The 288,358-nt window shown below is 33.5% G+C and overlaps 6 protein-coding genes across 7 annotated transcripts; 2 read left to right on the plus strand and 4 right to left on the minus strand.

Annotated features, from left to right (window-relative positions):
- The first annotated feature begins 11,181 nt into the window (after nucleotides 1–11,181).
- LOC125072827 lies at nucleotides 11,182–24,211 on the plus strand. The gene is made up of 10 exons (XM_047683532.1): nucleotides 11,182–11,311; nucleotides 14,544–14,629; nucleotides 15,444–16,549; nucleotides 16,868–16,979; nucleotides 17,452–17,674; nucleotides 18,020–18,219; nucleotides 18,819–18,943; nucleotides 19,605–19,717; nucleotides 20,123–20,230; nucleotides 21,832–24,211. Exons 1-10 carry the CDS (start codon nucleotides 11,246–11,248, stop codon nucleotides 22,048–22,050), a joined length of 2,358 nt encoding a protein of 785 aa, XP_047539488.1. The 5' UTR covers nucleotides 11,182–11,245; the 3' UTR covers nucleotides 22,051–24,211.
- A 35,332-nt stretch (nucleotides 24,212–59,543) lies between these two features.
- On the plus strand, nucleotides 59,544–143,538 carry LOC125072783 (protein Wnt-4-like). Of its 2 annotated transcripts, none has more exons than XM_047683475.1 (8): nucleotides 59,544–59,615; nucleotides 131,502–131,649; nucleotides 136,863–136,983; nucleotides 140,146–140,303; nucleotides 140,493–140,600; nucleotides 140,781–140,927; nucleotides 141,114–141,241; nucleotides 141,695–143,538. In XM_047683475.1, exons 1-8 carry the CDS (start codon nucleotides 59,548–59,550, stop codon nucleotides 141,894–141,896), a joined length of 1,080 nt encoding a protein of 359 aa, XP_047539431.1. In that variant the 5' UTR covers nucleotides 59,544–59,547; the 3' UTR covers nucleotides 141,897–143,538. The 2 variants fall into 2 exon arrangements, with proteins under 2 accessions (XP_047539431.1, XP_047539432.1); XM_047683476.1 differs by lacking the exon at nucleotides 59,544–59,615 and adding an exon at nucleotides 131,256–131,379.
- Nucleotides 143,539–143,690: 152 nt separating this feature from the next.
- On the minus strand, nucleotides 143,691–145,835 carry LOC125072578 (chitin deacetylase 8-like). Its single transcript, XM_047683208.1, has 6 exons — nucleotides 145,671–145,835; nucleotides 145,257–145,569; nucleotides 144,915–145,182; nucleotides 144,468–144,654; nucleotides 143,972–144,109; nucleotides 143,691–143,846 (listed from the first exon to the last, which is right to left on the minus strand). The coding sequence occupies exons 1-6, from the start codon at nucleotides 145,833–145,835 to the stop codon at nucleotides 143,772–143,774; spliced, it is 1,146 nt and encodes a 381-aa protein (XP_047539164.1). The 3' UTR covers nucleotides 143,691–143,771.
- A 1,733-nt stretch (nucleotides 145,836–147,568) lies between these two features.
- On the minus strand, nucleotides 147,569–155,732 carry LOC125072579. The gene is made up of 2 exons (XM_047683209.1): nucleotides 154,242–155,732; nucleotides 147,569–147,682 (listed from the first exon to the last, which is right to left on the minus strand). Exons 1-2 carry the CDS (start codon nucleotides 155,730–155,732, stop codon nucleotides 147,569–147,571), a joined length of 1,605 nt encoding a protein of 534 aa, XP_047539165.1.
- Nucleotides 155,733–163,134: 7,402 nt separating this feature from the next.
- Nucleotides 163,135–167,032, minus strand: LOC125072647 (chitin deacetylase 8-like). Its single transcript, XM_047683295.1, has 6 exons — nucleotides 166,862–167,032; nucleotides 166,105–166,417; nucleotides 165,136–165,403; nucleotides 163,666–163,852; nucleotides 163,398–163,535; nucleotides 163,135–163,283 (listed from the first exon to the last, which is right to left on the minus strand). The coding sequence occupies exons 1-6, from the start codon at nucleotides 167,030–167,032 to the stop codon at nucleotides 163,209–163,211; spliced, it is 1,152 nt and encodes a 383-aa protein (XP_047539251.1). The 3' UTR covers nucleotides 163,135–163,208.
- A 2,334-nt stretch (nucleotides 167,033–169,366) lies between these two features.
- On the minus strand, nucleotides 169,367–175,383 carry LOC125072646 (chitin deacetylase 8-like). Its single transcript, XM_047683294.1, has 6 exons — nucleotides 175,184–175,383; nucleotides 172,748–173,060; nucleotides 172,123–172,390; nucleotides 170,342–170,528; nucleotides 170,070–170,207; nucleotides 169,367–169,489 (listed from the first exon to the last, which is right to left on the minus strand). The coding sequence occupies exons 1-6, from the start codon at nucleotides 175,352–175,354 to the stop codon at nucleotides 169,415–169,417; spliced, it is 1,152 nt and encodes a 383-aa protein (XP_047539250.1). The 5' UTR covers nucleotides 175,355–175,383; the 3' UTR covers nucleotides 169,367–169,414.
- Nucleotides 175,384–288,358: the final 112,975 nt, after the last annotated feature.

Here is a 288,358-nt window from a genome sequence, read left to right on the forward strand (position 1 = left end):
ATTTCTAAAATTAAAGTAACGAATTAGATAACGACACTAAAAATAATCAATCGAAAAGTAATATTGGCGGGAACGCGGGAATACAGAGTTGTCACTTTTGACGTTAATATTTTTTTTTGCTTGTCGGCAGCGAGCCGCGCGTTGCTAGTGTTGCTACGGCCGGGGCACTTTTGACTCGATCTCACCGCGTGGCGTCGAAGGCGGGGCGAGACTCCGCCCCGTTGCTTTTGACGCTGGCCCCCTTCAGGGGGAGACTTCGATTTTGGGTCAGCTGTTAAGCGTCCGTTTTAAGCTTTAATTTGTGGCATTACGGTGCTGCGTCAGCCAGCCATTTAGAATAATGACTCTGCGCGCAAAATTAAATGGTTATTTCGATTTTCCTATTAACATAACTTGTAGTGGTATTTTTTTTTATTTAAAAATGTAATAAGGAACAGGATTGTAAAACAAAAAAGTGTATGTCAATCCAATTAAGTAATTTAAAGATATATAGGTACCTATTATAATATAATTATGTATTTTTCCTCTTTGTTATGTTTAGATAGGATTTTCGTAAAAAAAACATAAAATGGAGTTTTAAAAATATTAACAATTTCGATGTTACTTTCGGTACTAATAGCTTAATATATGATATTTAGATACACTTATTATCAGCTATACGATGTAGGCTACAAATTGTACCTAAGTATATAAAATGTAACGGTACAAATAAACATACAATAGGTATTTGGAATATGACATTTAATGCGTGACGAAATAAAACTTGATATCTGACATGCTTCCCTCCAATGACAAGAGGGAACTTTCGCGAAGGCGTGGCGAAACACAAAACGCGGAATCAGAGAGGAAAAGTCAACAATTTTCCCGCGTCTTACCGACCAATCGTATAAATCTGTCATTGCTTTACATCCGAAGATGCGTATCATTTAATACCTACAGATTAATTATTATGATTTAAGCTCAATTTAAATTTAAAATAAATCTAAACATGATAAGTATCACGGCTATACAATAGTCGAAAATAAAAAATATATAAAATATTGAAATGTACAATTTGGAAATTAAAAATCGTACCTTTATAATAAGTATATAAAAATATTTTCTTGGTTATAATGTTAAACAAATAGCATTTTTTTAATTAAGTACTTTTTTCTAATGAAATTGATTATAGAAAAGAAAAAGATATCCTGTCATGTCAAAACAAATACTTAAATACCTACTTAATATTTTTTTAACAATGACTATTAAATTATATAGATATTTAAAAAAAAAATCTTTCTTACCTTATTATATTATTTTCTATTGTGTTATAAAGAATAAAGGAACGTAATGTATTAAACCTAATTTATTTGAAAAGTATGAAAATAATGTGAATTTAAATTGTCATTATATTTGTAATAAATATTACTACTTAATATTAAATAGGATAAACTTAGCACTTTAAATATACATAGTAGGGACGTTTAATTGGTTTTTTAACAAATAAATTAAAAAAAAAGTTTTAATCCTGATAAATAAAATTTATTTAAGAATTATGCTTCATCACAGATCACAACAATTGATCATGTATTGTTTTTGTTTTTTTTTTTTAAATAACGTGTTTGTTATTTTCTATAAATCATTATCATAAAATAGATAACCAAGATCAATCAGTCAGACAGTTCATAGAAAAAATAATAAGCATAAGTGAAGATTTTAAGATTAAATTACACAAAAATATCACACATATTTAATACTTAACAAGTATATTATAATATGAGTTCTTGTAACGGCATATTGAAATATAAGTATGTTTTTATAAAAACTTAACAATGAAAACTTCTTAAAAAGGAATATTGACGTTTTTTGGAACACATACGCTTTTACTTTTTATATACTTACATATTTTATTTAAATAAACTCTAAATTATATCATTTACTAAAAAATCCCTTTCAATTCTCGAAGGAACCCCAAAAACTACCCACAAGTCAATCGCCAAACTCCGTTCTGTGAAACACCCGACCCCTCTCCCCAAACCCCCTTTTCAGACCTTTTTCTCCCCCTATTTGCCCCCGAATTACCGCTCACCCCTTAACCGCGGTCTTCAGTGACAGTTCAATAAAGCACGGCGACCAATCGTGGCAAACGTCGCCCGGTATAAGCCAATAGGATTAACGCTATTCCCGTCTCTGTTACGAATTAGTTAGTTTGTATTTATGCATCTCGCTCACACTTATAGTCTGCGAATTCTTGATTCGATTGCGATTGATTTCTTTATTCGAATTTTCTTTTGTTTTGCATCCCGTTAAGCGGGTTTCGGTTATTGTCTGTCGAATTAGTTTCTTTATCTAGGTACGACAGTGGGGATATTAAAACATTAAAAAAAAAAGCAATGCTAATTACAAATTTTACTTTTATAAGTATGTAATACATTTTTGTTGTTATAAACCTCTTTTTAATATAATTATGTAATAAAAAAATAATTTGATTAATTAAAATAAATTTAGAAAATAATGTTTGGTTTCAATTCAATCACGATAATTAACACTTTAAGAGGATTTCGACGTGATTTTCATTTGCTTTGTAGTTAACGCTTTTAGATGAACTGTAAGCTATGTTTCATCACGTTCTTACACAAGGGGAATGCTAATGCGTGCGAAATCGGAAGCTTTCGGGAATAAATTACTCAATAATATAGATCTCGGTCTTTTTAATCTATTTAAATAGATATTTTGCATCTGTATCGAAATTTAATGTTTATTTTTAAATTGCCAATTATAGAAATATCAAAAATACTAAAATGAAAAACTTCAAGGTTAAATTTGAGTTTTTTATGTACAAATAATCATTGAAATATTTACAACGCAAAGATTTGTTTCTTATAAGTACTTATTTAACCTCCTTGGTTATACTTAATTGAAAACAGAAATCTTAATTTTACCTAGTCACAAGTAAAACTACTTAATTACTCTATTAAATTAGTGATAACTGGTTCTGTCCTGTTAAAAACAAATATTGGACTATACCTACTTTACCCCATCGTTCTACAGTGGATTTGTTTACAACATGCACATGTAATGTATATGTAAAGTATGTTTGGGTGCAGGATTTCATTCAACCAGGTAGGATCCTCAAGATATAGATTTCGCTCACCAATGAATCGAACAAGCTATTTAATGTATATGAACTTCAAATAGCCCATTACAACTCAAACTGGGGGCCTGAATTTCAAACTGATTGTAGGTCTTAACCTATCGGTATCGTAATACCGTTTGGAGCATATTTTTTTTATTATGGGACATGCTTATCGTACCTCATAATGGTGTGTTAAAATCTATAGGAGCTATGTATATTATATATTCTATATTTAAACTTAGCCTGTAAGAACTTAGTTTGTAATACGGAACCAAACTATTGATCTCGCAGACAAAACAGTCACCTTGTTTTGCTAACATTCTGTTAAGTAACTCACATTTTAAACATTGAAATAAAACTAGTTTTTAACGGATTTAATCGCGTATATTAATTATTTTAACATCCCGACGTTTCGAGCACTTTGCAGTGTTTGTGGTCACGGGCAGAGATCGAAACGTCGGGATGTTAAAATAATTATATACGCGATTAAATCCGTTAAAAACTAGTTTTATTTCAATGTGTAATAATCGCGAAAATCTAAGATCACATTTTAAACATTAAAGATGCAAAAATAAATTTAAAACAAAAGCCAATCCTGTATACTCTACCATTAAAATGTCTATTCAGAGAATATCACTTCAAAAATTGAAAGCCATTTTTTAATCACAAAATACTTACATACTTACATAGTAATCTTTAACTAACGAAATTATTTTTGTTTGCCTTTGAAATTTTAAATAGAATTTTACGAGATCTCTTTGCTTAATCTTTTTTTTTTGGTTAATTCCTTAACGATAACGTTAAAGGACTCCTCCTTTGAGAACCGTGACCTCACGTGGTAGTAGCCACGTACAATTAACGTAGGTGTACATTTTTGTTGTTAGTTAATTTCTACGTATTTAGTCGTTCTTGTAGCTTTAATTGTTGTCTATGAAAATTAGTCTCTATTCATTATACAACTTACATGTATATAGTCTGTATATCCTGCCCGACTCTGTCCCTGATAGATTAAGAAAACAAAAACGTTTTCAACTGACGTAAATTTTCTCTCATATTCAAAGGACACGATTAAATATTCTTAAAACTTACATAGAATTGTACGTCCATTAAAGGGCTTATTCTACGTCATATTATCTTAAGTAAAAGGGAGTAATAATAGATACGTCACTGACAATTATTTTAATCTTCGCAGTTCAATGGATACAAATTGGATAATGGACGCCGCGGGTGGCGCTTGCGTTCCCGCTGTGATGTCAAGAGCAGGTGACGTTTGGACTGTCATGGCGGGCTAGCGGAAATTTGACAACGAATTTGGCGGGAATAGGTAATATTTTCATTAAAGTTCTACTAAGGGAGTAATAGAATGGGAATCTCACAATGCTAGGTACTTGCTATTACGATTGTTTTCTATGTACGTACTGGTAGAGAACCGCAGATAAGTATATGTACATACATTATTTGTAATCTATATCTTTAAAGAAAAACAAATAAATAAATATGGCTATTTGCATATTACCATCACCATCTAATTAATAAAACGGCTAAAAATAAAATTGAAGGATTATAAGTAACTTTATTTCATCGAAATCAAACCAGTCTATCAAAAGTTATACAAACTTACAAGTAATAACATACATTTTTGATGTCCAGTTTTTTAAGCTAAACCAAAAGCAGACAAAAAAATTGTTTTATCTAGAATTTTATTGTTACGTTAAGAAAACTGTAATGGCGTTTTACTCGATAAAAGGTTGTCTTGAGAATGAATAAATTAAATTGTATTTAGATATTATGTCTGTAATCGAATTGTCGGATAAGAGTAACAATACTAGTTACTAGATATGCCACGAGTACCTAGTTGCTATTATTCATAATTCGGCTTTACTCCTCATTTTTTGTTTTTCTGTTTTTTATTCATCGAATACCGAATAATTGCTACTACTAAAATAAACTTGTACTAAACATAAAAAATATATAGATTAAAAATAAATAAACAAACATCAAAAAAACAAATAAGTAAGTAGTATTAATTGTTATAATTTTAAAAGTTAGCCGAAAATTAGTCATAAGTATTATGTTGTAGTTAATTAGTTTCGCTTTTTAACTCATTTTTAGATGAAGTCGGTTTCGCTATGCTTCATAAATATGTTTTTTTCTAAATAAACAGGGCTGGAGTGATAAAGTATCGTTTAGCAAGCTTACCTAAAATTAGGAATGCTGGCAACATTCAAAATAGTAAAATCAGTATAATATGAGATTATTTGATCAATTTCATTGTTTTCTTTTCACCTTAGAGTGTCAAGTCAATAATTGGTAAGTTCAAGATTTCTACAACCGTAACATTATTATTTGATAACAAATAAATCATTATTTATATTCCTTCAATAATGTAGAGTTATTCTAGTATTTTCTATACTTTCCATAGATTAAAATTAAATTAACCTTCAATAAATCCATACTAATATTATAATCGCGAAACAATGTGTGTCTGTCAGTCTACCTTACATGGCCTAACCATTGAATTGAATTTGATAATATGTTACGCGAACCTAACACCTGAAGTCGAACCTCTAAACCAAAAACGAAGCCGCGAATGACAATTAATTAAAAAAAAAGAAAAAAAAAACAAACAATATAATTTAGATTAAGGTTCTTGTGCCTCATTAAAGCCTTAATCATATTTGGAATAGCTTACGGCTTGTTTAACTCTACGTAATACGTAATCATCGTACAGCACTAATGATCAATTCGGCAGAACTCATAAGCAATATTAATCGAATATCCACTGTCTGCATGAAATTACACAGCCTCTGTACTGAATTCCCTTTGTGTCCAGTTTGAGAGGAAATTGTATTAGTGCATGCCTCTGTGTACGTATTTGACGAACTAACAATGTAACGCTTTAGATTATTCGAATATGTAGACGTGGTCAATGAGATTTAGCATTTTTATACTTATTTTATGTGTATTAAAAGCAGCTAGTTATAGCCTATTCCAGTGGAAGTAGGAGAAAAGATAAACAAACCTTAGATTTCCGTATTCTATGTGATTTGATAATAACTCGGCTATTTTGGGCACTTCTAAGAGTTTATACTTAACTACTTGTATCCACTTTAATTTTACTTCCAATATAACGATAGGTAACAATTTCTTCAACGTTCAAAACGCAATATTTTACAAATCCATAGTGAAATGACCAATGATACAGCGTCAAATTGCTGTCAAATGTTGTTTATTTGGCTTTTATCCCCTTATGGTTGGAAAAGAGTATGGTCTGGAAGTTGGAAGTGAGAGATGAAACCCGTTGGACCTGCGCTTGAATTATTTTCGGACGTATCGGGTTCATCGTCCCATCGGATTATTAGAGTAAGGGAATAGAGAGTACACCGTGTTTGTGCATATACATGTGTTCTATCATATGTCCTGCGTAGTTGCCAGGTCTGTCTGTCTTGAGATCAGCCGCTGTGACCGAAATCGGTCAGGATGACATCATCATTATTTGCAAACTCATCTGGCTATGTTCTTCTCACTCATTGAGTATTCTGCCAACAAACATAAATACGAAGGTAGTTAGAAGTAACTTACTATGTGTTATTGTGTCTCAGCTGGAGCGTTTCTTTCAAATAGAAAATGTAATTATATTGATCATAAGCCACTTTTATGACAAAAATAATTTAATTGCGATGAGTTTTTTTTCGTTGGTGGTGGTGGCACCTTTATTGGTTCTTCCAATGGTTCATTAATAATTATATGGTGATGTAAGGAAATGAGGTATTGAGAGGACACTGCACACTTTGTCAAAAAAATACGATTTCAAATTTGGTTACCTGAACATTGGTGACTCTTACGAGCGAATAACTCAAGAACAGTTGCAAATAGGAACATTTTAATTGTAATTCGCTTTTAAATAATATTTTTATTTCATTTTCGGAACCAATATTTTATAGGTGAAAAAAAGTCTTACTTTAGTAATGGTAAAGGTTCTAGATTTGTAAAACCTTTACCATTACTAAGGTAGATGTTGTCGAAAAAGTGGGTAAGTTGCTTAATGATTGGAATTTAATAAAACTAGCAATATTGTATTTCAACAATATAATTCACAAACTTTTTAGTTTCACAACAGTATAGAGACAAAATTTTATATGAATTTTATTATGATAAATAAAAAAAGTCTGGCAAAGGTACTTTTAAGTCTAGATCAAAACCAAAATCGAAATATTTATATTCTATTCAAGTAGGCTTTTACAACTACCTTTGAATCATCATTTAACAAATTATATTAATTGAAGCTACCACCGGCTTGGAATTTAGATTCTACCGGCAAGAAGCTCAGTTGTTACTCTTTTTCAACATTTAAAAATACAAAGTCATGTTAGTTATAACTTTGTATACAATACATCCTGCCTAGCATTAGCATTAGCATTAGCAGCCTGTAAATTTTCCCACTGCTGGGCTAAAGGCCTCCTCTCTATTTGAGGAGAAGGTTTGGAGCATATTTTACCACGCTGCTCCAATGCGGGTTGGCGGAATACACATGTGGCAGAATTTCGTTGAAATTAGACACATGCAGGTTTCCTCACGATGTTTTCCTTCACCGCCGAGCACGAGATGAATTATAAACACAAATTAAGCACATGAAAATTCAGTGGTGCCTGCCTGGGTTTGAACCCGAAATCATCGATTAAGATGCACGTGTTCTAACCACTGGGCCATCTCGGCTCACGTATTAAATATAGGCTTGACTCAAATATTAGCTCCACGCTTTTTTATAATCTGTATAATTACCATTTTGTATTGAGTAATATGCCTTCTTTACCAATTTATTTTTTACAATTTGCATTTATCAATCGGAAATCGGTTAAAAATATCTGCGGAATTCTATCATAGAAACGCATACCTTGCCCCAAGAAGGATTTATTGACTTTGCGCAGTCGGAAACTTGGCATTATAAGCTTATCCTTAGGTCTCGAGCACATACAATGTTACTGTGAATATACATAATATTGTTGTAATCTAGATTCAATATGCATCTTCTAGGCAAGTGCGCTCGACGTTAGGCTGTATCATCACTTTCCGTCAGGTGTGACATCAGTCAAGCGCTAGCTTAAATATCTCAAAAAAAAAAAAATGTTATTATTATGCTGGGCTTGCATGGTACACAAAATGCAGGGTAGCACCACCAATACCGTAGTTCAAGCCTATATTGCTTTAAGTACGATCAAGTCACTAGAAGGCTTCCTTACTTAGAAGCTAAGTTTTAGTTACTACTAGTTGCTACTAGTTGCACATTTAGATAAGCGACCGTCAGTGACGGATTAAGAATACTTGATGCCCTAAGCAATCCACGCCTGTGTGTCTTTAAACCTTTACCGCCTAAAACATTAATGATGAGATATTATAATAAAAATTTTAAGCAGTCGGGTTTTTTGTTTTTATTATACATAATAATTTTATTTCAATTTTTTTAGTTAGTAACAAATACGAATATTAGTGAGAGTCCCAATTAAAATAATATCTAATCGCTCTAGCGATTTAAAGTTTTATATAGATATGCGCATCCTTAAATATTATTTCAACTGAAAAATTATTAAACAATGATTTTTAAAATATCTCTTGAACGATACCCCACGTGACATAATTTGTCATTTTTTATTTTTTTTATTTTGATTGTATGGCGTCTTTATGTCGCTGTGATGAAATTTTTTTTATGTGGTTTTGGTGACGTGAGTGTGAGACGTGATGCCCTTAGGACAGTTTTTTGTACTTCTATTGGTACCCTCCCAGGCCGTGATGCCCTAGGCAATTGCTTAATTTTATTAAGGGTTAATTCGTCACTGGTGACCGTACAGCAATGATGCAGTAATTGACATTAACAGACTAAGAAATGTGCCCAGCGAAAAGTAAATAAACACTAAATAAGTATTATTAAATGATCAAAAATGTTGTAAAACATTTGGTAACTAAACAAAAATCATCATTTTGTTATGTTATTTAATTTTATATTATGTAAAAGCTTGTTGCGAAAATACACATTTAAGTAAATATAAAAATTTGTATTTAAAATTATCCAGTGATCACACGAATAAAAAAAAATAAAAATGAGATAAATTCCTGTCACCCCATCGTACTTAAGTCTTTTGAACGGGGCCTTTTGAAGGTTTCCCTTGCGTGATAATTAAAAAAAAATATATTCTTCTTATCTCGGATTCTTTAACGTGATAATATGCCTACAAGCTGTAAAATTTTAATTTTAATAGGAAAGGAAGGAAAAAGAAGATCACAAATTTATCAGTTGTATAAAATTTAAATTAATCTTATCTACCCGTGTTCGATAACTTTCCGGGAGACTTCCCTGAAGAATTACCTGCCATAGAGTAACTTTACTATGGCAGAATTGTAAAAAAAGATTAAAATATGGTTTTTGAGACAGAAATTGTAAAGAAAAAATATAATAAGAATAAATATAATTTTTATATATTATGTATATAAAATTTAATATGTAGGTATATATTTATTTTATAATAAGGATTTAGATATTTATATCTCTATATCTACAGTCTTTGTCAAAAATTAATTCACATGGTAATTAAAAATAAAAAGTCGTAACCCATTCATCATAATAATGATTACTGTTATGTAGGTAATATAACAAAGTCAAAGTTAAAGTCAAAAATCTTTATTCAATATAGAAGTGTTTACACTTGCTTATTGATAGTCAAAAATCGTAATTAAATTAAAATTTAAAGTTGTTATTTTTTTAGCACACAAGCGCTCTTTAACGATCCTCTTGAATTTTATAATTGAATAATTTTAAACGTTTTCTGGGATCCTATGGTAAAAACATATACATTGCCCCAAAAAAGAGTTACTAACCCTGTGTAATCGGGTACTTGGAGCAACAAGTTTATTCTTGTTCTTAGTGTTAATAGAATGTACATCACAATTTCTGGAAAAATCATTAATGTTTTTGCGTACATACATAACATTATCAAAAACAAATTGGGAAGTGACAGTCATTATTTTAATTTCTTTAAATTTACCTCTTAACGAATCTTTTGGGCCCAGGTTATAAATTGCACGAATAGCTCTCTTCTAACAATCGTCTGAATCCGTTTTATTTTATTATTATAGAATTATTCCGAGTAACCAATTAAGGATAAAGTTACTTATAGCGCCATCTATTGAAGCAAACAAACTATAAGTATAATATATTTTGTTATGTGTGCCAAAATAAGATCAAGTTCTAAGTCTGACCCAGAGATGGCACTATGACAATATAAATTATATATGTTTACTAAGAACCTAAAGATTAACGAATTCTGCTAAAATTCAAGAACTTGTTTTTCAAAAATATTATCCATATTGAATTAAAATATTAAAGTAACAATCAGTGAACAATCTTATATCTCTTATCAAATAACCATCACAATCCACAGATTAATTGTTACGGTACGTCAGGTACACAGACAATATTTTAACCTATTACGATAAACTTTAATTTAAATTTGAGTATGGAAATGAAACTGCACGTATCTAAGCGTTATTAAAAACTAATATTTTATTTCTTCAGGCATTCAATTAAATGATTGCTTAAATAATAGTCAACGGTCAAGTCAGGTTAACATTTAACATTCTAAGGTGAAAACAATATTAATTGAGTCCAGAAATATATTTGAATTTCAAAAAAATATTAAATTTTAGTAATAGCTGATCTGTAATTAGTATCAATACAATATGCATCTCATAAAAAATATACCTATTTTTGTTAGAATGTAAAAAATAATTTGTTGGTTGGATTAAAGCAAATAAGTTTTACAAGGTAGAAAAAATAAATAAAAACGCGGGAAAATCCTAATCTATATGCTGTAATTCTGTGTTATCCTTATCAAGCATTGGTTATTTATTTCATAGACACAAACATTTTTTCGATGTAAGTTTGAACGAATAAAATCAATAAAGTAGCTTTCAGTGTTTTCGTTACGAATTACGGTTAATTCGTACAACGTGACAGCAACACCGTTGCAACTTGCGAGTTATAGCTATACAAATTTATACACATGTAGGTCAAAGAAAAATGGCTTAGCACTCGTAGCTCCTATTTACTGTGGTAAAAAATATAATTTTTAAGTTTAAATGGCCTTCAGTGATCTGTGTCACATAAGTAACGCGTTTAAAACCGTCGAAAATGAAGCTGATCAGGTAAGTACAGAAGTGTTTGTGAAAAGTGCCATGGGTGTTGTAAATGTCCAATAAGAGCTGTCAATATGACCCAAAATCCGTGAAAACCTCGCAAATTATAGTTCAAATTGGATGATATTTGAAAATAAATGTAACGGAGCCACTCATTGGTGAACATCTATGAATGATCATGTAATCTCCGAATACGCCTATTTACTTTTTCGAGGTGAACGATGACAAACCAATAGTGTCCACAATATTTTTAGATTTATGCAGTTTGTTCGTTAGAGGACGTAATAAAAGATATAGCCGACAACCGTAATCGCTTTGATCGTGATCAAGTTAGTGGTATAACATGGCTGAGACAATAGTGGTCGATTACTTTACTTTTATATCTATGTAGGTACTACGCGTTAGATTGTACTGACTTTCTCTGACTACTTTATACAATGCGACGTCCTTCATTGCTAAGTCAATAACAACAATGGTTATAAACTAAACATATATTGCATCATATAGAGTAACATTACAGTGCTTATATGAGAAAAATGTATATATTTTCATCTTGTTTGTAGTGAGGTATGTTGTCATTGATAAATACTATGTACTGTATTGATTTCGTTTATCCATAATAGTGTAATTGTTTTTTATAACTGATAGTAATACAAAAGGAATTTAATCAATAATTTTTTATCACTAAGCATATTACTTGTTAATATTATCTTGTTCATAATACACACACAAGGAACCCAAATTCTTTATTGCATTTTGCATTGAGATAGAAATAATTGTGATTTTTCTCTAGTTATTGATTTCTGTGCACAGATTAGTATAGAATTGATTCAATTGAGAAAAATATGATTATTATTCTCTATTATCTTTATGTTGAATGGTTGAGGCGTGAAAGCAGAACAAACTAACTTACTTTCACATTTATAATATTAGTATTGTTTGTAAATAAAATTAACTTTCATACATCTCTATAACACTTTTTGTTATTATAAATATTAGAAATAGTTTAAAGCTTTTGTAAGTACCACCCTCTACATATACTACTAAACTGCAACATACTCAGTATTTCTGTAATCCAGTTTGAATGGTGAGAGAGCCAGTGTAAGCACAGGTACAGAGGATATAAAACCTTAGTTCTCGGGGTTGGTTGGGTGGTGGTGGTGCAAGATTTTTTTTTTATGTTTCCGTTAGTGTACCATTTACACCATTTATCATCTGGTGCTCTATTTCTCATCTTGCATACCTATTTTTAATTAAAAAAATATATTTGTAGTGGGAAAGAATGATCCCTTCCCAATAAATACCTTATTATAGGGCGGGCAGATGGGCCATCTGATGCTAAGTGGTCAATCAATCACCAATAGTCATTAATGCTTTAAGAAATATTAACAATTCTTCACATTCAACTTACTCAACCTTCAAACTGGAACACAACCATACTAAGTATTGCTGACTGGCAGTAGGATATAATAAGAATAGTGGGTGGTACCTACCTAGACTAACTTGCACTAAGTCTTACCACCAAGCATAAGTATCTCCATAAATATATCTTAACTAGACTAATATGAGAAATTTTGCAACTCTAATTATTAAAATACTATTTCTGTTGCAAATTATACCATAAAAAGCAAATTATGTGTTTGGTTAAATTGACATAACAGACATTTTAAACTTTTAAACAAGCAAGCAAATACAGATTCATACAATATAAGAAGGACTCAATGATAATTGAATTGACTCACACATTGAGTTATGTGTTATTCATATAAATTATCATTTGTTTCATTCATGTTGTTTAATCTATTTGAATGAATAGCAATCTATTTATTTAAAACAGATAAAAAATAATACTCTATGATCTATTACCATAAATTAAGGACATATGTATTTTTACATGGAGAATCTTTGCAATTTACTTTGTTGTATTTCACTGCTAGTTGACACTGCAGCACCAAATTCTGCACAGCTAAACTTATTGCCATGACTGACAATTAATTATGATGTGATGTGATATTGTTCTAATCAGCTATAGCCTCGGTGGTCAATCTCAAGAGATCTCCTTTGATTAGCCAACTAGACTATACTAGATACTAGAACTATAAATAAATAAATAAATAAATATTGGACAACATCACATACATTACTCTGATCCCAATGTAAGTAGCTAAAGCACTTGTGTTATGGAAATCAGAAGTAACGATGGTACCATAGACACCCAGACCCAAGACAACATAGAAAACTAATGAACTTTTTCTACATCGACTCGGCCGGGAATCGAACCCGGGACCTCAGAGTGGCGTACCCATGAAAACCGGTGTACACACTACTCGACCACGGAGGAACTATAACATAGTGAACAAAAGAGTGCAAATATAGGTCCACTTTCTAATTCCTCACCCTCCTTATTCATGGAGGCACTGGAGTGTACTCACCCAACTGCCAGACTCTGGGCTATTCGATGAGAATTTTGCTACAGAAAATCCAATAACTTTTTACCGTCCATACTTAGGGTTTGAACCCAAGACCTCAGGATCTGCAGTCTTATATCTAGCCACTAGATCAACGAGGCAGTCCAATATGTAAATATTGGACTGCCTGCCCATAGTACTAGTCACCTACTCTGTCTTGGAACAGGTGCGAGATATATATAAAAAAATGTTATATATGTAATTTAGAGCTTCGGGCTATAGGCTATAGCACTCAGAAATAATATAGCTTTCTACCAGCAGATTTTTTTTTTAGAATAGAACATTAATTCTGGAGATTACATTTCTTTTATTCATACCAACAAAGAAATTTTACTTCTTTATAATATTAGTATAGATATTATATATGTATGCAGAGATGAACAAGGCAGTTGTCAGTATGTTTTGTTTTCCTAAAGGTTTCATCCCCGGGCGTGCATGCTGTAACCATTACTATTTATGCTGAATTTTAAAGACACACCACTAATTGTTGACCATTACTTAGTAGGTAGAACTAAGAGTAACGGTCTGTTAATGTTCCACTTCTGGGAATAGACCTCTCCCTTTTGAAAATGTTTGGAGTTTACTCCACCATGTGGGTCGAAGGATTCTCATCCACCCCCTTTAATTTTTTCCACATGTTTTTCTTCCAAATTAAGCACATAAATTCAAAGGTGTTTGCTGCAGGACGTCTCTTAGTACTCATCTAGTTAGTTGTCTTGTAACCACTATCCCATCACGGTTCCAATTATGAATATCCTAAATCTTATTTTCAGTCGGAACGTATTATGGAAGAGAATGCCATGGTCCGGGATCTCATCACAAAGATCCTTGATGAGACCGGACCGGGAGAAGCCAGCAGGTTAGTATTTTGAATATTTTTTTCTAATATATTATACAATCTTTATTATCGTCATTCAATCAACACAGTACACATTTGTGTATGACAAAACGAAACTAGTTAGAATTATAACTACATTTTATTTATTTAATACATACATAAATAAATTCACATACTGATATTTATGTAATAATTCTGAGATATATAATATAAAAGCTTGTAGATGTATATCGAATATATGTAAATTATTTTGATAGATAAGGATTGTTGCCACATTTTAATATTACATCAAATAATATAAAAGTATAATTTATATTTTTTTTTTATAAATCGTTAAGTTTTAACCCATTTGATCAGAATCTATTTACTTAAAACATGACGCATACAACGCCAAATTAACACACGTATTATTTAACGTTTTCTCCTTGAACTAGTGTTAAAAATAACTTAAATTCGTCAACAGTGCAGATCAAAACTGCATTGTACAGATTTCTCAGCAGTAACTGGTTTTAGTTTCAATTGTATAATTTCAAGATTAATAAGTATGTATGTTAATTTAAAATAAAAAAAGACACTTAATACACTTTTTTTTTCAATGTTGCTATATGAAACATCTAGAAAAATAAAAATACTATGCAATATATATTTTACAAGTTAAGCTTCACCTTTTAATATGTGTGGGTTGTATTTTCCATCCATTATTGAATTAAAAATTAGGGTTAGTATCCTTCAGTCGATGTTTTAGGCACACTTTTATATGTGTAAGTCTATGTGTAAAAATATTTTAACTTATTAGAAGTGGGAACATTAATTAATATTTGTTTAATTATTACAGCTCCATCCCACCACCGGAAAGTAGTGTAAGCAGTGTTCCAACGAGCATAAGCCAGTACACCACTAGTGATACATTAAACTCATTCGGGCCATCAACATCCTACAACTACAACAATAATCTCTACAATTACAACCAAAGTGACAATGGTTACAACTACAATATTCAAAATGGCTTTAACACGAACGGTTTTGTCAATTATTCGGACAACGACGTAAACCCATTACTCTGCTTAGAAACAGTGACTGACGATACAGTCACGCAAGAACAGCTGAATCTTCTCCGATTAGCAGCTCAAGAGATCGGAGGTGCCCAATTTACAAGTCCAACAAAGTACGATGAGAAATTTTTCAATTACTTCGAGCCCAACCAAAGAAATTCTCTTCCGGAAACTAGTATGTATTCCAGCAGCTACAGCAGACCAAACAGCCTCGACTTGGATTTGAACTTCAACTCGAACTACGATAACATTTACAATGCGCAACGGATTCCGAATAAATATGAAAACGGTTTCCCGAAAGAACAGGTTCCAGAGTCGCCGGAAGTGCTCGCTTATTTAAGCCAACTAAGCTTGAATATTGATCGTGCAAGGAATGATGCACTGCTGCAAAGCGATTATAAGCTTCCAATTGACATGGGCAGTGCTTATCAAGGCGATGATTTTAATAAAATGCAAGAGGAGAGGAACAAGCTGTTCTACGGCAACAGGGGCTTCCAACAGGTTCCCAATAAGAGCTTCAATTGCGAAAACAGTTTTTACTCAAACGATTTGATGTCTCAGATGACTGATAGGAATTTTCAAATTCAAAATTACGATTTTTCGAACCCATCGATAAATGCTTTGAATTACAAGATGAATGGTTATCATCAACACAACGATTATTCGCAAAGGCGTGATGTGAACCAGCTGTTGCCTCGGGACGGTTATCAGGGTACAAATATCGACCGAACGAATTTCGATAGTATAGGGAGGGAAACTGCTCAGCAGACTATTTTAAAACAGCAGGAATTGGCGCGACAAATGTCTCTTCTAATGAGAAGCAGACCTCCACCGAATCAGTTAAATGTTGATGTGTCCTTTATACATGAAAATACTCCTTTTAATATTGGTAAGTTTTTTTTTTAAATGTTTTTCCGCCAATCTTATATTGCTGTTTTTCGAATCATTTATCCAAGTCATACAATTGTCCTCGAAGTGTCTGTGTCCTATTCCAATCACTTTAGGAGTAAACTACTTGAATACTTAAAGTACTTAAAGACAAATAGACTAGAACAGAAATGGAATTGTATTGACTTAATATTTATAACAGATTGGAGAGTCTTCATCCCTCAAAATTGCCGAATTTCGATTGGATATTATTAAATGATAGCATTTTTCCTATAAGTCCTCTGAATAGTTGGAAATATATAAGATTTTTTTTCTAAAGGTATTGGGGCATTGGTCGGTCCCAGTCCACCACATGTGCCGCCCCCAGTGATACCCTCACCGTTGATCGATTTACCTGTGCTGGTGCCATTCTATGCCATGAGGAACATGAGGTAAATTAAAACACTTAGCCACATGTGTGTGTCAGCCATATTTAATATTTATTACAAATATAATAGGTTTTTATTGTGGAATTAACTGTAACATAAATGATTTAAAAAGAATTGGAATATTATCTACATATTGAATACTTATAGTATTTTAACTAAACCAAACACTTATATTTTTCACTCATGGGCCATTTGCATGTCCACCTATACAGGATTATTTTGAAAAAAATCTAAAAAAACGTGATAACTCAAAAATGGTTCACTTTTGTATAATGCATAAGGGGGCTTAAATTATCGCAAATAATCACTCCTATTATCTCCCGACGGGAATACGTCGAATTACCAATAACCCCGTATATTTTATAAAAAAAAGAATATGCACAGAATGCTTTCTTTATCACTAAGACAGATATCTGTTCCAGGTAACCTTATTAATAAAATAACAGAAATATTATTGAATTTTTATTAATTACAGGACTGTTGCGACAACCTCCAGCGTCCTGCACGTTCGACTCGACGAGTGCTACGAACAATGGAAGCAGCTGGAGCGAGAGAGGAAGCGGACAGAGGCCAGACTTGCTCTAGCTTATCCGGGTCGAGCGGTATCCTCATCCAACTCTATACCTGTTCCAAGGCTACCACCCTGTCCTACGAGGGTTGATCGACTCACTGTGGACATGCTCAGAGAACATACTAAGGTAAGTGAAGTAATTAATATGATTTGTTCCATAATCCATATAGATAAGATTCACACATTCTAAAAACCTCATTTAGTAATGTTGTTTTTGAAGGGTGAGTGAAGCAGTGTAACTGCAGACACAAGGGTCGGTGGTTCTGGAGAAATTGTTATTTTAAAAAAATGTGCCAACAGTTACAAATACAATCACATAAAATAACCAACAATTACACAACTTTGCATAAATTACAGTAAAACAACAACACAATGGATGAATTTTCTTTTCTAAATTTAGAATAGTTATATATATCTGGATTAATACAAGAATTCAATAAAATATTTGCTAAACATTATTCGCCTTTGGCAGGTATTAACACTGATGGGCAAGATGGAGACACTCCGTGCAAGTGTATGCGTTGCTCAAAACAAAAAACCAAATAAGCCGGAAGATGGCAAGATCACAGTATTAAAGCGGGGACAAGATAACTTATCCACGGAAAAGGAAATTGACCCCGCGACCTTCGAACCCAGCAGCTGGAAGGATGATGTCAAGAATCTGTCGGAAATGTAAGTTTGTTGCTTAAGAATTTGGTCTCCTAAACACCATCGGCTTTTAACAGCGTCATACTGTACGCTGCGTCAAGATGCTTACTATAGAAATGTACAGGATATTTGTTTGTACATGACATTTGTGTGGTCTCTTCCTGCAATGTATTTCAGCTGAGGTCAGTATATGGTAGTCGTAGGCGGCGTTCAAACTCATTTCTCTCAAACTCAAACAAGCCAAAACAAAAATTATTTCTTCGCTCTCCTCATTGACCTATGATACCACCGAAAAACTTTTCTTGCACTTAGTATAGTACCTATTCATTAACATAAGCCCTTCTGTAAGTTAATCCTACTTAAATTATGCAATGTATGTTAAACAATTATATAATTTATATTCTAAGCCGAGCGACAACAATAAACATGTACTGTAAAACTATCAATAGGTACTCACGACACAGGAATACCTAGTGTGGGTACCACCGAACATTTCATTGTATAATGTTGTTTTTTGTTAATAAACATTTTTCATTTTCATTTCATTTTCATTTATCCGCGTCTATAGTCGTGTAGTGTAAACATAAAATGTATTAGTTGCAAATGAATGTCTTTTATTTCAGTGCCCCGCACAGTGAGGTGGAAAGCGCGATGCTGGCGTGGCGCAACTCCGTGGCGGCCGTGCAGGCTGCGAGACGTCGCGAGTTGGCACCGCCACAACCCAACTCACGCGTCGTGCGTCCCGACCGTGAGTACACACACGCGCGCATACAGACACACACGTGCAGGCTGCGAGACGTATCGAGTTGGCACCGCCACAACCCAACTCACGCGTCGTGCGTCCCGACCGTGAGTACACACACGCGCGCATACAGACACACACGTGCAGGCTGCGAGACGTCGCGAGTTGGCACCGCCACAACCCAACTCACGCGTCGTGCGTCCCGACCGTGAGTACACACACGCGCGCATACAGACACACACGTGCAGGCTGCGAGACGTATCGAGTTGGCACCGCCACAACCCAACTCACGCGTCGTGCGTCCCGACCGTGAGTACACACACGCGCGCATACAGACACACACGTGCAGGCTGCGAGACGTCGCGAGTTGGCACCGCCACAACCCAACTCACGCGTCGTGCGTCCCGACCGTGAGTACACACACGCGCGCATACAGACACACACGTGCAGGCTGCGAGACGTCGCGAGTTGGCACCGCCACAACCCAACTCACGCGTCGTGCGCCCCGATCGTGAGTACACATAGACACGAACACATACAGACACACTCATAAACTTCGACGACCACATACACACATGTACACACACTTTATAACCGGCATAGAACGCACGACGCTGTATTCGTATTGGGATCGAGTAAGCAAAGTCCCCGTGTCCGTGTGTTGCAGCGATCGTGCAGCTGTCGGAGGCGGTGAAGCAGCTGTGCGAGTGCGCGCGGCGGGCGCGCTGCGCGATGTGGTGCGACCTCACGCTGACCGTGGCGCTGGCGCCGCACGCGCAGGTACCGCCAGCCTAGCGATCGGGGTGATCGTTACGACAGTTATGATTTATATTTGACTGTGAACAATGCTCTCTTGGGATATAAAATGTTATAATCTTCTTATTAAACAGAATTACTTTTACGTTCAACGCGCGCACATTATATAAATGGTGACTAGGTGTTAGCCACGTAAGCACGTCTAACCCAGTAAGTCTTATTAAACCCAAGTGACTGAACATATTTAATGTTTAGAATATTGATTGTTATAGTGTTCACAAATAAAACAAGGAACTCGCTGTATAACGTTTACTACGCCATACAAAGACTCCGTCACACGTACTTTTTCAATAATACCCCCCTTACAACACATACACGTTATTTGCACTTAGTTAAAACATAAATAAATAAAGTATAATCTTAATACAGAATCCGAATTCGCCACCGATACAAAAACAGACTACGTCTCCGAAACAATCGCCCCAAGAGAGTGCAGCCAACGCGCCCAGCACTTCTAAACCGCAAGAGCAGAAAGAGGTAACGATATTTGAAAAATATATTTATTAATAGTTATTAAGTGTTAAAAAATAACTAAATTTAATATTTTATATTTTGTTAAATAAGTGTAATATAGGAGCTGAATTGCGTCGTTGGTCTGTGGATCCTAAAGTCCTGTATTCAAGCACCAGCTTTTTTCTGCACAAATAGTTTTAGCTACAATCCGAAATTTGGAAGTTAGCAGTGTCTGTGCTCACACGCCCAGATCCTTAGTGTTTAAAATATCTTTGGATTTGAATGACAGAGATATAGAAAGCATTTGCACCATAATATCATCTGTAAGTTGGCTGGTCACGATTGACAATGGTCCATGTGACCCAAGCTGGTTAGGATATCAACTTGTTAATATTGTATTTACCCAATAAGCTTTGCATAAAGCAAGTCAAGTGACACCGTGTAGGTCTCATACCAAGATCGTGCCAGGAACTTGATTTTTATTGCCTAACTGCAAAAAAAATACTAAATCAATACACGCTAAACTTATACCAAAAGTCACAGAGAATTTCGAAAAAGTTTTTAGCGGCTTACATGGCAGACATATGACGACGGTTTACTTTGTATTTTAAATTAAAAAAAAATAAGGAGGAGGAAGGATTCACGATCTGTCTCAGTTATATAAAGCTTATGAGGTAAAATTAAGTTAGCACTGATTTAGAAAGACACTCGAAACAATATTGTTTTTATTTACTACCTTCAATTATATACCTAGTATCTAATCTACACTATGTCGGATCATAAATGACAATTGTCAATTTCTGTACTAGCCTACTATTGTCATAATTTGATGCTTGTTTTGTGTATATGCCTTAAAGTTTAACTTAACATCCGTATTAAAGAATGCTTAAAATTCAACGTATTTAAAGTTAACCTCACTCAGATCCATCATTATTAGATTAGGCCACCTATGAACACTTTTGATAAGTTACAGGATTAAATTGAACGTAAAACTATCAACTAGCAATAAACTCAATAGGTATTTTTCAAATGAAATACCTATATGAAATGCCTACATATATAATCACATTTATATTTCCTGTATGGATCAAAGATTACGCACTCGCAAGCTTTTTTAATTGTTTACATAGAAGATTCTTTCTGTCTTATCATTACATAGTATAAAACAAAGTCACTTACCGCTGTCTGTCCCTATGTATGCTTAGATCTCTAAAATTACAAAACGGATTTGTATGCGGTTTTTTTTAATAGATAGATTGATTCAAGAGGAAGGTTTATATGTATAATAAATGCACAACAAAGTAGAGAAACACTGGTAATTTTAGAGGTTTCTAAAGTGATGTCATAAATAAACATTTTTTTGCGCTTACTTTGCAAACGCTGGCAGAACCCTACGAGATAAATCAAAACAATGTACTACAGTATTGTACATCTTTAAAAGATCTTTCAGCATCACACCGGTGTGAACCCGGGCGTGTCGCTAGTTCAATTATAAATATATTTGATTCAAGAATCTTCAAGAATCTTAATAAAAAAATTAACTGCTTCGAAGAGCAAATAATATACCTTATATAAAAAATCTGATTAAAATATACTTATTGAAATTATGATTTTAAAAATTACAGGAGAAAGTAACCACCGAAAATAATCAGCCATCGACGTCTGATACTAAACAAGATATCGAACAGAAATACAATAAGGAGAAGAACGCGCACCGTCGAGCACAGAACTTCAGGAAAGTCCACCAGCGTAATGACTTTTACCAGAGGAACACAAGGTATGACAACAGGATGGTGCACAACAGGCACCCATACCACTACCTGGCTACGGGACCGATTAACTAATCTGGATTTGACCAAGTTCATTTTGGAGCGAAAACTCTTAAGACGCTTTCACTTTGCGTATACAATTGTCACTTTTGTAGAGTGGTATTAGATTTTTTTTTGGGTGCATTTTTTAAATACTTTGTTTTAGAGTTGCAATGAATTCGATACCGAATATTGTGATGCTGTTTTATAATTTGGTTTTATTGTGACCGTAAACCAATGAGAGGACCTCAGTTAGAGGACAAATCACCGAATATTCGGTATTCGGTTCCATGCATACATTCTATACGTTGCAATTGTATTTTGTATAAGTGATTCGCGTTTTTTATGACATATAAATGTACACGTACAATAAGTTTTGTTACAGTAATATTTAAATTCTGTGAGTCTTATGTTGTACTAAGAAATAAGTCTGAATTTTATGAAAAAAAATAATGTTATGAAAATTTTACGAAACGGAATTTCTGTTTGATAAATTGTACGAATGTAATTTTAGTGTTAATGACGTCACAACAACAATAGTTCTTGTAATAACTTATCCATATATAGCTGTGCTTATAATTTAGACGTTTTTAAACGTTAGAGGTTTTCACTCTAAAATGAGCATTAAATACTTGGAAGATAGTTGAAAATTGGCTGCATCCATCAATCCAAGACTAACTCACTGTGATGTAATTTTTATTCACCATAAACACCGCTGTGCTACCTTCATGTTTTATAATACAGCTAAAAATTTTCTAAAAAAATTATAAATTTTCTACTTTTTTATATTCACCGCATATTTGACAATATTACTAAGAGCATGCAGCCAATTTTCCATTTTTATTAAGAGATAAAAGCATTTAAAACTCGGCTTGAAAAGCGAATTTTTATGAGGCATAGTCACGCCCTTTATACCATTGAATATTTAACGCAAAACGACGAAGATGTGTCGAGACGATTCTTTATGTCGCACCGTGGGTTGGAATTGAAATCGGACACGCTTTAACCGTTAAAAGGGAAACCTATACCTTAATATATACAGCACTTAGAATCTCGATAAAGATATTAAAAATTATTTGAGTCAACAAAAATGTTCATAATTTTCTCGATTACGGAATAGGCGGATTTCTTAAGCCGCGTTGCGAATGTATTCATGTATAAATTGATTTAAAAGAGTTAAAAAAATATAATATTTTAAAGGGGTCGTTGCAATCCTAAAAATATCATATCAGCAGTAAATTTATTAAAAAAAATAAAATAATAATAACACTGAAATGCACTTTTTAAAATTAAATATGAACGATGCATTTACATACATAACTCGAATATTTATTATAATTATAAAAAGTGTTATTCGTGAATCCTTAAACAGGTATGAGAGACCACAATTTGAATATATATATATATATGTTACTTACTCTATTTCATATAGGACGTGTGTAGGTTAGTTCGTATGCGTATCTAATACCTTGCGTTATTTATTAATCGTGCTTGGCTGGGATTTTATATTAAATATATTAATATAAATGTGTTACACGTCTTTACATCTGTCTATAATATAGGGTATGGCCAGTTCGATTTCTACTTGCCAAAATTAGCTTGGTGTGAGCGAAATTAAAAAAAAAAAAAAACGAAAAAAAAGAACGTTTATTTCGATTTTTAAATGTTACGTGCAATGACTAATAGTAATGGCTACATTTGAAATCATTCCCACGATAGCACTCCGTGCGTTGAATCTAGTCAAAGATTGGCAACTGAGAACGGATTTTAATTTATAGTGAATGAAGTGTAGTCTTTAAAGTGTATTGGATTATACGGGGAAGTGTAACACGGATAAGTGACTTAATTTATCTAAGGAAGTGTTTCGTTCACACCAACAACCTTTAATATGTGATGTTTATACGTTGATAGTTTACTCTATTTTATTATCAGAATTCGTGCAAATGAAATATTTAAAAAGAAAAATGAAGTTATGAACTAGTAGTGTTTAAGTGTAGCACTTATTTATTTGAAGTGTTTTGATGAATTCAAAAGTGTTTTAGGTTTAAAAGAGCGAATTGATTTACGGAATTGAACCTTAGACCTTTCGTGTTAAGGTTATTTTTATTTCTCTGTTGATCTTAAGTTTATTATATATTATTAATTATTAGAATGTTATATTAATATATTTGTCACAACGCTTTCACTGGAAATAACGAATTGATAACCAGTTTAATTAAATTGTCGTCTTTTATATTATAGTACAAGGAAAATCGATTTTGATTCGATTAATACCGATTCAGATGACAAAACAGTATGAATACTTTGATAATTTTGCTCAAAAAAAGGGAAGGGATTTTATAATTTTAACATTAATCTGTATTTTAATATAAAAGACGATGACCTCAAAGGTATTTCTATAGACTTAAACGTCTGAACTGCTTATAAATTAGGCTTTAATTTTGAATAGTTTTTTTGATGCACAAAATATTTTTCTACCAAATGGTAGGTTGGAAACCAAAACAATCAAAGTTTCTTCCATACCCGTTTTAGGTTTTAAGCGTAAATGTGTTAACGCCTCTTTTTCTATGCGTATATGACAAAATATAACAGGGAATGGATTTATTATTTCTTATAATCTATGGTATGGTTTCATAGACATATTTTTTTATATATTTTATTATGTCATATTTTGTACATATTACGTGTATGTACAATCATACGCTTAAATATATAAATATAAACTGCGCACATTTATTTGATAGCCGTCATAACATATTTAAATTGCCTCGCAATTAATTTAAATTTAAGTACAAATTACCTTTTTTTTATATAAATTATAGCATTTTTTTTTCTTTGAGCCGCGTAAGTCTGGTATCCAATTTCTGGGATATGTCATTGTTTCAATGGTAATAGTTTAAAAACAGGTATTTTTTTGTCGAATTTAATATTTGAGTAATAAAGTTTTAGTTGCTTTCATAAATAGATAAATTAAGGACACTAAATAATCCTTATATTCAATACATTTTTAAAATTTTATCTAATTGGACGGGGCTCATGAACTAGACTAGAATGCAAGTCAAAATCATTTGTAATGCTACAGCCATACATATGCGGTTCGAATTACTTTTTATATAGCTATATCATTGATTATTTTAGTTTTATCTCATGATTTTCTATAGTTTTATAAATAGTATCGAAGTTCTCGTATTCGTATATTCCGCGTTAGTGTTAATGATCTGATATATATTTTGTATGTCTATGAAACCATTTCCTGCATGCATTTTCGTATAACCTCTGCAATATTGTACAAAATTAAATGAACTCAGTCGATTTTAGTTCTTTAGTGCGACGTTAAGTTTTTTTTTTTTTATTATTCTGTCGATTTTTTTTTATTATTATTAAGAGAGTATTTTTTATTTATTTGTTCGAGAAGTAAAAACTTTATCGATTTTCGTTATAATGGGGGTTGGTTTGACTTAGATATAAAGTGTTATAGAAGTAGGTGTATAGCTAAAGCACAGAGTTTCCCAAACTGTGACATAAATGTCTTAAAAAACATGAATAAGTAGTAATAACTCACTAGAGTTTGGCCTATTAATTAGGCGTTCTTATATCTAAATGTTAGTTAGTACACAAATGTAAACATATAGGTCGTTTTTGATGTGATTTCAGTGTTTTAGTAATTAAGAACTCGTTACCACTAGACGAGACAGTTCATCCCACTGAATATACCAACCCCGTTATTCGCTTCCATAAAGCTTAGTACAATGAAATCGCACTTAGTATACGTTTGAAAGCTCATTCCACGAAACGAGCTCCCAAAGGGAGATGGCCTTGAGCGCTCATTGGTGCGCGTGACTTCCACTGCCCAAATCATTTGGTGGTGTCGCGCTTTGCCGGGTCAGTCTCGCCTATCTGCCAATGACTTGCGAGTGTTTTGTTCCCTAGGAGTTCGAATCGTGGAATGGACTATAGTTTTAGTTTTAGAAGATTTTTATTCGACTCTTTAATGAAATATACGTAGCACAATAAATGTTTAGGTTTCTTAGCTAATTACGGTAGTTAGATTAATTGTTTTTTTTTTTTTCTTTCGAACCGGTTATAATTGGAATTACATACGTTGTTGCCATATTTTAGAAACTATTTACCTCAATCCTATCTGACGCTTAGTAAACGTTTTCTTGGTAAAATTGTGAGGATACAGTGAATTGTTGATGAATTTAGCAGAAGTGAAATATTAGGCTTCGGTTGTATTGCAAGCGATTTTTAAATCCAAAATTATTTTTTTAAATTAATTAATTACAATTCAGTACTTATAAGGAATTCTCCTTTGAAGCTTAGATTCGCTTGACGTCGCTGGATATAATCACAATATAAGTTGTAATGACGTCGCTTATGATATAAGCGAAGCCTTACGTTGTTAATTATTATCACTTTATTTATTTATAATTTCTCATTTGACAGATGAATTTATTTACCTAATATATATTTTTTTGTAGATAATTGTTAAAACCGTTCCTACAACGGTGGCTATGAATTGGTAAAGCTTGCTATAGGTGACAAAATGTTAGTAAAATTTTTAATCAATTTACGAATTTGCGCAACTGATTCCTTTCAAGTGTAATAGTTGATTGGCGCGTCGCATACGAAAAAAAAAAACAAATATTAATTGATGGAACACGTGTATTTATGATATATAATTTTCACCTAAAGTTTAAAAATATGACTGCCCTGACTTAATGAGTTTATAGCCAGACTCACTCGGATTGATGTAAGGTTCCCCCATAAATCCAAAAGTATAGTCCGATAAATTTTAAAGCCCGTCTGGGTAGGTTACCACCCAGTCATCAGATATTCTGCCGCGAAGCAGCAGTACTTGGTATTGTTGTGTTCCGGTTTGAAGGGTGAGTAATCCAGTGTAAGTACAGGCACAAGGGACATAACATCTTAGTTCCCAAGGTTGGTGGAGAATTGGCGATATTTCTAACAGTGCCAATGTCTATGGGCGGTGGTGACCACTTAACATCAGCTCCATTTGCCAGCCCGCCTACCTATTACACAAAAAAAATACACACAACAATAAAAAATAAAACAATACACCCTTAAACAATACCCCACACTTTAGGGGCAGTCATGTAAAAACGCCTAATATTATTGTGAAAAAAAAAAGATAGTGAAATAATGCCAAATTATTTTAACCCAAAATAATAATAATGCTCATTCATTTGCCAAAATATGAACCGTATAATATTTCAAACGAAAATTCTCAATTCTGTATTAGTTAGACGTAAATGGAAATGCTTGATAAATATCGCTATACCAACTCCATGCGCAGGAGTTGAAGGCTGTGACTATTTCGATGTAACTTAGATAAGGTAGCGACGCACCAATCCTTACGACTTTGCCCGAATTTGTTTTAGCTCAAAACGTTCCTTCCGTCCATATAAAGATTAAGCTTTCGGCGCTTTTCGTTTCAAGAGTTAGTGTTGACGGAGACGTACTAAAATATAAATTAAAGACCCTTTGTATATTTTGATAGCAATTGTCCAGTCTATACCTTATTAATGTCTTAAAATTGTCTTTTTAAAGAATGAAATTTTAATATCTCGATACAAAATGGGTCTTCCGAATTGAAGTCTTCGTTCAACCTAACTGAATCATCCAAGCTTCTCGCATCCGTCTCTGATATGAGATAGTCCTTTACATTTAAGTTCACTTATCTTAATCTAATTGTTAATCGCTAACGTATTTAAACATATGAATTTCTGAATTTCTATGTGACCAACGCTTATAACAGCATATCTTGTATAAGAATTGTGTGATATAATCCTAATTATAATAAATTGTCCTTAGTCCTTAATTATGCAGTATGAAAAATTCAGTACTTAAAAACAAATTAAAATGGACGCTTAGAAATGTTATATTTTAAGTCGAAGGTTCTAGATATTTCCTAATCTATCGAATGTTCGTCCTATATCAGAATGTATTTTGTCTGTGGGGGCTTATTTTAATGCGCTGTCTATATTTTATACGTAGTATAAAAAGCCAAACTTTCTAGATGTTATCGAATCTAGAATTTATTGGTATTAAGGAATAGTCTATTCTTTTAATAACAATGAATTAAAAGATTTTAAATGTGGACAGCTCATTGTTATAAATCGGTTTCATAAAAGAACTCTATTGTTAGGATAAATTTTATCTTTCACATTCTAAACAATTAAATCTTTTATGGGCATTTTCAGATAAATATATTTGTAAGATTTAAAACGCCGCGGAGTTCTTTTATTTTACCTAAAATTATATGTCAAATTACCTAAGATGAAAGAAGGCTAGACTTTTTTAGATAGTGAAATTGCTCTAGTAATCCGGTAGCGAATATTTTGTATTTATTTAATTTTAATGGCTAACGTTTTATAACCTAAATATTTTATTCGATATAGAGAATTTTTGGCAAAGGTGTTTTTGCAATATACCTATAAAGGACCGAATACATTTTTACGACAACTGTTATATAATCCTAGCAAAGTCTACTTATTTTAATAGTTATTTTGCTCCTAATGTCCTGAATGTACAAATCGCGTTACACTACTAGTTATTTCAAAGCTAGAACGTTTATAAGAATGCGCTTAGGTGAAGTACCTTTAGCAAGACTGGAATATATTTCTCTTTATTATTTAAAGTTATTGTCGGCTTCGAGGGAAGCCGGTCATCTCGGTGTTTATCGTTAAAATGGTATAGTACTATGAGTTTGTTTTAATATTAGTGTTCCTTATAAATACAGATTGCTTCGTTTCCTCTCAGACGTCTGAGAATTTATTTATGTGAATGTGGAACAATCTTAGAGCTTTATCGAATTTGATAATAATTTATGTAATGGATATTTATAGAAAATAAAAACATAATTGAACAAGAAAAAAAATGGTAGCAAGAATCTATTCATAACTCACTGTTTAGATAGATATTCCTGCAAGATCGTGTAATGTAGTTGATTTTTTATTCTATTTTAAATGATGCTAGTTTTCTAGGGAAAGATACCGATAGGAGCCTTTGCCATTAGGTGAAGTTAGCATAGACGGTTTCGGCTCTAAAGCTTTCGATACGAATCTACATAGTTACGTGTTTTAATATGACTGCATGGTTAAAAATCCCTTCATATTATAACTGTATAGCATAATATTTGGTGTTCTTTACTTCGGGATCGAGGTGATGGTTAGTTATGCCGCTACACGTGGCGTTCGATGTCTTATGAACAATTAGTGGGGCCCACGTCGGGCGCCAATACTTGCAATGTGTGCACAAATACTCTATTCTAATAAAAAGTTTTAATCACTGTTTTTGATACTAAGGAGTCGCGGTCGATAAGGCTATAGGAAGTTTTATATAAGTTGCAAATGTTAGTATTTATAGAGGAATGAGTGTGGACAATAACGGTGGTTAGTCCTGCTTTAAAGGTATTGTGATAAGTTGTGAGCCGGTCGCTCTCCAACGCACGTAGGTCTACCACCAAGATTTTTAATCTTACTATATTTAGTTTGTTAAGTTTAACGTTGCTTCTACGAGGTTTCGCCGTAACAATAGGCAGTTTTGTAATGGGTATTTAGTGGATTTGATATATTTTCAGCGGTTGTTTAGCGTTCATAGACGTAACTAATATTTTTGCTACTCGCCGATTCGCGTACGGTTCTGTCCAGTTTTATAGGAATGGCATCATGAATTTTTGATACGTGAGGACCAAAATATGGTTTTATTTGTAATTGATTGAGTTGACGGTAATGGAAAATACAGGATTTATTTTGCCAGTTCCTCTTAAATGTAAGTGAGAATTTCTAAAATATTTTTATAGTTGTTAAGCGTCGATGAATTAAGTTTTTTTTTACATTTTAGCTACTGCGTAAGTATGGAAAGCGACTGGTTGTGTCGTATGGTGATTTCACACGCGGATTTCGTCGTTATGTCGTATATATATAAAGTAAATAATCGCGTGTGATTTGAACATATGAGCGATCCGTCGCTGTGGGTGCACAAGTATTAATCACGTTACGAGGCACGGGGATTATTTAATTTACCTGTTCGTTTCTCTGTTGCTAAACTAACGTTGCGCCATTCAATATTTTTATGCATACGTATATCGAATAAGTTTTTTATTATTGTGGTGCTAAATTCCCGACACCGTTGATGTATTTCTATATTTTAAGTATTTTATAACGCAGTGTCGGTTGTTCATGTAATTCGAAAATGTTTTGGGAAGGTACGAATTTTGCTTATATATAAAAGCGTGTAATCTCATTTAGTCCGCTATGATTTCACTGGAAAAAGTTCTTTATACCTAAGATGACATATTTTTATATCTTTTGCTACAAAAATTTGTAATTGATCTGACGAGGTTGTTAAGTAACGATTGTAATGACGTACTTCTTGGTGTCGTTATCAGTTTACACTTTAGGATATATACCTGAGTTTAATGTCGGCACCAATTAAAAATAATGCTCCTAAATGTATCCTATAATCTTATAAAAGTTTTACCAATAGCTTTACGTAAGTCGAAAACAAAAAATACACAATTGCTTTAAATGTCCCAGCATTTTCTCGTAAGCAGATACACTGCCACTGTTTTAAAAGCCCGTTAATGATATATTTTTAATCTACATTCTGTTTTTTTTTTATATTTTTTTGTTTCTTGTTATGACGATTTGTTGTTTAACGATGCTTTGTAGGCACAAGTAAATGTTTGTAAAGCGTAGATAAATATTAAATTCGCTAGTCCTAACTCATGTGAGAAAAAATAATCTTTGGATCTGTCCGTTATTAAAATACTTAGGTGTTTTTAAGGTTTAATACAAAATAATATACTGTCTGTGGTGAATATCGAATTTTATGAGCTTATTAAAACTTAATTCCATGTGTTGGTGACGCGAGCTAATCTATTTGTCTGCAAAGGTATCGAGTCCATATTACACGCCTTCTGAATGATTACTCCTAAGTATTACGAAGTTAAACTTCTTTGGGTGCGATGAGAAATAATTTCCAAGGTCAATTTTGTGTGTGACGTTGCAATATGTAATATGTGACTCAAAGAAGTTTCGCTTCACGCGCCGTTTTTCCTATATATGATTGAAAAAAAATCACGTGTCTACCTCTTTTACTAATTTGTGTTGTCATATTTCTTTATAAAATGAGACGTGTAATATTGACGGTGTTGATACCGTGCGCAGTTTAAAAAAAAAGAATGTTGAAGGTGCAAGGAATATTTCATAAGATGCCAAGTAAACTGTCGCATGGACCAAGGAATAATATTAAGTGTAGCTCACTTCACTTGCTGACAGTACTTATAGCATTTTTAATAGATGGAATCAATAAAAAAAAGTAATTTAATATATAATAATTATTAATAAATATTTTGACATGTCTTCTCTCCGTGTTAGATTCATGTATACATGTATACTTTGTGATTAATGTTTTAGATAGCGGCATGATTCAGACTGATATTAGCGAAGGTAAAAACGTTGGTTTTTAGCTGTCATATCTTGTGGTGGTCTGCGAACGCAGTATTATAATGTGAGGGCGTTCCGTGCGAATCGATCAATGTTGCCAGTTAAATTTATTATCCAGTGTTACCTGTTACAAATATGTAACTTAAGTCTTTTATTTATTAGTGTAATTTTTTTAATAGTTTGATATCGGTTTGATTTAGGATTTTAATTGTTACGGCTTTAACTGTAACTGTCGTTTAGGGAGTGATTAGTTTACTAGTGCTGTCTTTTTCTTTCTAATGTCAAGTCAATAATGTAAGAAAGAGACAAGTTAACTAAACACTCCATAAACGTTTTTAAATAAGGCTGCACATTCTAGTTTCTTAAATAAAGTTTTGTCATTAATATTTGTTATGATTGAACTTAAATCACAGCAATACTCAGAGACGTATATAAATTTTGCCAATTAACCATTTACTCCTAAACGTTTTATGAAAAGATTAACATACTTACTCAGACACTTCCAGTTAGATCTTGAGACGTCAGTCGACTTAAAGCTTTGTTAATGTAACACAAGCACATTTACGTCTCTGAGTACAGTTGTAAGACATAAATTTACTTTAAATAAATTACAATATAATTTATCTTATGTATTGATTTAATCACTTGTAATGAATGTTTATAAGTAAGTAGATTATTTCATTTGAAATTATACTCTTCGAACTTGCCAGGCCTGTTTAAATATAACCAAGACAATATATTCTAGAATTCGAAATGATTTTGTGATAAGTAGAAATGTACAAAAAAACTATGTATATTAATTTTGAACATGCTGTATAAGAACTGGTAGATACGACAATGTACTATCGATCGATTTGCACGTAACGACCCTCGATATGTAGCGGAATACAGTATCTATTAGGCGTATCGGTGTTAATTATAGTTCACGATTTATTAAAAAAATAAATAATAGTGTTGTACTACGCCAACTGTATCGTTATAATGTTGTGAAACTAAGTGTTAAATGTTGTCTTCAGACTGTAGGTGTATCGTTTATCTCAATATTGTGTAGTACATGCTAGATGCAGACATGATTTTTTTCTTACTAATGATTTGTTACTGTTTTTGGCACGATATTAATTACCTTCTGACAAAAAATATATAATGAAGAAAATTGGTGTGAAGTTTTATTTGTTCCCTTGTAAGGTTTAAGGTATTTGTGTATTTAAATCAAGAGCCGAGACTCAGCGGCTAGACAGGACTCAAATTCCGACAAGCACGTCATAGTCATCGCATGTGTTTATAATTAAATTCTTGATTATCAATGAATAAAACTATCACGAGGAGACTTGCATGTATCGAATTAAGTTTTGCCACGAGTATCCACCAACTTACACAAGATCGGTTATATAAGCTTTAAGCCCCGTGAGAAGAATTAATTAAGGCCTTTGTCCATCCGTGGGACATTTACAGGTAAGGAATATAACAATAAGTAAAAAGTAACAAAATTGTCTATGTCTAAATCTTATTGTCTCTGATTGATAGTTCTGTTGTCTATTATATTTGACAGTTCGCGAGTAGTTTGAAAGAGTATGCCAGAAGACTTTAATAAAAGACAATGATTGAATTAAACGAGAAAATTTTTTTATAGTGCTAACTGCACAAGACAAGCTGTTACCTAACTTTGTATTTAAATGACTCGAATTTAGGAAATTAATCACTGCTTCGTCATTCGACTTCATGATATTTTTTGTGTGTCGTTTCATGTACGCGAAAAATATTTAATAATATAATATTAATAACTTTCGCACAATTACGGATGAATGCCGATTCAAAATTGTTTCGCACTTTATTAAATAGATTGGGTACATTTATGCGCCCATTATGTGCCTCCTTATACTATGGCTTTCTCACAATTGAAGCCTAAATGTCGATCATTTTTATATCGATGCATGAAAATTTCTCCATTATTACGAAATATCATTTATATTTTCTTAGAATAAATAAGTTCAATTCATAAACAACTAGTGGGTCTCCCGCGAAATTTCGCGTTTATTGTAAATATTTTTTAGGCATTTAGAAACTTATGACATGTTTTGTTTTGATTTAATTGCATTGTAAACTGCGAGTCACTCAACAAACCTTAAATGAAATCTTAAATGTAAAATAGTATACATTAGTTCAGTTAGAATTGGAGTTTATCGACAGCAATTTACCTACTTCCATTTTGTTTACGTTTTTCTTTTTTTTTTTCTTATACAGCCGTAGTACCGCGTCGTAATACCGGCCAGTATATTTTTTCCGCTCTCTAAAACGAATTCTTTGTTAAATTGTAACAATTTCGTAAAATCAAGAATCCTCATTAATTTTCTGCACATCTAAGGCTGGAGAGCTCTTCAAAATGAGACTAACCGATTTTTTATATGTAGCCATCGTCCCATAATCACCGGGACAAAAATCGGCTTACGTTTTTAATATACAAGGCTATCGGTAATTCGACGTATTTCCGCTAGGAGGTGATAGGGGTGACTATTTGCGATAACTTTAACCCCCATATGCATTATGCAAAAGTGAACCATTTTTGAGTTATCACGTTTTTTAGATTTTTTCTAAAAGAAGTCAAAATTGCAACTTCAAAAATTTATTTAAAAAAAAGTATCGATTAAAATCTATTTTTTTCTTCTGATTTATAAAAACGATTGTATGGCTGAAAGAAATTAGGTTAACTTTCGTTAAGTTAATTTTGTTTCTTTTTGCGCATCTGTGATGACTGTATTTTCGTTTACCAAAATGGCATGTATAGATTTTTTTTAAATATAATTAGCGTACGACAACAGTTATCATTGATAATTGTATATGTCACGGTCCTAAAACACAGCAAACTGCACTCGTAAAAAATAATGACTTCTATAAGTTTAAAAGTTAATTCAAATACTTGGTTATAATTAAAAGCTTCTGCACAAAAAAAGTAAAGTAACAGCTGGGCTAAGGTTTCCTCTACTTTTGTGGAGAAAGTTTGGAGTTTGGTGTTATAAATACGAGTATATATTGCAAGATAATTTAATCAATTTAGACGAAAATGCAATGGACTACCCATATATTTATTACTATTCACACAGTATGTAGGTAACATCCTTTAAATGTTCCATTGCTGGGCTAAGGCCTCTCCTTTGAAGACAAGAATTGGAGATTATTGCAAAACGCTGGTCCAGTGCGGATTGGTAGATGTGGCAAGATTGTAAATGAAAATTCAGCGGCGTGGCAAGCACACCTGGGTTTGAATCTGGTAATCATCGGTTAATCTTAAGATGAACGTGTTCTAACAACTGGGCCATCTTGGTTCAACAGCACGGTAAGTTAATTTACTAGGTTTGAAATTAAATTTTCGTGTAATGTTTCCACTGCATTAGGAACGATTACTTGGGAAAAAAATAAAGTAAACCAATGAGCTTAAGGTGATTTGGTAATGCACTTTGATTACATTATGGATACATTACCTTTAAAAAATGTTACCCAACTCTTCTCACACCGGGATTACCATAGGCGTAAATATTTGACCGGACACGTGCCCAAAGAAAATTTCCGGAACAATCTTTTTTCAAGACATTTAAATAAACATGGGCATGAGAAAGACTAATTACATATAAAAATATATTACCTGATCATATAAATTTAATTTTTAGCGGTTGCATGTCCGGATCGGTAGCCAGTGCGATATATTTTTGACGCGCGTAAATACGTTTGATTTCTTCAAATTTCAAAGCGAGCTAGCGTGGTAAGCTGTTAAGTACGCCTACATATTTTATCTATCATTTAGAAAATTTATTTCACTCGCGAACTCAATGATCGTTTCCTGCTGATAGTCGTGATGACCGACTGCGATATCTAACATATTTTTCTTAGTAGTCATTTTGTTTAATAATAAGCCCAGAAAACGTTCAAAAATTTAAAATAATCGTTGAAGAAAGTTTGTGAGCTAAATGACAATACAAAACTAATGACTTTTTAGTTGATTGCACACCCTGGGAATGAGATGATGTTTGCAGGCTGTTTCAAATAACGAAAATATAATTCTTCGTAGGTCCGAGGTGTTTATTTCGCAACGGGTGGAAGATTTCTGTCCATCAATAAACAAGTGATAAGCAAGTGTAACGTATATTGAATAAAGATTTTTAACTTTGACTTTTTCCAATAGAAAATAGGATTAACTATTTTTAAAAAGTCATTAAGAAACTAACTAATGGAAAAGGTATTTTGGGAGTGAAATAATCAGGCGGTACGGTTTTGAATATAAAAAACAAATCATGAAAAGAACTTAATAACTGCCATAAATCTTATTCAGATCTCAAATATTTGTCTGTAGTACCTATTAATGTCAGCAGCTGTCGGAATGTTGGTACATAAAAGTATTTGCAATCGCGTATCTCGGAAAGCACTTAGAGACGTTTGGCTTGATTATTAGAGCGAGCTAATAGTAATGGTACCTGTGTTTGCGCACACACTTATGAACTACAAGCTGTGCCCGCGACTTCGTGCGTGTTGTTTGAATTTAAGTTATTTGGATATTGTAGCGTGATTTTATTTTTATTCTATATATAATTCTTAAATAAAAGTAAGTTAATAAGTCTAAGTTACTCCTTATTACATCCGCTATCTGTCAGTGAAAGTCCCGTCGAAATCGGTTCAGCCGTTCCAGAGATTAGCCGGAACAAACAGACATACAGACAAAAATTGTAAAAAATTTTATTTTGGTATATGTACCGTGTATACATACATATGCATTTAGTAAAAATGGGTTATTTTAATATTACAAACAGACACTGCAATTTTATTATATGTATGGAAAGTTTCTTCTGAGATATGTCTATAGTCTTCGCTTGGATTGGTCAGCAAATCTGCCACGAGAACATAAACAAATGTCAATTAGTACATAATTTTAGAAATAATTTATTTTAAATTTAAAGTAATATAATAATACAAACGGTATTAACAGTTCCTACTCTTTTATTTATCTGTAAATAGATCCGATAACACATTAAATATACAAAAAACAATACGAATAAAATTGAAACATCAATTATAAATTCCCATTACATGGATTCGTATTCGACGCTCTTCGATTAGGATCGACATTTTTTATTCAGGGTCGTTTCGGAATGTCATTCGCTCTGGAATAGTTTCATTTGAAAATAATGTAATATCGGGAACAGACTTATGAAACAATTAACGTAACGTTATTTGACGTGCATTAGAATGAATGACGTTCGTGTTTATAAGATGTCATAGTCTCACGCACACAATGATATGATATGACACATGATAGATATAAGAATAAAGACCCAAAAAAATACAATTTGGATAACACTAGTTGTCGCCCGCGGCTTTCCTCGCGTTTTAGGGGTTGGTTGTCATGTGTTAGGCAAAAAAAGTAACATATGTCCTTCCTTGGAGTTCAAGTTTGCTTCACACCAAATTTCGTCAAATTCATTGACAGACTGAGTTACTTTCACATTTATAATATTAACATAGCATAGTATAGATTAATAAGGTTAACGCACGCTGATTATTTAACGTGGAAGTGTGCGTTGTCGTTACTGAGCTGATTTATACACGACTTACTGCTTCCTTCTCCTTTCTCCGATCGGACTACTGGACGTCTTGACGAATAGTCTATTTCGCTATATCATGGACATCCCATCCATTCGCATGAAGCTCATTTGCACATCTCAGATGTCGAATATACTTAAGCGTCTCGGTGTGTCCTGAACTCATCCAGCGATATTGAAGGAAAGACTGGATAGGTTATCTTCAAGGCAAGCATACTCCAAAAAAATGCATTTTTATGGTATAGTAAATGGGCCACCTGATGGTAAGTGATCACCACCGTCCATAGACAATGACGTTGTTAGAGATATTAAGCATTATTTACAACACCAATGTGCCACCAACCTTGGGAACTAAGATGTTATATCACTTGTGCCCGTAGTTACACTACTGTTTGGCGGTAGAATATTAGACGAATGGGTGGTACCTACCCAGACGGGCTAGCATAAAGCGACACCACTAGGCGTAAATTATTTATTATCTTTTTATTGACATTCGGTTGTTTTTATAACGAGGCGTGTACTTGTAACGATATCTACAAACAAACAGGACGTTCCTTATTTTTATGTTACTATGTTTGTTAGCTGACTGTCGCTCACAAAACTAATAAGTATGATATTATTTTTACTCTCATTTAATATAACTTTTTTTGCACTTCGGCAATCGATTTTGGTTGAACTAACTTTAAATTTACATCAATCGAAAACGACTGATAAAAGTTTTAATATGGTAACTTGTATTGGATTTATTTTGTTCATATTGATTCGGTGGTTGACATCGCTTCCGAATTATTGGTTGATAGACTAAAATCGGATTGAGAGAACTTAAGTAAGCGGTCATAGAAACGAATCTTGGCCATAACTAGATCTACATTCACCTCTAAATCTTCTTAAACTGGATGCTTTTGTCCAGACTTAAGTGTATAATCGATAATTTCATATTGTTATTATATCTATACTAATAAAGAAGCAGACGTATTTTTTGTGAGACCTATTTTAAAAAAAATAATAATTGCTATGCCAATATACATAAAACTTGTACCAGACGACACAGCACGTTTGATCATTACAAATAATAATCTTGTCAATAATTCTAAGATTTTTAGTTTTGTTATTTTAAGAATATAGTTTACCGAATAATATATAATAAATTTAATAAAAAGTTTCTATTTAATTTATTAACTTTGTAACGATTTGTGTGTTTATAGAATTCCTGAACGTGTCATGGAATCACTTTTCATTGTCGGCGGTTTAACGTTATCGTTGGATAAATATTTGTTCTTTACATTTGTCGGAATGGATGAAATGCATATCATGTACAATGTCTTGCAGTCTATTTACTTTCTTGTAAATAGTTAAACTTAACATAACTGTTAGCGGTTAACGAGTATCGGATTTAACCGATTTTTTTCAAACATTACACAACGTTGTATAAAGTTTTCGTTGAAAAATTAAAGTTTTATTTATTGTTTACCGTAACATCGATTGATAATAGTTGCCAATACAAAAAATATAAATCAGTTATTCTTTTGTAGTCTTTAAGGTGTAACCAGATTTTTGTTATCATTTTAATATATTTTTTAAGCATTATAAATAAAATATAAGGTATATTTAATAGCATTTCATAGCACTTTTTTCAAGGTTTATATATGTTTTGTTCGATGAGAACTAAGCAAATGAAAATAATAAGATTTGTCATCTTTATTAAGATTCATTACACTGCTCCAATCCCGATGATTTACACACTATAAATTATCCGGTAAACAAAGATTTCCTCACGATATTTTCCTTGACGACGATTACTAAACACAATTAAGGCAATAGAGGGCACATAAAAAATCAGTATTATATCTGTATAAATTTCTTTTACATTTAATATTTAGTTAATAAAAATTAAATCAGTCTTAAAATTTAGCTTGAAAATATAACACGGTAGTGTAGCGTAGTGGCTCGTAGGATACAATTAGCATGTGAAAACATTGCGTCGTCCCGCCGCCGCCGCGGGCGCCGTCTAATTGGCCTTGTGTAAACTCGTCCTGTTATCGGGACGCCCCGGGCGACTGTGTAACGTGTGGAGATGGCTTATACTATAAGGAGTATATTTTATTATATTTATTTTAATTTACACGTGACTTTACTTTTCACAATCAATTGTTGATAATGTTAGATGAGATAATATATTTTCTGTAAAAGATTTTCTTTAAATAAAGTTAAAACAATAACATCGACTTATAGTTTATTATTATACAAAACAATTTTGACCTTGAGTTGAGATAAAATCTTTGGTCGAGATCTAAGATCATTATGGATTCGTGAAAAAATGGCGATATAAATGTCGGCGAAATTGTTATCGAAACATTGGAAATAAAATTAAAGTCGATATACAGGTCGGCAAATTAATACCTAAGCTTAGTTTATCCCCACTCCTGGTATTGTAACATGCTATAAATGGTATTATTGCTATTCGTATCCCCACTTTTAGTGCAAATCGTGTACTTAACAGAATAGCATATAGAGCTGAATGTGAAATTATTAATAATATAAATTTGTGATTTCTTGGTATCGAATGTACAATGTACGTTTAGCGGGTGTTTAGTTAAGTATAGTTCTCTCTTTCTGACATCTTTGATTTGAAATTCGAATAAAACAGTTTTGTGTAACTTGTCATCTCGTACATATTATTATAACATAGATTTTAAAAGTTATAAATTGAAGGTAACTTATTACGTACAGTCCATTACATTAACATGCATATATAATATTATCATTTATATAAATTATACCGTTTATCTTAATTCGTCTCAGAAAATTGATTGCATAGATAGAGTTACAATGCGTTGAATTTTATAGTTTACATTTAAGAGTATTTAAGAAAATGTTCGTATGTAAATTCGTCGAATATTTCCGTAGACTTTAATTTCCAAGCCAATGGTAAGCTTTAAATTTAGTTTCATCCTTATTATTGACAATTCAATGTTCAAGCGATTGCTACTTTAATAAGACATTTACATATCTGGGATTTGATATAAGTTTATTCCTTATTTAAGTAAATTTATAAGCCAATACAACTTACTAAGCCCTAATAAGTACAATACAATAATACTAAATAAATACAGACAATTACGTGGGTTAAGTTGCTGCTTTTATTTAGTCAAGCAAAGCGTAGGAGTGAAACTCTACTTATAGTCTTATTTAAACTATTTCACCGTTTATATTAATTATGTAATGTAAAATATAAATTTCGACTATTTATTAAAAACTTAAATAAATTTCAATTAAAAATAACTGTATTTAAAATAGTTAATATAAAAAGCTTTCTCCATACCAAAATATCCTTGTCAAATCCGCCCGCCCAGCGCTAATATTGACTTCTTATTACCGGACGGTAACCGCACCGATCGTGGGCACTGGCGTATCACAACAAATTTCACTACCCTGCCAATGACAATAACAGCTACATAACGTTTTATACGGTTGTACACTATACAACGCTCGCACAGAATCATAAACGCACACGAGTTTAATATAAAATCAGCAATGTATTTAGTGGTTTGCAAAGTTACCGATCTTTATAGTATCAGAGTAAAGGTAGGAATAGTAGACAATGGTTAATATCGTGAAGTAGTCAGAGATAGCGTCCGGTAATTTAAATATAGTACAGGGTTTAGTATGGCTGCTGTCAAAGTTCAAAGTTCAGTCTGCGACGGTTACAGTGAAATGAAACGACTAAAACTTTAAACGTAACGATTTCACGTTGAAAATCATATCTTGGTTAAGCTTATCTTTTAGTTAACTATAAAGGAAAGTGTAATCTCATCAAAACCCTGGGTCTATTGGTGGGTCGGCAGAGGTGTTTAAGCATGACAATGGTAAAGCACCTCATTCTAACTTTAAACAGCAATACTGAGTATTTCTCCGAGCCAGGTTAAAGGCCGAGCGAGCCTCTGAATATACAGCCACAAGGGAGGGAACGTCTTACTTCCCAAGGTTAGTAATGTATTGAAGATGTAAATGATGGTTGATGTTTCTTATAATATTAATGTCTATGTGTAATGATCACCACTTATTTTAAGGTGATCCATTAGCCGATCCACCTACTCATAAAAAAAGAGGTGTGGTAAGACACTCGACTGAAACGAAGTCGCTTTCTCTATATATCATGTATCAAGTAAATAACAGAACCATTATTAAAAAAAATCGTGCGAATTACAACATGAACAAAAAATAAGTTTAACTAATATTATTTATAAAAAAGAGACAGAGAGAGAAAGAGAAAGAGAGGGGAAAGGACGCCTGGTCGCCATAGTATTCGTGACAATTTCTGTCAGTTACTGATACTCGACCGTAAACCGAGTAAAAGAACGTTCCCAAAAAGGTTTGATTGTAATAGTTTTTACAGAACAATCGTAACTGATTATAAGAGTACGTACTAACTTTCTCATCATTATTCTGTATTTTGTTTTTTAACAATTAATTTATTAGACTTTTATTAATAATTCATTTAGTACTCATAGTTACAATTACTTATACATTCTGCTTTTTCACTTTAGCACAGTTCAATAATGTCCACGTTCAGATCACTATGACTAAATTCATTATTGAATCACCCTTCATTACTACCTTTGACTAGATACTTCTAAAAATGGTACCTTTATATTCTAAACCAAAAAATATAAAGATAATGTTGTCTTAGATTTTCGCGATTATTACACATTGAAATATAACTAGTGTTCGTGGTCACGGGCAGTCTGCCCGTGACCACGAACACTGCAAAGTGCTCGAAACGTCGGGATGTTAAAATAATTAATATACGCGATTAAATCCGTTAAAAACTAGTTTTATTTCAAATATAAAGATATTGATATTATAATTATTTATTCCTTAATTAGAATAAAGTTACATAAAAATAAGATAAACAAAATTATCCTATTAGGATGAATCTTACAAATCCTATGACATTAGATTTAATCACATTTATAAAAAAAAATCAAGTGCATTAAACGTCATCATTGAAAGATATATTCGATAGCGAGGTGTCTATTTATACTGCTGTTATTAAACACCAAATTAGCATTATGGTGCTTGATTTTCATTCCCCCATTCAATCGAATGGATCCTTTGTTCTCACTATGGGTTTCAAAACGCAACCCGATGCAAAATGGCGTCTTATAAACGTCATGTGCACAACATGGCGGACGACGGTTATTGTTCTAAACGTCGGGTGTTTAAATGCTAAATAGTTTGAACAACAATATACTCGAAATATTAATCTGATAATGTAATCATTGTTTATTTATTTTTTTTGCTTTAATTGATACAGTAGATATTTATTATGATATATTATTTTATGTTAAAGCCAATTGCCTAAATTTGTTTGATTTTAAATGTATATTCATACCACAAAGGGCCAGAAATTAAATAAACTACATTTGACATAGAATTGAGGCGATATCACTTAATTAATCAATCATATTCATTATAGATTTGCGAAAAAATGCGTTTTGAATGTCAACAAAGCCGTTATCGGAACTAAGGGAATAAACTTAAAATAGTGTTGTATTATAAATAAAGCTATTAATCGAGATCTGCTACTCGTTTACAATAAAGTTGACCTATTGGCGAATTGCATGGAACACTTTAATCTTAGGTTTGTTTATCTGTATCATCGATTGTAATAGACTAAGATACAAGTTTAAAAACTGACCTTAAATTTGACATTTATAGTGTACTTCTATGGATTGCATTTGTGTGAGCGTTTATGTGAGCGTGTGTTTGATTTTCCAATTAACAACTATGATTTATGTTATAACTTTTTTAAGCTGCTTCTGTTTGTTGGACTATCGTTTAATGTGTATATATTTTTAATATAGATAAAAAATATAAAATATAAGACGTAATGAAATTTTTATAATTAAACCGAAATCAAAACGTACACACTTTTGACTCACCATTCATATACAAGATTATATTCAATGTAAATCTATCACCGGATCGGAATGTAGACTACCGATAATAAGTGCCTTGTAAATAACTAGTAACCGTCAGTAGTGGCTCTTAATAATAGTTAAGTTTATATATCCTGCTGAAATCAACAAATACTAACCTCACATTTGGTGTGAAGCATCTATTAGCACGCTTTGGGGGATGGACTCTTATGCCGTGACCGCAATTGGTATGATGTTCTCTCATGTTGTCTCTTTGTACTCTGCCTTGTCTCTTTTGTGTGATCTATCAATACTTTGTTACTCTAATATCTATTTATTAACATTTTATACTTATTTATTTATTAATTTTCTTTAATTGTATATTTTTCCATATTCAACAAATTAGATATGTGAAATATCGTTCCGCCGTTTCGTTGTCACCACAATTTATCATCTATATGTGATATGTTTTATTTATCATTGACTAACTGACCCGATATTGTCCTGTCTTAACTATGAATATTCATTTCGGATAGAAATAAATAATTTAAAAAAGAAAACCCGTATAAACTGCTGATATAATGTAAAGCGCTCTGAAATTTTCCAATTTTCTATGGTGCGACCGAAGGTAATAGGGATATTTTTGATACACTTTTGAAAAACTTAAATACTACGGAATCAAAAGTCCTGCATTAAAATTCATTCTCCCCACCTCAATAAAAGAGTTTTGAAGGCTGTTATTAACGGGGCAAAGTCAAATGGCGCTCTGACACTAATGGGTGTACCACAGGTTACAATTTTAGGACATCTCTTGTTTTTAATATGTGTAAATGATTCGCCTGATTTTGTCATATTACTTGAAACATTGTAGGTACTTTTTGCAGATGATAGATCTCTTATTTTAAACTTGACAGAAGGATAAACAGCTATGACGTTGGAAGCAGTACTCTATCACAGGTTCTTGGTTGGCTTGATATACATAATCTAGTGTTAAATGCAAAAAACACAGACTAATAAATGTATGTTATTTTCCCTGCCAAATATTAGGCTTGTGTTCCATCTCAGGTCAGATTAAACAATAATTGAGGTGTATAATAACATTTTTGTAAATTTAATTATTTGAAAAGAGTGACTATGCAATTTTCTTGCCGCTTCTTCTAGCTAAAGGCTACTTTGCAAAACGGTGATAGAGTTGAAATATTTACTATTCAAAAATGCCTTCTTGTATTAACCTTAATTAAACAATATATTTTTTTTTTAATTCTTGCAATACCCCTATTAATAAAGAATTTACGAATATTCCTATTTACCCCTCCCTTTAACCTTATCACTTGTCATAGGAGTGGGGACGACTATAGCCCAAGGTGTCAGGATCGATCCTGCGACTTTTTACATCGCTAGGCGGCCTGTAAACCATGGCGCTGTTGACGATTAACGACGATTTGATTTTAAATTTATTAATACGCAACATCAAAATTGGCAATCAATGAATGAATTAACCGAATCGTTCTCTTCGGGTGTGCCGTTCGCTAATAAATCACCTCACTATTAAATTTCTAGCCCACCATAACATATATTCCAGAAGTTTAGTTACGGTTTTTATTACAGCCGTAAATTAGTCAGCTAATAGAGTTAAACATATTAAAATACAGTTAAAATGTAAAATTTCGACGTTCATGTTTACACGGGATTTTATAGAGACGGATGGTTCTGCCTTAAAGCGCTGAGTGATTTGAAAATACCGCGATGATTGAACGCTGATACAAGCCAGTATATTGATAAATAAATAAAGGTTTAGTGATGGGGGGAGTCGGGTAAATTATGAACGAAAATATTAATATTATTTATATATTATTAGACATATAACAGTATTAGTTTCCGCTCGCGGCTTTGTCCGTATGTTTTGGGGGGTAGGGTTTCGTAGATTTTATCTATAAAATCATGCAAACTTCATTTCACTCAAATTCGGTTCGGTTGTGGAAAGCGTCGCAGATAAAGTTATACTATACAAAATAGAAGGCTTGTGTTGTGTCAAACTTATATCAGAATGATCATTGGTAGATGGCAGGCGATGACGAAACCGGTGACCAATAAATGTTCAGTATTTAGTCAGACTTTTGTTTTAGAAACTGTAGATTAATCTACTAAAGATTTTACTTATGAATGTTCTTTGGGGAGTGATTTGTTAAACGACGCTGCCCCCTTTGGGATATCAAATCGATAACAGAAAGAGTTTTAATCTGTTTTTAACTAAATACTGCTAAATAATGTTTATAAGAAAGGCTGTAAAACTATTGAACAGAATTCCCGGAATTCATATGCTTAGTGGAAAACATCACGATGTAACCTGCAAGTTGTGAATGAGAATCTGTCACGTGTATCCACCGACACTTCTCAAAAGGGGGAGAAGGCTTTTGCCCAGCAGTGGGACGATAACAAGCTGTGTCATTTTACTTTATATAATTTAGTTCTTATAGATAAAATATATTTTTTTTAAACATAAAATTATGTTCTGCAACTTTCTGTAAACAAAATTTGCGCTGTTGTGGATTTTTTTAGTGACATGTATATCTTTTATACAAAGCTCTTGTGTGTCTCTGAAAGAATTAAATTAAACTCCAATGTTGATAAAATAAGCTGACGATAAAAAATACGCAATTAATATACATAATTTATTGCATAATAAGCGTATATGTCCCGTCCCAAGGCAATAAAATTTCGTAGTAAGAATGCATTATCGAGAAATCGTTAATATTATTATTACTTTTGAATTGAAACGTAGATTAAACGATATTAAAATTAGACCGTATCATTTATTTTATGAATAAAAATTATCGATATCGATATTCGATATTCGCTTGGCGCACTACTACAAATCAGTACATGTAAACGGTGCAAGTTTACCTGAACGCAATGTTTTTATTCGGCCAAGCTCAACGGGCGATGACGTTCGCGCCAGGCCACCGTGTGATCAATTTAAAAAGTATAAAACGCTAAATGGCGCCGTATCCGCTGACCGCGTTCCTTTTTCAAATGTTTGACGTCTTTGACATTTATCGATAATTCGTTTTGTATTTAAGGTGACTTGAATCTTATTCTGTTATTATAAATTAGGTTTTAAATAAATATATTTACGTCGAGAAAGTTGTTCAATTTAAATATTTTTTTTTATTTGTCACTCGTTGTGAGTTAATTATTTTTTACTGGGGGAGGAAAGGTTGAAATAATTGAGGAGATGACGCTTACTGAGTTACTAGATAACCTTGCTTAGCGTAACATAATTTAATGTTTTTTTATTTTAATTTAATAGACTGGCAATACTGTAAATATTATGATCCAATTAAAATTCAAACTAAAAGCTCCACCTCTAATATAATGGTGAAAAACTAACGATTGCATTATTTGTTTCGCTAAGCGACAGTTTTAAAGTGTATTGCTTTTAGAATAATATATTTAATATTATAAATAAAAATTTAATTATTAACGAAAAAAAAAACATAAAATTTTTAATACCAATGTACACATGTCCACCTATATTTTTTTTCATAAATACAAATATTAGTGTTTGAATTTAAACTAAAAATTTAAATGTACACAAGCAAATTGAAGTCGGCCTTAATTGTTTTTTTAAAAAATATTTTTTGGTAATAAGTGTCTTGTTTAGTATAATATGGCTTATTTGTAAATGATTTTTCTTCATAACCATTTAAATATACGTGAAATAAAAGTATCTGTGATATTTTACCATCGAAGCTATTGACACATGATGTGTTATTCGAGATGGCCCAGTGGTTAGAACGCGTGCATCTTAACCGATGATGTCGGGTTCAAGCCCAGGCAGGCACTACTGAATTTTCATGTGCTTAATTTGTCTTTATAATTCATTTCGTACTCGGCGGTGAAGGAAAACATCGTGAGGAAACCTACATGTGTCTAATTTCAACGAAATTCTGCCACATGTGTAATCCGCCAACCCGCATTGGAGCAGCGTGGTGGAATATGCTACAAACCTTCTCCTCAAAGGTAGAGGAGGCCTTTAGCCCAGCAGTGGGAAAATTAACAGGCTGCTAATGCTAAAAATGTGTTATTCGAAGAAGTCATGGACGGTATCACTATTTTATGTAAAGAACTTATAAAGTCCTGATTATCATACGCACAGACCACACTAACGGCCTTGAAAGCTGAAATTTTTTAGATAGATTTACATTAACTACAAAAACAACTTTAATAGGAAGTCTTTAGCATTACCACAAGTTTGAATGAAATTATGTACGAATTTAAACGGGCAGTAAGTATATTATCGGTTTAAAATGATGAATACAGCCTACAGTTTTAAATCGAGCTGAATGAATCGTATGTTATATATCAAAATGTTTAATCTTTCATCGTATAAACGTTTATCATAATATATAAGAGTACAATGCAACAATAAATAACGCACGAATAAATTTATGTTCCTGTAATGGGCCAATATTGCTTGCGAAAGTAATTTCTATACTAAATATTGTATCGATATTTATTGACCACGTTTTACTTATTTATTATACTATTGTTTTTTTTTCTTCATTTATAAGATGTATTTTTATTATTGATCGTTGTAATCAATGAGATTTTATTATTGTAATAGTGATGTGCAAATTATTCGATATTTCGAATTGTTTTTGCACAAAATAATTGACATGATTATCTTGAGTCGTTATATATTAAGTTGTAAGGATATTTAAATGTATAACGCTTGTATACATAATAGGAAGCAATCAATTAAAGTAAAGGATTAATGTTATCAATTATTTCAATAACTTCTTCTATATTAAAAAATGAGCAGACGTTTTATTGTGTTGTCTAACTAAATAATACTAAATATAAATAAAATATATACAAGTTAACATTCGGCAGACGACGTCTGTCGACGGTTTTCCTTGTCTAGAATATTAGATTTATTTTTTAAGTATTTTTTTAAATCTCTATTTTTACAAATCGATTATTTTATTTTCAATCAGTTGTATCAGGATATTTTTTTTGCAAAGTTTTTAATCATTTAACATTAAACCGAAAGCATTTTGTACTTTGTCTAAGTAATGAAAAAAAAAACAAACAAAGTACCAATGTTAACTTCACTGCTCGAGTAAACAAAGGAATAAAGATATGTGTTCTATGAATAAAATAAAAATATCATCAGATAATATCGTCGCAATGAGCTGAGTATGGAATATGCCGACTTATTATACCTACTCTAATAACAAGATCGTATTAGCTCAGATAAAGAGCTACAAATGTAATAGACAGACATTTAATTTTACACAATTCTTAGCATAATAAGATATTTACTTAATATTTTAATGTTATTTAGAAAACATTTTGCCTAATTGACTATAAAATATATGCTAAATTAAAAGTTTATTAAATAAATATGTATGTATTTCTGCTTATGTTTACGACTCACCGTAAATTCCAGATTGTTATCGTTTTTATTAGTTATAAATATCTTATAAAGTTGCGTGTACATTATACATGGCGCTTCGGACCGCAATACTGTACACATACTTTATTGTACACCACTCAGAGAAAATGAATACAACATAGATCCAGCCTTAATAAAAGACGCGTACAATTTTGGCGACCTTATCGCTATATAGCGACCTCTTCAAGGCAACCAACGGTGGGATGTTGTAGGGATTCGTTGGTAATGTCTTACAAAGACATAATTGGTCTATATGTTTTTGAAAATACACTTGGTGATTTTGGTCTAGTCAATCCTGCAAAATAGACGAAAACGCTGAGTTTTATTTGAATCAAAGTTTCAAATACGACGACTACGACTTGGATGTCGTTAATGGAACACCTGCCATACATCGGATGAAACTCTACCTGTGGTGGTGGTTGTGGTGGTCCCTGTGGTTAAACATGTTTTCTTATAATTTGATCTCATGCAAAGGAGATTTCTCTCTTCTAACTCCTAATTTTTATGGGACCATCTCAAAGGCCATGTATTTGTAAGTAACCCATTGACTAATACTGATACTAAAGGAGAATATTAATAAAGAGTTTATTCAAGAAATGAATTAATAAGTAAATTTAGACACAAGTTTTTAGTGCGCTAATAGTAATGCGTACCGTACATGATTTTATTTATACGATTTATAATTTGCGCTTCGGCGGCGGTGCGGCTGCGACGGAAAGTCTTAGCCTCCTTTAATATCCTTTACGTATATTTTATATAAGATTAAAAACTACTACTTTAATGTACTCATAAGTACTGGAATAATTTAATTACGCGGCGCTGCTGGTGGTCGAATCATATTCACTATTAGTGAACTAGCAACGTTTGTATACGACTTTAGTTGTTTGATAATACTTTATTATACTTACTTACTCAACATTGAATCGTTTTATTTTCTAGAATAAACCGTAGTGAAAGTATTAGTCTGAGTTTTGACTTATGTATCGATAATAATGACTAAACTTCGTTATCTTCGTTGACGTCACGATAGGGGAGGGTAGTGGACAAAATGTTACAAAGATTTTTTTAATTTCTTCAAAGTCTGACGAGTTAAATGGGTAAGTAACATAACCCATTTTGGACATCGTTTTTGCGGTCTGGGGATCTTTGATGTTAGGTCACTTGTCCTGTAATTAGATGGAGCCCAGTAGCATACATGTGACTTCAATTTTTTTTTTTAAAATTGGACATTTTCCTTTAAGGAATATTAACTATTCCTTACATTGCAAATATGCCATCAACCATGGGATTTTATGTCCATTATACCTGGCTTACTCACCCTTCAAACCTGAACACAACAATAATAACTATTGCCACAGCGGCAGAACATCAGAGGGTGGTATCTACCCACACGGTCTAGCACAAAGCCTTACAACCAGCATATAAATAGTGCATTTTATGTAATATATAATCCTACTAAAATTATAACCTTGTCTTCCCCCCTTTAATATTATCAATATAAATGGTTTCATTAATAAAGTTCGAACATATATAATTATACTGATTAACATGAGATTTATGCAAATGTAATCAAAATAATGCAATCAACATTTTATATTCATAAAATATGGAAGAATTTATTTTTTAATTGCAAAATTTATCGATTAAAACTGGTAACAGTATTGAGATTACTAAAACGATTCAAATAAATTAATCTGTTATTAGAGCCATTATTGAATTGTAAAAAACAAGAAATCATAATCACATGTGAGCAAGCCTTAATCGCATAAACTTACTATTTAAACAGAACAATTAGAGGAATTATTAACATAGCTTTACTTTCCAGTTTCTTTTATTTTTTACTCTAGTTTTTTTAACGTTTTTTGAAATGGTTTCCCCATTGCCATTATCCGGATGCGTTTAAATTGAATGGTTAATAACGTATATAGTATATGACTAATTGCCTCCAATGGTGACAGGAGGGCTGATTCGTTGTTTGCCAGAGGATCGGAATTACGATTCAACGGGGAACTGCTGCTAGCATGCTTGCCAACATTCCAATTACAAAACGCGGTTAAGATTTATACAGTAACTTTTTTAAATATATATTTGTATATATTTAAGGACTTAATGCTAATAATTCTTATACTACTTTTAATAATAAGTATATGACTGTTTTTTAATAAAAATACCCTGCAATGGTATCAAGGTGACAGTATTTTTTTTTTAATTCTTATGGAAAAGTCACTGTCAAAAATGGCTCATATCGCATCGTTTCGTCGGTACGACCTTTTTTTTTAATTGATTCACTCACGTAAATAATATAAACCACTTTTTGACACGGTTTTTGCAATACAACTATGAAATAAATAAATATATGTATGTACGTAAACATCAATTAATATAAAAATCGGGGAGTGATATAGTTTGAAAAATACCATAGATGAGCATAAAAAAATCTATCGTTAACCGTTCAAATAAAATAATTGCATGATTTTCAAAATAAATAAATATTTGCCACTTCTATTCCCTTCGTAGGCTTTATTATCAATGTCTTTAAGGCATTTATAGATTATTCATTTGTATCTCGCAGTATCGATTCTTTTATGTTATTGTTTGGCTGTCGTTTTGTCTACTCTTCGGATATGAAACGTAATTGCTAGACAAGGATTACAAATTGGCTTATACAGATAACAACACTCTTATATCTATCGCAATAAAGGCGCAGTTCCCTTATATATTTACGTTGTTACATTTGTAATAAGCTTCTTGCTTATGGTAAGGAGGTTGTATTACCTATTTTTTATGTTTCTCATTTTGTAAGGTCAATTGCAATATACATTTTTAATATTAGTCACATATTTTTTAATGTTGACAAGTTTCTATAACTCGAAGATCATAACGAAATAACGTTAAGTAAAATAACGTTATTATTTTAACTATTTTAACGTTATAATTTTAATAAAAACGTTCTTTTACTAAACGTTATTTCGTTAAGTATCATATGATAAAGGCCGAAATTAATTTTAATAAATATGAAATATTGAAAATTTTTCGTTATGCTTGTGATATGCTTTATTTGTGATTAAAATTCATCTGGTCCACAGCGTTTAGAAAAATATTTTCTTTTTTTTTAACTTTTACAACCACCATGTAATGAAGCTCAGATTTGGAGACCGAAACATTATCAGAACAGACCCTTGTCGAGAAATATTAAAACATATAATAAAATACTCCAAGGTTTTTTAATGAATTCGCAATATAAAAATGATTTGAACATTTTATAAATGGAACTAAAAAAATACTTTTTTAAAAATTAAAGAGTTTTGATGAACTGTCTCATTCATTCACTCACGCATTCCGCGGGCATACACAAATCGCAAAATATGACGCAATATTTAATTTCCGAAGCCTACATGTATTCTGAAACCTAATGAAATAATGTTCAACACAATTTAATATCATTTGTACATCTTGAATTGAAGACAATGACTACAATTGAAACTATTTGTGTGAATCTCAACACGTCTAATTTTAGAATTAGATAGATAATTGTTTGATTGAATAGCAAATAGTGAAGTGAAGGATTTTCGGTAATTTTTCTTATTTATATTAAATAAATGTGATCGAAATATGTAGCTCGCTTGATGTCTAGTTTCGAAATTGATGGTTATAATAAGGAGTTATAAAATTAAATATTTTTTAATGGTGGTTGGGTTTTTTGTAACCCCGTCTGGATGGTACCTACCCACTCATCAGATAATCAGCCGCCAAGCAGCAATACTTGGTATTGTTGTGTTTCGGCTTGAAGGGGGAGTGAGTCAGTGTAACTACAGGCACAAGGGACATAAATATCAGTACCCAAGGTTGGTGGCGCATTGGCGAAGTAAGCGATGGTTAATATTTCTAACAGCGCCAACGTTTTTGGGCGGTGGTGACCACTTAACATTAGGTGCCGATCCGCCTACCTATTACATAAAAAAAGAAAATGTAAAACTACTATCACTTCGAAAAGTAGATTCTACAAAGAAGAAGCGGCAAGAAACTCTATAGCTACTCTCTTCCACCGTTTTAATTACAGAGTATATCAGTATAGCACAATAAATTGTTTATATATCCTGTCTGGAAATCACCAAATTCTACGCTATGTCCACGCTTTTTTATCTTTAATATAATCTTGTACTTGATAATATGCGTAATTTATCAATGATTTTTTTTTGACATGAGCTTTAAATTTTTTAATAGGGCAAGTTAAAACTAATATAAATATTAAATAATATTTTATATATTTTAGAAGATATAATATTATATATATATATATATATATATATACACCTTAGAACTTTTGGAAACAATAAAGTTCTAAATCACGCACTTATATTTCCGTTTATTTATTTATCATAGATCTAACTTCAATATAACAATTTTAAAAATATATTTACATGATTTCGTTTGTATTTTACTATAAAATGAAAACGACTACGTACGGTTTGCTGAAGAGCAGTTTGCTTTATATGCTCTAATTACTCAGTAAGTAATGTCCACTTACGATAACGACTTCAAGCGGCGATAGCATTTTACTTTGAACTTATGAACAAGAGGCTGACCGAAAGTGCTGTACTAAACTGAAGTATCATGTCATCGTATCGTAATTCTGTCTGTCTTGTCGTAGGTCTCACGGTTGCCAGCGCATTGGCATTTTAAGGGTTACATCTGCCACTGATATTATACTAATGACATTTTTAAGGGAGAGCGGGAAAATTCGTTACATTCGAGAATATTCCAATTAGAGGCGGAATACAAAACTTTGATATTCAATTGACATGATATCATTGGTCTAGATCTTGAATAATCTATGATATTAATTATGGATTCGTGAAAAAATGGCTCTTTGTGTGCCGCCGAAGTCGTCATCGGAACTTTGAAAGTGAAATTTAATTGGTTAGAAGAAGTAAAATGGAATAGTTTTGTATTTATAAATAAATATATATTCATCAAGAACTGTTTGTAGTGCATAGTTTACTATTAGAAAATCGTTTAGACTATGTAAATAATAATAATAATAATAAATGTTTATTTCAACAATAACCAACACAGTACAATAACATCACAAAGGTTGACTTCTTCTTTTGAGTGCCATGAGCTCCCTTGCAAGAAGAAGTCGCTATTCCTTAACACACTCATATTTTAATTCAAAGTAATACGATGAAACAAGCTAAGAATTACAAAAGTACTAATGAAATTAGTTAAAAGTAGGAACGCGTGCGTGTGTGTGTGCGTGTGTGTGTAAATCTAAGGTTTGTTTAACTTTACTTATTCTTCAATTGGTACATACTGTTATGCCAATAGCTTCTTCTTCTTATACGTTTGTACACATCACCTAACGCGTAGAAATAAATCCCATCAAAAACGTAAATGTAAAAATGAGAGCCAAGTCAAATATTATGATATATACCTTGGTCGTTGTCTTTAACGACAAAGGAAGTGAGATCTAAATGGGTGCCAAATTAAATAGTCCTTTCTGAAATTTACTTATAACTACATAAAATATCATTTCTTCTTATATCTTGGGATAATATATTGTTGCCTAAGGTCTGTCTTGGCTGATTTTTTCCTTTATATTCGCCTTATTATCTACCTGCATTCCAAATTTGAACTTTCTAGGTCACCTGGAAGTAGGTTATAGTTTTGATCTATAGGTCAGTCAGTGATAAAAATGACGATTTTTAGAGGTTAATATCTAAATAACCGTTTAAGATGCGTTTATGAAATTTGGAGCACATATGTATCTCGCGAGTCTCAATATATTAGCCAAATTTGATACATTTATGTCAAATAGTTTTTGAGATATGAGGAGGTCAAAAGTGGCTCCAAATGGTTCGTGTAATATTACACACGTGTATATATTACACACGTGTAATATTACACACGGTGCTGCTCGCCAGTTCTGTTACTAGAACTTGGCTGACACGCTACCGCGTGTCTAGATATTGATAAGTACGGGCGTTATGACAAGAGCGGCGAGCCTAGATGGAGTCGTACTCATACAACTCGATCGCTGGCTATTTCACCGAGAAATATTAATACCGTTTTCTTCATTATTCTAGCGAAGCACCAATTACCGTGTAATTATAGCGTAAAGTGCTTTACAACTTAAAACTCAGTTGGAAAAGCATTTGAAGTGTTTGGCTAAAGCCGCTATATTGAAAGCACACACTAGAGTTATTCTGTAAGAATGATCTCTAAACTCATGAAATGTTGAGTGATATGCGACATTGCTTGTAATAATTATACCATTTGAAGGATACACGTGTCAAATTAGCGTATCACCCTTAGGGCGGTTTTGTAACGTCAAGACCGATACGAAGTGAGTTATCCATTTATTATCTAGCAATCTTAGAAAAAGAGTTTTGACAAACGTCACATAATTTTATATCTTGCATCCTTGTTATACTTTAACAAAAAAAGTATGCTGTCCTGCTCTAATGGATAATCAAGTTATATATGACATGTCTTTTTCATTGTACATTTTAAATAATATTTTTATAATTTTCTTTAATACGATACGTTGCTACGTAATGCGAGTAATTTTTTTAGTAATTGAGAATTAAATCTCTACTAAAAATAAGTTTTTTATGACCTTGTACATTTGAAGTTTAGGTCTTAAAGTTACTACTACCGAGTTATAAGTGTTATCTAATAAAATCAAAATCGTAATCTATTTTAAAGAATCTATTACTAAAAACTGAGTTAGGTTGATGTTAAGTATAATAACATCTTAAATCATAATATTATACTTTTGATGGATTAAATGAAATCACTGTGAAATAAAAAGTGTTAGCTCAGAATTTGATTGTTATAAATAATTTTATCAATCTAAAACCAACCTTAGCTTTAAGAATAAAAGTTCATATTAGTTTGATGATTTCGAGAGATGTGCAAAAAGTGCATTAGGCTAGTACAGTTAAGAGATAAGGCTGTGTGCATACCTGGCTTTGTAATAATTTTGGTAAATATATATTTTTATTTTATATACATTTAACGAAACGGTAGATTTAAATATTAATTTTTCGTATTAAAAATATAACGTCGCTTAAGATAGTAAACATATTATGGATAAGCTTTTGAAAAGATTCCAATTAAAAAAAAAATGTAAACTATCAGTAGATTTAATAGAGTACTTTTTTAGGAGTTTGTTTGGAAATTTGCTTATAAAAGTGCTTTTCAAAAGGGTTATAATTAACATAAAATTTAAAAAATGAGTTATGTAATCGTAAAGTTAATTTTGAAAAGAAGATTTAGAGATTATTTCTCCACATGTAATGTTTACCTACACGCCAAAAAACAATATTTCGCATTATTGTGTTCCGGTTTGAAGTTTGAGTGAGCCGCTGTAACTCATGGACAAGGGACATAAGATCTTAATTCCCAAGGTTGGTGGCGCATTGGCGATGTAAGGAATGGTTAATATTTCTGATAGAGCCAATGTCTATGGGGCGTGGACTACTAACCATAAGGTATATTTGCCCGTCCTACCTATTACATAAAAAAATGACGTAATAAAGGTTTCCCAACGATGATTTCCCTCACCACCGATGGAGAGATAAATTATGAGTACAATGTAAGCATGTAAAAACTTAATAGTTGTGCTTGCCTGGATTCCAACTTCGCTTGAGACTCACGTGTGATAATTAATTGGTCATCTTGGCTCAACTCGGGTAATGGATGAATTTGAGAAACTTACTACAGCAATATTTAAGTTGATTTGTTTTTTTTTTTTTTGTATTTATTTGGTATTATTGATTTAGATTAAAAACATGTATGAATCTTCGATTTCTATGGAGATACGATTATATCAAATTATGTAGACATTTTTAACTTTGCCCTTTTAACAAATTCAAATCATTTGTAAGAAATACATTGGTAAAGAAAGCATATTATTCGATACAAGATTATATAGATGATAAAAAAGCGTGGAGTTAATGCTTGTTGACTTCTAGACAGGAGACATAACATACATATATAATTGTATTTAACTAACATGACTGTATTTTTCGATGTTGAAAAAGAGTGACTACTGAGTTTCTTGCCGGTTCTTCTCGGTCGAATTTACATTCCGGACTGGTGGTAGCTTTATTTAAAATAGTTTGTTAAATGACGATTCAAAAATGCTTGTAAAAGCCTACTTGAATAAAGTAAACGTATTTTGATTTGGATTTTTTGATTTCGTATTCCTTATTTTGATTAGCATTAATTTAATAATAATAAATAAATATTTATAATAATTAAAAAATATAAAATAGTAATGTAGCTACCGACATGTTAGTGTGATGACGACGATCGGCGGCTATTTGAAACGGAGTGTTACCAACTGCGCAGGATATTATGATACAAATGTGTTTGCGCCAACATTGGCCCATTATCTGTACCCACATAAGCAATCCACTAGACCAAGAAAGCTTTCAGAGCTAGCAATCCCAACAGACATTTATTGAGCAGACTGGTCGTAAAATTTTATTTAAATTAAATACAAACCCGATAACGATATCTCTCAGTGCATAACCACCTTAATAATCGGTCGGTCCGTTTGATCTGTTGCAATTACAGTTTTACTGCGATCGTAAACACGACAGAATGCCAGGTAAGCCCTATTGTTGCCTATGTTTTTACCCTCGCCTGTGAAAGCCGTTTAAAAGTTTAGCCCTTATTACCTCATCGATTAGGATCAATTTTCTATAAATTTTTACATGTAAACTTATTTCGCTGACCATACAGCCGATAAGTTTATTAATTCTGCTAATTTAGTCCTTATTTTAGTGACATATGGTATGTTATTGTGTGTCGTGTTTTATAATTTTGAGGGTACAGGATAGTATATTTTAAAAATTCGTTGCGTTCGTTTGTAATGAAATTAAAGCGTGATGTGTAAAAATTGCATCTCTTTGCGACGTTCCCTGTCTTTATTCATTATAGAAATACTATTGGATTGCTTAAATTTATACTTGGTTGGAGGTATATATATAAAGGACGTTGGTTGACGGATTGTATTGATCATGAAAGTTGGCACATAAATATAATTTTACGAAGGATTGTTTTATAGTATGGACTAATATTCTTACTTACAATTTTAAATTGTTTTTAGCTCAGAGTATAAGTTAGCGTGATAACAGGTACAAGGTATGATAACATTTTTGTTCCTATAGCGACTTGTAGTTTACGAGTCCGGTGATGTAGAAAGTCGCAGGTTCGATTCTGACTCTTTGATCTATTGCTCTTACTCCTTACATAAACTTAAAGCTCAATTGGATTCGATTTTTTAAAGGGGCTTTTTTATATGACCTTACAACGTAAGTAGCTGCTTACCGTGACAGAATCTATGGAAGATCACTTCATCGGATGGTTCATTTGGTTTTTACTTGCTAAAATAAATTATAAATTTTACATTTTATTATATTATTAGATTTAACTCAAATGTTATATATTTATTTTGATTAATAAGATAGATGTATTACTTGATAATGGATTATACAGATTATAAAAAACCATAGAGTAGCATTCTTTGATTTCTCTAAGATAAATAATAATTTTATTATATTTAATTATTTATATATATAGAATAATTATCTACGTACGTATGTATGTCTGTTAGAATACAACTGAGTTTCTTGTCGCTCTCGATGATTTCAAACTGGTGATAACTTTAAATTGTATTCAATCTTGTAAAACGATTCAACACAGCTCGTAAGAGTCTACCTCAATAAAGTATATTAGATATATTGAATATTACTTAGTGTTCGTATTTATTATATACTTAAATTCCTATGATTGTAATGTATATAAAAAATCATTTTGGCTATACCTAAATATACATATATAATCGTAAATAAATTTATATTGTTTACACTTAGAAGAAATATATTTTAAAGTAACTTATCCTAATTAATAACACTATTCTTTTTATGCTACATGTTCTTAAGAAGAAAACATTATCACATATAAAGTAATTTCAAACATTATTTCGATATTGTTTTGTTTTTTTTTTATCTTTTTTCTTAATTCTTTTTTTTCTTTAATATTGTATCGGCTTTTATTGAAAAAGAGTAATGTCAAAATGTTGTGAGTATAGATCTGGTTAAACGTGTAAATATGTCATAGTCTTATCTTAAAGTTAATGCAAATCTGCAGTTACCTCCACAATAAGTACCACGGGCAAAATAAAGTACGTTACTTTCATTTAATTTTAGCCTCTATTGCATTGTTAATAAGATCTATGCGCCAACACTGGACGTCTGTATAAATGTATGTTTACGGAGATTAAATTATTATTTATGAGATCACTTGACCACTTAAGTATCGGATTTTACTGATTTCCGTAATAAATAAAATTATGCGAACTCGACAACCGCTCACCCTTAATCTTATTTCGATCAAGCGGTCAGTTTGAATGTAATATTTTTGCATATAACCTCTTTTTAAACCGTAAGCTCACAATTGATTATCTGTGGTACATATATTTAAATTACGTTGGTTTTACAGATTTTTTATGATTCAAAAATCGAATTTTAATGCGTCCAAGTTGAGTAGGCTAGCTGATGCTTATTCTTGGTAAGGGTTTTGAAGGATGAACTAGTGCAGTATTGCATTTACACGCCCTCCAAAGCGACCCTTCCCCTTACAGCGAATCCTATGGAATACTTACAAACGACTTAAAAGCAAGCCAGTCTGGTTTTGTATTTCCAACCGCGCGGATCGCAGGCGCGTCGTGAGCCACAACTATTAATCTTTTCGAATTTCATAAAAGAACGCTTTCATTGTATACAAATTCCGCTAATTTAATACACTTTTGTATTCTTCGTAACTATTTTCTGTCAATAGGAACTTTTGAAAAAGTTTGTTTTAAAAAGTTTTTACTTATTTTTATTTGTTTGAAAATATATATATATCGTGCTATCGCATTATGTTGCTGTTCAGTTCTGTGTTTATGTTTTAGTTATTTACGAAATGTCAATAATATTTTGGTTGTTTTTTAAATTTTGCGGTGTTGTGAAGTGTTAAGTTATTAAAATCTTTAGAGAGGATATATTTTTGTGTTTTCGTTGTACATTTTGAGCACAATGAAGCTTTTTTGGAAAGTTTTGTTTTCTCTACACCTTCTGATAGAGACCGTTCTGGGCAACTGGTGGTAAGTAAATAAATCTTAAGATGTATTTAATTTCATCTATTAAAAAAATATATATTTAAAAAATATTAGTAGCAATATATTATTGAACTTTCTATGTTTTTTCTTAGTCTCTATATTTGCTAATTCATTTAAAAAAAAAAAAACTTTATAATACTAAAAATATTTTTTTGTTGAATAAAGAATGCATGCAAGTATCGTTCAAAGTCCACGAATAGGAAAGTCAATGAAGCTTCTTGAACGTTGAAGTAAAACTACAAGTGATTTCAAGACGAAAATAGCTGGCAACTTTTTGGGTTATCTAAAAATAGTGTTTCCGATGTAAATAATAATGTTTACATTTCGCTAGTGCTAGTGTTTGACATGTGGTTTGTGAACCAAACAGGATTTATTACACTTGCAACTACATATAATACTATTTTGAAATATCTTTATAAATTAAAAAAAAAATCGACAAACTGGCACAGTGGTAAAAATAACTGCATTAGATTATTGCGTTAGATTCATCTTCGATGCCTGCCCGTGACAATTGTATAAGTCATACGGTTATACGAACATGTACATATGTCGTATAAATGCATGTTCTGTGCGTAATCCCTTAACACTGAATTATTCTAATAAAATATTGCACCTTTTTGATATTTATATATCAAAATTATATTGATAATTTCTTCTCTATAAGTACAGAAATCGTGTATTAAATGATAAAAACGACTCTACATTTAAAAAAATAAAACAAATGAACGTCAGACGTAATAACACAAATATTGTTACAAACATTCGTGTTTGTGTATGTGTAGGCTGCACACGAATATAATCATAGTGTGTGTATATAAAAAAAAGAAAGTCAGTATTTATTATTAAAATTATTAGATTAATAAAATATGAATAGAGCAACACCAATCATTATCAAATATTGTTTCATTATTTTTTAAATAGTGATTCAGTCGAATTATTAAATCCTATAAAATCTTTTATAGGTCACGTCCTCTTGGACCTCTTGGTATTTAATACCTCTTGGTATTAAATAATTCGTCAAAACATACCTTGTGAAAGCACTGAATAATTTTACTTAATTTGTGTGAACTCGGCTGTGTGGAACATCGCAAGGAAATGCATGTGTCGGATAAATTTTGCCACACGTATATCTACTTAAACTAAACCTGACGAGAGCGTACTCTTAAAGCCAGGTTTTGGGGAAACACTAATGATATACATGGTAATTTAATGGTAGGTATATGTGCAAGTGTGTAGTAACACCCACATATATTCTACCGCTAAACAACAATACTTTGTACTGTAGTGTTTCGGTTTTAAGAATGTGTGAGTGTGTATCTATACACGCACGGGTTCATTCCCAACATTGGAGGTGCATTGGCGATGTAAGGAATGGCTTATATTTCTTACAACGCCAATGTATACACCTAGTTGTGACCACACACTAGTTACCATCGGATGGCTGATTTGATAGTCTACCACTATAATATATATAGTGGTAGACGATAATAGCTCAAGGGATAAGGGATCGAACCTGTGACTTTCTCATCGGTAGACACGTTTACCTTTGAGCAAAAGGTGCTTGAATATTATTTTATTATTATCTTATAGTTTAATCAAGCATATGGTTTCATACATAGAATTCAATAGGTTATTTTAAAAAGACAATTTTTTTTCACTTGTAAAAACTCTATCACAGATAATAAAAAAGAATACTTCTAAACGCACGGGATCTTCGTCCATGTACTCCGTACTTTATTGCGAAGCTACGTTAAGAAGTACCTAAAAGCTTCTACTTATTCTGTAATAAAACCGCTTATTGGATTGAATAGTATATTCTTCGGGCTTGTAATTACACTGGCTGACTCACCCTTCAAATTGAATCACAGCAATTAACTATTGTTATTTAACTGATGATTGTGTTAGTTTGCTGAGCTTTAACAAAACACGACCAAAATAAAAATCAAGATATACCATATAAAAGTAGTCTGTTTCAGTACCTTTGAATTGAATGACTTAGTTTAATTATCATTTAGTAACCGAGATAGATTAGTGGTTTATCACACATGATTCTTAACCGTTTGTGCCCGGCATCTCTGTGTTTTTATTTGGTTAATTTGCGTTATCATCTTGAGCTCCGCTGTGCATGAATCCACAAGCTTGCAAAAGAGTAGCGTCGTGAAGTAAGCACCAATACCCGAATCTAAATTTTCAAACCAGGATCATATCAATAGAAGCATTTATCCTATAACACAAAAGTCTATTTCTAATAATATAAACTTAATAATAACTTATTAACGTCATTCTTCGTCGTTCAGACTTAGCAACCAGCTACATACTTGAAGCGGGTTCAAAGGGATGTCATGACTGTCTAAGTTTACTTAAGGCGTGTGCATTGTTTTAAACAAATCTTGTCCAAACACCAAAGTTAACTTTCAACTTATAGAAATGGTCACGTCTCGTACACGCCGCACACGTAGTTGAAATATACTTTTAATTTTAAACATTCGAAATTCAAATAGTTTAAAAATAAATATCTTAAAGGTTTTAAAGGAGGTTCGTTAAAAGAGTTTTATTGTTAATACAATATTCTAGAAATGAATAAATAATACATATTTTATTTAGTATTTAACCTAAACATTATTTCTCGTGAATAAACGCCAAGAAAAAAAAAGGAGTATGTTACCCTAGTAACTGTAGCCGTGATGGCTCTGTGGAAGAATTCATGGCTGGGAAATGGATTCAAATCCTTGTGAGCGCTACTGATTATTTTTGTGTGATCTATACTAATATTATAAATGCGAAAGTAACTCTGTCTGTCTGTTGCCTTTTTTGTTGCCTAATTTGGTATAAAGTAAGCTTGAACTCTTAAAAAGGTCATAGGCTACTTTTTCATACCTAGCACCTACAACCAAAGGCAAACAAAGCAGCGGGCAACATCTAGCAATAAATAAATGCTTTTTATTAAAAATACTGCCATATTATGTATAGATCCAAAACCACATCGAACCGCGGTGGCTAAAACAGTTGTACAGTTTTGTTCTTGAATTTAGTTTTAGTAAATATATTGTCGATATTATTAAAGTATGTTCTATGAATTTATTCATTCCAAATAATTGAAGAAATTCTTGTCAAATTGTTTGAATAGTATTGGTTTATATTTGTAATTGTTTATGTTTTGAACGTGTTTTATGTGTAACGCTCGAATGTTCTTTGCAATAATATTATCAGAATTCTATGAATCGTTTACGTCATATTCGTCAAATTGTTTTAACGTCGGAAATTTTTAGGGTTCCGTACTCAAAGGGTAAAACGGGACCCTATTACTATGACTCCGCTGTCCGTCCGTCTATCATCAGAAATATCTGTATCTCATGAACCGTGATTGTTAGACACTTGAATTTTTTACAGATGATGTATTTCTGTTGCCGCTATAACTAAAAATAGAATAAAATAAATATTTAAATGAGACTGTCTTACAATTTTTTTTGCTGTTGTTATAGATAATGGTACGGAACCCTTCGTGCGCGAGTCCTAATCGGAATTGGCCGTTTTTTTAATAGTATTAAATCTTTGAGATAAAATCAGTATATGGATTTTTAGTAAATAAACATAAAAAGTGAAGTTATACTAATATTATAAATGGTATGGATTTGTTTGTACGGAACCTAGTTACTATATTGATCAACATTCTTTTAATTCTTAACTCATTATTCTTTATAAATTTTAACATAATACCAATTATATTAAAATTAGAGTACCCACACTTAGTGTTTTATATAATTTTAGCATTTTTTTTTAGCATTAGCAGCCCGTAAATGTCCCACTGCTGGGATAAAGGCCTCCTCTCCCTTTGAGGAGAAGGTTTGGAGCATATTCCACCACGCTGCTCCAATGCGGGTTGACGGAATACACATGTGGCAGAATTTCGTTGAAATTAGACACATGCAGGTTTCCTCACGATGTTTTCCTTCACCGCCGAGCACGAGATGAATTATAAACACAAATTAAGCACATGAAATTTCAGTGGTGCCTGCCTGGGTTTGAACCCGAAATCATCGGTTAAGATGCACGCGTTCTAGCCACTGGGCCATCTCGGCTCTTATATAATTACTAGCTAAAAAAGCGCGAAATTTTTAAAATTTTTTCCTATATCAGACAAATCGCGCCCCATATTATCTCCTCGGAAGGTAACCTAAAAAAAGCCTATGTCCTACACTAGAATTTGAACATTCTCTTTCAGCGGTTTAAGAGCGAAGAGGTAACAGACAGAGTTACTTTCGTATTTATCGTATTAGTATAGTATTATTTACTTGGTGGTAGGGCTTTGTGCAAGCCCGTCTGGGTAGGTGCCACCCACTCATCAGATTTACAACCGTCAAATAACAGTACACTGTATTGTTGTGTTCCGGTTAGAAGGGTAAGTGAGCCAGTGTAATCACAGGCACAAGGGACATAACATCTTAGTTCCCAAGGTTGGTGGTGCATAGCTGATGTAAGGAATGGTTAATATTTCTTACAGCGCCTTTGTCTATGGGCGGTGCTGACCACTAACCATCAGGTGGCCCATACAACCGCCAACAAATGCCATTAAAAAAATTTTGCTTCTCAAAACGAAGCATACTTTGGTTGAAGATCAAGGGGTACAGAGTCCACTTATAAAAAAAAAAAAACGCAAGAGAGTTCCACCAAATTGCTTATATGTTTTAGTATGGACTACAGATTATACTAGTCGTATATTATATTACATATAGTATATATAGTAAAGTATATATAAGAGACTGGTAATGTCCCACCGGTGGGTTAAGGCTTTCTCACCCTTCGAAAAGAAGATTCCGGCACATTGCTCTATTGCGTTTTGACGGATATGCATGTGGTAGAATTTCATTGAAATTAGACACAAGCAGGTTTCTTCACGATTTCAGTTTTCCTTCACCGCCGAGCACGATGAATTATAAACACAAATTACGCACATGAAAATTCGGTGGCACTTGCCTATGTTTGAACCCAAATCATCGGTTAAAATGCACGCATTCTTACCACTGGGCCATCTCGGCTCTTCTACTATATGAAAAGTAACAAAGTAAAATGCTAAGCGACATTTTTTTCTTTTTGAGAATGATCGGTGCCTATTACACTACATTGGCTTAATGCGGAATGGTGAATGTTATTTATTTATAATTGGTTTCCCGCGGTGTCGCTGGTATTTTAGGGGCTGGTCATCAGGCATAAAACATAGAGTCAAGCTTCCCTTAGAGTTCAAACTTGCTTCATTTCAAACTTCATCAAATTCGCTTCAGTAGTTTGACAGTGAAAGGGCAACAGACGGACAGAGTTATTCTATAATATTAATATAGTTATTTTGCCTTCACCTTCAACACCAGATGAATTATAAAAACATGAAAAATCACTGATCATTTGGGATTGAATCCGCAATATTCTCTTAAGATTAACGGGTTAACCACTGGGCCGTACAGTACAGTTGTAGCATAAGCGTTAAACGTAAAAAGTCATAATAGCAAATTAGTTCGGCATCTAACGACCAACATACTTCGTGTTTGTCAACCAACCTTTGATGTAAGCGATTTCCGCGCACTAAAATTATTTATACCCCAGCGCGAGCACAAAATAACTCCCAACGGCTTTTGTTACCCATTTTGTAAACAAGACCATGTTGAGTTGAAATTACACGTTTTATTTAAATTGCAGTTAAATTTTTGTTTAGAATGTTTTATAGTTTTCGCTACGTAAATATACAAATATTCCTCCTCTGTTAATATATTTATGGCAACGTTTTTCGAAAATCGAAAACGGTCATTCATGTTTTAGATATTTAGCGTCTGGATGAATACTCCATTCATGAAATATTCTACCGCCACAGAGCAATACTTCGTATTATTCCGGTTTGAAAAGTAAGCCAGTGTGACTGTGACTTTACCAAGGTTGGTGGTGCATTGGCGATGTACGTGTCGGTTAATATTTCTTTCAGTGCCAATGTCTAACGGTAATCGTGACCACTTACTATAAGATGGAGCATTTACCAGTTGCTGACTACAATTAAAAAAGATAAACTACGTCACAGATACGAAATAGTGTTTAATAAATGAAGTGTCAAATAATCTGCGTCACAGGCGCGTGCGCCTTTGATCTCTCTCCGCTATTCTCCGAGTTGTTGTTTCTTAATTATTTGAAATTATGTTGTTGGTCGCTTAAAATATGGTCTAATTAGTATGGTCGGGTTGCGCGAAACGTCAGCTGTGACTGAATGATATATTTGCTATGTATACCGATGGTTATTTGTTTTCTTTTTAATATGAAAGCGATACGCGTATGTGTGAGTGAGTAGGCTATGAATTAATATTTTCTATTAAATTAACAAAAGAAGCTATTGGCTGTATATATATACGATTTATTACATACATTTGTTATTACTTCCAGTAAGAGCTACTATGTATGCAATGACGTCAAAAGGCATCATATTCTCCTTCTCGCTCCCTCATTCCTTGTAGCGAGTATGCTACTGTTTATATAATAATAATAATAATAGATTTATGTTATTGAAAACATTCTTTGTTTTTATTTATTGATGTCTAATATATTTTGTCTCGTTTCTTTGCAATTGATGAGAGATTATTGAAAAGGGACGGAAATATGTAACAGGAAATCGGGGAAGCGCGCGCTGTTTGATTTGAACACGGAGCGCGCGCGGTGCCAGAGTCGGTCGTCAGCGTATGTGACATTATTAATTCGTTTTCTTCGACTATTTCAATAACGATGAATTTGAATGTTTTAAATCCATCAGGCGTCCTGTGAAATAAATAAAAAAAGTCAGTATAAAGTTAAACGAAGGCCTAACTTAAGATTAGTGTGTAGCGATTAAATAAATATACAACATTGCGTGTAGGTATGTGTCAGTAAGTAGGCTATCAGTAAAAAGTTTGTAGTAAATTAAAAAGGAATAAAAATTTTGTGCCCTTTAAAATTTAATGTAGGTATTTAGGAAATATAGTTAAAAATAATACTTTAATGAACTAAAAACAAATTTTATAAATATAAATTGAATAACAGCGAAAATCGCGAGGTTGACATAATTATAGCTTTTTCATGAAGTGAATTTTTTTTTATTCAAATATATAAATATAATAAACATAATAGCTATTACTTGGTAAAGTTACCAAATTGAAATTTTGTGCGTATCATTGATATATTTTTTTTATATATTTTAATTTTACTTTATTTAGACTAGTTGTGACATTTAAAAGTTAATTGTGGTATATTGTATATTTAATGCGACACATGGGACGAATTTGTTCTTGTATTAATAATATATAACGAGGAATATAAATGAGATCTACTGAGACTAATCAACCAAAGACTAATTAGTTAATCAAACTTAACACAAGCCGTGTAACATTTTGCTTTAGAATCGTTTTTCAGACCCGGGACAAAGATAGACGTCGCACTAAGATTTGACCTTGAAAATTAGTACTTTATTTTGTGATTTCAATCCAACATAGTAAAAGTTTCGAACGTGTGTTATAATACACTAGTGTGTGTGCTAACATATCTTACTTACCTCAAAATCTGTTGACGGTAACCAAAGACAGTATAGAGAATTATTTGATAGAAAACACCAAGAAGTTTTTATATATCCGACCTCGGATTCCAGATAAAACGAGGAAAATTAAGAAAAAAAATGCTATATCAGAATTTCCTTTACATCAGGATTAATACTAAGATCACATTGGTGTCAATGTCTTAATCCATTAACATGGCACGGCTATAAACTATGTCTATGGACTTTGTATTCGTTTATCAAACTTGGAGTTACAAGCAAAATTAAAGAGTTACGTGCATATAGAGTTGGCATTAAATATTTTTAAATTTCGAACTTTTCTTTATATCACTTAAAATTATGACGTCATTTTTTTTATAAAATTTGTAGGTGGACGAGTATTTCTGCCACTAGGTGGTAAGTGGTCACCGTCGTCAGCACCAGACGGTCTTACATAAAATCCTACCATTAAGTAAAGATGATCGTTAACTATTACTTTACTATTTTTAAACCAAACCAACTCAATGAAGACGGCGAATCCGATCGGATATAGTTTTACTTGCTTACCGAGTGGAATTGTAAACACCGACAATTGCTAGACTGCGGGCTTCTATTGAGAATTCATCAACAGAAAAACTCAACAACTTTTTAATGCCTCGACCCGATATGATCCCGAGATCTGTAATCGTATAATCAAGGAACTAAACAACACAAGGCCAACATGATATTTTTTCATATAATATATAACAAAACGAAGTATATAAAAATAGGGTTATTAAAAAAAAATAACATGCCACCTCTATTGTTTCATGTTCTGTGTTGATAGATGAATTACAGAGTGGTTATAAAGTATGCTACATTAACAGAGACATGCGTTCAACACACGATACATGAATGAATGCTAACAAACTGGGATCTAGCTTAGCGCTTGTGTAAATAATGAAATCACTGAGATTATCTGACTTATTAAGACGGAATGAAGACTAAACAATTATAAGTAAATAGATGGATAAGCAAAATTGATTGTTTTGCATAGAAATCTGAATCGGTGTCAACGTCAACTTTTGTATTCTTATGTCATAATATAGTTTTGTAATATCCATGTTGAGTTCAGTTAGCCGAGGTGGCTCTGTGGTTGGAACATCACCATTTCAAGATCTTGGGTTCAAATCCAAGAGCACCAAGAATTTATAAGTGCTTAATTTGTATTTGTAATATTAGTGTTTGACGGAGGTTTTGACGACACCGGTTGTGTACACCGGTTTTTATTGGTATGTCACTCCGAGGTCCCAGGTTCGATTCGGCCGAGTCGATGTAGAAAAAGTTATTAGTTTTCTATGTTGTCTTGGGTCTGGGTGTATGTGGTACCGCCGTTGCTTCTGATTTTCTATAACACTTTTTCTAATGCACTTGATTAGCTACTTACATTGGGACCAGAGTAATGTATGTGATGTTGTCCAATATTTATTTATAAAAAAAAAAGTGTCATGCTTGAAATATCGTGCGTGAACGTTTTATATCTACCAATTAGAATTGGAGCATCTCGTAACTCACTCCTCAAACGGCCTCTCCTCAGCCCAGCAGGGGCATATCTACAGACAGACTTGCATATATTTCTGTTTATTATTCTTGAACGATACACATCTCAGTACTTTATAACGAGATAAGTTCTTGTATTAAGCAATTTAAATATCGAACACTTTAATTCATTTGTTTTTTAACGATTCATAACTCGTTAAATTTATTTATACCATAGTGTTATGGACCTAATAATATTAGTTGCATAGGACACGTCGTTGATTAAGGTTAATTGTATGATTAGCATATATACACATTAAAAATAAAAGCAATCTCGAAATACGTCTACATGACAACGGTGCGATCGGTTAAGTTCTTAAGTATGGCTGAGTACAGCGTAAGAAAAAGGTCCCTTAAGTAAGTCCAATAATAAGCGATCATAAAATTGTCTTATTAATTATTCGCAAAAGCTATCGAAACCGGTTCATTAAAATTGTATTTTGGTACGAAGAGGCGGTTCAGTAGGCGTTAACGATCATGTGCAATGAAAAATGCATTGTTTTCGTTTATTTGTCTTTTTATTGTTGTATTATTATTTAAAAATTGAGTTCGACCTGTGTGAATCTTTCTATAGATATTAAACACGCTTGTAATAATGGTATACGCTCTAAGTTTTAGATAAGTCAACGCCTAAGCTTATTTTAAATTTGGAATAGATAAGCAGCAATGTAAATGTGTTTATGTACACTTAAGTGTTATAAATGTATTTATCTTAAATTTTGTCTGGGTTTAAACTTGCATTATTTCTTGTCAAAATCCATACGTCCTGTACGCTGGACCACTAGGCATTACATACATGTCAAACTACTGACATATGGTAGGTTAAAATGTATTATGCTCAATTCTTACATACATATATATACAGATATAATTATGTTTGCTATAGCAAATTGAGTCATGATTATTACTATACATTTCAGATTCCACGGTTCTATAATTCTTAGTAGCTTTGATATTTTACAGGCATTACACCGTAATAGTGAACAGATGTGGACCGAAATTACTAACTTTGAAGATTAAGTGTTCTGAGTGTTCTGAAGTATTAAGATGTAATAGTCCAACAGCTGGACAAAGGTAAAAAAAAAAACATTCTCGACGTTCAATTTATTACTACGAGTATTCGTAGATACCATACTACTGTTAGGTGGATTGGTGGATGTACCTACATGTAGCAAAATTTTATTGATATTAGACAAATGCAAGTTACCTTAAGAAGTTTTTCTTCACCGCATGAGATGAATTATTAACAATAACTAGGATAATGAAAATTAAGTACTGGGTTTGATCACTGCCATCTCGGTTCTTAAAGATAAATCAAAACTAAATTTAATTGGTAACCTATAGGATATTGCAAATAAAAAAACATATTTTAATTCTAGTTAGTCATCTTTACCGTCATGATTATGTACTTGCCTCTATTTGATGTTGGTGCACGTTGCTTGGAAATTGGCCTAACGCCCGATGCCTTGGGAACGCTATGGCTGATAAATTCGTTTTATTGTTCATCGCCAACAGGTGGATACTACGTGTTTAAAAATGTCCTTATTCGACACTTGGCTTGCCACACGACATTTGCCACAGGCTGAGACAAGATACACTTACTAAGATCTACTTACTCTGACAGAATCTCAACACAAATACTTATATTCAATGTTTAGTGTAGCAACAGAAAAAGTTTCCTATAAAAATAACTTATTACTCATCGATTTAAAAGTAAAACGCCAAAATATAACACTTAAACTTTAACCATAACAATATTCGAACAAGCAGATTCTTGTTTTAGTTTAATGGTGTTCGAAATTTAACACTTGTGTGTTTATAATTAGTCAACATTAAAAAAAAAATCAGCCAATGTAACTGGAAAAATTATAAAACAAAGTTGGTACAATATAAACCAACGTTGGAGCAAACTTTGATCAACAAGATTCTATAATGATTTTAAATACAATGTAATAAAAGCTATAATAGCATCTATATATTGTATACAGCCTGACTAAATGGAAACGACACCAGATTGTTCTATTTTTAAATATAACTAACGTACTACAACCCTTGCCTCATTATACGAATAATAACCATATTACATTGGGGAGTTTAAAAGCACATGTGTTCATCATCTCGTTCAGATTGCGACCAATTCAATTTTCCAAAGTAATATTTCACACAAAACACGCCGGATAAAATCATTTATAAAGGCGTCACTAAACATTTACATATCGGTGCTCGTTTAAGGGTTGTCACGTTCTAAATTCAAAATATTGCTATTTTATTTGCTACCAGAATATTTATTTTAAATTATGAAGCACTCATTTCCGCCCGCTGCTTCGTACATGTATATGGTGTCATGGGAGTTTAGGTATTAGGTATAAAAAGTAACCAATGTCCCTTTCCAGACTATAATGTATATGTATGGAAATTTTATTCAGATTCGTTCTGCCGTTCTGTCTTGATTGAGTACGAAACAACCATCCGAACTTTCACATTTATAATATTAGTGAGATAGTTTGATGGCATTTATCAATATTGATATTTAAACACTGTTTAACCAAAAAATAAGATGTTATGAAAAAAAAAAAAGTATAAATCATTATTACATAATTAAAAATAAACATTATTTAGTATATGTATCAAACGTACTCGACATGATAGATAGAAAATATTTTATATTATTTTCGTACTCAATCGAGGTTGTTTAACGTTTTGAAATGAGGAATAAAAAGTAAAAGAATAGTTATAATTTCATGAGTGGCAACCCTCAAACAGCCTAAGGGCTAGTGCACAACGCTCGGCTAATTTGGTGATGTTATACAAGTCGCCTCACTCTTTACCCTGTCTATTACGATATTGGACTGCTCTAGTGATGAATATTTTTAAATCTATCGATTAATTAATCGATAGATTAAAATTTTGTAGAAATTTTAGTTTTTTATAAATTTTAAAGTATTCTTTTTTCAAATAACGTTTTTAATGAAACATGTCATATTTTTGAAACATATGTGTAGCTTCACGGCTATTACAAAGACGAAAATTAAGAGCCGATTTTGAATTATTGAATTATGTAAGTATTTTTATATCTATACTAATATTTTAAAAGTTAAATTAGTTCTGTCTGTCTTTCTGTCTGACTGTTCGTATGTTATGTTTTCACGGCCAAATCACTGAACCAAAATTGGTGAATTTTGGTATGAAGCAAATCTGAAACCCAAGGAAGAACTATCTCGGCTATCTAATCATTTAAACCGAATTATTAGTTACTGATAAACATTTTATACTTATAATAAAATGTTTAAAGGTATCAAATTTGTATAGGTGAAACAATGTGTCAAACTAATCTGTTAACTATTATCGACATAAAAAGTACATCACTAACCATATGAATATTTAATTTCACCCCTTTCGTGTTTATTTATTGGGCGTATATTTCATAGCTCGGGGTGATGTGCATGTTCAGTTGGAACAGCTGGGGTGTTGCAACTGCGTATTAGAGCAGGAACGGACTGGTTACATGCGATTAAAACAAATCTAAAAAAAAATATAATTTAAAAAAAGAACAGACATATTACCAAAAAAATAATTAAATCAATACTTGGTGCAACGTTTTTATGTAACAAAATGTCACATTTCTGACACAAATAAAATGTCTAATGTTTTTTTTTTGTGATTAACAGACAATAAAAAAACTGCCGGTGTTTTTAACCGACTTCAAAAATTCGTCTGGGTTAACAATTCGTTTGGGTTTTTATTTATATAAATTTATAATAACAATTTATTTTCAAGTATATTTGTACTATTATTAACAATATTGTAATAACGCCTAAACAAGTAAATAGTGTTCAAATACAGGTCAAAGTAAAAAACCGAATAGATGTATTAAGCTTAGTTACAAAAAATATTCAGCAAGAGTGTGGGATAGGTCGAGATAATATTTATTATTTTTTTTTAATAAATTATTGTTCAAAAGCTTGTATTGTGTGAATTCAATTATTTTATCTGTGGTAATATGATCGTTAACGGCATTACACATCGTTCACACGCGCTCTTCTTAGAATTTGTGGTGCTATATTGTAACTTTGTTAAATTTTAATAATTGTGGAATTATTATCTGTGGAAACTTATTTGATAGTGTTATTGTATATTATTGTGTTATTAGTGTCATCAAATTGTACATTCCTTTAAACATATATATGAGTTGTGCTGAGCGTTTGAGGCTTGATTATGTCGACGGTAGTAATTTTCAATGAAGCTTAGCCTCTTGCAGGACATATATAAGTTTGTATATTTTCTGTTCTCTTTCATAATCGATCAATGAAACGATACGATAGAGCATGTATACATCCAAGGACCAATTATTTTACCAATTTCTTTATATTTCAAATCGAGACATTGCTATCTTCTGAACTCCGGGCTGTTAATGACATTTTATTGACCCAAAAACCATTTTTTTTATTAAACTTGGTCTGGATTTGAACTGATACAGCTTTTTAACAATTTTTATATCCTGACGACATATAATGGTCCATCGATATTTGCTAGAAATTATGGACATTGGACTCCAATTATAGCAGAGTGGAAACCATGGAATGGAAATGGAATATAAAAGTAAGTAAAAAATTGGTCAGTAATTGTAATAATAAAATATAATTATATTTAACTAACATGACTGTATTTTTAGATGTTGAAAAGAGTAACTACTGAGTTTCTTGCCTGTTCTTCTCGGTAGAATCTACATTCCGAACCGGTGGTAGCTTCACTTAAAATAGTTTGTTAAATGACGATTCAAAAGTCCTTGTAAAAGCCTACTTGAATAAAGTATATTTTCATTTTGAGTCAAGACACACAAAGTACAGAAATGAATCGAATCTTTCTGGTGCTATCTGGTGCTAATATGTCACAGGACACGCCGATCACTAAACCCTGAAACCCGATGTACTAAATTAAGATTTAAACAGTTAAACTTGTTATTAATATCGTTAGTACCAGAAATTTAGGAAAAAAAATTGACGGTGAACACAAAGACTCATTTGATCGTAATAGAAATGTTTTTGCAGCTTTATGAACGCTGAATTTTTAGCTCCAAGGTGGCTCTTTAATAAACGTCGGCCTTTTGTAATTCAAATCATGTCCTTATGCGTTAAAAGCGAATGAAGAAACAAAACGACGCGCGTCTTGCATAGACAGACGCGTGTTTATTTATGTATTTAATTGATACAACACTAATTATAATTTACAAGACGCAATGCCTTTTAATTTACAAAAGTTTAATAACATTTCCGGTTCATTTGAATTAAACGCGTAATTAATGTTTCAGACCTTAACTGAATGCATATAATTTAAACATATGCCCTATTCAGTATAATATTATGTAAAACGTATTAAATACATCATAATATTATAATTTTTATTATAAGTAATAAATGGTTATGTTATTATTATTTTAATATTTATTAAGACTTATTAAAGAAGGTATGTTTATATTGTTAAGGAACTGCTCAAAAAATGTTTAAGTGAGGTAAACTTCTTTCACGAACAAAACAGGGAAAATCTCCCTTATTTTTGGACGTACAAATTGGTGATGTCACTTAGCGATAAGTAGACCATAGACATACCCGGTGTAAATAATATAAAATATTCCTTACGTTACCTAGAAGTCCGAAAATCCACAACCGCGCGATTTTTAAGACATTTTCTGCCTCGCACAACCACTCTGTGGAACCAGCTTTCGCCCGCGGTTTTTCCGAACCGATACGACTTGGCAACCTTCAAGAAAAGAGCGCACTCTTTTCTTAAAGCCCGGCAACGCACCTTTATTCCTCCTCCGGTGTTGCAGATATCCATGGGAGATGGTAGTCACTTTCCATCAGGTGAGCCTCTTGCTCGTTTGCCACATATGACATAAAAAAAATACCAATATGTCACCAACCCTGACAACTAAGATGTTATATTCCTTTTGCCTATAGTTATACTGGCTTACACGGCCTTTAAGCTGGAACACTAGAATATATGATGATGGGGTGATAGCCATTATTCTTGCATCACGCCCTAAAACTAAATAGTGTCTAATTTTAAATCTAAAATTATTACAATTTTCTATAAAATAATAGACATCGTTCTATCCGACACCTTGTCAATGATGTTAAAATAAATGGATATCCCCTTATTAAGAGATCGCCAACTTGACCGTTTAATTTAAGTTGTATTAATATCTTATTTGACATTTAATTAATTAGGTAATTGACTTTTGATATTAATATTATGCACTGAATTAATCTATTATACAGTCCACACCTTTAGCTGATTATGAATGCAGTAAAACATCAAAAACAGGGTTCTTACAGACGGTTATTTTGTTTGTGGGTACGTTCCGACAAGAGAATACACTTTACATGTATATTTCACCTGTCTTTTCTATAGTTTTTCATGAAAGATCTGACTCGTTGATTCAGTGGCAAGCGTATAACGCCACAGATCATGGGGTAGTAAGTTCAAATCGAGGGTCGGTTTAGTTGAAAGTTTTTTGTCATGTTACGTTGCTTTCACGTAAAGCTGTTGTTCCTTCGCGTGTAGTCTTTCCGGTCTAAGTTGAGTTCGTACTTATAAAGTTAATTTCCTTTTTTATGGCACAGGTATGAGCAAATGGGCCAATTGATGATAAGTGGTCACCAACGCCCATAGACAATGGCGCTGTAAGAAATATTAAGCATTCGTTACATCGCCAATGCGCCACCAATCTTGGGAACTAAGATGTTATGTCCCTTTTTCCTGTAGTTACACTGGCTCACTCACACTTCAAACCGGTACTGCTGAGTACTACTGTATTGATCTTTTAAATTTGGTATGAAGCACACTTTAACTTCGAGGAAGGACACAGGTTATTCTTTTATGGATAAAACCTGACGGGCAATCTTTAAAATCCGAGCAAAGCTGAGGAGGACGAATAGCTTAAATAAATTTAGTATCTAATATGTTTCCTTCGTTGAATCAATTTTCGATGTGGATTTTTTTTTATACGAATTTAAAAATCGAACTTTAAATGCGACTAAGGTAAGTGAAACGCATACGGAGTCCTATTAGCCGATCAATTAGTATGAGATGGTGGTTCCTGAACGAATAGAATTTTTAATTGAGCTTCATAATGAAAATTTAAGCATTGTTTCATCGTCAACACGTAAAAAGGAATGGAATGCCGACGCAGGCCCGGCTAAGATATTTAGAACCATTACATACCGACGATTCTTGAGGTTGACTTGCAATGGACCAACACTGATATAAACTCGATACAACTAATATTGTATTTATTCGGCTCAAACATTAAGCTAGCCTTCCACTAGAGAATATTAACGTATATTATTGCTTGAAGTTCATTCGCGTCGGTCTCTTTTCAACAACAGTCTGATGATTGATAAAGGTATGGGTATATTATTTATGAATATTGTCATGATATTTGTCGAGTGTCGGTATTGTATTTGTCGTAATATGAAAGGAACTTGAAATTACACAGACGCATGAAAGGGGTACGCGGGAAGAAAACTAGAAGTATCTCGCTCGATTGACTGAAATTTTTATAGTTTGGAATATAATAGTATTGTGTCTATGTTAAAGGAAATGAATTTTGTGTTTTAAGTTCGATGGAGTGTTATAATTATATCATGGTATGTCATAGTACTGTATTGCCGGCTTTAGAGTTTGGCGACAGGTCTATAGTGCCTTATGGGCCTTAAGTACAATGACCACCGCCAAGTCAATAAAAACATCTGCAATTCGGACCCTTTCATATTTGAAATTTTTAACCCCCAAAGGGAGAGTGTTGTTAAAATTGTCAAGTATGTCTGTGTGTATTTGGCCTTCGGATTATTAAGATGTGTCTCGAAATGTTTTAACGTTCGGCTAGGTATTTCAGTTGATTAAAATTGTTTGTGTTTTCGACTACATACTTAACTGAGTGAGGTTATGTGTGCATTATGAATTTAAATTATAGAGATTTTAAAGTGAATATTGTTTAGTATAAACAATTTGCGTCGTCCTTTTTTTTCTTCTAGTACGAATTGTATTAGAAAGAATAAGAATGATGTTCAGTTTCATATATCAAGTATAGCTGAATTACTAATCGGAAAATAAAAACAGTAACATTAGTAATCTGTATCATTCCTAATAAATACTTTTATACGTATATAATATTGTTAAAAGAAAAATACAAAGCCTTAAAAACAGATACACAAACGCTGTTGTTTTATTATAAATTGTATTAAAATATAAAAAAAAAATCATATTCAGTAAAATATGTGAGCAAGTAAAAAAGGCATCAATTAAAACGATAAACATTTTAGGGGCAAGATTTCGACGGAACACGAAATTGTTGAAGCGATTCCATTATGAAGGTATCAAGTATAATGGGCTCCCGCCGTAGATAAATTCCAACTTTTAATTACTTACATATTTCACACGATAAAATATTTTAAGGACGTCTCATGAGGGCATTAGAGTGTTTTTTATTTTGTTACCAAAAATGCGTAAAAGGTAGACCACCTCTGACTCTGGTAGCACAATATGGCACGACCGTAATTAATTTTAAACCACGGCAGGTGTTGTCAACAGTTTCTCATCGAATATCCTTTTTGTTAATAATATTTCTTAGTAATTTATCTGTTTTGATTATTGAGGTCTGGGATAATAAGATGTCAGGTTATGCGTATGATAAATCTTTTTTTAATGATTTATTTAATACGTATTAATTATTTTTATAGCATTTTGGAACCGGTTTTCGCGTCATGTTTTAGCAACGGGCAACGAATGGATTACGATAGTCACCGCCCATAGACATTGGACATTCTAGGAAAGATATGTTATGTTAGAGCATCTGTTGTTAACGGAATAAAAAAATCAAATGAGGCGTATTCACTAAAATACTAAACATATAACTAATAAAAAAGAGTCTAGTTAGTATTCGTTGATCATATACGATAAATAATAATTAATTTTAATTTAATTACTAATGTATTTTAACTGAGAATGTTATGAGTTCTTTTCCTGATTCATAAGTGCTTGTTAGAAAGAGCCTACTGTATGTTTTTAAGTTTTTTTATATTTAGTTGAAGATTAAGTTTCAACTTGGACAGGTTTGCACAACGTCCTAGCACAATTAAAAATTCTGGTAAATCTCGTATTTTATCAAAATCGCTTTAAGCGCTGATTCTCATATAAAAAAATACTCAGACGCAACTTTATTATCGTATAAAAATTATAATTCACTTAAAATATCGTCCTCGTCCTATCAGCGATAGCTTTTTTTACATCTTTTTTATATAATTTTTCATTAAACGAACCAAAGAAGTTATTAAGGCGATACGATCGACCGTCCGAGTATACTTTGTTTCTTGTGAATTTTCAATCCTTAATTTAGCCATCGAATATTTTATAATATTTTTTTTTATTATTTGATATCGTTACTTCGTGCAATAATGAAGATTAATATTAAAAGGTTATACGTTGCTGCCTTTATGTGATAATTTAAGGAGTTTTTAAGGACTTAAGTCATTTCGTCATTATTTATTTATTTTTATACGAACAATATTTATTAATATTATAAATACCCAAGTATCAGTCTGTCTGTGTGTTGCTCTTTCACGGCTGAACCGAATTTGATACTAAATTTTGTATGAAGTAATCATAAACTCCAAGAAAGGACGATAAAACCCCAAAACGTGAGCGAAGACGCGGGCTAAAACTAGTCAGTAGGTATATACATTGCATGAAGTATATTTTGCGTGAATTTGATAGTTCGTTGGAACTTGCGGGTTATATTCCGTCATCGCATATCACGAGATGATTTATAAAAAAACAAATTAAGTGCATAATAATTCAGAAGTGCTTGTTCGGATTTGAACTTACATTCGGCGACTATAATTCGAGATCTAACCACTTGCTTAACTCGGCTTATATCGTTAATATATTAAAATACCGCTATCAGTGGACCTTATTAAATGAAGTTCTTATATCCTTACCAAGACATTATGATAAGGATCAAGCTATTTAACATATATTAGACATTAAACGTCATCATCCGGTGTGGTCTTTCAAAGAGTACAAGTCGATACGTTTTAAGTATAGTCGAAACGTCAAATATTATGGCAAAGGTATTTGTTTTTGCAGCCAGGCCAGGAATTCCATGATTCAATACCAGATATGATATTAATAACGGAATATTGTTTATGTTCTATTTGGTATTTTATTGCGTGCGGATGTATTAAATGCTGATCTCAATGCAGATAATCTTGGACTTGTATTTGTTCTTATCGTAAAAAGCTTTAGAAAAAAACAATATTTTATCTGTATACAAAATTTGCATCTATGATTTTGGTTTAGGAGTTCCTGCATTTGAGCCAATCCTGGTCATGCTAAATATATCACAAACCAGTCGAACCGTCTAAACACAAATTAAGCACATGAAAATTCAGTGGTGCTTGCCTGGGTTGGAACCCCACCCGAAATCATCGGTTTAGGTGCACGTGTTTTAACCACTGGGCTATCTCGGCTCTCGATCAAAGCAATTGTATATAATTCAATTGCTTTCTTTTTGAGTCAATTAAATTATTATTTACATTCCAAACGTTTAATTAAGCCTGGTTTACTTTATATGTTATAAAATTATCTTTCTCTGGTGTAAGTAATAAAAAATTCAACAAAACGCCTGTCTTATCGTGGTTCTGTTATTTTTTGTTAATTAAAAGTAAGTAAGTGTGCTCTTAGCACAGGCTTGAATGTTTTTACGGAATCACCGAAATTCCTTTTCAGAAACTCGTAAAATATTTAAACTTTATGTACTCAATTAATATTTACCTTGAGTCGTTTGTTTCCATACTTTTTTCTTTTTCATGTATTTTGCTTAACTTTTTTTATTTTGTCGGCAATGATATCTCATATTCATCCATAAAATTAATATGCACTGACGAAGAGTAAGGAAACAAACATCTTGGCTTTGGGCTCGTATGGGCAGTTAGTTATTGTGAAGTCCGAGCCAGTGTAACATAGTGTAGCCAGTGTAGGCACAAGGGACATAGCATCTTAGCTTCCAAGATTGGTGGCGCCAATGCGCCAATGGATGTAACGAATTTCTCACAGTGCCGGTGTTGATTAGCGGTGGTGCCTACTTACCATCTGGTGGCCCATTTGCACGTCCGCCTATATCATAAAAAATGTCTGTCTGTCTGTCTGTTTAGGGTTAAGTGAATCACGGTAAATTATATAAAATATTTTTATACCTAAAAACTAAAATGCGGGCGTAGTCACGGTTGAAAACTAGTACCTAATATAAAACAAAACGATTTAAGGCCTTTTCTATCAAAGAGAAGTTATGTGTTCATTCAACGTTGCACATCATGGAAAGATCGATAGGTACTCATCTCTTAGTAGCGACTTCTTCCAGACAACAGTAGGATGTCAATTCTTTTAAAATAGAGGTACAATGGTAATTTAATACACGCGTAGCTGATTTTCCATCCGCCGCATGCATAATATGATCTGCTTAGGAACCGATATAGAGATAGTTATTAATTATAATTAAGTAGATAATATATTATGTACGGATATTTGAATCCTCGGTCGTGGTTTAGCATTCACGGAATCTGTACACTCAGTTAATAAATGATTGAATAATTATATTATTTAATATCAAGGAAACATAAAATGTAATTTGAAACATGTTTGTATTCAGCCATAAAGATTATAAAATATATTACGCGATTTAAACACCACAATTATCTTGTAATATCAGAGAGAAGTGGTAATTACGCCGTAATTGAGCCGAACGCCGAGCGGGTATTGTGATGAAGTTTCATTCGCTCATTTGATTCATATTAATTATTGAAACATTATAGAAAGTTGACTGCAATGAAAAGGTAAAAAGAAATTATATTTTTTTACACTCTGCTATGTAGGTAAACGTTACGCTGTACCGGGGAGCACTCTGCGTCCAGGATACCGGCGAGTCCCACATACATACCCATCCCCACTTCCACGTGGGAGAAACGCGTAACGCGTTTTCCGGTAAGATTAAAAAGGACCTCGGGATCTTCGGCCATATATCTATCCACTACACCAAAAAGGTACGGGGTAAGTAACAAAATGCAAAAGCACATGAAATCAGATGTGTTTGCCCGGACTTGAAATTCCTTGGTCACGATTCGAGTCTCCTACCCGCTGAGCCATTCGACACTCAAAATAAACATTTAATTCAAACCAATCTTTTGTGAACTAAATAAACATACAAATACAGAAACGTCTTTGAATATCTATTAATTTAATCAAATAATTGCTTAAAATCCACTTGGCAAAGTTAAATTAAGGTTAATATTCAGAGCTGGCGTCGTCTGATAATCGCTTCGTTATTAAATTCATTGTGAAACAAGACGTTGCCAGTGCTATTGATACGAATAGAATATTTTTAAACTTCTGTCATCATTTTGTATGTCGTTTAATGTCTACAATACTTTATGGTAGGAATTTGTAGACGCTCTTAGTAGGGATCACACAGTCATCAGATCAGATTCTAGCATACGAAAGCGGAATTAGTACTATATCTATATATGTAATTAATGATATAATTAGGTATTCAGGACTACTCAAGTAAAGCTACCACCTGTTCGGAATGTAGATTCTACCGAGAAGAACCGGCAAGAAATTCAGTAGTTACTCTTTTCCTGTATTTAAAATACAATGTTTAAATACAATTATATATGTATATAATATATCCTGCCTTGAATTTGACAAGTATTAGCTCGACGCTTTTTTATCATCTAAACAGTATTGTATTGAATATTATAGTTATTTACAAATCATTTTAATTTATGATTCGGTATGTTTAATCATCAGATATTCTACCGACAAACAGTAATACTTAGTTTTGTTGTGTTCCGACTTGAAAGGTGAGTGAGCCAGCGTAACTTTAGGCACAAAGGACATAACATACAGTTCCCAATGATAAAGCGTTGGTTATGAAACGACTGGTGGTGGTTTAATATTAAAATATCAAATCTTTTCTTAATATTACTCGTAAAATGTTCAAAAACAAATTATATGCTATTAGAATGCATTAAATGCTATTATTGTTTATTAGTCCATGTCACATACCACATTTTGAAATTTCACGAATGTGTTTTCGAAGATTTCCACTTGGCGCGTTTACAGACACAAATATACCTACATAAATTTTCGTCACCTTTACTTTGAAGGTATTACTATTTATATGTAATAGTTTATAATGATAATGTTAAGTGTTTATAATTCTTATTCAGTCTTTCTATTAATAATATAAGTTTTATTGGCATTGGTTGGCGGACGAGCATATGGGGCACCTGATGGTAAGTGGTCAGCACCGCCCATAGACAAAGGCGCTGTAAGAAATATTAACTATTCCTTACATCACCTATGCGCCACCAACCTTGGGAAATAAGATGTTGTGTTCCTTGTGCCTGTGATTACACTGACTCACTCACCCTTCTAACCGGAACACCACAACAGAGTACTGTTATTTGGCGGTAGAATATCTGATGAGTGGGTACCTACCCAGATGGGCTTGCACAAAGCCCTACCACCAAGTAAAGTTGATCATCATCATTGTATCATACATTATTATATTCCATTTTTAAATTTATGTATAGTATTTTTTAAATTATAATGAGGTTCTGTAACTACATTGCTAATAAAGAATTTTCAATAATATAATATACATAATTATACTTAGTATGTATTCTTATAATAAAAAATATAAGTTCATAATATCGAGACTGACTTGAAGGAATTATATGAAAATTCGAAGGCATAACTTTATTAATAAGCAAGAGTTTTTTGTCAATGAGCGACGTGGGACTAGACGTGTTTAGTTCTATACTGCGAGTTGCCTCAGCGCGTGGCTGACGACAGCCGATAACGGCGGAGTGCACTATTCTTACTAATAGGGCTGGCAGCCATGCTTTTGATATCATTGAAAATAATCATTTTTTTAAATTTCGTCATTCAATATTGAAGGTATACATTTATTGATACGAAGTAAAAAGAACTCGTTAGGAAAAGATGACTATTTAATTTTTTAGTTTTATAATTGTTTTAAATATTTCATTGAATAAAATATATCCAGGGGGATCTTTTTATTCTTAATGCTCTTTCATTTATAAATTACCAAACATTATAATAACTTTTTGCAAGCGTTTGCAATCATTTTTTTATTTTAGTAAGAGTTTAAGGGTTTTGCTAGATTCTGTAAAAGCCTGGTAAAGTCATCTTAAGAAGAAGATTTATGAAATTCATTTCACTACTCAGGACTGACGTTGGATACATAATTTGGCTATGGTATACGTAATATCGTAGAATTTATTCCCTCACGAACAGTTTTCTACGCGGTGTCATATTTCGATTTCTAGCACAAGATTTAATACAAACACAAGTGAAGCAAATAAATATTAATCGTGTTTGTTCGGGTTTTAACAAGCGATGTTTGTATAAGATCCGCCTGTTCAAATTACAGAACATTTCGGCTCTCAGAAAATATGTATGTCAAAAATTTTACATAAAAAAAAGTGACAGCCCTACAGTGACTTCGTACGAAAACTTGAAACTTGCACGCGTCTTCATAACGGGTGCTTTGTGTATTAGAATTTATACTCTGTTGTCGCAAATTGAAACTGTTCGGCGAAAAAATAAAACCCACAGTTAACTGCTTACGCTGTGTAAACGTTGGTCGTTTTTAGAGAAAACTCAGAATTTTTACTGAAAAGAGCTCGGAAATTTACTTTGTTACAATTCTTTATATTGTGGTGTATAAAAACATATACAACAGATAATATAAATTTTTATTTAAAATGTTCGAAACTTCTATTTTCAAATTCAAAATTATATAAATAAATTTAAAAATTGAATTTTGGAACACTCACATCTATTTCGATAGACACGTACATATATATGATATCCAATGAAATTTAAAAGGCAACGACGCAGAATATTAATGAATTAATGTAATATATTAAACAGTTTGTATATTTGGAAGTCTTGTGTCGACATATTTTTTAGGTAATTTTTCATATAAAGAAATATAATCATAATTCAACACATACCAGATAGACCAAAGCTAAAACAACGATGATGACTTTTAAAGAATCTTATCTGACTGAGTCCTGAGAACTCTTTTATCTCAGTATAAACGATAAACCCTCATATCAGCATACGTACAAAGACAGAAAAGACCTGTGAGTGTTTTTAATTTCAAACGTGGAACACTTTTACTTTCAAATCAGGAAAAAGTGTTCCATTTTTGAAATTATCCAGGTAATAAAAGAAAAAAAAAAAGAACTCCTCCAGAGTTTATCCATAAAGTAGTATTTGAGATATTTTAACTAACTAATGAAATCTACATAGGACTTAGTAATAAGAAAAGTTTTTCAAGTACTTGAGTCGAAATATTCGACAGCTCTAATTAATAATTTATAACGCGCGTTGGACTTTCGGCGGCGTCTCGACAATCCTGCATGTCTGAAATGAGCATGAGGTTAGGGTTGACAACGTTATAAAATAAACTTGTTGATACAATCGTTAAAAACTGTTTTCATTGACTTGACTGGCCTCTTTGGTTAAGTGGATTGATTTCTTTTTGAGTCAAATAAGGAAATCCCGAGGTCTTGGGTTTAAGCTTGGATTAGACCAATAAAAAAATGGTTTGAGAATTACTCCGTACAGATTTTAGTATTGAATTGGACCTTTATATTTTTTCAGTATTTTACGTAAAGCTATTGGTCCTGCTCGTTGTGGTCACGGATTGGCCATTTTTATCTATCGAATTATAGATAGAGATAGAGGGAGAGTACCTCTCCCTCACTTTAATTTACACACTAGATAATAGTTAGAAGAGCCGCCATGATTGAAACTCATCATCAGCTTAGTATTACATCACTATCGGTTAAATAGAAGATTTGAAGTTTGTTCTACTCTGGTGTTCCATTCGACAAGCTTTCTTCCTAACTACATGACAAATTATAAATATAAATATCTATACTATCGAATGGCATCCGTTTAAAATTCCACCTTTTTTTGCTAAATATTAAAAATTCTACGTTAAACTTCGACGTTTAGTATCAAAATAATACTCTTAAGATACGTTTATAAAATTTTAAAATTCGATAGTCAGTTTTTTTTTTCTAATTTTAGCAACCCTGTATCTGGCTAAGGTTTGTGTTAAGGCAGCGTGGCGGTATCATGCAAGAACGTGCGATATTCGAAATGTTGCCATACTAATATATAATAAGTTAGTTTTCTTATATGAATTAAGATAATAATATTTACCATAATAAACCGCTTTCAATATTTATAACATGTTTCACTTAAAATATTTAATAGGAAGAAATATATTGGCAACATTATTAAATGTCAATAGCTCAATCGATATTTAATTCAATATTTTTTTGTACATACAAAATTCGTATTAATTTTTCGATCTGGTGTATACATTTGTTTTCTTGTTATAAACTGTCCGTGTATCAAACCGAGCACCAAGCGTTAAATCGTCAAACAAGATTTTTTTTTGTTTTAAATGTTGCAAGCGTAAATTCTGGTCATGGGATCACAAGCGCCCATAGATAAGCTCTGTTAGAAAGTCAATGCACTACCAAACTTGGGAACTAAGATTATAAGATTTTCTTTTCCCTTGTGCCTTTTATTACACTGGCTAACTCAGGCTAGAAACCGAAACAAGAGACTATAATTATATATACCTAATTACTATTACTCTTTGACTAAAGAATTTGTGACGAGTGGGCATTTACCAAGATGGGCTGGCACAAAGCAAAACCAAATTAAAAAAAAAAAAACAACATAACAAACGTATGTATTTATAAAAATATTCTTTAGGGAGTGATCAATTAAGGAATGTTCTGTCTTCTTCTTTCGAATGTCAAATTAATAATGAAAGAAAGAGAGAAATCATTGTCAAACTAAACACCCGCTCAACGTTTATAAATAAGGCCGATTGCCATCGGATTTACGGACATTAGAATTGTTGTATAAGTTGTATTTATAATATTTAAGTTTTTAGCTGTCAAGGAAAGGCTGAATGGATTGACGCCTTTGCCTAGCCGATATACATTTACTTTTTTAATAATATTGTGATAGATGTTAAATTAATATGCCTAATATAATTTATAATTTTAAATTCATTTTTCAATCAATTAATATTCAATATAGATGATAAATTTAATATGTGATCTATATATAAGCATTGGTGGGTTTGGTTATGTATGTATGTATATGTGTAGTAAGCGCGATGAGAAAAACTTGTTATCAACCAGATCGCCGTCAACTCTTCCGTTTGCGTAAAACAAGTCATAATTTCATACTTACTAATGAAATCATACGACATTAACATACTTCCAACTCTTATTTTCCTACTACAAGAAATATTAATTTATAAATACCTATGCGATTTTTTTTATCAATGAAAACATTAGATAAGGCGTTTGGTTATTTAGAACAAAAACTGAACCGTCTTAATGAACCTCCTTCAATGATTCTATTTTTAAAAACATTCGATTCTAACTTGAATTAAATTAGAATTATTTAGTTTAGAATTTATTTAGTAACGAATTATTATTTATTCGAAATTGACTGAATGTATTTTTTCTAGTGTCATATTTTTTTACCTTAGTTTACATGTGCGTCATATTTAGAACTAAGGTGGAGTTATTCTGTAAGCACAAACTCGAATCACAACGAATTCGATCGTGATATATCACACGGTGATATGTGACATTGACTGCTTTAATTTAAATATCACGCATAATAATAGCGTGTCACCGTGAGTTGGTTTTCAACATATTACGATCGGGTCGAGCGTCGAGTGTCAAATATCTCTACATTATTTATTAGCTTTGCTGTACACAATGCTATGCAATGCTATTATTATATTTTAAAATAAGAATGACATAAATCATGTTTAAGGAAACTCGATATGATTTTCTAAAATTCTAATTTCAAATATGACAGACTGATGATAAAATATGAAGCTTAGCGATATTTGAAACGCGACAATAAACGAGTGTCTAAAAATTGGAAATAATCTTAGATAATTTTTAAATGCATTAAAACCGTGTTATTTATAATTTTGATATAGCTCCGATATTAACAAATTTAGAACAGTTACATATTACGAAGTATATTAGAAAAATGTATACAAAAAAAAGTTTAAGAAGTTAAAGATAGCATTTTACTTCGATTAATTTATTATTATTATTCTTAGCTTTATAAAATATCGGATGATTTTTTTTGTGATTTCAACGAAATTCTGCCACATGGGTATTCCACCAACCCGCATTGGAGCAGCGTGTTGGAATATGCTCCAAATCTTCTCCTTAAAAGGAGAGGAGGCCTTTAGCCCAGCACTGGGAAATTTACAGGCTGCTAATACATGGAAGATTTAAAAAAAAATTATTATCTAGATAAAACTTAAATGCTAACTGATGCATTGCGTTCCGTAGCGTATGTTTAGTGGATAGCGAGACTCACGTGAGAAATGAATGCTTCAAATAGCTTGGCGGGAACGAAAGAGTATAGGAATTCGCTTCGATTGCGCGGGCATTCCTAAAATGTACGCTACTAACGAGACAATTTTATTGCATCTCATTGACAAAGACAGAAAAACAATCGCTCTGATTTACCCTTTTATGATTTAATTTATTTAGAACTTACTTTAAATTTATCGCCGCTATTTTATTTAAATCAGATGCAAAGTTGGCAAGTGTATACGAAAAAGGTTATATGTAAATTTAGAAATTACGTGCCTTTATGCATTTCCCTTAAAAAGTAAAGTAAGTTTTAATGTAACACTTCTAGTCCAAGGCCTGATCGCTTTCTGTCATTTGAGGTTAATTCAATTCCGACTAGTTAATACGAATGTATCAGATTTTCATCCGATACATGCTGACATTATCATCTCCGCTGAGCACGTTATCACGTGTTACTACATTAAAAGTCATTGGGTTTGGCTTGGCTATACCCAAAACTACGATTCACTTATTCGAATACATTGATCAACGGCTATTTTTTTAAAAAAAGAACATCTTCCAATTTGTAAAAAATTTGAAATCCATAAAAAAATATACTATTTTTATTAATCAGTTACGCGTAATTATTATATTTAATTGAGTTGAAACTGTGTGCAGTTGTTATTGGTACTTAATTGAAGGTTTCAGGCAAAATACCATCAAACTGCAATAGTTGGCGCTAAAATTGTGTCCAATAATTACTTATAATAAAACATCGTAAGTATACCACTGTCCCAATAATTCTAAAGTCTTTTTGAGATTAAACTGAGTAGCATAAGGATATTTTTATTTCAATAGTTTGGTAGACTGTTAAAGGGAGCACCTGATGGTAAGTGTTCATCACAGATTATACGCCAATGCTATCGATTTTGGGAACGCTGGCTCACCCTTTAAACCGGAACACAATAATAGTAAGTATTGTTGTTTGGCGGTATATCTGGTGAGCGAGTGTTACGTACCCGGGCGGGCAATATATTTTTTTGTAATTTTAATCTCCACAGATATGTCTTATGTATCTTCCTATTATTTGATTCATTTTGGTTTGATGTGCTTGTATGGTTTATTTTAGAGGCAGCATCACATCCAAATTTCATAACAATTTGTAGTCCAAATTCGTTTTTGTTAGGTCACGTATGAAAAATATACTTCATATAAAACTTAATTAAATAAACAATTTTGATTATAATAGCTTAATAAAAATATCGGTATTTACGGTTGAACTATACGTATTGGCGGTTGAACGATAGGTATGCTAAGTGCCCTTTTTTCACCGATTTTCCCCGCCAAGTCTTCCGTCACGTCCGTATAACATACAAAGCCCCGATCATATTTATATATGTTAACTTAAACTCGATGCGTTCCCTATTAGGTAACAAACAGCAATGGTAAAATAAGACGAACAATTTTAATAAAAATTATACCTTTAGATCCATATTTCATCAGACTTTATATAAGAAAAAACTGCCTTCGGTATCATATAGAATAAACCCGCTCAATTATGATACATACAATTTTTTTTATAATAAACTACATTGTTAGGTACATCTGACATTTGCCATCCTTATACGTAGATTAATTGAATTCAAAAAAATATTGAACATCAAAGTTTAATTGGTTGAATTATAACACATAAAAATTTAAGTATTTTCGAATACCTTTTTAGACCTTTTTAAAGCTTAATTAAATAATAAACTCTGTACCTCTGTCGGTAAATATAATTGAATGTACGCATAATTAAATGTTGATAAACCACGCCTCCGTGCGACAGAGACGAAACATAATCACATTGGATCCTTATTAAGTGTAAAACTTCTGTCCTTTTCTGGCTTCGTATTTTTTTTTTATAACCAATAACATGTCGTGAATTTTTCGATGTGTCGTCGTTTTCGACATCAGTCAAGTACAACGAGGGAATACTAATTATTTATTAATTGCGTTACACTTATTTGGAACGTTTTATGATATGAATAATTAAAACTCACATAAAACTATGTAAAACTAAATGTTTTTAAGTGTATTTGAGGCTTTATAAAGGTGTGAGTAGATGCGACAGCGCAAATATCAAAGAAAGATTATTTATTTTAATGAGAACCTTCAAATTCTGTTATTTATAAAGTACAATATACGACCTTATTGGGTATTGTACGAAGAAGAAATGGAGTTAATTATTAAACAACGTGAACAGTTATTTAAATTTAAAAAGTAATAATGTATGGGGCCATCATTACGAACAAACAATATCACCTGCATTTTGTAATTAACTATTAGCTATTAATGTATTGACATAAACAAATATTTGCATTTAATTCGGTTCGATCAAAGCTAAGTAATTATTAAATATTCATTTTGATATCTTTCGTCCGGTCGCATAAGGAGTTCAGGAATTTTTAATTATTACTAAGCTAAAAATTAATTATTCCTTATTGTAATTAGTGTCTATAATTATTGATATTCTTATTTAAATATAACGATAAACACATCTATAAAAACATTTTAAATGCGAAAGTAATTTTGTCTGTTTATTTCGCTTTTAAGGCTTAACTATGGAACCGAATTTAATACAATTCGGTATGAAGTGAGCTTGAACACCACTAAAAGATATAGCGGACAAAGCCGCCTTCGAAAACTAGTAATATATATATAAACAAATATTAATGCAGACATTATTTAATACGTGATACTTATTTTTTTTATAACTACATGTTGCGAGGAAATTTACCAACACTTTTAGTAATATATTATATAACGTATAAATTTACCAATAAATGGGCTAATTTCGGCAAAAAACGGACAGTTAGATTCTACGATTAGCGCGTTCAAATAACTTTTCAATTTGAGATCTTATATATATTGAGATGTTTATATATACTTACAATCCGAATAACCATGTGCCATCTTATCGTTTAAATTATTTACTTTCTAATCGTCCGTTTGAAACACTCAAAAAATTAAAGTATTAATAAATTTCCTTAAAAAATTAAGAAACACGTACAATTTATTAAATTATAGTTTAGATTTATTCAAATCTGTTTACCCATTTAATATTAAAGAAACATAAAAACATACATGAAAATATTAAACTCTTTTTTGGGCAATCGCGTAAAAATTGCAATCGTATAAGGTGCTATTTTCTTCTCAAATAAGACGTAAGTAATTTCCATAATATATCCATAATAAGTGAAACAAAAAAGTCGTGTTTGTCGTTCATCATAAATGCAAATTCAAAATGGTTGCTCATTTATTTATATTAAAAATATAGATATTGACATAATGTATTAATTTTCTGTACGATAAGAGACGTGGCAAAGATGTAAGTTATAAGTTCTAATAATAATATAATATATTTTATTTTCAAGTATAAAAAAGCTGAATCAATAATTTTAAAATAACTTGATTTAAGAACTTGTCTGGAAAAACTGTAATTATATTTATGTATGTTTTATAGTAATCTGCTTAATAGGTATATAAGTTATTTATATAAATTTATTCAAACGTCGATCTTTGTTTAGATTTCTGATTAGTTTAAAAAAAAACTTGACTTTTAGGTTTTTGAAATATACTAAAAAGACACCTGCGTGCGCAATGCGAGTTTTTTTACATATTTGATAGCGTTGGTTTTTATTGCGATTTGTTTGGAATCAAAACTTGTGAATTTGAGTTTTTTACTGCGCCGTTATCGAGCATCGAACATCAACTAACATTCGAAAGTGACAATGTCAACGCTCCTCATTGGTTGTTTGGCGGCAATTTTGACAATTTGAAAATTACGTTTCGGCGATGTTGAAGTTGTACGAGTAATTTTGTAAAATTCGCACTAGGCATACTGAAGCAAACCTTCGCTTTTTTGTGATAAAAAAAAAAAAATATTTAAAGAGTACTTTTCACTTTTTTTTTATAAAGGATATTTATATATATATATTGTGTAGCTTTACATAAATCAATTTATTTACAGATATAAATTCTGATTTTATGTTACTTTTATTTTTAAATTTACTTCTTAAATTTATATCATTTGCATCAAACAGATTATTCGTTGGTCTAGCAGCTAAAAAGCCTAAAAGGCATATTCTGAAGTTCCAAATTTGAAACACGGATCGCGCAATTAGAAATTTGGCTTTTCGGTCAACAAATTTAGTACCAAGGTAAATCCGAAGTTTAAGAATTGGCAGTCAACACTTCAAACAGTCACCCTTGGAAGTTACGTAAGGTAGGTTTTCCTGTTCTTTCACCGGTAGTGTAAGATTGCCTTCAGATTATGACAGTAAATAAATATAATACATACGGGTGTCTACCCTTCCATTAAAGCAGTATAAAATATTGTTCCTAGTCGGCTATTTTCATTAAAAATGAAAACCGTAAAACCAATCACTGGGAATTAAAACCTTTTATAACATTGACTAAATTTAAATATCGAATCTGTCAATTAAAACCACTCATTTGACACCAAACTAAAATATAAAAAAAGTATTGCTTTACAAACTTAAGAACTATTTGAGAACGACATCTTTTAGGTTTCTTTTTACATCACAGTAACCAAAAAAAAACTAAAGTTTTTTTTTTGCATTTAAGCTTTGCAAGTTTACCGGTCAGAAATCCGTCACGAGTGGCTGCATAGATATGGCTGTTAAGTATAACTTAGCTAAAGAAGCTGATAAAGTAGATTACGCGGTTACAGTTTAAATAACAATTACAATTTAAATAACGAAATATTTCGACGAGCCTAATTTGAGACCAGTAAACTTATATTGCACATAGGGGTCAGCAGATATATTTAAATAACTGGTAGATAATACAGACTATAATATAATTATTTATTTATAAAATTTAATAGAACATTTCAAATAAACTTAAAAGTAAATAAAAAGTAAAAGACATTAAGTATTAACGCGTATTAAATATTTCGCTACACTGCACAGATTAAAAATTATTTGGCGATATTTGATCAACATTTCTAAATTTTTACCTCGTATTTGAATACGATACAGCAAAAATAACGGACTCTACAAGAATGTTTAAAACTGTAAAAAGAAAAAGATCAGTGCATCGAACGTAACGTCGCGCAAAAAAGACCACTAAAGTAAAGGGCATACGGGCGATTATTTCTTTTTATATAAGCTAAAAATAGGTAAGGCAATTCGAAATGGTCGTATTGTGTGGAATATGCTTCCATAGATGTTTATTTAGACGGAACAGGCTTTAAATTTTATTCTAAGACTTTCGAAATACGTCAACTATTTTATTTGCTTTTAGTGGTCAATTGTTTGCCTTCAGCCCTTTGTGAATTATTCACATTGATTATTTGTATTTTCAACGAGTTTTGGTTGACTTTGCTAGATAATAAAATATATTTAAATGAGTCATATGATGTCAATTTCTTATTTATAACAAGGCACAGATGATTTTATCCGATGACATTTCAAATGACGTCCGATCTACCAATCATAGGATCGCTATGGGTATCCTGTGATTGGACTTTAGTTCAGAAATTCAAAGAAATGATGGTTGACGGTAGAATCATTAACACTGATTAAAAAAAGAGGTAACACCTATAAATTTCTCCCTGCTTAACCTTCCAATTTTTTTTCTTGAGGAAAAGCCTTGGAGCATTCGGCTAACAGTGTAGCCATATTTGAATGATTTTTTGCAAGTTTTTTTACAATGTTTTTCTTCATATAGAAACTCAAAGATTCTGGCCCGAATTTAAACTCATAAAACAATCCTTGCTCAAAACTCTTTATTTTGTATAAGTCAATTTATTTTACATTAATATAGAACATTTCAAAAAAAGGGTTACATAAGTTTTCTTGATAGCCACAACCATTTCTAGTTAAATTACATAACGTATACGATATAACCTTTGTATATTTAATACAAAGGTTATATCAAAGCTATCTTGTTACAAGTAGCAGAGGTCAGATGGCAATTACTCCAAGTAATAATTGTTAAGCCGATATGAATGAAATGTTACTTTCATTGATAATTAAGTTGAAGGTAAAAGTAAGTATTACTTGTTTTCGTAGAATCTGTCTATGCAGAATGGCACCAACAATCGTTCTCTTTTTAAAAAAATGAAAACAGTTATTATTTGAAAATGGAATTAATTATTTAAGGGTTCTGTGCCTGGAGCTGGTGTTGAAAGCTTAATGTGGATATATAACTTTATAATTTAAAAATCATGTCACTGTTTGAAACGTGCAAAATATAAATATAAAATTGCTTTCAGCTAATAGACCTACTTCATATATTCACTCAGTTTTAACAATGTAAGATTTTTTTATTTAATATTATGTGAAAGACATAGATTTTAAACGAAATCGCGATATACACTAGTGATGTGTATCCCAATGACTTCCTCTATCAAGCTTTAAAATCTTGCATAAAATGATGGGCTATATTTATGCCGCTTATTATCTCGAGATTATGAGATGACGGAAGATCAATTAAAACGGTACACTCACTTGCGCGTGCGCAAGTGAAGTCTGATTTACGCTGAAGAAAGGTCAGCAGTTGAGACTTGAATTATAACCAGGGTTTATAAATGGTATTTTATTTCGAACATAATATAATTTAATATTTTTAAAGTTACACATTTAACTTGACATAAAATTAATTGCACTTTTTCTTTTTATTGGTAGGCGGGCGGTCAAATCTCTTGGTGGTTACCGCCACCCTACCTACGTATAAAAATTATCACTACAGTCGTTGTAACATGAGACAGTGTTAATTATTATTATTACGCATCTATAAGAATATTCGTTCATTATTCACCCAAAAATATTGTTATAAAATTATGTAAATTTTTACGATGGATCCATGATCCATTCACTTACGAAGGCGCGCCCCTCTAAGTTATATATCGGTGTGCATTAGTATTTGTGTCATACGTGCATACAATATGTTTCCGTGTGCGTGAGATGACTAATTTGCTAATAAAGAAAAAAAAAATACAAAATAATTACTTAGAGATATTTGTTACTGAACTCTGATTAGTTTACCGTGTCTTCGTGAGTGAACCAATCTATTCTCCGCGAACATTGAGTCTAAGCGTTGTACTTACTTCACATTCAGAGAACAGCAAGCGAATAATAATGTTGAGGGTACTTGTACGCATAATAATAAAGGAAGTAATTTTCTGAAAAGAGTTTTCAATGAAAACCATTTTTATTAAACATATTATTTGAACAATCAAACGATGCTTTTTCACATTTACTTGTTTCGTTATTAGTTAATAAACGGAAGTAGGGCAAGCGAATATACTCGTTGATAGTATTTGTACTCATATTGATAAAAAAGATTTTCAATTTAGTTTTATAGCTAGTTATAATCTTTCGTTTATTAAAGTATTTTTTGATTAATGTTAAAATAAAGATGTGTCATGTGATAGATTTTTAATTTTTTAAAAATCTTATCTATCTATTGATTTTTTTTATAAATCATTCGTTTATATGTAAATGTAAAATTGTGTACGAAATTGCACACTTACGTGTCATTCAATTTATTAGTACAAAAAATAAACGATCGCATTGTTTCAAATTGAATCACGTCAATAAATAAAACAACTAAATTACCACAATAGATCTTTTGTAAACAAACTGTTTTTATTTTTATTTCCACCACAGCGCTGTTCCAAAGAGTATGTCATTCATGTTTATGTTTATCTGTTGCTTCATTGACAAGTGACGTTGCGTTGCGCGCCAATTGTTTTGGCGGGACGCGACGGAATGCGTTTTACGCTTATTGCTGGCTGTATGCATTTTTACCTTTTTTAATGTACGCTGTAAATAGAATATTGTTTGAATTTTTGATTTAAAAAGAAAATTGTTTTGTTTTATTTTTATGTGAGTTTTCATTCATTTGGATCATTGTTATGGGAGTCGATTGCTGCTATTTAATTAAACCGATTTGTAACAATAGTTATTTACATTCTCGAAATTATATTTAATTAAAAAAAAATATGGACTACAAAAACAAATTTATTCAAAGACTTATTGAAATGAGATTTTTTTTTTATAAGGAGCTTAATCGAACTAAATCAAATGTAAATTTAACGAGGCATTTCCCACTAGCAGGATAGTTAGTTGTATGTCACTAATAATGTAATGATTATGTCTTCCTTCTTGATTACAGCCACGGTAGCTATTCTCAACGAATCCAACTGACTCGGCATTATAGTATACACGCGTGATTCTGTCACCAAGTGCGATGTCACTGCTTAACTGTGACATCGATTCCATCGCGCACAAAGACATTTGGCAACTCTTTCTTTGTCGCACCGCCAAAAAATGGAACTCTTTACCAGCACACGTGTTCCCCTCCTCTTATAACCTGGGTGCCTTCAAACGAGGCGTGAAGAGGCATCTTGCGGGCTGGCAAGGCGAGGGTGACTGGTGCAGCTCATTCTAGCTGACTGTACTAGTCGTCTTCGCGTTTGGACTCCACTTCCACTTTCCATCAGGTGGAGTGGAGTCATATGTCTGCCTGGACATAACAAAAAAAAAAAGTGTCTCAGTATCATAATTCAATGAGACCGCAACCCACTGCGATCTGATAGAGTTGTGGCGACAGACCAATAGGAGTCTGATTCCAAATTTAAATTTGAGAACTTGATTTAAAAAAAAGAACTATTTAATTTTAAATGGACTGTCCCGATATGAACCCAGAACTAAGCTATCGTCGTTGCTCCTGCAAAAGTCGCTATGTGTTTTACTTTTTAATTTTTAGATTTTTATGCCGTTTTAATGATATTTCAGTACTAAAAACAGTTTTAACAGATTACTTCAATAATTTAAAAGTTTTCAAACTTAGCTATGTGACGTCCATACATCGATTAAAACGGCATAAAAATCTAAAAATAAGAAAAAAACTCACAGCCACTTTTGCAGGCGCAACGACGATATAATATTTATATATTACGAGTTAATGTAGATTATCGAGAACATTGAATAAAATAAACCGTTAATGCGCCATAAATTGTATGACGTCGCTCAAATTTATCAACACACTTGTAAATTTATCAAGACAAACAAACAAGAGGGCTTCGAAAGATCACTGGTCTAACAAACAGTGACAAAGGCTACAACATGCTCCCCTTTGCGAGATCCTTTCTTAAGACCCCTAATAGTATCAATTTAAGCTACAAGAATAACAAATCGTATCACTTTGAAAGCAAAAGTGTCCATTAGCGTCATTGTACCATAGACGGAAGTTTTAAAACCCCGTATGATTTACTTTCACTTCAAAATGACCCTTTATCTGTTTACACATTAGTCGTTCAAATGACAAAGTACACAATATAGCTTAACCAATAAAAAAAACCGGGATATTACATTCAAGTTCTTCGAAAAAGGAGGTCTTTTAAAAGCGGTCGTTCGCGGGGACGTCTACACCTTTTCCAAACAAATCAAACGCCTGGAATTATTTGACATGTTGGACAAATATTGGGCCAATATTAATTTAGTATTACACGGAGGAAAATAAACTTTATCGCTATTGAAATAGAGTTTCAGTTAAATTGCAGTTTGGGTCTTGGAATGAAGTTGGGTCGGAGATAAGCGACGTTTCAAAGGTGACAAAAGCACAGACTACTTTATGCATTTTTTGGGATTTTATCTTCAAGTAATTATTAATGGAAGAACTTAAATCGAAGTGGGTAATTAATTATGCTTTTGTTGTTTTTTTTTTTTAATACTTCGAAATGTTTTGAAGAAATTTTGTGTTCTGTATCTTTTTATTTTAATGTTGAAGAGTTTTCATCAATTTCGACCAATTAGTATGTCATTGTTAATACCTTTATATAATTTATCTCGCGAGATTGTAAACAGACGATAAAATGTTAACCGTAACATTCTGCATACATTTTGACTTATAGAATCGAAATCTGATTTACTTCATTGAGAGTTGAATTATCGTTCACAATCGTTCGACAGTTTACAATCTCGAGAGATAGATTAACTCTAACGGTATTTACAATTTTACGGTGATATACTTGGTAACATTTCATATTATAGTTAAACATTTGAATCAAGTGTCGTGAAATACAGTTGTGTGTGTGTAGGATATATTATACTACACAAGTGTGAGTGCAAGACACGCGCTGTCTCTATTCTCACACTTTTAATGGATGACAATTCGACAGCCAAAGAGAGATAAGGCCAATGCTTCTACGATTATGGTAGAGTCATACTACCAGCTTCAGAATTAAATTGAGAATTTCATATCCGAAGAAACACTCACTTTTATAGCTTAGATCTTAATGTAAAAAATGTAACAGTCTGTCAATATCCTACCGCTGGAATAAGACCTCCTCCCCGTTTGAGGAGATGAATGGTGATTGGTGTTACCAATTTGATAGATTTCTACTTCAGTATTGTTGTGTGTGTGGGTTTGAAGGGTGAGTGAGCCAGTGTAACTACAGGCACAAGGGATATAACAACTTAGTTCCCGAGGTTGGCGCACTGATATAAGGAATGGTTAATATTTCTTACAGCGCCATTGTCCATGGGCGGTAGTGACTACTTACCATCAGGTGACCTATTTGCTCGTCCTACCGATATCATAATAAAAAAAAAAAAAACTGTAACGTAACTGTACCGTAAAATATGATCAATATAAAATTCGAAATGTAAATATTAACGTATAAATAAATCATTCATGACACCATTCTCATTATTCTATAAGTAATAATTAACTTGTAAAAATAATGTCAAGTATAATAGATATTTTGATGTACATTGATTGCGGTCGCAATGAGCGAGCTGTAATTATTGCTTTAATGACATAAGGCTCGGTTCACAGTAGATAAAAGATAGATAAGATGAAATTTGTAAGCAACTCCAACTCCAGACGAGTTTGATCATTGGCTTAAAAAGTTCGTAAAAACGGTTGGTCCTGTAAATTGTCTGCGCGGCATTACTGGATAAAATATTACAAATATGTAAATATTTGACTAAATTTGGCTACACTAAGCATGTTGAATTACAACAAAAATTATCAAATAATTAAACATTTTATATGCGCAGTGCTTAACAAAGCCTTGATATTATTATTTCACTGGTATCATTATAATTGGAAAGAATTTAGACTATCGTCTGATTTTTTAAATAGTAAAACATCGACATCTGTGTAGTGCAACTATTAAATAAATTAAAAAAATAAATAATTGTTAAACAAGCGTAAGAATAAAATTCGAATTTCAAAATTTAAATAATTAAGTTTCTATATATCGTACAAAAAGATATTTTTTTTTTTAAATCGCATTCATGTAATGGATCTCCCCTTTACGTCCATCGTTGTTCCAAGTGATAATTATCAAGCACACGAACAAACAAGTTTGAGTGATAGTCTTAAACAATCACATGTCATTCTCATTCCGAGATTAATTAAAATTATCTTCATAAATATTAAGAACGAACATTATTTATGTTCGTTCTTAATATATATAAAATTAAAAATATACTTTGTTTAAATAGGCTCCTAAAAGAACTTTAATTAAGAGTTATTTACATAAATACTTTAATTTTATACAAATAAAACAGACACGTATCAAAATATCACCTTGATTATATTTTTATGAAATATATAGGCGTTTGGGTAAATAGGCTACCCAATGTCCAGAGGCGTCTTAAGAAATTTTAATCATTTCGTATATTTCCAACGACACAAACCTCGGTAACTAAGTTATGTTAACGCTGTAGTCACACCGGAAAATAGTTTTCTATTAATGAGATACGAAGTGATTTCTAGCAGAATAATATTACAGTTGTAATAACATAAAAACATTTACATAGCCTTAATTATATACAAATAAAAATTATAAACAGTTACCGTACATTTAATGACCATGTTTAATAACAAGATTGAACTTTTGAACGGATATTCGATTAAATTAATTATAAATATACTATCGATTCGAATTGTAGAGAAGAATCTGCACAAAGCTTAAATTATATTTCTAACGACTATACGAATATTATGGTAACTATTATCGAATAATACAAAAAGCCTGAATGCATGTAATGTAGGTACTTTAATGTTATTTTTAATTATTAAGGTTGAACGCTTCCCCCAATTTCGGATTAATGTTATGTTTTTGCATATTTGATTTTATATAATAATTTATCGAATCAGCACTCGGGCTAATTGACTAACACATATTGGTAGCATTTTTAATTGGTGAATTTCTTTAAAATAATGATAATTTCAGGTATCATAATGTTTCAATACATTTGATTAATTTCCTATCTTGTATATAAAATTAATGTTAGTAACGTTTTTTATGATAATATAAAATATTTAAAATAAATTTTTTATGTTTATAAACAAATATATATAACGTGCAATGTGTATGATTATATAGTATAATTCAAGATAATCAAGAAATGATATCATTTTCATCGCATCGTTCAAAGAATCTTACATAACATATTTTGAAGGGCTATTTAAACTTACTAGCAAGAGCGGCGGTCGGGTCGTGACTGTGCATACAACCACTGGTGGTCCAAGTTATAAGAGAAACCATATATATTTATATGTTTTACTATTGACTTTTAACAACATGCTTTAAATATTAATATATAATGCATAGCTGTGTTAAGATTCAAACTCTATCCTTAACGAGTTCAAAACGATTAAATTAAAACAAATTTGTGTTTACCGGGATTTAAATATACTGATATGGAGTTGGGTCTCTTTGGTCTAGTAGCTTACTTATAAAGCGATACTAACTCATGGTAATATATTGAGTAAATTACAATGTAAGTCTTTGAGATGTTTACATTCCATGCTTCGGAAAGCACGTGATGTTTTTTTTATAATATCGGTAGACGGACAAGCAAATGGGCCACCTGATGGTAAGTGTTCACCACCGGCCATAGACAATGGCGTTGTAAGATATATTAACCATTCCTTACATCACCAATGCGCCACCAACCTTGGGAACCAAAATGTTACTTCTCTTGTGCCTGTAGTTACACTGGCTCACTCACCCTTCAAACCGGAACAATACTGAGTACTGCTGTTTGGCGGTAGAATATCTGATGAGTGGGTGGTACCTATCCAGACGGGCTTGCACAAAGGCACCAAGTAAATGTGATGTCGTTAGTCTTGCACCTGGACTCTTTTCTTTCGTGTTGGTTTTATAGTCTCATCAGATCTTGGCGAGGAAATAGATATATCACAATTATGTACTGTAATATGTCCAGGGAAGATGTTTAGCTTCTCTTGAGAATGGCAGAAATAGCTCACTACGTTCACTAGTCCTAAGTAAACTGTATTTTGAAAACAAAATACAATCGGAATGCTTCATATGTATAAGTCTCCATCTCTTAACTTAGAACATAAAGACCCCTGAAATTGTGCATTACCATCATCGTGCTATGACCCCCCTGCGCGTATTAAGGGGACTCTGACCCTCTCCAGGTGAACATTAGGGATGTTTGTATGCAAATCATCAATTAATTTATAATTAGCGAATTATCGTTTCGGTATAACAGGTTAATAATGTTCGGGGTACGTTATGTTTTAGTATGTATGTAATTTAAATATACATTTAACGTGTCAGTTTCATGTAATCGGCGGCTGAATGCGATCAGTTATACCGTTTACACAGTTTACAGTTATACAGTCATACCGTTTTGTTCCTGTCACCGATATGTCAAAAGTTATTTAAATTGGTTTTATTATTAGATGCTAAGGCAGTTACGAGCCGAGATGGCCCAGTGGTTAGAACGCGTGCATCTTAACCGATGATTTCGGGTTCAAACCCAGGCAGGCACCACTGAAATTTCATGTGCTTAATTTGTGTTTATAATTCATCTCGTGCTCGGCGGTGAAGGAAAACATCGTGAGGAAACCTGCATGTGTCTAATTTCAACGAAATTCAGCCACATGTGTATTCCGCCAACCCGCATTGGAGCAGCGTGGTGGAATATGCTCCAATCCTTCTCCTCAAAGGGAGAGGAGGCCTTTATCCCAGCAGTGGGACATTTACGGGCTGCTTATGTATGTATGTTTATGTTATGCTAAGGCAGTAGGATGAGTTATATTATATTTATGTATAGCCTGTTCCAACCATAAGAGTTCAATTAAATAAATGACATTTGAAGTCAAATTAAAGCGATACCGTTCGAAAGCTTGAATAATCTATGACATTAATTATTTTTACTAATTTACTATAGATGCTACTTATCTGGAAATAAGTTTATTTTATTTTATTTGTTTGATTAATTGTTGATTTCGGAAAAAGTTACATTTTAAACGTAGGTGGAGCTGCTATCGAAATTTTAAAATTAAAATTACAGTTGATGTAAGTATTTAACTGGAATATTGTTGTGTTATAAATAAATATATATTAATCGAGAACAGTGTACTATAAATTTGACGACTTCTGTGCTCGAGTAGTGTGTACACGGGTTTTCATGAGTACGCCACTCTAAGGTCCCGGGTTCGATTCCCGGCCGAGTCGATGTAGAAAAAGTTTATCACTTTTCTATGTTGTCTTGGGTCTAGATGTTTGTGGTACCGTCGTTACTTCTGATTTTCCATGACACAAGTGCTTTAGCTACTTACATTGGGATCAGGAGTTATATACGTAATGTTGTCCAATATTTATTAAAAAAAAAAAACTTCCATAAATCTGAGGTATTAGCAAATTCGAAAATTATTGTACGAAAATATGGGAAATTGCAGTCCAAATAATTTAATGTCCACCAAGGTTGGATTCCAACACGCTGCTTCGGACAGAATATCATCCGATAAATGCAGAATTCTTCACAGTATTTTCCATCAGCGAGCAGGACATTAATAAAGACAAATAAGCTCAAGAAAACAATGAAAGCCGGATTTGACTAGTAATCTTCAGTTAAGTTTCATGTATTAACTGTGCTTCCTCTTATCATAATTTCGACTACACGTAATTGTAATGATATTATTACGTAAGAAAACTAATTATTCATTGAATAATTAAAAGTCTCAAACAGTAATTTAAGATGAGATATTAACTCACGTAACTATTATTAATGTAATGCTGTCAGCGAAATAACTGTAGTTTTAATTTTGATTATTATTTTGCTAAATAATATGTATTGAATATCACTTCGTGAATAGTAGGAATTATTTATAATAAATGAGTTTAAATCGTATTTGATTTGACATTTTTCTAAACGGATGTAGATAGATACAAAATTATTTAAAAAAAATGGCAGTTTAATGTTATACCGTATTACTGTAAAAAAAAAACATGACTGTATTGATTTTTATGAAGTAAAAATTACTGTCGTCGTTCTCGTTGGAATCTACTTTACAAACTGTAGTTTTAATTTAATTCAATACTATAAAATGATGATTCATAAGAGCTTTTACGAACTTACTTGAAAAAAAAAACATATTTTGATTTTGGTTGTTCTTAATTTAAATTCAAATAATTTATAAGTAAAATACATTTTTTAATTAATACTCTTTTGTAAGCTTAAAACGGTTCCTATTAACATTGAAATGTAATAAAACTCTTTTGTGATATAGTTATAGTATGAGAATTGAAATATTGGTGTTAAGTGGTCCCCACTTCAAATCCATTTGCACCTTTTTAGGAATTTTGGGTTTTGGGTTCGTCGGTGGTTTTGAAGAATTTAATTTAAAAAAAGGTTTTAAACTTAAGGAAAAGAAATATTTTCATTATGTTCTTATAATATACAAATCAAAATTTAATATAACTACTATACAAATGATTGTCGCGTTGAAGGGAGACGAGAATGCTAGGAGCATTTTTTTATTGAACTGCTATTTCAACACAACAGTTTTATATGTTTTGTAACACATAAAGTATAGTGTTACAAAACATATAAAACTGGCTTTTGTCAGAATCTATAAATGAGCCCATCAGCATTACCAATCAAAAATATCAAAATTCTATAAAACGTATAATAAAATACATTTTATTATATAAAAAAATAACTATCAACTATTTGGTCGTATGCTAAACCAGAGTTTAATCAAGGTAAGCATCAAGACTGTTCATCCTTACTATTCACACATAACTATTTATAACTTATATGCAATGTCATATCAAGATAAATTCAAGTTACTGTTTTACTAATTAATGTCTAAATGCGGGCAGTTATTATCAAAAACGACTAAAAATATTCTTAATGGTTTAACCGCGTCTAAGTTGATGTGCTGTAGCGCCATCTAGGTCCAAAAAAGTTGGTAGTATAAAAATTTCATTCTGCATCCTTTCATGGTAAGCGGTCGGCGTCGCACTTCGACGACAAACAGACAAACAGATATACCGACAACTATTCATTTCAATATTATACTAGCTATCGCCCGCGGCTACGCTCGTTTAGGGGTTGGTCAGGTGTTAGGTATTAAAATGTAGCCTCTGTCCTCCCTTGGACTCCAATCTCGCTTCATACCAAATTCAGTGGTTACTCTATGAAAGAGCAATATACAGACAAATAGATAGAGTTACTTTTTGATTTAAAATATTAGTCTAGAAATATTAGTAGAGAGAATCTTTTCCTTCATACTCTATACTAAAAAAATACTATATTTGTTTCTTTATACAAAAACTAATGCCGGAAGCTAGAGATGTACATAATAAACCACTTATAAAAAGTACCCGAAACGAGTAGTCCACGAAACAAAGTCTCGGCAGGTAAAGCATACTAAATAACAACACACAAAGCATTGTAAACATAAGAAAAACGCGTTATTTCGCAAGTAAAACTTATATCTGAATAGCAAAAGTTACAGTCTATTTATATTTAAAAAAAAAAAGAATCGCTTAAAACGAATGTCTTCCAAAATCAAAATTGACATTTCAATTCGCGCGTGATATACACCGATAATACCTTTAATAGCATGAAACAACAATAAAGTTAAAGAACTGAAACAAAACCAGTAATTGATTAAATATTCATTTGTAATACAATAAATATTCATCAAGTAGTCATTAGATACAAACGGTTGTGCTGAAATAATTCGACAACCGATAAAATAAATAAATTATACAATGAGAACGTTTTTAAATTTGAAAGCCAATTTTGAAATTTCAAATTTACTACAGATATAGTGCAGGTCGATGAGTCTTGATATTTTCCTCGTTTAAATGCAGGTTAAATACACGACCGAAATGATATTTCTTTATGTTATAAGGTGACATTTAATTTTTTTTTTTGGAATTTTTCATATGAGTTAATACAGATAACTCAAAGGTTTTAAAGAAAATGAATTTACTAATACTAGATAAACGTAACGTATATCTAAAATGAAACACAATCTAATAAAAAAAAATCTTAATTTTTCAGTTTCAATCTTAACTTACCTTTAAACTATCAAAAGTGATTGGTCGCTCTATAACCATAGTGGTCAAAGCGGCGATTGTCACAAAAAGTAACAAAACGGACCGAAACTGACTCCCCTTCCAACATATACCATTGTGAGCCCCGGGATAGCTATTAACAGGTAATAATGCGGTTTTGTAAATGTAATAGACGGAATTTATGTGTTCGAATTATTAGTTTTTTCCTAAAGTTGGTCCTTTGTCGCCCCACTGTGCGATCTGTCTCATCCCATTAATTGTAATCATTCGTCAGTTGAGAACGATGACTTTTTCTTGTTTTTAAAATCGATGTTATAAAGTATTTGGTGGAGTATCTTATTAATAATTTATATTTTAAGAATTTATTGTGTACCAAGAAAGTGTTACGGTTTTTGTTTTAATTATTTATTCTCTTGATGTACGAGTGCGTTTATATTATTATCATAACGAATAATACTGATGCGCTTACTTTGGATAATCGCCGTCAATGGCAGGCAATTCAATAATTACTTGAAGTGAATTTGACCGGTCGAGCGGATAAAACACGTGGATTTTTCCAATAAATTACGGGTCTAAGTGCATTACTAAATTTTCTTGAAATTAATTTGTGCTTACAATTCATCTCGTGGTCATGCCGGAGGATAACTTTTCTCATTTGTATCTATGAAATCGTACTGTAGCTGCGTGGTGGAAATGGCTTCAAATATCCTCTTCAGTAGAAGAGGAGGCCTTAGTTTAGCTTAGTAACATATACTGTAATTCTATTTTTCTTTACAAATCGTATTTCTTATTAAGGGTATTTCTATATTCTAATAAAGCCTCTATTATTATCAGTATCTCGATTTTCAATATTGAATATTTAACAGGATACAGGTTATTTTTATTTAATACAATAGCATAAATATTAAATATTAAAAATAATATATCCGGCTCCGAGAGGACCAAGATGTCCTTCCTAGGATATGATATTATCTCTGCTAAAATTTTGTACATATCTTTAACTTCAATGGCTTATATCGATAAAAAGTTTCACTACTGAAATTCTTACATAAATTTAACATACATATATACTAGCGATCCGCCCCGGCTTCGCACATGTGCATTGCTGTTGTTCACAGCTTTTTTGTCATTAGACAATACAAACAACCCTGCATTTTAAATCTAGAATATCATCGAAAATATCCATTAAAATTACACGCTGTAAATGTTCGTAATGTGTTTTACTTAATGGGATAAGGATTAATGTTGTATTGTAAAATCACTTCGTAAGCCATTATTTAATTTCAGAGATATACATACATATACCATCGCGGACTTTTTTGTAGACCTTTTTAAGGTGTACAATACAGTAGTACCTACATTATTTTGGTCTATCTCGTAGGGTTCAGCCAGCGTTTGCAATGTAAGCGCAAAAATTTTTTTATTTACGACATAACTTCAGAAACCGCTAAAATTATAATTTTTTCTCTACTATATTGTGCATGTATTATGCATATAAACCTCTTGAATCAATCTATCTATTTATAAGTAAACCGCATCAAAATCCGTTGTATAATTTTAAAGATCTAAGCATACATAGGGTCAGACAGCGGTAAGCGACTTTGTTTTATACTATGTAATGATATATAAATGTATAAATATACACAATTATACTAGCTGCTTTTTCCGACTTCATCCGAGTACAATAAGAATTTAATACACTTCCCGATCGCGACGCTACCAAAAGAGCACACACACAAAACATTTCGTCCATTTCGGTCAAACTGTTTAGGAGGAATTCAACCACAATATGTACACACGCATAAATACTTTTAACTATAACTAGCTGTCGGCGCGGCTTTGCTCGCGTTTTAGGGGTTCGTTGTCAGGCATAAAAATAGCCTATGTCCTTACTTGGAGTTTAGGTTTTGCTTCATATCAAATTTCATCAAATTCGCGGAAGTGGTTTAGCGGTGAAAGAGCAACAAACAAACAGACATACAGAGTTTCGCATTAATAATATAAGTATATATATAATTTATGCTATTATTTATGTTAATTTATCGCCAGGGCTCCACTCCCATTGGGCCATAGTGTGTCATCCTATAGTCAATAAACTTCTTCAATGAATGGAATATCTAATTTAAAACAGATTTTTTTTTTCTTTCCGTTAAAAAAAAAAAAACTTTTTACAACATTCATCAACTTTATATATTAGTACTTATATACATATACCGACGTGTTATTATTCAAATGTTAGTGTTAACTAACACGTTAAACACGACAATAAAATACTCTTAATCAGTATATTTTATTAGCCATTAAATAATGTTGTTTTATAGCAAAATTAATGAACATTAATTTATAAGAAACGAACAATTTGTAATCGATGCTCGTATAATTAGTGCCCTTGTTTTAATTGGATTTAAACTGGTTTTACGATCTGGTTCGTTTGTTTGATCGCTTTGATTGATAATACTTTAAAGATATGTTAAGTAAAAACGTTCTTAACTAATACAGAATTTAAACTTTTCTCAGTGGATTTGGGCAAGCGAATGACGAGAGAATAATGTTCGGTCAAATAGCAATACTTGGTATTGTTGCGTTCCGGCTTGAAGGGTGAGTGAGCCAGTGTAACTACGGGCAGAAGGAACGTAATATCTTAGTTGCCAAGATTGATGACGCATTGTTGATATGTAATGGAAACATTAATATTTCTTAAAGTACCAATGTCTATGGGCAAAAAAAAACAACCAGTTTGAATTTGGAATTTTGACGTCACGATTTTCAATGTAATATTCTTGTAATTTTGCCAAGGTTGGTGAGGCATTATTGATATTTCTTAAAGTACCAATGTCTATGGGCAAGAAATTTCATCCATTTTGAATTTCGAATTTTGACGTCACAATTTTTAATGTAATATTCTCCTAACTTAATAATTACTATTTTTAGAACAAAGGTAACGTAACGGTGCGCCACCAAACATGAAACAGACTACATGGAATAATTTCAATTTCTACCTCAACTTCTTAGAATAGCAAAGTGTCTTCAAATAGATAGATATATATTATTGAAAGAGCCAAGATGGCCCAGTGGTTAGAACGCGTGCATCTTCACCGATGATTTCGGGTTCAAACCCAGGCAGGCACCACTGAATTTTCATGTGCTTAATTTGTGTTTATAATTCATCTCGTGCTCGGCGGTGAAGGGAAACATCGTGAGGAAACCTGCATGTGTCTAATTTCAACGAAATTTTGCCACATGTGTATTCCGCCAACCCGCATTGGAGGAGCGTGGTGGAATATGCTCCAAACCTTCTCCTCAAAGGGAGAGGAGGCCTTTATCCCAGCAGTGGGACATTTACGGGCTGCTAATGCTAATATTATTGTATAGATGTATAATTGTTTATGACTAACTAATAGATTTTGACCAAAGTAACTTTCTCAACAATGACTTCTGTGCGTTCTAAATGAAGGTTCATTAGTTTGTCAGTTTGATCTGACAGATGCAGGTTTCCAGACAATGTTTTCCTTTATAAAGGACTTGATGTACCTATTGCAAAAATAATTTAAATATATAAAAAAAAAAAAAAACATTTGTACTTGCCTGAGTTCGAATTGCAATATTTAATATAACCGTATTCTAACCCCAGGCCCGTCTTAGCTTATCGAAATAATCTATATCTATATATATAATAAAATTGGAGTGTCTGTTTGTAATATTAAAATAACCTATGTTTACTAAACGCATATGTACATGTATACATGGTATATATACCAAAATATCTTTTTTTTACAATTTTTGTCTGTCTGTTTGTTCCGGCTAATCTCTGGAACGGCTGAACCGATTTCGACAGGACTTTCACTGGCAGATAGCGGATGTAATAAGGAGTAACTTAGGCTACTTTTATCTTAGAATCTATATATAGAATAAAAATAAAATCACGCTACAATATCCAAATAACTTAAATTTAAACAACGCGCACGAATTCGCGGGCACAGATAGTATATTAATAAAATTGCTGTTTTTTTATTTTTAACAATATATTATCATAATACAATAATATTACCTTCGCTTTACTCGTGTAAACTTGAGTCGAGCAAAATTAAAATCAAAATATTATTTATTCAAGAAGGCTCATAAAAGCACTGCTGAATCGTCATGTTATACTACTAAATAAAATCTAAAACTACCAACGGTTCGGAAAGTCGATTCTATCGAGAACAGCCAAGAAACTCGGTAACTACCCTTATATAAATGTTTCTAAGTATAGGGATTACACTAAAAGGCCTGTCCGAGAGATTCTTTTCGCTCGGTCGAAGTAAGGCTTAAATATTGCTTTATGAAGTTTCAAATCAATAAAGCTTACATTGCTCAAAAACCAACTCAATCGTGTTTTTATGTTCTATTTAACGTTCTATTTTTAAAAACGTTTTTATCTTTTTAAATCTCACGGAAGGGTATTTTCTTCTGCTAAGCAGGATACTAAGCTGTATCCCCTGTATTCATAATTCATTTCGTTCATTCATTCATTCATGTTTCTATAATCACGGCTAATTATGTCGAACAACTACAGTAATAGCTATTTTTTTATTTCTAATGATTTCACTTGGCTAGTTTGAGGCTTCTAGGCTTAGCCATCAAGTACTTTTCTTTTATTTATGATTAAGGTAGGCGGAAGAGCTAATAGGCCACCTGATGTTAAGTGGTCGCCACCGCTCATTGACAATAGCGCTTTAAGAAATATTAAACATTCCTCACACCGCCAATGCGCCACCAACCTTGGGAACTAAGATGTTATGTCCCTTGTGCTTGTAGCCACTTACCTTTCAAAAAGCACAGGTACAGCAGTACCCTGCTGTTTAGCGGTAGAATATCTAATGAGGGGGTGGTACCTACCCAGACGGGCTAGCACAAAGCCCTACCACCAAGTACGAAAGTGTACAAGGGACATACAATCCAATGTTACCGGCGCATTTGTGTGATCTAAGGAATGGTTAATATCTCTTATAACGCCAATGTTTTAGGTAACTGTGACCATCAGATGGCCCATTGCCTACTACAACTAAAAATAAGTATTTTTACTGTTTTATCTCCAGCTGCTATTGCAGGTGTTATAACATATCACCTAAATACCATACACCATTACACTAACTATCAAACACAAAAGTTTCTTCAAAATCGGTACAATATTTTTTACATGGTGTTCTAATAGATAGACAATTTTGATTAGTATCGATTACATATACACACGCACGCGTAAACACACACACACACACAAACTAACTAAACGAAATTATATTAAAATATTGAATTAAATGTAAAGTTTTCACCAGTTCGGAAAGTAGATTATACCGAGAAGAACCGAAAAGATATTCAGCGGGAACTCTTGTCCAACATTTCAATTGCAGAGTTATCTCAATACCGTATTAATTATATATATCTTGCCTAGAAATCAATAAATAAGTCGAGATGGATAAAGTAAATACTAATCCTGAAAAAAATACAAATTAAATAAACCTAAAAACAATGTGCTCATACAAATTCTTATGGAAAACCGAACTGGTACTAATTATCCCGGAGCGCTCTTGAAGCTATTAAATGGGGTAATAGCTATCATTAAATGTAATTAGGGCAAAAAAAAATTACCGAAAACGGTATTGTCTGACAATTTATCTTGATTGCAGTTAAAGCATTATGCTGGCTGAGTAATTTGACCAAATAATAATAAAAAAAAAAACAAGAATGTTAACGTTCATTTAAATATAGCGTTTATAACGACGTATGTCAAACATGAAGGAAAATTTAATGGCACATATGTCCTTTTTCATTTAGTAGGTTTATACAATCTTTGTTGTAACTCATAATTAGATAGTACTTCAACTCCTATACCGTTGAACTGATCGCTATTACAATTATATGAATTATATTTGTATTATACTAGCGACCTGCCCCGGCATCGCACGAGTGCAACGCTGATACTAAATATACTACAGAATGTCTTACAACGCTCACAGACTTTCAGTCATTAGACAATACAAACCGCTATGTCGCTGGGTTTTAAATCTGTAATATCTTCGAAAATACTCATTTAAATTACATGCTGTAAAGGGCCATATTGATCTATACTAAATGCACAATGTATTTAAGGTACTTAATTAGATAACGATTAATGGTATATTGCTTAAAATCGTTTCGAAAATAAGCCATTATTTCTCGTAAAAGGTAAAGGATAAAAATGGAAATTATGAGTTATCCCTAAGCGATAGGTATATCCCATCGCGGATTTTTTGAAGACCTTTTTAAGGTGTACTATTATTGTACATTATTTTGATCTATCTCGTAGGGTTCATTCAGCAATGCGCAAAAAATTTGTTTATTTACGACATCACTTCAGAAACCTCTAAAATTATCAGTGTTTCTCTACTACATGTGCATGTATTATACATATAAACCTTTCCCTTGAATCAATCTATCTATTAAAAAACCGCACAAAAATCCGTTGTGTAATTTTAAAGATCTAAGCATACATAGGGACAGTCAGCGGTAAACGACTTTGTTTTATACTATGTAATGATAATACAAACATAAGCGGGACAATCTTAACCAAGTTTTGTTACTGATAGTATTAATAAACATTACAATTAGATTATTTTTAGAAAAATTTTAAAGCTATGTATGAACACGTCAAAATATTTTACCCTATTTTTCAAGCCGGCTATAAAGATTTATTCTTACAATAGTCTCAGCACAGATACTGCGCAATTTGAACGTCTACCATATCTCATAACCGCAGCCTCCCCACTAATAAACCATTGATAGTCAAACCATAGAGTAGGTTCTTGTATCGTGGGGTAAAGTTATGTTCTGGGGTTGTTTTACGAGTTCTCTACTAGGGAGGGAATAATACGACAGAGTTTAGAAGTAATGTCACGAACGCATTAAGATGTACGAAAGATATAGATCATTCGCGAAGGCGCGCCGATCTATATAAAATTATCGGCGTTTATTAACAAATATAAACGAATTTGTATCTTGCCATCTTACGTTAGTAATATCACGCACTAACATATCTTGTATATACGAGCGTGACATATACGATAATCACACCGATAATTCAACTTGGAGTCTTTATCGCGAGTGAACAGATATGCTTATAAGAAAATTATAATTTGATTTTTATAAATTTTGCCTTTTTATTTATTAAATTAATAATCTCGATATAACTCCCTATTTTCGAATATTTTTAACAACAGAATAATTAAATTGAGATTTACCTCCACTTTGCTTAAGTACTCGTTTTTCTGTGACCAACCGGCAGGAAATGCAGTTATTACTATTTTCCATTAATTAAATAACATAGGCATATATTTGATATAATATTCTGCGTAAAAATTTATAAATAGGTTTTCAATTCATACTTACGTAACATCTATATGATCTGGTAAAGAGTATTATGGATTTAAAAATGTCTATTTATAAACGGAAGATAGAAATACCAATTCTCAAATAACAATTAATAATCAGGCGACTCGTATCATTCTCTAGTATCCAATATTAAGACCCGTCTTGTAAAGTAGTTCCAGTTATATCCGGTTTCCACGTGAGATCGGTTAAAAACAAAATCAGTCACTCGTTCAAATAACTATTTACCAACACATATGCCATCAAAATATCCCGAGAATCTACTCTAAATGACATTTTGAAGACCCTTTAAATTCGTTTTTAATTATCACAGTTTTAAAAACGTGTGGTTTACGAGCGATATATTTCCAAATCATCCGAACTAGGGCTATCTAACGCGTGAAGGTATAATCAAGCGTGTTTTATACCAGCAAGGGTATAATTTGTGCGAAAGAACCCCACATTCAAAACGTTGAAATGCAACAAAAAATCATCCCACTACCCAGCGCGTCCAATTTGAACTAGTGAAAAATGAACCTTTACTATCCTTACTAAATTATTATAGAACAACCCCTACTATTTGTCCTATAAAATAAGAAAGTGAAACAATTGTGAGTTATTATATTTGATTGTATTGAATTCAATAATCTCAATTCGATTCTAATAAAATAAATACCGTGTTAGGAATAAGATAAGTTTCCTGTTAAGATGTTAATTATTCTAGAATAAAATTTTTATTACAGATTAATGTATTAGATATGTAAATAATAACGGAAGTTTGCAATTAAAATTGATCGAATAGATATTAATTAACGAGTCAGGTTATATAAAATGTTTTTAAAATTTTAAAGACTATTTTAATATTATTTAATTTGTAAAAAAAATGTTTACAATAATTTGAAATGACATCGTTTATTAAGTGTAACATTGTTGCCAGAATGAAAAAAAAAAACAAATGTCAAACTCAAACTCCTTTATTCAATAAAGTTACACTTACTTATTGATAGTCAAAAGTCAAACACAGCGGGTCTTTTTTTTTTCAGTCTAATTAAATACATATGTAAAAGTTCCATAAGAACTCTTAAAATATAAATGATGTATGTTTGTTTATTGTCTGATATCAAAGATCAGCTCCATTTAGCGATCAACGTTGTAACTCCGGATCAACAATAGTAGGGGCTTGGGCCAGACACCGCAACTTTACGATTTCAACTTTACTGCAATGGCCGTGCAACGATGGGGAAAAAATAAATTGGAATCCGCGCCCTCCGATGGAAACGTATTTTACGATGCGTGTGTATCTCATACATGCACTATCCTTAATTATAGACGTGTATTCGATTACCGGGCTTTCTTACTTTAACATGATCGTAAATCTGATATCCCTTCTATCGCTTCACACACAATCGCGATGTATACGTATGATTAATTGTTACCAATGTGTGCGCGGATGTTTATTTTTGTTTTGTTCTAAATTCAAAATTTTAAAATTATTTTATCGTGACAAAACATTCCAATAGACGTATTTTTTTAATTATTGATTTAAAAGTGACTAAGATTTTTTTTTAAGTCTCATAGTAATTTTATTTATTATTATTGATATAGATAAAACAAAATTTGTTCGAAATAGTAATAGACAAAAAGAGCAACGTTGCCATGGCAACATGATAGAATAATCCATCAACATTGTAATTTATCCACTTTAATTAACCGGCATCACATTTATGGTGGCTTTAAACATCCAAGCATTAATTCGGTTGTAAAGCGAAGCAACAATATAGGTTTGAGTGGTTTACCTTGGTTAATCGGCAGTACAATCTCAGATATAATTGCTAACCGCCGTGTTTTGCTGACGCTACTTTGTAAATGTTCGATATATAAACTAAAGTCCCTGTTACTCCCTTCACTTAGAATTTGAATATGTAATAAAAACTCCTTTGTGAAAAATTTAAGTTTTATAAATTATTTTAATATATAAATTTAATACTTTAAGAATTTTATTTATTATTGTTGCATAATTAATACTTCATTGTTATGTAGTCGCATTAACAGAATATTATTATTATTATAAGTTAAATTTAAACTCCGTTATATGAATCAACGATAAATTACTTTTTTCCATGACATTCATTATAAACCCGCCAGTTTAGTCATAAATTCATTTTCTTAAAAGTCCACCAAAACGTTTATACCACAGATAAAATATTCTAATTTATAAAATAAGTTTCCAGTTCCAGTAGACATGAATAATTCTTGGTTCGAAACATAAATTATTAGTATTTGCAAAATAAAATATTTATATATTATTATAATCAGCGCCGTTTTAAGCAAAACAAGCGCACGCGTAAGCAATTTTCTGGCGATCTCCCTCCCTCAAAAAAGATTTTAGACATGTTTTCTGGGGTGCCTCAGCGATGGTCCAAGACTTGACCATAATCGGCGAGGCGCCCCCCAAAGCGCGGCGCCAAGTTTTTTGCATACCCTGCACCTTGGCTTAGGACTGGGCTGATTGTATTAGCTTACAAATGAGAGATACAGCACATAAAGCCTAGAAATTCGTACATAAATTTCCTGGAAGTGATCGCTATGTAGCAATGAGGACTATTATTGTAACTCGATATTAATTACAATGTCATAATATGCTTTGTTTTGTACAAAGTTTTGTATGAAAACTAATTTCTAAATCGCGCTAACGTTTTGTTCAGCGAAATGTATATAAGTCTCGACATTTCAAATAGAGTTTTAATTTTAGGATCTTATGTAAATAGTACTAAGTAAATTTTGATCACGCTTGTACACTATATCTAGACGTAATCTAACTATCAATATTTTAAGTTTCACTATAATTCATCCAGTAATTTCATCACGATACATGAACAAGCGTAGAGACGAATATTACGAAAATTGTCTCTATGACCTATGTTAAGATAATGGTCTCATGATTAATGTTTTCGAATAACATTTCATAACGAGTAGTAGCTGCTTCCAGTTTAATTGCATCATCGATTTAACGTATAATTATTATTTTTTAATTTCGACAGGTAAAAGAACGAGGAAAAGAAACATGAGGTCGTTGAACCATGTATATAATAATGAGTAACAACCCGTAAATGTATTCCCTTAAAAGAAGTGGAGTTCTCAGCAAGAGCGTATATGTCTTGAAACTCATTTCTTTAGGTTCCAGTTAGAGATAGACATCTTACATTATGTATGTGTAGGTTTCCTAATTACGTTATCAACCATAAAGTACGAGATATTACAAACACAAGAGAGCACATCAGCAATCTATGGTGTTTGCTTGCATTAGAACCCGCGATATTCAGGATAGATTTAACCAACAAGGTTAATAATTTAAGCAGAGAGAAGTTTAGTTTTGGAGTACATAAATTTCAACATTTTTTATATTTTTTGGAAGTCCAAGGTCGTGAAGTTTATGCATACAATAATTAAATACACGTAGAGCTTTATTTATCCACGGATGCAGTTTGTTAATAAATATACAGTGATATATGATATAAAAATAATTTATACCCTTTCTACCAGTGAAAATATTTTTAGGTTTCAATAATTAGCGCTGGAATTTACCCTCAACAAACACACAAACAAACAAATTTTACCTCTTTGTTATTTTGAATAAGGATTAAAATAATATTTTTTACTAAAAAATAAATTAAAATTAACAATTACATTAATACGTCAGAAGTCGGAAGTACATTCAGAAAGTGTAAACAAATCACAGATCAGAAAATATTTATTACGAAAAAAAAAAATGTTGAAATGTTGCAAAATTAACCGTGTTTTGTTTTAGTAAATGACAGTTGCCTCCCCTCCGTGCCTCGAAGTGCACGTTACACCCTAGTTTACTTATTAGATAAAATTAAGTGATACAGTGACGTTTTTCTAGAGCATAATACCTCGTGTAGACTAAGTTTATTCATAAAGAGAATGAGATTCTTGAGAGAATCTTCAAATAAAAACTAATTGAATAAAGGAATTCGAACTATTTAATCGAGGACTACAATCAGATTTGGAACGAATGGACGCTAAAAAATTATGAAACCCGATCCTTGATATACAGAGCGATCCATCAAGTTTATGACAGATGAGAATAATTTCTATACCTTTTGTATTGGCTTTGAGAATTATTTTCGATGCAATGAACTCTTTAATTAAAAAAAAATCTTTTGTAAACAACTTATTTATATGAATCAACGGTTATCCGTGACGTTGTGACGTCATAGCGGCAAGATTTTTTTTATTGGCTTAAGCTTGACTGTAAATATATCTGATGTTAAGAAACGCACTTGTCCAGAAGATGTCTTCTTTCTTATCTTAAAGAAATCCGGATTGTGATGCTCAGGATACAAACGTTGGAAGGATATAGTGACTGTACGTATTAGAAATGAGGAATTTATAAGACTGATAAAAATGGTATAGTATTATAGCAATTCTAATAAAGTTAAGAAAGTAGAGTCATTAAATAAATTTATTTAAACTTAATAATGTTGATTATTATTGAAAACGATGTCATTATGTCGTATTATGAGCGGCTGTTTGATTACTTTCGCCCATAAAAGTGACCGTAGTAAATAATTTTATAATTATATAGAACCTTTTTTCATAGCAATTTTTAATGAATGCATAAATTTAAATTTCTTAGATACAGAATCGAATACATCCAATTGCAATGTAAAGAAATTTGGAACGTTTTAATTTTTTTAAATTATAATTCGAAATTTGAAATCAGAATGTTTTTATTAAAACTGAAATTAATGTATAATTTCAAATTTCGAATAGAAAATGAAAGAAAGAATCGACATAAATTTATTTCCTGGTTTTATTATTATAAGCAATTCATATCATTGAAATGTGTTACATGGTGTAAGTTGTATGTAAAATATTAATCAAATATTCTAATTTAAGCCTTATTGGGTACATATAAGGGTTACAATGGCAAATAAATAAACACTTCAAAGTGACCGCTCGTACTTTTGCATTCGTGTTATTGAAAGAACAAGCTAGTAATTTTCACTTTAGTGCAATAAATATCGATTTGAGCGTTCATCAAATTATAGTATTCATTTCTACGAAGCCATAAAGGCTTGTGTACATGATTACAGCGCTTTTTTTTTGTTTTTTTTTTTTATTTTATTTTAAAAGTAAAATGGCAACAGCGCAATGATTTAAATTTTAGTGGTTTATGATAAAAAGTCACAGGATCGATCCTAATAAGCTTCAAGCTTATTTTGTAGGGTTAAATAAGTATATTAGTAATTCCTTATAAAAGAGTTTCATTACTCTTATTTAAAAAAAACTAACTGCACAGCTTTTGACTCTTCATATTTCACTCGTGAAATGTTGAAACTTATGACATAATTTATCATTTCAAAGTTATATGTTCATTTGTTACGCTTTCAATGCACGACTGAACCGAATTTGATGAAATTTGGTACTTTTTATACCTAAGAGTTACGACTTAATAAGCGAGCGAATATTTCTTTTAAATAAATTATAAATTTACATTCTACATAAATATATTTTTATAAATGTATATAATTTAAATACAATATAATTTTTATTTCTTCTTAGACTTATAGTAGATCTCTATTAAAAAAAGGCGTGTTTTAATTTCCTTACTAGACTTCAGCTTAAGACTTCAAATGTCACAATAGCGTTACAAAAAATAAGATGGCAATTACAGAGAAGCCTTAAATCACTCGACGTTATATTGAAAATGATTTAAGTCACATAATGCCTAATATTTCGGTACTATTTTGATGAATCGTTGGTCGGATCTGTAATTAAATGCTGGGTGTGAAATTCCACGCTATCATAAACTTAAACTTTATTGGGAGGTTATTTTGGATGATAAATTATGCAAAAATATGCCTTTGAATATATACAATTAGCTTTAACGTACTAATTTTTTTTTTTTAATTTTGATGTGGATACATGTTCTTTGTTTGTGTAATATACTGATTTAAGTACAAATATTTAACGTTTCATTTGATGTATTTTGTAATATTACAAATAATTTTCTAAATAAGATTTTTTTTTAAACATATCTATACGTTATATGAAAACCCTATTACAAAGATTTTAAATATTGTTAAAATTGCAAAGGAAAAGTTGACGTTTAATATTAAAAAAAAAAAACAAAAAACATTATGACCGATTTCGTCCTCTCCAAAACCGTCTTCTTTAAATATGCAACTTTATAGCAAATTGAGCCGAGATGGCCCAGTGGTTAGAACGCGTGCATCTTAACCGATGATTTCGGGTTCAAACCCAGTCACGCACCACTGAATTTTCATGTGCTTAATTTGTGTTTATAATTCATCTCGTGCTCGGCGGTGAAGGAAAACATCGTGAGGAAACCTGCATGTGTCTAATTTCAACGAAATTCTGCCACATGTGTATTCCGCCAACCCGCATTGGAGCAGTGTGGTGGAATATGCTCCAAACCTTCTCCTCAAAGGGAGAGGAGGCCTTTTTCCCAGCAGTAAGACATTTACGGGGTGCTAATGCTAAAAAAAAAAATAGCAAAATATTTCTTTTACAAATACTCGATAACTTGAACTTCACTTTATCGATAAATAATCACAACTGTCAATGGTTTAAACTTTTAAATAACATTTCAATATTTATTTACGACTCGACTTGACACGAAATTAACGTGACTTAAGAAACAATACTTCCTCAACCATTTCAATACGTTTCAATACCAATAAATAATACAATATATCGGCAAGCCATAATTTAGACATACCGTAATCTTTAGCCTGTGACACGTTTCGTACAGAGTTCAAGCTTGGGACATAGTCTGTTGATAGATTGCGACATGTCAGCTTTGTATTAAAACACAGTAATAAATTATCATAAATATTATTATATAAAATATTTTGATATATTTATACAGACTAAACAATACATTAAACATTTATGATACCAAGTTTACGACTATGACTAATCAATAAATTGTTTCGCAGGTGTTTTTTTTAAATATTGGCTTAATATTTTAATTTTATTAATTATTTAATTTATTTAATATTATAAGTGCATCGATTGTTTGTAATCGATAAACTCTGAAACTCGATATCTCGATCGATAAACTCTGGAATCGATATTAATAATTCGTTGAAAAGAAATCTAGTGACATTTTATAATAAGATTTGGGGCTGAAATAATTGTTATGTAACTAAAGTTAGCCAAAAGTTACCGAGCTGATAAATCTCTGAAGCTGATATGTTCTCTTGTAGTCACCGACTGAATTCCACGCGAAGCAGCGAGCACTGTAGATGATAACAAAAGGTAAACTTAGCATTTAATTCGTTGATTTACAGAGAGAATATCAATTTATTTGTGTTTTATTAATACTAGATTTATAAACGGTATTATTTTATGTAGTGATTATTTTCTAATGGATTAAATGGACCGGCCACGTGAAAGCCATTACAACCCATACTGTCCCTTGTGCCTGAAATTGTACTGCTTACCCTGCTTACCTTGCAAACCGGAACACAACAATACTGAGTATTGCAATTTGGCAGTGGATGTTAAACGTTTAAGGGCTATTATTCAAATAACATATTATTACTTATTACCTTTCAATTGCAGTCAACTTTCTATAATGATTCAATAATTATATGAATCAAATGAGAGAATGAAACTTCATCACAATACCCGCTCGGCGTTCGGCTCAATTACGGCGTAATTACCACTTCTCTCCAATATTACAAGGTAATTGTGGCGTTTAATTAGCGTAATATATTTTATTATCTTTATGGTTTAATAAAAACATGTTTAATTTCCATTCGCAATTTCCTATATTTAAAAAAAAATAAGCTAATAAAATAATACGATTTGATTGGTGGATTGAGCATATAAGCCAATATTGTCTTTCTGACGTTTTGTGGCGTCGACCGTTTCCTACACAGAGTAAAAAACTAGTGCAATCTCTATTCTCCTATTGCAAACATCCTATGAGACATCCTACATTACTGGAGTGAGTCCCCAGCGGACCAAGCCTTATGTGTTTTCCGAGGAATCTCCAAAAATTCGAGCTGTTACTGTTAGAACTTTCGAGAAACCAAAACAAAAAACTTGGTTAAAAGAAAAAGAAGTTACTTCAAAGTTCCTTTTCGGCTTATTAGTTACTTATTATTGGTAGACTATTATAGCCTTTTTGTGTAATTGGTAAGCTGACGGATAAATAAGCCATCTGTCAGTAAATGGTCACTAAATATCGGCGCTGTAAGAGATATTAACCATTTATTACGTCGCCAATGCGGCATCAACCTTGGGAACTAAGATGTTATGTCCCTTGTGACTTTAGTTACACTAGCTCACTCACCCTTCAAGCCGGAACACAACCATACTGAGTACTGCTCGACGGTAGAATATCTGATGAGTGGATGGTACCTACCTAGACGAGCTTCCTTAAAGCCCTACCACCAAGTAATACTTTATATATCATTAAGCTACTCCCGTAAAATGACCATTCAAAAGTACTTGTAAAATCACTTGAATAAAATATACATACTTTTTTAGTATTCGTATTTTTATATTAAATTATTAACAGTGAATAAAAACGTAGTAAATATGTCGTTTACTTATACATTATAAGACCTTCTTATCGTGTAAGACTTTTAATTTGACAGAACAACATATTTAGTACTTATTTCAGTTATAAGATTACAATTTACAATGAGTTGTATGAGCTTATATCGGTAAGTTTATAAGGAATTTCATTAAACCATAAAATAATTTATTTTCGTAGAGCGCCATCTACCGACCAGTGGCTGCACTTAACAAGATTTACACACTATATCCTTTTATTAACCGTAAAATCTATCTTCACGAGTTTTTTTATTTTTTTCAATAAAGCGTTTATAGGTTTTTCTACTTTATTGCGAACATCGCGGAGTTTATTAGACATTTAACTATAAATAATGTTCATTTTGTTACGAACATATATGGTTTATATCAATCATATTAATTATGACAAAAACCGGTTTGAACCAGTTTAAGCTTACTGTTATTTAATGTCAATAAATATCTTTTCATTTTTTTTTATTTAATCACTTGATGTCAAGATAAAATTGATGAATAATTGTATCATTACAACTTAAAGAGCAGTTCAATTGGTTAATTAAGGAAGTGGTTCATAAAAAAAATTGTTAGGTATATTTAAATAAATAAATTTACAAAGAAGAAAAAATTGTGCTCTTTGAATTGTAAAATGGAAACAATTTATACCGGAATTAGTTTTGTTGAAATTGGCCACTGATATCATACTACATCATCATCTTGTTGGTATTTGGGGTCACCGAGTTCATCACAGCTGTTCGACAAAATCGCAAGAAAATGAATTGATAGACTTTTACGATGGGTCTACATGACGCCTGACGCTAAGAATAGCCTTGAGAATACTCTAATGAGTTGACAAGATTATACAAGATATAGAGAAGCTTAGGGATGATATTTATTGTTCCTCTTAACAAACAAAATAATTGTATTAAAACAACAAGACCATATCAAGACGGCTCATACGACATTTAAGAATTGGGCTACCAAATTTAAAGCCTCTAAATATAAAGTAATAATAATCCTTCAAAGATCTGCACCCGTACGCAGTTAACGTACTTAAAAACGTACGAAACGATTTGCTTCCGTTTTCTGATACGCATAAGGTCTGGAATATCCTCGCGACCTTCGTATTCCCCACCACCTACAATATACGGTACCTTCAAGTAAAGACTGAATAAGCATCTCCTAAACAAGCGCCCACCTTTAGTATGTATCATAACTTTCCATCAAGTGTCATAACAGTCAAGCGTTAGATTATATTATTTAAAAATAACAACCCCAAAGAATTGAAGGTATAGTTTGGATGCGCTATTCTTAAAATCTAACCGGTTTGAACAGTTGCCTTACATAGTCTATATATATCATGACACTGAGATTCAAATGGTTTGAGCAGTAACGAGTTAGAAACCACACGCAGCCAGGACATGAAAAAGCAGACTATCGCGGATTGTAATAACCTCTTGAGTCCTCATTAAGCCGCCCTCAATTTCTATATGGTACTCCATGTCTGTCCAAGAAAATGTAAGTTTCAACGTAATACACTCGGTATAATAGCGGAGAGCAATCTTTGCTCAACGAGACTGTAATGGCTCTCGGCAACTTCATTACTAAGTTTTATGAATGAGACTTAGAAGTATAACGAGCATACGCAAGTCGGATTCAATTATTTTCTAATCTAGGCCAGTGTGTAACCTGCTTAGGAATTGCTTGCTTTCGTCAGAGAGCTTTCCACGTTTCAAAGCCTATTCACTGTGCTTCTATTTAGAAATAATCTACCAACATTGGTATATTATTTTATAAACTAGGTATCCTGTAAATGTCCCACAGTTAAGCTTAGACCTCCTCTCCCTATCGAGGAGTAGGGTTGGAGCCTACTTCGCCACGGCGTACCACGGCGCTCAAATATAGGTTGGTGGATACACAAGGCAAAATTTCATTGAAAATAGATATATCCAGGTTTCCTCATGATCTTTTCTTTCACCGCCGAGCACGAGGTGAATTATAAAAACAAATAAAGCACGTAAAAAAGGAATCAATCATAGTTTAAAGTGCACGCGTCTAATCACTGGGCCATCTTGGCTTTATCTAAAGGTTATGATAACATATCTATATTTTTTTAAGATATATAATTTCAAGACATATTAATGTACATATACACCACGTGTCACATCGTACAAGAATTTGTTTCCTACTTTTACTTAATTTATTATTAATTATAATTTATTACTTAAATTTGTACTGGAAACCAGCGCGTACCGTTACGGTCATCCTTAACTGAGTGTTAGCCAATTTGTTAGCCACATTGCATATCAATTATTATTAGTTCCTTGTTTTATTGTATATTTTTATGATTTGTTTTGATTTATGTTTTGTTATCCAACTTTTTTTCAGTTTCATTCAATCAATCAAATTCTTAATTCCGAAATAGTATCAAAAATAACCGAAGGAAATTAATCCAGCTCAGCCCTTTCCAATAAGTTAATCATCTAGCATTTATTGCCCAATATCGTGCAAATAGGGGGTGAATTTACTATGAGTCAGCTATGACGAATATTGAAAAGTGAAAAACCGCCTTTAATACCTTCAATTAAAACGAGTGTAGTAACAGTCATTCACTTTTTACAGGGTGATAAATGTCATTGGAAGTTCCGAGTCCTTTCCTTTTATTCTGAACAAGCTCCCCTCTTTATCGGTAGTTTCTTTCTTACTTTATTTTATAATATTATTTTATGGCTGTGGAACATTAGATAGAGTTCGTGAACCTTAATCGATATGAATTAAGTCACGAACCATCTACTCAAAAAGTTTTTAAGCCCAATCGTGAGGCTTTGATATTTCACAGCAGTAGATATTATCTTAACAAAAGAAGCGCGTGCGCACGCAAGATATTTTACTAAAGTCTTAATTGTGATCATATTTTTTGTTCGTGTAATGATTTATTTGCATAAATATTTATTAAAAAAACAAAACACAAATATCTTAGAGCCTAGGATTGGCAAAGAAAGACAGAGAGAAAAGTTTGTTCGTAACTGCACGGAAAGCAGAAAAACTATACATATTTAAAGATAAAAGAAATAAACGACTTAATTAATATTTAGCATATAATAATATTAGTGTTATTATAGTTTAAAAAAAGAACCCTCCTAGTTTCTACATATAAATTAAAATATATATATATTTATGACCTAGTATTGTAATGAGACACAAGAAAAGTCAACATCTGTAATAATAATTTCATAACGAGATAAGCCTTATCTGCATATCAATATTGCAAGACAGAACACACTTTGCCTGTATCCGTTGATAAAAGTAAACAACTTAAAAAATGCTGTATAATTACCCACAGACCCAACTACGAGCAAGTGTATGACTTGCGTAATGAGGACTCAATCAATGCAATAACATTTCAATCCTATCCCTAAAAAGCAAATCTTAGTAGTGTTGTGGGTGAGTAAGCTAGTGTAACTACAGGCACAATGACATAACATTAGTTGCCGAGGTTAGTTGCGTATTGGCGATGTATGGTATGATTAAAATTTCTTGCCAATGTCTTTGGGCTTGACTTACCGCCAGGCGGGAATCGTCCGAAATGTAAAACTTTATTGGCCGTCATATAGTTCTATTTTTGAAAATATCTGCATCATCACTTCTCACTCACTAGGGCTCGCTGTAGTTATTTAATAATAATTAAAAAAATATATATTTGACTTATATCTGGTTCTGGTTACAACGTGTTCTGCCTTGGAGTTATTATTTCAGAGTTGAGTAGGTTTGAATACAAACTCTTCTTAATATTTATAAGTTTCATGTGTATATTATGTAAAAGACCTTCAGACGACCGCAATAATCGTTTGTTTTTTATAATCTAAAAACTATACTTATTCAATAAAATATATTTTATTGTGTTAAGTAAGACTTAAAAAGTTAAAAAAAATAAAAATTAAATGAAGGCCGAATGCTGTACATCAGTTCAAGCACTCGTGCCGCTTAGAATTAATCTTATACTGGATGAAGGAAAACATCGCATCGAACATCAATCCTGTATGTTGGAACGATGCTTAGCCGTGTAACTGCAAATCCGTGGAAAAACGTATCTCCTGTTTTATATAGCCGACATGGCTCAGTGGATATAAGATTTTGGTCTAAGTTTTAGATCACGTGTTTACGAGCATGATCAGCAAATTTAAATAGATAGTGAAGATAACCACAGTGTACACGTAATTAATGTATATATTTCAACTTATGGATACTAGATGGCGTTATGTTACATTGTAGACGATTCTAAATCGCGATGGCAAGATTCGCTAATTGTTTTTATATACCACTTTTAATAACTTCTAATTTTATTAGTGTTGTGGAGCATGCTTAGGATCGAGTGAGCTAGTTGTTTACACAGTAAGGTATAGGATATCCCTTTACTATGTCCAGCCGTATTCATGGGGCTTACTTAAAGTCTCTAAAGTCGTTAGGTTGCCATCCCATCGGAATATAAGAGTGAGGGAATTGAGAATACAGTTGCTTTTGTGTGTGTGCAGTGCGCACACATAGACACATATAGCGTAGTGAGCTTTCTTCAGAGTCCGGATAGTTGAAATTGAGCATATCATCATTTAATAAAAACCATCACTAAAATTAAAAGGCGGATGGTTTTAAAATCAATTATAACATTTAAATAAAAGATAAATTTGAAAAAGTTTGTGTGTGCAATTATTACAAGCAAGTGTTTTTTTTTTATTTGTTTATAATCATAATCAATTTATAAATGCAGCCAATATCAAGATGATCTTTTTCCCTGCAGAGGAGTGATCAAGGCCTTAATTTGTCAGTTACGTTAGAGATTAAACCTTCAGAATGAAAATATCAACTGAACTGAAATATCAGACCGTTTTAAATAAAAAATATAATTAATTTATAAACAAGAATTATTAGAACAAAACAGTGGCCCTGTAATAAATGTTTTTCGAGGATATTAAATATAATAGTTTTAATTATATTAATATTTTCCAATCAGTAACTTTAACAACACAACGCGGCTCGTAAACGCGTCCGTTGAGTTCTTGCTTAATTTAGCTTTTACATCATTTCGTCAGCTATCACTCGACTTCCTACAAAGATAACATATTTAGGCTAATTACATCAAAATAATGTAATAATTAGTTACATTAAAGTTATTGTAAAGAAAAAAAAGATGAAATATATTGTTCAAATCATGAGAAACCGAAAATACGAGCTAATTCAATTCATCATACAGGGCAAGACGAAGGGTGGGTTGAAGTAGAACATCTTGACTAAAAAACCTACGCTAATGGTATGAAAAAAGCTCTCGTTTAGTATTCAGACCCGTTGCATCAAAGATACAAGTTGCTATCGAAAGAAGATAGCACTTTAAGACGACATCAAAAATATTTTTAAAGCTGTTATTACATTTGTAGATTCTCTACATTTGTAGAGCCGAGATGGCTCCGTGGTTAGAAAGCGTGCATCTTACCCGATGAGTGCGGGTACAAATGGGTTTGTACATATTCATGGGCTTAATTTGTGTTTATAATTCATCTCGTGCTCGGCGGTGAAGGAAAACATCGTGAGGAAACCTACATGTGTTTAAATTCAACGAAATTCTGCCAAATGTGTATCCACCAACCCGCAATAGAGCACGTGGTGGAATATGTTCCAAACCTTCTCACAAAAAGGGAGAGAAGGCCTAGCCCAGCAGTGGGAAATTTACAGGCTGTTAATGTAATGTAATGTAAAAATGTTGTAAAGAGGTAATAAAAACATATGTCATTAAATTCCAAGCCAAGATAGTCCATTAGAACGTGTGCGTCTTAACCGATGATTGCTGAATCCAGTCTAGGCAAGCACCAATAAATTCCCATGTACTGTAGTTAATTTGTGTTTATAATTCATCTTGTGCTCGGCGGTGAGGAAATTGAATAAGCGGTGCCTATGTCTAATTTCAATGGAATTCTGCCACATGTGAATCCACCAATCTGCATTCGAGCGAGGTGGAATATCTCCAAAACTATGTACTTTGGTTTACCTATTTTAAGTCTAAGTAAAATCACTTAAGGCATAAAATTGGATGGTTTCAAATGACAAGGGTCATTTAATTGTAGATTAAATTATATGACACGGGATAAAACGTGACAACTGGGGTAGGGCTTTGTGATTACTCCCACCTGTATATCTACTGCAAAATATCAAGACTTTCACTCGCTGTGAGTGTAATTATGTAACTGATGTCTGTTCTGTCAGGCTGTGCAAGGTTCAAATCGTATTTGATCCCACAACATTTAATAAAATGAATGTGGAATATAAATTTTAATGAACATACCCATTACTCATTGGTGAATAAGAGTGACTACTGAGTATTTTTTGAGATTTCATTTAATACAATCTTATGGAATGACGAGTCAAAAATGCTCAACAATGTACTTGAAGAAGGTATTTTTGTTTTTATTTTAATTACACTAAATTATAATAAACGTACTAAAACAATAAAAAATATCAAAGAGAACTTAGCAAAAAACACGCTAATCTCTTGGGTTATACGTAAAAAAGTTTAGAATGACAAAGAGAATTAGATGGCAAGAAAGTAAAGCGTTCTCGTAGATAGTTAGGTATCAAAAGATTGAACAGAATATTAACGTTTGATTTGTCGTTGAAATGACGATGTCAATTATTCTTCTTGCGGTGCTCTTACTATTAAACCGTGGTTATCTCCTCACCCTCTAATATATTGGCTTTGTTCGTATTTCTTAAATAAAGTAAGGAATATATTTATTGAGGTTTTTAAAGTCTAGTCTAGACTACAAGCAAAATCCACAGAGACGGAATAAATGAATTTCATTAACTTAGTAGAAATAGTTGTGAAATGTTAAATTCTGAACACTAACCATTGCTTTACAAAAGATGGTAAGTTCAATAGCAAGACAAATAACAAGGAAGTTTTGACGAACGCACCTAACAGTAAAGGTGTGTGTACATTAACGGACGACGTACGATTGCGAGCTGGTGTTCTGCTACACGCTCGACAGTTATATGACGTAGCTATTGTAGATCTAAATACTAACGAAGGCGCTCCTCAATCCTCTGGAAATCCTGCACGTTAAATGACTTAAGTTTTATTAAAATAAATTTAGCAAATACCATCTAACGAGTTGACGCCCGCCGCTTCATTCACATATCTAGGGGTTGTTCGTCAGGTGCTACGTACAAAAAAGTAGTAGTAGATGGACATACCTTCTTTGGGGTTCAAGATTATTCATACTTCATTACATCAAAATCATAAATCAAAATATTATTTATATAAGTAGGCTTATAAATCTTCATGTTACAGTGTGGCATTAAATGCAAAGCTTATCGGTCCAGAAAGGAGATTCTACCGAGAAGAACCGACAAGAAATTCAGTAATTACTCTTTTCCACAAATGTAATTACAGGATAACATGGATAGCGTATTAACGGTGTAAGGTGTGGCTTACATTTACGAAGTCAACGTTTATATGTGTTAGAGCACTTCATCAGATCAGACGGTGCATTTGACTTTGTGCCACAAAAAAGAATTAAAAATAAAAACCTTAGGCTGACGTCACGGTCGCTTGGTTGCGCAGGTGTGTTCGGTCTTTAAGAACGGCAAGATTTTAAACACAATTTTACGCGTCGCGGCACCATAAAAGACCCTTGGCTATAGAACATTTTGTCACGGTAGGGTCCTAGGTAACTACGTCTTCTAAATAATTTTCGATCGAATGATTTTTTATAATAATTCAATATGAAGGTTTTTTTTTTGTATATACATCTTATGAATTGATGTAAACATATTGAAAGGCCATAATCCTTATAACAAAAGCTTTCTCATTTTGTGTTTATGATTTTAGAACGAGTTTTTTGTATTGTTCTGTATTAGTGCTTATACGAACCGCTCAAAAACTTATTATTAAGATCAGTTGTAGCCATAAATGTTTTCGAACGGCGAATAAAGATATTTTATTTAAAAATCAAAATCATTTAAACATAAAATAATAAGATAAATATATATAGGTACGTATATTTAAATATTTGATATATATTTACTATAGCCATATGTTTACTTGCTTGCCTTAGGTAGTTCAATATAGCCTGTTTAGATTAAATAATTAGTTATATTTTGTTTGAATTATTTTTTTCGTGGTGATAGATTTTGGCCCGTGGGTACCCACTCATCATATATTCTATAGCCACAGAGCAATACTATTGTTGTTGAGTGAGCCAGTGTAACTATACAGGAGACATATGATCTTAGTTCCCAAGTCTTAGTGGTGTTGGTGTTATGAGAAGTGATTGATCATTGTTACAATAACATTTAGGGGCAGTGGTGACTTACCATAAGGTAAGTAATTACCCAGTTGGCTTACCTCTGCTTTGTATAAGTTTACCTTTACTATACCTTTATTGGCGTCATTTGATTGTATAATGTTTTACTTGTCTTATTTAATTTTTTATCTGTGTTAAATTTTAGTGTTTATATTATTATCATCGATGAAAACTTAGCTTATGTATTTATCATGATATTAGTGTCAATTCATTGAATGTTTTAAAAAATAAATAATGCTGTCTTATTCTTTTGAATACCAAATAAATAATGAGAGAAAGAGACAAATTGTTCATAGCCAATACAACTCCTAAATTAAGTTTATAAATAAGGCTGAATAATTTTAACGTGAACCTATTGTTAAATATTGACTTTATCAATAGAAAATCTTCAGTGGTGTTTTGTTGAAAAAATTTACCATTAGCGTCAATAACCGTTTTGCCGCTTATGGGGGTCAGTTTTTGTAATATTCACAAGTTAAGGTAATCAAATAGAAGAATGTCAAAGGATTTTAAGCTTTACGAATAATTGCTATAAGGTTTAAATTTAAAAAGAAATACATTAATACTTTCACACCATGATGCGAATTGAGCTATAAACGATTGAATGCTATGACCACAATATTTTCAAACGTACCGTAATTTATACATAATATGTGGAATTTTACTTTAAGTTTAGTTTATACGTTTTAGAAGATAAAGGAAAGTCCATAGTACAGAACATTCTCAACAACACTGGCCCCACACATAACCCATACTAACTGTGATCTGGTCCCTCTGATGCTAAGTGTTCACCAACGCACAAAAGCATTTGCTTTAATATAAATCAACCATTCTTTACATCGTAAATGCGCCAACAACCTTGGACACTAATATGTCATGACCTTTGTGCCTAATTTTAAAACGGTTTCGTACTAAAAGCATACGATACTTAGGAAAAATGTCTAGCCTGCACGATTCAGAAACGTGAAATATTTAATTAACGCCATCTATCGGTACTCTTGTATAACAGATGCTATTTTTTTTTGTCGATTACGGTAGGCACACCACCGGTGATCTTTGAAAGGTATTAATCGGTAGGCGTTAAGTGGGTAACAATTACTCAGGGTTGCTAGGTTATTGCCTCTCAACACGCGACTATTTAGTTTTTTATTTCATGCAACACTGATTGATTGTACAATATTCTGTCATTACAACCTCCATGGAAAGTGGTCGTTAAAAACAACTTAGCTCTATTGAAAATAGTTGGTTCTTAATTGTAATGTTCACGTACCTATAAATAAACTTAAGTACATTTTTAATAGTTATGAATTGTATGTTCATCGTTTAAAATTAAAATGAAATAGAAATGACACTGTTCTATAACTGTCTATGAAATATTAATCTTATTATTGTAATACGTGAGTATTTTTTGAAGCAGAAAAAGTAAAATAGAAAAGACCTGTGTCAAAGATTCTACAAAAAAAAATCGTAATAGAAATCATTGAATCTTGATCACGGATGATTATCATCTATGGTCAAGATGATACTAGTCCTAATTTTAATTTAATATGCAATAAATGAACGTAAACTAACAACTTTATCTTGAGAAAAAACAAACTGAATCAGGCAAAAAAAAAATAGAAAAAAATACGCGAAAAGGGCTTAAGCATTGTAACTATGAAAAGCCACTTAATTTTAATTGACCCACATAATGAATCTAGGTAGCTGCGAGACAGCCATACAGAAATATTACGCTGTAACCCCCATCTGACAAGATGGATGACATAAACAAGACTCCTTCTCCCTATTTAAACAAGTTGAATGCGCTTCCCCGAGCCGCAGCCTCTGCACGTGCGGCACTCAAGGTCTCACAACCCTTTACACATCCTCTCATGTTTGCAATTAAAACGAAAAACCGAGCGGAACAGACATATATCATCTTCCTAAGACGAAATGAGACAGAACGCCTCATTTACCCAAGCACTTTTTATTTCCACTTGCACTCAAGGGAGGTCGTCGGCCAATCAACGTACTGTGGCGCGCCCGTTCCCATTGGCCGGTTTGAATAGAGAATTTTTTCAAACAAAAGCGGAGGGTAGGTAATAGCGAGTTTTGTTTTCTTCGAGTGGCATTTCTCATTCGAGTGCCGGAGTTCGTACCGAGCGGACGTCTCGAGACTAATTACCTTAGCTTACATGCATTGTTTACGAGGGTTCTCTTACTAAGCTCTCTTCATTTGAATTGTCGGACGATGATGTTTTAACATTGTTATTTATTGTACGGAACTCGTTCTCGGTTCTTGAGCTGTTGGAATTGCAGAACAAGCAAATTAGCTATGTTTATTTCACTAACAATCATCCTGTCTACAATGTTTGCTAAGAACCGGGATGCGGTGTTTGCTTTCGTTCAAGTATAACGAGATACATTACCTACTTCTAAGGTATCTCGTTATGTAGTATGCACTCTTGTGTTTATTTTTATATTATTTTTTGTTGATAATTGTATGATTTTAGTAAATAATTTTTCAAGTATAATAAATGTTTCTTTTTGTTTTTGTTTCAGGAACTTAGCAGCCCCAGTGCGACCCGTACAAACGTCCAACACGTCGTTGGAAACGTTTATATCAATGCATAAGGAGAGCTGTCAGCGATTTGATTACCTCGTCGAGCGGCAGAAACAATTATGCATGCTGTCTGATAAAATGGTACAGGTATGTATCTCGGTTCAATAAATATGATCACAAATATTATGAACTATTACCGTGAGAAGTTCTATTTAAATCTAGGAAGTTATTATATAATGTGCTCTAGAATCCTGATTAAATTCTAGCCAGTGTTTTGCTCATGAAGCAAAATATACACGTGATTGAAAATTTAAAAAAAAATAGGCTCGGCCCCTTTGAGTTTTATTTTAAGTTAAAATTAATTTTAAATAACTCTGAATAGGTACGTATTACACTTTACTTTTATACAAATAACATATCAATTACAATTAAAATCGATATAAATGTAACTTGTGCCCTTATAGCAGGAATGATTTAGTTTCTTACCAGTGACAAAAAAAAAATTGAGATGTTCCGGAGATGACCCACTACATACAAAATAAATTTAACCTCTTTATAATATTAGTACGTATAATAATATTTTTTCTTTAGATTGGAGACCGCTCAAATGAAATCTACCAAGCCACGCAAACAAAACGATCAATTCCCTGATATTTTTTTAATTATATTCATGTTATTATATCTTGGTGGTAGGTTTAAAGCCTGCTTGAGATGATATCATATAATTTTCCACATTCTGCCAAGTAGTACAGACATAGTATTGTTGTGTTCCGGTTTGTAGGGTCAGTGTAATCCAGGGACAAGGGACATAACGTCTAGTTTCAAATCTTGATGGCGCATTGCCGATGTAAGGATTGGTTAATACTTCTTACAGCACCAATGTCTATTGGCGGTGGCGACTGGTAACTTCAATTTAAATCGACATTTATCACATATAATTACTTATGTTAAAGTTATTATTATTATTTAATATTTTATTTTATTTATTACAATTTTCTGTTTTTCTTTTTTATTTTATTGAATTTATTTTGTTATAAGTTATAAATGTGATAAATTATATTACTGCAATTGTTAATTATAATAAAAATTGCTTATTTTTGAAATTAAATGTAGTACATTACTAACAGTATTTAAAACGGGATATTTACCATATTTTTAATTTTTATTTGGTGGAGCTCGATATTTCGACATTATCTACGAATTGTTCACGAGACTCTCGTTTTAAATACTGTTAGTAATAAAAACAACCATGTTAATTTAAAATCTTTCTTATATATTGTACCGCGAAATGCATGTTGTAATGTCTCAAAGAGTCGCACACTTTATATTAAGTATGAATATGTTTTTTTATGTATAACACGTGTAAGTGTAGTGACTGCTGACGGTCCTTAATAAATAAATAAATAATGAAGTTGCACGAGTGATAACAAATATCGATTGGTTTTGGTAAATTTTGCCATAGTTCGACCCAATATATTTAATAATTACACGGAATATTGTCAACCTCAATCGACTGAAGCGCTTTAAAATAGGAATTTAAGCTCGAATACTATGTAGTTAATACAGCATTTGTAATTTGAAGCACTTTAAGCATTCCAAAGACAAGTTACATTAAACATTTAACGTATCACGATTACCAACCGATCGGTAATTAACGGATATTTTAAATGGAAGCGACTCATTAACGCAATCAACTACAGTACTAATAATGAAATAAAAACTTTATACACCAGACTTTAGTTCAAGAATGCGTGAGAGATAAAATTCCTTCAGGCTATTTGCTCTAAGTAGTCTTGGGTTCGCTTTTGCATTAAGCGATAACTTTGATTTTTTTTCTATTTTTGAGCCTTTTTAAGTAAGCTTACATTGTTGAAGGCATGAGTTTGAAGTTTTATTTCATTTCGTCTTTATTCTACGAATTATGAAACAAACAAAACGTTTATCTGTATCTAGGGTTGCCATTTTTAATCAAGCACAAAGGTAAGGTTATATATTTTAACCTTAGTGTATGTTTCGTATAATGGATTATGAAAAAAAAACTCATTCATCGAGTTCCAATTCTATTGCATTTGTTTTCGATGGTCGTATCAATGTTACCATTAATATAAATCAAGATATTTTTATCTACAATATGAAATATGTTAAATACATTTGTTTTATGTACTATGTTTTTGACGGCTTAGAGTTTACTGTACCGTGCTGCTTCGATGTAGGTTAGTGGATGATGCTGCAGCTTTCCTCATGATGTTTTCCTTTACCGCACGAGAGGAATTAGAAGCACATATTTAGTACATGCAAACTCAGTAGCGGGATAAATAATGTTCGAAATACCATTTACTAGAAACATTCGGTTACAAATATCATATATAAAAGTAAAATGTATTGGTTACGTGATATGGGTTTCCATTGTTAGTCATATTGTACTTCGCCGTGTACTGAATAAATATCATCTAAGTAATTATTTCATAAAGTAACCTTTATATGTTCTACTGTCAAAGTTAAAAACTTGATGCTCATCCATTGCGCTGATTCAGTGTAGTGTTTTAGTAGATGTCATACAAAACCCGCAACTTATGTTATGATATTTTCCGTAAACGCATATTTTATAGAGCATGAGAAAACTAGTGTTACGGCGACTTTCGACTTAGATCCACTTTTCTGAAACACTAATAGGTACGGCTTATAAATATTTTAATTAAAACAATTTGTACCTACACATAAATGATATGTACGTTATTAAATAGTTACAAGAGACTGAAACTCATGATGCATCTGATAATTGTCGAAGCAATATGTCATTTGTAAAATTTTCTTTCTAAAGTATTTTCTGCTCAACATTTACAAACGACAGCGAATAAAATAATCTAAATAAGTCGTATAACGAAGTGGTTATTATGTTACACTCCTTAACTATATATCATACAGATACAGAAATATATATTATCATTAGCGATTTTTCATAACTTTAGAAAAACTAAAAATCGACACACACCATAACATAACAGAATATTATATATCTACATCCTATAACTATATGATCGTAATGTTTGACTATATTTGTCACAGTGACCGCTATATTCCATGATTTATTATGTTTACTCCAAATACACCCTAATATATGAAACTGCTTGAATTATTTAAGGGCACCGCACTCTTCGGTGAAAACCTTATCTTCTTAAAACGTTTTCATCCTTCTTCCTTTTGTACAGGATCTTTTTCTCTCCATGCAATACGCTTATAGAATTAATTATCAATATATTTATATCATTGAAAAAGTACAAGTTTAGTAACTTAATTAATATCTGTGCAATGTCTCGTTTGTCTATAAGGCCGCGTATCCCGAGGTCCTCGGTACAACTTGGCTTTTTCTGTAGATAAATTCTCAGCGGAGTCAGCCCGAAGTCTGGAATTTGGCATAAATTAAATTTGTTATAGTGATACGATGTTATGGAATAGAATTCATATATATTTTCTTCTGAGTGTTGACATATTATGTTAATTTGTCTAAATTCACAGGCACGAATGAATAATTACTGTCTTATCATGTTTTGTTTTTGTTACTAAGAAGATAACAGATATTTAAATAAAAAAAAAATTAAAAAATTACAAGATTTCATTGAAGATAAAAGAGCGCGGATTTGTATTTATTTATTTCTAGGCGGGATATATAAAAAAATAAAAGGTCTTTACTGACATCATCTGTAATTTGGTGGGAAACAGAAACAGTAAGTTTCTTACCGGTTCTAGTCGGTAGAATCTACTTTTCGAACAGGTGGTAGAATTGAATTTAATTCAACATTTCGATATTGATTGCAGTTTAATTTACGATAAGCAAAGTCGGCGGATAAATTAAGTAAACATGCATATGTTACGCGTGTTATTTTAGAAATGTGACAACGGAATCAAAGGCGACAATTATTCACACCGTAAATAGATCCGTTTATGTGATCTTTTAGCAGAGTTAGTGAACTCTAAATCAGGGATAGCCACCTTGTTTTAACACATAATAATAGCTTGTAAAATTCCCACTGCTGGGCTAAGGCCTCCTCTATCTTCGAGGAGAAGGTTTGGAGCATATTCCACCACGCTCCTCCAATGCGGGTTGGTGATACTCCCGACATGTACCTAAATAAAATCAATGAGCAAAAAAAAAGCGGAAATGTAACTAAACACTATTAAGACTTTTTTTTGTAAAGAGAATAAGTTGGGACTTTCATAATTAGTTACCAAGATGTATGTATGTACTTATTAAAAATATTTAAAAAAAACTACCCAATTGATACGACTAGTATATGGTAGCATACCGTTTCTTTATAGTATAGATACCTACCTATTTGACAGTTCACCTGAACTGTCAAATGGGCCAACGCGCACAGACGTCGGCGCCCTAAAAGAATATTAACCTTTCATTTCTTAGCCAATGCCCCACCAACCTTGGGCATTAAGATGTTATGTCCTTGTGCCTGTAGTTACACTGGTTCATCTATCTTTCAAATCGAAACACACTCTTGCTATTTGGCGGTAGAATATCTGATGAGTGGTTAGTATCCAGATTTGCTTGCACAAAGCCCTACCGCCATGAAAATCTGTTTTCAAAATGCGATTTAGACCAATTTAATTTATTGTATTTTCAAGAAATCCAGTAACAACCTGGAGTTGGTGAGTTGTTAGATAATGATTTAGTAAGCACGTCAGTTCGTTGTTTCTGCATCTGATCTTTCTCCGGACATGTTTGCCTTCTCATGAATCGCGAAGGAATCGCGAGTTCACTAAAATATATCTGTAGTTGCCAACAACTAATATTATAAAATGCGTATGTAACTGTCTGTTATCTCTTCGCACTTAAATCGCGGAACTGACAAATGAAATTTGGTTTAGATATATTTTGAATCTCGATTAAGGACATAGGCTGCTTTTTTAATTCTCCTTGAGGGCCTAAAATGTTGGGCGATGGTTTATGTACTGCATTAGCAGGCCGTAAATGTCCCACTGCTGGGATAAAGGCCTCCTCTCCTTTGAGGAGAAGGTTTGGAGCATATTCCACCACGCTGCTCCAATGCGGGTTGGCGGAATACACATGTGGCAGAATTTCGTTGAAATTAGACACATACAGGTTTCCTCACGATGTTTTCCTTCACCGCCGAGCACGAGATGAATTATAAACACAAATTAAGCACATGGAAATTCAGTGGTGCCTGCCTGGGTTTGAACCCGAAATCATCGGTTAAGATGCACGCGTTCAAACCACTGGGCCATCTCGGCTCATGTACTCTGTTTATGTACTATTGGTACATAAACCAACCATTTTATAAATATCGCGCTGTTATTATGATTTAATAAAATATTAATCATGTTTCCAGGTTTTGCAAACTGGAGCCCAGCAAGCTGTTGAAGAATGTCAGCACCAATTTCGTAACAGCCGCTGGAATTGCAGCACTGTTGATAACAGCACCGATATATTTGGAGGGGTGTTGAAGTTTAGTAAGTGTCGATATTTCTATTTACGTTATCTTTTTTATTTGGAGTAGATATGTAGGTTTAATGCTATCCTTGATCGCATGACTGACGTTTCATCGAAATTTCGATCGATTCGACTTGATTGATTTGATTTCAGTTCTTAATTATGATAAGATATTTTAAATATTTATATATTAGTGCTAGTCACGACATAGCTTTACATATTATTAACAGATTAATTCGGAAAAAAATATTATGTGTCGTTAGATTATAATCAATCTCGCGAGATTGTTATCTATCGAAAGATTGTAAACATTGATTCAACTTTATAAAACTTTTATAGTTTATAATATTTTGGTTAGGTTAGGTAATAGATTATAATCTACCGAAAAGGAATTCGTTATATTGTATGTAGTATATTACGGTATAATCTAGTAGCTTTTACAATTTTACGGTTACATATACATATAATATAATTGTAAAGTTTCGCCATCCGAACAAAGTATGTGGTGATTGTTATGAGTGAGATAGAATTATCAAAAACATCAATATCTTATTTTACGTGTTAGTATATCATGATTTTAAGAAAAAAAGTCTTTTGGATTTAGTCATCATTTGTTTTTCAATATAATATGTGTCCTATCCGATATAAGTATTTATGACCATTAGCTTATTGATAGGGCGACGGAGCTAATTATTGACACTTAACAACGCAGTTAAAAATATATATCCTATTTATTAACATATTGTATTTACTAAAGTTTTTAAGAAATAAACAATTAGGTATATTTTTTTCGAATCTTAACTATGGATTTCATGAAGCTAAATAATTGTAACCTATATATAAGCTTATCAATATTCGTTGTCACTTGTTGGTGAGTAAAAAAATATGGTTACCACTAAATAAGGAACCAATATCACATATTTACTAATATAAAAACCAGCACTAAGTCACATTTAATAATTTCGTAGTGCTAATAATAATTAGTGCAGTCATAACATTTGGGACAGTCATTACATAAATACATACAAACCATACATATCCTTAATTCATTCTAAATAAAGTCGAAAATAAAACAAAAATTTAATAGCAATCCAACAGAGACATGTTACGTTTTTATAATAATTTCCTGCGATATCAGAATCCATTGACGCATAAACATACACTGAATATCGTCGTAAAATTTAAAATTTCCGTTCTGTACTCGATTCAAAGCGAAATGTTTATACTTAAACAACAATCGGTTGCCTACAATCCTTTACCTCGGCGAAGCAAGTTCAAAGGATCTGTTAAGTGAATCGCACATTCTCTTTGATGTTTTGTACGGCTTTCGAACGATCTCGTTCGTCAGTACTGTTTATATTTGAATCTTAACTCTAGATTTACTTGAAGCTAAATAACACCTGAATCAGCGTTAATCATTGTTCCAATTTCAAATTGTTTCTGCATCGATTCGAATTGCTTCTGTTGTATTTTTGCATTCGAAAATTTAATCTAGAAAATAAATATTATATTAATAATTTTAAAGATTTTTGAGGATTGTATAAAACTGTATAAAAGGCGTGGGATTTTTACGTCTTTTACTGTTATTTATTTTATCAAAAAGTTCAACAAATTCTTTAACGTTTTCAAAATAAGAAGTAAAGTTTAAAATTGGAACTATATTTTTAAATACATGTATCAACATCAGTGATTTGAAAAATGATTTAAAAATTCGAATATTATAAACAAATTGAATGTGAAAAATATCCAGACTACGATTGATGCAAAGATTCCTTCATTTAGAAACGATTAGAATATAAACAGCTGTAACATCTGTCTGGCTGACGTTTTCGTATAAATATATTGTAATATGCAATCCATTAAAATCGTAGCAGACTTTAAAATGGGATTTAAATATCCGATAAGATTATTCAAATTCAAATGTTCTGGTTTTAAATGTCTTATGATAAACATATGAATGTCAGAGTTTAACGTCGACACCTTTATTTTAAACGTCCGCAAATGTTACATAAATCATTCCAATGTATGCCGATGTGTTTAGTATTTTTTTGTTAAATTGGTGTTTGTACTTGTTTTAACTGTAAACTCAAGTCAACAGGGATAGAAAATAAATTAAAAATCAATGTTAATTTCAATTTCTTGCCTATCATCACATAGTATATAGCCAAACAGCAAATTTAGTATGTTTCGAGGGGTGAGTGAGCTAGTATAATTACAGGCACAATGAATTTATCTTAATTTCGAAGATTGGTTATTACGAACCACCAAGTGGTCCACTAGCTTGACAGACTATTAATAATAAATCTCATATAAAACCATTGATAAAAAGGCATAATATTATTATTACTTTAATTTTCATGTAGAAAAATAATTACTTTAGTGTATTTAATTTACATATCTGTGTAAAGTATTTAAATTAATACTTTGTTATATTTAATTACATATGACGATTCATGCTTTCATGAACCTACTTAATGTTAAAGAATAAAGAATATTTTGGTGTCAAATCATGTTTTTTTGACTTATTTTTCACTGATCATATCTATGTATGTAAATTTAAAAATATTTTATGGAACCGAAAATAAATTTTAAAACAAGAAGTAATTAACGTCACTAAAATAAACTGTTTATTCTAAATACGCCTTATGAACTATGTTTCATGTCAGACATATTGGATAGTCCACTTCAAGATTGTGTTCAAGGAATTTCTTCTCTTCATGTATCTTGTTTATTTTCAAATGTCGATTACTGGGATCACGTGTGTACTTGTTGACGGAGCCGCTCAGTTTGTTTAACATATACTACTAATAACATAACCAGCGTTAATTGAACCATGGAACTCTGAATGGAACTAAGATTTGTTGATTTTTTTAACCTTAAAACGACTATGCAGGGATCTTTTTTACTGGTCTAGTCCAAATACGGTCGGTCACTGAACTTTCCCTACAAGTCTTTTAGTTGAAGTCTTGAAGCCATATGTCAAATATACAATTTCGTTGAAAATCATTCGCTTCAATGTAATCTCATTCGAGTACCTTGATCAATAAAATTGTTCTAGGACTATCTACAAAGTTACTCGTAAGGTAAAAAAGTAGTGCTTATTAAAACTCAAAATCACGTTGGTACAAAAGAAAAATTAATAACTCGTCAACGATACCTAAATTAAAATTATTACGTTACAGAATCCCGTGAATCTGCATTTGTCCATGCTCTCTCAGCGGCAGCATTGGCTCATGCCGTGGCACGTGCATGTAGTCGAGGCGAATTAAACGAATGTTCTTGTGATGCTCGCGTGAGAAAACGCACTCCTCGACATTGGCAGTGGGGTGGATGTTCTGAGGTATAATACATGTGACATATAAAATTAATTAATATTAATTAATACCAGATAAGGTACCGATCTCAAAATAATCGGAAAACGCTACTTTGTTAACGTTGAAGCTTAAAAATAAAATACTCCAAAAGTATTACAAGTAAATTAGAAAGCCGATAATGGATTTTTATCGAATTGACCATTTATAATTTTCAGGACATAAGATATGGTGAAAAGTTTAGTCGAGATTTCGTAGATGTTAAAGAGGACAAGGAAAGCGATGAAGGAATAATGAATCTACATAATAATGAAGCTGGACGCAGAGTAAGTTATTTAACGATTTAATGAATATTTTGTTGTATCATTGGATCAGATTATGCTGTCCCTTAGTATACCTATTAAGTTTCTACTTGTTAACAACAAGCGGCACCATTGTAGAGATAATTTGTCCATAATTTTTTCTTCATATCATCTGATCTCATTATTGGTTATTAAACCGTTCAGGCTGTCCGTGGTCGAATGCAACGTGTCTGCAAATGTCATGGTATGTCCGGTTCGTGTTCAGTGCGGGTGTGCTGGCGGCGTCTCCCACAGCTAAGGATCGTGGGTGACTCTTTAAGTACAAGATATGAGGGCGCGTCGCATGTGAAGGTAATTTTCATCACTTCAGTTTGTTTATGATATCAAATGTTGTTTTTAATTAAAATATTTTTTTTAAAATGTATATTCATCAATTGTTTCTATGCCTTTGACTTAATATATGATTATTATGTTTTATTATTTTATATGTTGAGTTTTTTTTAACTAATGTTTATTTTAAAACATTCCTTTGTTTAGATTGTAGAAAGGAAAAGAGGGAAAAATATCAGGAAATTAAGACCAATTCACGCAGATATGAAGAAACCGAACAAAACGGACTTAGTTTACCTCGAGGATTCTCCTGATTATTGTGAACCTAACGATGAGTAAGTTATTATTATATATTATTAATAATAGCTTTTTAATTACATCGACAATATTCTATTAAATATAAACAGATCTAAAAAGATTATGATGGAGTAGAATTAATTGAATAGCAATCGTATTCGCTGGGCAATAAATGTTCTTATTGAAGTAAATGCCGAGCGTGGAAAGGATTTATTTACTTGTTTTTAGTAGTAGTAGTCGGAGGAAAATGTTGATTATATCGAGTTGAATTTAATAGGTAGGCCAATTCAATATTGCGACGTTTAATGATTATTAAAAAAAGTCACAAAATTATGTAAACATTACGTGAATTTTCTTATGTCTTATATTGCATTTCAAATGAGCTAAAACAAAGTACTGAACCTATCTCCAAAAGATTAAAAATTTGGAGATAATATGAAATCAGACGTAATAAACAAGTCCTATAAATATATCAATAAAAATATTTTCAGACTCGGCATTCTTGGAACACGCGGAAGAACATGTAATAGGACATCTGCTGGATTAGATGGCTGTCGTCTGTTATGCTGTGGACGCGGATATCAGACCAGAGTCAGAGATCACGAGGAGAAGTGCAGATGTCGTTTTGTATGGTGTTGTAGAGTCCATTGCGAGATATGTCGGTCAAAGCGTGACCACCACGTTTGTAATTAAAGACTAAGTAGATGTGATAGTTACTGTGACATTTAAGAGGCAAGACTTGATCTGCGATGGTAACGTGAAATTGTAAAGCATTGGGAACTAGGATAGAATGTCTCTGGTTTAACTTTGTCAGATTATAACGAATCGAGAATTTGGGTTAATTGGTAATGATTATAATTTATTCGACATATTTACCGTATCTGATATTGGAGAAAGATGATATCTCTTCATTCCAAGGAATTATATTATCATATCGATAGTACGTTAATTTTGTGCCAAATAAAATCATGATTGGATATAAAAATGACGAAAACCACGAAGACCGAATTGCTTGAAGTGTGAACTAATTTATGTATGAAAAAATGCAACTGTATCACGTACTTAATTATATAACGTTATCTGATTATATATTTTCAATTATCTGATAAATACTCCATTAAAATATATATATTCAATGAGAGATTTTAATCAGTGCAACAGTGTAATTGTTGATATTTATCATTAGAGTGATCGCAAGATTGTCGTGTAGTGCGATATAAGTAATTGCAAAATTATCAATGGACTGATGTATTTAGTTATTTATAATTTTAATTGTTTTCTGATTGTAAGCTTTAAAAATTTTTTTACAGTATTACCAACTAATTTATTTTATTTTACGTTTTATATTGTATAAAGTTGTAAATAGTACTTTTGTTATAGGTTATTTTAGTTGTTAGTGCAAACTGTTGAGGTTAATTGAATACATTTTCTTTTTACTGTATTCCTAGGAATAGGACTGGATAAATGTAATATTTTGTTAACTTAACATCAGAAGCATGACTAGGTTCGGTGCACTTCAATACTATATATTTCCTCTTAAACTTGACAACGTATTACTTTTATCACACACAATCATTGATTGTAAATAGTGATTACGCACTAAATGTACTTATTAGAATTAAATTATTTTTACGTTCTACCTCAGATATGGAATCTTTTTAACCAGCTTCATCAATAAACGCAAGGGAGGCGTGTGACTCGTGAAGTCTTCTAGAATTATTTGTTGATGTAAATAAATCTTGATATTAAGTTAGTAATTTATTGTATTAGATTGTGATAGTTTTATATAAGCTAAAAATTTAACCAAACGAAACGTGTAGTATTTCGTAATTTAAAAAATTTTCCGATTCTATAGATTCTAGAATTTTCCAGTGTAAAATGTCCATAGTAATAACAAAACACCACGGAATATACATTTATCAATGGCAAATCATTAGATTTATATAAAACTACTTGCGTATAGTCTGTTTCTAATATTAAGGTTAAGAGGCTTTTTGGTAAGACAAATATTTGGGCTTAGCGTTGTACTAATGAAAGAGTGCTTCTAGGTACTATACATGGCCCTAAATTATTTAACCTTTTAAAAAATTGGAACTCCAAAAAAAAATACGGTGAAAATCAAATGGTTTAATAACAATTCAAGGTCAATTAAGTAATTTAACTATAATTTGAACACATTAAAATTAGAATGTAAGTGACCTCATGGGTCCATACCAAATGTTAATGTTTATAAGTAAGAATGATTAGTGTACAGTCGACAATATTTGTGGTATTGTCTTGTTATGACTGCTCACTGTACACTTGTATGGAATATTAGAATCAAGACCTTTAGCATAATCTCTTTGAATATGGAATAGTTACTATTTGATGTAAAATACATAAATAAATGTATCATAAAATTAATTGTTTTAATTAACCCTTCTTGTCCTTCTGTATGAATTTTTGGTACGTTCTTTAAATTATCACGTGTGGAATAAAAATCATGGATTAGTGTAAATAAACTGCATTCGATGTTAGTTATACTGTATTTATTTACCTTTAATACAAAAACTTATATTTTACAAATGTTTATTGTCCAAGGGGGTTGTTGAGCCAAGGGTACACTCTTGGACAGTTCCTGCAGACACGCATGTAGTACACTTTCTGTAAATACAAATTTATCACTTTAAAAAACTCCAACAATTACAAGGACAATTTATGACGTGTCCACTGAATAAAAGTTTAGAATTTCGAAATAAGTCCATTGAAATATGGAACATTTAATTTACCTCTGTATGATTGCCTGTAATTCCATTGCAATTTGTTTGTCTGCACCGAGAAGGAGTCAAGCTTTTACATTGTCTTTTAGCATATTGATCGACAGAGATGGGGTTTTGCACCCAGTTGATGACTTCATTGGCATTTACCTGAAATAAAAGAAGAATATAAAAAAAGAGAATAAGAAAAGAAACGAAGAATATATCAATTCTCAGTCAATTCTAAATTTCGCTCATGTATCGTTTATTTCAAGAAAACACAAAGTAACAGCGCGTAGAGATCTATTAGACCAGTCACCGTTATCTGAGTAAGTTGCTGTTTGTAGTTATTTCACAAAAGTGACAACATTTCGTCAACAAGACTACCTAACAATGAAACATATTGATGTCGCATTTTTAGAGAAAATTGCACTATATAATGGAATCATCCTTACAATTATGTATCACAATAAGTTTTTTTTTTATCAGAGATCCAAAATATTTGAACAATACATAAAATAATATTTACCATAAAAACGTCATTTAGGTTGTTGATCATGTCCAAGAAGCGAGTTAATGCTCTTCTAAGCCCAGGGTTTATCCTAACGTACCATTCGTGGATGAAAAACCCAAATGGAGCTCGATTATTGAGATAATGTCTTTCGAAGTTTTTAAGAATGAGGTTAAACCATCCCTCTTCATTATCTGGGCCTGGACTGAAAATATAATGTAAAAGTATATTAAAATCTGAAATATAAATTATTGTGAATAAAATACGTAATAGACCTTATAAAGGTCGTATGTACAAAGTGTTTCCAAATCGCCATTTTTTAATATAGATTTACATTTACACATACACTGTGAAGCTGTGTAGTGGGCACATGTTCTTATCCATATCCTTTTATAAGAAAAAAGAGATTAGTTAAAGACACGTGGACTTTGTATTTGAAATCATAACTATTTTGCAATTACTTACTTGTAGTAACAAGTGTCTACCATTGAGCAAGGCACTCCTTCTAAGTCAGACCACGATATCATGGGAATGATCCAAGTACCAGGAAGAGAAGCGGTGGGGCAAGGAGGGATGATACAGTCTTGAATAGATTGGTAATGAAGAGTATATGGCCAAAGACCAGGATTAGTATATTTGATAGTGGGCCAACTCAAATCGTAAGTAAGACCAGCGCTTGCCATCATTTGGTAAGTCGTATTACCAGACATTTGAAGGAACGGACTCCGTAATCCTGGAATATATTTTTAAATTAATTAGCTGTAATATTTAGCAAACGACGAAATAAAAAATTAAACCTTTAGTTACCATGAATAGAATTAATAGGTATGTTTGCGAAATGTGCGACTTGACGTTTCTGATCACCGATTTCCCGCATGAGTCGTTCATATGAAGCGTCTCTCCAGTATTCTTGGTCAGCTTTATGGGATATCGAGTGCAGAGCGATCTCGAAACCTCTGTTGTATAATTCATTGACTATAGTATAATCAGTGTATTCATGTGATACGAAAAATGTAGTCCCAATGGGACAATTATTTTTATTTTTTCGATTGTACAGAAGTGATCTGTATGTTGCTATATTGCTGACGGTGACCGCGTCGTCAAATGTTAAAGTGACAAACTGCAAGTAAAGAATTTCATTGAATAAAAAAATACACAAGGTTTGAGGACAGACGAAATCATAATACTTCGTAATGTTAAAATATATTTATCTGGATTTACCTGAGGAGTATCCCTGGGTGCTAATCCTCCTGGAATATTGACAGAAGAACATCTGCACATTGGCAGTTTACAGATATCTTCATCGCATGGTTCGGCCAATTGAAGTTCTCTAGCAAAAGCAAACGCAATAAGCGCCAGAAATAATGCAACAGAAGCGAACTTCATGTTGGCTTGTTATGTTAACAATTGTCGACAGCAATGCTAATCAACATTTTATCGTATTTATACTCATAAACTTTATCTTTCACAAATATTTAATCTTATAATAATAAAATCTGGATTGATAAACTTTTTTCGAGAAACCGTTTTCCACTGCGTAAAAATCTCTTTAGCAGATTTTACCTGACTGGTTTGTCTTGGTATTGTTTTTCACCAACACCACACTTCATTTCGATTCATTGTGTTTGACAAAAAATCTTTAGTCTGCTTTTATGAAACCCACATGAACTCCCAGAACAGCATGACACTGTGTACCAATAAAAACATCGTATATTTATTTTAAACTGCGGGATTCTTAATGACGAGCCAATCGCATTAAATCACTCGTTCTTGTGGTCTTTTAGATAAAACTGGAATAGGAAATCATAAATCTATTTAGATTTTGGTTATCTTAAATTACCAGTTAAATTTCTAGTGAATAAATTCGTAGAATCTTCAAAATAATTTTCTCCCGATAAAGTTAAATGATGATTTTAAAATCAACCCCAACCTGAATTCAATTAATCTATTATCGTGTGTCTGTGTTGACTAACTCGTTAGTCTAATGGCTGGTGATAAAGCAATAAATCCCAAGGTCTTGGGTTTAAATTTCAGGCCGGGCAGACAAAAATTTATTGGGCTTTTCTTTAGAATTTCTCAGTAATAGCCTGAAGTCTGGAAATTGGAAGTATGTACAGTTCCGTGCCTCGGAAAACACATAAAGCCGTTGGTCCTGCTCTTGAAATCTTACGGATCGTGTCAGGTTTGCCTTCCAATCGGATTATAGTTAGGGAATAGATAGTGCACCTGAGTTTGCGCATAAACTAAATACAGCCTGCATAACTATGCAGGTTGTAGACCAGCCAACTGGCTGGTCTCCCTTGAAAATGGTATTCGTCGCAAAAACCGGATAAAATCATCATCATCATGTATAAGAAGAAGAAGGTGAGGGGCTTAGGAAAATAAAATAATAAATAATATAAACTAACTATGCTGTATCAAAGAGAAGGCGTATTTACAGTTAACAGTTTGTTCAATTTTTGTATTCTTTCGATGAATAAAAAGCAGCGGTGAAATATATAAAAGCAAACAAAATAAGATAGTAGCTGATCACCATATAAACTAGGGGATGAGCCACTGGATTGACCATGACATAACTCATAGACTTAGTAATCTATGCGATTAAAATATAGAAACAAAGTTTTTAGCAGCACATGAGAGTTATATAAAATGTTATTCGTGACTAAAGTGAAACTCTGTACAACATAAATTGCCTCCACCAACTTTTGTCATTGCGTGCTGTTATAACATTCCCTTGCACACTATAATGCTTACTCATGATTATCATTGTCTTAACGTCTCCAAATCCTAACCTACTTCCATATTCGACGGTTGTCTTAAGAAATTTTTATTTAATTTTTTTAAAAAGTTTTAACCCCTAAACTCTATAACATTGGTGAAAGCGGTGGGATTTTTCAAAAAAAAAAGGAAATCTCTGGTACCGTCTCCGATATTCTAATATCGAATTAGTTATTCACGAGAATATTCTACATTAATATCGTACATATAAAATACTGCAAAGCCGGGTATACAAGTAACGCCAAGTAATTTTCTGGCATAATAGAAAATAATAATATCCTGAGAACTAATGTGTTGTGATAATATCCTGAGAACTACTGTGTCGTAATAATATCCTGAGACTACTGTGTTGTGCTGTTGTTGCTATTGCTGAAGTAGCCGAAAAGAGTGAGAAAAGAACATTCATCCACCGAGGGAATTCCTGCAGGTGACGCACATCGCGTTATCTGTTTCGCCTACCACATTAAAACGCATAGTCATGATAATATTCGTTATCACCTTCTTATGCATGTAAGTAATTTTTGGTTATTGCTTATATTGAACTTTAATTAAGCTTTATTCCATGTATGTATTCCATTTTAATTTTCAATTAATAGTTGTAAACGTGTGTTAAGCCTTTTATATTATTTTAGACAATCTCTTGTGTATTTTTGTTTGTGTTTGTTTTATAAGTCTTAAAATATGTCTGAGAGTAGAGTTCAAAGCCCAAAGCCAGAAATTAATGTAACAGACACAGAGGATGATGGTTTTATCCCTTCACCTTCGGCTTCCACTACAAGGTTAGTAGCCAAAAAGAAAACTACCAGTACAACTGCCAAAATAGAACTTGACCTTTCAACATTATTAAAATTTATAAAACCTTTCGGCAGTTGTAGAGAGATAATAAATTCCTTTTTAGTTAATTGCAATAACGCATATGAGCTAGCCACAGATTCTCAAAAGGATATTTTATTTAAATATATTTTATGTCAATTACAAGGCACAGCACAAACCACTTGTTCTGTTCAAGAATTTACTAACTGTTTACAACTCAAGGAATTTCTTAAAACTCAATTTAGTAAGAGAAAACACTACGCACATCTTCTCACTGATCTTCAACAATGTAAACAACTGTTACAAGTTAACGAGTCTATAAACCAATACGCTCGAAGAATCGAAACATGTCTGTCCCAATTACTAAGTGAAATTTCTATTTCTCATAGACATAAAAGCCGAGAGATGATTGGACGCACAGCGGCCATGGAGGAATTAGCACTCCATCATTTTCAAACGGGATTGACGCCCCGAATTTCGAATATCGTTAGATGTAAATCGCCTAAAACGCTTAATGAAGCTGTCAATATAGCCATAACCGAAGAAAAGATTCAACAGTATCTATATCCTCAATATGTGTTTACATCCATGTTAGTCTATAATACTGCCGTACATTCAACAACACACTACTCACCTTATGAGTTACTACTCGGACACAAACCTCGCATCTCAGACTCTGTATACGATGAGAATTCGACAGCCACGTATCTCCAATACATCAGGCTCTTGCAACACCGCTTAAAACATGCTCGTGACAAAGCCTTAGAATACATACATAAATCTAAAGAAACCTCAAAATCTTACTATGACTCTCGTACTCGTCCCGTTGTATTTAAGTAGGTGACTATGTTTTAATAAAAAATCACCTTAGGATGCGTAAAGCTTTATCACCCATTTGGATGGGCCCATACTAGGTTGTGAAAGTTCATGGCAATCATACCTTATCCCTTCTAAGAAACAGATGCCATGTTAAGCATCATTATGATGAGATTAAATTCGTGAGAGTCAATGATGAAACGCTCACGCTTAAAAAATCTATATAAACATTTTCTATGAGTTTTAGTTTACACTTGTTTTGTTTATACACCTTTAGATATACACCTTTTAAACTCAATTTTACAGCACTAGTAAGTAAGTACCTAATTCTAGAAGTAAATATATAATTATTACATTACCCTTTTATTAGTAATTAAGAACCAACTTAAATGTAACTTTTCATTACAGCGGTTTGGCCCAAGGTCTCACTGAATATGTGCATTCAATCAATACAAGCCCTGGAATTTATTTCGACGCAGTTGGCGAACTCAAAATTAATACCGGACACTTAGCCATAGTGACCTCATACGATATTTCTTATATAGAACCCCAAATTCAGAATATCAATACTGTAATAAACCAAATTGATTTCGTAAAATCCTTAGAATGTTTGAAATGAACACATTGGAACCTCTCACAGTTAGATATCATGACGTTGTTTCCGAGTATGCTTCCATCGAACATCTGTCAAGTCATAATATGTTTAAACGTAAGGCTAGTAGGTGCTATAGGTTCCCTGTCTTAAACCATATTTGGTACTCTAAACGAGGATGATGCTATCAAATACGATAACGCAATACGAAATGTACAAAATAATGAGAAAAGGTTAAGTTCGTTAATAAAAGAAAACATTTTAATTACGTCTTCCACTTTTTCTAAATTTAATGTGACCTTAAATCAAATAAATACTGATTTAAATACTATTGGAACAGGTATTGTCAATATTCCAAATGATTGTTTTGCATGTTGTAAAAGCACTAAACTAATTCCTAAGTTTAATTATATAAAAATTAATGTCAGCGTAATCCATTCAGATTTTAATATTATAAACGATTCTGTTGAACTGTTGTATTCTAGATAAGTTTAAAGATAAATAGTGAACCTCGTATTAAAGTACAAAACATCGATCTAGATCTTTTTACTCCGGAAACTAAGTCAAGATTAAATTCAATCTCCGATAAAATAGACCAAACTATCAATCAACACCAAATAATCAAATACGAGACTCATTATTCAATTTTATTAATAGTAATTACTTGTATTATCTTTGTGTATTGTATAATTAAGTGGTTTTTGTATATTAAATCACACAACCGTCATCCCTACCGATTTCCCTTATTTTCCCGACCAATTTCAATGGACCCACCTCTGAAAGAAGTACCTAATCCCCATCCAGCCATTTCCGTTAAGGTCAGTAAGATTCCCCAAAGGCCAGAGAACATTTCATCTCCTACTACAAGAAGAAATATATGATTTTCTACTGTTTTCCTAAACTTTGAAGTTCAACCCCAAAGTTTGGTCTACCCCGGGGAGGTGTTGTAACATTCCCTTGCACCCTATAATGCTTACACATGATTATCATTGTCTCGACGTCTCCAAATCCTAACCAGTAGTCAGTCAGTCCTTTTTTTTTTTTTTTTTTTTCTCGCTGGAAAAACGCGTTACGCGCTTCCCCCACGTGATGGAAGGTGGGGGGGTGTGTGGGACTCCCCGGAGCCCTGGACGCCGAGTGCGCCCAGGTACGCCGGGTTTACCCACTAAAAAACCAGCGGTACCCTCTCCGTCTTTCGGCGGGCGCCACGGGATCGCTTGCGCATGCTACCGTGACGCCCTGACGGTCGGCCCGCCTATGCGGGCCTCCAACACCTAGAGGGGGTTCTCGGGGTACTGAGACCCCCCCTAGTCCCTGCGACGCCTATTGAGGCGGGGGGAGAAGGTGCGCGTAGCGCTTCTTCCTCCTCCCCGGTCGTCTTCGGCGGAGCGGGTCTGCAGCGGCATCCTCTTCCCGCTCCCGCTCCGCGGCTTCCTTCTGCGACATCACGCTTTCGCAGAAGGAGCGCATCTCCGACCAACACGTCTCACTACCGAGCATTTCGTTGACGATGCTCGGCAGCGAGAGGTCTCCGCCCATAGTCGCCGCAAGGGTGTGCCTCTGGGGCCCCCACGCAGCACACTCACTCAGGGTGTGGTGCGCCGTGTCGACTGGCGCACCACACTCGTGGCAGGAGGTTGACACCTCCCGCCGCGCTATCCCGTGCAGGTACTTACCGAAGCATCCGTGCCCGGTAAGTACCTGCGTCATCCTGAAGGTGAGTGTGCCCTTCTTCCTCTCGACCCAGCGACTCAAGTGGGGCCGGATCGCCTCCACTGTCGCCAGGCCCGCCGTGGGTGACCCCAGATCCTCCTGCCATCGGGCGATCAGGGCTCGCTGGGCTAGAGCCCTGATCCGCCCGACCTCCGCCGAACCTGGACGGTCGCCGCGGTTCCTCGCCTCGACCCGGAACCGGTACACTTCCGCGAGCACCTCCGCCTGGAGCTCCCAGGGCGGATCGCCCGCGAGAAGTGTCGCCGCAGCCCACGACACCGTACGGTACCCTCTGATGCCTCTCACCGCTATGACCCTCTGCGGCTTACGCAGCAGGGCCCGGTTGTCAGCGGTGAGGGCGTCGACCCAGATCGGGGCACCGTACAGCGCCATCGACCTCACTACGCCGGAATATAGACGCCGGCATAGCGATCCCGGCCCCCCCACATTCGGAAGGAGGCGGCCGAGAGCGGCGGCGGCGTTGATGAGCCTCGGGCCGAGATGGACAAAATGCTGCCCGAAGCTCCATCGACCGTCCAGGATGAGGCCCAGATACTTCATCTGGGCCTGCACCTTGATCACCGTCCCCCGGACGGTGATACTCGCCCCTCGTGGGGGTCCTTGCCGTGGACCGTGGAACAGGAGGGCCTCCGTTTTGGATATGGAGACCCTCAAGCCCAGCATTCCCATACGGTCCACGGTGAGAGCCGTTCCGACCTCGGCGAGGCGTGCCGCCTCCCGAAAGTCCCGCCCAGTCGCCGTGACGAGGGTGTCGTCAGCGTAGCACAACACCCCCATCCCGGGAAGGACGGGAGCTCGCAGGAGCCAGTCGAAACCGACGTTCCACAGGATTGGGCCGAGAACCGACCCCTGTGGAACGCCGCAGCCTACCCGACGCCGGACCAGCCTCCCATCGACCCCCGCCCAGAGGACCTCCCTGTCCTGGAGGTACGCCTCCAGCAGCCTCCTGAGATAGGTCGGCACCCCATGGTATCGGAGTGCCTCCCGTATCGTCTCGAAAGGGAGACTGTTGAAGGCGTTCGCCACGTCGAGCGACACCGCCAGGACGACTTGCCCCCGGGCCACCGCTTCCGTCGTCCGAGTCTTCAGGGCGTCCAGGGCGTCGACCGTCGACCGGCCCGCCCTGAACCCGTACTGAGCCTCTGAGAGACCCGGACCGACCTCCTCGAGGTGCTGAACGAGACGGGCTGCGAGGACCTTCTCGAAGAGTTTGCCCGTCTCGTTCAGCAGCACTATTGGCCTGTATGCCGAAGGGGAATCCATCGGCCGACCTTCCTTCGGCAACAGGACCAACTTTCCTTCCTTCCAAGGCTTCGGAAACTGCCCGCTGCACAGGCACTCGTCGAACAGCTCCCGAAGCCTTGCACCCAGGAATTCCAGGGCGTCGCACAGAACACGCCCTGGAACCCCGTCCGGACCCGGCGCCGTGTTCTTGGCCCTCAAGCGGCCGAGGGCCATCTCCATCTCCCGCTCCGTGATCAGTGGTGGAGCCACTGCGTCTTCGATCACGGAGCGGGGGGCCATCTGCGGAGGGACATGCTCGCCTGGATGGGGAAAGAGTTCCCCGACCAGGCGCAGGAGGAGTTCCGGCGGCAGCGTCTCAGTGACGGGGGCGCCTTGGGTGCGGAACTTTCCGCGTACGCCGCGGTACGGGCGCCCCCACGGGTCTCGATTGAGACCCGCCAGAAGCTCCTCCCTGGCCTTCTCCTTGGCCTTGCTTATCGCCAGCTGCAGATCTTTTTTCAACTGGCGATAAGCGTCCAACATCTGTCCCTCCAGGTCCGTGTCGAGGCCGTTGCGCCTTCGACAGCGGACGTAGGCCCTCCGCGCCCGGCAGCACGTCGCCCGAAGGTCGGCGATTTCGGGCGACCACCAATAGACGTGCCGGCGCGGAACCCTGCGCCGGGTCCGAGGCATGGCCGCATCGCAGACCTCCTTGAGCGAACTGCGCATGCGGCCCGCCAGCTCCTCTGCGCTGGCGCCCTCCGTCCTCCCCGCGGAACCCCACCGCTGCACGATGGCGGCCTCCTTGACCAGCTCTCGATCGACCTGGCCGAGAGACCACCTCGGCAGCGTAGTCGGCACCCTCTGGGGTTCCGCCGGCCTGCGAGAGGTGAAGATCTCGAATCGGATGTACCGGTGATCCGATAGAGTCTCCACCTCCTCCTCCACTCTCCAGTCGACCACTCTGCGTGCAACGACAGGGGTGGCGAACGAAACGTCCACCACGGAACCCCCCTGATGTCGCACGCAGGTGTGAACCTGCCCCCTGTTGAGAAGGGACAGGTCGGAGAGCAGGGCCCACACCTGGACGGCCCTCCCTCGCGGATTCGTGGCGGGGTTGCCCCAGGCACGCGACTTTGCGTTTAAGTCGCCGAGAACCAGTATCGGTTTCGGCGACTGCCTGGCCACCGCAGCTCTGAGTAAGCCGAGATAAGTCTCGAACTCAGCCAGGCTGCGGTTAGGGGAGAAGTACGTACCGACGACGACGTACTCCCCCCACCCCACCACTACGTATCCCGAGCCCCTCTCGATGAGTGAGAGGGGGGGGCCCGTTCCGCTCCTCGTGAGAACCGCCACGGTGTCGTCCGAGTCCCCCAGCCAGTGAGGTAGGGGAGGGACGAAGTAGGGCTCGCAGGCCACCGCCAGGTCTACCTGCCACTCCGCCATGGACTGCAGCAGAAGGTCCTGCGCTCCGGCGGAGTGGTTCACGTTCGATTGTAGGAAGCTCAGGTGTGCTGGCATACTTGATTCTTCTGAGCTTCCTCCGTAGCCTGGCGGCTTTCCTCGCGCGGGGCGGTCCTGGTTCCTTGGACCGCTTTACCCTTCGTGATGGGGGGGTTGCAATCCCTGGCCCCCATCAGGTGCCCAGAAGGCTTGCCGGCCTCCGCGCAGACCGCGCAGCGCATCTTGGCCGTGCATTCCGCCGACTTGTGGCCGTCCGAGCCACAGCGGTAGCACAGGCCTCCCCTCTCCGCCTTCGACGGGCAGAGCGCCCGTGTATGGCCCAGGCCCATACACTTGTAGCAGCGCATAGGGCGCTGCTCCACGACGGCCACCTTGGCCGAGCTCCACCCGACGAGGAGGCGACCGGCAGCGGCCAGCTTCTTCGCTGCCGTGAGGGGGCAGGTGACGCGGACCATCCCCATATAGCCGGGTCCGCGCTGCATCACTCCGCACTTCACCGCCTCGGAGGAGCAGTCACCGGCGCGCGCGATCGCCGCGGCCAGTTTCTCCAAGGTGACGGAGTCGTCGAGCCCCGTCACCTTCAGGTCGGCCTTCTTCACTGGCTGTGCGACATTGGCGACCCCGTCGAGCACGGTGCGGAGCTTCTCAGCCAGCTTCCCTGCCTGCTCCGCTTGGGCCCTCGGTATCTCGAGTACCCTGGCCCCTGTCGCAGTCCGTCTCACTTTCAGGCCGCCGCAAATGCCGAGGTCTTGGAGCTTCACTCCTTGCTCCGCCCTCTCAAGGACCTGAGCGTAAGTGACGCCCTTTTCCTCAGCCGCCGGCTGCAGCGTGAGCACGATGGCAGCCGTGCGCGGAGTGGCCAACTTCGGCTTGGCCACCTGAGGCGTCTTCGGCGGCGCCTTTGCGGCCGTAGCGTCGGCGGAAGGGGTGGTCTTGCTCCCCTTCCTGCCCTTCTTCACCACCGTGGACCAGGACGTTTCCTTGTTCGGTGGTGTCTGGGACGTCGCCGGTGCAACCGGGGCGCTTACCGTCGCACATGGAGGGCCTGCGGTCGGCGATTGTGCCACTGGTGGGGCCGTTTTCCTGGCCTTATTCGGAATCGCCGGCTGACGGGCCGCCGACGCGTGAGACGGCGTCACCTCTTGCGGTTTATCTGCCGCGGAGGGAGGTCGCTGCATCCTCGCAGGGAGGCGCTCCTCCAGGCCCGCCAATTGGTCCTTCATCGCCGCGCCGATCGACCTGACGATGAAGTCCTTGAGCTCCTCCATCGAAGGAGCGCCTCGCGGGGTGTTGGCCGCCTCGGTCGCCGCTGCCACCGTGGTACGCATCTCCGCGTACTCACGGCGGTGGGCCTTTAGCTCCGCCTTGAGGTTTTCAACCTCCCTGTGCAGGCGGTTGTTGTCCGCCCGGAGCCTCCTGCTCTCCTCGGCCTCCGTCCGAGAGGCGAGGGCCTCGACCACACCCTCCAGAGAGGTCGCTGCGTCTTTTAGCTTTTTAATAAATCCTCCTTTTAAGTTGGAGGATTTAAGAGCGACCTCTCGTATCTGGGCCGCATTTCGGCCAGCCTCCGCGCGGAGCTCCTCGGCGCTTAAGTCGGCTGGGTCTGCGATGTTTATTGCGGGGGTCGGCTCGTTGACCACCGGCGCCGCAGCCGGCGCCTTTTTAAAGGCTCGGCTGCGCAGGGTACGCTCGAAGGCGAGCTCCCTGTCTTCCTCCTCTTTCTTTTTTAGTTCAGCCCTAGCTTGGCTGAGCCCGTTCTTTGAGTTGCCGCGGCGGTCGGCAGTGAGTCTCGCCGAGTCGGAGTCCGAGTCGGAATCGTCATGGTCGACGAACCGGACCGAGGCGTCCGACGCTGTCTCCATATCGGAGTCCATAAAATTGCCTGAGGCTGCAGATTAAAGCGGCGTCCCGCAGGAAGTACTTGGGCCAGGGTGGCTCTAAGGCATCATTATTGATCCTCAGAGCCCGGGCTATCGGATAAGCCGATAAAAAATTTTTTGTTGATTTTTACCCTCCCTGTTCTATATATATATTACAGGGCGGGTGGGAGGGCACAACTGAGTGAGGTATTTTTTTCAGATTTTTACGACAAGAAATGGAGAAAAAATTTTGAAAAATGTACTTCCTAGTCAGTCAGTCCTATTCCAACTTCCATATCCGACGGATGTCTTAAGAAAATCTATTTTTTTTTTTAAAAGTCTCAACCTATAACAGTGCGGCCCCATTACGTTAAATGCATGCAATTGACATTCAAAGGCGCGTAGATATTTCTGTCGGCTCGTGACCATATGTGCACCTGTTAAAACCTTGTGCCAATTAATAAAAAAAGGCCAATGTTGATGGCGTATTGGTGATGTAAGGAATGATTTATATTCCTATCAGCCCTAATGTGTTTGGACGTTTTACCATCAGGTGGTCAATTTCTTCGTTCGCCTTCTTATTATACACAACATCACATTACACACATTTTTTTGCGAGGTTGAAATCTTAGGGCTAGAATTTATATTACCTTCTAATTCTTACTTAACTTTATTTAATATTTGTCCTTGTTTCTGTTGAAATAGTAAAATATAAATGGTTTATTAATTGAGATAGCTTGTGTCTACTGAGGTATTAATTTATTTTCAACCACGTAAGCTGAGATGATTCTACTTCTTACAAGTATTACGTGGCAAAGGAGAAACCCGCTGAAGTTACATCCAAATTTACAAATATAAAAAAATAACTCCGATAAAGCTAGAAAAGACAATTGGGCAGAATCACTAAAATTTTAAATATCAGTATATCAAATAACCTGACTAAAACTTAGAAAGCAACTACCTTTTAATGAAGCTATCTGTGTACTGCCGTCTAATACGCTAATCGGTCAATTTTGTTGTGGATTACGTTTTTAGGGTTCCATAGCCAAATCGCAAAAAAATGAACCCTTATAGATTCTTCATGTCCGTTTGTCCGTTTTGTTTGTCCGTCCGTATGGCACAGTCACTTTCTTCCGAAACTATATTGTTGAAACTTGGTAAGTAGATGTATTCTGTGAACCGCGTAAGATTTTCACACAAAAATAAAAAAAAAGCAATAGATTTTGGAGGTTCCCCATACTTAGAACTGAAACTCAAAAAAAAAAAATCATCAAACCGATACGTGTCTATCTATGGATAGGTCTTCAAAAACGATATTGATGTTTTTTATGTCATTTTTTCTAAACAGAAAAATTTGCGCGAGAGACACTTTCAAAGTGGGAATATGTATGTCCGCCCCCGTAACTTCTAAAATAAGAGAATGATAAAACAAAAAAATATATATGATGTACATTTCATTACCATGCAAACTTCCAACCAAAATAGGTTTGAACGAGATCTAGTAAGTAGTTTTTTTTAATACGTCATAAATCGTAAATTTACCCTTGATTCAAAAGTTACGACGAACTACAAGAACTTTTATATTATGTGCTGCTACGGAACCGTTCGTGGGCGAGTCCGGCTTGCACTTGGCAACTTTTTTATTTTAATTTTATTTTATTATAATTTCTGATCAATCGCTGTAATTCAAGTCGGTAATAAAAGTATGTTTATATTTTTGGATACAATATTAACTTTACTATAAACCATATAATATATATTAATATATTATATATATTATATAATAACGCAATACTCAATATTGGTGAAGTAAAACTAGCACAAACAAAATAGGGCAGGATCTGTTACCCTTGTTTGTACTCCTTGCTCTGCAGAGCATGAAGAAGTAATCATCCCAAGTGCACACGTCGTTTAAAAACGTACATCGATATCAAAGGCTTAAAAAAAGCGACCTGTTCTTTCTATGCTTTAGCCTGATTTAAAAAAAAATGTTTTTTTTTTTTTATTAATCATCTTCGTAAAGATTCTGCTATTAATAGTCATTATAAACTACTAACCGCAGCTTCAGAAATTATATAAAATTTAAATATTAAAAGAACATGAAAAACACGCTTGTCACGGTCAATGGCCTAAATTTAAAGCGGGTACGTAAAGATACTGATAACGTTTCCAAAAATGCTGCAATTTTTGGTAGTATCTTTTTCAGTTTGGCCATACAAAAACTTCTCTTATTAATACGAATTTATTTAAAAATACCGTCAATTTACAATTCAAATCTTTTCGATTAAACCAATATAGATTTTGTGCTGAAATTATTTTTTAATGTATGTATATATATAACAACAGCCTAAATCGTCTTCCAAGTCTCGTTAGTTATTCTTAAGAAATGTGTAAATTAGTTTGACATTGATGAAGGAATAACTAAAGATTTAATTGTTTATTATCTACATCATACATATAATCACCGATCCTCCCCCCAAGGTGATTATATATTATATATTGCTCATATTATAAACATCCGTCTATCCCAGCACGCAGAAACCATACTTCCCGAGTCCCAGTGTGGTTTCAGCCCAGGCAGAGGAACGGTGGATGCTATCTTTGTCGTGCGGCAAATCCAAGAAAAGAGCCTGGAACAACACCGTCCACTGTATATGTGCTTTGTAGATCTAGAGAAAGCCTTTGACAGAGTCCCGCGTGAAGCACTGTGGATAATGCTAAGGAAAACTGGATGTCCTGAGAAGTTGTTAAACTTAATACGTCAGTTTCATGACAATATGACGGTTAAAGTTCGACATGAAAATGACTTTTTCGACCAAATACCAGTAACCAGTGGCGTAAAACAGGGCTGTGTCATGGCTCCCGTTTTGTTCTCTTTATACTTCGCTTTCGTTATGCGAGATGCAACTAGAACGTGCAATAGTCAAATTGAACTTAGCTCCAGAACAGATAAGAGCATATTCGACTTGTCCCGTTTCAGAGTTAAGACTAAAGTTTCCAGGCTCTCGGTTCTAGACGTCTTATATGCCGACGATGTTTGCCTTATGGCCGACTCAATAGAGTTTCTTCAAACCTATGTAGACTCCTTACACCTGTCGTGCCGCAGATTTGGCTTGGTTATAAGCACCAGCAAAACTCAGGTTTTAAAGCAACCTGCTCGAGGTTGTCTTGTTGACCAATCGGCTATTAACTTGGATGGCTCTGCATTGGAAGAAGTTCCATACTTCAAATACTTAGGCAGCAGATTAAAGCACGACAACACACTAGAAGCAGAAATACCAGCCCGAATAGCAAGTGCTGCCGCGGCCTTTGGCAAACTTAATGCCCATGTTTGGAACTCACACGACCTCAAATTGCAAACTAAAATGATAGTATACAAAGCGATTGTCCTGCCTATATTACTGTATGCTGCAGAAACTTGGTGCTGCTATAAAGCAGACATTAAGAAACTGGACACATTCCATCTCAAGTGTCTCAGATCTATTTTGCGCATTAAGTGGCAGGACCGAATTCCAAACACCGAAGTATTACGTCGCTCAGGTATGTCTGGAATGGAAGCCCTGATAATGAAACATCAACTAAGATGGAGCGGTCACGTCTTACGCATGCCCGATAGCAGACTCCCAAAGGCGGTCTTCTATTCAGAGCTCTCCAAAGGGAAGCGGAAGCAAGGCGTTGTTTAAAACTAAATTCGGTTTCGCCAGCCATATTAGAGCCCACCAGCGTAATTTATAGGAGTCGCCGTCACCGGATGCGGTGTGGACGACATGACATATAATCATGTCAAGATGTATTTTCATAACGTTTTATATTCATTTAAAAATTCTGTAAGATGCCTATCTTTTAAAGCGTATAAATTTTGGTATCCAAATTATTTACAGTTGTAGTATTGTTTCGGATAATATTTCAGATGTTGCTTTAACCTCAACTTTATCAATTAAAATTCGAATGAAACTTATATCTGTGGATAAGTGCATTGTGTGTCTTTGTGTATTGTCTCTGTTTTCTTGGTGACTTTGTAGAAGGCAGTCCGAGTAAGATCAGATATTATACTGCCATACAGCAATACTTGATGAGCCTGTATGTCAAGCTATTTAAAAAAAAAAGTCTCTACATCTGTCTCCGCCGTCAGCTAGAACATTTCACGTCTCGTGAGGAGTCCCACAGGGACCTTCACTTGGTTCGCATTTATTTAAATTTTGTAAATACTACATTAGTCAAGCAATCGTCAATTCTATTCTATGACTTGAAGTCATATTAAAAATACGTCTGAATAGTTTTACAAATAGCGTTATTGTAATTTGTTTTATTATATATTTATATATTAAAAAAATATATATATTAGTTACTTTACCTTACCTTCAGTCTATCTCGTTGACTGATTTATTCTAAAAATATTAAAAACATTTACCAGTCCGCCAACATTTGCCACATAAAAAATTATTCTATAAAAATATTATAATAAGCCTCAACTAGATTTCGGTGATAAAATTAAAGTTAATCATAATCAATTAATCAAGGCAGACGAGCAAAAGAGAGCCGAGATGGCTCAGTGGGTAGAAAATGTGCATCATCAAAGACCACTGAATTTTAATGAGCTTAGTGTATCCACCAACCCGCAACGGAGTAGCGTGGTAAAATATGCTCCAAACCTTCTGCTTAAAGGGAGAGGCGGCCTTAGTAGAGGACAATTTAAAGGCTGTTATTGTGAATTAATCAAGGCACTCGTAATATTATGCTCGTTTAAACTCGAGGTAATTGCGTTGATGTAAATGTTGCGCCCATTGCAGATTTGGAGGCTTGAAGCGTCTATCGTAAGGATACGAATGAATCTAATATTAACCGTATTTACTATTAGGAATATATCATATTAGTAATAAGTACCTAGTAAAACTGTCCATGTCTAAATCTCATTGATTCGAGTATCTTCACATAGTATAAAACAAAGTCACTTACGATCTTTTAAACTTTACAACGGATATTAATGCGGTTATCATAAATAAACTCCAAAAAATGGTTCAAGAAGAAGGTTTATACCTAAATTTCAACTTCACGACCGGAACAAATTTATGTTTGCTTTTCAATCTGTCTTATTTTACGCAAGAAGGCTATATTAGAATAGGGTTTGTGCCACTGGACTCTCTAGTAATAATCACTAAAAAGTGAATATTGTAACTAAGCAGGGCGACTCAACCATGATAATTGTACCGTCATTCGTACGTTATTACAGTATCAGATACCTAATCTGCCCCCCGCCAAGTCGGGCAAAAAACGCGACACGGCTGTACCATCCTTTTCTCGAAGCAGTTCAGGCCATTTTCGACCACCTATAACTTCGTTGTATTTTAACGGTTGCGAAATTTGTTTTTTTTTTCAATTTTTGTTTTTGATGGCATTCTTTTCTTTGTGTAACAATATTCATGTGTTGGAATCATTATTACTACTACTGAAAAGTACTTGTTTATTAAATTAAAATATTAAATAAATTGCTTAATAGACAAAAGAACATTTAGCAATGACCTCTCAGGTTCTGCCAATCGAAGGAGTGAAGATAAACAAACCCTAGATTTACAAATCCCATGTCATATGCTTCTGAGAAGAGATTTGCACAACAAAGCAGACAAACACTATAGACAGTTCTTAACTAATGTATATTTAAATACATTACAACAATTTTCCACTTATATCCAATATACTTTTATTTCCCAAGTTCAAATAAAGTTGAGCAGGTTTTGTACACGCGTATATATAATTATCTCACTGTAATAAATTTTTTTTATAAAGGTCAGTATGGGTTTCGTGCTAAATCAAATACTCTTGGAGCTACAATTGATCTAATTTCTAAAATAATATTTAATATAGATCAGAAAAGGATAGCTTTAGGTATATTTATTGACTTGAAAAAGGCGTTTGATACCGTCTTACATAATATCTTGCTTCATAAATTGCAAAAAATAGGTGTATCTGGATCAGCTTTTAGCGTCCTTAAGTCATACTTAACGGACAGAAAACAAATAGTAAAAATCGAAAATTTCAAAAGCAGTTCATGTAATATCAATTGCGGTATACCTAAGGGGTCAATCCTAGGCCCCACTATTATTCTTAATCTACATTAACGATATTGGTAATTTAGGATTACACGGAGAAGTGTCATTATACGCAGATGACACATGTCTGTTCTTTTTTGGAGACTCAATACATGAGATAATTTCGAACGCACAAGCAGATTTAAATATACTAAATGAATGGTTCCAATGCAATTTGCTGAGTATAAATGTTACGAAAACCTCCTATATGCTTTTTACTGCTAAAAATAAAAAAATCCCTAACTACGAATTCCTAACCATAAATAATATTAAACTTAAAAAATCAGAAACAGGAAAGTATCTTGGTTTACTCTTGGATTCCAAACTATCATGGCAACCTCATTTAGATTATTTGCAAACTAAAATAACATCACTGACTGGAGCTTTACGCAGGTGTGTCCGATGTATTCCATATAAAGTTCGAACTATTATTTATAACTCATTAGCTAAACCCTCACTTGAATATTTAATAGAAGTATGGGGATCTGCACACAAAACTAATTTAAAAGATTTACAAATATCACAAAACAAACTATTAAAAACACTACACCAACTGGACTACCGCTTTCCAACCAATGAACTTTACAAGAAAACTGATACACTATCTATAGCACAATTATACAAATACAAAACATGCATACTTATAAGAAAAATTCTCTCAGGATATATACACACACAAACTACTTTTAAGACTAAATCACATAAATACTATACACGAAATATACATAAATTACAAATACCTAACTAGTCTAGAACTAAACATTATGGTAACAAAACTATACAATTTGAGGGAGCGCTAATGTACAATAATCTACCGAAAGAAATATTTAACGAAAAATCTTTTTTGAAATTTAAGGCTAAATTAAAAACATACTGTCAAACTTTATAATTATATTTGAATGTTTGTATAAATAAGGTCACCATTAACTATATATATGTTTATTATTATGTTACTAGTTTAAGTTTCCTATGTAAGTGAACTTTGTTCTTAATGGGAAATAAATCATCTCTAAATCTAAATAAAAACTTTTCTGACATTCAAAACGCCAATTTTTCCGTCCATGCGTCCTTTTCGATAATAATGTGAATGTAAGTTTTTAATAATTATACTATCCCTTCAATTAAATGTCAAAGTTGTGTAGTTTTCTTATCTTGTGGGTGGAATAAACTATAACTATAATTTTGTTTTACCATGCTTTATTATTTAAAAATTGTGTTTTGAATAGAATAGAAAAACAGAAAATTTCTGTATTGTATATGAAAAAAAAGAGAGAAATATAAAACTTAACGGCTTAACTTAACTTAAAGGCAAAGAAGGTTAATAAAACAAAGATTAATCTATTTGTAATTTATTTTTTATTAAGAATGTCGTTGTTAATCTTCTTTAAATAAATTATTCTCCGAGAGGATTGTTTAACCAAGGATACCTACGCGGGCATCTGTTGCAGATGGTCATGTAGTAAGGCGTCTGAAAAAACATATTTTAAACGTAAAAAAAAAAATAGAACGTCATAATCTGATCTAATCTGAATGACATAAACGATATTTTAAAATCAAATTATATTTTAATTTTTCAACTTACAGGATTGTGATCACTTTGTATTGGACCGCAACTTGTAGGTCTGCAGGCAGCTGGAGTTAATCTTTTGCAATCTTTCTTCACGTATTCATTAACCGGGATAGGGTTTTGTACCCAATCAATAACATCATTGCCATTAACCTGATAATGTAAAAATGGTTACTTGTGCACCTTGTAAGATATGTTCAGCACACGCTACCAAAACTAATAGATATAATAAATCAATTAATAAGGAATTGCTAAATCTAAAAATGTGATAAAATTATCTCACCATAAATACGTCGTTAAGATTGTTGATCACATTTAAGAAACGGGTAAACGCTCTCTGTAAACCAGGGTTCACGCGGATATACCATTCATGAATATAGAAACCGAAAGGAGCGCGGTTATTGAGGTAGTGCCTTTCAAAGTTTTCAAGGATGAATTTAAACCATCCTTCTTCGTTGTCTGAACCTGGACTGAAATACAAAATATAGTTACAAGTTAAACTCTAAATTATTTTATGGTAATGGTGGCAAAAGAGCAGTAGTCACACCTGACGAGAAGTTACTACCACTAACTGACGGTTACTAATCAGCTGGTGCTCTTTTAGGTACCGCAGGTGCTGGAGGTTTATAATGTAATCCATTACCTTAGAGAACAAAGAAGTTATGGCTATAGGCTTATAATTGGACGGGTCTGAGCGGATCGGGTACTCCAAAGCCGTCTTACAGGAGTTCAGGACGACGCCTAATATACGTCGTCCTACGGTAATCCTACGGGATTGCTAGAAAAAACACGTTAAAACCGGTGCCAACTTGGGAGCACATGTCCGTAGCATGCATAAGCATAGCATGCTTGGGAGGAATGCCATCGGGTCAACTCGACTAATGAATAAATAAGGGAAAAAGTGCTTTATGAACTACAATTAGTCGGAATTTAACCTCCGGCATCGTGGTATTACATCGCGGTATTGTTGGCAGTGAGTTTCCTCGGTCATCCAGAATCGAAGAGGATGCAAAACGAGAGTCTAAAAGATCAGATTTCTTATTCAGGGTATGGGCGACCTGCCACATACGGCGGCAGTTCACGCAACAAGGCCACGATTGTAGCCATTGTGATTCTAGCCATTCGGCACAATGAGCATTAAAATTGCCAAGAATTACACACTCTGTGCATAGGATCTACTGCAGCGACTACGGAATCTGTATCTGGACGTGCTCAACCAGTCGGTCGATTTCGGCATTAACGCTCAGGACCTATAGAGGGATGCATAGATTCGTGGATGATTATCGCAGTCTACAAGCAGCCAGATAATTCATAACATAGGTCCCAAATAGTCCCAAACGGGTGAAAGGGGTTGCCTTATGATGACTGCTTCGCTTTCTTTCTTACTTCTAGAAAAAATCTATCTATTATTAAGCATGCCTTGCACCCTTTACTTTTTGTCAGGGCCCTTTGTTAGCCCGTCTGGGTAGGTACTGTATAGTTCTGTTCCGGTTTAAAGGGTAAGTGAGCCATTACAATATATATACAATTTTAGTTCCCAAAGTTGGTGACGCATAGGCGATGTAAGGAATACTTAATATTTTTTACAGCTCCATTGTCCACCACGTACCACGAGACGCACCGCCGTGAAAGACACAAAAAAGTATTAAAGCGTTATTATTTTATAAGCCTATCTATAGTTTACACTTTCGTCGTCTCATTACTGTGCAAGGATATCTTAGCTTTATTAAAGTTACTAATAATAAATACTCACTTGTAGAAGCATGTGTCTACCATTGAGCATGGGAATCCTTGCATATCAGTCCAAGCAACCATAGGCAATATCCAAGGACCAGGGATGGATGCGGTAGGACATGGAGGTACGATGCAATCTTGAGTAGATTGATAGTGAAGAGTGTAGGGCCATAGACCGGGGTTAGTGAATCTAATAGTAGGCCAACTTAAATCGTAACGGAGACCAGCACTATTCATCATTTGGTAAGTTGAATTTCCAGACATTTGAAGGAAAGGACTGCGAAGGCCTGAAAATGAGATTTTCGTTTAAGTTTTAAATTTTTACATACAAATATATGTAATTTATAAGGTTCTCAGACATGAATATTAGAATGATTTAAATTAATGGCCGAAATAAGATTAAGTTAACAGAGTATTTAAAGCTATTACTTTATTATAGAAACGTATTAGCAACATCGCTAGTGCATAAATACAAAAAACAAATTAATGTTAACGAATTGTAATTAAGATTATTATTAAGACCAAATCAATATTAAGTTTCAAAAAACTACTGAAATTTCATATCTTAAAACAAAAAATATAACTTATTTACACCAAAATTTAATTTAATTTTACTTTAATTAATAAACATAATAAATAAAAAAAAAACTAAATATTAAAAAAGTTAAATAGAATAAAAAATAATAATATTAATAATTTCATGCATTTACACTACAAAACATACTAACATTTATACATATACACACATATATACCGGCTTAGGTAATTTATTGCAACATTATAAACTTAACTTCCATATCAACAATATCCATCAATGCCACTTCTTATTGTTTTATTTTATATAGTTTCTCAGTAAGTGAAATATATGTATTTCTTTTGAGGAATTAATAAAGTTCTTAAGTCAAAAATTGTAATTACCTACGTAGATTCTTGTAAAACAATTTTGACAAATATTATGATGCAATAAAGTAAAGTTATAAGTATTTACCTTGAAGTGCACTGATTGGAATATTTGCAAAGTGAGCCATTTGCTTTCTCTGATCACCGAATTCTTTCATCAGAGTTTCGTAAGAAGCTTCTCTCCAGTATTCTGTGTCAGTTTTGTGAGTAATTGAATGTAGACCAATTTCAAAGCCACGGTTGTAGAGTTCATTGACCAAACTATAATCTGTGTACTCATGGTTGACGAAAAATGTTACTCCAATGTTGCATTTATTTTTATTGACTCGGTTGTAGAGAAGACTACGGTAAAGTGGAATATTGTTAACGTTGATACCATCGTCGAAAGTGAGGAGGACGAACTGAAATGTGGAGAAAACTAGGAGTTATTACACTGCATTATTTTTTATGGAAAGCGAATGCGTGCACTTGAAGCATTAAAATAAAGATTCAGCTTATTAATTACTACCCTAAATACACCTTTTTTTGGAGTTAGTTAGTTTAGAGATTATTTCAACATACAGGTGTTTAATATGTCTCAAAATTTATTTTAAATATCTAGGTTTCAATGTTTTTTTTGTGTAATAGCCAAAAACACTGGACAAAAAGGTCTCACAGTTGCTTTGTTGTTTTCAGCCGATCGGTTTAAAAATTGTAGTATGATAGCTCGTTTAGATGTTTCTCCAATTATACTTTCACATAAACACAATTAAAAAATAATAATAATATTTATATTTTATTTTAAAAAATATTCAAATACGTAAGGTAAAGTTGAACTTAAATATAGTCATTATAACGAAACTAACCTGAGGAGTATCTCTCGGCTCTAAGTTTCCAGGAATAACGGACGATGAACATCTGCAGCTTGGTAGTTTGCATGCTTCTGGATCACATGGCTCTGCCAACTTTAATTCTTCACCTTTAGTGTAGGCGAAAGCAACGAGCACCAGTGAAAACAAAACGATGGCAGTCCTCATGTTAGCTGCCTAATTTTCCATTTATCAAGTATCATAATTGATCAATATTTTCGACTTTTTATATTATTTTTATCTATCTTATCTTAATCTACTTATTTGCTGAGATTTAATCGAAATATGCTCATGTTTTATTTTTATACCTTATCTGTTTAATATTAGATATATTCATTACGCGAAAACGAGAAAAAAATAGTTTTTTTTTTAAAAGAACCCTTGTGCACTCTAATTTTCTTATTTACTTAAGTTTGCTATTTGGATGCTCAATGTACACAATATTAAAGAGATTAACAACATTGAATTTACCTCTCATCCACGGAAAATTAATTATGAGTTTGGGGTAGAGGGTATACACGATTGTGACTACGTCTGGGACCCTCAACAAATACCCGGCTTATAGTAGTATATTGAATTAGAGCCGGAGGAACAATTTCAAGACGGTGAAACTAATTTTCTTTTAATCTGTTCATAAGTATTGTTCACGATTAGGCTTCTGCTCATCGATCAGAAATTGCTTTGAACGCAAAACCGCAGTACTGGCTTTCATTATATTAACCATGTTTGGTATTAGTTCTTAATAATTTTATCTTATATTTAAGGCAAAAAATTAATTGAGCATATTCGTGAAACTAAATTCAACGTTGATTTTAAGCTTTTGGCTGCCATAAAATATGTGCTATGAAAGTGAAAAACATGTTAATAAGAAACAGAAAATAGACAGACTTTTTTTAATTATTCTTATCTGGTACATATTGACAAGCGACAATTATCATGTTTATCAATTTAAAAATATCAAGTATATTTATGATAAAAATTGCATATTATCAAAGTATGTAAGTTTTATATAACTCCGATAAGTGATTTTACCTAATTTTATTGTAAAATGCAGATTTGTTGTTTTATATCCAATTATTTTATAGATGTTCTATGTTCGGTTTGCTGAGTATTTACTAAATAAATAGTATAGTTTCTCATATCCTATATAGAATATACTTGTCAAGCAAAATCTTCTTCTAGGCTGAACTCGCCTAATAACTCTTCTGAGTGTTGTCGATCTACATATAATGACAGACTAGTTGAAGAGATAACTATGCCAGTTGCAGGTTTGCAGTCGAAACATAATTTGAATTCGACGATTTATGGAGTTGTGTCACCTGTACCAATGCAGACCAAAATAAAGAAACCAACGCGAAATCTAATGTACGTGTTTCGTATGTAACTACTCGCAAAGAAGTCCTGGAGCGTTTGGAACAAGCTTCTGATGAAAGCGGGTTGGACAGGAGAGTTTCGTTGTGACCTGAAAACAACTACATTTGAATCTTCTCGAAGTGTGGATGACCATGTGAATAAAATAATGTCGACCGCATAGACATTCATCATCAATATAAAACTTAATATTCCTGAGCCTGTGCTCAGGAATATTAAGAATTAATGGCTCACTACACTGATGTTAGCTGGCCTCTGGCATCAAGATGAGTGATGATCCTATTAAATCTTAATTCCTGGCTGACTTGACATACTGGTTAGATCAGTGCTTCAATCTTACTTAACTTTACGAATTTCACGAATTTGGTTTTAAAAGTCGAACGCCCAACAATATTATATAATACCCTTAATAGAAAACAGAACATCTATGGTTACCCTCTCAAGTTCTGCCAGTCAAAGAAGGAGTAAAGATTGCCAAACCCTACATTTACAAATTCCATGCGATTTGCTTCTAAGAAGAGATTTGCAGAACAAAGAAGAAGAAAGAACAAAGCAGATTATATTTTTTTTTTCTTTATGGCATTGTTTGGCGGACGAGCGTATGGGGCACCTGATGGTAAGTGGTCACCACCGCCCATAGACAAAGGCGCTGTAACAAATATTAACCATTCCTTACATCACCTATGCGCCACCAACCTTGGGAACTAAGATGTTATGTCCCTTGTGCCTGTGATTACACTGGCTCACTCACCCTTCTAACCGGAACACGACAATACAGTGTACTGTTATTTGTGCGGTAGAATATCTGATGAGTGGGTGGTACCTACCCAGATGGGCTTGCACAAAGCCCTACCACCAAGACGTTAACGTTAACGTTTGTAACGTTAAATTTTTAAATGTTGACTTATTAGGTATAATTATGTTATATTATTACTTATATTTACGCATCAATTCAATGCCAAAATTGTTTAGTTTGCGATCTTGTGGTTGGATTAGACTAAAGCTATCATCTTTACATGGTTAATTTGATAATGTTTCATAATTTAAAAGATATAATTTTAAAAAAAGATTCAAGCCGATTAAATTCCAAAAGGCAAGGTAGGTTAATAAAACAAAGATTATTATATTTGTAAGTTAATTTATTTTCAAGAATGTTGTCGTTACTTCTCTTTAAAAAAATTATTCTCCGAGAGGATTGTTTATCCAGGGATATCTACGCGGACATCTGTTGCAGATTGTCATGTAGTAAGACGTCTGAAAAAATATACTTATTAAACACGTAAAAAAAGTTTATAAAAAAATAAAAATAGCACAACATAATCGTAGACACAATAAATATCTGATATCATCTTGGACAACACATTTTATAATTTTTTTGGAAGGTTGAAAAACAAATGGGTTGATATCAATAGACTGTCAAAAATGTAAACCTATAATCACATTGTAAATGTTCCGCCAACTTATGTATATTTATGTCATAATTAATTTGCTTGTCATATTGATATATGATAGATAATTTTAAGCCAGGGCGGATATTCAATGCGTGTGTAATCACAAGTACACTCTCATAATCCGATTGTCACCGGAATGAGGTCCGGGCACAATTCGAGGCATGGAAATTTTAACACAACTAACCCCAGATAGCTTTAAGAATTTATCGTAAAAAATACTAATAACTTATTGGCAATATTGTCTCGACTTGTAATTTGAAACCAGAATGTTGGAATCTGTTAGACGAAACCAATGATTTATTATCGTAGTATTGACTACTCCACTTTCTTTAAAACGAAATATCTACAACGACATCAAATTATATTTTAATTTTTCAACTTACAGGATTGTGATCACTTTGTATTGGACCGCAGCTTGTAGGTCTGCAGGCAGCTGGATTTAATCTTTTGCAATCTTTCTTCACATATTCATTAACCGGGATAGGGTTTTGCACCCAATCAATAACATCATTGCCATTAACCTGATAATGTAAAAATGGTTACTTGTGCACCTTGTAAGATATGTTCAGCACACGCTACCAAAACTAATAGATATAATAAATCAATCACTTAATAAGGAATAGTTAAATCTAAAAATGTGATATAATTATCTCACCATGAATACGTCGTTAAGATTGTTGATCATATTCAAGAAACGGGTAAACGCTCTCTGTAAACCAGGGTTCACGCGGATATACCATTCATGAATATAGAAACCGAAAGGAGCGCGGTTATTGAGGTAGTGCCTTTCAAAGTTTTCAAGGATGAATTTAAACCATCCTTCTTCGTTGTCTGAACCTGGACTGAAATACAAAATATAGTTACAGGTTAAAGTCTAAAGTCTTAAATCCAAAGAATGTTTTTTATGGTACTGGTGGCAAAAGAGCAATAGTCACACCTGACGGAAAGTGACCACCCCTAACTGACGGTCACTAATCAGCTGGTGCTCTTCTAGGTACCGCAGGAGCTGAAGGCTTATAATGTTTTACTTAGGAGAACAAAGAAGTAATGGCTATAGGCCTATAATTGGACGGGTCTGAGTGGATCGGGTGCTTCAAAGCAGTCTTACAGGAGTTCAGGACGACGCCTAATACGTAGGATTGCTGGAAAAGACACGTTAAAACCGGTGCCAACTTGGGAGTACATGTCTGTAGCACGATCGGAAGGATGCCATAGGGTCCACTCGACTTATGAATATATAAGGGAAGATGTGCTTTATGAACTACACTTAGGCGGAATTTAACCTTCGGCATCGTGGTATTACATCGCGGTATTGTTGGCGGTGAGTTTCCTCGGTCATCCAGAATCCGAAGAAGATGCAAAACGAGAGTCTAAAAGATCAGATTTCTTATTCAGGGTATGGGCGGCGGCAGTTCACGAAGGCAACAAACAAGGCCGCGAGGACTGGTATTGTACTCCCAGAGGGGGATCGACGGTAACCTGAAGGTCAGATGATAAGTCAGCAGAAGGTCCAACAGGGGAGGAATATGATCCTCCATTTCACGTTGTCAAGGTGATCAGTTGTGTCAATGAATCAAATGTTAAAACGAAGTCAAGAACAGATCTGAACCTGCAGGATCTATAGTGCGTAATCCTAGCCATTCGGCACGGTGAGAATTAAAATTGCCAAGAATTACAAACTCTGCGAACGGGACGGAATCTGTAGCTAGTAGCTGTAGCCAGATAATACATAACATAGGTCCGATAGTCCCAAACGGGTGAAAGGGGTTGCCTTGTGATGACTGCTTGGCTTTCGCCGAACAGTGGCGGACAACAGAGGGCGGTCTGCATCCCTGCTCAGGTGGTGTACATCCTGAGCATAAATGCCCAGAGAGAGAACGAAATGTGGCAGCTTTGCTACCACTTTACGCTGATTTCTTGTAAAAAAGTGGACACTTCTCCGGACGTGCCGGCCTAATCGGCTGCAACCGAAGCTATCTCTAATATATATTATTATTGATATTATTGATGAAAAAATCTATCTATTATAAAGCATGCCTTGCATCCTTTACTTTTTGTCAGGGCCCTTTGATAGCCCGTCTGGGTAGGTACCATCAACTTAACAGATTTTCACCCCAAAAAACAGTACTCAGTTTTTTTACTGTTTCGGTTTGAGGGGTAAGTGAGCCAATGTAACTACAGACAAAAGAGACATAAAATTTTTGTTCCCAAAGTTGGTGACGCTTTTACTACTTATTATTAATATGATATATTTCTTACAGCGCCATTGTCTATATGGTGACCACTTACCACAAGACTAAGCGACATGAAAGACACAAAAAAAGTATTAAAGCGTTATTACTTTATAAGCCTATCTATGGTTTATACTTTAGTAGTCTCATAATTATACAAGGATATCTTAAGCTATGTTAAAATTACTAAATAAAAAATACTCACTTGTAGAAGCATGTGTCTACCATTGAGCATGGGAATCCTTGCATATCAGTCCAAGCAACCATAGGCAATATCCAAGGACCAGGGATGGATGCGGTAGGGCATGGAGGTACGATGCAATCTTGAGTAGATTGATAGTGAAGAGTGTAGGGCCATAGACCGGGGTCAGTGAATCTAATAGTAGGCCAACTTAAATCGTAACGGAGACCAGCACTATTCATCATTTGGTAAGTTGAATTTCCAGACATTTGAAGGAAAGGACTGCGAAGGCCTGAAAATGAGATTTTCGTTTAAGTTTAAAATTTTTACATACATATGTAATTTATAAGGTTCTCAGACTTATAATTGAAATGTATTAGCAACATCGCTAGTAGAGATACATACATACATACATAGATACATTTTACTATTTATACGTTTTCTTTTCTCATTAGTGTACAAACATTTACCATTTCTCTTTAGTTTAACCGTTGGATTGTTTGTTATTTATAAAAATTAACATCCATTTAATTCTAATACATCTTGAAAACAAATGAATATTAACGAATTGTAATTACCTACGTAGATTCTTGTAAAACAATTTAGACATATATTATGATGTGATAAAGTAAAGTTATAAGAAATTTACCTTGAAGTGCACTGATTGGAATATTTGCAAAGTGAGCCATTTGCCTTCTCTGATCAGCGAATTCTCTCATCAGAGTTTCGTAAGAAGCTTCTCTCCAGTATTCTGTGTCAGTTTTGTGAGTAATTGAATGTAGAGCAATTTCAAAGCCACGGTTGTAGAGTTCATTGACCAAACTATAATCTGTGTACTCATGGTTGACAAAGAATGTTACTCCAATGTTGCATTTATTTTTATTGACTCGGTTGTAGAGAAGACTACGGTAAAGTGGAACATTGTTAACGTTGATACCATCGTCGAAAGTGAGGAGGACGAACTGAAATGTGGAGAAAACTAGGAGTTATTACACTGCATTATTTTTTATGGAAAGCGAATGCGTGCACTTGAAGCATTAAAATAATGATTCAGATTATTAATTATTACTCTAAATACGCCTTTTTTTTGATTTAGTTAGTTTAGAGATTATTTCAACGCGAAGGTATTTAATATTTATCAAAATTTATTTAGTCCATTGAAATGTTAAATTGACTGAACATTTTCTAGAGGACGCAATTTTATTTGTAGGACATGTTAGGGGTGTCAATAAAACCTTAACCCCAAGTTTGTGGGGTTGCCGCCCTTGTCCGCCATCTTGAAAAAAGGGGTGGAAACATATTTTTAACTATATCTCCGAAACTATTAATTGTACGGAAAATTTGTGAAGACATAATTTGTAGCAAATCGTTGTGGCTACAATTATGTTTATGTGACTTTTTACCATAAACTTAAAATTTAAAAAGTTATAAGAAAAAAATGAGAAAATTTGCTCAAAAATTTTCTTTTTTGCTTAATAACTTTTTTCTGTTCATTTTAGCACAAAATTAGATGAGAACAAATTTATAGAGTCTGTCTTGCTAAAGTTTTGCTCTATAAATTTTTCATTTTAGTGAATTTAGAACGTTGTTTCAGCGCTCCAAAGTCGACCAGGTTCATCAATGCTCATTATAACTTAGCAAAAACATCATGTTTCCATTACTTTTATGTTCTCTAGTTTTCTCAAAAATCATCAGAAGGTGGATAATTATTCGTTTCATAGCGCCGTGAGCGTATATCTTCCAAAGCAATAGCCGCTGTATCTCACTCTCATCTCGATTTTGATTTGATTGGATTTCTCAAACAACTGCTTTATTTGCGGCGAAGTAATTCAAGATCAGAGTCATTTACGTCACAGCCGTCAGAAAAAGATATGTCATGTCATGAAGGTACAAAACAAAGATTTTGGATCTTGTTTTGAAACGATCGGATGACAAGGCAAAGAGCTGATCGTATTGCTAATGTTTCCAGTTTAGTTGAAGTTGAAGCTCGGTATCATAAGGATTGCAGCAAGCAATTGTATTTCAAAAAATGGAGTGATGAACAAAAACGTGATGATCGCAAAAATAAAATCGACAATGCCATGGAGGATGTTTTTGCTTATTTACAGGAAAATAGTGAAGAGTTCCAAATTTCGAGTTACTGATTTAATAAAATCAATTAAGGGGAGACTACGTTCCAGAGAATGGTACGATAATTGAACGATTGAGGGCAAAGTAGACAAGATAGCATTGTCTGTTTCAAAGGTGTGATATTTAAAACAATATCAAAAAAAGCCTCTCATGAAAGAAATGATAAGCAAGAAGAGGGATTGCAGAAGGTCAGCTAGAATCATTTTGAAAGATATACGCTCACGGCGCTATGAAACGAATAATTATCCACCTTCAGATGATTTTTTGAGAAAACTAGAGATCATAAAAGTAAGGTAAACATGATGTTTTGGCTTATCATGAGCATTGTTGAACCTGGTCGACTTTGAAGCGCTGTAACAGCGTTTAAAATTGACCAAAAAGAAAAATTTTGAGCAAATTTTCTCACTTTTTTGCTTAAAACTTTTTAAATTTTAAGTTTATGGTAAAAAGTCACATAAACATAATTGTAGCCACAACGATTTACTATAAATTATGTTTTTACAATTTTTCCATACAATTAATAGTTTCGGGGATATAGTTAAAAATATGTTTGCACCGCTTTTTTCAAGATGGCGGGCGGGGGACAAGGGCGGCAACCCCACAAACTTGGGGTTAAGGTTGTATTGACACCCCCTACATGTCTCACAAATAAAATTGCGTCCTCTAGAAAATGTTCAGTGATACTCTAACATTGTAACATTTCAATGGACTAATTATAAATATGTAGGTTTCAATGTTACGTGTAACAGCTAAAAACACTGAACAAAAAGGCCTCACAGTTGCTGTGTTCTTTACAGCCGATCGGTTTAAAAATTGTAGTATGATAGCTCGTTTACATGTATCTCCAATTATACTTTCACATAAACACAATTCAATAATAATAATAATAATATTGATATTTTATTTTAAAATATATCCACATAAGTAAGGTAAGTTTGGACTTAAAAAAACTAACCTGAGGAGTATCTCTCGGCTCTAAGTTTCCAGGAATAGCGGACGATGAACATCTGCAGCTTGGTAGTTTGCATGCTTCTGGATTACATGGCTCTGCCAACTTTAATTCTTCACCTTTAGTGTAGGCGAAGGCAACGAGCACCAGTGAAAACAAAACAATGGCAGTCCTCATGTTAGCTGCCTAATTTTCCATTTATCAAGTATCATAAATGATCAATATTTTCGACTATTTATACTCCGTATCTATTATTTTTTTTATCTTAATCTACTTATGTGCTGAGATTTAATCGAAAGACGCACATATTTTATTTTTATACTTTATCTGTTTAATAGTAGATATATTCTTTACCCGGAAACGAGAAAAATATAGGTTTTTTTTTTAAATAACCTTTGTGCACTCTAATTTTCTTATTTACTTAAGTTTGCTATTTGGATGCTCATTTGTGTACATTAAAGAGATTATCAACATTTTTATTGAATTTTCCTCTCATCCACGGAAAATTAGTTATTAGGGAAATATACACGATTGTGACCATGTCTGGGACCCTCAACAAACATCCGGCTTATACTACATATTCTTTTTTTTTTGTTATTTAATTTACAACATCCACGTGCTCACAGCTGCCTTTGCCTTTTTTACATTTTACTTTTATAAAATTTTGGTGTTTTTATATTTTATATTTTTACTGAACATCAGCAGATCTTCGCTGGACTTCGAGCTTGTCGTCTTCTTGGCAGACGTGGCCCACACTAACTTTTTTTTTCATTTTAAAGTAATATATAAATAATCCATCATAAATAATATATGATTATATATACTATATAAAAAATAATGTATATAATAGTTTTTTGATCCTATTTACTGCAATCCAGCGGGCCCTGCTCCGTGCTCGATCAGAGAGAGCACAGCCTTGGCGACTCTGATGTCGCGTTTATGTATAGATGTCTTGAGGCTGTGCTCTAGGATGGTCCTTTCTGAAACACCCGCCGCTCGGCCGATGAATCTGCCGATAGCATCATCACCATCGTCCGTGTAATAGACACAGGTGTTAGTGTGTCTAGTGATTGCCACAACTGCGTGAGGAACACTTTCGTGTATATAGTTACTACTATATTATTTGATATTGAATTAGAGCCAGAGGAGCAATTTCAAGACGGTGAAACTAAATTTGTTTTACACTGTTCATACGTATTGTTCACGATTAGGCTCATCGATCAGAAATTGCGTTAAGCGGAAACCGCAGTACTGGCTCTCATTATATTGACAACTCACTATATGTTTGGTCTTAGTTCTTAACAATTAGAGCGTGATATAAATGAATTGAGAATATTCGTGGAACTAAATTCAATTTTGGTTCTAAGCTTTTGATTGTCATAGAATATTTGCTATGAAAGAGATGAAAATGTTTTTTTTTGCTGAAGGATTAAGAAACATAGAAAATAGGTAGATTTTTGTTTAATTATCTGGTGTATAGAAGCGAAAATTATAATGTTTATCACTTTAAAAATATCAAGTATATTTTTGATAAAACATTTATATTATCAAAGTATTTAAGTTCTATATAAATCAGATATTATTGGTACCTTTTTCGTTGCATATACAATTATTTTATAAATATTGTTATTTCTTGGGTTTGTTGAGTATTTACTAAACAAATAGTTTCTCATAACCCGTATAGAATATACTTGTCAAGCAAAATCTTCTTTTAGGCTGAACTCGCATAATAGTTTTTTTGATTATTATCGATTTATATACTTAAAAAATAAAATATTATTTTTATACGGAAGTTGTAGATTTTTAAAATAAAAAAATATTTATGTCGCGGGACTTCAAATTCATCGCAGGCCTTCAAACATCAAAGTTGTGATGTAAATTCACTAGTGGTATTAAATGTTACGACATAATGTCAGTTTCATTTATAATCAATGGACTAATTTTAGTTAAATTTTTATTTTGTTGCAAACATTCAATGACATGAATTTAAAGAGCCATAATTATTTTTTTTTGGATTCTCCACCGCAGTCGCTGAGGGTGGAGGGAGGTTTTATTGCCCTCCTAGGGTAATACAACTAAAATTCTGCACAACCATTATGTTTTGGGGGGCGGGGGATCAGGCGTCCGGGACTTTCATATACCGGACGAAACGCGGTAGCTTGGCTACCACTTTACGCCGATTTTAATTGAGATAGTGGTACTTCCCCGGGCGTGCCAGCCCATTCGGCTGCAACCCGAAGGTATGCAGTGTGGCACTACCACTAGTAAATATTATTGTTATTGGTGAAAACAATTTATTGTAAATATAATACGTTATTTTGTTTGTTATGCATATACAGCGAACCTCCACTAAAAGAATACGCGAGTGCCAACTGAACCAGCTGTTCAACAATAAAGTCCTCCCTAGCAATAACGTATCCTCAAATGTCAAAATTAAAGTATCTATTATCCGGGTAGACTCTTTATAGCTCTTTGAATCGTAAAGTATCGTATTTAATTAAATGTAAATCTACTACCGTTTTGGAATAAAACGTCTACCTTACAGAACCGGCAATAAACATAGTAGGTACAGTTTTTAAGTAATTTACATAAGTGTATTCATTTTATACAGTTTCAAATCAACGAATACTTACTTCACATTTATTTAGTATTTAATCAAAAAGAGACAGACTTTTGACATGAGATTTAAATTTAATTATAAATTAACGTCTTCGAAGTCGTACACCTAACCATTTTAATTATTAAAATGGTTACGTTAGTAGTAAAGGCTTGAGTTGGAATTAAGTAATAATATAAACAATATAATATATCAAAATACAGAAAATACTTCGAAAAACATTTTGAATGTCATTCAGATAAATCTATACCTATATATAAAAACGAAATACCACACACTGCTTAATCATAAAATCGCAGAAATTATATTACCTACGATATTGAATTTAGGTAGGTAGGTTCCTTAAGAGCCGAGGTGGTCCAGTGGTTAGAACGCGTGCATCTTAACCGATGATTTCGGGTTCGAACCCAGGCAAGCACCACTGAATTTCATGTGCTTAATTTGTGTTTATAATTCATCTCGTGCTCGGGGGTGTAGGAAAACATCGTGAGGAAACCTGCATGTGTCTAATTTCAACGAAATTCTGCCACATGTGTATTCTACCAACCCGCATTGGAGGAGCGTGGTAGAATATTCTCCAAACCTTAAAAAATGTAATGTAGGTTGCTTATAGGGTGTAGACATCTGCTAAGAACTAAATTTACGAAATTCTACCCCTAATAGGGTAAAAGGGTTCAGTTAGTTTTATATAAAATTATACATAAATTTTGCTTCTTACATTATTTTTTGTAAAGCAACTTTATATATTAGAAAAAGATACAATTTTATATATATTACAAATATATTTAACATAGAAGATCATTTATATAGACTCAAAATATAAAAGTACCAAAAATTGATCCTCTGGAAACACCTATTCTTAGTAAAGATTCCGAAGACTTTATACCTTTAATAGAATTTTGAATAGCCTTTGACATTAACAATCAGAGATTTTAAGAATCTTAATCATAAGATCATTTATCATTTGTGTATCTTATCAATATTATGCATGTTTACTATCTATCAAGTTGTTTTATTAATTAATAGAACATAATTTTACTATTTAGATTACGCTAGATATGTAATTAAAATAAAATCAGATAGTGATCTAAATTGATTTATAAAATTCGTCGAATCTATATATAAAAATAATATTATGTTTAAAATTTTATAAACGAAGTCAGTATGAAATTTTTTAAAGTAAATTTTAAGTTTAAATATTGAAATGTATATATTTTCGAAAAATTCAAATTTAGAACTGGAGTAGTTTAGAGAACTTAGTGAATGATCGATTACTTTTAGATAAAATTATATATATAAATACTGTACCCTAAACCCCAAAGGTTGCCTGGAAGAGATCGCTGCTGAGCGATAAGGCCGCCTGTTGCACCTCATGCAACTTTGTGTAGCAATAATGTAATTTTTAGTTTTAAGTTTGGATGCAATAAAGGATAAATAAATAAATAAATATATATATCTAGTTTAAATGTAAGTTCGTTCAATCTTGGAATTGTTCAGTTTTGTTTATATATATATTTTAATTCTTATATTATTTTGGGACTTTTGTCCTACAAAGGTACGCCAGTCCCATTGTACTCTTTTCCTTTGGTTTTGACATTATTTATTATTAATAGCTATTAAGTAGAACTCCAGGAGCATCCTAGCAGATTATGACGAAGGATCTGCTAGTAGAATACTCTGAACAAATCCAAGATTGAACGAACTTACATTTAAATTAGATAAAAGTAACTTTCTCTGATTTTGAGTCTTGCCACATTCCATCAACAAGGGTACCTAGTTCATTTAAAAGATCTATTGTTACATTGTTTGAGCAAGATTGTACCTTTAAACAGTATTTATTTGCTAAAAATTGCCTTCTTATGAGTAATGGAGGAATACTTAACTCGCTCTCCATCACATGAATAGGAGTACTTTTTATAAATCCCCCTATAATTCTAAGACTGAGGTTTTGTATTCTGTCGAGTTTTGATAATTTATCTTTTCAACTGTTATCATAAATAAAACTGCAGTAATCTATTCTTGATCTTATTAAACATATATACAATTTACGTAAGTGATACGGAAGCACTCCGCACCCTGACACTGCTAAAATTTTTAAAATATTTATAAATTTTGATGTACTATTAATAGTTTTATTTATGTGTTTTGTCTACCGAAGTGATCTGTCTAGTCATATTCCCAAATATTTTAGATTTTCCACCTGCTGTAATTGTACACCCATGACTTCCAAGAAAAATTGTTTTTTCTATGACCTCTACTAAAAATAGATATTTTCGACTTTAATGGAGATACTTCTAAGCCTAACTGAGTTAAAATAGAAATAATTGAATTTAAGATATTTTGCATAACGATTTGACATTTAAGAAGATGGTTAACGCTCATATAAAAAACAAAATCGTCAGCATATTGTGACAGACTTTTATAATTAGTAACTAACGACAGACGACTGATTTTATAAGTAACAATATTAAAAATAAGCGGTGATATCGGGTCACCTTGTGCCCTTTATTAGTCCACCTGACAAGCTCCTTGTTTTCTAATAGATAAAATTATATTAAGATTTAGAATATCAGATTTAGAATTCGATTAAGATAATTGCTTTGTATTCTCAGAATATTTAATTTATTTGGAAATATATTAATATTCTTTTATATTTAATATTATAATATACGATATTACCACTCACTCATCATATAGCCTTATACTAAACAGCAATACTTAGTGAGTTTTCTGTGGTTAGATGTGTGAGTGAGCTAGTGAAAATACAACCACAGGGGACATAACAACTTAGTTCCCGTGGTTGGTGGCGCATTGGCAAAATAAAGGATTGGTAAATATTTCTAACAGCGCCAATGTCTATGGGTGGTGGTGACTATTTAACATCAGGAGTCCCATTTGCCGGTCCGTCTAATTATTACATAAAAAGAAAATCGCCATTGCACCACCGATCAGTTACACTGGCTCACTCACCCTTCAAACCAGAACACAACAATACCAAATATTGCTGCTTAGCGACAGAACAACTGATGAGTGGGAGCACCCACTGATCAGTTGTTCTGATAACCTAACCAGACGGGTTTGCACAAAGCCCTACCACCAAGTAAAACGATGTAAAGGATGGTTAATATTTCTTATAGGATCCAATGTATCTAGTTGATAGTGATTACATATCATCAGGTGGTCGATTTGCCAGCCTACCATTCTGATTTAAATTAAAAAAAAAAACTTCAGTTTCGAATTGGGTTAAAGAAACAAGATATTAATAGAAATTTACAAAAGATATGTTTTTATTAGTAACTTGTTCTTAAGAATAGTTTAGTTTACTTCACATAAATCGATATATAATAATTGAGATGCTTAAGAATGATATGAACTTTTAATTATTTCGTACAAACATCGCTTCAATAATAAGCAAAAACTTTGAGAAGCGAGTTTGTTGACTGTTTTTTTTTCATCGAATGCGTGCCATAGCGGAACTGTGTCTACGTGTAGGGTTTTTTTTAACGATTACAACAATTATCTTCCGTTGCTGTAATGCTGTTAAATTTTACAGGAGCCGTTAATATCGTTTAATGTATAATCAGAGGGCAATTCTACTAATTAATTGTTACTTATCGCATAATCGAATCGTTTGATATGTAGTTTGATTGAGGAAGATGAACGGTGAAAATGACTGGCATTGATTTTACTTCCAATGCAGTACTGCTCCAGGTACGATTTTATATTATTGAAGAATAGTCGAAGTCGTAATATAATCAGGAACAAATTAAGCGCCATAAATTCGTTGAATTAGTCATCAAGAACGTAGGTAAAATATTTTTTTTTGATCACCTGATATTCAATTTTCTTTAAGAGATAACGAAAAAATCAAAACAATTAAAATCGTCGGATTAATTTTATAATAATTAATTTTTTATCACGATATCTTATCACTTTTCTACGGAAATTAAATATTTAAATCAACAATGTGATTCCCAATAACAGGAGAAGATTACATCTTTGCCTCGTTGGTCTAACGTTTAGATATAATGCCGCAGATCAAGATAAAAAGTTATTTGGTTTTTCCTTCGAAAAATTATCAGTAACAGTTCGAAATCTGAAAGTTGGAAGTGTGTACACACCCGTGCCTCGGAAAGCACGTACACTATGCCACACAGATGTGGCATCCAATTGGGTTATGGGAGTGAGGGAACTGTGTCAGGTTTGCACAGACACTTGTACTATATAATGTGTCCTGCGTAATTCAGCCAGGCCAGGGCGACTTCATCATCATCATATTAGTCGAAAATTTCTGATTCAAATCAACTCATTATACTAATATTTCACTTGAAACCACCAGGTAAGTGTTATGAACGACCTTTCAAAGTTTCAACTCAATCGAAGGAATTATGGTCGATATGGAGTAAGGACAAAGCCGTTCGTGTTTATAAAAAAAATAACTGAAATCAGTTCTATATAATTATTTAATTCAGCAATTGTATAATACATACACAATATAGTATAGAAACACTGATCAAACAATTAATCCTTATCCAATTAAGTACCTTAAATACATTGTGCATTTAATATAGAACAATATGGTCCTTGTCACTATGTAATTTTAATGAATATTTTTGAAGATATTACAGATTTAAAACGCAGGGACATAGCGGTTTGTATTGTCTAACGAATGAAAAACTGTGAACGTTTTAAAACATTCTGTAGTATATTTAGTATCAGCATTGCATTCGTGCGAAGCCGGGATGAGTCGCTAGTATATTATAAAATACATATTATCAAGTAAGATATCTATAAATAGTGGAATAGTGACACTCCTGTTCCTATCAGTATCTTCTAAATCAATCAATGTTTCTTGATACGCTTTTCACTAACAGAATAACCGAGCAAAGAGGAAGGTTTTATTATATAATCTGTAAAAATTGTATAAAATGACTAAACTATGATGTTCATTTATTCAACAAAACTGTTTTTGGACGTTTGCTAGATATCGCTGGTTAAGCCTTGAAAAATGCATCAAGACAATGTTCTAGAAAATTCTAGGCTTACAGAAGCTAGATACTACTTTTCATCACCTAAGGTAAACTCATAATAATATGTTTATATATTACAAATATAGGCAAATAATATATACTTTTATAAAGTATAAATTATTTGCCAAAATATTTTCTCCAATTTGTTATTAATCATTATTTAAATAAATGTATTAGTTACGTTGGGCATTTCATATAGATTAAAATCGTTCGTTTTTTTATGTAATAGATGGCAAACAGGCTGGAGGCTCATCTGATGGAAAGTGACTACCACCGCCCACGGACATCTGCAACACCGGGGGGCTTGCAGATGCGTTGCCGGCCTTTATGTATGTATGTACTTACGTAAGTAGTACTGTAGAAGATATTATGTTATCCAAGTTATTTGCATCGAAAAAAATCTTTTGCTGCGAAACTTTGCCGTTAATACAATCCAAATTTGATTCCATAAACCTTGGACATATTTTGATTGTTTCACAATTAAAATTATTAATTATTTTTGACATATTTATTTATTTAAATGCTTTATTGACCACCATAAAGTTAATGGGACAAAAGGCTGACTGAATTCTAGGCCTGAAGGCCTGAAGGAATTCTATGCCAGTCAACCTTTAGGTCAAACAGTAAAACCATGAAGGCGGTAATTAAAAATTAATTACCACCTAAGACATAGTTATATATTAAATAAAACACTATTCATATTCTTTATTAATAAATTGCTCCAGTGCGAAGCTGGGGCAAATCGCTAGTATTACAATACTAGCATATCCAAATGCAACAATATTTGAATTACATCCAAATATTGTTGTACTTGTACTAAACTCTCCCTTTACCGACTTCTATGTTTATGTTCAGCAGATGAGTTAACTGCATTAAATCTGTATTATATAGTAAATATATAAATATAAATACATTTAAAAATATATTATCTATGTTTCTAGGTTTGATATATTTTATTAATTTAAAAACTTTATTGACTAAATAAAAAAATATTTATAAATTATTTAAAATGAGCCGAGATGGCCCAGTGGTTAGAACACGTGCATCTTAACCGATGATTTCGGGTTCAAACCCAGGCAGGCACCACTGAATTTTCATGTGCTTAATTTGTGTTTATATTTCATCTCGTGCTTGGCGGTGAAGGAAAACATCGTGAGGAAACCTGCATGTGTCTAATTTCAACGAAATTCTGCCACATGTGTATTCCGCCAACCCGCATTGGAGCAGCGTGGTGGAATATGCTCCAAACCTTCTCCTCAAAGGGAGAGGAGGCCTTTAGCCCAGCAGTGGGAAAACTTACAGGCTGCTAATGCTAAAAAAAAATAAAAAAAAATGACTAAATTATTTTACTTTCTACGAAAATCGCCTTTAATACCAGAAGGCATATTGTTTATTATTTATTATTAAATCAATATTTAGTGTAATTAGTTAATTAAATAAGACTAATAATTCATCATTGATAATATACGAGTATCAAACGAGTACGTATGCAAAATTAGGATTTACCGTCACTTAAACGGCCTAACACTGCAATTGGCGACCTCAGTCGTGCTCACTAAACAGGGTTAATATTTTTTTTCTTGCAATTGAAAAAACAAATAGTAGGGCTCGCTCACGAAGGATTCCGTACCATTATCTATATAAACGACAAAGAAATCATGTCTGTTCTATGCGAGAACTCTAAATATTTATTTTATTCTGCTGTTTTTTTATATTTATTATTACAGCGGCAACAGAAATACAATATCTGTGAAAATTTCAAGTGTCTAACTATCACGGTTCGTGAGATACAGCTCGGTGACAGATGGACGGACGGACGGCGGAGTCTTGGTAATAGACTCAGTTTTACCCTTTGGGCACGGAACCCTAGCTACTGTTTCTTTTGTTGTAGCTTGTGCATACCTAGCTATAATAGCTATTAATATATCTTTATATGAACATATACATTATAACCATGCCTCCATTATACGAGTAGATTTGTTTAATTACTTTTCTTGTATTTTTAATCTCATTTACGTTGTAAAATTCTTATGAGAAATAAATATCTAAGCCTGATATAATATTAACAATACTTTATTAATTAATTAGCTGATTGTATGTAGCCTTTCGTAATACGATAACATTTATAAAGTAAAAGATTATTTTGAAGTAGAATATTATCTAGAACAACATCCTGGTGATATAAAAAATGCAGACTTGATGCCAGAAGTCGTATTCATAGTTGGTTATCAAACGAAAGATGACATGATCGCGTAGCATAATTTTACTAGTCGTTGTTCAAAACAATGTTAAGTTATTTAGTTTTTTTGTTTTGTTTTATTGTTTAACTAGTTGTCCTTAGCTTCCTTAGAGTTAAGCCTTGCTTCATACATACAGACAAATATACTGACATTCGCATTTATAATATTAGTATACGCATTTATAACTTGGGACTACATTTAAAAACTTTGACCTAAGATCGTATTTTTGGATTTTTATACGTAGATATTTCTGTTCCTTTGCGTTCTCTACAAGTCAGTTCTTGTACTCTAAAATACAATAAAGAGGTTCTATAATTAAACAATAATATTCAATTTTATATTTAACATAATTTAGTCATTAAAGTGAATTCAAATTATGATAAGTCACAATTATTACATGTATCGGATTTTATTGAAAAGTCAACATGTTTCGAGATTAGAGAACATTATAGTATAACCAACTAGCAAAACGCCTCGGAACAGAATGCCTTTATACAAAACAGCTTTTTGTCATTAGACAATACATACCGCGATGTCCTGTATTTTTAAATCTGTAATATCTTCGAGAATATTCATTTAAATTAACAGCTGTAAAGGGCCATATTATATTTATATTAAATGCACAATGTATTTAAGGTACTTAATTGGTTAAGGATTAATGCTGTATTGCTTAAAATCGCCTCGTAAATTAGCCATTATTTCTCGTAAAACGTAAAGGATAAAAATTTTATATTTTGGGTTATCCCTAAGAGATAGACATATACCATCGCGGACTGTTTGTAAACCTTTTTAAGGTGTACAATTATTACAGGGTTTGATCTATCTGGTGAGGTACAACAATTAATTTTGATAAACTTGAATTGTTTGTAACTTCACATTATACAACTTTTATATCAACTATATTATGCATTTATTATACATAAAAACCTACCTCTTAAATCATTTTATGTATTTAAAAAAAAAATTACAGATCTAACTATTCCCAGAAACACACAGACAGTTTATATTATGTAGTGATAAAGTTCTCATCGCGACGTGATTTCGATGCGACGCTTGCTGGGAACTGGATACGTCTTGGAACGGGAGGTATTTCAGATGTGATCCGTGTAGTGGTCTCCCTTAGAAATTATAACATACATATGTTCAAAGTTTGAATTAAGTACTTAAATTAAATCTGCCTCCGTTGATCTTGTTATCCTGATGGATTAAATTTACTTGATTTGAGCCACGGTGACACTCTAAAGAAAAATGATCAACTAAGCGGGATAAATTATACAGTACAAAAGTGTGTTCACAAGCGCACTCTGAGTTGATTCTCATAATATAACAGCCTGGCTCATACATGATTGGAAAGAGGATATGCGCAGAATAAGGACTTACGATTTGCGCACTGCAGACTAAGCACTGCTAATTTCCAGACTCGGGGATGCTGCTGAGAATTTCTCGACAGAAAAACACAGTGATTTTTTAGCATCCCCGCTCGGAACTTCAGCCCATGCACCTTGGGATCTATCTATGCTAGTCCGTAATACATTTTAGTCGAATTTAACGACTACAACGAGGTAGATATGGGCTTTGGATTTTCAGATTATTTCGCCAATGTCAAGTAGGATTGAGAAGACACGAATGAAATTGATCGGTACGGTTGAGATTAAATTCAATTTTGAAGACATTTACAGTAGTAGTAATTTCCTTGTTAATTTTTAATCTAGAACAACACAAACATTGACAGTTAATAGGGTAAATTAAAAACAATTGTTAGTATTCTAAACTATATACAAATACATAATGTAATAAAATATGAGACTCAATCGGGATATTTACAATTTAAATGGATTGTTTTTGTCTTACCGCAAAGACGACGACAGCAGTAACGCCATGTTGAGACCTCTTTTTTTGTGACAAAGGGGTACCTCAGGGTGGCGATTTATCGCCTCTATTTTTTATAATGGTCATCAACTCCTTGAAGCTATTGAGGCTTCCTTGTACTATAATATGTATGCAAAATTAACAGAGTGGTTGTGCGTTAAATATCTTCAAGAATTGGCCAAGTTCTTTACCTGTTACCTGTTAATCATCGTTACTTGATACTGTATAGCTATTTAAGTTTAGCTCATTATATAATAAAAATACTTAATTAATTAATTACCCGATTCCTGTGACCTTTGATGACATGACAACATGTCAGCTAACTTACTAACTAAAGAAAGTATTATAATGTTGATAGAGAATTATAATCATTACAATAGATTATTAAAACAAATGTAATTAAGAAAATTACAAAATAAACTATGTCGAAACCTCTAGTGAATAGTTTCAGTTTTTGTCTGTCTATCTGTTTGTTTCGGCTAATTTCTTATAATACTTATAATAATAATATTTTATAAAATATCATCACTATTTTTGAACACTTAACGAAAAGGCAAATATAAAGACTTCCAAAAAGCGCCATCTGTTGTCATTTTAATAAACTAGTCCGTAACGTAACACTATGGTAGTGTTAACATAAACGAAATATATACTGAGCTAATGTTACATACGATATATAGATGTCGCTACTTGAATAATAATGACATTTAATGTTACAAAACATTAAATAAAGCTAATTCTTTAAGTAGCCTAATATATTTTAATAGATTCAATATCTATTATATTATATTGAAAATAAATAACTTCAACGTAACAAATGTTGAGCTGCTTATATCGTTATGGTTGTTATATACGAAATTTAAGAAGTCTTATGTTACGTTGTCATTGCCGCATTCCATAAGATCGATCACATCTTTATAACACATCAAAAAACTTAAAGAAAACATCAAAATGTTCAAGTCGGTCTAGTTCCACTTTAATTTACCAAAAGATAATTTAACCTTTAAAGTTGGCAGGATTTAGTTTTCTTAAATAAATACAAATTATTAGACTAAATTTTTTACTTCTATCTTTATATTAATATACCTTTTGAAAGATCTATAGCGATATAATGAATATTTTGCTAGCCGTCTACCCAATAAGATGCCTAATTGCAAAACACAGTATCGTTGGTCTTTTTAACTTTATATATATATATATATATATATATATTTAGTATAATCAGGCTTCATGTATTTCTGATTCGTGTAAAGTTTAGGGGCCTGGTAACTGTTACAGAATACCTTCAGGCATTGTGTTCGCCTTTTGTTCGAACAACAGAATTTTGCTGGTCAATATAGGTTATTGAATAAACAAATAAACTATTATTTATTATTAAAATAAATAACAAACGATAAACTTTCTTTAGCAGTTTGTATTATATATAATGATAATTTATGTCAATTTATGGCATGTATAGAACGAGAGGACTGGGAATGGATTTTAAAATGTATTCAGTGTGTTACGAGTACTTTAGTTAGTTATATCTATACTAATCCTTCTTAAGCCAGGTACGGGGTGCAAAAAACCTTAGCACCTCTCGTTGGGGGCGCTGATGATGGTCAAGTCTTGGCCAATTGAAATCTTTTTTGCAAGAGAGGAGATTACCACACCAATATTAAATGTATATCTGAAAATTGAAACAAAATGACAACCTACGGCTTAAACTAGCAATGTAGCCATTTTTGAAATATTAAACTATTTGACGTTTTGATTGTATTTAATGTTTTGTAAAAATAAATCACAATCAACAATTTTTATTGCCTTATATTAATTATTTAACCAATTAGTTTGAAGGATTACACGATTTAAATATCAATTAAAAAGTGCAAATTCCCGTAAAAAGGATATACAAATCTGTTCTAACTGAAATAATCAAAAATTCTCGTTTGCCATTGAAATTTGACTAAATTTTTCGGTAAACTTTTTAAGTATATTAGTCTTATGTAATTTATAGGAAATAGTAGAGAAATTTTCGCCAAACTTCTAAAGTGGGTTCACATTTGTAAACAATATATTAAACATTTCCTAAAACAGCCTTAAGTAAGGAATTTCCACAACATCGCCATGTTGTGCCAGGGCGCAAAAACGTTAGGTCATTCCGTTGTTTGTGGTCGAAACGCAGGTCGTAATCCTTCCATAATCCTTTCCTTACAGAGCTCAACTAAATGATGACTTTGTTGCATTTTGACCTTTATCAGAGCCTGTATAAGAGCCGTATTCCCGTATTTTAACCTTTTTAGGAAAACGTAATTTCGGACACGAATAACTAAAAAGAGACACGAGTTTTTGTTATATATAAATTACTCCGTTAATGCCCTCCTGTTAGGTAAAGGACTATCTTGTTAAGATCCTGAAATCATCAAGGTATATTTAAAAAAATAATAATAATCATAACTTATAGATATGTTATCTATAAAATCAAGATTATATAGTGATATAGATAGATATTAAACACAGTCGCCGCGTCTTTTTGTCTGAACGCAATAAATTCTCATACGTCTTTTCATAAATGGACGCAATTTTTAGGTGTATATTTCATAAAGATTTTGTGTTATGATATAAAACGATAATTTGAAGATATCGGATAATTGTCGTGCCAACCAATAGAAATAAATATTTAACGATATAAACCTCTTATGCAAGGACCATATTCTAGCTAGTGTTCAATAAATTTAATTCTCTCCAGATAAGGATAATATCTTGAGGAAATCTGCCTCAATTTCGTCTACACATATTCTTTTCTATCTAAAAACCCGCATTGGAACCGTGGAATAAGCTAAATCTTTACCTGCAGGAGAGAGGGTCAAGTCCGACAGTATATTAACAGGTCTTTCTTTACAAACCTAGTACCATATTTTATTTTCCTTTGAGCGTAGAACTGCTAATTCTTTGTCCTTTTTACTTAAGACTCTTTACCTGATTACTCTGTTTAGGCTTCAATTTTAATATAGAATTTGTCGTCAAAGAGAAGAAACGTAAAATATAAAATAAAGCGTACATCACTTTATTCAGCGTTAAAGTAGCAAAAAGGCGAATTTCGTCCTGTGACGCAGGTCGGGTATGAGCGACCTTTAATTATATTTGTCCATTTCTTGCTACAAAATACGAATGGACTCACCTTTTTTGAAACGTTATTATACAAAGTGCTTTATTTATAAGCTATTTGGTATTTTATATTAAATTGTAAATTTAGGAATATTTAGCTTTGTGGTTGGGCTTTGTGCAATGTCTGGCTATGTACCATCTATTCTACTGTCAAACAGTGTTCAAACCCAGGCAAGCACCAGTGAGCCAGTGTATCTATAGGCAAGAAGGACGTAACATCTTAGTTGCCAAGGTTGTGACGCATTGGCAATGTTAGGGATATTTAATAATTCTTACAATTCTTACATGGGTAGTGACCACTTACTACTAGGTGGAACAGTTGTCAGTTTACCTATCTACATATCAGTAAACTAATATTTAAAATGAAAAAAGTACAATTTTTTATGAAATAATTCACATAACACATATTAGACACGATTCCGTCTTATTTGCTAAATAATCCTCTAGTGTTGTCGCTAATAAATATTCTACCCCAATAATTTATTAACACACTGCGCCTACCAACGCGGTATGACACACGTCGGAATTTTTTATGTTTCACGCCGCAAGTGTTCCGTGAATACTGAATATGTTCGTCATCAAACCTGACATATTTGTATTTATGCATATATTCTAAAAATACACGAACCCTTTAACTAACTTTACAAAATCAATTATGACACAATCGATGTCTATTTTCTTATGTTTATAGAACGGGTTTCCTATTTATTTAGATAGGCCATAACACGGTATAATTCACGACATAGAAGTTATGTTAGGCCTTTGTACTATAAAAATGACCTAACCGAATTCTGTTCATTGCGCTCCTTGTCAACGACTATATCAGTAAACATTGATAGAAAAACCGTTCCAGGTTTTAAATTTGGAACCACGATATCAAAAGCTTTATAAGCTAGTTACTAAGCCCTCGAGGCAAGTAGAATGCTCTTAGATTTAGTCTCAGTTTTGTATTGAAATTTTTAGTCTGCAATATTTTATCCGTTTCAATAGTATGATATTCGTCGTACCTACAACCGTTTTAATTCATTTGATATCGTTAAAGCAGTGTTTTTGTCACTCAGACTGTAGACAGGTCTTTTGTCAAAACATAAAAGGGTTTTCTGGGATTCATTATTTTAAACAAAAAGCTCTGAATTAAATGCTTTGATTGTATTTTATATACAAGATAACATGTTAAAATTTAAAGTATACTTATATTTTACGATAAAAAATCACACTTATGCGTCACGTCACGTGTATAGTCACAATTCAAAGTGAGTAAATCTGGAAAGCGCGGCATATAGATATAAAATAATATATGTTTAAAAATATTTGAAAAGATATATTACGGATTTACAGCTGACGTAAGAATGACGGCTTATGTTCAACGTTACGTGTTTTTCGAAGCAAGAAATTAAGTACTCTCAATTTCTGAACACCATGATTTTATTGGTATTTTTTTTCAGGAAAATTCAATTAATTTTTAATAGCCCATACTTTGGTTTTCATCTGGAGTTTGGTCATTCTAGCAAAACATATATACTATGTTCATTTAAAAAACGACATTAATAAATCAAACGAAACGTTTTATAATAATTCCGCTGTATACGTTTAAATTGTTCGACTAACTTCGATATGTCTAAGGAATTTCCATACTGTAATTGTCTAGGGGTTTTATCAAAATCAATAGTTTTGGGTTTACCCTGTTTTTTCCTTTGTTCATTTACATATTATATTTGTTTTGTAGTTATGTAACAGATATAAAATGTCATTGTACACAATTTTTACAAGTTCTAGTTATATTTAACATTACTATTATTAATTTGCAAAAATCAATTTATTTTAACGATATTTATAAATGAAGCAACATTCGCAAGATACCAACACGGTTTGTTTGAAAAACTAGAGCATACACTTGAAGCAACGTTGTTAATACAAAGCAAATATCTTTTGTGCTAAAATATTCTATAACAGTAACTATTGTCCGTTCTGAAATCTTCCCAAGTGTATTGTGAACAGGGTTAACTTTGCTCGAGTTCAGGAAAGTCGAGACTAAGATTACGGTTTAACGGTAACTTTTGGTCTAGAACACGCTATGAGAAACAGCTATCCTTAAATTGATAAAGTTTAACGCCTTTTAATGGATTTCTTTATCTTAAATACTTACCTGTGTACAACTTTTTTTTTGTTTTGTTTTATTAAGGCACCTATAGTACAGCACACTTAAAGAAAAAACAAACACAAATTTATGTACACTATATATATTCTATATTTTTAATAAACAAACGCGTCTCGGCAAACGTAGTGTAGGACGTCCTCAGGCACGGTGGAGTGACGATTTGTGCAAGACGGCTGGCAGGAGCTGGATGCGAGTTGCCGAAGAAAGACCACAGTGGCATGCATTTGGAGAGGCCTATGTCCAGCAGTGGACAAATATGGGCTGATGATGATGATACCAAATATCTCAATGTATCGTAATGAATCGTCTTTCCTTTATATAAATACCTATATATAATCACAAATAGTTTTAATGAAGAAAATAATTGAATAAACATAGGAAAAGCATTTTTATAGGTGGCAAGTAAGCTTTACAGGTGCTCTGCTAGCCTTTGAGAAATGTTTTGGCTCTTTTCTTGAAGGCTCCTTAGTCGCATCGGATTGGAAAACTGACGGCAAAAGCTGGTGGTGCGAGGCAGAAAATGCCTTAAAAATCACGCTATTGACATCGTTTTGGATTGGATATTGTTTTTTCCAAAAATGAGATGAATGAGAGAAAATAAGACAAATCAATTAGGCAGACTTCTATGTATTTGATATATAGATGTCTGTAATCGTGTGTTTACATTTGTTTGTATAATTTTTTAAACGGTTTTATTTTAAGCTTGTCCTGTTTGTTCTTTGGGCAAATGTTATATACAAAATTTTACCCACTTCCTGTTGACAGATCGACCTGATTGATTTGGCTGGTGTGACGACTTATTAGGACAATACAATTAAGACATATCTTATTCTTTTTTAAGCTTTTAGTACATTATCTACATAATTATTTTTTTTAACATTACATTAGCAGCCTGTAAATTTCCCACTGCTGGCCTCCCAAGGCCTCTTCTCCCTTTGAGGAGAGAGTTTGAAGCATATTCCACCACACTGCTTCAATGCGGGTTGGTGGAATACACATGTGGCAGAATTTCGTTGAATTAGACACATGCAGGTATCTTTACGATGTTTTCCTTCACCGCCGAGCACGAGATGAATTATAAATACAAATTAAACACATGAAAATTCAGTGGTACTTGCCTGGGTTTGAACCCGAAATCATCGGTTAATATTATATTTCAAACAATTATATTTTATGTATTGCTCGTATAACGTGAGACATTTTGTTTTTTTTTTTTATAGACAAGCGAACAAATGAGCCACCTGATGGTAAGTGGTCATCATCGTATTTCTTACACCGTCAATGCGTCACTTTGGGCACTAAGAGGTTATGTTAGATCACAACAACACTAAGAAGAACTGTTTCGCGGTAGAATATAAATTGAGTGGGTGGTACCTACCCAGACTAGCTTGCAGCCCTAAGTCCCTACCAAGTAATATTCGATATATTAAAATTTATACCAACTGTCATGGCGATCGATTGAGCGACGATAACAAAGCGATATGAAATCTTTTTCAAAGAAAATACGTATTATATTATTTCTAGCTTTTCCATTTTTAGGGTTCCGTACTTTTAAAGGAAAACGTAGCATTTATAAGATCACTTCTTCGTCCGTCTATATGTATGACTAATGTGTTCGTCTGCTTTTCTCTCCGTCAAGATACTTTTTGAAATGAATACCAAAAACTAAGGGTTGTCCTTAGAACCTCTAAATCTATTCAATCAAAAGATATGGCCGTTTATGTCGTATTTCTTATAAATTCGAAAACGGAATCAAAACCTATAATCACGTAGTTGGGCAAGAATCAATATCGTATATGAAAAATTCCGTATACCGATAAAAATTTTTTAATTTTTTTCAGTATTGTTGAACCCTCCGTTCGCGAATCCGACTCGTACTTGCTCGTTTTTTTATATAAGCTGAGCATTTGATAATATCGATCGATTTGACAAAAGCGTCGAAGCTATTCTATGAATTTCACGGCTCCTTTCAGTGGATCACATATTGTTTTGCCGTTGGTTCTGAGGATGCATCTATAGTGTACTAAAAACAATTTGAAAAAAAATTATTTATAGCTATCGGAGCTTTATTTAGAGATGATAAAGAAGCGTGCAGTTTACTCGTGGACTTATACGATAGAACAATGTTTGTAATTGCTTTACATAACTCGTATTGAAAATGAGAGTAACTATTTAAACTTAATCGTATTCTGCAAAATTACGATTCAAATGTGGTTGCATAATCATTATTGAATAAAGTATATTTTGATTTGATTTCTCAAACATCATCAAACCAAAAGTTACAATATAGGAAAAACTGGATCAATTTTAACTTAAAATCACCGCCATGATTTTAAACGTTACAAGACCTGATATAATATAAAGATATATTTATAATTGATTGTTTTTCTTTTCTTTGTTTTTTTTTTTATGAATCGCTTACATTATATTGACAAAAAAAATGTTTTTTTTTTTTTTTACTATAAGTTATTTTATTTGTATACGATAATGATTGTAAAAATAACAATTCCGGTTAAATGGCTACACTAATGACATCAATAATAACCAAAAGATTGGTTTGAGATTTTTGTATTTCGTAATAGAGTACCGTGAACAAAAAAATAACAGCGGTTTTTATTCGAGCAGATGGGTTCAGTCATTAGCAATGGTATTCGTGTTCAACATTAGTATTTGAGATAAGGCTAGGTCTACACATCGTAAATATTTACTGAATGTACGGAAACGCCAATCAATGTTAGAATGGGGTTTGAATAATTCTTAGGAATCCGTTTTAGGGATCCTCTCATTTCTCATTTGGTCCGAAGTGTACAAATTACGAGCGTTACCGAGTTGCGTCAGACGTTACGATCCTACTACGAGTTACTTCCTTATTTCTTTTTTGTATACAACGAAAATATACTTACTAAAATTAAGTGAATGGTCCCCACGAACTCAATGAGACTATATAAAATTTTTCCAAACTCGAAGGTCATACCATTAGGGGCGAAAAATATTTAAAATCGTACATTTGTATCAGAGATCCTAAAAATTTCGATAGTAATGCTGCGTTGAAATGTAAACATTTTAGTTTTTATTAGTTAGGCGGACAAGTCACCTGATGGCAAGTGGCCACCATCGCTCATTGGCGCTGTATACCGTTACTTATTTTGACAATATGCTAAGACTTCATGTACCATGGACCTTAAAACGAGGACACAAACATAATAAGTAACGCTGGCTGGTGGTAGAATATCTAACGAAAGGGTGGTAGGTAGTACACCAATCAAATTCTGATTGTCATATAAACATATAAAAAAAATATAAGAAAAAAAATTTAAGCCACATTTCAGCAAAGTGGTAGAGTAAGTTCCTCAAGAGGAGAGAAGGCAGTGACGTTAAGAGACTGTTATTGACGTTATTTTAAATAAAATTACAATTGATATGTGATCCATTTTATCTTTTTTTTTTTAGCATTAGCAGCCCGTAAATGTCCCACTGCTGGGATAAAGGCCTCCTCTCCCTTTTGAGGAGAAGGTTTGGAGCATATTCCACCACGCTGCTCCAATGCGGGTTGGCGGAATACACATGTGGCAGAATTTCGTTGAAATTAGACACATGCAGGTTTTCTCACGATGTTTTCCTTCAACGCCGAGCACGAGATAAATTAAAAACACAAATTAAGCACATGAAAATTCAGTGGTGCCTGCCTGGGTATGAACCCGAAATCATCGGTTAAGATGCACGCGTTCTAACCACTGGGTCATCGCGGCTCTTATTATCTTGTGAACATTTAATTTGTTAGAAGAGATGCGATGGTCCAGTGGTACAACAAATAAACCGCAAATTGAGGGTTGAAACACAGGCAAGTGTCGCTTAAGAGTGCACAGAGTTTTAATTTTAGTACCAAACAATATTTTATTTTTAAATTATATCTGGACGCTACAAAATCAAATTTAAGATAATATATTTTTTATTCACGATTTATCCGTCTTAATGGTAAGTACCATCCAACACCTTACCATTACAATATAACTAATCGGTTCACAGATGCTAAACTGTGCTTAGATATAAAAACAAAAAAAATCGCAATCGATAACCACCTTCGGTCGGTCAATCGCCTACTAAAGTCGGTCAATCATCCACCAGCCGAAAATTTCGGGCGAGAGAGATTTATGTCTATTGACGTAGTAGGGGCCACGATTTGAACGATGTGAAACAACGTCGAGTCGTAACTACTCTTAATAGGATTGTTTAGGTAATGAGAGCTGCAGAAAACTATTTGTTTTGTTCTGGTACGTCTCCAGATATCTGATGTTTTTTTTATTTAGTGATTTATAACCAAATGGAAATTTTATGACGGTTCAAGATTTAAATTTGTTAACTATTGTTATTATGTAACATTTTAAGTTTTATATGTTAGAATGTTGTCCAGTTTAAGTTCAGTAGAAGCTCTTTTCATCCAACAGACCACACCCTGAGCCTGAGTCTCATAGAAGACAATTTCAGGTTTGGTATTCTCCCCCACGCCCAGTGACGCCATGCAGGCTAGTGGGCACAACAGTGGTTACAAAATCTGAACAAAAAAGTCAAGAAATATCTACGTGCTGTCAACAGTTCAAGATACAGTGGTTATTATTTATTCTACAGTCTGTAGTAGGTAGGTCTGTATAGATATAGCAGTCCACGGTATAGTGCGGTAGTAAACTGTGACTTATACGTACCGCAATATGTTTATTGTTTAGTAACACTTTTGCGTGACAATGTTAAGTAAATGAATCTAAGAAATACTAGGACGTCAGAATTATATTTATAACAATGTTAAAGTTAGTTAATATTTATGATTAGTTACAGTTAGCTATATGTCGTCCGACAGAGAAGCATGGCAGAAGAAAACATGCTGCGCCGACCCTAAGTAAAATTGGGATAAGGGCAGGAGGATGATGATGAGTTACAGCTACCTACATGTTGACGTACTGACGTAGTTACTATTCCAGATCACTTAATAAATTAAAGAAGGAAAATAATATTTTCGTTGGTAAAAAAACGCGTAAAAGCTAAAAATATTGTTACAGTAGTTGGTTTTGGATATAAATTCACAATCCCTTTTTACAAACGTTAAAACCTAACATTTTCCAAACATCTATTACATTTCCCCGACGCAACTCCCTGCGGTCCGTTCAAATGTTATCGATAGCGCAAAATAAAAAATGTCGCAAGCCGAATACATATTCGCTAAGCCTTAACCATGGCTTTGACAATATATATTTTTATGGTACATGTTATAAAATAAAAACAATTTATAAAATAATATAATAATATAATTTTTAATACTGTTGATTTTCTGTTCGAATATTTTGTAAGAAAAAAATTAGTAGTCAACTCTGAAATGTCTAAAAGTCATTTTAGATAAATACATATTCTTAAGAAGGTAACTGGAATAACTCGCTAAGTTGGCAAGCAAAGAGGGAAGCAAAGTTTTTGAATGAAGTCCTTGCCCCAGAAATTGGAGCACAGTTCCAAAATCGAGATATCCATGATTTCAGAGGGCACATGTCTGTTGGAGTGGGATCAATTGATTGAGAATTTTCTACAATGTAGACTTTTAAAGGGAATGGCATTCTTTATAATTTTAAATATGCAAAATAAGTAACGATAGTTGAATATATTGAGCCAACGATGATGTCGTCCTGTACACAACGGAAAATGTATAACTTCGCTGGAGAGAAAATCCATTGTACAGGAATATGGCAAATAGGGTAAAGAGCAAATACATGTTTCCATCCAATGCCGGATTTTAGTTGCATATCAAATAAGTCAAATATGACAAATATTTGCGCTAAAATTGCACGCTTGTTTCAATAAGCATGTAGTTCTTACATTTCTCTTTCTGTGACTAAGTAAATATTCACATACATTTGTTAGTTATAAGAAATATTAATTCTTCAAGTATTTTCAGATTAAGTTGGTATGTGAGTGATCCGACAAACAATTTATTATTTAAACACGAATACATTATACGAAGTACTGCAACGGGTATGTTGAAATTATAGTTTGCAATAGGAAGGACAAAATCAAAAATTTGAGTGTCTTTATTTTTAAATAAATGGCGCTTTTCTACAAACGAAATTTCCGAACCGATACGACTTGGGAACCTTCAAAAAAAGAGCGTACTCCTTACTAAAAGGCCGGCAACGCACCTGCAACCTGGTGTTGCAGATGTCCATGGGCCGTGGTAATCACTCTCCATCAGGTGAGCCTCCAGCTCGTTTGCCCCTATAACATTAAAAAAAAACTAAATTAATATCAGATAGATTTTTATTTCGTTACAAAAATATGCGTATTTGATATAACGTATATATAATATTACCTATCAACGAAATATATGAAAAAAAAAAACTATTCTATCCAAGAAATATCGTTATTTTATATCCATTTACACCCGTAGCGTATGTCTTCCGTAAAATTGAGACCGTTGCGAAGGAATGTGGTCGACAGTTTGAACAAATTGTTTTCTATCACATTAAACCGTATTATACTTTCCCTAGAATTTAATTTCATTTAACTCAGTTGCAAGAACGAATACCTATTCTGTAAAAAAACGTATAATATCCAGTATGTAGAAGTATTGTTTTGATTATGTTTCCATAAAGCAAGAACAGCTTCAGTTTTTGGAAAAACGTCTGCTGTGTTAATATTACGAAACTGTTAGTCAAAATCAATATGGGTTTATTAAATTTAAATAAAGAATATAATAATTCTAAAATTGTATTAATTATTATTTCGTTAATTTCTGATGTCTCCTGGAGTTGGCGCAATTTGTAAGCTGTATGAGATAGATTTGAAAGAGATTTATGACCTTTTAACATACATATATAAGCAATACTAACAGACTGTTAGTATTCCACGGCTGGGCAAAGGCTTCCTTTCTCTTTTAAGGAGAAGGATTGGAGCTTACTGCTTTACTTGGTGGAGACACGTAGTGTTATCTACCGCGTGCAGGTTTCCTCACGATGTTTTACTTCAACACCAGGGGTACATATATATTTATAATTGTACAGCACATGAGTTCAATGGTGCTTGGCTCAGAACTCAGATCATAGATTAATATTCACGACTTGACGTGACTGGGCCATCACGGCTCGCTCTACCAAAACTCCATGGAAATACGTGTATTATATTTGAGTTACCAATACACGGGTATTGACTTACTTACGTGCTCGATTGATGCACTTAACAAATTTCCCCAGTCAGCTCTTACGATAAAGTTTCTATTCTACTTCAGTGATGCCAAATCGTGTTGTATCAACAAAATCTATCCAATAAACAATAATGTTTGATGGCTGATTTACTTTTAAGTCAAAGTCAAAGTCAAAGTCAAAAATCTTTATTCAATATAGAAGTGTTTGCACTTGCTTATTGATTGTCAAAAATCTACCACCGGTTCGGAATTTAGCACCTCGGACCTGAGAAGAACCGGCGAAAGAAACTCAGCGGGATGTGCTTGTGCTTGCTTCAAACCGGAACACAACAATACTGAGTACTGTTGTTTGGCGGTAGAATATCTGATGAGTGCGTGTTACCTACCCAGACGGGCTTGCACAAAGCCCTACCACCAAGTTGATTTATTGATTCGGTGACATAATGATGATCTTCTCCTAACCGATTTTGGCCAGAGTGGGCTTCTCAGGGGTAATTAGCAATTCCGCAGGAAATCTGTAGGTTAATTGAATGGTTATTATTATTATTATACGTTGATAACGCCTATTAAATTGCAGCCTATTTTTGACTGTAATTATGCAATTCGTCTTTTGTCGTAAATCTATTTTAATAAAAAAATGTATGATTTCCATTTTATGGAACATTTTTACTGTCCAGGTTAACCTGCCATTCGCAAGTTATTAGTTAATTATGTCAATTGCACCGCATAATAATACACTTAACATTATCATAAGGACTCTGACTGACTAACTGTTCAAATCAATCAATATCGTTAGATCTAGGAAGGTAAAATTTTGTACATTTCTTGTTTAACGCGAGTACTACAAAAGGGTTCTATAAAACTAATTTTCTAAGGGAAGAAGTATGATTAAAGAAAAGCTGAATTCCATGGAAATTCACACAAATAGTTTTCAATACAAATACTTAGTTGTATTGTTCCGGTTTGAAGGGTGAATCAGTGTAAATACAGCCACGAGGGACAGAACAATTCAGTTGCCAAGTTTCGTGGCTCAAAGGAGATGTAAGGAGTGTGAATAGTTCATATAATGTTTATGTTGATGTTTATTATGGTTGGTAGTGACTGTATTATATAATCAGTTAGTCCATTTGACAGCCTGCCTCCTTATTTAAGATCATCTGGTAACACATGAGAAACAAGTGCCCTGTTATAAGCAAGTCGTTGCAATGCAAGGTTAAATTATCTCTCGTAAGGAAATGTGTACAGACCTTTTGCACATATAAAAATCTTACATATAAAGTTTCATATATTATCTGTTATCGTTTTGGTATCATTCAATTGGTAGCTGAGCTGATAATTTTATGACTACGTTATTAATGTTTAAAAAAAATATGATAAAAAAATTGTGTGTACATATTATATTACAGCTTTTGCAAATGTTTAAACAAAAACCTATCATGATGTGAAAATCTCAAAAATCGATATTAATAGTTTTTGTCTGTATGCGTAAAAACAGGCATCATATTATATAACATTTGATTAAAACTGATTAGAACTATATCCTGGAGTCTAAGTTTGTTTTATGCTAAATTTCATCAAAATCGTTTCAATGCTTTGGGGGTAACAGAAGAACAGACCGACAGACTCAGTTACTTTCCCATTTATAATATTAGTATACCAAGATGAATTTCGAGGTATTTATACTAAATATATGTATACATATATTCGTTAAGCAAAGTCACGCTTAGATAACAGTTATTCCTCGTAAAGGTACAAACAAGAACATTAAGGGACTTTACGATATGGCCGAACGCTCCAGATACTTGACTTAACCAAATGAATACAGGCATTATTTATTTCCTAACCTTGTACAGTGAAAGACATGAATAATAAGTAAAAGAAAAAAAAACGAATATATAATTTCATTTATTCTAGCGAGATTAGTGATTCATTAATATCGTTCCTTATCGACTTTTAAATACCAATTTTGATGTAACATTTATATGTTATAATTACATTAAAAACATACATTAGCAGCCTGTAAATTTCTCACTGCTGGCCTAAGGCCTCCTCCTCCTTTGAGGAGAAGGTTTTTGGAGCATATTCCACCACGCTGCTCCAATGCGTGTGGAATACACACGTGGCAGGATTTTGTTGAAATTAGACAGATGCAGGTTTCCTCACGATGTTTTCCTTCACCGCCGACCACGAGATGAATTATAAACACAAATTAAGCACATGAAAATTCAGTGGTGCTTGCCTGGACGCGTTCTCACCACTGGACCATCTCGGCTCTTATATTATTAATAATTAACTTGTATAAATATTAATTAACTTGTTATTAAAATGTTGTAAATTTTGAAATCGATTCATGAAATAACCAATTTTAATTCGCAACATTTTTATATATTAGGAGATTATATATATTTTGCTTACTTATATAATTGAAATGATAGGTGAGTTGCTTATTCATCTGGAGCAATGATTTGATTATAATATCATAATATAGAAAATAATGTATAATAATTTAGTAATATGTAAATAAAATACATTATATAAAAAAATAATTGTATTGAAATGTAATTTTTGATCTTGAAAAAAAAGATTTTATTATAATAAAAGAATTTTATTTAATATGTTTTATTTAAAATACTATAACACAAATTTAATATTAATTTTGAAATTTTATTTAATAAAGTATTAGAAATCAGAAATTAAGTCTGAAAAATGAACCAGAAAATCTTGCATCGAGCGAATTACGTATTATATGAAATTGTTATAAAGCGCCATTATTTGTTATCGTTGAAACTTCATAAATTTGAAAGGTTCGCTGACAGCAGCCATTTGTCAAAATTATTATATGGTGCACACTTTTCATGGCCACCATTGCACGTAGAACATTTGGATGAATGAACTTCGTGGCAGATATAATATTCGATGGCAAAATATTTTCTGGAAATGCCAGCTATAAAACACTGATATAATTTTAACCGGTTTTAGCCGGTATTTAATTAATAATGGGAGTTATGGATAGTGCGCAAATATTTTCTAATATGTATTTAGATTTTTTTTAAGAATTTATGGAATAGGTTGGCGGACGAGCATATGAGCCACCTGATTGTTAGAGACCACCACCGCCCATAGACAATGGCGCTGTAAGAAATAGTAACCATTCCTTACATCGCCTATGCGCCACCAACCTTGAGAACTAAGATGTTATGTCCGTTTTGCCTGTAGTTAAACTGACTCACTCGCCCTTCAAACCGGAACACAGCAATACTGAGTGCTGTTGTTTGGCGGTAAAATATATGATGAGTGGGTGGTACCTACCCAACCTACCACCAAGTAAATTAAAGACATGCGTTAGGACCAAATTTAAATATGATAATAATATTTTCGTTACAATACGGTTTACTTTTCAGGAAAATTAGGCTTTTACGCACACTTGAAAGGATATTTTCACTATATTGATTTTAATTATTTTGAATTCAAAAATATGATTGGGTTGAGCCGAGATGGCACAGATAATAAAACATCGGAATCTTAACTGAAAGTTGGGCCAGCTCAGCCAAGTTTACATGATTAATTTGTATTTACATCTTGTGCTCACTCATTGGTTGAATTCGGCCATAATTCATCACTAACAAAAATATATAAAATTATTCAAAAATAGTTAAAATGAGGGATAGCTGGAAGACACCTTGTCATTTTTACAATAAAAAAAAACCCAAACGTAAAATAAAACGTCATTAATTTTTACCTTTGACATCACGTGTGACAGTAAGAACGTATGAGTCAAATGCATAATAGTGTGCGTAATGTTCTTTTAAATTTAACTATTAATAATTATTACATGTATAGTATAATTATAATTATTATTTTACATATAATAAAATTGGAGTGTCTGTTTGTAATATTAAAATAACCGCTTTCGACTAAATGTATGTATACACGGTACATATACCAAAATAACTTTTTTTCAAATTCTGTCTGTCTGTTTGTTCCGGCTAATCTCTGGAACGGCTGGACCAATTTTGATGTAACTTTCACTGGCAGATAGCTGATGTAATAAGGAGTAACAGGCTTCAACAACTTTTTTGTTAAATTCAAATGCGCACAAAGTCGCTGGCACAGCTAGATAACGTAAAATTTAATCTAATGCTAAATTATTCTGTAAAAAATATAAGCTTCCTGCACTCCTCCATATTAAGTTTAATTTTTAATTAGCTTTCGTTGGTAACTTTTATAATAATTTATAATTAAATTTAATCATTCGTTTTTTTTTCAATAAATAAACCAAATTTTTAATATTAAAAAGTGGCAACATTTTTAAAAAAGAATTTAGATAAATCACACTCTGCAAAAATTTCACAGCGCAGCTTATGGAACTGTCAATTTTCTCAACACATATTGAAATACTGGTTAAATTGTTTTGAAGCGCCGCAAAGCGCTGTCGATGTCGTTATAGAAAATAGATTTTAGCTACCTATTTTAAGATAAGAAAAGATAAAATCGCAACTATTAAAGCTTAAGCTACATTTTGATTTAGACAAGGTACCAATTCACGTCGATTAAACGCAGAAGCAGTCTACAGATAGGCACCGTGTCAAAAGATTTCAGGTATTTCACAAAGCTGTTGGAATTTTGGCAGTAAAGTGTGGTTTGGTCTGTCAAATGCTTCCCTCGAACTGAAACATCTAAATACTGATGAAATCGCATTCGAACGATCACCGCAGAGCACTTCGATCACGGTTTAGGCAAGTGGACACTTGTGAAAATGTAATTCAGTTGTTAGAATTCCGTGAACAAATTATACAGTTTCACACCAGCAAAGAGTTCTCATGAATCAACATCGTCGTAATATTTATTCAAATTTAGAAATATAAAAAAATGTGACCATGCAATCAGCTAGAGAATTAATCTACCTGTACTTAGCACTTTTCATCTCAGGCAGATATAAATGTAAACGCTTATATGCTTTCATTCTTCTCAAGTTATTTTTATATGTATAATATATTTTCAAGAAAGTTAAAATTCTTGGTTCTAATTGATTGAAACTAATTATAATATATTCTTTTTTATAATTATATTGCCTAACGTAGTTAAAGGCTTAAATCATTAGTAAAAAAATATCTGAACTGTTCCATGACAATGATCTTGAGAACAAATTTTTATTCAACACATTTAGACCTCCTCTTTTATCCACTGAACTATATCTTTTCATTATATTACTAGCACAAGAGATAGTATTGATTATGTCCTCAGTTTTTGAAACAGGGATTAATATTAAATTAATTTGGCTTTGATCTGAATGATCATGGGTCAATGGCCGATGATGCAGTAAACGACAAATTATCGTTCAGACAAAGGCCAAATTAGTTAATTTGAATTTAAACACCCTTTTGGAAATTTGATATTAGTATTAAGGCAATTTATTTTTGTATAATACAATTTACTTATCCATTATATATATAGTTGAGTTTAAATTCAATTTAAAATAATTGTACGAGAGATTCTTTGACATAGTTACTTTGAACTTTCGAAGATGAATTTTCAGACTACTTCCATCAATATCTTGGAACTCACTGACCTAAAATCGTTCCTTGGAAAGTTTCGCCGATATCGTTGATATAACGCTACTTAGCAATAGGTACTTGTATTGCTCAGCGACCAGCGTAACTCCACTTTTATTTTTAGGATTCTTGGTTAATATTCTGATCGACAAATTATATTGCATTACAAAAAAAATATACTAACACACAACGACCAAAACATGAAAGAATGTAGTAGAGTGTGAACTAAATTTACATAATTTAGTTGTATTTATAAAGTTCGATTCAAAAAATTCACATTAGATATCAAAAAGCATCATATTTGAATTCTCAGAATTCTTAAGAGCCTTATTAAGGTGTTTTTGCTGTATCACACCTTGTGAGGGGAAACTACATTAATACAGATTTTTTACTTCATACTTTATCAACATATAACAATTTATCATTAATTTAAACGAGACCGCAAAATCAAATTAAATCAAAATAAACGATATAAACGAAATAATAAGATAATATATATATGTCGGAGGAGCAGGATGCCGAACAGTTGGGTTCGGAGTTTGATCCGATATTTGGAAGACTATGTGGGCGTTAAATGGAGATATTTACAAAATAAAACGTATTTAATATCGTCCAATCACTGTATTAATTGATTCAATAATCGTACACCACAAAAATATCAAAGGATTACAATAATTCATCTCGATTAAGAGCAAATGGGTTTGAAAGCGACCATCGCATTCGAGCCGCTTGTCAAAACATAACGGTTCGCTTTGCCATGACACTTAAAACTCCATTCGGGCTGACCCGCTCTTAAAAGTAAATCAGCCATCAATCATTATTGCCGACTACTCGATTCCTTAATTATCCAAATCAACAACCAAAGTAACCGCGCCCCGTTATACACATGTAAATATTCCGCTAATTAAGATGTTATATTCAAAAAATATTTTTTATCTGCTAAGTATTTTAAATTACCGACTGAGTACTTATTTATACATATTTTACTTTTTATAATAAGACTCTCCAGCAACCAGCAACGAGCTTAAAATTAAAAACATTTCAGTTATTTCCCCCAGCTTTTCAAACCGACAAAAAGATTAAATTGAGCAACTCTTCAACTTCATTCCGGATAACCCTAACTAACTTTTTTAAACCAACGCTGTTAAAGAATTTAACTAACCGTTCTGACATTACTTCATTTAACGTAACTTTACTCAAGACTATTCAGTCGAAGTATAGCGTTTTTCCTTATCTACTTCACTATTTAAAATGTTTTACTGAATTATATCGCTGGGTGATTCATATTTTACAATTATACTGGTTCATTGGTTAAGCCTTTTTGTTTGACAATATGTAGGCAGATAAGCATATAGCATGTAGCCATTTCTTTCATATGGGCCACCGGATGCTAACTTCTACCAAAACACTAATTTTTTTATTTAAAAAATTAACTCGTAAATTAATCATAATTAACAAAAAAGTTAAAGATTATTAAATTTAAAAATAAAGAACAAAATCCCTCAATCCCATATCACCTTCATCGTTATTTAATCCAATGTTTATTATTTATTATATTTATTATTAATTTACTGTACCACTGTACTTAGATATTCACTAAGGAATAATTTGACTTACATAAACTTAATACTTACATAATCAATTACTTACATAATCACACCTTATTATTCAAGATGCCATAGAAAATGCTAGAAGTCAGTTTTAACCTCTCCTCGAACACATCTTATCCCCAAGAAACTGAAGGTCGAATGAAGGACGGGCAAAGTGATTAATTGATGCTAATGAAGCAAGTCACCACTCAGCTACGATTTCACTAATTTGCAAACATTTATACGTACCATTTGGTAAACGAGGGCTCTTTAATTAAAAATATAAATACGTCTGAAATTTTGTTTAATCGTGTATTTAATGTTTTGAACTGTTATATACGGTTTAAAGTGATAAAATGATTTCATGCAATTTACTTAGTGAAGGCCCCTTTTGGGGATGTACCACTCACTGATCGCTTAGTCTATGTATTACTGGGTTCTAGTTAGAATGGTCAAGGCAATCACAGGCATAAGGGTTGTATTTAGTTCACAAGTTTGGTGGTGGTGGTTGTGATCTTTCATCCTCAGGTAGCCCATTTGTTAATAGCAACCAGAAGCGAGGTAACAAAAGAATATCACAAACAAATACTGCAAACTTCAATAGTAAAATAACATCAAGTGAAATCGAAATGACTTACGTGACTTTAATCACGACTTTATAACACTGATTGTTATCATCGTCCGTACCATGTATCCGATGACAAACAAATGTCTCGTTACTTTTGAGTTATATATATTATAAGGAGAATTAGTGCGACTTTCCGAACGTCATGCGTCAAGCTGTCAGACGTCTTTTAATTGCATTCACTTTTTGGCGGGAAGCAGCGCGTTATACGGTCAGGCGTATCATTGCAAACTGTTTTTGTAATAATATTAGCAAACCAGAAATTGATTAAAGTATTTTGTTATTGACTAATTATTATTTTATATTCATGTAATAAATTTATTAAAAGTAAATTTGTTTTGTTTATAATACATATAAAACCATTTAAACAACCTAAAACTAAATTATTTAAAAATAATCTTAAATTTTAACAATAATTCGATTTATAATCCAAATTCGACCGAATTCATATAAAAAATGACAAACATATAAGAAATAAAGGAACGAAATTACTGCTAAGTAGTGTAGGTACCGACACTCTTATCGACCGACGACTGGCGACCAAATGAAATGCAAGTCTATTGAGCGATCGTTTTTATATCAATAGTTACATCCACTACTAACAACAAGTTCGCCTAATATAAGAAGAAGGTTATACACAAATCTTCACCCTACGTCTAGAAACGGTATAATAGTCATAAACATGATTCAATCTCAACTCTAGTGTCATTTAGTAAATGGGTCTTCTAGTGTATTAAATATGTAATTATATAAATCACAGAACAGTAGCATTGTAATATCAATCTTATACTTATTATTATCAGACAGTGTATCGTTTGCGTCGCGATCTTTCATATTTATTTATATGTGTACCATTTATTGGACACCGTATAACTTTTTACAGATAGACTATAAAATAGAGGTGGCTTTAGATTTTGTATTATATCTTAGACTAAGCTTCACAATAATTGATTCCAAGTATTAGTGTAATTATTAAAGGTTGAGAAAGAATAAAATTCGGGCATAGTAACATAGACTTTAATGTGTTAGGTTTAGGCATAGTTTTTATGCAAACCCTAGTTTAGTACATGAGTGTCTATCAAACATCAAAATGTAACTATTGTATTGCATTGACTCGGCTTGAAGAATGAGCGAGTCAGTGTTAATACATCCGTTAGGAAAAATATATATTTTGGTAGTAGTAGTCAGTGGCACACTGGCGAGCAATGGTTATAATTTTAGTATATTTTTTTATAAATAAATATTGGACAACATCACATACATTACTCTGATCCCAATGTAAGTAGCTAAAGCACTTCTGTTATGGAAAATCAGACGTAACGACGGTACAAACACACAGACCCAAGACAAAATAGAAAACTAATAAACTTTTTCTACATCGACTCGGTCGGGAATCGAACCCAGGGCCTCAGAGTGGTGTACCCATGAAAACCTGTGTACACACTACTCGACCATGGAGGTCGTCAAATTTGTCTATGGGCGTTGGTGATGTTGTTGTCTGTTCTTCGCCTCAATTCAATTCTAGGTAATAAAAAGCTAATCGAACTACACCTTCATAGAAGATAAACAATATTTTATTTATTTATTTATTTATTTATCCTTTATTGCACCCAAACTTAAAACTAAAAATTACATTATTGCTACACAAAGTTGCATGAGGTGCAACAGGCGGCCTTATCGCTCAGCAGCGATCTCTTCCAGGCAACCTTTGGGCAGAGGATCATAATATTTACATATATGGGAAGGGTACAGTAATTTAAGTCATAATATAATACTTACATAATATAAAATTACACAATACACAGATAACAATAAATATATATAATATAAATATATACTATAATAAATATTTACATAAATAAATACATAAAATATATATATATAAAAAAAAGGAGATATAACAGAACAAAAAATTATCAACGACAAAACGACTGCTTAATGCAACAAGTAAAAGTCCTTAACCATTCTTTTAAAAACGGCTAACGACTGTTAGCCGTTTTAGCCGACTGTATTTTGTATGTATAAAGACACATATACACGCGCGCACACACACAGGAGCACTTTGAATTAATTAATTTATATGATCTTTTCTTTAATAATAAATTAAAATTCTTTATTTACACACGATGTTATGGAAGAGTAGGTCCCTCTGACGGGAGTATGTATTATGCTATGTATACGATCATACCATTTGAATGCCTTGTCATCGAGACGTTCAGCTTGGACGTCTGACCTAAGCAAACAAACCTTGTAAGTTAAATACAACATGTGACAGATACTGAAAGTAAGAGACAGTTTTGAGAAGCGAGTGTAAACCGTTGATTAAAAATATTCTTAAAAGAAGATTTTAATTCAGTTGAGATGAAACGTGTAACTTAACAAGAGTAAGCATTTAAAAATAAATTATAATTAAAAAGTAATTAAACCTCCTTTCACAATTTAAATCAAAATATACTTCATTGATGTAGACCTTCACAAGCACTTTTGACTCGTCATTGTACACAACTGTGTTAAACGTAAAGCTACCGGATTGGCAAGTAGATTCTACTGAGAAGAACTGGCGAGGATTTCATTAGTTATACTTTTCCAACATGTAAAATACAATGAAACGTCAATTAAATATAATTATCCTGCTTGAAAGTCAACAAGTATTAGCTCCAGAATTCTTATAACCTATATAGTCGTGTTGAATAATGTTTGTTATTAATAAATATTTTTTAGAGAAATTACAGTGCCAATAACTTAACAAGAATGAAGTAAAGCACAGAACTACAACAACATCTAATAATATATACTGTGTTTATAATTTAATTTATACTTTATGCTTGCGATGTACATTTTATTATAAGCATACAGCATTCATTTAAACAAAGACGCGGTTTGATTTTGTGGAGATTAAATAAAAACTTATCATCTTTCGATCCAAATTCATCTGCCTTCTAATGAAAATATATACTTTTAATAATCTTTTTTTTTTTTATAGCCCGGGAGGGCAAATGACTCTGCTCCACCTGATGGTAAGTGGTAGTAGAGTCCAAACGCGACGACGGCTAGTGCAGTTGGGAAAGGTGATCTGCTCTAGCCGCCCCCGCCTTGCCGGCCCGCAAGATGCCTCTTCACGCCTCGTTTGAAGGAACCCAGGTCATAAGAGGAGGGGAATACGTACGCTGGTAAAGAATTCCATGTTTTGGAAGTGCGACAAAGAAAAGAGTTGCCAAATTTATTTGTACGCGATGGAATTGATGTCACAGTTAGGCGGTGACATCGAGAACCGGCACGCATGGACTTGTGAAGGAAAGGGGAAGCAGGAATAAGGGAGAATAGTTCCTCTGAGCACTCGCCGTGACACATTCGATAGAAAGCGCTGAGTGCCGCTATCTCTCGACGCAATTGTAAAATCCTTACTATCTTGATATATTTGCATTCTATCTAATGCTATCACTTTTATTGAAATATATTGTATTATAGCTTGATATTATATCTATAAGAATACAATGTCACGCTTAAACCGACGTGTAAGCAGCAGGAACACGCAACGCGAGTATAACCATGCGATGAAGCTAGTATATAAATAAAAACAAACATTGAGTTCTTCGATGCTATAAGAATCGAAAAGTAGGAAACTAATTTTAGAACATCTACAATATTGTCAACTTCTAGATTTATCCTTGTGTAATTTTAAATCTTGCCACCAGAGGGAGTTTGTTCTCAAGAATAGCTTGAGGCTATAATCCGTCAGAATGGAATCTTTATACAGGCGACGTGATTGCAACGACATTTTTACGATTTCACACGAGTCGTGAATCAACATTGTCGTGAATCAATTTAAATGTTCCCATCTGGAATGTTTTCATAGAAATTGTTATAACAGTTCTAATAAAGGCTCTAATATGTTTCGTGTTCGAAGCGACGTAGTAACGATTTCCTCGAAGTGTTTCTGCTACATTGTATAAAGTTACTTTTGTATTGTTCAACCGCGCTACGTGGGACACGCTTCGTGCCTTCTCTAACTATGAATCTTTACGTCGGAACTACTTTACAGTACCATAAAGATTTTTTTAAGGAACTGCAGGCTAAATAGGACAGACCTCAGGCACAGCGTAACTCTGCTTTTGTTGTACAAGACGAAGGTTGTGGATAAAACTACTTTTAAGATTTCTGTTTGCCAATATCACCATAGTCTCCTTATCTGTGTTTTGGCAATATTGGTAGATAGGGTTTTTGAGATTATTTATATTTATCAAATGGGTGATTTGATTATTAGAATTGTACGACATATACATACATAAATACTTTTTGTAGTTTTTGGTCACAGGTGTCGTGTCGTTGTCGTCTCGTGGCAACGTAGAGGACGTCCACGGCTAACAAGCGACCAAACTGTGTTCTTAGCGATACTGAAGAATCGTCGCCCTACGCTAGATTTTAAAAATACTGCGATAGAAATTCTATTTCAAATGCTCAGCAATTTTCTATGGTAAGCTGGAAAAGTCTGTGTAATTTACGTAAAAAACTTTTTAGATCTGCGTCTGATGGTATTTATATTTAAAATTGATAATAAATTAATTATAAGAAATAGTCCAGTGGTTAGAACAGGTGTGTTCAGTGTTGAAATAAACACTATAGATATAAATTCTCTAAATATAAGTGTTAAATAAATATTACTTTAGAATTCAATTTCAGCAATTGGGATATAAATTTACATTCGGTTAATTTTTATGTATATTTCGATCGTGATTAACATTAGTGAGATCGGCTTCGAAACATTACCTCCAAAAGAGGAGGCCTTAGCCCGTAAGTAGGATATCTAAAAGCTGGCACTTAAGAAATTATTATGTTATAATGTTTTAATAGTATTATTAAAAATCCGAAGTAAAAAATAAAATAAAAAACGCTTCTAATTTCGAAAGTCGTTAAAAAAAATTAAAACGGTATATTTGTATCAATTATTCAAAACCAACTCAAATGGTAGTGTTAATTCAAATCGATTAATTCATATTCACGCCGTTATTACTAGTGATTTTCAGTATTCATTGTCGGCAATTCTACTTTGGGGAATTGAACGAAAGGCCATGACAGTTCATTGCTTTATTTGGTAAACATGAAATTAAACTTAATCATCCGGCTACAGCTTCGCGATACCATCAAATTAAGGTAAACAAGATATTCTTTGACGTTATCGAGTAATTAAATTAGTTGTAATTGACAATAGAATATATATATTATTTCCGATAATGTGTTACCTGATGGTAAGAAGTCACCACCGTCCATTAACGTCACGACATTAACGCTGTGAGGAATATTATTCCTTACAACGTCAATGTCACCACAGTCTTGAGTACGAAAATGTCCCTTTCGCCTGTAGTTACACTGACTCACTGACCCTGCAAACCGGATCATACCAATACTAAGTATTGTTGTTGGCGGTGATGTGATGTTATGTGACAAGTGGGTGGAACCTACACAGATGGTTGCACAAAGCTCTACTATCAAGTTATTTTAGGAAGATAGCTTATGTAGTTTATTACGTACAAATACTGGTATAGTAAAAAATATAGACCGATGACATTGACCATTCTCTGTGAATCACTATTTAATATATACAAAATATTTTACAGCATTACACAAAGACTTGTCCACTTGTATGCATCGCGAAGCTGGGTTGTGATAAAGACGGATGAAAATAAAATGTATGTAGCAGAAATGAGGATATTGAGAAGGGCGTGCGGAGTAATGAGAATTAATAAAATAAGAAATCAGTTTATAAGAGAAAGCCTAAAAGCAGAGCTAGTAACAGATAGAACGAAAGGGAACCGTTTGAGCTGGTATGGACATATGAGGCGGAGAGAGGAGACACATGTAACTAAAAGAGAGCATGAGCGTACAGAGATGCAGAGGAAGAGAACGATCTAAGACATTAATGGAGCGTGTGAAAAGGAATATAAGAGAGATGGATCTGAACGATCAGATGACGAATAATAGAGGAGTATGGAAAGAAAAGACATGCTGCGTGACTTTTCTGACAGATAGACAGACATGCAAGGCCAGAGAAAAAAGGAAGAAGACAGCATTATACAAAATTCACGTTGTCCCTGTACGTAACATTTCAAAAATAATAAAAAAAAAGTTACCAATAGTTATATAGTTCTTATTTTAAACTGCAAGAAGTACATTTAGTTTGTAAATTGTGTAATCAATTAATTTAGCTTTATACATCTAGTGGAACGTGACCGTAATTTATCAAATTATATTTGATTTTCCCTTTCGACCAATTACGTAATTATTACGAAAATATGATATAAGTAAGAAACTTAATCTAGTTACTAAACTATTGTATTATGCTTGATGTACGTGGTTGACGCAGTGCAGCTTAAGGACATATTCTTAAGATGTCTTTGTATAAAAGTAAAATATTATTCCTTAGTGTTATTGACGTGAAGTTTGTAGCTTAAACTTAGCAAAATATTGAATATTAATAGAAATAGCCAGGAGGCGATCGCTTCATTCCCAAGCTATCAATCATAAACTCACTAATTGTATAATAACCTTTCGCACTCAAGTGTTCCTTAACATATTTTTTTTTTGGCAACTGATTAATTTTCAACGCTTTCTGGGATCCTGTTGTAGAACCACATACATTGCCCCACAAAAAAAGTTACTGACTCTATGCAGTCGAGTAACAGGAGTAACAAGTTTGTGTTTGTTCCTTGCACCAATGCTATGAGTATCACATTTTCTCATAACATCATAACTATTTTTCCGTACATACATAACATTACAGAATATATCATGAAAAACGCTTATTACGGAGGTATGTAGGAGTCCTCGCTGCCGACAGCGCTGGAATATCAACTAAACAAAACCAGCGTTACCCACTTTCTTTGTGCATTACGGAATCAGTCACGCGTGCTACCGTGACGCTTTGACATCATGCCTCCTGATGGACCAGGTTCTCGTTCTACCTTCGCGGACCCTAGATGGTCTATGCATGCCCCAGCTTCCACTTGATATCAAATAAAAATATGTAGTATTTATGCAGATTTTAACTTATCATACTCACTTTAAAATCAATATACTCTATCCACTGAACATGTGACTCATTCAAAAAGAAGATTAATCTTGGTCTATTGCGAACGAAATGAATTTCGAGGAAATGCCGAATCAGATCAGAAGTTTTTCGACAAATAAAATATTCGATTAAGCAAGCGCACAATTTAAAACTGTCAAAACTTTTCCCAGGATTCCGAAGGCAATATTCTATACAATCGAAAGCCTGGAATCCTGCATAGTATATTGTGAGTTAGTTCAAGTGAATAAATTCTGATAATACCGATCAATAAACACTCGTTCGACTGTGAGCGAAGCTTAAGCTATGAATAGCGTTATAAATAATAAAAAAAAAAACAAGTTAATGAATCCTGATGGCAGTCAATGGACTGATCTGCTGTGCGAACCTTAAAAATTGATCGGATTGACATTTAACGGATATGAAAAATGGTTTTTGTTACGGAATATTTTTTATTGGGCTTTTGTCGCTGCGGTATATCAATTTATGATCTGTAAAATAAAAAAAAATGTAGCTGCCGAAATTCTTCCCGGTTCTTAATAGAATCTTCATTCTGAACTAGTAATATGTGTTATAAACTTTTACAAAACAGATCATTTTAATGAAAGTAAAAAAAAAAATTGAATTGCCTTCCCTTAATCTATATAATAGACTGATTAATCACGAAATTTGAAGAAACTGTAACACCTACAAGCTTGATTGAAGAATGGATTTTAAAAGAAATCCACCTCTAAGGGGGTAAAACGATGATTGGAGGTTTGTGTTTTATAAATTACATACATTTATTATTATATTATAATATAATAATATATATATTATATATATAATAATATATATATTATAACAATTATATGTTACGGATAAAAAAAAATAATGAACTCCATATTTTTATAAATATAAATTGTTGCTAATTAAATTATCTAACGCTTGCTCTATCTGACCTCAGGCTCAATTTCAATAGTAACCTTCCAGTTGGATCTGCGATTTGCACTTAGCGGTTATAAGTTTCACTTAGTTTAAATTTATTTTATCTGCCTCCGGTCGGGGGAAATTAAAATTAACTACATTTCGATAGATAAATTTTGAGGCTTAAACTTTTTAAGCATATTTTATCGTCGGAACCCGAATTAATATTTATATGTTTTGATTTTTTAAATGGAATCAAAGTTGACTTTATTCATCTCTATTTAATATAGGAAGCTATTTAATTGTAAAATGTGAATTAATAAAACAGAATATTCAAAACAATTATAAAAATGACGTCACGATAGATGCTTCTAGATCAGCTGTCGAGGAAAGTCTCAAAACGTCAAGGTTTGACGTTTATGCAGTCAGATTATCCATGGAATAATCTAAAATATTATAAATGTTAGGGTACATACGTCTGTTGGCTTCTTATCTTATTTCTCGCAGCAACGGATCGACTCGGGTTTTTTGTGAAGATAGTTTATTACTAAGAATACTTTTTCTCTCGAAAAAATTCACGGTTTCTGTATGAGCCGAAATCTCTAGCGTTATTGTTGCTTCGTACAAAAATGGCCGCACGGATTTTGATGTTTGGCTTGCAATTTAAATATATATTTATTTATTTTTCAAATTAAAATTGGTTCTACATTCATGAACATTTTTTTCATTTGAATATATGCAATATATCTGGTTCTGTATCCAGTATATATAAATATACAAAGCTTAACATGACTCAATAAAGCTACAACTTTTCAATACACGGACGATCACACAAATTATTTTTTCAAATCGGACAGGCCTGAGATTAACTCTTTCAACTAGACTCTTTATAACATAAAATGCATATAGCTTTAAGCGTCGAATACGACTAAAAAAAAGTTATTTTATACTTTTCATCGAATATTCGAGTATTTTATCTCGAATGTGAATTTTTTTTCGGGCAGTGAATGAACGCGACTTCTCGATATCCGAATTTATATCCTGATTCGAACTCGATAAGTTCATGGTAACTGCAATTTAAAGTGAAAAGTGTTTTATTTACAGTCAGCGTTTAAATTGGAAATAGAGATGGCCCAGTAAAGAACGATTGAATCTTACAATTTTAAATCATTGAATTTTCATTTGTTTCACTAATCAGATATTCTACCGCCAACAGTAAAACTTAGGGTTAATGTGTTCTGGCTTGAAGAGCAAGTGAGCCAATTTGACTATCACAAGAGACATAAGATATTTGGATGAAGGGGACGGTTTAAGTAAATACAATAATTCTAATATTATCTCAATATACGGGCAGTAGTCACCACTTATCATCAGGTATCCCATTTGCAAGTTCACGTTTATTATATAAATAAAAAGAAAGATTCGGTCAGAAGTTAAGTATTTCTGTTATTAATATACTGTGCAATCGTCAAATTACCGTGGTCTCTTCGTGTTAAAAAAAATTACTCCTCTAAAAAAAATGTCCGAAACAATAAGGTACATTGTTTATTATGCATACCTTTCCATTTGGTTAAGCTATGGCATAAATTTGTGGAATAAAAGAAACGTTCAAGACTCATTTAACTTCCAAAAAAAATGGACAAATGCCAGCCAGCGAATAATTAAGGGCTATGTACCGTATTTTAAAAAGATGAAAACGTAAAAATGCCTTTTTAAAATTTTTATATTACGGACTAATGTTTGCTTGTCAAAAATCAGCGTACGCCATTCATCTGTTCAATAAAATCGGATAAATGGTAAAGAACACACAAGGCCCATATGTTTTGGAACACCCGATGCGAGCTCAGTTGGTTTAGCTTTAAATGATTTATCAAATAATAGATATAATAAAATAAATTAATAATGACATAATTGTTACTAACATCCCGTGTGAATTGAAATAACAAAAATTAAGTTTTAATAATTTTATATGAAACTATAAACAATAGAACGAGACAGAGAGAAAAAGAACAAGACAGAGAGAAAAGTCACCAGGAGGACAAATGACGCTTTTTCCTAACGATTGACGATTTCTGTCAATTCGTTCTCTTACTGTTAGAACTTTGTTCGAATAAATGCTTTTTAAACATAATTTACTAAGAAATCTCTTAATAAGGTCCAATACAACGAACGTTGCTCGTACTAGGCACGAAAAATGAAATTACGTTTTACAGAAAATCAATTATTTGGGAGAATCAATCAGTCCTAAAAGTCAAGCCGAGATGGCCTAGTTGTTAGAACGCATGCATATTAACCGATGATTGCGGGTTAAAACCCAGGCAAGCACCACTGAATTTTCATGTGCTTAATTTGTGTTTATAATTCATCTCGTGCTCAGCGGTGAAGGAAAACATCGTGAGGAAACCTGCATGTGTCTAATTTCAACGAAATTCTGCCACATGTGTATTCCACCAAACCGCATTGGGGCAGCGCGGTGGAATATGCTCCAAACCTTCTCCTCAAAAAAAGAGGAGGCTTTAGCCCAGCATTGGGAAATTTACAGGCTGTTAATGGAATGTAATGTAATGTAAAATCAGTCCACGATTATATAAAGTCGCAAACTATTATTGTGTAAAATTATATTCTTATTAGTCTTATTAATGGAGAAGTAAATTATTTTTTTAATTGCTTTATTTACTACTAGTTAAGACTATCATGAAACTTTTACTGTAATTAAAGAAACGAGCTCGGGTAATTAATTGTTTTTTAAATAACGAAGCTCTCATTTTATTCAGACGAGCTATTACGTAATGAATTTGAATTAATAAACGAATATTCTTTTTTTTTTTTCATCTTAGTAACTAAACCTTTAATTTATACAGGCAAAGGCAAAAAAGTTCAGTATCTTTTTCTATTGTCTGTCAATCGATTATTTGTTTTGTTCGGTAACTATTGACGAGCTTCAGTACTAACAATAAAAAAAAATATCACCGTCATTAAAAAAAATTCTCAATTTGATCATTTTGGTTTTTCAATGTTTCAAGAGTTATAAATGTGATAATATTTGAGTTTGATATTAAACAAATTTAATATAAGTTTTGATATAACCACTATAGAAATAAATTCTCTAGATGTTATATATATTTATAGATATTATTATTAGAATTCCATTTCAGCAATTGGAGTTTATATGTAAATTCGATTAACTCTAATATATATTTATTTAATGGAGAAATGGATTATTGACATTTTTTTTATTATTTAGTAGTTCGCCACATTATGGATACTATTGGGTCTGACATGTACGCTACACTTTGAATACAATTGGGAACTTATTTATGCTAACAACTGAGCAGACGTTGTTTATGTTATAAATAAAAAAACTACTGAACCTATATAAATAAATACTTATATCAAAATACGTAGAAAATATCGGAGAAGGTTTTAAACGAAAATGTTATTATCTAAGTAGCCGCCCTCTAAACCACATTAATAAAATTAAACTTGTGAATTTTATTTATATATATTGTATTTACTTAAATATTTTTAACAAAATGTAGATTACATAAAAATCTAAACTAAACTTATTAAGGATTGTCAAGAAATAAACAAAACCACCTGTTTGGAAGGAACTTAATCAGGCCTGTTTAATTACTAACACAATTAAATACATAAGTAATACATTACTTAATATATATTATTACTTATGTGTGTGTGTGCTTGAACATTTGCCGAAAAAAATATATAAAAATTAGAATTATATTTTAGTGTTATTTTTATTACCTAGAAAACTAAATTAACCAACATCCCGTATAGGTCTCGCTACTGAGAAATGCCTCCCGCAGTGCTCTGTAAGAATTCACTTCGCCTTGTATCCTATCAATTTTATTACTAGTGGTCTCCCGCGAAATTTCGCGTTTATAAAAAATATTTTTTTAAAAATTTCGAAGTCAGTCATCTAAATTTGGCGCCAAAATTTTGAAATCTTTTTAATGTTACATTACCTCAGTTAGAATTGAAGTTTGTCGATAACAATTTACTTTAATTTCGTTGAAGTTTTTTTTTGTTTTTTTCTTATACATCCGTAGTAGCGCTCTCTAACCAACCAGTACCCTTTTTCCTCTCACTAAAATTATTTTTTTGTTAAATTGTAACAATTGAGTAAATTGCAATCAAGAATCTACTTGATTGCAATTTACAATGTGCAATAAAATCGGTTTACGCTATTAATATATACGATTATTATAGTCAGTTTCATATTCTAATATTTCACACTCTGTCGGGCAAATATGTCACCTACAGACATCGGCGCTGAAACAAATATCAACCATTCCTTACATCGGTAATGCCCCACCAATCTCGTGAACTAATATGTTATGTCCCATGTACCTTTCGTTACACTGGCTCACTCACCCTTTTTTTATGGCATTGGTTGGCGGACGAGCTTATGGGCCACCTGATGGTAAGTGGTCGTCACCGCCCATAGACAAAGGCGCTGTAAGAAATATTAACCATTCCTTACATCACCTATGCGCCACCAACCTTGGGAACTAAGATATTATGTCCCTTGTGCTTGTGATTACACTGGCTCACTCACCCTTCTAACCGAAACACAACAATACAGTGTACTGTTATTTGGCGGTAGAATATCTGATGAGTGGGTGGAACCTACCCAGACGGGCTTGCACAATGCCCTACCACTAAGTAAAACCCTTTAAACCAGAATACAATAATATTAAATATTGCCGATTGACAGGTGTACACAAACCCCTACCACAAAGTTCTGCGATTAGTTTCGGGTTTTTTTCGTACAGAATAGTCCGCTACACTACTCCTTGGAGGATTAAAATAGATTAGAATCTTTGCTATAAATACCTGTTTCTCTTGTTATTTCCATTTATATATAAATAATAAAAACAAAACAACTTTGTAGTACTCGTCATAAATTCGAATCCGCGTTCATAGATCCTTTTTAATAACATTCACGCACACGCATTCTACCCACTGGTCTGATTTAGATATAAAACTCTTGCAAGAAAAGACGATATAATTACTGTGAATAGTTTCATAAAGTCGCTAATGTGATACTGGTTTTAAACAACCAAATTACACTCATTGTCTCATACGATTATTCAAACAAAATGTTGGCGCTCCGCCATTTCGTGGTAATATTACGGACCGTGACTATATCGTTCGTGTTCGTGTTTGCAAATTTTTTTTTTAATTACCGCCATTTCAACAAATAATAATGGTTTAAAATAAAACCTTGTGATTTATTATTATATTATATTTGCACTACTTTTGTCTTGGTTATTTTAATGTTAAGTCAATTAATTTAAAACATACTTCGTATTGTATGAAAATAATTATTTTTCGAGAAATTAATTCTTATTTCTAAATATTTGTCGTATTAACCCATTTGGCGCCTCTGTACCTGATTGGGTACAGCAAAACAATTGAGGGTAGTTATCAAATTTTAAAAGTTAATGTTGTTATTTTCGCGCATTTTAATAGAAGACATACAGTGTATTGAAATAAAAACGAATTAAGCGAGTTTATTCATAATAGTTGTCACTGAGAGGATTACAATTTATCAATATAATCATTAAATATAGGTAAGTACACCATTTTATTATTTTCTAGTGTTTACATATACCCAAATTTATTTTATGTATATTTGAATTGTAGTGTACGTTTTTATTGATCAAATAAATGATAAACTTATGTATTGCAACTTATATTTTCAAAGTAATCGTACTTGAAACACTACTGTACCTAGTTGGGTACAACGGCCGCATCTATATAACGATTGCACTTTTTTCTTCAGGTTTTTATTACAATGAGTTCGAAATGTCTTAACGTTTCTAACTATTACAACGGCTTAGAGAAAGCAGGCATTGCTGTTTTAGAAGATAGTGACAGTGAGGCTGATTACGAATTTGCGATTATACCAACAGAACCTAGCATCGTGACAGATGAAGAAGAAGGTGCCAACGAGGTCATGATTATTTTTAGGCCTCTTTACCCCGGGATGTGCCTGGTAATATAGAGGTATTTAGGAGTAATAAGGATACAATTCGATGTGGGGACCTTGACAGCAGCGATGATGAGCCTTTGGTTGAAAAAGCAAAGAGAAGTAGTCGTCAACAGCCAGATCAGCCAGTATGACGTACGTGTTCACCAACATACTCTATTACAACTCAAGAAAGAACTGAAGTTATAGCTGGACAGAAACTAATAAAAGAACAATTTCAAGATCTTACCAGTACAAATATTTGAAACAATATTTGATGATGAAGTGATTAGCTTGATAATTACAAACACAATTTTATATGCTAATCAAAACAATAGACACACCTTTCAACTGGACTCTGTTGACTGTTGAAAAAGGTTATAGGCATATTTATATTATCTGGGTATCATAAGTTACCCAGAGAATATTTGTATTAGTCTTATGATGAAGACGTAGGCGTCGAAATGGTATCGAGATCCATACCAAGACAAAGATTTGATATTTTGACTTTTGATTTATTTGACTTTTATAAGCAAAATGAAATATTATGTTAGTGAGATGGAAAGATTGTGTTTGCACAATAACGACAAATTATGATACAATTGATCCGTTAGGAGTTGTAAAACGATGGTCTCCTGTGCAGCGTCAAAAAACTGATGTCAATATACCAAAGCTGTTTCAAACTTATAATAAAAATATGGGTGGAGTGGATGAGTTGGATCAGTCTATTTCGCTTTATAGGATTGCAATTCACAGAAAAAGTGGTGGTGGGTTTTATTTACCGATATGGTAGATATGGCTATTGCATTCCGTGGCGTTTGCATGTTATCAGTCACAGTGATAGCATGGATCAGTTACTTTTTCGATGTACCATTGCGAGATACTACTTACACCAGAAAACACAACATAAGGCTGGATCTTCGTCGTCATTGGTCCCAGGCTTGCCTCAAGACGTTATAGGAAACTATCCTTAAAAACTTGGAAAACCTTTACGATGTGTTATATGTCACACAAGAGTTCGTTGGCAATGCAAAAAGTGTCACAAAACATTGTGTGTAGAAAAACAATGTTTCGAAAATTTTCATCTATAATACGCCGCTGTACACAATCGAGTACACCCCCCTCTAAAGGACCCTGATTATTTTTTTCTACTTTTTTCATACTTTTATTTTTATTTGATTTGTAAACAATAGTAAAATAAACGTTTCGTAAAAATATCACTTTTGTTTTTATTTTGGCGATTAATGGGTTAATAGGAGAACCTGTAAATTTCCCACTGCTGGGCAAAAGCCTCCTCTCCCTTTGAGGAGAAGGTTTGGAGCATATTCCACCACGCTGCTCCAATGCGGGTTGGTGGAATACACATGTGGCAAAATTTCGTTGAAATTAGCCACATGCAGGTTTCCTCACAATGTTTTCCTTCACCGCCGAGCACGAGATGAATTATAAACACAAATTAAGCACATGAAATTCAGTGATGCTCGCCTGGGTTTGAACCCGAAATTATTGGTTAAGATTCACGCATTATACCACCACTGTGCCATCTTGATAAATTTATTTATTTTACAATTTTGTTTATATCCAATTATATGGCGATGGCGTTATATAATACCTGATAAATATATGTAATGTTTTTGCGAGAGATTTCAACAGTTTTGTATCTGCGGTTGTCACGAGCTTCTGCTAATGCGATGTTTGGTTACAACTCGATTAAAATATACCTCAATGTGAATAGGCCCTTTGTCCGTTATAATTAAGCATTATTATAATATCATAATTTAGAGTACATTAATTTGACATTCAATTTTATTTAACAGAAATAAAATTAAGTTCTGGAATAGACATACTATTAATATAGCAAATGTGTTTACTGTTAAGTAGAATGCTCATTTAAAGGATAATCTCCTTGTATGAATATTAGCTGAATACATACGTAAAGAAGTTATAAATAAATTAAGAACATGGTTAATTTATTTAAAACTTCTTAAATTTTATGCTTTAGAATACTTTTTCGTTTAATCTGTGTTGACTATTTTAGTTTATTTTTGTAGAAAAATATGATCTTTTGAGTTCACCCTCGAAAGGTAGAACGTAAAAATAATGTACTTGTAATTAAGTAACATTTTTACAAGCATTTACTCATAACTAACTTTTATTTCATTTGCGATGTTTCTTTATTTAGAACAAATCTTGAAAGCTAAATAGAACCACTTTCTCTTATCTAACAGAGTTGAAATTTTAAATCATGGTTCAGTTCCATAGCATTTTTAGGTTAAGCATGAATAGATTCTACACCCTGCATTGGTTCCATACAACTCCTCAACAGTCAACAGCATAGACAAATAATTTTGTATAGTATAAGCTTGTTTTCTCAAATGAGTTGTTGAGTTGAGTTATAATATCTTTACTCTCGGGTTAAACTGCAACTGCCTCTAAATTTCTCACTGCTGGGCTAAGGCCTTCTCTCCCTTTGAGGAGAAGGCTTGGAGCTTACTCCACCACGCTGCTCCAATGAGGGTTGGTTGTGTATCTACATATGTGGCAGAATTTCGTTGAAATTAGACACATTCAGTTTTCCTCACGATGTTTTCCTTCACCGCCAAGTACGAGATGAATCTTAAACACAAATTAAGCATGAAGATTCAGTGGTGCTTGCCTGTGGTATGACGTGCTACCAAATAGTATTTGCATGAGTACTCGTACAAAGATTTCCATCTGTGTTTACTATTTTGAATTACCAGTCAACGTTCTTGTAACAAAATAGCATTTAATATATAAGACAATGACGGAGTTTGATAATTTACTCGGTGGAAGGGCTTTATATAAACCCATCCAGGTAGGTACCACCCATTCATCAAATATTCTACTGACAAACAGCAATTAGTATTGATGTGTTCCGGTTTGAAGGGTCTTTTTGTGTAACTACAGGTTAAAAGGGACATAACACCTTACAACCCAAGGTTGATTGCGCACTGGTGTTGTAAGGAATAGTTAATATTTCTTATGGCACAAATATCTATGGTTACTATTTAATTCAGGTGACCCAATTAATCGTTCATCTACATACAATAGAAAGCAATATGTGAAGTTTTTAGTTGTTCGAATTCGCCGTAAGTCACATTTAACCAACTTTTATATTGAAGAATAATATTTGATACTGCTATTAGATTTTTAGATGGTTATTATTATCAGCCCTGTGTCATATTTTTATTAATTATAGATTTAACGAAATAAATTGTCTATCAGAAATTTATTAATAGACCAAATTCGAAATTTCTGTCATTGTTCGTTTTTATTAGGGTTCCGAAGCCAAATGGCAAAAAATGGAACCCTTGTAGATTCGTCATGTCTGTCGGTCTATACTATTGAAACTTGGTAAGTATTGGATGGATTTATTGGAAGGATGTATTCTGTGAGCTTGTTAAACTCAAACTCAAACTCAAATTCCTTTATTCAATATAGAAGTATTACACTTTCTTATTGATTGTCAAGTTAAACACTACCACCGGTTCAGAAAAAGAAAACACCCTGACCTGAGAAGAACCGGTGAAAGAAACTCAGCGGGACATTTTTTTTTTTACGTCAAATTAATTATATACATAATTGTATATGAGTAGAAACAGCCAGGAGGCGATCGTTTCATTCCCAAGGTGTGCTATCAAACATAAACTCACTAATTGTATAGTAACCTTTCGCACACAAGCGTTCCTTAACAATTTTTTTAAATTTCGCAACAGAAGCATTTTGAACGCTTTCTGGGATCCTGTTGTAGAAGCGTATACATTGCCCCACAAAAGAGTTACTGACTCTATGCAGTCGAGTAACAGGAGTAACAAGATTGTGTTTGTTCCTTGTACCAACGTTATGAGAATCACATTTTCTCATAAAAACATTAATATTTTTCCGTACATACAAAACATTACAGAATATATATTGAGAAGCAACAGTCAATATCTTAATTTCTTTAAATTTATACCTCAAAGATTCCTTGGCTCCTAGGTTATAGACTGCGCGAATAGCCCTCTTCTGCAGCACAAATATAGTATGGATAGCGGCTGCGTTACCCTAAAGCATAATGCAGTAGGACATTATACTGTGAAAGTAACTGAAATAAACTAGGCGAGCCGTATCAACATCGGTAAATAATCTAATTTTTTTGTCCCCAAATGCCGCAGAACTCAGTCTACCCGCCAATCCGTTTATATGGGGGAGCCACTGTAATTTGGCGTCAAGAGTAAGGCCAATAAATTTAGTTGTTTCAACTGGATCCATCGATTCCCCATTGATAAGTACATCGGGTTTAACATTTTGCACGTTTGGTGTGCTAAATTTTACAATTTTAGTTTTTTTATTATTCAGTCTAAGATTATTTACGCTAAACCAGTGTATTATATCAGACATAGCATTGTTTACATCGTCATACTGTTCCTGTTTCCTATTAATTTTAAAAACCAAAGAGGTATCATCAGCAAACAATACTATATCATGTTTGTTCCCAACAAGAAATGGCAAGTCATTTATATATATGAGGAATAGAAAAGGTCCAAGAATTGATCCTTGTGGGACCCCCATAGTAACTAAGACCCCAGGAGACCTTGTCCCTTTAACGTCAACCCTCTGAATTCTATTGTTCAGATAAGAAGTCAGAAGGTCGAGTGCACATTCTCTAATTCCATAGTGATATAGTTTCCTGACCAGAGTTTCATGTTGAACACAATCAAAGGCTTTGGATAAGTCGCAGAAAATCGCTAAGGCATCCTGCGACCCCTCCCAGGCTTCATAGATATTTCTTATTAGTTCGATACCTGCGTCGGTAGTTGAGCGACCCCTCGTAAATCCAAATTGTTTTCTATGAAGCAGATTGTATCTATTGAAATATGCTAATAATTGATTTAAAATATTTTTTTCAAATATTTTGCTGAGGGTTGGTAGTATTGAGATTGGCCTATAGTTATTAGGATCTGAAGAGCTACCAGATTTAAATATTGGAATGACTTTACTATGTTTCATCAGGTCAGGAAATACACCACGTTGAACACAATCATTGAATATTATTGCAAGATAAGGTGCAATTAGATCAATAATTGAATTAATCACCTTTACAGAAATACCCCATAGATCAGCAGTTTTCTTAATGTCTAATGACTTAAATGTACAAATTATGTCATTGGTGTTTACAGGGGTAAAATTAAATTTTGATTTGCATTCACGTACATTTTCTTTCATTAATGATTCGGCAACTGATTACTTGCTGCTACGGGTTACTTGCTGTCAAGGAACCCTTAATGGGCGAGTCCGATTCGTACTTGGCCCCTTTTTATTATTTAATTGGTGTACAGATACAAAAAGTCCCGGCAATAAGATCACATTAATCTTATATTGCTGGTTGAAATCTGGGTAAGTACTGATTTGTGTAGGCAACACACTCTCGTTAGGAAACATTGTGAGCAAATCTCCAATTTTCGGATGAAATTCTGTCACCACCAACGCACACGAGAGAAGCACGATCTAATGAAGCGAAGTATTTTTTTAACGATTGACAAAATATTAACTGCAATCCCTTTAAAATACCGGTCCGTTAAAAGTGGAATAACTTTTACCATAACAAATATATGCCAAAGTATTTTCCTTGTCACTTATCTTCTGCTGTTATGCATTTGGAACACAAATCACCTCCCTCCCTTGCCTTGTTTACGGTTTCTAGTGGCCTGATAAATTACAGCACTTCGTCATTCTGATGATTTCTCGAGACAACGTTACGCTATTACTTCAACATAAATTTATAAATGAAATCAATTACATAAGCTTCTATTATTTTGAATTTAAGACTAATTATGTAAATAAATAAATTTACTTAAAATATTTTAAGAAAATTAATTTTTGGTATGAGTTCAAATTTATTTATTTCTTAAATTATTAATGTTAAATATTAAAAAAAAAAACATTATCATTACCAAGACTTGAATATTCCTATAACAAAACAAATTAAGAAAATTGCCTCCATCGTATATGCTATGCAATATGTAAAGTTTAATAATTTCACCGCTCCGTACGAGAAGTTTTACATTAACCTAAATATGAAAAGTATAAAAACTGCATATAAAAGAATTCGAACTAGTCCCACTTATAAATTAATTCAATTTTACTGCGCCAGAACTCCAGCTGCAGATGGGACGACTGTCAGCGACAAATACTTCGGTTGAGATGAGAAAATATGCCTGAACTACCTACAGTGAACGTCAGCCACGAGCAAAGTATGCATGCACGTTTAAAATCAATACGCTTCAGCATTTAAATAACTTGATGTTATAGAGGCTAGCATGTAAGACTGCCAGGTTGAATTGTTCATTTAACAAATTCTCAGTTGCCATTTGGAGTTTTTAAGTTCGGTATTATAATACTCCCAATATTTAGGAAAACTTATCATTCTGCAGTTGTATACAGTTACTGGTGTTTTGGGTGTCACGTAAGGGAGTAGACATAGTATTTGCGTACATACTTGAGTAAAATTTTGCCACCTCATCATCAGCCCACATTGGAACAAGGTAATGGCATAAGTAAAATAGTTTTGTTGTTTCGATAGGTACCCATCATCGATAATCACTTATCACATATTCCGCTGCGAAATAGAATATTTAGTATTGTTGAGTTTCGGTTCGAAGGGTGAGTTAGCTAGTGTAATAACAGACCCAGGCATCTTAGTTCTTAATATTGGTGGTGTATTGGCCATGTAAGGAACATTTTCTAACAACGTTGGTGACTAGTTACCAACAAATAGCCCATTTGTCAGTCTGTCTACTTATAATAAAGCTTAAAAGATCAAAAGTAGAAGACGCCATCAGCTAGCTTGACATTCAAGGGTTACTTAATACTTAAGCAAAAAGGCTCATTTTCATATTGTAATTATTTAAATAGCAAGCCATCTATTACCAACCGAAAAACTATTTTTCATCAAGAAAAAAGTTGTCATGCCATAAATTGTGACAAAGTCGACTTCTATGCTTTAAGGGAATCCGTGTATTCATATTCAAACGTAATCAAAGGACAAATTAAATCACGCAAACTTTTATATTTTTTTTAATATTTATAAATCAGAAGTAAAATATTCTTATCAGCCGTATGTTCATAAATTCGTGGTCTGCATCGCTGGTATTACGACAAGTCTAGAAATATTTAGCACTCGTTCGGTGGTGAAAAATAAATATTTTATATCGTAGACATCCGATTTGATCCACGATAAAACGAGAATACTGGGAGGTGAACCGTGTTATGTTTGAGGTTTTGATTTACTCGTATTTTGTGGTATTGTTGTATATGAACTATGAAATGTTTTTAATCGACCTTGAAAAAGAGAGCACAGCGAGGCGGTGCAAGGTTTCTCACAATAAAATACAGCGGGAATGCTTTATAACATTATTAAGGTTATATTATTTGCTTATATTATAAAAGGTTAATGGTTAAGTAATATTAACATAAAGTCCTTAAATATATAATATACAGACATGAATTAAAAATAGTTACTGTATAAATCTTGACCGCGTGCAATGGTGGCAAGAATGCTAGCAGCATTTCCCCGTTGAATTCTGATCCTTTGGGAACAAAGCGAACCAGCCCACTTGTCACCGATGGAGACAATGAGCCGAGGTGTTATACTTATTACTTTTTTATGGTAATGTTTATCTAGACCCACTGATTAATTTGATTATGAAATACTGAACCCTAAACCTAACCGTTTTCAAGATATTGAACTCAGAAGGTTTTTTTTTTAAATATGCCTTAATTTATTTTTTATCTTTATTTTGAATGTTGATTTATTTAACTACTTAATATTACTTAAGTATTTATACTAATATTTTATGGAATTGTTTTATATCGATTTATTTTTAGCTGGTACTGTTGTTTGTATGGTATCCTCTAAGAGGATCACTGAAAAATCAGTGATCCACTTTGAGGGTCATTGTCTATGTTTTCCCGAGTTTCAACATAAGCTGAGTAGCCTTGTATTTTATGTCGTTACTCTGCTGTGCTGATATCTGATTATTATAATATAGTGTGTCCTTTTTGTCTGTAGCAGAGTATTTCACAAATAGTTATTAGTTATTACAATTTTTGTGACTTTTCGAATGTGAAAATGAAATTTAAAAAAATATGTTTGTGATTTTTTCGTATATATGGTTTTCGGTATTTTCACAGATTTTTAAATATTGATGATATTTTGGCGCTGTATGAAATATTAACCATTTTTTACATAGTCAATGCGCCACCAACCTTGGAAACTCAACGGTTATGTTCCTTGTAACTGTAATCACACTAGCTCTCAAACCTGAATATAACAATACTATACTGCTTGCAAAGTCCTACTACCTAGTATTCACATCTAAAGAATGGCCCCATTTTAATCTACAAAAAAACTCGTAAAATAAGAATATAAGGCTAGTGTATTCGTGTGTAAGGATGGCTTTGTAAAAAAACATTTATTAAAGTTACAACATAAATCCCTGGATTGGTGTTAAGTTCATGTCTGAATATATTTGCCATTATACGCTTCTGCCAAAATCTACTCCGAAGAACAGTAAGTATAATATAAATTTTAATTACATTAAAATTGAATTTTTAAATTTTGTTTCTTGTCGCATGTTTACTCGATTTTGTTCAAAACAGTCTCTCTTAAGGATGTTTGACATTTGGTAGTAAATATTATATAGCACATACAAACATAGGTACAAATTTATTCTGTTGCTTTTATAATTCGATGGTAAAATTCCAGGACCTGAGAGAACTCAGTTGTATGCATAACTTGCTAATATATCCTGTTCAAATTTGTCAGTAAAATCACCAAACCAATAAATCACAAGACTTAACCTGGGATTTGAACCGAGGTCTACGGTTTCTACAGATAAGACAACTAGAGCAACGAGCCAGTTAGCGCTCACAACAAACTAATAAATCACCAAAATATTGTTTTCGATATCCATCTACGAAAATAGAATAGCAAAATTTTACAATCAAACTCGATCGAAGCACGTTGGCGGAAATTTCCGCGGAATTTTCTGGAAAAAGTGATGACGTTAGTGTTTTTTTTTCAGTAGCGATGAGATTAGTCTGCGAACGACAGACCGAAAATATCCCAACACAGCCGACAATCGCTGAGAGTTTTAAATGACAGACGCATTTGTTTTGGCTCTTATAAAAATATCGTACGAACTTGTAAAATAAATTACAATAAAACAACTGAAAATTTTACCATTGAACTGAATTTGAAGAATTGATAAAATAATTGGTATAGCTACCCTGAACTTCAAAAAAGGACATAGGCAACTTTTTTAACCTAGCACCTGACAACCATCTCCTAAAGAGCCGTGGTCGACAGGCTGGACTGCAGGATTTACTTACGATATTAAACATGACAATTATAAAAATTAAAGAGCATGTCAAGGTTCCACTGCTAGACTTAGGTCTCTTATCATTTGTGGAGAACGTTTGGAACTTATTCCAAAATGCTATTAAGTGCTGATACGTATATTGGTGAATGTGATTACACATTGTAGCAGATTATTATTCGACACGTGCAGATTTCCGACACCGCCAATAAATCTCTACTGGACCATCATGGAAGCTTTGTGCTATTCTAGGAAATAAAACAGAAAAGAGTTCTTCTGTGATGGCTCAGTCGATGGGTACAGCGATCTTAGGTCTATGATTGATTATCATAGCTCGATGTACTTACGCCCTTTGGTAAAAGATTTTAATTAAGATGTCAAGGGAAAAGGACAAAGTAATATCCTGTCAGAAGCATCCGTTAAGGGTCCTTATTTCGTATAACAAAATCGACCATTTATTATAATTTAATATAAAGCAATCATTTAATACAATTACTTTCAAAATGATCGTATACGTGTACCTGGCTTTTCGTATGTGTATTATATATATAATATACCCTAAGTATTAATATGAATACGTGAAAACTTGGGTTACAAAGTTCTTAGGAAATTTCGTGGACGAAGGATTTAATTTGGTAAAGATAAAGTTTATGTTGTGAAGGAGTTTAAACCTACTCTATATTTGGCGGTAGAGCTTATTACCTATCCGGGTAGGTACCATCCACTCATCACATATTCAACTGTCAAATTCAATCGTAAAAACGTAAACTATGAATGTTTCATATTAAATAATATATATGTGGTAGTGTGTGTAGTGTTTTTATTGCATATTATATAAACATATAAGTTTTTTTTTATCTATAAAATAGGTTGGCAAATGAGAAAATGGAACATTTGTTGGCAATTGGTCACCAACGCTTATAGACATATATATATATATAATATACCCTAAGTATTAATATGAATACGTGAAAACTTGGGTTACAAAGTTCTTAGGAAATTTCGTGGACGAAGGATTTAATTTGGTAAAGATAAAGTTTATGTTGTGAAGGAGTTTAAACCTACTCTATATTTGGCGGTAGAGCTTATTACCTATCCGGGTAGGTACCATCCACTCATCACATATTCAACTGTCAAATTCAATCGTAAAAACGTAAACTATGAATGTTTCATATTAAATAATATATATGTGGTAGTGTGTGTAGTGTTTTTATTGCATATTATATAAACATATAAGTTTTTTTTTATCTATAAAATAGGTTGGCAAATGAGAAAATGGAACATTTGTTGGCAATTGGTCACCAACGCTTATAGACATTGGCACCGTAAGAAATGTTAACTATTTACTACAAAACCAATACGCCACCAACCTTGGAGAGTAAGAACTTTACACAAGTGCCAGTAAAGCCTGTAATAACTCTGGCTCACCCTTTACAAAGCCCACCGTGTAAACGTTGGTAATTTTTTCAGTACAAATAAATTAAATGTTCACCTTACAATACAATTTATTTTAAGTGTCAAAGGTTTTATTTGCCTTTATGAGTTCACACTTTGTTGCTGAAACGTACCCTTAGCTTGAGAACTAAAATAGACTTTAAATCCTCGGAAGCGAGGCTCCGTCTTTCTGAAAGCTAGCAGCTCTCTTTGACAGATAAGATATATCTTTAAGCCACTTAGCGAATTTCAAATTTTGAATTTGTATGATACAAATTCATTTTTAGTTTCATATTTAGGTTTTAAACTATTGTAACAATTTTTCATTTTCGTACAAACCGTTATATATAAAATGCGTGCATTTGTTATTTCATTTAATTTTAATTGACTGAATCGATTTTGATAATTTTCTAACTTCTTTTAAGTCATTTGAGCGCTAGTTTTGTGTGTGTTCCTATCACGTTAATTTGCACATGTTCAATTTTTTATATGTGAGAATTGTAAGAATACTCTTGATATTTTATAGCGCATTTTGCCTAATCTCGCCGTTTTTTCTCGCTGGAGGCTTTCCGAAACGGAGATAGGGTTGAAATATTGACGATTCAAAAATGTTTTATATAAATTAATAATAAAAACGGGGAAATGGAAGGAAGTATGTAACTGGAAACCGAAGAAGCGCACGCTATTGGATTTATCCAATGAGCACGCGCAGTGATGGTTTCGTTGTCACACGATTTCAACCTTTTTTCCAGAGGCTATAATGTTAATGTTGCGTATCACCAAGGTGACGTGGCGAGATGTTACGTATGATATGCGAATACTGTAAGATTCACCCGTATTTTGAACAACATAACGTAAGTTATGTTGCTGAGAGCTGCTTAAAAATAATTAATTACTCAATTGTATATCCAATTAAATTAAAATTTAAAATCAAAATATACTTTATTCAAGTATAATTTTGAATTTACTCTTGAATCGAAATTTTACAAAACTATATTAAGTGAAGCTACCACTGGTTCAGAATTAGAATCTACCTAACCGGCAAGAAACTCAGTAGTTATTCTTTATAAACATTTAAAAAATATATAATGTTATGTTATTCTATCTGGTCAAGTCAAGTCATCGATTATTAGCTCCACGCTTTTTATCCTCTATATAATTAACTGTATAAAATCTAATCAAAAAGTATTTTGGTCGAGTAGGCTCTTGCGAGCACTTTTGAATTGAATTGCAGTTTGATGGATTAAATTAAATTTAAAGCCACCACTGGATTTCAAATTGTATCGAGGTATATAGTTTAATTGTCGGAGAAGTGTATTTACCGAGTTTCTAAACGATTTTACTGGATGGAATCTACATTTGGAACCTTAAAGTTTCATCTTGTAAAAAGAGCAATACAAAAGTGCTAGAATGAGCCTACTTGAATGAACTGTATTTTGATTTTATCGATTGCCATTAAAAACGAGAATTAATAATTTTCATTTTTGCAGACACAGCTTTAAATATATCTAATTTCCTTACTATGTATTGCCTTTAATAACATCTTTGAAGTGAATTAATATTGCTATCTTGAATTAACGCGAAGCAATGAAGAAATTATTCGAAAAGTTCTCAATTTAGCTGGAACGCGAAAATTATGCAATTAAATTAATATAGGTAGTTGAAATGCGTGGAATTCTTTCAACAAGAACTTCGAATTAAAATATAATAGGATTTTTTTTTTTTTTTGTAAAAGTTAATTAATATAGTCAATTAAAATTAATTGTGTCACGCTGTGGGCTAAGTCATTGTCTCTTTTTTTAGAGAAAGTTTGGTGGTTATACCTAAACGATGATCAGTGTTGCTAGACTTATGTAGCAGAATTTCATTAGAAATATGCCATTTATTTTAATTTTATATGAAATATTTTGGCGGTACGCCAAATGGGCCACCTTATGGAAAGTAGGCACAACTACCCACTATATGAAATATTACATCACCTATACGTTACCAACCTTGGGAGCTAAGATGTTTCGTCCCTTGTACGCGTAGTTAACTGGCTCACTAAGTATTGCTACTTGACGGTAAAATATCTATCCAGACGGACTTGTACAATGCTTTAACAAGTAAATGTCCCCACAGTGGTTTTCATCACCGCCACACGAGAGTAATTAAAACGAAAATTTAAAACATAAAAAAGAAACAAGCGCCCGCCCAGGTTTGAACATGATTTTTTTCCGTAAAATTCATGTGCTTCTATTTGAACTCATAAAGATTATCTGTATTTTTTCTTAAATCAATATATTTAATATTAAATAAGAATAATCGCCCTCTGTATATTCACATTAACCTAATTTATTTGATTAATTTTACCTGACAATAAGTTATACCAGTTATTAATATCATTCGCGAAATTCAACGGCGAGACCATTTGTATTCATTAAAGGGCCCCAGACACATTTGTTTGTATTTGTGGCATTGACAGACGAAAGGAAATCACTTTTTAAATTATTTTCATGATGACGTACAAATGAATATATTCGACGGAGAGGCTCGTTTTTTAAAAACATGACGTCAGCATTGCCGACGTCACGAATATCAGGATTTGGATTTCTATCAATCCTCGAAGGATTGAAATTAAACGAAGGAAATATTCTTCTTTGATTTATTCCAAGATGAGGAGATCCCATCGCTTCGACGGTTCGAACAATCCTGTTGCTACTGTTTTTTTTTTTTTGTATCGTGTTTGTAGTAGTGCTGTTGGCTACTAGCCTTTACAGCATCACCGGACGTTGGGGTGAGTACTAGACTCAGCCGTTTGAAGTTTGAGCCCTTTCGAGCTCCAGAGTGACGTTCGTCCTGAGGGTGTCTCCTATGAGATCGCACCTCGGCTTAGAACGTAGTCGGGGGGGGGGGGGGTAAGTGTCGATACCGGGCGCTAAACCTTTTATAACAAAATTGGGTAGAGGAACTATTCACTCAATATAACACCTATTTATGGACGCTAAAATATTTCAAAGTAATTGAACATCTCAAAATTCACTAAATATTATTAATTTAATAATAAAACAGTTTTCAATTATTAAACTAATTAAAATAATCATTTCCGGGCACGTGTTTTTCTTAAATACGTGGTTTCTCGCCGACATATAAATTTATATTTTTATCTACCTTGCGCTTTGCTCATGTTCGGTTACGGTTCGTATGACGTGACGGAAAACGGCATGTTATAGCTCCTATATGTGTGAGTAGCGCTTATACTGTATATAATATCGTTGTAGGTGAGTGCAAAATTAACCCTGCTAAAAAAATAGTAATAAACATGTAGGTATGTTTTTATTTATCTTAGATATTTATGTTTTGTTTTTCATGATTCAAAAATGAATTTAATAATTTATATATTTAATAAATATCGATGTTATTCATCTCGTCAAAACGCCTACGTTTTTCCATAATTGATAGCTATAAAAAAATATTAGAGATTCTCTAGACAAAGCATTATTGCTTTGTCTACTACGTACTAATTTACGAGTAAAACCCAAATAAAATGTTATGTGATCCTGGCGGAGACCATTTTAAAAATCGTAATATGCGTTAGTAAATTGGGTTTTATTTGTTTGAAATGAAATTTTAGAAGATTTATTTAGCTTGAAAGTATTCTGTTTTATTAGTATTTTAAGCATAATACAGAGATGGAATAGAAGTAAGGCATATAAAAAAATAATACGATCAACGGGATGTCGTTTATATATATATGTACATATACAGGATTTATATAAATTCAATTTTTAAAGAGGAATTCATCACTAAATTTTTCAAATTGTTATAAAGTCATTGAGCGGGCTTATTCCATTCTTGAATCGTGTTTAATTCGTTTTAATTACACGTCCTGCTCGTTTAACACCTATAACAAAAAAAAAAAAAACAAAAATCACTTTAAATCATTTATAAATATACTCCATAATAAGCAATTTACGTTAATGAGATATTCATTTAAAAGAAAACGGTACAGATTGATTAAAACATATATATGTATATATATTTTTATCATAGGTGGCAAACGAGCAAGAGGCTCACCTGATGGAAAGTGACTACCACCGCCCATGGACATAAATTCAATTGTTCTCGAAGTATCGATTTCAAGTTGCAAAATTGCAAGTTAAGTTTATAACAAGCTACTGTTTAAGATTTTATGTATTACACAATTATTCAGTTATCATTATTAAATCATAGTTAGGCTTACTGACAAATGGGCCATTTGATGTGGTCACACATAGACATGTTAGTAAGAAGTGTTTATTATAATATCACCAATGTCCCGCCACATTTGAACTGCCGGGAGTTACACTGGCTTTACAGTTACCCTTCAACACAACCATTCTAAGTATTGCTGTATGGCACTAGAGTAAATGGTATTGGTTGGTGTATATGATGAGTACCATAAAGCCCTATCACTAAGCAAATTATTTGCCGAATTATTATTTCCACAGTTTATCTGAATACAGGTACATCCCAACGCTCACTCTCTTTCAAGCCACGAGCGGAACGCAGCAAGATATTGTATGAGCTAAAAGATCCCGGGGCCTCTGCGATCCGTTTCGAGGGCGGCTAGTGCAAGGGTTTTATTAGGTAAAAACCCTGCGTAACTCGGATTCGGATATTTTTCGAAGATTTCCTGTTCGTATAAAAAAGGTACAGTGAATAAACATACGCACGAAGGTTGGAAAAACTGTTTCTTATATTTGCTCCGAAACGTTTAGTTCAAAATAACCCATTTCAAACCTCTTGCTGAATTTAACAGAGACGTCATATCGAACAATATAAGTAGGTTATATACCTACTTATATTTGAATATCGACCGGACCCATCGGAAGTTCAGCGTGGGTTCCGTGCGGGTCGGTAAACTTTGTGTCAATATTGTGTTAATCCGTAATCATTGAATACTTATGTCACTTGTGAAATAAAACTTCACCAGCGAACGCGACAGAGATATACTTAGTTATATAATTATATCATATTTGTAGCCTTTTATCTAAGTTTAATTCCAACTTAACTTCTAGAATTCAGATAGTCAATGAGAATTTCGCTCAAGAAAAATCTTTTTTTTTTTTTTTAAATATAGCGTGACCCAGTCATTTTGCCGAAGATATTGAGATCTATCATCATTTAGAATCTGGTAGATCATCAATTTATTCAAATCAATATGTTCAATAAATATGTATGTACATAAGTAAAGTTGTCTACTAAGCAGTTTATATGAATGTAATTTCCAAAGCGTGAAAACCTCGCAGAATGACGGAAGCTGATATAAACATAGTTAAACTATTATATTATTTATATTAAAGCCAGTTTATTTTGTTGATTTTCGGAAAAGTTGTGATCGGGTTCATTAACCTCACCCCTAAGGGTGTTTGTTGTTCCAAGCTAGAAATTATTAGGGAACAAATTGATCATAAATATTAGTTCTAAAGTATACGAACATTATTATATTCTATATATTAATAACAATGCTATTAATACGTAAAGAGTAATAATTAGCACAGAATATATTTTCAGCTATAATTTAAATTTATATAAATTAATTACATCAAACTGTACCCGCCTATTCATTGAGTCATTCTATGATCCATTGCTGCATTAACTGGTGGTTAGAAGCGTCCTCCTTTAAGGAGGTTTGAGTATTTTAAAATGTGGTTGGTAAATACATATGTCAGATTTTACTTAAGAACAAAATGAATTAGAACATAAATTGCTTATGAAAATTCAGTGTTGCTTTCCCGCGTTCGAACCAACAAACTTCGGTTAAAACAAGAGTTCTGAATTTCGTAAGGCTATCTCAGCTCCATAAATCATATGTTTCGATCAAAATAAATACACAGAATCTTTATTTTTTATTCTTTTAACATTTAGCAGTAAAATCCTTCTTGGTGGTAAAATCGACTCGTATACCGTGATACCGTATAGCGGCAAACGGCGTGTTACTCTCTTACGCCACCCAGCCGTATCTAAACCATTAATTTATGTATACGTAGTGCATGCTATATAAATCGTTGCTATATCATTTTTATAAAACAATGTTTTGTTTAGAAGTGGTATGTATGAAACGTAAATAGGAACGCCTTTATGGGTTCATACTCGTAACTCAAAAGCTATCGGTTATTGATGTACAATAACGATATTTTCGCCTGCAGCTGAACACAAGAAGAGAAACATATACAAATATAAATTAAAAAACATGAAATGTTATTGGTGTTCTACCGCGTTTGAACTCGGAGTCTTCAGGTTGATTGATATACCTACACAAATCCATGTTTCTTTTAATCTTCTTATAACATTTATAATACACGCAAAAAACCATGGAAAAAACCGTTGCAAAAAAAAAAATGCTGAAACGTAAAAATAATGTTCCGCTAAAAACATTTCTACAGGAGGATTATATTCTAAACCCAGGTTAAAAGGATATAATGCTATGCATCCTACGTAAAAAGCGAGTTGAATTACCGGCTCCATTTTTATCATTTTCATGCGGACGGTGAACTACATTCATCATAATATTACTTATCATTACCGAGGTTTGAAACAAAAGAGGGCATCAATCTCTGTCAGGGAAAAAAACGTGTGTTTTAGGATTTCGCTGCGTGATATCGTTGGAGATAATTATTATATATACATATAATAATAATTTAGACTTAAATGTAAAGTGGAAGATATGAGTAAAGTGGAAACAGGTCATCAAATGAAAAAAAGGGTGAATCATTTTTAATTGGTGGTTGAGCTTTATTCAATTGCAGAATAGCAATGATTGGTATTGCTGTGTTCCAGTTTGAAGAGTGAATGAGATAGCGTAACAGTAGTAACAGAGGATAAACAGAGCCATCTCAAGCTATGTTAAAGCTATTTTTATTTTAAAAATTCGTCCACCTTACATAATTAATTTGCTTATATATTAATAGTCAGGCATTATGTTTATTCTTAGGAATCTGATTGGTGGTACAAAAAATATTCATAGCAGTCAACGTGTGATTGAAATTGTTGGTTCTTTGACGCCCCCTCTAGATGGGGGCCCTGGGCACGTTTGCCTTTATGGTAAAGACGATAATGGGGATAAAACCTTCGTTCGTTCGTGTTATTGGTATAAGAAATGGCCAATATTTCTTATTGCGTGAATGTGTTTAGGCGACGGTGACCACTTACCATCAGGTGACCCAATTACCCGTCCGCCTACCTATTTTTATAAATGAATGTATCTGTTATATCAATCTTAAAATTACTGCTATTAACCTACCTACCTACCTTAAGTTAATAACTAAAGACATTAATAGCAGGAGTTAAAAAAAAAATTGTTATTTTACTTAATATGTTTTATATTAAGTAAAATAACAATTTATTTTTTTGACAGACTGGGAAATAGACCGTATTCGTTCTGACCGTATTTCGTCGTAGCGTTTGATTAATAAAAGCATCCAAAAAATTTTCCCGCAATAGCTTCCACACTGATAGCTATTATATTATTTAAGTTGTAAAAACAATATCAGATTATTTATATTTGTTAGATTTATTAGATATACTACCATTACGTTTAATAATCAAGAAAAATGTGATATTAAATGTGTTATTATTTTATTATTCCAATAAAAACATTAAAATAAAACTTGTTAGAATTTTAATTTTACAGTGATTTTTAAGTGACAGCCCTAGATAGACAGCGTTTGACCTTGTAGTGTAGGGTTGTCAAGCATCATACTCTCGCTGTACCGAACAATGTTGAGGTTTATAAAGCGATAGTCCTTCAAGTCAAAGGAATGCATCTTCTGTAAAAATGCTATTTAAATTGTGTTAATGCTCTGACCATATGCAAAAATGAGTGAAAAATCTTTATAAGAATGTTGTGCTTATACGAAATGAAGCTAAAATAAAATTAATCATGTATAGTCTTAATCATGTATCACTAATAGTCAAATCTCTAATAACTTGAATCGACTCAAGATTTGATTGACTCAGTTCAATTACAGGAATATGGTACATTAATTTAGTTCTCACGATGCACGTTTAGTGTATGTTATGTGTTATTGCGTACTATACTTCTATCTCCGTAATCATTTTATACGTGTTCGTGTATCTCTGTTTTAAGTTTAAAAAAAATGTATTGGAGCCCAAACTGAGTATTGGTATTTACTCGAGTGTGGCCGATTAACATAAGGTATCCTTGCACCCTGTAGGGTACCTCCACTTTACATTACCCTTTTATATAGAGTCTTGGGTCTAGGGCAGCCCATCAATAGGGTAAAATCGATCGCTGGAAATACTCTTCATTTAAGTAAGCGTAATTATTATTTAAGCGAATTGGAAGGTTACTAACTTGCAAAAAATAACATCGTCTTGACATTATCGAGCGCAGAAGTTTTTTCTTATGAAGCAATGTCTTTCTTTGTTATTCTTTTTTTTTCTGTGTTACTTGTTTTTGGTACATGAATAAATAAATAAATAAATAAAAAATGCATGTAACTGAAACTATACAATATCATGTATTGAGTATAATGCGCGTAGCTAGAGTCAGGCATGTGTACGTGTTTCTCTCTTTCTGTCACCATTTCTGTAAGTCTCTCTCTCTCGCACCGCTCCAACATTGCTGCTCATCATTGTTGCCAATAGCACCGTAACCAGATCTAACACCTACTGTTTTATCGTCTCTTTTATACGTATATCACATCCAAATATGTATTATATTCTATATGTCGGAGATGTCAACAATACGGAGGCTGATTTGACGAGCCGCAAGCGTTGTCAGTATTATATAACGCTTTGACGGAGTCTAGGTGGGTCGGTGCGAGTCGGTGACACTACACTTCAGTGCTAGCCGCCGTACAGACAACACAGGGTACTGTACAGGGTAGGTACTGTCTTACGACTCGTCGTTATTATTGTGTGTAATAGTGTTTGAAAGTAAACTGTTTGAGTGATTACGGAACTGTTATTATTTACCCGTACTTACATTACGCCCACACATAATGTCGCATGGTGAGGACATCCACTCTGATCACCCACCCATTCTGTCATATATTATATTTTTGAATTTCATGAATTTTAACTAATTTCCGAAAACCGTGTTTGTATTTTGTTCGTTATGCAGTTTTTTCTTATTGTCTTTATCACAACTTACTCGTAGTATCATGGTTAGGTAAATTTTCCCCTGCTCGCTTATTAAGAAAAATGTGTACAGAGATATCGTTTAATTAAATTTTGCACAATGAACCCGAATAATGAAATTGTATTGCATAAATTTATGAAATCATCTCGTTGGGGTTTCTTGAAATTTCTCGCATACTTTAAAAACCTTAATAAACTTGCTTCTCTACGTAATTGCATTTTAAAATTTTAATCTGAGCTATTTGCAAATATTTACGATAGTGACTTATTTGTTTGGCTACTAAGAGTAAATTAATTTTATTTAGAAATTTATTTTTAATTCAATGGAATTACTTAATCTTCTTCTAATATGATCGTTGTGTTTTTGAAGGCAAGGAAAACTGAATATTTTGATATTAAAAAGCCAAGCCAAGCAAAAGGTTTTTGGCTGAACATCATCACAAAATATAATTCAATATATGTCGTAGTCACAGCAAAGTGTCTAAGTATGCTAGTTAATAAATAAATATTAATGTTTGTCCTCCATGCGTTTCTGTGCCATAGAACCGATGTGATGTCTTAAGTGGTAGTGCCACACTGCATACTTTCGAGTTGCAGCCGAATGGGCCGGCACGCCCGGGGAAGTACCACTCTCTCACTTAAAATCGGCGTGAAGTGGTAGCTATGCTACTGCGTTTCGTCCGGTATGTGAGAGTCCCGGAGGCCCGATCCCCCTCCCCCCCAAATCATAATGGTTGTGCAGAATTTGGTTCTATTACCCCAGGAGGGTACCATCAGTGACTGCGGTGGAGAATCCCTCTCTGGGCATCCATGCTCAGGACGTACACAACCTGAGCAGGGATGCCCAGGCTGCCCTCCGAATTCTGGGGGGGGCAATTTTGCGCTCGCCACTGTTCGGGGCAAGCGGAGCAGGCATCATAAGGCAACCCCTACCACCCTCACCGTGGACTTCTGCAACATAAGGGGACTCAACTCCAACTTGAACGCCATTCACTTTCACCTTGAGACGGCTAAGCCGGCCTTGCTCTTTCTTACCGAGACCCAGATATCCTCTCCTGCCGATACGACTTTTCTCTCTTACCCCGGGTACAAATTGGAACATTCCTTTGTACCACGAGCTGGGGTGTGCATTTACGTCAGAGATGATATCTGCTCTCGACGCCTCGGCAGCCTTGAAGGGCAGGACCTATCGATTATATGGCTGCGTGTAGACTGCGACGACCATCCGCGAATCTACGCGTGCCTTTATAGGTCCCATAGCGGTAATGCCGAAACCGACCGACTGGTTGAGCACGTCCAAATGGCTACAGATTCCGTGCTGCAGCAGATCCCATCCGCAGAGATCGTTATTCTTGGCGATTTTAATGCCCACCATGCCGAATGGCTTGGATCGCGCACTACCGATCATGCGGGTAGATCTGTTCTCGACTTCGCTTTAGCATATGATTTGACACAACTAGTCCCCTCGCCAACGCGAATACCAGACGTGGAGGATCATACACCTTCCCTGTTGGACCTTCTGCTGACTTCCCATCCGGATGGCTACCAGGTTATCGTCGAACCCCCTCTGGGCTCGTCGGACCACTGTCTCGTCCGAAGTACAGTGCCGGTTGCGCGTTACTCACGACCTCGTTTCGTGGGCTGCCGCCGAGTGTGGCACTACAGGTCAGCAGATTGGGATGGGATGCGGTCCTTCTTTGCATCCTACCCATGGGGGCAGGTTTGTTTCTCGCCGGATGATCCGAGTGTTGTTGCTGACTCTGTTGCCGATGTGGTACTTCAGGGTATGGAACTATTCATTCCGTATTCTGCGGTCCCCATCGGTGGCAAGTCCCAGCCCTGGTTTGGTCGTTTCTGCAAAACGGCTTCACGCAGAAAATGGGAACGCTACCAAGACTGGGCTCACGCATCAGCGTCTCGTGATGTAAATACCAGCGCAATCAGAAAGGAATATAACTCTGCCTCTAGGTCCTTCAAAAACGTGATTGCTAAGGCGAAGACGGAGTACATTGGCAGAATTGGCGAGAGACTGGTGCGCCTCCCTTCAGGAACACGTGCGTTCTGGTCTCTCGCCAAGGCTGTCTTAGGGAATTTCTGTCAGCCTTCCTTACCATCTCTGCACAAGGACGGTGAGTCATTGGCCCATACAGCGAAGGAGAAGGCTGATCTTTTAGGCTCTCTCTTCGCAGCGAACTCGACTCTGGATGACCGAGGAAAGTCACCACCAACAATCCCGCGATGTGATACCACGATGCCGGAGGTTAAATTCCGGCAAAGTGCAGTTCGTAAAGTACTTCTTTCCTTGGATATTCATAAGTCGAGTGGACCCGATGGCATCCCTCCAATCGTGCTACGGACTTGTGCTCCCGAGTTGGCGCCGGTCTTAACGCGTCTTTTCCGGCAATCCTATGCATTCGGCGTCGTCCCGAACTCCTGGAAGACTGCTTTGGTGCATCCGATCCCTAAAAAGGGCAACCGCTCAGACCCGTCCAATTATAGGCCTATAGCCATCACCTCCTTGTTCTCCAAGGTAATGGAGTCCATTATAAACTGCCAGCTCCTGCGGTACCTAGAGGAGTACCAGCTGATTAGCGACCGCCAGTACGGTTTCCGTCGGGGTCGCTCAGCCGGTGATCTTCTAGTTTACCTTACTCATAGATGGGCGGAAGCAGTTGAGAGCAAAGGGGAGGCATTAGCAGCCAGTCTGGACATAGCGAAGGCCTTCGATCGCGTGTGGCACAAAGCGCTTCTTTCGAAGCTTTCTTCCTATGGGCTTCCCGGGAAATTATGCAATTGGATTACCAGTTTTCTGGCAGATCGGAGCATCAAGGTCGTTGTCGACGGTGCATGCTCTGACTTAAAATTCGTCAATGCTGGTGTTCCACAAGGCTGCGTTCTATCACCCACTCTGTTTCTTCTGCATATCAATGACTTGTTGCAAATCAGTAACATTCATTGCTATGCAGACGACAGCACCGTAGACACCTCATACACCGGCCGTGCTAATATTTCTCGGGAAAACGTCGAAGAAAACCTCGTCTCGAAAAGAAAGTCTCGAACTGGGGTCGGCTAAACCTAGTTCACTTCAACCCCAAAAAGACGCAAGTTTGCGCGTTAACTGCTAAAAAAACACCATTTGTCGTATCTCCACGATTCGAGAACATTCCGTTAGCCGCTACAGCTAGTATCGGAATACTTGGCGTTGATGTTTCGAGTCTCGTTCAGTTCCGCGGTCAATTGGAAGGCAAAGCCAAATTGGCATCAAAAAAGCTTGGTGTGCTCAGCAAGGCAAGACAGTATTTCACGTCGGCCCATCGTCTAAGACTATACAAGGCGCAAATTCGGCCTCACATGGAATACTGCTCTCACCTCTGGGCGGGTGCTCCCCAGTACCAGCTCCTTCCATTTGACCGTATCCAACGTAGAGCGGCTCGAATTATCGACGATCAAGCCCTTTCCGATCTGCTTGATCCTTTGGCTTTGCGTAGAGATGTTGGATCGCTCTGCATCTTCTACAGAATTTATCACGGGGAATGTTCCGAGGAATTGTTTGGATTAATCCCGGCTGCTGAATTTCACCTTCGGACATCTCGTCAAAATTCCAAATATCACCCGAACCACCTAGATGTCCGAAAATCCACAACAGCGCGATTTTTAAGACATTTTCTGCCTCGCACAACCACTCTGTGGAACCAGCTTTCGCCGGCGGTTTTTCCGAACCGATACGACTTGGGAACCTTCAAGAAAAGAGCGTACTCTTTCCTGAAAGGCCGGCAACGCACCTGCAAGCCCCCCGGTGTTGCAGATGTCCATGGGCGGTGGTAGTCACTTTCCATCAGGTGAGCCTCCTGCTCGTTTGCCACCTTATGACATAAAAAAAAAAAAAAAAAAAAATGAAAATTGGTGAGCTGTTCTACGGAAGAAGCCGCCGTAAAGGTTTCGAACCGAAAACAAAGAAGTTTTGTTCGTATGTTTGGTCTTCAATGTTTATGTAAAACCTTTATTTTGTATGACTTGATATGTACAATTTTAAGGTTTTGTAAAACAACCACTATCCGGTACTAGGATTATTTCTTTAAAAAATATTTGAATTGGTTATATGACATGACGTATAAAATCTCAGAAGTCTTCGTTTTGGTAAAAGGTAGCTAGTATTTAATTTCCCAAAGATGTGTTCAATACCAATTTCAAAGGTAAACTTATAATATTTCTCGGAACTCGCTATTACAGTTGTTATTTCAAATCAGAAATATTCTAAAAAATGTAGAACCACAAAGGACATAACTTAAAATGAATTATAATGTTCTACCGCGAAATGTATAAGTCGTATAATTAACTAAAACAGAATAAACGAACTTGATTTTTAGCCTTTGCGAAATAAGGTAAATTTTAGTTTGTGTGTCCACTGACAATAGAACTCTTCAAAATTTGTACTATATTCTAGGTTTTTTCTTATCGATAGCCTAATGACTAATTTGAGTTTAATTATAACCTTCGTCGACACGTGCAGTGATATAAAGGGGATTTATTTTTGGTTTTTCGTGACAATATATTATTTATGCGTTCCAAAATAAATCTTTTCGTAATTCAGGGCCTGTTTTTTTAATCTTCCATCAGGTGCTTTTTAAACTTCTTCAGGAGTAAAAGATCAAGGAGATCGAACTTTAAAATATAGTTTTATAAAGAATACTGACCTGACTGGCCAAACATGTTTTGACTCATGAATAATCGCTTTCATTTTTGCATCTTGTGTGCCAGTTCGTCGCTTTTCGTTCGTCGCAAGACAAGCTGCGCTTAATCGGTCTTCGGCTTTGCGCTTTTGCACCTTCGTATTATTTTTTAGATTATTTATGAACTTGCACAGGGAATCAGCGAGGACAAGCGTTGTTACTACATACTCATGAGGGTTGTCTGATACACCCAAAATATCTATTTATATCGCCCGAACTTGTAGACGTAGCTTTTTCATTACTATTAATGCTGTAGCCGCAATAAGGCTTCTTAGTAATAAAATTGTGTTTACATTCAGCACTGCTTCAGTTTCCGAAATTATATTTCTTAAAAATAAATCTGTTAAAGATAGGGACTTGGGGATTTTATGTATTTCTATTATTTCCTCAGTATATAATTTCCTGTTTCTGCAAAGGATATTTCAAAAAAATAAAAATACTGACTGGCGCTACTCAGATCTACTATTCTATCAATGTCATCATGTATGTTTTTCTGATATAAATAAACTTTATCTATTTATTTGATGATTCCCATTTTATTGCAGATGGTAATTACAGCGATTACATTGTGTAGAATTCCTAGAAGTTGGATTCATGAAGTATTCAATATTTTTATAAATAGAATATAAAGTCGAGTTTAAGAATAGCTTCATGTGTTTAGTTCTCAATTTAATAAAAATAAGACATGTACCTAAAAATTGGTACACTTGAGATATGATTAGTTTCTAAATTTTGAAGGTATATATTGCAACACCACCCGCAACACGGATAGCACATAAATCTGTTGTTCCTGAGCCACATTTCTCGATCGTGTCATATTGACATCTAATCGGACAATAAGGGTACACCTATGTTTGCGCACAAAGTGTACTGTAATACTTCCTGTATTACTGGAAAATAATAGAACCCATAAAATTACACTTTTTTCACAACAAAAGATCAAACAAGAGTAATTTATTAATCATGCATGCAAAAACTATAGATTTTAGGCCTAATAAAAATAACACTAAAACAGAAATAAATTAATTTACTCTAAAATTCGTGGAATTTTATTCCATATCGTTAAAAAATCGCAATAAAAAATAAAATGAACAAGCAATAAAAATAAAAATCGTATTAACTATCATTTAATGCGTCTTTTATATTGAAATATATTGGATATTTAATTGAACAATCCGGATACGGGTTTCCCCTTTTTAGCTGGAAAAAAATACGCTAAATTCCAACGCTACCGTAAAATCCAATACGCATTGAATAAAAATGTTGCGTAAAATGTTTCCATTCGACGGATTACCTACTGCAGGCTATTTTACCAGAAATTGATGACTATTTTAATTGTGTACAGTTAACACTCGAAACAATTACTTACTTTAAAAAAGGCTACGTGCTACCGCTGAAGTGATTTATTACGTTTTTCGATTTTGCTCTTTTATATCAATAAGCTAGCTATCTCATAAATTCAAAGATTAGTATTGGAAATGGTTGATGATGGTAGGACTTTGTGCAAGCTCCTGAGGGTATGTGCTACCCCTTGGGTATATGAGGTGTAATAGGGGTAGTGTTTGCTACTTGTGCGAGTTCCTGCAATTAAAGGCTCAAGAGACATAACACCTCAGTTCTCAAGGTTGGTGGCGCGTTGATGATCTACCAAAACTTATGGGTAGTGATTATCATCACATGGCTGCTGTGTGCACTATTACAAATAAAAGAAGGCCAAGTAAATCCATCAGTCAAAAAAGTGTTAAATATCTGAACATGTCCTGTCCATGTTGTTGTCCTGAGCTTCAGGATTTTTAGGATTCACTCTAGACTCGAAACTTTGGTGGAATCGTCATATTATGTCGTCCCTTAAAAATAGACTTATAATACCAAGTTTACAATTTCGCAAAGTCATATATCCTTCCTTGGCTTAGTATTCCTTTCTATAAAAAGATTTCGCCTGTATATTAAACTTGAACTTTAATAAGCTTAAATCTTATATCAATATAATAATGTACAGTTAAGTCTTTGTAACAGGCAAATACTTTGGTTTATAAGAAAGATCGAAAATTCGAAGATCCTCCCCTGTCTTCGTCTTAAGATAGTCCAAGTCTCGTAAATCATTCTAGGCGGAGGACAGTGAGCTTTGACGCTTCTTGGGAGAGGCCTATCTATATAGTTCAGCAGTAGACAACGATTGGCAGAGGACGACTATCGCGTCTTTATAGATGATAAAAAAAAAACTTGGTGTAAAGACTCGTGGATTTCCATACTTGATAAATAAGAATTTAATTGTATTTAATTAACGTACCTATATAAATTGGTAGAAAATAATATATAACTTACAATTGAATCTTCATTTAAATTCATTTAAAGAACATGGATTGATTATATAATTAAGTGTGGTTTGAAAAAATACCATTCACCCTACTTTTACTGAACTGCCAGCAATCGTCATGTAAAGATAAAACTTTAAACCCCTGTCTCTTTCCCTCTACAGTTTACATATAAAAATAGTTCTTGTTATTAAATTATTCTCAAATCGTGTTTATTAATTTAATAAAAAATACATATTCAATTCATACAACATGTTCTGCGACACCTTTGTATTTTATATAATGTTTATAATTAATTGATTTAAATTTCATCGTATTGGGGTGAGATGATCCAGTAGCTAAAACATTGAGTCTGTACGCCCCAACCATCGTTACTGCTGGTACCCAGCGGGAAAACCAAGTTGAACGCCACTGAAGCGCGCGTTACGTACTCTCAACGTGATAGCCGACAGGGTAGATTTGTTTCGTTGCAGTCTGAGTGAGCTCACCGAGATATATCCTAAATAACATAGTAACTTATTTGTAGGATAACTATGTCCTGTAATGATATGGATACAGTTTTGAAAAATAAATAAATATATAATATTTAAAGGTTGTACGGAACGTTTTTTTTCTCAAGAATTGAATTTATTGTAGGTTTTCATAGCGAACTTCAGACTTGGACCACCATAATCATTATATATTTTGGAAAAGCTGATATAACAAAGGTTACTCAGGTAAAAAAGGGATTGATTCTATGCATCAATTTTTGGTTGCCATATTTTAGTTTTCATAATCAAAAATACTGTTCAAACAAGAAAGAAAGTAGCCGACGAGTATAAAGTGTATTGACAGAACCCCAGTGCCAAAACTGATCAATTTAATTGCTTTCGTAAATTTATGGTGCCCTTCTGACCGACTTCTTCACAGAAGATATTAGAGTGCTGCAGCATGTGTGCAGACACAGTCACTCTCTATTCCATTTACTCTTATAATCTGATGGGAAGGTTTGGCTTCACAACCAGAAACAGTCTAGGCGCAGGATCAACGGCTTTACTTGTTTAACGAGAGTGAACCACTGCCAATTTCCCAATTTCGGGCTGCTATTGAGACTCTTTAGTCCGCAAAACCTAATAAAATTTAGCTCGAATCAGAATTGGAACCCAGGACCTTAAGCTTTGTAAAATATTATACTAGCTGCTAGACCAACGAGGTAGCCATATACTAGTACTGCTAATTTAATTCATCGTACTCATTAATTCTCTATCCGCAATGAATTAGATAAGCGGTCTCAGCGGATATCCCGTATCACAGACGGATGCCGATTCGACAATCTCAGTTCCAGCATCGAGTTAGTATCCTCTAAATTTCGATATTCCCTCGATACTATTGCTATATCGGAATATTTAATTAGTTTATTTATGCAGATGCAATTGAATGTTACGCGTCTAAGCACGTAACTGAATTTAATATGAAATGGAATCTTATTCTCAATATGCCATGTGTTTCCGATAGAGGAAATACCCACTTCTCAATCCCGGGTGTCGTAAGAGACGCTTGAGGGTTTTTTTGTTAAACGTATCCCGTCTCTTAATCAACGATGTAAGTGCCCAGCGAGTATACTTTTTGATTAAAACCTAGACGGTTGTTTTTTCCATAGTTTTGCAGCTGTTAAGCTTTGTTTTGTTAAAATATTTATTGGTTGTATATTTTTTATATTTATGATAATCTTTTAATATTATACTTAGCATGTAAGTTTAAGATGAATAAGAAATAAGTGAAAAAATGATTGATTTCACAGTCTGGTTTTTTTGGGAATATTTAATAACACGCACTGTAAACATAAAATATGAAATAAAAAAAATATAATCTATGTGTATTGTGAATAGCACGAAATTTTGCAAGTTTGTGCCTTTACGGAAAGTAAATTCGAGAACCACATCACTTTTATGAGAATTTAAGATATTCGTTCTCGTCAGTCGTACATTTAGATTATCTATCACTGCGTACGCTAAAAAGTTATATTTACACGAGAGTAATGTATCTGTCTGTCAGAGTATACATATCTTCTAAGGATAAGTTACAGTATGTATTTTCATTTTTTAAATTTTAGTATAAAATAATGAATGATTTGTATCCCTTTTTTATCCAATATAGTGTTAATATGTGTATGTAAATAAATATTTTTATTGTGCTAATAATTTATTTTGGAGCATATTTGTCATAATATATATTAAAACAATGTTTTAGAAGTTATCTTAAAATTAAAACGAACGGGTTTATTTCGTGGTAGGGCTTTGTGCAAGCCCGTTTTGGTAGGTACCACCCACTCATCAGATATTCTACCGCTAAACAACAGTACTCAGTACTGTTGTGTTCCGGTTTGAAGGGCGAGTGTAACTACAGGCACACGAATTGGATGTCTGCTACAAAAAAGTTTTTTCAATGTGTGTAACGCGTTCAAACAAACTTTTCAGATTTTTATAAGTCTGTTTATAAAAATATGTAATATTGTATAATTTAATTACAAGTACAGATTTTGATGACAATATTTGAATATAATTCGAAGTTGAATGTGTTAAATTTAGTCTACATATGCACGATCGTATATTAAATTTATTATTATTAAATGTCACAGTGTAGTGTGACAATGATTTGACAGATATGGTGATACTAATTGGCGTTTTAGCTTAATTAGGAAACGGTAATGATGACGTCACAAATCAGATGGTTTCAAATTGTTTGCGACAATCTGAAGCCGAATAACATTGTAATTACGGAGCGGATTTCGATTATGTGGTAAATTAGAAGTGAACTATTTGGTAAAAGTAAAAGCCTGTTAATGTCCCAATGCTGGGAAAATTCCTCCTCTCCCTTTTGAGGAGAAGTTGGAGCTTACACCATCACGCTGTTCCAATGTGGGTAAGCGGATATGCGAGGAAGATTGTCATCCGCCATATGCAAGGTTCCTTACGATGTTTTCCATCACCGCTGAGCATGCGATGAACATGTTTCGCTAAGCACGAAATGAATTTTAAAAATAAATAAAGCACATAATTTCTTTCACCTCCTTTAATTGGTACAAAACAATTACAATCACCATCAATGTTTAACTAAACAGCCGGTAAGCAGTATGGAATAAAAAATCGTTAGGTATCGTCGAAGCAACATTACCAATAACAAGTATAGATCGAGAATGAAATAATGAAACGTGTTGGCAGAGAACCAACAAATAAGATTTTAATAGGATCTTCCATCCCCGATTGAAAGGCCCTTTCCTATGGGAAATAACCCAAATAAAGAAACTACAGCTTTATGTCTTCGTAGTCGAAGATATAAACATAGCTAAGATAATTATGTTGCCAAGACAGCCTAGGTATTTCAGGCTTAAAATAATCTTAGATGAGATTAAATGTTTTTATTTATTTATTTATAAAAAAAAATATTTATTAAAAAGTTTTTACAAAAAAATTAGTTCTCGCCAAGCTGGTATGCTTAACGGCGAGACGCGCTCTTTATTACAGAAAAAACAAATTCAGCATAAATAAAAATACAGTATTCACTTCCCATAAACATTTGTTTAATGTCTATATATTTATTCTGTGTATATTTATCAGTAGTGCGATATTAATAGATAATTTCTGTGTATATTTTAGTCAAATATTACACATTGGTTATTCCTCAATAAATCAAACAAATGTATTATTCGCTATTCATAGGTAAATTTACATTATACAAAGACAAATGATTTGAGTAAATTTTGTCAAAAAATATATGATGCGATAATAATTTCACCCATCCTCGTTATGAACTATCTCTTCAAACAAATATTGTAATTCAATTTAGCCTTAAATCGTTTATGACAGAATTTTCTTTACGATTTAGGTTGGTGGACGAGGAGGAAATAGACCACATGATGATAAGTCACTGTCGTCCATAGACAATGGCGCTATAAGAGATATTAACCATTCCTCAAACCGCCAATGCGCCACCAACCTTGGGAACTAAGAAGTTATGTCCCTTGTGCCTGTTACCCTGGTTCACTTACCCTTCAAACCGGAACTCAACATTACTGAGTACTGCTGTTTGACGGTAGAATATCTGTAGAGTGGGTGGTACCTACCTAGACGGGCTTGCCCAAAGCCCTGCCACCAAGTAATACTATCAGTAACAGACTCAATATTGAAAATTTATTTTTCGAACGAAATCTTTTATTTTATTTTCAGTGGGACAACCAACAGTAGATAAAACACCACATCAAAATAAAAAATATACATTACAAAATTATCTTGGCAAATGTTCTACTATTCACAGGTAGTCTCACCATGCACTATCACATTACACAAAATGTATTCAAAATATAAATAAATAATAAATAATCAATGATTACATAATAAAAATTATAATCACATTTTTTAAACTATTATCTAATAAATAATAATACATACTTTTACGCGTCTCACAGTACATTGAAATGGCTTAACCGTGACGTAAGGTAAAGGCTTATGCCCTCCCCGGGCGACCTTTTCCTCTTTTTCTCTATGTCTGTCTGGTTCACACGGGATTTTTCATAACAAATTTATTTGATGCCATTTAATTATCCTCAACATTGTTAATTTTTTTAATCGCGTCTGCAACTTCGTTCCAGTCAGGTTCAACGGGGAAACGGGGAAGACCACCATTCTTTTTAAAAAGTAATTTTAAACAAGTGAAGAGATCTGGTAAGTGGTGAGATCTTATATAATAATTGACACTATTTACACGGTCATAACATTGATAATCCGGCAATTTTAGAAGTCATGTTTTGTAATTGTAAATATACTGAGTCGCTTAGCATTCGAACCGGAGCAGAGTATAAACCCAACTAATATTATAAATGGGAAAATTTATCTGTTCGTTAGAATTTCACGTCTTAACTTATACATATTTTGTTATGTAAGCAGGTTGTCATTATACAGAGAAAGACAACACGCCATCACAAGACCATCACAAGAACAGGCAGACGAAACCTCAGATGGAAACTAATTTATAATATGTATGTACCTATATTAAGTTTTCAACAATATACAATTCTTCTATATTTTAATAAATATCTCGAATACCCTCTTTGTTTTAGAAAGTGACGCAAAATGCTCTCCCTACTAAATTATTTAAAAAAGCCAGATTGTAACAATTTCGGAACGAATATAAAAACAATTGCGGTCCGTCCTAATAGCTTACCTAAGGAATTATTCAAGATACGTCGAAGTTAAAAGAACCCGACAGAAGAACATATGTAGCTGTTTTAATGGTTTAACGTAACATAAAATTGAAACGAAACAATTTATTATGTTTTATAGGTGTTTAAGTAAATAAATATACGGATTTATTTGTTTTTGATAGAATTTGAGACTTAGATTGTATTCATTTAGTATTAAATAGCTGCTGACGGAGAAGAGTATCAAACTCGTAACTCTCCAAATCTGGAGGTTATCAAAAATATAAATTTATATCCAACTTGACAATAATAATTACAAACGATCCGTATTCGTGTCTTATTCCAAATTATGATTTTGCCTCATGATACACTTGATACACTTGGATCTTGAATAATTAGTGCAATCAGCTTCATTAAAAGTATATCACCTTCTCTACCTTTTCTGGTGACAGGATGGCTGGTTCATTTTTACCCAGAGGCTCGGAATTGCGATTCAACGGGAAAATGCTTCTAGCATTCTAGCCGCCATTCCAAGGGGTCATGATTTGTACAGTAATTATTTTTTATTATTATTTGTATATATTTAAGGACTTAATGTAATCTCATAATAATAACATTTGAATCAAACAAGCATCAAAATAGCGCGTCAACGTAAGCCGGTATTCAGCTTTCCACACGTGAGATATTATAAGCAGTAAAATATTTCAGAATTAGCTGTTCTTTTGTTTGTCATATTGGCTTGTAAACTTGTAATATACCATATATATTATGTTTATGATAAAAACTACATGGTCAGCTTCTGCCTAGTATTTAAAACGACGTCGTGCACAGGGCGTCCTCTCCAATTGAGCGGCATATGGGTAACTCTTCTGGAGTAACTCAATTTGACCGCATATTATTAAGTATTTTTTTCTTATTTTAGCAATTAAAATTGATTCCTACAATATTTGCTTTAATAAATATTGAGCACGATGATTTCTTTTTCTATTAATTATTACTATTTTAAAACAACAAAAAAATAGTTCTAAAGCGGTCAAATTCTGAAACTGAAATGCACATCTATCGCACAAAGCTTTGTGTTACTAAAAATCTTATTGAAATACTCAGGAATTCTAGTTAATATTTGTCTGTTTCATAAAAAAATAAATCTATTTTTTAAATTAAATTAAAATAGGACGCTATCGCGATCTACAAAGACCATTTCACATGAATGGAATATTTCCATTCCCAAAAGTTTATTCGCAGATAAAAAAGAAAATTAATGATTGTATATTTTTTTTATGTGTGACGTCAGAATAAAACGTATGTATATTAGCTTTGATAGTATTTTTTGTTTTTAGTATAGTGTAAACAATTTTTGGCAATTGTATGGAACACTAGCTCGTGTTTGCACAAATAATTGTGCAATACAATATGTTAGTTGTTATTAACATACAAAGGTGACTTGGGAACATTATTGATACTGATGACGATGTTATGTAATAATAAATAACATCATCGTCTTGTAAAACGACGTATATTTGTAAAATTAACTCAAACTTTTAATGAATATATCTAGGAATTGTAACTAACATTGTTAACATGGCCCGATGATTAGAGCCGAGACGGCTCAGTGGTTAGTACGCGTGCATCTTAACCGATGATTTTGGGTTCAAACTCAGCACCACTGAATTTTTCATGTGCTCAATTTGTGTTTATAATTCATCTCGTGCTTCGTGATGAAGGAAAATATCGTGAGGAAACATGCATGTGTTTAATTTCAACAAAATTCTGCCACATGTGTATTCCACCAACCCGCATTGGAGCAGCGTGGTGAAATATGCTCCAAGACCTTCTCAGCAGTGGGAAATTTACAGGCTGTTAATGTATGTAACGTTGTTAACATTTGTAGAAAAACAAAGCTATCCAGAATATTACAGCTAAAGTTAAACATATTATTTCCTACCTCACTATTGATGGAAGAGCTTAGTTAAGCCATTTATTACGAATAGCCAAAGGTAAGTGGACTTAGGAGATTTCCCGCATCAGCGCGTTGAATCATTGCTCGCAATAATTATCGAGAAAAGAAATCGGACAGAGAGAATTTATGGATCGTGACTCTGGATACATAAGTCTTGATTACTGTTACCGGGTTACTTGTTAGGGTGGGATTACACGAGAAACGATTTTAAACTAACGATAAGTATTATAGCAATTTCGTTTGTTTAGTGTTTAGATTTTTAAGGTATGTATTGGCTTGTACATCCAACTGACGACCCCGATTTTATGGGCTTTTTTTAAATGATTTGGGAACTTTTAAGAAAAGAGCCTACATATTTCTTAGAGGCCGACAAAGCACCTGTAAACCTCCCTGTGGGGTAGATGTCCATGGGCGTCGATAGACACTTTCCATCAGGTGAGCCTACTGCTTATTTATCAAGTAACCCAAAAAAGTCTATGAGGCTGTATAACCTAAGGCCTTGTGCCCAAATTCCATGTCGGACCATTAAATTTTTTTTTGTCAACAACTTATCAACTTTCAAGTAAGTTTTTTTTTTGTTTAAATTTTTTTTTTGCAGCTGATTAAACTTGGCTATATCAACACCCTCGTGCATCGGAAAACCTTTGATCTTGCGCTGAAACTCTTTTCGTCGTCGTTAGAATTTAAATATTCTGTATACAAGTAAGCTCCTAAAAATACTTTTGATTCGCCGTGTTACATACACTATTGAATTAAATTTATAGCTACCATCTGTTCAGAATGCAGATTCTACCGAGATGATCCGTCAAGAAACTTAATAGTTGCATTTTTCCACTATTATAATTACGAAGTATATGTCAATCAGATACAATTAATTTTATATATATCACATACATAACAAATACTAACTCCGTGTTTTTTATCACTGTAATATTGTAATGTAGTCAAAACAACAATCTTATTGAGTTCTTACACAATAAGTTTAATACTCTTTCAAGTTCATCAAAATTAATCAATTAAATCTTCTAATTTTTCTATCTATTTTTTAAACTATTTTCATATTTTACAAGCTTTCTCGAATAAGGAGTGAATAACTCCGGCAGACTGCCTATGCAAGAAATAAAACACTAATTTCAAATTAAGTGTCTATTTCCTCGTAAAACGATTCAACCAAAATAAAATATTTTTAAATGTCTTATACTTACAGCCCAACAAAAGTATAGCCCAATTCATAAATTAACATAAACCTAACAACGCCATCTAGGCGTTACCGTGGAACTAAGAATAACAACTTTCCAAAGCAAACCATTGACATTTATAAAGCAGGTTTACTGGTGTGTATGTTTAATCCGGACAAGGAGTTTCACATAATTATTTCATAAAGATTCATCGAAGCATAGTTACATTTCGTCGAACCTAACTCAATGTTACGACACCGCGTCAATTGTTCGCCAGACGACGTACAAACAATGTAAATATCTACATATTTATATACATACGTAGGTAGAATCGAAACTCATCGCGTTTGAAATTTTAGAACGTAATATATTATAAATTCTATAACGATTATAGCCATTACTATTCAATCTATCATTGTTGATACGTGTATCACTGTAAGTCATCTGTCAATATTTCAATTATTTAAAGGCCGCGTACAATTTTACGTCATTTTATGCTACGAGGCTCAGGATCAGTAGAGGTATTCAAATGAAACTCGAAACTGACCCCAGAACACGAGTGTAATATGAATGAAAGGAGTTTCTTTGGAAATTAGGTCTTGTCAAATGTTTATAGTTATTCAGTATTCTATTAAATTATTTTGCAGTTATAATGGATTTGTTTGTTTTTTTTTTTTTTAAATTGATACTTTAAAAGTTACTGTCAACTTAAATATCAGTTCGACTGCCAGAATACCTAGATGACGTCAATTTTGTCTTTTGTATCATACAATTGTGGTATCGTCGTTACTTCTGGTTTCCATAACACAAGTGCTTAAGCTACTTACATTGGGATCAGAGTAATGTATGTGATGTTGTCCAATATTTAAAAATTTAAATTTTTTTTGGAACAATAAAGTAAAATATATATATATAAAAAAAAAACAAATAAAGGTTTGATAATTATACTATGTTTATTAAATAAAATATTGTAAATATTTAAATGTCAATTTTATACAAACTTTTCTTCTCTCATAATTTACATACAGTATCATAGACATAGTGAGCATAGACATTAATTAAATTTAACGATTGGTTTTTCTTTTAATACTTAGCACAAAGTCTTGAAATCGATCTATATGTATGAAATATTCGTTACCATTTAAAAAAAAGCTCCACGTCTAATCATTTATTTATGAAAGAGCTATACGGTGACTTGTAATGTATAGTTTTATGTATGAATACCGAGTTTTAGTTATACAGATAGACAGAGTTCGATTAACCCGTTAACCGCGCCTGACAAGTTCGACCTAATGTGACCAAACAATTCGATTTTTATGGATATGTTATAAAGAGATAGACATTCTTTATATTGAAAATTGCTATGAATCACAAAACAGCAAAGTCATACATCCCTAGATTGTCCGCCCTATAACCGACAGCGAAGATAATTTCTATTTGACTTTTAAACGGCAAGGGACCCATAAGAATAATGTTTATTAAAGGACACGGACTCGGACAAAATATTTATTTTAATAATAAACAAGGTTGTAATGAGATGTATTCACATTTATAAATATTAAAGTAAGTGTTATTTTTTGCTATTATATTTGTGTGAATGTCAAACCTTTGTGTTTTTCATTTCAACTAACCCGCTTTGCAGTCGCGTGGTGGAATAAGATTGTAATAATATTGAAAAGTAGCAGAGGCCTTTATCTATGGCTTTGACTTTAAATCAATAAGATATATAGAAAATAATATAATACTTCCAGTTCAGATCCATGTGATCTATTGTACATTTATTGTTTTTTATTTTTACTCTATGCGTTGATTTATATATTAACATTATGATTTATGTTTGTTTTATGTGAATTAACAAATAATATCTCCCACAAATTTGTGGATAGATAAGCCATCTGGCAAGTATATATGAGCGTCCATTGTAGTTTGTAGCATCAGACATGGTAATATTGTCTAGTAATGAGGTTAGGTAGACCAACACAAACACAATAATCGTCTATAATTTAATTTGGTAGACAGTTAGCACAAATAATAAATCACAATAATTTAATCACGAGTCTTTAATTAGATAATAAGTGCTTAGAGTAACCGAGGCAAACGTTCGTCGACCAAGAACTGGGTCTCCCGACTCTGCGATGGCCCCGACGTTCCGTTAGTGCGAACTGCCACGCCATCTGCCGGCGAACTACTTTGCCTCTAAAAAAAAGTCAAATCAGCGTCTTTTTATTATTTGCGCTGACATATACATATATTTATAATACAAATTGCCCTAACATAAGTATGTTCAAATAAAGAAATTAAACAGCTTTATAAAATTATGACAATTGAAATTTCATTAATAGAAATGTAAAATTAGTACGAAGGTCTCGAAGTCCTAAGCAAATTATTTGCGATTTCACCACTCGAATAATATACATACGGTCTTAAGGTTTCGTTGTTGTAGAATGAATTTTCATTTTATGATATTAATTTTAAACAATAAATATAGAAATGTTTTTCCTAATATTTTTTTCATTTTAAAGTTCTTCTCAATATTATATAAGACATGATATACTTTCATACTTCGAATTAACGATAATCAGAATCAACGTCTTAACGCGCTTTAAGAGGCAGGGGATTGTAAGCACTGATAATTTTTAGACAAAAAACGAATAATCCAAAAAATATATATCACTTTGACTCAGGATATTGGAGTCTGCAGCCTTATAATCTAAGCATTTGATCAACGAGTAAGTTTCAAATAATAATGGGTACTAAAATACTAAGAAGTAAGCGACTAAAAAGTCCCGGACTTCCTCGGAAATTCCCCAAAATGTGGTCACTCTACCGGAGGCCCATTAGTGAGTTCAAACATTTGTACTTTCACTGTCAGATGCGGAGTTCAGCGAAATTGAGACGATACATTTAAGGGTTGACTTATTTTTGTTTCGCTTTTGCTTGTTTAGTTAATGTTTTGAACATACATATTATTAATATGCCTTATATAAATAAAAACATAATGTTTCTTCTGTGCTTCTAATTCAAAATTACGTATAAACTTAAATAATTATTTTTATGATATAAGTAGGTGGACGGGCAAATGGGCCAGCTTACGGTAAGTGGTCACCACGGCCCTTAGGTATTGGTGCTGTGAGAAATAGTAACCATTCCTTACATCGCCAATGCGCCACTACCCTTGGGGACTAAGATGTTAAGTCCATTGAGCCTGTAGTTACACTTGCTTACTCACTCCTCAAACCGGAACACGATAATACTAAGTTTTGCTGTTTGACGGTATGATATCTGATTAGTGGGTGGTACCTACACAGACGGGCTTGCACAAACCTAATATGGCGTTACGCTTATTGAGAATCTTATGATGAAGAATATCACATTCGAAAAGGCTCAGCCATATATTACGCTTGAGGCTTTATTCAAGCTCCTTTGGAAAGCCAACCTTGTTCATCACACATTATACCACCAAAGTGGTAGTGGTTAGTGGCAAATGTGGTTAATATTAATGTCTTACACCTTATATTGTCAAACTCGCATTGCAAATATCAGAATGACCGAGTTTATTAAAAACAAAAGAAATTAACATATTTTAATTCGATTATGTTTTTAAATTGTTCTACACTAGTTGGCGCTCAGGTTGAAATTGTTGCCACGGATATAAGTATCAAATAAATAGATTAGTAATTATATTACCACTAATGAACTGACTAAAATATTTATTACCGGTTCACTATTCTAAACATTTCAATGAAATTAGGCAAACTATAGCGCTTGATTAACCTAAATTCATATTGTTTGTTGTTTCATACTAATCATGTTAAATTAATTCAATTAATATGATAATCCCTTCCTATTATCCTTATAGTTCTGTGAATGTTTTATACATTTTAGTTTTGTGACGTTTATGAGATCACGTCGTATACGAATACTCGTTTATTAAATTTATATTAGATTAACCTTTAGTATTTTGTTGATTGTTATAATCGGACCATACCGTAAAGTGTTATGGTAAGGATCGTAATATAACCACTGTAGCTTGAACTCTTGAAAGTATGTAGCTATTTATTGATGTTATGCTGGACAATATTTATTTATTTAAGAAATGTATGATTTATTTGACAGCTAATACCATCTTCTATTTTAGAACAAAGTCAAGCTTATTAAATTAGAATATTTTTTAATTGACGACCTCGATGAAGACGAAGTTTGCTAAAGTTCTTAATGAACTTATATCGACCTTTTTATTTCTCATGATTATTTTCTTTCTCTGTTTATTCTCATATAAAAATTCTTTATTCAAGTATCAGAGACAAAGCGAAACGGGCCTTTGTTAAGCTTCGCTTTTAGGTATATAATAATAATAATGAACATGATAAAAAATTATTGAATATTACTATATTACTAGCGGTTGAATTCAAGATTTGAAATTCAAGTGAATTTTTATTTAATTTATCTCGTGCTCGGCAGTGAAGGAATACATTGTAAGGAAATCTGCAGGAGTCTAATTTCGTTGAAATTAGACTCATGCAGATTTCCGCAATGGAGTAGCGTGGTGGCAGTTCCAAACCTTCTCCTAAAACGGAGAGGAGGCCTTAATCCAGCAGTGGGAAATTTACAGGCTGTATTTATGTCTCACATACATATTAATTGAAAACAATCGCTTATTTATATCTATCCTTCGGCATGGTACGAGTTTATGTGGGTTTCTTGCCAACTGGAACTTTTATTACGACCGCCTCCACTAAGGATTGGAGTAGCTGCGCGATCATGACTATATAAGGCATGCCTCCCATGCTGTGTTAAGATCATGGCTCGGTAGATCTTTTCAGTGGCCGAATCTCACTCCTCTCTAAAGTGTACGTCAGCGTGAGACTGTAGCGACTGTTCTCTTTCTCAACAACTCGTATTGGCCCGACAAAAAATTTTAACTCATTTTCTCGGGTTTCATGGGTTCGCAATCCACTAGATAACCGAGAAAGTCCAGTGAAACTATTTAATGTTGTAGATAATACTTTCACGAATTCGTTGTTTGTTTAGTTATGAACACTGAAGATCAAGACAATGCTGACTGAAGATTTTAGAAGTTTACGAAATCTTTGTAAAGTTATTCAAATTCAAAACGTTGTAGTACACAAGTGATTAACTTTGCGAGATAATTTAAATATCTTAAAGATAAGATGATTGCCATGCATGAGCTATTATGTTTACGGCCTTATTCATGAAGTTTGTGGTGACTGACCTTTTTAAGTCTGTCTAGAAGGGTAGTTATATTTGGTAATAGTTTATTTAATTATGGCATTTAAGCAGACGGGTAAACGGGCCAACTGATAGTTAGTGATTACCAATGCTCATATACATTGATGCCGTAGAACATTTTCTTACAAAACAAAAGCGCCACCAACTTAGGTATTGAGCTTGCAATACACTAGCTCACTCACCCTTTTAAAATTAAAGCTTGAAGGTAGAATATGTAGTGAATGATAACGTATCAGTCCTTTTTTTTCTTTTGCTCTCTGGAGAAACGCTTGACGCGTTTCCCCCACATAATGTGGGGGGTATGTGGGGTTCACCGTCGATGAAGGCGCCGGTATACCCACTAAAAAACTAACGGTACCCACTCCGTCTTTACGGGGAGGGCATCACGGGATCGTGAAGAGAGGGAGAAAGAGACCATGTCGTTCCAGCACCTTTCGCTGCCTAGCTTGGTGGTTATCACGTTCGGCTACGAGAGATCTCCGCCGACTATCGCCACCAGGGAATGCCACTGAGGCCCCCAGGCGGCACACTACATCAGGGTGTGACGCGCTGTTAACGTATCAGTCCTATATCTTATCTTATCTTATCTTATCTATTTTCTATTATTTACAGGTATTTCCTGTAAATAATAGAAAGAAATCCTTTTAAAAAAAAGAGCACTTATTACATTAATCTCATATTAACATGAGACATCTGACCTTATTAACAAGCGAAAATAACATTAAATGCTCTCGTAAAAAAAGGTTACCTTCCTGTTACACACTTTACAGATTGCAAAAAAGCGCAAGGAATTACGTTATTCATCAAAAGGATACATTTTCATTAGTAATTATAGTAACCGAAATGTGCCACTGCTAAAAGACCTGTTTTATTGAAGAGATTGTTTGGTACTTATTAATTTATGGATTCCTACTCATACCTTATATAAAGACAAATTTGTCGAACGTATACCCAAGCAGTTCAAGAAAACGAAAAGCACAACGTTGATAAAATATCAGCAATAATTCATATTTAGTTTTCGATCTGACTCAACATATAATTATTTATCGCCTGATTTAAATAAAGTAATATTCAAATATATCGATTTAGCCTTATTGAGTTAAATCTTTTGTTTACAGGTTCGTATTTGTCTGAACTGGAGCTAAATAATAACAAATATATTCCCAACTTGTATAATTTATCATAAATATGTTGCTACGATATGCGTAAAATGTATACAATGTTTTGATATAATTTCATTTTATAGCTGTTGAATTAGATTTAAAGATGCGAGTGGATAAAGTAAATAAAGGCCTTTGTTCTGTTAAAGAATAATTTGAAGCTATCTATTCACTTGATACAACGCATAAGAGATTTTCTTATAGAAATTAGATTTTTTCTGAACGTTTGATTCCTAGAATTAAATGAACAATGTTAGACGCAAATAATAAATAATTAATACTCGTACCAAATCGAACGTCGGAATAAACGTTTGGTCTTTATGTGAACCTACGAGTTTATGATAAATCTTTTTTAATTGATCATCATCTGTGTACTGAGATAAGCACCTTCCACTTTTCAATTAAGCTAGAATCATCCTCTTATATCTGCAATTCTATAATTAAAAATTATACACATTACTTTCAAATAATACCCGGTTACCTGTAGTAAATACTTTGTAGGATTTTTCCTCATTAAAATCACTGCGATGGCTGTTGTCTGCTCCGGCTGGAAGGGCTATTTTAAGCTTTAAGGTGTTCCTCAAGGGATAATGCTATCCCCTCTATCGTTTTTAATACTTGCTAATAAGCAAGAAATGGATAATAATCCAGATTTATATCACTTTAGTTTTATGGATATTGAATGACTGTAATTAATACAAAGCATAGTTTTGCATCAATCCATTTATGTACGTAAATAGTGTAGCTGATATTTTATCTTCTCTTCTCTAAAATTATTATTAAAGAGGTAAAATATTAGTTAAAACGTAATATAAAATTGATTCGAGATTATTTTTTATTTTTTAAATACCTAACAACTAGCTTTCTTTTCTGTCCTCGTCTTTTATATGGAGTTCGCTTTTGATTTTTTTATTAAATCTGATTTAAATGAAATATTATGTACATTTAATATCCAATAACGATACTATTTATCGTGGGGCCGTGATCAGAGAAGTAAGTCAAATAAATTCATTATTTTGTCTAATATTCGTTTTCACATTAACGATAGATCAGATTATATTTTAACGTAACAATTGGAACGTATAGCATAATGTAATATTAACGAAAATTTAACGAACCGAAAAGTAGAATTTTATTAAACACGGGATTAAAACTATCCCACTCAAGAGCTTATCGAGTAAAAGTCCAGAAAACTGAAAAGCATTGACATTTCCTCTATGCATGCAAGTCGACTTTATCTTAACATTGAAATTTGAAAAGCTGCCAAAATCCAGATAACTTCTTGACTTTAGAGTTGAATGAAATGTCAAAGTCATTTTTAATTTTCGCGAAATAGTATAACTTGACTAGACGCTCAACTACTTTTTTCACTAGCGACCCACACCCAGCTTCACACGGGCAGCAACTAAAAATTTATTATTATTTTATTTTACAATGTATATTTATATAAGATATAAGTATGTCATAACAAAATGAGAAATATGAACATATCTTAAACATTTTACCAACTTGGTTAGAGTAGGAAAACAGTTTGTTTGATAAAAACTGTTATAGTTAAGCCATTTTGTACACATTAGTTACAAATAATAGACACAAACCTTCCTTTATTGCTTTTTCTGCTAGTGAAAACCTTATCAAAATCTGTTTAGTGGTTGAGGGCGGGCACATGCGTCACCTAGTGGTAAGGGGCCACCTCGGCCCATATACATTGGCAACGTATGAAATTTCAATCATTTCTTACATAATCAATGCGCCACCAACCTGGGGTTACATGTCCCTTGTAGTTACACTAACTAATATTGTTTGGCGTTAGAATATTATACGATGAGTAGGTGGTACATATCCAGATGGATATGCATAAAGCTCGACCACTAAATAAAATTTTCTAACCAAATAAAAATATTTTCACGCTAGGTTAATTAATTGCGTGCATCTTAACCGATGATTTCGGGTTCAAACCCAGGCAGGCACCACTGAATTTTCATGTGCTTAATTTGTGTTTATAATTCATCTCGTGCTCGGCGGTGAAGGAAAACATCGTGAGGAAACCTGCATGTGTCTAATTTCAACGAAATTCTGCTACATGTGTATTCCGCCAACCCGCATTGGAGCAGCGTGGTGGAATATGCTCCAAACCTTCTCCTCAAAGGGAGAGGAGGCCTTTAGCCCAGCAGTGGGAAAATTTACAGGCTGCTAATGCTAATGCTAATAAATTGACTACACGTTAGGAATTAGAAAAATGTTTTTATTGGAAAATTGTTTCTAAATTTCTATTTTAGTATTTGATTGTATTGTTGACGTAGTTGTATTGATTACTTTAGTTAAAATGTGGAAATCATCACCTATTATAACGACACTCAATGTCTTGTCAGGCGGGTTGAACTGCTAATAGGACAAGAGGCAAATTTGACATCGAAATGATGCGATATCATTGGTTGACAGCTTAAATAATCTATGATAATATTCATTATGGATTTTCGAAAAACAAATCACTTAGACGTCGACGCAACCGTTATCAGAATTTTTGGAATAAAATTAAAGCGCAAATAAGTAGTTAACTGGAATAGTGTTGTATTATAAATAAATATATGTTAATCAAGAACTTTTACTAGTACACAATATAGCTGATCTATTAGAAAATTTCGTGGAATATAAAAATCTAGGATTTGTTTATCTTCATTCCTTCTTAGATTGGAATAGACTATATATTACATCAGGGCTTGATACACATGACAGGTTAAATTTTGGCCTTTAAATATATTGGACAGCATCACATACATTACTCTGGTCCCAATGTAAGTAGCTAAAGCACTTGTGTTATGGAAATCAGAAGTAACGACGGTACCTCAAACACCCAGACCCGAGACAACATAGAAAATTAATGAACACTCCTCGACCACGGAGGTCTTTGATTCTTATTATTGCTATTGATATGGCTTCGGCTAACTAATACACTCCGCAGCTGCGGTTATATTACTCACGGTACTATGGCCTAATTTATATTGAATCAGTGGTTAGGTGTCAGTCTATTATCAAAACAAATCAAATTAATGCGCACTTTATTCAAGTAAGCGTTTGCGAGCACTTTTGAATCATATCACATGGTGAAATTATATTTATAACCACCGGTTTTTAGAACTTTAGTAGATACATTTGCTAAATTATTACTGCATATGAAAATTAACGAATACTATCAGTATAATCCTTCATGAAGTAATATGAGGTATTAATCAAAGTTTAATATTAAATTTATCATAATTTAATTGGCCTAGTTCAAAAGTATTTGAGCGAACACCTTTTTTTTTTTTTTTTTTTCTCGCTGGAAAAACGCGTTACGCGCTTCCCCCACGTGATGGAAGGGGGGGGGGGTTTGTGGGACTCCCCGGAGCCCTGGACGCCGAGTGCGCCCAGGTGCGCCGGGTTTACCCACTAAAAAACCAGCGGTACCCTCTCCGTCTTTCAGCGGGCGCCACGGGATCGCTTGCGCATGCTACCGTGACGCCCTGACGGTCGGCCCGCCTATGCGGGCCTCCAACACCTAGGGGGGGTTCTCGGGGTACTGAGACCCCCCCTAGTCCCCGCGACGCCTATTGAGGCGGGGGGAGAAGGTGCGCGTAGCGCTTCTTCCTCCTCCCCGGTCGTCTTCGGCGGAGCGGGTCTGCAGCGGCATCCTCTTCCCGCTCCCGCTCCGCGGCTTCCTTCTGCGACATCACGTTTTCGCAGAAGGAGCGCATCTCCGACCAACACGTCTCACTACCGAGCATTTCGTTGACGATGCTCGGCAGCGAGAGGTCTCCGCCCATAGTCGCCGCAAGGGTGTGCCTCTGGGGCCCCCACGCAGCACACTCACTCAGGGTGTGGTGCGCCGTGTCGACTGGCGCACCACACTCGTGGCAGGAGGGTGACACCTCCCGCCGCGCTATCCCGTGCAGGTACTTACCGAAGCATCCGTGCCCGGTAAGTACCTGCGTCATCCTGAAGGTGAGTGTGCCCTTCTTCCTCTCGACCCAGCGACTCAAGTGGGGCCGGATCGCCTCCACTGTCGCCAGGCCCGCCGTGGGTGACCCCAGATCCTCCTGCCATCGGGCGATCAGGGCTCGCTGGGCTAGAGCCCTGATCCGCCCGACCTCCGCCGACCCTGGACGGTCGCCGCGGTTCCTCGCCTCGACCCGGAACCGGTACACTTCCGCGAGCACCTCCGCCTGGAGCTCCCAGGGCGGATCGCCCGCGAGAAGTGTCGCCGCAGCCCACGACACCGTACGGTACCCTCTGATGCCTCTCACCGCTATGACCCTCTGCGGCTTACGCAGCAGGGCCCGGTTGTCAGCGGTGAGGGCGTCGACCCAGATCGGGGCACCGTACAGCGCCATCGACCTCACTACGCCGGAATATAGACGCCGGCATAGCGATCCCGGCCCCCCCACATTCGGAAGGAGGCGGCCGAGAGCGGCGGCGGCGTTGATGAGCCTCGGGCCGAGATGGACAAAATGCTGCCCGAAGCTCCATCGACCGTCCAGGATGAGGCCCAGATACTTCATCTGGGCCTGCACCTTGATCACCGTCCCCCGGACGGTGATACTCGCCCCTCGTGGGGGTCCTTGCCGTGGACCGTGGAACAGGAGGGCCTCCGTTTTGGATATGGAGACCCTCAAGCCCAGCATTCCCATACGGTCCACGGTGAGAGCCGTTCCGACCTCGGCGAGGCGTGCCGCCTCCCGAAAGTCCCGCCCAGTCGCCGTGACGAGGGTGTCGTCAGCGTAGCACAACACCCCCATCCCGGGAAGGACGGGAGCTCGCAGGAGCCAGTCGAAACCGACGTTCCACAGGATTGGGCCGAGAACCGACCCCTGTGGAACGCCGCAGCCCACCCGAATTTGAGCGAACACCTGATCCAAGAAGGTTGAATTGATTTTGTGGACACGGAAGCTAGGAGTTTCCGTCCAAATTGACTTTTAAACGCCATATCTGTGTTATATATTATTTGTCGCCCGCGGCTTCGCTCGCGTTTTGGGGGTTGGTTGTCATGTGTTTGGCAAGTTGGAGTTCAAGTATGCTCATACATTTCGATCCAAAACAAAACCTTACCAACCAAAACCTCATCCAATTCGGTATATTATAATTATTCTATTAGTGTTCATTATTTAAGACAAAGATCTTGACCTACTATTCTTTTTTAAATCTGTTTCTCTCCTCAATCTTAAGTTGTCTGGAAGCGATCGCTGTTTTAGTAATAAGGGCGCCTCTTGTGCATCTTTCTTAAATGTGACTTATGTTTGTGTTTATTGTTGTACAATTTTGTAGTTCCCATGTTATGTTTTTTTCTCCTTTAAATTCAGCGTAGTCAATATTTTGTTTGCTTGATGTGCCCTTCTATAGTTGAAAAAGCACCTACACTTTAAACCATTACTGCATGATATAATTTACTCTTAAGTGTGTACCTTTTGTTGGAGATCTAATAATTAGAAAGAAAGAAAGAAAGAAAGAATTTTTTTATTTGTAAGCATCGTTTTGAGACATCAGTGACATAAACAAAACAAAAAAAAAAAACAAATACTTAAAATAAGAATACAATTAAATAATATCTAAGAAAGATTATAAAAAGAGGCTAAATAAATAAAAACAAAATGCTGCCTACACAGCAGTACGATGCCACAAAAAGGAAAATCACTCAGCATTTGCTGTCGTCCTAGGAATCTCACACACAGAAAAAAAAAGAAAAAAAAAAGAATAACAATAAAAAAAGAAATTAACGATTTAAATTATATAGTTTTTTTTTTCTCCTATACTTAAATTAAAATACGATTCATACTAAGTGTGAAATTCGCAAAGACGGCAGCACTGATTTTCAGTGATCACCTTATTTCCGTACGTCAAGTGAACGACATTGACAATAGTCCACTATTATATCGTGTTAAAATCAAATAAAAAAAATAAAATAAATAAATAACAGAAATAAAAACAAGTCTAGGATGCGTTTAGGTAGGCAGGTGGAGGTTGGACGTGTCGCACAATAGATTAAAATTTAAAACTAAATTATATTACGCTGAGATCACAAAGATGCAGAAACGTGAACCTACCTACGAATTATTTAAGGAGAAAAAAAAAAAAAAATAATAATAAGTGAGTAATATATACTAATTTCTGTTTTTCTTTTTTTAAATGTGTTTTAATATAATCTAAATCACAATAATATTACTTTTGATTCTTTGCATTTATCGTAGGTATAAATTAATATAGCGAACATATTATTACAGAAGGTCGCAAGCAGGTCGAGACGTGCCGTTTAACAAATATCATAACAATCAAATAGAGGTTGAAATCTATTCATTAAATAGTCTAACCAAGTCTGGTCAATACTCCACCTTGCCAATGGGCCATGCACTGTAAGGTGAGTGGATTTGATTACATATTAAAAAACGTTATAAGATTATATTGAATTATCATTTTATAGTTATGACATATACATATCCCATCAAAAACATAAATGTAAAAATGAGAGCCAAGTTAAATATTATGATATATACCTTGGTTGTTGACTTCAACGACAAAAGAAGTGAGATCTAAATTTTTGCCAAGTTAAATAGCCCTTCTGAAATTTATTTATAACTACATAAAATAGCATTTCTTCTTATAACTTGGGATAATATGTTGTTGCCTAAGGTCTGACTTGGCTAGTTCTCATATAAGAATTATATTATAGCCTTCGTAAGTTCTAAGCCTTTACAAATGAATTATAAACACAAATTAAGCACGCAAATATTCAATGGTACTTGTCTAGATATGAACTCGCAATATCTGGTTAAGATTCATGTTTTCTAGTGACTGGACCATCGCAGCTCTTAATGTACGTATATACTAACTAAGCAATACTGAGCTGTCCTCCATTCTTCTTAGATGTTCTGAGTTATCATTTGTTATTTTAAACACAAACTACAAGTTGTGTTTATAAACATATAAGAACTAGCCAAGTCAGACCTTAGGCAACAATATATTATCCCAAGTTATAAGAAGAAATGCTATTTTATGTAGTTATAAATAAATTTCAGAAGGGCTATTTAACTTGGCAAAAATTTAGATCTCACTTCTTTTGTCGTTGAAGTCAACAACCAAGGTATATATCATAATATTTAACTTGGCTCTCATTTTTACATTTATGTTTTTGATGGGATATCACTACTTTTTGTATATAAATTATTAATAGGTACTTATTAATAACAAAATTAATACCAAATGGTTTTTGTTAAGCTATTCTATTTTCCTACGTTTACGGGGTGTAATTGTCTTTTTTTTGATACGTTCTTATTTTTCTTGTAGGTACCTCTGAAATGTTCGAGTGAATTGTCCATTCAGTGTCAGGATTTTTTTTACGCGTTTTCTGTTTATACTTAATTTGGCCAAGTAGGGGTGGTATAACGTGCGCAGACGGTTGTACTCTACAATAGAGCTCTCTTGTGTCTTGATTTGAATTGGATCTAAATTGATAAGATGTACTCCATCTAAGGTTTTAACTCTAGAGAGGCCAACGTAAGCCTGCTCTTTACTTAATATAGAGGAGCTTATGTCGAAAAGAGCACCGTCAAGGCGAAGGCCTTGTAATTTGTGTATAATAGTAGAATATGCTAAGCAAATAGAGAATTATTTCCTTTGAACATATATGTACATTACTTAATATCTGTAACTTGGTTTTGACTTCTAGTTCGCAAATTAAATTATGTTTAAATTGAATTGTTATTTTACGTGCGCTATTGCTGTTATCGACGTCCCCAATGTACCTTCTCTATTTTTCCATTGGACCCATTCATCAGTCCTTTGCTGACATCAGCATGCTTGCTCGATACTGTTCTTCCAAGCAATAAGGATCCCCGTTTGTAGCGCTAGAGTACAAACTTAAATCATTCCAGTTACGATATACATACTCTACTACAATCTCACGAAACCTATTTTATTGTTGTATACTAGTATACTCAAACAAAAAATATGCAGTCGAATAGACTAGGCAGTTTCCATCGGAAGGTATTGAAATAATTCTTATGAGCGCGGTTGCCACTCGCTCAGACACGTCCGCGATAAGGTTTAATCGCAACGCTCCTAACCCGCTGCTCCGGCGTCGCGTCGCGCGCCGTGTACCGAAATGCCTATTATTATTATTTTTTTAAGTATAATTATTTAGCACCATTGATGTGCGCTAAATGCTAGTTAATAACGTAATAAATACGAAAGTCCCCTATACTCATATAAGTACTAAAACGGAAATATTTGGATTTAAAAAACTTAAGGGTGGTATTCAACTTGTTATATATTCACGTGAAGACCTTAAAATTCACATGAAGACCGGCTGTCACAAGTTTTGATTGCTGGTTCTTACATAATTTTTTTATTATTACAGTTATTACAGGAACTAAGTATATAAGTGTTCCTATAGACCCAATAAAATGAAAAATTATAATAAAATGATAAAAAATTACCAGTTTCAGATTTTTTCCTTTATATTGGCCTAATTATCTACCTGCATGCCAAATTTGAACTTTCTAGGTCACCTGGAAGTAGGATATAGTTTTGATCTATAGGTCAGTCAGTGATAAAAATGACGATTTTTAGACGTTAATATCTAAATAACCATTTGAGATGCGTTTATGAAATTTGGAACACATATGTATCTCGCGAGTCTCAATATATGAGCCAAATTTGACACATCTATGTCAAATAGTTTTTGAGTTATGAGGAGGTCAAAAGTGGCTCCAAATGGTTCGTGTAATATTACACACGGTGCTACTAGCCAGTTCTGTTACTAGAACTTGGCTGACACGCTACCGCGTGTCTAGATATAAAATCTCATCTATATAACTACATACAGACACACATACCTACATATTATACACACACACCCGAACATGTATATATATTCATACACATGTATACAATTAAATATAAATCATTATATTATATTTAAATTAACAAAGATAAATAAAATCAATTGCTATGTTTGCTTTTGTTTATCAAGAAGAAATTTTCTGTATTTGTTTCTAAAATTATGAAGTATATTTAGGTTCCTCAATGGCGGTGGAAGGTTGTTCCAGCACTTGGTGGCGGCGTATCGAAAACTACCACGGAAGGCGGCCGTTCTATGGAGGGGCATAAGAAGTAAATATGATTTCGATCTGGTTGCGTATGTGTTCGTATCGTGCGCCCAACGAAGCTTGTGATAAAGGTATGGTGGAAGTTTAAACTTGATTACCCCAATAAGAGCGTCATAAAATGCAGTTGCCTACGGTACTCCATTCTCATAATTCCTGCGTTATTTAAATATTGTGTGACATGCGTACGTGGAGGTATATCGAAGCAATATCTTGCACAAGCATTTTGCACCTTTTGAATTAAATTTTTTGTACGTTGCAATAGTCTTGGGCCCACCACTACATCGGCGTAATTTAATTTGGATAATACTAATGTGTCACATAGGCGGATTCTTACATTTACTTTTAAAAACTTTCTTATTTGGTATAAAACTTTTAGACGATAAAAGCAACTTTTAACTGTATTATGAATATGTTTTTCAAATCTAAGGCATTCGTCCATAAGTACGCCAAGATTTCGTGCTTCTGTTACTCTTTCAATTGGTTCATCTTGAATTTTAACCATAGGTATTTCCCTTGATATCAGTTGTATTTGATTAAATTAAATATAGATACATATTTTCTAACGACATTTTTTTTTGTCGCCACAACGATTTGCACTATCAAGATAACAACGAAAAAACCAGTGGACTTCTGTGCTTCAATGTGCAATCCTCATTTAAAATCTATAATCTCTATCATCTAAACCAATTTCTTAATATTTAAGGATAACGAAAAGTTTTTTTCTTATAAAATGTATCACAATAGCTTATCGTGTAATAATATATTCGAATGATTATTCAAGTTCAAATTTCTTCAGGTTTCATTAAATTTTACATGATATATTTAGATACATCAATATTGTTACCAAAGTCGCTACGGAATTTTGTAAAATTTTAAGCAATCCGGTAAGCTTACAAGGAACCAGAACCAATGAGGGATTAGGATCAACCGTTGTTATCCACAGCTGTTGGACTTTATCTTTAACTAATAAGACCGAGAAGTAATAATGATAATAAAAAATATATTGAATCAGAAGCAGAATCAGAATCAGAAAACCTTTATTCAGGACGAACTTACATTGCAAAATAAAATAAAAAAGAACATTAAACATTACTACCATAACAAGACAACAAAAAAAACTAAAACATTAAAAAAAAAAGTTAATAAATTTATACATACAGCCTTGGCAAAATGGTCTCCTTTTTCAGAAAGTTTGCCAGGAAATTAGTTTAGCCATATATCTCTCGGTGGTGGGGCTTTTTAGAAGCCAACTAGTCATGTCCATCGCCAAACAGCAATTATTCGTATAGTATATTTCGGTAGGGTTTGCAATTGAGTAAGCTAGCGTAATTACAGGTACAAGGGACATAACCTTTTAGATACCAAGGTTGTTGGCGCATTGGCGATGTCAGGTATGGTTGATAGTTCTTACAGTGCCAATGTATACAATATATAAATTTAAATCAATGTAATTGAAGGCCAGTGAAAAATCATCCGTCCTTGAATGATTTAACTATTAGAATATAATCCCTACCCTTATACCCTTAGAATATAATGGTGAATTGTAGGTATATACGGCCTATTAAGCTTACAAGGAACTTGTCGTCCAATGAGAATGATTACATTCAGTTGTTATTCACATCTGCGACACTCGCCTCTTACACGACTAAGTCTTGAACGTTTGCCAAATTCAACGTTTGTTGTACGTTTCAATGGAATATTTACACTTATTTAATACACGAAAAAGTGTTTGTATCGAGAATATACCTATCTAGATTTAAATTTTATTAATTATTATATTTGTTTTTTTAATAAACGCTATTTAAATAATTATTTATGTAGCAATCATTGAAATTCTTTAAAAGGAGACTTTTTTTCTGAAGGATTTCTATCAGAGAATCTAAAGATGGATACTTATAACAACATAAAGTTACTTATGGTTGATGTTATAACCGAAAGATATTTCAGGAGGCAAATGAAAATTATTCCATGATGAATCCTGACTTTCAAAAATAGCTCTAGTTTACGACGTGCAAAGCTTAATAAGATACAAAATAAAAAAATTAAAATATCAGGTTCCTTCAAACCACCGAAACATGAACGAAACGGGCAAACGTACATAAATACTATAAACAAAAATAAAATACACTAACATACATAACCTCAGTGTAAAAGTCATAATCCTAATAAATCTAATTTAAAAGTCGTAATAAAAACTAAACATACGTATTAAATACACTCGCGTCCAGGAAAAGTATACAAAATATTCTTTTAACATTTTTCCTAGCGCTATTCTGGCGTATGGAAATTTTTAAATTGAAAATTATATCCCTTTAGGAGTAGTTAAATGTGACCAGAGGAGGGGAGTTTGTCTAGTTTATATTACAGTTATTTTAATAGTGTAAGTTTTGTTTTAAATTACAGTGCATCGTGCAATTTATTGGCTATCTATGGTCAATTTATTTCGTTCGAAATTTGAAAACTACATAGAAATGTTGTTTATTTAAAATTTATACTATTAAGTACAGTAATACCCCGCTTCACGCGAGGGATACGTTCCGAAAAAAATCGCGTTAGCTGAAATTCGCGTATATCGAGGTTTATGATTAAACATACTCAAAATTTAAAACGAATCCATTTTCCATTCTTCTTAACAATTTCATCTTCAAATCTAAAGTTACGCATTTACGCTGTTTTTTCATTATAGGCGGCATTTTTAAGTTCTGAATATACGTTTCTAAAAGACGGAAGGGAAAAGTCGTGAGAAAACCTGCATGAAATTGATGAAAATCTGGCACATATGTGTACCAACTCGCATTAGAGCAGTGTAGTGAGAGGTGACTCTAGCTAGCCCAGCAGTGGGATGCTTACGGACTGTTTTTACAATTATTTCATTACATAATAAGGACATATGTAGTTCACCTTCATTATAATTTTGTTACAAGAGTTAATACATCTATTCTATCTATCTATGATATCGCTCTAGCGGGAAGTCATAGGTGTAGTCTATGACCGCAGAACGCCCAACCTCAAAGGGTAGATATACAAGAGCATCATCCGACCGGTCCATCTATACGGAGGCGAGTGGTTGCCGGCACTATCTCGGCACACTCAGATGCTTTACGTCGCGGAGTTTAAATACCGCATGAAAGACCGCATACGAAACTGATTCATCCGAGGTAGCCACCGTAACGTAGCGGATATGCTCCAAGAGCATCGTCTGTTATGGCCATGCTACACGTCGACCTAAGGACTATGTCTGAAAAAAGTGTCTTGAACCTGGAAAAAGGCCTCTCGGGTGCCCACGGAAGCGATGGCTGGATGTCGTGAAGCAGGACATAAGAGCCAATGGATGACGCTAAAGACCGTGACAAGTAAAATAGGCTTAGTCAGAAGGCAGACAGAAGAAGAAGAAGATATCTATACCTTGGTCATCCAATAAAAGATTGGAATGATAAAAAGAACTATATTGACTAACTGAACTAAAATTTCATATGAATTTTCAGTAAGAGTAACGGATATATACCAGGCGAGCAGTATTATCATCATCATCGATCAAGTCTTCTTTGCCGATAATAAAACAGAGCTAATTCTAGTTGCCAATCCATTTTAAATATTGTCGTTTGTGGTGGTAATGAAAATTCAGCAAAAATAATGCTGAGAAATTAATTTGATTCTACTAAATATAATGTGTCCAAAACACTTATAACACTTCTTATTTTCAATGGCTATGCTCACATAACAACGTAACATTTAACAAACTTGATTGTATTGATAGAAGAAACAAATATGTGTACAAAATTTCAGCTCGATTGGTTCGGTGGAACTCGTTTAAAATTCAATTGGAATGTTTGATCCTCGCATACTTACCGGAAAAGTTAAATAAAATCTTTAAAAAATAGAGTTTTTTTTTATCAGTAATCTTTACAAAAACCTTTGTCGCTTTGTATGTAAATTTTATAGCCTTCGGTTTAATCAGGACCCTGGGTTCAAACTCTGGATCGAATTAAAAGCTTTAAACTGTAACAAGTCGGAATGTCAAAATCGTATGAAAAAAGGCCTATGGCTTGGCCTGAAGTCTTTCTGGCCATGTCGAAATTGCCATCCCATCGGCGACATGTACTCGTATATGTTTGCACGCACTTATGCACTATAATAATTATTAACAGTGTCAATGTGTTTACAGTCAACAGTCAGACGTGACGTAAACGTAAACGTAACGGAATTTGAAGAATAGAAAACCTCAAAGCTTGTATAATAGTTTTAAAAACGTCTTCATCTTTGTTTGTTTATTTAAAAAAAATGATATCTACTGCTAGTGCCTGGTGCACTTAATTAGTAATATAACTTTATAATATATAATATTAATTGACGTCCAATGCCATATTCAGTCGAAGACAAGATTGGTACGTTAAAAAAGTGATTGAATTTTTATGTTGTTTTTTTTTCAGTAAATGCACGAAGTCTGATAGTGGGAAATGTACACTCCATATCTTGGATAGGACCTTAAGCAGCCCTGAACTGCCTGAACACTTCCGGTTGTTCCAGCTTTGCCATCCCATTTCATTATGAGAGTTAGGATATAGAGGGCGCACATGTCCTGCGTAGTTGGCTGCATTATCATGAGAATAAAATAACCGAAATCGGTCACGTTCATCACCAACGTTATATATTTTCTTGTCTACGTCATTCAGATCCAAGTAAAGATCCAAGATTCTTTGACCTTAATTTAATAAAACATGATCGCTTACTTGTAGGAATAACATCGTGTCCGTTATTCAGGTCTAGATGTTCTACAAGGGCCATTAAAACGTCATTAAACGCCATCGTAGCCCTAGTCACGTGCGTAACGTAGATTGTGTATTACTGTTTTTTGTTCTTGCATCCCTAAAAGGAGCGCCACGAAACACGCGAGTCTACAAATAACGACGTAAATTAAATGTCACGGTCATTATTATATTGCAACAACTCTCTTGAAGTTTAGAGCATTTTCCATCACATTGCTTACATGAAGTTTTGATTTACGTATTTTATATATAATTACTGTAGTAGAAAAAAGTTTTTGGTTGTTGATTTAAGAGATAACCAATAATGACTTAATTGCCGGAATCGATTTCTTCAATCGATAAAACATGCTTGGCCTGACTTACTGTCAAAACAATCTCAGTAAGATATTATATCACTCAGAAGCAGACAATTAGGAACCAGACCATGTAAATCTCATATACTTTAGAAAACCTATAATGTCAACGGTCACGCTATGTTCGATTGATCGAAGTATATAATATTTGTCTTTAAATAAGACAATTCATAGCTTTCAGTTTTAAATAAATATTCTGGTGATAAAAAAAAAACTAAGAAGGTTTTAGGGATTATGGCACGTTCATGTTTAAGTTTACGTCATCACAATCAAAGTTTATATTCGACTTTCAATAACGCAGTTCATTGCTTTCAGATTTCAATAAAGATCCTGGTTATGATGATAAATGAAAAAAATAATATGTTAGGTGTTAAGGATTACAGTTTTAATGGCCGCTATCTGGACAAGAGCTCGCTACGCGTGGATCGAATGGAAAATGTTCTCATTACTCCCGCAGTGAGCACAATCTTAGCTCTTTGCACTTAACAATACCGTGCAATATCTATGTGCCTCTTGAATGTTATTGTATAACGTGTTTTTCTAAAGTTTTAATAAACAAATACACGAGTCTTCTAGCAAGTCACAACAGTCTCCTTGGGTGATTGAAAAATTAATTGATTAACTTTTGTTGGAAGTTAATACACCCCCCGCCCCCAGAAATTAAAAGAAACAAAAAACTTTAAAACGATTCAAGAATCAAATCCTATAATTGAAAATCAATTCGGTTTACTTATTTTTAGCAGTCTACTTAAATTGTTGGCTTAAATTTTTATGAAACATCCGACAATCATCCATAATCTGTCATTTGTAGTGTTCCGCTCCGACAGTACAAGCTAGTATATAGAATACTTTTTTGGAGTAACTTGATGTGAATTTTGGTACTCATGATATAATGTTCGTATCATTTCTACAAATAAATTTATTAACATAAGAATTGATAATAAGAAGTGCTTAAATATATACAAATATGAATTAAAAATAGTTACTGTATACATCTTGACCGCGTGGAATGGTGGCAAGAATGCTAGCAGCGTTTCCCCGTTGAATCGCAATTCCGATCCTCTGGGCTAAAAACGAATCAGCTCTCTTGTCATCAGTGGAGGCAATAAGGCGAGGTGCTATACTTTTGATGAAGCTTTTTGCACTACTACTCCAGGCCAAGTGTTTCGACAGCAAATGGGACAAACAAGTAATTTGACATAAGACACGAATATTGAGATCTTTTTTCTACACGGTATGAAAAAGCCACTGTATTGAAATCATATAATCAACAAACTGATTTGTTTGTTCATCGATAACCAAAAATAAATACACGTATTCAACAAACACATCCAAATAAATCAAAACAACTTAACATACATATATCTTAACTTAAAATTAATTCAACACACCCATAACTATAAAAAACGCTTAACAAAGATAAGGGTAAAGTCATTAGTGCTTAATTCACAACCCTGTACGGGTTTAGCGAAATTAACATTTAGATGCGCTGTTAATTTTATACACCTACGAGTATTAAATTATTCACAAATATATGTTTGGATAGATTATCTTTTATTATTATTAATATTACACGGATCAAGATAACTTTGTCGGGAGTTCTTTCTGTTATAAGCTTCTATTTAATTTCACTTGTTAATATGCGGTTGAATTTTGTAATTGAATTTTATAGCGGTTTCCATTAACCAATAAAGCTGAAATTGGAAATATATGTGTATAACTTCGGAGGATAGATGTGTTCTTATGATGGAACCGAAAGGTTGGCTGTAGCAGCAGTGGGTAGCCCTCACTCATGTCGGTACTCCTCGTCTAATCAACATAAATTTCTTATTTGACCTCTTTTCGTTATTTTATTAGACTTAAATAAATTGTTATTTTTTTTAAGTTTTATTATTTATTTATTGTCAAAAGACAGAATACAATTAAATATACAATTCACTATGCATGTGGTAAAATTTCATTGAAATTGGACACATGCAGGTTGCCTCACGATGTTTACCTTCAACGCCGAGCATGAGATGCATTATGGCACATTAAGCGCATGAAAATTCAGCGTTGCTTGCCTGGATTTGAACACGCAATCATCGGTTAAGATGCACGCTTTACATTAACTGGGCTATCTTTTCCTTTGCATAATTCACATTCTTTTTTTTAAATGGTGGTAGGGCTTTGTGCTAGCCCGTCTGGGTAGGTACCACTCATCAGATATCCTACCGCTAAACAGCAGTACCTAGAATTGTTGTGTTCCAGTTTGAAGGGTGAGTGAGCCAGGCACAAGTTCCCAAGGTTGGTGGCGCATTGGCGATGTGAGGAATGGTTAATATTTCTTATAGCGCCATTGTCTATGGGCGGTGGTGACCACTTAACATCAGGTAGTCGCCCGCCTACCTATATGATAAAAAAAAATATTATCCATCAAAATAAATTTATGAATTGTTATATTGTTTATGTTTTATAAGCTCTTATTACCGTGCGAAGCTGGGTCAGTACACTAGTAAAACCATTCATCCTAGATATACATATGTTAAATACTTCAAGCTACGAGTAAAGCTAGCTTCATCACAGTATGCAACGCAGACATCTCAAAAACGTTTTACTTAAGAACTACTCAGACGGGAAGTAATGCTTAAACTACTGTTCTGTCTAACGTGATGCACACTAAGGTAGACGACTAAAGTATTATAAGTGTACATAAAGAGTGGCGTGAAACTCAAAGAACAGTGTATGAACTTCGCGTTTTATAATAATTATTATGAGGGTTTGTTACACTCATACAATTTTTTTTATTCTAATTAATATCGGGTATATGGAAGTGATTTTATTTGCTTAATGACAATAACGACCATTTATTTTTTATGTTATGGTGTATGTGGTCACCATCATATATATGATGATACCATAATATGTGAGTGGGTGGTACCTATTCAGACGGGCTTAGACAAAACTCTACCACCAAGTAATCATTTTTTTTTTTATGTACATTGCCAGAAATTTAAAAAATACATTAAATAATGAAAATTATTCTGTACATGCGGGCGAAGCCGTTGCCTTACTTATAGACGGTAAAAGTAAAAACATAAACCTGAGATTATTCTTAGGCCGTTCTCAGTATGAGGAGAATAGGGTATTTTTTTGGCAATTTTTTAAATTGTTTACGATTTTCAAAATTAGAAAGTCGGGAGGAATATATCGAATATTTGCCAAAATATAGGCCAGAAATATCTCACAAAGGCCGTGATGTTATATCGGATTATATTTTAAAGTCGATTGAGCTCTGGACCCTCAATTTCTATCGTAGGTTTTACTTTGTTAATACCATTTTTTTCTTCCAGATTATATTTGAGTATATTTTGGTAGCGTGAACAGTTTTGCTGAATTAAATCGAACAATCAATATAAAAATATACTTTATTTGGGGCTAATACAAGAATTTTCCGAATCGTCATTTTGGAGAATTATATTAAGCGTAAAGCGATAAAAACGATTCGGAATGTAGATTTTACCGAGAAGTACCCGCAAAAAATCCAGCTGTCAGTAGTTTTGTCAGAAATTTGAAATCCTTTTAATAACTTCACATTGTTTTTACGTAATCAGAAAAAAATAAAATAAATTAGTTTATTTGACAATCAAGCATCTGTGGATCTATTGTGAAAGAATAAACTCGGTAATCACCGCAGAAAACGATCCTTAAATATCAATTAGAGATATGTAATTACTATAAAGTAAAAAAATGTGTACATTTGAAACATTCGGGCTGTGAGATGTCATATCACCATAAGTCGGTTCTCACGAATAAGTTCTTTTTTTTTATGGCATTGGTTGGCGGACGAGCATATGGGCCACCTGATGGTAAGTGGTCACCACCGCCCATAGGCAAAGGCGCTGTAAGAAATATTCCTTACATCACCTATGCGCCACCAACCGTGGGAACTAAGATATTATGTCCCTTGTGCCTGTGATTACACTGGCTCACTCACCCTCTAACCGGAACACAACAATACAGTGTACTGTTATTTGGCGGTAGAATATCTGATGATCGTTGGTACCTACCCAAACGGGCTTGCACAAAGCCCTCCCACCAAGAATAATTCTAATAAAAAGCAAGATTTTGGAACTGTTTTACTACTAGTATGGTATTTACATTAGTATAAAATCAATGTAGTCATTGCTGTCTAAACATTCTACCGTTATTGTTTACCGAACATTCAAAGCTATACATATATATAAATCTATAATAAACTTCCCTATTAAGAATTAATACCTTATTTTAGCAAACGTGAAATATCAATTAAACGTCGAAGTAAGTAATAATGTTAGAAATAATTACGAATTAAACTTAATTTTATGAAGACGAAAGGAACGGCTTAAATTAATAAGTAGCTCAGAATTTTTTTTTAACAGTCTGGATTTTTTCCACTACTACTACTGGGCTAAAGCCACCTCTCTCTTTGAGGAGAAGGTTTGGAGCATGTACCACCATTGTTGGATTCACTATAATACACATGTGGCAGAATTTCGTTGAAATTAGGTAAACCCATACGATTTGAGAACATTCAAGAAAAGAGCGTAATCATTCCTTAAAGGCCGGCAACGTACCTGCAAGCTCCCCGGTGTTGCAGATGTCCATGGGCGGTGGTAATCACGCTAAAGAACACGACTAAACGTACGCTGCGCTCGCGCCGCGCTAGTTTCTTAGTTTTACCCAAGACTAGAACAAAACTGGGCAAAAAAATGTTTACATATGAGAGCGCACAGTATTATAATAAATTGCCGTCTACTTTAAAATCTGTAAACTCATTTAATGTATTCAAAACTAAACTCTCGGAATATATTATACAAAACTACCCACTTAAAAATTGAATACATTAAATGAGTAAAACAACTCGTTATTGTAATAATTTCTTAAGAACGACATTTAATATTACTTGAATTTGTTGTTTCCATGTAAGTGACTTTGTGTCTTTTTGGAAATAAAGATCTCTAAACCTAATCACTTTCAGGCTAGTCTTCCGCTCGTTCGCCCCCTATAACATAAAAAAAAACTTGCAGCTTTCCTTATGATGTTTTCCATCACCGCCGAGCACGAGATAAATTATAAGCATAAATTAAGCACATGAAAATTCAGTGGTGCTTGCCTGGGCTTGAACCCGAAAACATCGGTTAAGATGCACGCGTTCCAACCACTAGGCCATTTCGGCTACATTACAATTAACAGATCATTTACAGATCTCATCGATATGATTCTTACAAATTGAACAATAACAATTCCTTATATTAGTAACCACTATGAGAGTACTAAAATCAAAAGGCGTCCGAAACCAAAAGCTTCGATGGGATTGCCGGGCCACTGTCCATAGATAAACGCTAACAATATTCTGAATTCTTTTACTGCAACAAATTAAATTGTTTCATAAAACCTCGTACAAAATTGCATTGATGTAAGCTTAAACGTTAAAATGTAAAACATCTTATAAAAAGATTTTTTCGTAGCTTTGATAAAACTACGAAAAAACCTACTCATTTGAGAAACAGCTAAATTAGCTCCAGTCTCGCAGCTCCAAAAAATTAAAGCGTTAAAGTGGCTTTTAAAACTTTTTCTGAAAGAAACTCACGTACTCTGCTTATGCTTAAAACTATTAAAATGCAATTTTGATGTACGAACGTCTAAGGTTGAAATTTTTTAATTTTATTCAAGAGCATATCGACGTTGGGATGTAAAACTATCGTATCAATTTTAAAAATATCCTATGTCATATTCCAGATTTGGTGGTAGGAATTTGTAAAAGACCGCCTTGGCTAGGCTTTATTATCAGATATTCTACCGTCAGACAGCCATACTAACAGCCGTTTTCAATAATTTATCTAAAATTACGGATAGATCGCTATCCCCGATTATTAATAATAGAAACTTATCTATCTTTAATTTGGTTGTCTCAATCAAGGATATGTGATATCTATCTTTAACCAACGATAGGTTACTTTCCCTCTCACCTGTCTAATCTTCTTCGAACGTTTCGTTTTAATATAATAACGATACAATATCATGCTCAAAACTAATTTATCTTTTATTAATATTTTTAATTTAAATAGAAGAATAAATTATACACGAGGTCTCAATATATAATATTTATTTCGTTTGTTGCATGCTTTTTAACGAAGTCCATAACGAAACGCAACGTTATGACAGTTGCATCTTTGTTTTCGGTAGTTTGTTTTGTTTGTAAAACCTCATGCTTGCGTCTATTGAGACTCCAATAAAATCTGAAACGGACACAACAGCATAAAACAATGCATAGAATCGGAGTGACAAAAGTATCTGATGAAGTGGATTGACCATGATTTCTGAAAAAAAGTTGACACAATATAGAATTCTGTTATTACATAAGTACATAAATGTAAGGAAATTAGTATAACACAAGTAACATTTCTTTTTAGTTGTTATTCTCAAGTAGTGCTGTATTAAATTATAAAATTAATTCGGCATTTTCGTTTAGTCTAGATCTTTATGCGAATCCGGGATGATTTAATTTAGTCATAAAATTCACACGTGGCTTATTTTCTTTCTATGAATACCGTCCGTACGATAACGGTATCACAGTGACTGTCTATATCATAATCAAAAATATTATTCGAAATAATTCCACATCACTGTCATCACTGCTATACCCTTTACAAGATAGCTTGATCTTTTTGACAGATGTAAATTTTTCTGATTGACATAACTTTGCAATGACGAACATATTATTTTCTTAATTTAATGATTTTAAAAATTGTAAAAATATACGTATAATACAAAAGTTCCTAAAGATTCAAGCGTTATCCGAAAATTTTAAAAATAATAGACTATTGGACAATGTTACATCGGTCGGACGGTAGGGACGCGAATAACAGGCAGTAATTGCTACAAATATCGATTACAAATTTCCTTATTAAAGATTACTTTTAAGTTATTGTTACGAAGGGTCCTTTTGGTTGGGGTCTCTTTAGCTGGTATAACTCTTTTTAGATAAGATTAGTTAAAAAAAATAAATTCTAATTTGAATTTCGCATTCCATCGTTCCATCGACTGTTATATATGTTATATTTTCTGTAGAAACAGAAAAACAGTGATCAGAAGATCACTAGCCCGTTTAGTCAAAAGATCAAGCTAACTTGAACAGGGTATACAATATTTCATAATTAATAGAAACTCCAGCGACTTTATTTTAAATATCGACGAATTGTGACAGATAAGCTACGAATGCCGTTACAAGAGATAACTTCGTTTATCCGATCCGAAATTTTATTGAAATGCTGGTAAGTACAATATACATGAGCGTACTTATATTTAGTAAGCTATTGGACTTCCCGATGTTGGATGGCTAGTTTCGATAAGAAACGCTGACCATCGATAGGTTATTGGAAAAAAGGCAAGGCTAAAGTACAGATTTGGCGATCTTTAGTTACTGAAACTAGGAACAGATATAGGTATAGAAATAGGTTATAGGAAAACGACGCTTAGTGTTGTTGTGCTCCGGTTGGAAGTCAGAGTAACCACAGATACAAGGGACTGACGTATTGGCATTATGTAAGTAATGGTTATTATTTCTTACAGCGCCAATGTCTATGGGCGGTGGTGACCACTTACCATCTAGTCAAGTAAATTTAGAAATTTGGTATTCAATTTAGAATTTTCTTAACGCTTAAATAAAAAATTCAAACAATAATCAACTGAAAACACAAGATATACACAGAACTAATGTTACTTAAACCTAGGCAATAACATTTATTACTTTAACGAATTCGTATCCACTTTGCAAACTAACCAATTAAAAAAGTTTTTAATATCACAAACCACAAGATAAATTATGATAGAAAAAACTCGTAAGCTATAATGAGATCTGTCAAACGCATTACAGCATTTGTTTTTTTAGAAGAATTACTAAAGGATTTAGAATAACATTATGGCGATTGTATTTGAATTTTCCTTAACGATGACAAAGTTCACCCAGCGTCATTTTAGTGGCAGACGTGAAATTTCTCAAATATTATTGCCGATTTACAATTCTGTTTTTTTTTTTTTAACAACCACGCTGTTAACTAATAGACGGTAAATGTAAACCAACGACATTTTAGTATTACTAAGTTACTATGACAATATTGTTCAACATCATCATGTAAATTAAAACAAAAAATAATTTTAAATAATAATATTATATAAATAACAAAGGCAGAGCGAAAGAGAATATATAACAAGAGAAGGAGAAGGGCATAAAGCATTTTCCTTACGATTTCTACCCGTTGACTCTACTCTAAAAATTCCGTCATATCAACAGCACAAAGCGCTTTAAGCATATCTGTTTCCTCAGCTTTTATTAAAGCGAATTAAGCGCTGATTTCGATTACATTTCAGAAGATTATATTTATTTAGTTTTGGAAACTTTGTATTTAGCTATTCTATTCTATAAAGACAAACTACTACAATGTTATTTGAAAGATTTGTCACATTGTCATATGACAAAGTTAATATTTCATGTATTTGGTGAATTTTGTAGTTGACTTTTATTTTAAATAAAAACATCACCTATTATATTTATATGCGAAAGGGCTTTGTGCAAGCTCTATCATTTTAGTATAGACACAGCTATATACAGCTTACTCTTTGATTAATCTACCACTGACTAGTCCACTACTGAAATTTGATTAAACCAGTGCGATTACAGACATACATCTTAGTTTCCATCATTTTCCATCATAAGCGGTGTAAGTAATAGTTGTTTTTTTATATTAATAAATAAATAAAATAGTAAAAGTAAAAATATGATTTTATTTACTGAGAAAGCAGTCTATGGTATCAAAATGTTACCTTTCATATTAAAATCGGTAAGTTTTAAAAGTAAAAATGAAAATGACTTATCTCGTATATCATAAAATTGTCATCATTATGTATATTAAAATTAAACAATTAAAATTTGTTGTCAAGATTTATACTTTATACATTGTTTATAACTTTTAAATAATATTGCAATGAAATATTATCTCTTCCGTTTGAAGGAGTTATTTATTATTACTAATATGATATTCTTTACTTGGTGGTAGGGCTTTGTGCTAGCTCGTTTGGGTAGGTACCACTCACTTATCAGATTCTACTGCCAAATAACAGTACACTGTATTGTTGTGTTCCGGTTAGAAGGGTGAGTGAGCCAGTGTATTCACAGGCACAAGGGATATAACATCTTAGTTCCCGAGGTTGGTGGTGCATAGGTGATGTAAGGAATGGTTAATATTTCTTACAGGGCCTTTGTCTTTGGTGGTGACCACTTACCATCAGGAGGCCCATATGCTCGTCCGCCAACCAATGACATAAAAAAAATATATGAAATAAATTAATAAAATTAATTAATTAATTAATTTCTGTAAATTTATATGAAATATTTCAAAAATAGAAGAGAAATAGAATGTATATAACTTTTTTCAAACATTGATGACCTATCTTAATAAAAGTGCTTAATAATAAAAGGAAACAAGTAACATTCTTAGAGTTTATTTCCGTATGACATATTTTGAACTCTAAATTGCTGTAAATGGTTTCTTTTGGTCGCATAGACCTTTTTATTTCTGAAACCTTCAATTGATCAACAACGAGAACGTATAAAAGGGATGAGTACAACATTCAACTTACCTTTACAAAATCTAACAAGCACTTAACCTAAAAGAGCTTTAAGCTTCTTAATTTTAATCTATTATTTATAAGTCCAATGAACTTTAATCTAATTTAAAATAATCTTATTTGTAACGTAGCTGTTTGAAACATTCTTAGTTAGATCGGGAAGTTACAGAATCGCTGATTTAGTGACGGAAGCCGCCAGCCTGTCTGCTGTGGTTAGGGATACCACAGTTTCAGTATTATCTAGTATTCATGTAATTTAATTATGAATTATTATTACCTGTATACATAATATAACAAAGGTAAATAATATTACGTAATACAAATCGGATACTGAATAATAAAATAATAAAATAAAATCATTTTTAAAAATTTAATTTATCTATATTGTATATTCAACATAGAGAGAGTTCAAACCAATTTAGCCGAAAGTTATGTACCTACGGAATACTTTTATTAAAGGTCAAAATTAAAGTCTCAAGAGGATTATAAATTAATTATTAAATAACACTGGACATTGATAACTAATCTATGACCTCTTATGTTCCGGTCAAAATATATAAAAGTCGATTTTATTTATTTGGCTATGATTAAACTGAAGATATTATTAAGTTGTCATAAGCTTATAATATGGCTTCTGAGAATAAACGCCAAGAGGAATAATAATTAGTTTTATGTACAAATCCGAGTAAATAGATTACATCCATAACATATCTATTCTGCCCTTCAAAGCTAGTTAGTTCCGCCCATATTTATTTAATAAATATGATTTTATTGAATAATACCTCATATATCGAATTTAAATATTCACAATTTAATTTTGTAACCTAAATATAGCTTTTAAAATAAGACGAGACGTGAAGTCGTCTATTTCAAATCGTCTTAACAGTTGAATTGTCCTTTAGCTAGCCATAACATCGTGCAGTATTCATGTATGTACGTGCCCATAAAAAAAACGAAGAACAAGTTCAAAAATTAGTTAGAACGATTCATGGTTATTGAAATAATTTATGATTAAAGATTAACATTATAAAAATGTGTAGTAATATAAAAAAATATACATTTATAATAAAATAAATATACAGTCTTTATTAATTTTATAATACATTAGGGAGTAGAACTGATGGCGGAGGATAAGACGGTAAGAGAGATCTACTGTTATGGCAAAAAAATATTTTAAAAATGATATGTTGATGTCGTCCGCCAAAGTATGAATTAGTATTGTATAAATGATTTATAACAATTCAATACTTTTTTTTATTTAAAAGTTTAGCGAGAAAAATTTTGTTTTTGTAATTCTGAATACGTGGTCATCCTATTCACTGGGTCAACATACAAATAAACGTGAAGTGACTTGTTTGTCGACTGTCACCGAGACGATTACATTCATCCAGTTTCCTTTTTTCACGGATAAAAAGGTAAATATAATATAGAAACTTTTTTCCGCATCTATTCCGCCATGTTATCAGCAATCTTGACTTTTCTATACTAATATTATAAAGAGTTTCTCTCCGGAAATAATGATCCAATTCTAAAATGTATTTCATTGGTATTTCTTGAGTGCCATAGGATACAAAATAAAATTTCTGTCATATAATTTTCGTTG

Source organism: Vanessa atalanta, chromosome 22 (assembly GCF_905147765.1).
Source record: "Vanessa atalanta chromosome 22, ilVanAtal1.2, whole genome shotgun sequence".
Taxonomy (NCBI): Eukaryota; Metazoa; Arthropoda; class Insecta; order Lepidoptera; family Nymphalidae; genus Vanessa; species Vanessa atalanta.

What these genes read in the sequence shown, in the direction of transcription:
- LOC125072783 (XM_047683475.1), top strand. Translation starts at nt 59,548, where the DNA reads ATGAAGCTTTTTTGGAAAGTTTTGTTTTCTCTACACCTTCTGATAGAG. An exon ending in AGTGGGGTGGATGTTCTGAG is followed by an intron (nt 140,304 to 140,492) that starts GTATAATACATG and finishes TATAATTTTCAG; the next exon opens with GACATAAGATATGGTGAAAA. An exon ending in TATTGTGAACCTAACGATGA is followed by an intron (nt 141,242 to 141,694) that starts GTAAGTTATTAT and finishes AAATATTTTCAG; the next exon opens with ACTCGGCATTCTTGGAACAC.
- LOC125072578 (XM_047683208.1), bottom strand. Translation starts at nt 145,835, where the DNA reads ATGAAGTTCGCTTCTGTTGCATTATTTCTGGCGCTTATTGCGTTTGCT. An exon ending in ACCTAAATGACGTTTTTATG is followed by an intron (nt 144,110 to 144,467) that starts GTAAATATTATT and finishes CTTTTATTTCAG; the next exon opens with GTAAATGCCAATGAAGTCAT. An exon ending in TTACAGGCAATCATACAGAG is followed by an intron (nt 143,847 to 143,971) that starts GTAAATTAAATG and finishes TTGTATTTACAG; the next exon opens with AAAGTGTACTACATGCGTGT.
- LOC125072646 (XM_047683294.1), bottom strand. Translation starts at nt 175,354, where the DNA reads ATGAGGACTGCCATTGTTTTGTTTTCACTGGTGCTCGTTGCCTTCGCC. An exon ending in TCCAATCAGTGCACTTCAAG is followed by an intron (nt 172,391 to 172,747) that starts GTAAATTTCTTA and finishes TCTCATTTTCAG; the next exon opens with GCCTTCGCAGTCCTTTCCTT. An exon ending in GTAGACACATGCTTCTACAA is followed by an intron (nt 170,529 to 172,122) that starts GTGAGTATTTTT and finishes TTTGTATTTCAG; the next exon opens with TCCAGGTTCAGACAACGAAG.
- LOC125072827 (XM_047683532.1), top strand. Translation starts at nt 11,246, where the DNA reads ATGGCCTTCAGTGATCTGTGTCACATAAGTAACGCGTTTAAAACCGTC. An exon ending in GGACCGGGAGAAGCCAGCAG is followed by an intron (nt 14,630 to 15,443) that starts GTTAGTATTTTG and finishes TAATTATTACAG; the next exon opens with CTCCATCCCACCACCGGAAA. An exon ending in TGCTCAGAGAACATACTAAG is followed by an intron (nt 17,675 to 18,019) that starts GTAAGTGAAGTA and finishes CGCCTTTGGCAG; the next exon opens with GTATTAACACTGATGGGCAA.
- LOC125072647 (XM_047683295.1), bottom strand. Translation starts at nt 167,032, where the DNA reads ATGAGGACTGCCATCGTTTTGTTTTCACTGGTGCTCGTTGCTTTCGCC. An exon ending in AGCCGAGAGATACTCCTCAG is followed by an intron (nt 166,418 to 166,861) that starts GTTAGTTTCGTT and finishes TCCACATTTCAG; the next exon opens with TTCGTCCTCCTCACTTTCGA. An exon ending in TCCAATCAGTGCACTTCAAG is followed by an intron (nt 165,404 to 166,104) that starts GTAAATACTTAT and finishes TCTCATTTTCAG; the next exon opens with GCCTTCGCAGTCCTTTCCTT.
- LOC125072579 (XM_047683209.1), bottom strand. Translation starts at nt 155,732, where the DNA reads ATGGAGACAGCGTCGGACGCCTCGGTCCGGTTCGTCGACCATGACGAT. An exon ending in TCGGGTGGAGCTCGGCCAAG is followed by an intron (nt 147,683 to 154,241) that starts GTGGCCGTCGTG and finishes TTAATGTGGTAG; the next exon opens with GCGAAACAGATAACGCGATG.